Source organism: Oncorhynchus gorbuscha, linkage group LG12 (assembly GCF_021184085.1).
Source record: "Oncorhynchus gorbuscha isolate QuinsamMale2020 ecotype Even-year linkage group LG12, OgorEven_v1.0, whole genome shotgun sequence".
In the NCBI taxonomy this organism is placed as follows: domain Eukaryota; kingdom Metazoa; phylum Chordata; class Actinopteri; order Salmoniformes; family Salmonidae; genus Oncorhynchus; species Oncorhynchus gorbuscha.
In genome coordinates, this window is record NC_060184.1 from 27,033,401 (window position 1) to 27,245,020 (window position 211,620).

The window sequence follows — 211,620 nt, forward strand, 5'->3', positions numbered from 1 at the left end:
ACAAATTGTGGCAGACGCAAGGAGAGGTGAGGGGAGTGATGATTGAAGGGAGATACCTTACCTGGCTCCACCCCCGATCCTTATATGGACTTCCTTCCCCAACGAGGCGAGCCTGTGGACCATTAAGCCAGGGAGTGCTTGGGGATGAAAGAGGAAGCAACATGCACAAAGGGGCAGAGAATGAAGAGGGAAGTGTGTGGTATGAAGAGCGTGAGAAGAGAAAGAAATAGCTGTGTGATTACCCGTTGTGACCTGGACTGTCTGATTACGCCCACTGTGAACCAAACCAGTTTGGCTGAGGACCCAAGTTTTAGGATTACCCCTGGGGAACGGAACAAACAACGAGAACTGCTTGTGGACTGTGAAATGGTTGGTGAATTCCCCCCTTTTCCCCAGTGTGCAACTCCCTAATAAACTCTCCATTTGCATTCTAGTTGTGCTCCTTGTGCGTGTTTGGTTATTGAACTTTGTGACGTGAAAACCCCATACCCTTGAACCAACAATAACGAGGCTATATACAGGGGGTACCGGTACCGAGTCAATGTTTAAGAAAATAAACTTTTGAGAAAGCACACCTATAATTGAAATGCATTCCAGGTGACTACCTCATCCAAATCAAATGTTATTGGTCACATACACATGGTTAGCAGATGTTGGTGCGAGTGTAGCGAAATGCTTGTGCTTCTACTTCCGACAGTGTACTAATATCTAACAAGTAACATAACAATTACACAACAACTACCAAATACACACAAATCTAAAGGGATGGAATAAGAATATGTACATATAAATATATGAATGTGCGATGACCAAGCGGCATAGGCAAGATGCAATAGGTTGTATTTTATACCGTATATCCATATGAGATTAGTATGTAAACTATTAAAGTGACTAGTGATCAGTTTATTAAAGTGGCCAATTATTTTGAGTCTATGTAGGCAGCAGCCTCTCTGTGTTAGTGATGGCTATTTAACAGTCTGATGGCCTGTTTTTTAGTTTCTCGGTCCCAGCTTTGATGCACCTGTACTGAACTCGCCTTCTGGATGGTAGCGGGGTGAACAAGCAGTGGCTGTTATCTTTTTGGCTTTCCTGTGACATCGGGTGCTGTAGGTGTCGTGGAGGGAAGGTAGTTTGCCCCTGGTATTGCTTTGTGCAGATCGCACATCCTCTGGAGAGCCTTGCGGTTGTGTGTGGTGCAGTTGCCGTACCAGGCGGTGATATAGCCCATCAGGATGCTCTCGATTGTGCATCTGTTAAATTTTGTGAGGGTTTTAGGTGACAAGCCAAATTTGTTCAGCCTCCTGAGGTTGAAGAGGCACTGTTGTTGCGCCTTCTTCACTACACTGTCTGTGTGGGTGGACCATTTCAGTTTGTCTGTGATGTGTATACCGAGGAACTAAACTTTCCACCTCCTACACTGCTGTCCCGTCGATGTGGACGGGGGGGGGGGCTCCCGCTGATGTTTCCTGAAGTCCACGATCATCTCCTTTGTTTTCCTGACACCACACGCCGAGTGCCCTCACCTCCTCCCTGTAGGCTGTCTCGTCGTTGTTGGTAATCAAGCCCACTACTGTTGTGTCGTCTGCAATCTTGATGATAGAGTTGGAGCGTGCATGGCCACTTAGTCATGGATGAACAGGGAGTACAGAAGGGTGCTGAGCACGCACACTTGTGGAAACCCAGTGTTGAGGATCAGCGAAGTGGAGATGTTGTTTCCTACCTTCACCACCTGGGGGCGGCCCGTCAGAAAATCCAGGACCCAATTGCACAAGGCGTGGTCGAGACCCAGGGCATCAAGCATAATGATGAGCTTGGAAGGTACTATGGTGTTCAATGCTGAGCTGTAGTCAATGAACAGCATTCTTACATAGGTATTCCTCTTGTCAAGATGGGATAGGGCAGTGTGCTGTGTGATGGCGATTGCATTGTCTGTAGACCTATTGGGGTGGTATGCAAATTGAACTGGGTCTATGGTGCCAGATAAGGTGGAGGTGATACGATCCTTGACTAGTCTCTCAAAGCACTTTGTGATGACAGAAGTGAGTGCTACGGGGCGATAGTAATCTTTTCCTTCTTGAGTACAGGGACAATGGTGGCCATCTTGAAGCATGTGGGGACAGTGATAGGGAGAGATTGAATATGTTCGTAAACACACCAGCCAGCTGGTCTGCGTATGCTTTGAGTACGCGGCTAAGGATGCCTTCTGGGCCGGCAGCCTTGCAAGGGTTAACACGATTAAATGTCTTACTCACGTCGGCCACAGGGAAGGAGAAGGGGGCCCACAGTCCTTGGTAGCGGGCCGCATTGGTGGCACTGTATTATCCTCAAAGTGGGCAAAGGTGTTTAGTTTGTCTGGAAGCAAGACGTCAGTGTCAGTGACATGGCTGGTTTTCTTTTTGTAGTTCGTGATTGCCTGTAGACCCTGCCACATACATCTCGTCTCTGAGCCGTTGAATTGTGACTCCGCTATACCGACATTTTGCTTGTTTCATTTCCCTGGTGGAGGGAATAACTACACTGTTTATATTCGGCCATATTCCAAGTCATCTTTCCATGGTTAAATGCGGTGGTTCACGTTTTCAGTTTTCCGCGAATGCCGCCACCTATCCACGGTTTCTGTTTAGGGTAGGTTTTAATAGTCACAGTTGGTACATCTCCAATGCACTTCCTTATAAACTCACTTACCGAATCAGCGTATAAATCAATGTTATTCTCTTAGGCTTCCCGGAACTTTTCCCATTCCGCGTGATCAAAACAATCTTGAAGCGTGGATTCCGATTGGTCAGACCAGCATTGAAAAGTTCTTGTAACGGGCACATCCTGTTTGAGTTTTTGCCTATAGGACGGTAGTAGCAAAATGGAATCGTGATCGGATTTGCCGAAGGGAGGGCGGGGGAGGGCCTTGTATGCATCGTGGAAGTTAGAGTAGCAGAGGTCCAGTGTATTGCCCGCATGAGTGCTACAATCAATATGCTGATAGAATTTAGGTAGCCTTGTTCTCAAATTTGCTTTGTTAAAATGAAGCTGATGTAAGTACTGTAAGACCTTTAAACAGGTAAACATTCACAAGGCCGCAGGGCTAGACAGATTCCCAGGACACGTACTAAAAGCATGCACTGACCAGCTGGCAAGTGTTTTCACTGACATTTTCCACCTCTCCCTGACCAAGTCTGTAGTACCTACATGTTTCAAGCAGACCACCATAGTCCCTGTGCCCACATCTGTAGCCATGGAATGCTTTGAAGATGAGTCATTGCTCACATCACCATAATCCCAGACACCCTAGACTATTGTGTGAGAGAGAAGTTTCCCCATATTTTTTATGGACTCATGTTGCCTCTTTTGTGAGTTTACCATGCAAGGAGTGTACAATCCTGAAGATTGTCTCCGAGGGGGGCAATTGGGGCCTGGGTTAAGTTGAGCCAAAGGGGTAAGTTGATCCACCCTTGTTTCTAGGAAACCAAATATTTAGGAAGAGGTCATTTGTGGGTTATACTCGGCCTTGTCTCAGGATGGTAAGTTGGTGGTTGAAGATATCCCTCTAGTGGTGTGGAGGCTGTGCTTTGGCAAAGTGGGTGGAGTTATATCCTTCCTGTTTGGCCCTGTCCGGGGGTATCATCGGATGGGGCCACAGTGTCTCCTGACCCCTCCTGTCTCAGCCTCCAGTATTTATGCTGCAGTAGTTTATATGTCGGGGGGCTAGGGTCAGTTTGTCATATCTGGAGTACTTCTCCTGTCCTATTCGGTGTCCTGTGTGAATTTAAGTGTGCTCTCTCTAATTCTCTCTCTCTCTCTCTCTCTCTCGCTCTCTCTCTCTCTCTCTCTCTTTCTTTCTTTCTCTCTCTCGGAGGACCTGAGCCCTAGGACCATGCCTCAGGACTACCTGACATGATGACTCCTTGCTGTCCCAAGTCCACCTGGCCGTGCTGCTGCTCCAGTTTCAACTGTTCTGCCTTATTATTATTGGACCATGCTGGTCATTTATGAACATTTGAACATCTTGGCCATGTTCTGTTATAATCTCCACCCGGCACAGCCAGAAGAGGACTGGCCACCCCTCATAGCCTGGTTCCACTCTAGGTTTCTTCCTAGGTTCTGGCCTTTCTAGGGAGTTTTTCCTAGCCACCGTGCTTCTACACCTGCATTGCTTGCTGTTTGGGGTTTTAGTCTGGGTTTCTGTACAGCACTTTGAGATATCAGCTGATGTACGATGGTCTATATAAATACATTTGATTTGATCATTTCATGGAGTCTGTGATGGAAGAAACCACATGTAAAAAGTGGTAAGCAAGTTAGGTCCTCCCAAAAATGTCAAATGAATTTATTGTGTTACAGGTTTCATGTTTCTTGTATCTAAACCAAAGTAGATATTTTAAAGATTGTTCTATAAATCAGTTGGGGTCTCTATAAGCTTCAATATGAGGTCATAAACATAGCATGAAAGTACATCCTTGTAGCTGTGTAGGCTAATATAGTCAAAATGTTTGCCTTGGGGAACTTGAGCCAATGGCAAGTTGAGCAAATTGAAATGATTTCTTCCCAGGCGTAATGCAAGGAATTATTGCTGGGATATGGGGTAACAACAGGGCCTATCCTATGTTAAAAGTGTTCTTAAAAAAACATGTTTGTTAGGTGTTAAGTCTGTGTTAAATGATGATTAAAATACAAAAAATGGATAGTGATTGTGTTGAATAGTTTTTGGGAAATAAAGATAGACATGGTTTTAAGAAAGTAGTACATTAATGACCTTTTTGGGGGGAGGAGGGGTGTTGTGTGAATAACTATGTGTGTCACGAATATCCCCTTCCCGTTCGGGTGGTGCTCGGCGGTCGTCGTCGCCGGTCTACTAGCTGCCACCGATCCCTTTTTCCCCTTCTTGTTTGGTTTAGTCTAATTGGTTTCACCTGTTCCTTGTTGGGGTTTTGAGGTTATTTAAGTTTTAGTAGCCCACCTGTGTTTGTGCGGGCTTGTTTGCTGTTATGTCAAGAGATGTTACTGTTTATTTTGGTTTTTTTTCGCTGTCCGGCGTATGTACCAGTTTGTACTTGGGTAGTGTTTTACGCCTGTGTTCGGCGTCACCCGTTTGTACGCTATTTCTGTTGGACATTAAAGCGTTTTTTCCCGAATCAGCAATACGACCGTGAAGGCCTGATTCACTCAGTCTCCTCTGAACAGTTGATGTTGAAATGTGTCTGTTACTTGAACTCTGTAAAGCATTTACTTGGGATGCAATTTCTAAGGCTGGTAACTCTATTGAACTTATCCACTGTAAAAGGTAACTCTGGGTTTTCCTTTCCTGTGGCGGTCCTCATGAGAGCCAGTTTCATGATAGCTCTTGATGGTTAATGCGAATGCACTTGAAGAAACTTTTAAAGTTCTTGACACGTTCCAGATTGACTGACCTTCATGTCTTAAAGTAATGGTGGACTGTTGTTTCTCTGTGCTTATTTGAGCTGTTCTTACCATAATATGGACTTGGTCTTCTACCAAATAGGGCTATCTTCTGTATACCACCCCTACCTTGTCACAACACACAAATGATTGGCTCAAATGCATTAAGAAGGAAATATATTCCACAAATGAACTTTTAACAAAACACACGTGTTAATTTAAATGCATTCCAGATGACTACCCCATGAAGCTGGATGAGAGAATGCCAAGAGTGTGCAAAGCTGTCATCAAGGCAAAGGATGGCTACTTTAATGATGGCTAATTTAATGAAACTTTTTTGGTTAGTACATGATTCCATATGTGTTATTTCAAAGTTTAGATGTCTTCACTAGTATTCTACAATGTAGAAAATAATACAAATGAAGAAAAACCCTGGAATGAGTAGGTGTGTCCAAACTTTTGACTGGTACTGTAGGTAAACTGGGATATGATATAAAGAGTTAATCAGCATGATTTTCCCACAAATAGAGAGGTATTTTCCTTTCCATTGTATTAAAATCAGATCAATTTTTGCTAACTTTCTATTCAAAAGTATTTTTCTTTTCTGGAAATGTATACTGAGTATGTCCACATCCCCGTCAGACCATTGTATTGGTAAACTACACGGCAATGTAAAAGTAATTTAAAAAAGAAAGAAAGCATGAATCATCAGTGTACAATGACACCTTTGTTTTTAAGCCCTTGATATTATTGTTGGATCTGATTTTAATAGCTAACATTTTGATGGCCATAGAAAATAGATATGCCGATAGTGGACAACCTTGTTTACTGCTCTTGACAGTTTAACACTTTCTGAGAAGTATCCATTAATTACTATTTTACACCTAGGGTTACTATACATACAATTGAAATATTCCAGGCATTTACAGTGCAATCGGAAAGTATTCAGAAACCTAGACTTTTTCCACATTTTGTTACGTTACAGCCTTATTCTAAAATGTATTATTAAATTGTTTTTCCCCTCATCAATCTACACACAATACTCCATAATGACAAAGCAAAAAACAGGTTTAGACATTTTTGCACATTTATAAAAGTTGAGGAAGTCGGACAAATTCAGACCACTTTAACACATTTTCACATAAGTATTAAGATCCTTTTCTCAGTACTTTGTTGAAGCACCGTTGACAGCGATTACAGCCTTGAGTCTTCTTGGGTATGATGCTACAAGATTGGCAGACCTGTATTTGGGGAGTTTCTCTCATTCTTCTATGCAGATCCTCTCAAGTTCTGTCAGGTTGGAATCGGGAGAGTTGCTGCACAGCTATTTCCAGGTCTCCCCAGAGATGTTTGACCCGGTTCAAGTCCGGGCTCTGGATGGGCCAATCAGGACATTCAGAGATTTGTCCCAAAGCCACTCCTGCATTGTCTTGGCTGTGTGCTTAGGCTCCTTGTCCTGTTTGGAAAGTGAACCTTCGCCCAGTCTGAGGTCCTGAGCGCTCTAGAGCAGGCTTTCATCAAGGATCTCACTGTACTTTGCTCGATTCATCTTTCCTTCGATCCTGACTAGTCTCCCAGTCCCTGCCGCTCAAAAACATCCCCACAGCATGATGCTGCCACCACCTTGCTTCACCGTAGGGATGGTGCCAGGTTTCCTCCAGACGTGACACTAGGCATTCAGGCCAAAGAGTTCAATCTTGGTTTCATCAAACCAGAGTATCTTGTTTCTCATGGCCGGAGAGTCCTTTTGGTGCCTTTTGGCAAACTCCAAACAGGCTTGACATATGCCTTTTACTGACGAGTGGCTTCTGTCTGGTCACTCTACCATAAAGGCCTGATTAGTGGAGTGCTGCAGAGATGGTTGTCCTTCTGGAAGGTTCTCCCATCTCCACACAGGAACTCTGATGCTCTGTCAGAGTGGCAATCAGGTTCTTGGTCACCTCACTGACATTGACTCTGTACCGGTACATATAAGAATATGTTCTTAACTGACTTGCCTGGTTAAATAAAAGGTAAAATTAAAGGCCACTCTCCCCCGATTGATCAGTTTGGCTGGGCGGCCACCTCTAGGAAGAGTCTTGGTGGTTCCAAAATTCTTCCATTTAAGAATGATGGAGGCCACTGTGTTCTTTGGGACCTTCAATGCTGCACAACATTTTTGGAACCCTTCCACGGATCTGAGCCTCGACATAATCCTGTCTTGGAGCTCTACGGACAATTCCTTCGACCTCATGGCTTGGTTTTTGCTCTGAACTGCACTGTCAACTGTGGGACCTTATATAAACAGGTGTGTGTCTTTCCAAATCATGTCCAATCAATTGTATTTACCACAGATGGACCTCAATCAAGTTGTATAAACATTTTAATGGAAACAGAATTGGAGCTTCAAGTTCCTTGGCGTCCACATCACCAACAAACTAACATGGTCGAAGGACACGAAGAGAGTCGTGAAGCGGGCACAACAAAACCTATTGCCCTTCAGGAGACTGAAAAGATTTTGCGTTCTCAGATCCTCAAAAGGTTCTACAGCTGCACCATCGAGACCATCCTGATGGGTTGCATCACTGCCTGGTATGGCAACTGCTCGGCCTCCATCTGCAAGGCACTACAGAGGGTAGTGCGTACGGCCCAGTACATCACCAGGGCCAAGCTTTCTGTCATCCAGGACCTCTATACCAAGCAGTGTCAGTTAAAGGCCCTAAAAATGGTCAAAAACTCCAGACACCCTAGTCATAGACTGTTCTCTCTGCTACCACATGGACAGCGGTACCGGAGCACCAAGTCTAGGTCCAAGAGGCTTCTAAACAGCTTCTACCCCAAGCCATAAGACTCCTGAACATTGAATCAAATGGCTACCCAGACTATTTGCATTGCCCCCCTCTTTTATGCTGCTGCTGCTGCTCTCTGTTATTATCTATGCATAGTCACTTTAACAACTCTACCTACATGTACATATTACCTAAATTATCTGGACTAACCGGTGCCCCCGCACATTGACTCTGTACCGGTACCCCCTGTATATAGCCTCCACATTGACTCTGTACCGGTACCCCCTGTATATAGCCTCCACATTGACTCTGTACCGGTACCCCCTGTATATAGCCTCCACATTGACTCTGTACCGGTACCCCCTGTATATAGCCTCTCCACATTGACTCTGTACCGGTACCCCCTGTATATAGCCTCCACATTGACTCTGTACCGGTACCCCCTGTATATAGCCTCCACATTGACTCTGTACCGGTACCCCCTGTATATAGCCTCCACATTGACTCTGTACCGGTACCCCCTGTATATAGCCTCCACATTGACTCTGTACCGGTACCCCCTGTATATAGCCTCCACATTGACTCTGTACCGGTACCCCCTGTATATAGCCTCCACATTGACTCTGTACCGGTACCCCCTGTATATAGCCTCCACATTGACTCTGTACCGGTACCCCCGGTACCCTCACTATTGTTATTTTACCGTTACTCTTTAATTATTTGGATTTTTCTTAAAACAGCATTGTTTGGTAATGCTTCCGGTTTGGAGCGAGTGGTCGCATCGCACTTCGCTCCCGCAGGTAGTATAACTTTTTCATTACATTTCATTACATTTCATTATATTTCATTATAGCACAACGGTTTGATTTGTCTAATCTTAGCAATTTCTTCTCAGCTAGCTACATAGCCGTCTTTGTATCAAAGATAATTGCGTAATTATCGTATTTCGCCGTCCTAACGTAGTCTTCACTAGCCAGCTAGCTAACGTCCACTGATTAGCTGCACTGGAAAAACTATTACACTCAACTGAACGACTTGATTAGTGTAGTGTTAGCTAGCTACATAGCTGTCTTTGCTGTCTTCGTATCTTCGTTCCAAGATAATTGTGTTGTTTAGGTTTAGAGTGTGTAGTCTTAGAGTGATTATCTTAATTTACCGAGGTTAGCTAGCCAGCTATTTGTCGTCCTTAACGTAGGAGACTCTGCTAGCTAGCCAACAGCTAGCCAACAGCTAGCCAACGCTAGCCAACGCTAGCCAACGTCTACTGAATAGAACTCAACAACCCGGTCGCATTCACAGGTAGTATCACATTTTCATTTCATTTCATTACAGTACAAGGGTTTGATTTGTTTGATCGTAGCTAGCTACATAGCCGTCTTTGTATCAAAGATAATTGTGTAGTCTAGAGCGATTTTCTAGGTTAGCTAGCCAGCTATTGTCGTTCTTTTAACGCAACGTAACGTAAACAACACTACTAGCTAGCCAGCTAGCCCCCGAATAGCAGCACTGCAGAAACTATTACACTCAACGGAACGACTTGATTAGTGTAGTGTCAACAACGCACCCACTGCCAGCTAGCCTACTTCAGCAGTAGTGTATCATTTTAATCATTTTAGTCAATAAGATTCTTGCTACGTAGCTTAACTTTCTGAACATTCGAGACGTGTAGTCCACTTGTCATTCCAATCTCCTTTGCATTAGCGTAGCCTCTTCTGTAGCCTGTCAACTATGTGTCTGTTTATCCCTGTTCTCTCCTCTCTGCACAGACCATACAAACGCTCCACACCGCGTGGCCGCGGCCACCCTAATCTGGTGGTCCCAGCGCCCACGACCCACGTGGAGTTCCAGGTCTCCGGTAGCCTCTGGAACTGCCGATCTGCGGTCAACAAGGCAGAGTTCATCTCAGCCTATGCCTCCCTCCAGTCCCTCGACTTCTTGGCACTAACGGAAACATGGATCACCACAGACAACACTGCTACTCCTACTGCTCTCTCTTCGTCCGCCCACGTGTTCTCGGCACACCCCGAGAGCTTCTGGTCAGCGGGGTGGTGGCACCGGGATCCTCATCTCTCCCAAGTGGTCATTCTCTCTTTCTCCCCTTACCCATCTGTCTATCGCCTCCTTTGAATTCCATGCTGTCACAGTTACCAGCCCTTTCAAGCTTAACATCCTTATCATTTATCGCCCTCCAGGTTCCCTCGGAGAGTTCATCAATGAGCTTGATGCCTTGATAAGCTCCTTTCCTGAGGACGGCTCACCTCTCAGAGTTCTGGGCGACTTTAACCTCCCCACATCTACCTTTGACTCATTCCTCTCTGCCTCCTTCTTTCCACTCCTCTCCTCTTTTGACCTCACCCTCTCACCTTCCCCCCCTACTCACAAGGCAGGCAATACGCTCGACCTCATCTTTACTAGATGCTGTTCTTCCACTAACCTCATTGCAACTCCCCTCCAAGTCTCCGACCACTACCTTGTATCCTTTTCCCTCTCGCTCTCATCCAACACTTCCCACACTGCCCCTACTCGGATGGTATCGCGCCGCCCCAACCTTCGCTCTCTCTCCCCCGCTACTCTCTCCTCTTCCATCCTATCATCTCTTCCCTCCGCTCAAACCTTCTCCAACCTATCTCCTGATTCTGCCTCCTCAACCCTCCTCTCCACCCTCTCTGCATCCTTTGACTCTCTATGTCCCCTATCCTCCAGGCCGGCTCGGTCCTCCCCTCCCGCTCCGTGGCTCGATGACTCATTGCGAGCTCACAGAACAGGGCTCCGGGCAGCCGAGCGGAAATGGAGGAAAACTCGCCTCCCTGCGGACCTGGCATCCTTTCACCCCCTCCTCTCTACATTTTCCTCCTCTGTCTCTGCTGCTAAAGCCACTTTCTACCACACTAAATTCCAAGCATCTGCCTCTAACCCTAGGAAGCTCTTTGCCACCTTCTCCTCCCTCCTGAATCCTCCCCCCTCCTCCCTCTCTGCAGACGACTTCGTCAACCATTTTGAAAAGAAGGTCGACGACATCCGATCCTCGTTTGCTAAGTCAAACGACACCGCTGGTTCTGCTCACACTGCCCTACCCTGTGCTCTTGACCTCTTTCTCCCCTCTCTCTCCAGATGAAATCTCGCGTCTTGTGACGGCCGGCCGCCCAACAACCTGCCCGCTTGAACCTATCCCCTCCCCTCTTCTCCAGACCATTTCCGGACACCTTCTCCCTTACCTCACCTCGCTCATCAACTCATCCCTGACCGCTGGCTACGTCCCTTCCGTCTTCAAGAGAGCGAGAGTTGCACCCATTCTGAAAAAACCTACACTCGATCCCTCCGATGTCAACAATTACAGACCAGTATCCCTTCTTTCTTTTCTCTCCAAAACTCTTGAACGTGCCGTCCTTGGCCAGCTCTCCCGCTATCTCTCTCTGAATGACCTTCTTGATCCAAATCAGTCAGATTTCAAGACTAGTCATTCAACTGAGACTGCTCTCCTCTGTATCACGGAGGCGCTCCGCACTGCTAAAGCTAACTCTCTCTCCTCTGCTCTCATCCTTCTAGATCTATCGGCTGCCTTCGATACTGTGAACCATCAGATCCTCCTCTCCACCCTCTCCGAGTTGGGCATCTCCGGCGCGGCCCACGCTTGGATTGCGTCCTACCTGACAGGTCGCTCCTACCAGGTGGCGTGGCGAGAATCTGTCTCCTCACCACGCGCTGTCACCACTGGTGTCCCCCAGGGCTCTGTTGGCTCTGTCATAACCTCACATGGTCTCTCCTATCATTGCTATGCAGACGACACACAACTAATCTTCTCCTTTCCCCCTTCTGACGACCAGGTGGCGAATCGCATCTCTGCATGTCTGGCAGACATATCAGTGTGGATGACGGATCACCACCTCAAGCTGAACCTCGGCAAGACGGAGCTGCTCTTCCTCCCGGGGAAGGACTGCCCGTTCCATGATCTCGCCATCACGGTTGACAACTCCATTGTGTCCTCCTCCCAGAGCGCTAAGAACCTTGGCGTGATCCTGGACAACACCCTGTCGTTCTCAACCAACATCAAGGCGGTGGCCCGTTCCTGTAGGTTCATGCTCTACAACATCCGCAGAGTACGACCCTGCCTCACACAGGAAGCGGCGCAGGTCCTAATCCAGGCACTTGTCATCTCCCGTCTGGATTACTGCAACTCGCTGTTGGCTGGGCTCCCTGCCTGTGCCATTAAACCCCTTCAACTCATCCAGAACGCCGCAGCCCGTCTGGTGTTCAACCTTCCCAAGTTCTCTCACGTTACCCCGCTCCTCCGTTCTCTCCACTGGCTTCCAGTTGAAGCTCGCATCCGCTACAAGACCATGGTGCTTGCCTACGGAGCTGTGAGGGGAACGGCACCTCAGTACCTCCAGGCTCTGATCAGGCCCTACACCCAAACAAGGGCACTGCGTTCATCCACCTCTGGCCTGCTCGCCTCCCTACCACTGAGGAAGTACAGCTCCCGCTCAGCCCAGTCAAAACTGTTCGCTGCTCTGGCCCCCCAATGGTGGAACAAACTCCCTCACGACGCCAGGACAGCGGAGTCAATCACCACCTTCCGGAGACACCTGAAACCCCACCTCTTTAAGGAATACCTAGGATAGGATAAGTATTCCCTCTCACCCCCCCCTTTAAGATTTAGATGCACTATTGTAAAGTGACTGTTCCACTGGATGTCATAAGGTGAATGCACCAATTTGTAAGTCGCTCTGGATAAGAGCGTCTGCTAAATGACTTAAATGTTAAATGTAAATGTGTTTATTAATGGCTTGTAAGTAAGCATTTCACTGTAAAGTGTTGTATTCGGCACATGTGACACAGAATTTCATTTGATTTGAATGCGCCTGAGCTCAGTTGAGGCTCATAGCAAAGAGTCTGAATACTTATGGGAAATAAGTTGTTTTTTATTTTTAATCCATTTGCAACAATGTTTTCCATTATGGGGTAGCGTGTGTAGATTGATGAAGATTTCTTTATTTTTTAATTCATCTTAGAATAAGGCTGTAACGTAACTTTTAGAATGCACTGTATATATAAATTCCAGTCGTACTTTATCAAAAGCCTTTTCAAAGTCAGCTAAGAATAACAGAATTTTGTTTCCCAGAATTTTCATTGTGTTCAATTGTTTCCAGTACTTGTATTATATTATCTCCAATGTTTCGTCCATGTAAAAAACCCTGTCTGATTAGGATGAATAATATTTTTTTTTTCAATTGAACCTTTATTTAACTAGGCAAGTCAGTTAAGAACAAATTCTTATTTTCAATGACAGCCTAGGAACAGTGGGTAACTGCCTGTTCATCAAGAAGTTCCTCCTCTGTAATTTGGCCGTCACAGGAGTCTTTCTGTTCAGCTGTTAATTTGACATTATTAACAGAAAAAAAATCCATACAATTATCTTCGGTTAGTGGAGATGGAGGAGACGAAAACATATGCTTAAAGTACTTTGCTTTCTCTTTCAAAATATTGTTTGGTGAATCATGGGTGACCAAATATTTTTGGTAGCATTTTTTATGTTGAAGATTAAAGAACAATTTGGTGCATTTCAAATCAAATCAAATTGTATTTGTCACATACACATGGTTAGCAGATGTTAATGCGAGTGTAGCGAAATGCTTGTGCTTCTAGTTCCGACAATGCAGTAATTACCAACAAGTAATCTAGCTAAGAATTCCAAAACTACTACCTTATAGACACAAGTGTAAGGGGATAAAGAATATGTACGTAAAGATATATGAATGGGTGATGGTACAGAGCGGCATAGGCAAGATACAGTAGATGGTATTGAGTGCAGTATATACAGTGCCTTGCGAAAGTATTCGGCCCCCTTGAACTTTGCGACCTTTTGCCACATTTCAGGCTTCAAACATAAAGATATAAAACTGTATTTTTTTGTGAAGAATAAACAACAAGTGGGACACAATCATGAAGTGGAACGACATTTATTGGATATTTCAAACTTTTTTAACAAATCAAAAACGTAAAAATTGGGCGTGCAAAATTATTCAGCCCCCCTAAGTTAATAATTTAGTCCACAATCATCTCCTTAGTTTTGTTGACGTTGAGTGTGAGGTTATTTTCCTGACACCACACTCCGAGGGCCCTCACCTCCTCCCTGTAGGCCGTCTTGTCGTTGTTGGTAATCAAGCCTACCACTGTTGTGTCGTCCGCAAACTTGATGATTGAGTTGGAGGCGTGCGTGGCCACGCAGTCGTGGGTGAACAGGGAGTACAGGAGAGGGCTCAGAATGCACCCTTGTGGGGCCCCAGTGTTGAGGATCAGCGGGGTGGAAATGTTGTTGCCTACCCTCACCACCTGGGGGCAGCCCGTCAGGAAGTCCAGTACCCAGTTGCACAGGGCGGGGTCGAGACCCAGGGTTGATGACGAGCTTGGAGGGCACTATGGTGTTAAATGCCGAGCTGTAGTCGATGAACAGCATTCTCACATAGGTATTCCTCTTGTCCAGATGGGTTAGGGCAGTGTGCAGGGTGGTTGAGATTGCATCGTCTGTGGACCTATTTGGGCGGTAAGCAAATTGGAGTGGGTCTAGGGCAGAGGTGGGCAAACTTTTTGACTCACGGGCCACAATGGGTTCTAAAATTTGACAGAGGGGCCGGGCCAGGAGCATTTGGAGGGAGTGTTTGGGCCGGATATACGAAAGCATTAAATGTAGTGTGTGCAAACCTCATAGCACAGTAAGAACACTACAACCCAATTTATTAACTGTCTTTCAAATGTGAAAAATAGCCCTTATCAGTTAATAAATTTGTCTCAAGGAATATGCAAGATATGGCATTTACATACTATTTCGCAGATACTGGGAGGAGGAAATGTAAATAGATTAAAATAACATACGCACTGTTATTTATCAAGATTGCGTCTGTTTTTAATAAGTTTCAATCGAAGGTGCAAAGTTAAAGAAATCAACATTTATTGAAAAATGGAATCACTTTCAACATTCAAAACATATTATTACACAACGAAATACTCAAGCTCAATAATATCTACTTGTGTTAAACTCCACAAAATCATGGATGGATTGTCCTGACCGCGCGCTCTACAAACTCGCCACGGACGCCCTCGCCTTCACGCGCAAACAGTACACGTGTATCGTTGCCAAGCACACAGACATAGGCTGTATTAAATATCCTACCTGCAGCTGAAAATTTACATTTAAATTAAGAGCGATGTGCGGTGTGTTAATTAAGCTACTGTACCGCTGCTGTGCGTAAATGCGCATTGCTCTTAATTAAAAGACGCACTTCCAAACTTTCCATATGCATTTTTTCATAACACAGCAGAAAAACTCACGATTTCAGTGGGAACAGTGTTGTTGGTCTCCCTTTTTTGTCGGTGAAAAAAGTTCTGTTGACTCTATAAATTAGCTGCCAACCTCTGAGCAGTAGCCGCCCGTTCTTGTGTTGACTGCTTGCTAGCATAGTTTGCATGCTTCGTGGCAAAGTGACGGCTGATATTGTACTCTTTGAAAACCGCAACAGCTTCTTGGCATATCAGACATACAGCCGTTGATCGGACTTCAGTGAAGAAGTATTTTGTTGTCCACTCCTTATTAAACACTCGGCATTCGCTGTCCACTTTCCTTCTCTTTGGTCCGCTCATTTTCACAGAAGGGCTTAATGGTGACGTGAAACGAAGTGAAAATTAAAGTGAAATAAAGAGAAATACGCACCACTCCAACAAAGGTCAATGTGTTTTGAGTGCGCCATCTATTGGGGAAACGTGGGCATTGCAGGGAAAGGGGAAAAAGGAGGTTTTTACTATAATTTGGACAAATTCGGCGGGCCGGATTAAAAAGCCTAACGGGCCGTATGTGGCCCGCGGGCCGTAGTTTGCCCATGTCTGGTCTAGGGTGTCAGGTAGGGTGGAGGTGATATGGTCCTTGACGAGTCTCTCAAAGCACTTCATGATGACAGAAGTGAGTGCTACGGGGCGGTAGTCATTTAGCTCAGTTACCTTAGCTTTCTTGGGAACAGGAACAATGTTGGCCCTCTTGAAGCATGTGGGAACAAGGGATAGGGATTGATTGAATATGTCCGTAAACACACCAGCCAGCTGGTCTGCGCATGCTCTGAGGGCGCGGCTGGGGATGCCGTCTGGCAGTGAAGGAAAGTCCGCATGTTGTATTTGCGGGCCGTGTCAGTGGCACTGTATTGTCCTCAAAGCGGGCAAAAAAGTTATTTAGTCTGCCTGGGAGCAAGACATCCTGGTCCGTGATGGGGCTGGTTTTCTTTTTGTAATCCGTGATTGACTGTTGACCCTGCCACATTTCCCTCCTTCCAGTTCGCTTAATTTAAAAAATAATATCGTTCTTGAATAACGTCCTACATTTATTTTTGTTTGTGTAACTTATTCTGTGCCTCTACGGTACAGTTTTTATTGCTGTCTATCTGTACTATTAGTCCTTCCATTACCTTTGTTAATATGGACTCTTTTAACCTAAATTGCTTTTGTTTTAGAGTTGAGTAATGAATTGCATGGCCTCTAAAGGCACATTTAAAAGTGTCCCGTACAATAAGGGATCTACTGTACCTATTTTATGTCAGAAAAAGTATGTTAGAAATTCTTCTGTCCTAGTTAAAAACAAGTTTCCAACATCCTCACCTACGTGAAAATTCTGTAAGAGCAATATATATGCCAATTATTTGATGGTTCGACCACATTCTGTCCCCTATCAACACTTAAATTTTTGCTTTCATCAAGTATCGACTCAGGGGTTCACATACTTATTAACATAAGACATCTCAATATCGTATTATTTTTTATTCAAACAAATATTTCACCATTTAATATGTGAAAACAGTGCAGGGGTTCACATACTCATTCACAGCTCTGTACAGTGTGACCATATACTGTAGTACAGAATATATAAAGGAAATATCAAATGAACTGGCAAAGAAACTGTCAATAATAAACAGTAAACATATTAATACTGGCCATATGAAACAAGCTACCGCTTGTTAGTGATAGCTAAGCTTATTCAAACAGAACAAACATTTAAACACATCTGGAGTGTCAGTTACTCTGTTTCTTCCTGTTGTAGTAGCTCATCTGTGCGACAGGACCACAATTATTGTAAAATCAATGTTCATAGTTGCAGGAATAAAAGGTTCCAATAGCATCAATGCATTCTTAGACCTCTCTCTGTGACAACACTTAACACTAGTCAATGGTGTATGTTATTCCTGGCTATAACTGCTGTCAACATTTAAAAAAGAGCATTCTGAAGAGCTTATTACATTAAGTAACATTATAAAAATAATATGAAAATAAGTTAAACGCCATTTAGCAGACGCTTTTATCCAAAGTGACGTACAGTCATGGGGGAGGGGGTTCTACGAAGCTACATGGAATTGTTTTAAGAAGGTTATACCAACGATCATTTAGCTATTTGATGTAGAATTTTAAGAACCCTTGAAGTATCCCCCAAAAATATTGTAAAAAATATTTGATACAAAACAAGTTTGGGCCTTACTGCTATTAGCCATTTCAAACGCATTGAGTAACAGATTCAATACATGGAACAACAGATAGTTGTTCCTTGTAAATAAATAAAATAAATTTTGTTCTAAAATGTCTGTCCTATATTGGCGAGATATAATATAGATCAGGAAACATTCATTAATGTATTTAATTAAAACATTTTTTATTTAATTTTTTATTTTACATGCATTTAACCCCTTATTTTTGGCACTAAACAGTCTCTATATGTCCATTACCGTTCAAAAGTTTGGGTTCACTTAGAAATGTCCTTGTTTTTGAAAGAAAAGCACATTTTTCGTCCATTGAAATAACATCAAATTGTTCAGAAATACAATGTAGACATTGTTAATGTTGAAAATGACTTTTGTAGCTGGAAACGGCTGTATTTTAATGGAATATCTACATAGACGTACAGAGGCTCATAAACATCACTCCTGTGTTCCAAAACACCAGTCTCAATGTCAACAGCGAAGAGCCGACTCCGGGATGCTGGCCTTCTAGGCAGAGTTCCCCTGTCCAGTGTCTGTGTTCTTCTGCCCGTCTTAATCTTTTCTTTTTATTTATCTGCCTAGAAGGCCAGCATCCTGTACTCGCCTCTTCACTGTGGACGTTGAGACTGGTGCTTTGAAGGTACGATTTAATGAAGCTGCCAGTTGAGGACTTGTGAGGCGTCTGTTTCTCAAACTAGACACTAATGTACTTGTCCTCTTGCTCAGCTGTGCACCAGGGCATCCTACTATTTCTATTCTGGTTATATACAGTTTCAAATCAAATCAAAGTTTATTTGTCATGTGCACCGAATACAACAGGTTGTAGACCATACAGTGAAATGCTTACTTACAGACTCTAACCAATAGTGCAAAAAAGGTATTAGGTGAACAATAGGTTAAGTAAATAAATAAAACAACAGTAAAAAGACAGGCTATATACAGTAGCGAGGCTATAAAAGTAGCGAGGCTAGTTTGTGCTGTTCTGTGAAGGGAGTAGTACACAGCATTGTACGAGATCTTCAGTTTCTTGGCAATTTCTTGCATGGAATAGCCTTAATATCTCAGAACAAGAATAGACTGTAATCAAACCCACAAATGCTGATGCTCCAGACACTGAGCTAGTCTAACGAATGCCAGTTTTATTGCTTTTTTAATCAGTACAACAGTTTTCAGCTTTGCTAACATAATTGCAAAAGGGTTTTCTAATGATCAATTAGCCTTTTAAAATGATAAACTTGGATTAGCTAACAACGCGCCATTGGAACACAGGAGTAATGGTTGATGATAATGGGCCTCTTTACGCCTATGTAGATATTCCATTAAAAAACAATCTGCCGTTTCCAGCTACAATAGTCATTTACAACATTAACAATGTCTTCACTGTATTTCTGATCAATCTGATGTTATTTTAATGGACAAAAAGTTTCTTTCAAAAACATGGAAATATCTAAGTGACCCCAAACTTTTGAACGGTATTGTACTTGTACTCATTTTTTCAACTGGTACCGGGACCTCCTTCAGAGGAGTCTTGTGAGGCATGTCACCTTTCCACAGAGAAGCATTAGTGTGTACTCCAAACTGTTCGGACACGACAGACAGATGTTGGCAGATCGGCTGTACCAACTTCAGACGTGTCCCAAACGGCAAATACCATTGTGTTCGCGAGAGTCTCATCTTTCAATAGAGGGGTTATAATAGTTTTATAGGCTAAACTGTTCAAACACTACAGACGATTTTGTGAAAAGACCGATTTTTGGGATGTCTCATGGTCTGACAAACATGGCTCAAGCTCCGTCACCTTTTTACCACCGATGCGGAAGAGTGACATTGGCGTATGCGGAGGATTGAGATGCATTCAATGCAAAAAAAACATCTCTATCTTAAATTGACAGAATTTTATGGGGATTTTTTAAATAATGCTAATAGTTGTAGTTGGGACAGGATCTCGGAAATACAGAACTAAAATCTAAAGAGGATGCCCTTGACTCCCGAAGCAGCCTTATTATTATTCTTTCTTCACATAAGCAGCAAGATAGGAAACATACTTGTCCCTCTCTGTAGCTCTCTGTAGTTCACTCACACCAATGTCCTGGACCAGGGGTGCTTTCATGTTGTCATAGATCATCCATCTGCCAGTCAGCTGAGTGGACAGGAATAGGACCATGTGGTTGGACAGGGGTGTACTCTGTCCCATCAGCAGGAACTGGAGCTCGTATGTCCTGAAACATTGAGGCCAGTGGGTTATATCAATTGAACCTGCATTGTGGTCCTTAAGCATTAAAGTACTGTAGTTCTGAAATAACGTCACATAATACAGACTAGTCTAAGTCAGTGGATCAATCTAGCTGAGAGATATCACGAAGGCTAACTTTAACCTGCTACATACAGTATAGTTAGTACCTTTCATAATCATCCGTGATGGAGAGGGGAGGTAGGATACACATCCGGTCATCAATGTCTACCAGGATGAGTTTGGGTTCATGACGAGAAGTTCCTAAGGGTTTTACCTCACCGTAATCCTCAAACTTCCTATAAAACACATTTTAAGGGGAGATCATTAAATGTAAAGTTATTGTTGAAACAATTTTTGGGGTGTTTTCATAGTGTACTATTATGTTCTTTCCAAACTTCCAGTGGCTTTCTTTTTTGTTATTTTACATACACTGAACCAAAATATAAATGTGACATGCAACTGTTTATAAGATTTTTACCGAGTTACAGTTTATATAAGGAAATCAGTCAATTGAGAAATTCCTTAGGCCCTAATCTATGGATTTCACATGACTGGGAATAAAGATAACATGTCTCCAGCATTGAAGGTCCTCAAGAACACAGTGGCCGCCATCATTCTTAAATGGAAGAAATTTGGAACCACCAAGACTCTTCCTAGAGGTGGTCGCCCGCTCAAACTGAGCAATCACTCTGACAGAGCTCCAGAGTTCCTCTGTGGAAATGGGAGAATCTTCCAGAAGGACAACCATCTCTGCAGCAATCAGGCCTTTATAGTAGAGTGGCCAGACAGAAGCCACTCCTCAGTGAAAGGTACATGGCAACCTGTTTGGAATTTGCAAAAAGGCACCTAAAGGACTCTCAGACCATGAAAAAGAAGATTCTCTGGTCTGATGAAACCAATATTGAACTCTTTGGCCTGAATGCCAAGCGTCATATCTGGAGGAAACCTGACACCATCCCTACGGTGAAACATGGTGGTGGCAGCATCATGCTGTGGGGATGTTTCTCAGTGGCAGGGACTAGGAGACTAGTCAGGAACGAGGGAAAGATGAACAGAGCAAACTATAGCAAGACCCTTGATGAAAATCTGGACAACAACCCTAAGCGCACAGCCAAGACAACGCAGGAGTGGCCCCGGGACAAGTCTCTGAATGTCCTTGAGTGGCCCGGACTTGAATCCAATCGAACATCTCTGGAGAGACCTGAAAAGAGCTGTGCAGCAACACCCCTCATCCAACCTGACAGAGCTTGTGAGGATCTGCAGAGAAGAATGAGAGAAACTCCCCAAATACAGGTGTGCAAAGCTTGTAGCGCCATACCCAAGAAGACGCAAGGCTGTAATCGCTGCCAACGGTGCTTCAAAAAAGAACTAAGTAAAGGGTCTAAATACTTACAGTACCAGTCAAAGGTTTGGACACACCTACTCATTCAAGGGTTTTTCTTTATTTTTTTTACTATTTTCTATAGTGAAGGTATGAAAACTATGAAATAACACATATGGAATCATATAATAAGCAAAAAAGTGTTAAACAAATCAATATATTTATATTTTAGATTCTCCAAAGTAGCCACAGTTTTGCACACACTTGGCATTCTTCCAACCAGCTTCACGAGGCTGTCACCTGGAATGTATTTCAATTAACAGGTGTGCCTTGTTAAAAGTTCATTTGTGGAATTTATTTCCTTCTTAATGCATTTGAGACAATCAGTTGTGTTGTGACAAGGTAGCGGTGGTATACAGAAGATAGCCCTATTTGGTAAAAGTCCATATTATGGCAAGAATAGCTCAAATAATTAAAGAGAAACGACAGTCCATCATTCCATGAAGGTCAGTCAATACGGAAAATATAAAACTTTGAAAGTTTCTTCAAGTGCCGTTGCAAAAACCATCAATCACTATGATGAAACTGGTTCTCATGAGGTCCACCACAGGATAGGGAGACACAGAGTTACCTCTGCTGCAGAGGATAAGTTTATTAGAGTTACCAGCCTCAGAAATTGCAGCCCAAATAAATGATTCACAGAGTTCAAGTAACAGACACATCTCAACATCAACTGTTCAGAGAAGACTGGGTGAATCAGGCCTTCGTGGTCGAATTGCTGCAAAGAAACCACTAGTAAAGGACACCAATAATAAGAAGAGACTTGCTTGGGCAAAGAAACACGAGTAATGGACATTAGACCGGTGGAAATCTGTCCTTTGCTCGGATGAGTCCAAATTTGAGATTTTTGCTTCTAACCGCCTCATCTTTGAGACAGAGAGTAGGTGAACGGATGATCTCCGCATGAGAGGTTCCCACCGTGAAGCATGGAGGAGGAGGTGTGATGGTGTTTTGCTGGTGACACTGTCAGTGATTTATTTAGAATTCAAGGCACACTTAACGAGCATGGCTAGCACAGCATTCTGCAGCGATACGCCATCTCATCTTGTTTGCGCTTAGTGGGACTATCATTTGTTTTTCAACAGGACAATGAACCAAAACACACCTCCAGGCTGTGTAAGGGCTATTTGACCAAGAAGGAGAGTGATGAGTGCTGCATCAGATTACCTTGCCTCCACAATCACCTGACCTCAACCCAATTGAGATGGTTTGGGATGAGTTGGACCCCAGAGGGAAGGAAAAGCAGCCAACAAGTGCTCAGCATATGTGTGAACTCCTTCAAGACTGTTTGAAAAGCATTCCAAGTGACTACCCCATGAAGCTGGTTGAGAGAATGCCAAGAGTGTGCAAAGCTGTCATCAAGGCAAAGGGCGGCTACTTTGAAGAATCTAAAATATATTTTGATTTGATTAACATTTTAATAGTAATGGTGGTGGTAGCAGTGGGAACTGTGGCTGTGGTGGTAGTAGTGGGGACTGTGGCTGTAGTGGTGGTGGTAGTAGTGGGGACTGTGGCTGTAGTGGTGGTGGTAGTAGTGGGGACTGTGTCTGTGGTGGTAGTAGTGGGGACTGTGTCTGTGGTGGTAGTAGTGGGGACTGTGTCTGTGGTGGTAGTAGTGGGGACTGTGTCTGTGGTGGTAGTAGTGGGGACTGTGTCTGTGGTGGTAGTAGTGGGGACTGTGTCTGTGGTGGTAGTAGTGGGGACTGTGGTTGTAGTGGTGGTGGTAGTAGTGGGAACTGTGGCTGTAGTGGTGGTGGTAGCAGTGGGAACTGTGGCTGTAGTGGTGGTGGTAGTAGTGGGGACTGTGTCTGTGGTGGTAGTAGTGGGGACTGTGGCTGTGGTGGTAGTAGTGGGGACTGTGGTTGTAGTGGTGGTGGTAGTAGTGGGGACTGTGTCTGTGGTGGTAGTAGTGGGGACTGTGTCTGTGGTGGTAGTAGTGGGGACTGTGTCTGTGGTGGTAGTAGTGGGGACTGTGTCTGTGGTGGTAGTAGTGGGGACTGTGGTTGTAGTGGTGGTGGTAGTAGTGGGGACTGTGTCTGTGGTGGTAGTAGTGGGGACTGTGTCTGTGGTGGTAGTAGTGGGGACTGTGTCTGTGGTGGTAGTAGTGGGGACTGTGTCTGTGGTGGTAGTAGTGGGGACTGTGTCTGTGGTGGTAGTAGTGGGAACTGTGGCTGTAGTGGTGGTGGTAGTAGTGGGGACTGTGTCTGTGGTGGTAGTAGTGGGGACTGTGTCTGTGGTGGTAGTAGTGGGAACTGTGGCTGTAGTGGTGGTGGTAGCAGTGGGAACTGTGGCTGTAGTGGTGGTGGTAGTAGTGGGGACTGTGTCTGTGGTGGTAGTAGTGGGGACTGTGGCTGTGGTGGTAGTAGTGGGGACTGTGGTTGTAGTGGTGGTGGTAGTAGTGGGGACTATGGCAGTAGCTGTGGTGGTAGTAGTAGTTACTGTAATAGCAGTGGTATTAGTCGTGACCATGGTCAAGTCTAGCATAAAGCTTTATTGAATAAATCTAAGTGAAGTCAGTCTGTACGCCCTGGACGAGAACAGTTAATGCGGACCAGAGCTAGACCCTGGACCAGAACTAGCTACTGGATACGCCCTAGACCAGAGTGAGTTAGTGCAGACCAGAGCTAGACCAAAGCTAGTACAGACCAGAGCAGTAGTTGTGTGGTTGTGTTCAGTGGTTGTGGTCAGTAGTTGAGGACAGTAGTTGTGTGGTTAGGTAGTTGTGTGGTTGCGGTCAGTAGTTGTGTGGTTCTGGTGAGCAATTGTGTGGTCATTAGTTGTGTGGTTGTTGTCAGTAATTTTGGTAATTAGTTGTATGGTCAATAGTTGTGGACAGTTGTGGCAGTAGCCAGTAGTTGTGGTCATTAATTGTGGTCAGTAGTTAATAATAATAAATCAAATAATTAAATATTAACGGTGGTGGTAGTAGTAGTGGGGACTGTGGATGTAGTTGTGGTAGTAGTTGTAGTGGTAGTTAATGCAATAGCAGTGGTATTAGAAGTGACTGTGGTCAATTCTAGCATAAAGCTTTATTGAATAAATTTAAGTCGAGTCAGTCTGTATGCCCTGGACCAGAGCTAGTGCAGACCAGAGCTAGACCAATGCTAGGCCCTGGACCAGAGCTAGTGTGGACCAGAGCTAGGCCAATGCTAGGCCTTGGACTAGAGCTAGTGCGGGCCAGAGCTAGCTACTAGGTATGCCCTGGACCGGAGTTAGTTAGTGTGGACCAGAGCTAGACCAATGCTAGTATGGACCAAAGCTAGCTAGTTACAGTAAGTGTGGTTGGTTGTGGTCAGTAGTTGTGTGGTTCAGTCATTGTGTGGTCAGTAATTTGGTTACTAGTCATGGTCAATTGTTGTGTGGTTGTGGTCAGTAGTTTTGTGGTTGTGGTCAACTTTGGTTTGGATAGCTTAAATGGTGAAAGGTCTATAATTTTGTATTTTTTTTTACCATTCAAGTCTATGGTCCTTGAAATGCATTGGGAGCTCATTTAATTAAATAATATTATAGTTCAAAAAGTGTAAACGCTATAAAAAATACTTTCACAAGCAATCTAAGTTGGGTCAGTCTGTACTTTTTAAAGTTGGTTTCATGTTCATAGTTTGTATTACTTTAGCTCTAGATTGGACTAAAGAAATCAAATAATAATAATATGAGTATGTAAGAAATTGCCTCCAGCAAGCACACCTAATGAATAATTACCTCAATATGTTGTTGAGAACTGTGTCACATGGTGTGGAGCTTGATTGCGAGTCATCATAGTCGAAGCTGGCACATACCAGCTCAATGAAGTTTGACAAGTGGTCTCTAACATAACCTCTGATATCTACAAATGCATTTTGCATGAGGTTTTTTCCCTTACGAAGGCTCAAGTTAATAAGCCACAGTGCCTTTGCCTCATTGACCTTGGCGAAGTCTAGGAAACGTATAACCGCATTGATTTTGTTATCCCTCGTGAACAAATCTCGAATTTGGGGATACATTTTGGCAAGAACATGAATTCCAGCCAAAATGGAGTCTATAACACAAGTATTGCTGAACTGGTATGCACCATAGCTTCCCCCAGCCAATAGGTAATTAGGGTTAATCATATCATCAGTGCTGGAAAATGTAGAAACACAGAATTATACATTGATTTAACCCATTCTGTTTTGGATACAATATCAGATTTTTTGACAGTGACATATTCTGATTAATCAGATACTATATAGAAATAAATACATTTCAAATAACATTCCAAATCAAGCAAACTGTGTAGCACTATGATTGTTTTATCTATTCCATACCTGGTGGGTTCTGCCAACTGCCCAGCTGTAATACAAATGTCAAGTTTAGAAAAAAGGAAAGAGTAATGCTTTTAAAGTTATCATGTGAAAAAAGGGTATGCCTACCTTCCATAATTAAACGTTCATGTGTCCTCTGAAGAGCTATCCAGTCTTGGATGGGTCTGTTGCCGAAGAAATGCACATGTTCATGGCTGAGTCATAATGGCGGATATCATACGTCAAGTAGACTCGAATTGAAACTGTCCTAAATGTTAACTTCAATGTGTTAATGCTTAACCACAATTCAGTGGTAATCTCAAAATGTGCAAGAGAGTCAAAACTCTGCAAGTGTTGAAACTTAAATTTGCTTACAAATCCTGTGGTTCTATGTTGAAATCATGTAATGCCAGTCATTTCAAAAATATATTGTTCAATCATCTTCTATATGACGGAACATCAAACATCCAAAATCTAGCCACGAGCAAATATGAAAATGTCTACTTTAACCTAAATTAGTACATCAACAATAGACATAATAGCATACCCTAATTGTGGTACATCCATCGTTGAATAAAATAAATAAAATAAGTGTTGTCACTGCTTGCACTTCCTGAATAGCGAAATCATGTCTCCTCCCACACCTGCAATCACACATGTACAGTTCGTCCTGCTAATAGGACAGTGAGATAAAGCTTTCCATCTTTCTAAATCAAATCAAAGCTAACCAATTCAAATTAAAGGATTTATATCATTGATATATTTTTATTTTGACAATTCATTTGAAGTGAGTCATGATGCCAAGTAATTATGTAGATTACAGAAGTTGAAAGACAAGTTAGATGTGGTTGCAGAAAATCAATGAGATTGATGTGTGTTTATGTAGAAATAGAAATTAAGTGAAACTTTGCTTGATGAAGCAATGTGTGTCTCATATAAACACACTGCATTGCCTTCTAATGGATAATACTGGACAGGGTGTAAAACAGAAATAAAATATAGCTGTAGTACCAGTAATAGAATAGTATCTCACTGTAACAAGCACTCTGGTCTTACATGTGGCCTGACCAGTGGCGACCCATTATTCAGAGCCCCACCTGTTTTGACGTGTCACATATCAGTTTGCAAAAAATGTTTTTTTAAAAAGAGAAAAAAAAGAAACTCTGCGAAAAAAGAAACGTCCCTTTTTCAGGACCCTGTCTTTCAAAGATAATTCGTAAATATCCAAATAACTTTACAGATCTTCATTGTAAAGGGTTTAAACACTGTTTCCCATGCTTGTTCAATGAACCATAAACAATTAATCAACATGCACCTGTGGAACCGTCGTTAAGACACTAACAGCTTACAGACGGTAGACAATGAAGGTCACAGTTATGAAAAAACTTAGGACACTAATGAGGCCTTTCTACTGACTCTGAAAAACACCAAAAGAAAGATGCCCAGGGTCCCTGCTCATCTGCGTGAACGTGCCTTAGGCATGCTGCAAGGAGGCATGAGGACTGCAGATGTGGCCAGGGCAATAAATTGCAATGTCCGTACTGTGAGATGCCTAAGACAGTTCCACAGGGAGACTGGCAATGGCAGACCACGTGTAACAACACCTGCACAGGACCGGTATATCCGAACATCACACCTGCGGGACAGGTACATGATGGCAACAACAACTGCCCGAGTTACACCAGGAATGCACAATCCCTCCATCAGTGCTCAGACTGTCCGCAATAGGCTAAGAGAGGCTGGACTGAGGGCTTGTAGGCCTGTTGTAAAGCAGGTCCTCACTAGACATCACCGGCAACAACGTCACCTATGAGCACAAACCCACTGTCGCTGGACCAGACAGGACTGGCAAAAAGTGCTTTTCACTGACGAGTCGCAGTTTTGTGATTCGTGTTTATCGTCGAAGGAATGAACGTTGCACCGAGGGCTGTACTCTGGAGCGGGATCGATTTGGAGCTGGAGGGTCCGTTATGGTCTGGGGCGGTGTGTCACAGCATCATCGGACTGAGCTTGTTGTCATTGCAGGCAACGTAAAAGCTGTGTGTTACAGGGAAGACACCCTCCTCCTTCATGTGGTACTCTTCCTGCAGGCTCATCCTGACATGACCCTCCAGCATGACAATGCCACCAGTCATACTGTGTGATTTCCTGCAAGACAGGAATGTCAGTGTTCTGTCATGGCCAGCGAAGAGCCCGGATCGCAATCCCATTGAGCACGCCTGGGACCTGTTGGATCGGAGGGAGAGGGCTAGGGCCATTCCCCCCAGAAATGTCCGGAAACTTGCAGGTGCCTTGGTGGAAGAGTGGGGTAACACCTCACAGCAAGAACTGTCAAATCTGGTGCATTCCATGAGGAGGAGATGCACTGCAGTACTTAATGCAGCTGGTGGCCACACCAGATACTGACTGTTACTTTTGATTCTGACCACACCTTTATTCAGGGACACATTTTTCAATTTCTGTTAGTCACATGTCTGTGGAACTTGTTCAGTGTATGTCTCAGTTGTTGAATCTTGTTATGTTCATACAAATATTTACACATGTTAAGTTTGCTGAAAATAAACACAGTTGCCAGTGAGAGGACATTTATTTTTTTGCTGAGTTTGATAAATATATATCAATCTATCAAAGAGTTAATAAAGCTGCATACAAACATGGTCTCTTTTTTATTTTCTTGAGTAAGGCAGCTCCAAAATGCAGGTGTTTCAGCCTAGCTCAGAGCTTTCTGTGATGGTGGGGCAAGCAGCAGAAAATATGGAGCGTTGCGCTGAGTCGTGGAAATTTCATCTATTTACCAAATAATGAGAGCAAACCACACACCAATCAGAGTTAGTTATCAAAGTCCATCTTTAATTATATGAGCTCTATCACAACCCTGTGACTCTCAGATCAATTCAGTGTCTATCAATGAATTCTCTGAGAGTCCCTTCCACATTTCAACTGAGGTCCTTTATAGCAAAGACACACACAGGATAAGACAGAGTCGGCATAATTCATCGTTCAGCTTTGTCTCCTCTCTCAAACTCAGAACCATAAACCAATCCTCCATATCAAATCCATCCTATCTTGACAAGATCAGAGACACACTGACTGGCACACAGACATTGTGGAGCCAAGAGATACACGCTTGACCTCTCCCCTCTCTCCGGCCCAAACAACTTAGTCTTGACATAGAACAGATACTGCAACCCCGCCACAGTATTATACAAAAATAACATTCTGATGAGAAGTAACTTACAAACATATGATGAATATAAAACATCTTACCTATGTTACCAACCAATTCTGATTATTCCCCAACAGATGTGATTGGCTCAGTGTTCTGTCACTCATGGGGACACTATGTCACAGCCAAGTCTAAGGGTTGAGTTTGAAAATTCAAGCCCCTTGGGTGCTGCCATAGTTACATTTCAAGTGCCCATCCAAGAAGGCTTAAGGTAATTGGCCACAGATAAAATGTCAAATCACGTTATATTAAAAAATATATATTATAATAAATGTTAACCTTCATTTAACTAGGTAAGTCAGTTAAGAACAGATTATTTTTTACAATGACAGCCTCCCAAAAGGGAAAAGGCCTCCTGCAGGAACAGGGACTGGGATTAAAAATATAAATACATTAATATAGGACAAAACGCACATCACGACGAGACAACACTACATAAAGAGAGACCTAAGACAACAACATAGCAAGGCAGCAACACAACATGACAACATGGTACAAACATTATTGGGCAAAGACAACAGCACAAAGGGCAAGAAGGTAGAAACAACAATACATCATGCAAAGCAGCCACAACTGTCAGTAAGAGTGTCCATGAATGAGTCTTTGAATACAGAGATTGAGATAAAACCGTCCAGTTTGAGTGTTTGTTGCAGCTCATTCTAGTCGCTAGCTGCAGCGAACTGAAAATGGTCAGCAGATGTTAATGCGAGTGTAGCGAAATTCTTGTGCATTAAAGAAAATCTAGCTGCTCCAGTGCACCCTTAATAAATTATGTCTCCGTAATCTAGCATGGGTAGGATGGTCATGTGAATCAGTGTTAGTTTGGCAGCTGGGGTGGAAGAGCAATTACGATAGAGGAAACCAAGTCTAGATTTAACTTTAGCCTGTAGCTTTAATATGTGCTGAGAGAACGACAGTGTACCGTCTAGCCATACTTCCAAGTACCTATAGCTTGAGGTGACTACTCTAAACCCTCAACGGTAGTAATCACACCTGTGGGGAGAGGGGCATTCTTCTTACCAAACCACATGACCTTTGTTTTGGAGGTGTTCAGAACAAGGTTAAGGGTAGAGAAAGCTTGTTGTACAGTAAGATTGCTTTATTGTAGTGTTTAACACAAAATCAGGGGAGGGGTCAGCTGAGTATAAGACAGATGTGAAGATACATTTTATTTCATTTGGTGTACCCCCGATGACATTGCGCGTTCCCCCAGTTTGGGAATATCTGGTCTACCATATCAAAAGCTTTGGCCAAGTCAATAAAAATAGCAGGACAACATTGCTTAGAATTAAGGGCAATGGTGACATCACTGAGGACCTTTAAGGTTGAAGTGACACATCCATAACCTCAGCGGAAACCAGATTGCATACCAGAAAGAATACTATAGACATCAAGACAACGAGTCAGTTGATGATTGACAATTTTTTCCAACACTTTCAATAAACAGGGCAAAATAGAAATAGGCCTATAACAGTTAGGATCAGCTTGATCTCCCGCTTTAAATAAAGGATGAAAGGTGGCTGCTTTCCAAGCAATGGGAACCTCCCCAGAAAGGAAAGACATGCTTGGCGATTATAGGGGCAGCAACCTTAAAGAAGGGTCTGAACCATCTGACCCAGATGTTTTTTTGGGGTCAAGTTTCAGGAGCTCCTTTAGCACCTCGGACTCAGTGACCACCTGCAGGGAGAAGCTTTTTAGAAGGAAAAAGAGGGAGAAGCGTCAGGGCTAGTCGCATTAGAAGGGGTGGGAGATGAGGAAATGTTGGACAGGCAAGGAGGCATGGCTGAGTCAAATCGGAATCCTGAATTAATATCTACAGTAGCTTTGATTGGGCTGATCATGTCAACGTCATACTTTCAAAATCTTAGCCAGCAGTCATCATCATGAATCAACTCGACAATCTGTTGGCATATCCTTTTTAAGATAAATAATGAAGAAAAATTATAGATAAAACATATCGGTGCTCATCGGCCATAAATATTACAGAAGTTGGAAATCGCAAATTCAACAATGAGTGGTTTGGAAGGAATCAGTGGCTAACTGCAAGCATTGCAAAGCAATTATTAGCCTGCTATTCAGAGGACTGGCTGTTTGGTCCATAGTCTAAGATCAAGGGTCTCTTTTCCTAGTTTATAATGATTAACATTCAACATGGGCCATGCTGTCAATGAAGCATGATTTGTGCCACACTCAAAATAACTGTTAACTTGGCACTGCAAAATCTGACTTTAGTGAGTTCAAGACAACTGGGAAATTGGGGAAAAATGGGAACTTGGGAAAAAAACAAGCTACGCATGTGAAATAAGTTTTGAACTTTCATCCAACACCAACTTGTAAATCGGGAACTCGGGTCTCTTTCTAGAGCTTCGACCTGAAGATCCCTGATGTCACCATGATTCAACCTTTATTTATTTTTTTTGGGGGGGGGGGGGGGGGTGGAGTTCCCAGTTGTCTTGAAAGCACCATAAATCCAGATAATGGCAGGTAATAATAAAAGTTTGACAAAATTTGCCCATGAAGGACTGCTGCACCACCTTCCTGTTCAAGTGAGCACAGTCCAACAAGTCCAACAATGTCTTGTATGCTGCTGCATAAATGTAATATGCCAGGGAGATATGTATATTGTAGCTAAGAAAGTAATACTAATTGTATGTTGTGTATTAAGCTGTTGGTAGCCCATGCCTCACCCTAATAAGGGTCTATTTTCACCTCTTAATTTCACCTACTGTTCTGACTTGGCAATGCACATGTAGCCTATTACCCTTTTTAGAAATGTAATCATCGAATATTGTAAGAGCTTTCATTGGCTGCTTATATGCCCCCTTTAATTATCCCGTGGTTCTGACTTGGTGTACAGGGAGAACACTGTAAGAATGGCCCATGTTCTGAATTGTCGCTGTACATTTCAAAAGTGCTGAACAAATAGTTATATTGAAGTCCATCCTAGCTTGCTCATATCTGAATCGAAATGATGGATTGCCTCTTACCCGCTTGTTGTCACTTATACCATAGTTTGTACATCTCAATTGTCATTAGAAACCACATTTGTTTAAGCAAGTCAGCCATATCAGCTGTCTTTTTTAAAGGCATTAAATGAGGCTGAATTAACTGCTTTGCTGCCAGACAAGGCTCCGCTGAGAGCCAGGTGTAGCAGTGGTAAGATGTTGGGACTGCTGTTGGGACAGCTTTATGTAGGCCCTAACAGTTTGTGGGCACTGTTTGTCACCGTTATAGTGCAATTAATGTATTGTTTAGTGTTGTGTCTTTGCTGGCATACATCCCACATTTTTTGTTTTGTTTGCCCCAAAAATATTTACAATCTAAAATCACCACTGGGCCTGACCCATGCCACCTAAGGATACAGGGCACTGGAGTTTGGACAGCAGACTTTTCTTTATGGTCCTCCACAACAGGATTCCTCCATGTGGGACTACAGGTGTCTGGCCCTGGCCTGGACAGATGAGGGGAACAAAAACAGGCTAACAGTTAGAAGACAATAATCTCCCTCATTAGCAGCATATTTGCCTGGCATAAACATCGGTTTCCAGGTCATACATGCAAAAACATGATCATTTGATAACTGGGGTATGAAAAACAGATGTCTGCTGTGCTGTCATGCAATGCAAGCCACTTGACATATATTTTAGATAGGGATGTGTCTCGTTCTTTGGCCAAAAGGGGGCATACAGTACCTACCCGGAAGATAAATAAACCAGAATTTGCAGCAAAGCCAGCAAGAGCCTTTAAGCTGCCTCACGCCACCATTACCGACTGAAGATGGCGGCGTCAGGAACCGCAGCCCCACGTTGCCTTGTCCAGTATGTTGTAGTCCGTTCGGATCTGGTCCATACGTTGTCCTGGCCATTGGGAGCGGTTATATCGCAAGCCTGTCATGCTGCCACCGCCGCCATTCATCTGAACTACAACGATCCAGACACGCAGGAGTACTTGGCAGAATTGGACAGCATGCACAAAGTGGTGCTTCAGGTAGTTGGGACTACTAGCAAGTTTATCAACAATATACTTCTACTAGTTAACTAAATGCCAGTATTTTCCGTAGTGCGCAAATTGACTCTGCACATGCGTAGTTGGCTCATATCAAGCTGCATAAAAGTAGCCTCTCAATACAAAATAATTTGTACGTTTCTTTATGTAATGTAAATATAGTAGGATGGAAGTTATGCAGTGGTATAAGATGGGATGTAGATAAAACGAATGCTTGTGAAGTGATTCTTTCTCATCATCTGTGTTTGTCAGGCTCTGGACCAGGCCTCCCTGTCCAGCCTGTCTGAGACGCTGACAGAAAAGGGGGTGGCTCACAAGCTGTGGGTCGAACAGCCAGAGAACGTCCCCACCTGCCTGGCCCTGAAGCCGTACCCTAAAGACACTGTACACTCTCTGCTGCGCAAGTTTAAACTGTTCAAATGACACAGACACACCCTGTACATGCATGTGGTGAATGGAGTCTGGACCACGGCTCTACACCAGTTAAGATGCTATTTTTTGGGGGGGGTTGACCTGTGCATCTCAGTGAGGAACCATCATTCAGTGTCTGCTTCAGATTCACAAGGAAAAATCTCACTCTGATAAGCAGTGTATTATCTACCCTACAGTAACAGGGGAGACATCACTCACTGAACCATACCATAAAATGGCCATTTAAAGAGTGGATGTCTGGCCATGTAATTTAATGTGGCCACATATGTTGTGATTCAATGAAAGGGTGAATTGGTGACAGGTTATGGAAGGTCTTTCTCTAGCTGCTGATGAGTGGAATCTGTTTACAAACATAGTAGATGCAATAAAACAATTTAATGATTCTAATTTGTGTCTTGTATTATTAGTCAGGATAAATAAATGAAGGTTGAAAGAGAATGTAGCTAGTGGGAAAGTCAATTAAGAACAAATTCTTATTTACAATGACGGCCTACACTGGCCAAACCCAGACGAAGCTGGGCCAATTGTGCGCCGCCCTATGGGACTCCCACTCGCGGCCGGTTATGAAAGAGCCTGGAATCGAACAAGGGTGCCTGTAGTGAGACCTCTAGCACTGAGATGCAGTGCCTTAGGCTGCTGCGCCATTCGGAAGCCCTAGTGACAGTAATGAAATGAAGAGTGAAGTATATAGTAATAAAATAGAGAATCAACCAACATTACATAACCTGTTTTACACGGTGCTTTTATTGCGATGTGTTGCATTCTCACATTCATGGATGTTATAGATTTGTTAGTCAAAGCATCATTTCCTTTCAAGGTCAGCATCTTCACCTTGAAAAAGCAACAGAGGGATCGAACGCACGAGGTGTATGTGTAGAAGTGTGTAAACTTTGAACTAATCCCAGTCTGAGCAGCCACATACCTCCCAAAAAACAGACAGACGAATAAGACATTTCAGTAGATGCAAAAACTGTTTGTTTTTCAGCCTACAGGGGGGAACCCCTGTAGGTACTGGACCCAGCCTGAGACTGATTGTCTACAATGTCCTAAGAAAAGGTAGGATTTATCCCAGGTATTCCACCTGGACACAGAAATAAAAACATGCATAATTCTTCCAGATACTTCATTCATATTGTCCTACACAGCTGCTCCGATGCCTCTCTAAAAACAAGTTTATACAAGTATAATAAACATAACTGGACAAAATGTGTAAAATATATATATATATATATATATAATATATATATATTCATTTTACAGGGGAAAAAGTGGAACCTCGTTTCAATGAGAAATCATTGCCCTTATAAGTGGCGAGATACAAGCTTTTGAGTTCTCCAACCACAACCGACTTCAGTCTCGATAAGGCAGCACTTACAATACTTGACAAACATCAGCAGCAAACAGTTGCTCCAATAATCTTAACAGTTGAGAGGTAATTTCTGTGTAGGGTAGAGTGCAGTACTCTTATCTAAGGATGTTACTTCTGTGTTAGACAGTATGTGATAAGGTGGTGAAGAAATGCAAAAGGGATAGCAGTAAATGTATGTAGGGCTGTTACTGCTTGGTAGGTATTACTAAGCCTAGAAACATAATGAATAGAACTGATGCTACACTATATAGCAGAGTACAATAATTGCAGGGAGCATAGCTGAGGGGGAATGTTTTTAACAGTTGAAGCTGCTGCAAGACAAGACGTATGAGTGTACGCGCGTTAGTTAGCTGATGGCCGAGGGAAGGGGCAGTGGATCACCTGAAGAAGATACGCATAGTTTAGATTGAGGATCTGTGGCAGAGAGAACTGAAACTACATAGATTAGTTGTAGAGAAAGTACACTTCTCTTTAGTCATCATATTGATGGGCTATACAACCAAGTTCTTTGTTTTTAAGAACCTGAGAAATGACTAGGATTGCTAAAGAAAAGTCAAATCAATATTTTACTTTGTAATACATTCAGGGGATTTCCTTTTTTTCTTCCTAATCGTGAAATAGTCATCTGATTTGAACAGTATTCATGATGGCCTGTTTCCTCTTAATAATTCTGATATAAAGTGCAAAACTAGATTGTATTTCTTGCAAATTCCTGGAATATTTAGATATTTAGTAAAAAAGTCATGTAAAATACAGCAAACTTGTTTTATAAAGGTAAAGATAAGAAAATCCTCATTAACATTATCATCAAACAGCGAGGAGCAGTCCTCTATGCAGAAAATATATACAAGAGGCACCTCAAATTTGGTATAAAGTATTCAGCTAAATACATTAATATTTTTTAATGAGATTCAGTTGATAGATCAGACAATTATCAACAACACTAGTTTAAGTTAAAAAAAGGAAAGTTAGGTAGTTTTTTTCTTCTCTTCAAGAAACTACTGACTGAAAATACCATGATTTAAATAATTGATTCAGATTCTAGTGTGGCTTTGAATACTTAAATCAGTGTAAAATAAATGCTTTTCGCTAAGGTGCATAGCTAGCTGTTGCAAGGTTCTCTCTTCCTGTAAACAATGACAGCACGTCAGGCCATGCAATACTTTTTGCATCTTTGCTAGGAGTCAATGGCAACAGGGAGAATACGTTTCTAACTGATCATACTTTGGGAAATTCCAAAGAATACAAGTTACATAAAAATACTATAGCTGCTAGGTCACTTGTCATTATCTTAGGACAAAACGTGTCAAAAAGGGAATAAAGGACAATCAGGCAAAGCACAAACAACCACAAATTAGTCATGTGGTCAAAGAGGAGCTAGTATGTATAGGTATGATACTATTTCATTTTAGAAAATTGAACAAACGCTACATTTTGTCTCATCCAATTGCATGAGGCTTGCATATGATATGAATTAAACATCTTGAAGCTTTGGTCATTACTTCTGAAAATGCAAAAAACTACATCAGGCAATCTACAAAAGCCCACTTAACTACTGAAGCGATGCTTCTCAGAATCCAAGGTTCCACTTTCTCAGATCTGTTTAAACTTTTTGATAACAGATAAATTAAATAATATGGCCTTTTTAAATGAACCCGTACAAAAGCCAATCCATGCTGCTTCTCTCTCAGTAAAATCACATTCAGCAGTCGCTAAACCATTCCCTCACATAAAGAGCAATCTGAACAACACCCACAGGAAAACTTGCAGTTTTCTAAAAAAAGAAGAAATCAAATCAGGACATAATCAGTTTCCATCTTAAACACCAGATACACAGTATTAATCACATACATACACACACTCAGACAGTCATATACATCAAAATGAACAAAAATAAAAATAAAATGGAAGCGAGTAGTTAATACCACAAACTTGGAGCACTACATTTTGTTGATTCTGAACAAATACATATTCACATTGTCTGTTATATACATGTTAACATGTTGAAGAACCAGTTCAAATATTTACCTTGTACCTGTACTGAATGGACTGTCTTTGCCATTGAGCAGATCTTGCTTAAAATAATGTTTGTTTGTTAATGAGCATTGTCTAATGGTGCTTTGAATTTGGCATATTATATCCCAAATGCTAAACAGTTGATATTAACAGATCGGATTAACTTCCACATTTGATGCGGTTCTATTACCACTATTTCATACAGAAATGCCTGTTCCTCAATGAGGAGCAAAGGCTGGAGAGAATGTGAAGAAGATGAAAACAAACAAACACGTTATCCTTTGTAATACTTCTGTGAGTGTGAAACCTTTAGCTGGTACCCCATATAGTACACATATACTGGAAACAAATTAAATCCTTCCGCAAACATTCTGTTATTCATTTGTGTTTCTTCCGTGTGTCTTGTAAAGTGTATGTTTATTTACATAAACCAAACAGTGGCTGAGGAATGGCTTTAACCTTGATAAATACTAACTGTTAACCCACGGCCCGTTCAAATAGAAAAGAAAATGTAACATTATCAGAAGAGAATGAAATTGAAATACCTCATTTCATTATTTATGCAATAGAGTAAAAGCGAAGCAACATTTTAAGTGTCTTAAAATACACAGGAACAATTGGTATGTAAAATCAAGGTTTATCTGTTTCACAAATGTTTTTTTTTCTGTAAAAGTATTCAAATTGGACATTGCTACCAGCTTTTCATGTCAACTGTAATCGACATCACACGAAATGATCCCATTTCCAGGTTGAATTTGAGTAGTATGGTGAGGACGCCTGAGCCACTGTTTGGGTACAGTATAAAGCACACGCACACAGACGCCACTGAAACTGTACATAAAGTGATTCACAAATCATAGAACATTGGCGTTCAGTTTGAGTTGGTGTTCAGTTTGAGGTCTCCGGAGGAGGATGGTGATCATACATGCTATTTCAACTGATCATCCCTAACCCTCCTCAGTTATTAGCTGTGCTCGGGTAATGTTGCACACCTTGTGAAATACCTTGTATATACACAGCAGTGAGACATCTGGTTGGATAATAACAGTTCTCCTTTAGAAAGCCTTGTTAATCAGAAATACAGGTACCCGGGATAGAGCAGAGAAGCCAAAGTAGACTTGATTTTTCATCATTATCATTACAACGTCGCAAAACATTTATTTTGTCTCTTCAATTATGGTTATTGCTTGTTAATGGGTTCTTGTTTACCCCTATAAAAAACATTGTGTTTGTTGGCAGGACTTTATGTGAATGAATGTGTATAGTAAATATCAACAGAGGTTAGCGCTGATAGACAGTGTCTGACTGGGCAACAGTAGGTCACAAGGGCAGTCAAAAAGAGCTGTAGTGTGCGGCCAGTGGAGTGACATCATCACGGGCAGAGTCGGAGGAGAGAGATAGAGAGAGCTGTGTTTCCAAGACAACACCCCATTCAACATCCATCACTTCTTCGTGAGGAAATTCTACGGTTACTAGCTACAACATATTCATGTCATTGTGTGATATTGATTATCCACTCCTGTATGTTTTGAGGTTAATTTAAGGATATTGAAACATTCAATGGGATGCCAAAAGAGCAGAGTTAGCCATTTCTAAATCAATCGCAAAAATTATTATACCAAGATTTTCTTTTTTCACATTACAGAATAGAGACAGTTTCCCCACCACAACAACATTTAGCAGTGTTACATTTTCATAATGCCAAATGTCGCCTTAAAACACAACTGACATCTTAGACTCAGCAATTCTTTTAAAAGGGGGGGAAAAACCTGCAATGAATCGCAATGTATAGTTTGAGCTCAAAATGACAGTTGCTTTTTAGAGTAATTCAATTACGCTTTAGAAAGGAAAGTAGATAGTGTGAATTAATCTCATCTTTGCTGGACAATACTACCCAGCTGCGCGTTTCTACATGGAAAAACAACACTGATAGGCCAAAGAGAGCCCATTGTGGCTCGTATTCACAGATGCTGGGGAGAAAAATGTGTAGGACAGACAGTTAGTTTGACAGTCAGGTAGTTTGAAAATGCCCTCCCAGAAAAGACAGTGTTGCCAACTGAACAGAGCAGAGCAGTCTCCCATCCCATCCTGGCCGTGATGCTTGTTGTCCTGACGACGCAGATGACGAGAACAGAAAAACAAAAATGAGAGCTGGGAACTTCCTCCCATCAGGCACTGCAGTGGAGAGAGCCAGTCAGTCACAGATCCAGCTGAAACTGAGCTTTCCATTGCAGAGGTTAAAAACCTAACATTCTTAAAACGTTGTCCCCACAACATCGCCCCACCTGCCCCGCACGAGGCAAAAAGGCGAGACGACGGGTTAACCACCCAAAGCTGAGCTCAGCTGCACGCTGCTTGCACTCCCAAAACGTACTGCTGCGACGGCCTGATGGAACGGGCCAATAAGGAACCGGGACATGTTTTGACGACCGCGACGACTTGGCAAAACCGGAACCTGATTCCTTTCTCAGAACAGGAAGCAGACTTTGTGTTGAAAGTATGTAACCAGGAATGAGTGCTGAACGACCGTTGTGGTCTTATGGTACGGGCTGAGGCTGTCGGGTAGGTAGACAGATACGTTGTTACCTGGACCTCAGTCTCCCTCCCAGGGCCTTCCTAACCAGTCCAGCAGGTAGCTGTCTAAAACCAAAGGTGAAAAAGAAAAGAGGTTGTGGTGGTCTATGGAGAACCTTTCCGCTGGCAGGCAGCTGAGCTGAGGAGTCACTCTGTGAGGAGCTGCTGGAGGAGGCTCTTCTGCTGGGACTGGCTGCTCTGAGGACCCTGGGGTCCTTTCTGGGGGCCTATGGACCCCGGCTGGTTTAGGTAGGAGTCGCTGCCCACCAGGTTCACCGTACACTGGACGTCGGCAAACACTTGAACCTGCTGTACCTGATGAGGAGAGGAGGGAGAGAGGACATCAGTGGAGAAAGGAGGGAGAGAGGACATCAGTGGAGAAAGGAGGGAGAGAGGACATCAGTGGAGAAAGGAGGGAGAGAGGACATCAGTGGAGAAAGGAGGGAGAGAGGACATCAGTGGAGAAAGGAGGGAGAGAGGACATCAGTGGAGAAAGGAGGGAGAGAGGACATCAGTGGAGAAAGGAGGGAGAGAGGACATCAGTGGAGAAAGGAGGGAGAGAGGACATCAGTGGAGAAAGGAGGGAGAGAGGACATCAGACATCAGTGGAGAAAGGAGGGAGAGAGGACATCAGTGGAGAAAGGAGGGAGAGAGGACATCAGTGGAGAAAGGAGGGAGGAGACATCAGTGGAGAAAGGAGGGAGAGAGGACATCAGTGGAGAAAGGAGGGAGAGAGGACATCAGTGGAGAAAGGAGGGAGAGAGGACATCAGTGGAGAAAGGAGGGAGAGAGGACATCAGTGGAGAAAGGAGGGAGAAAAACAGAAGGAAGGTAAAGTGATACCACAACAGTTTTGGTCAAATGGCAGTTTGGTCTGTTGCTGCTTTTCTACTCAACGACTTCTAAGTTGCGGCGGCTGACTTCAGGTGTGGCACCCTCACCTGATCGTTACATATGGAGTTGCCAAGGTTACTGTTGTCCAGGCCAACGGGTGGTCCCATGGGAGGTAGTGAGCCCACACCCCCTGAGCCTCCTGCCATTGACACAGTGATACTCATGTTGTTGTAGACCCCCTGTTGCCCAAAGGCCTGGGGCATCGTCTGACCAGTCTGGCTGAATAAGCTGACACACAAGACAGAACACAAAATCATGATACCAGTAGTTTTATGTACACTCCTCTTTCAGGTGCTATATCTGGTCATTATAACTACCAAGACAATATATAGACTTCAAAGAATGAACCACATCTGGTATAATGTTACATAAGTGCTTGTTATAAAGAATTCTCTAAGCAACAAACAGGTCATTATTATGTAATAATGATGTAATAACCATCTGAAAGTGTCATTTCTGTGTAGATGCCAAGTCAATAACGGGCTCTGCAATTTACACGTTTACCCAGGCATGGCTCTGGCCACCTCACCTGTTGCCGCCCATGCCAGCTTGCTGCCAACTCTTCATGTCAGGTGACTGGTACCCAGGAGGAGGCTGGGCCTGCTGGAGCAGAGGACTCTGGGAGGTGGTGTTCTGAGGGGACAGCAAGGGGCTGGTGGGGCTGAGCTCTAGAGGGAACGAGGGGTCTCCTTGCTGGACCATACCTTTGAGGAAAAGGACAGAGAGATAGTGTTAGAACATTCTAGAGTCTAAAACATTTTCATATTGATATTTGTCAGCAGCACTGTATTCCATTTTCTATGGATCCTGTCTGCAAACTACTTTATATCACATTTTGATATGGACAATGTCAGCACATTGTACTGACAATTCCTGATGCTATCGAGACAGAAAACCAACCAGACATAATCTAGCAGTGATTATGGTGGGTGCCTAGGTAGCCTAGTCACTCACCCGGTCCTCCAAACTGCTGGAAGAGCCCAGGCTGGACCGCAGAGTTCACCCCCCCCCCAAACTGTCCCTGCATCCCACCCATCATGGCTGAATGGCTGCCCATGGGGCCCAGGCCCGACAGCTTGGGGTCCAAGGGCCCTCCCATGGGATTGAAGAGGCTGGGAGAGCTGGGTGGGTTTCCTGACATGGGGCTGTAGCCTGGAGGGTAGCTAAACTGTTGTTGCTGTGGCTGGGGTCCTTTTAGTCCCCTGGTGGCCCCAATAGGCCCCCCGGTCCCCATGCCTTGCCTCATCAACATGACCTTCTGCTGCAGGAGCTGCCTCTGGCGGTGCTGGAAGCTGTAGAGCTCCCGCTGCCTCTGGGCCAGCATCTGGGCATTTAGAGGAGGCTGCAGGGAGAGAGAGAGGATAGAGGACTTATAGGAGACACCTGCTGTCCGCAAAACAGCCCTCACAACATTCATGCATAGATTCCCAAATGACCTATACCATTTGAAATAGACTGGAAGGTACTTCTTTCAGAGAGAGGGAGATGGATGGACAGAGAAGAGAAACAGGCACTTTGTTTTCGTAGCAATAACTCAGTATAACTAGCTATGATGCTTAGGACTTCCTCAATACACACCATGCCGAAAGAGAGAGAGAAACAGAGTAAGAGAAAAGGATTGGAAACAGAGAAAAACAATTACGAGAACAAGAGAGAAGGAAGCGCGAGGACAGGATTGATGATGATCGTGAGTTCCCCAGAAACACTCACCTGAGAGGGTATATGAGGCTGCTGCACTCCCTGATGCATCCCCATGGCAACGTGAGCTCCCCCTGGGAACTGGCTCATGGCAGCCAGCCTGTTCTGCAGCTGGCAGAGAGAGTGTGAGAGGGGAGTGAGTCACACGACTGATAGAGGAGAGGAGGGAGGGAGCGGAGAAACAACAGAGGGGAGGAGAGGAGGAAGGGAGTGGACTAAGTGAAGAAATGATAGAGACGAGAGGAGTGAGAGCAGATAGAAGGAAAAGACAGGATTGAGATAAAAAAAAAATGGACTGATGAGTGAAAAGTGTGTGAAAGAAAAAGCTCGTGAGAAGAGAACTGATCGAAAGGAAACGGGAGATGATCAACATCTGATCAGGAGACGTGTGTTAAAGACTAATAAAACAGGACCAGGAATGAGAACAGAGGAGTTGTGCTGAAATCCAGATTCTTAATATCCTTTACTTTGCCATGAGGTCTTTTAAATCAACATGAGCAGCTAGCAGAAGAAGCACTAAAGTCCTAATAATGATATGCGGAGACCGCTGTGTGGGAACCGTGAGTAAGAGCAGCATGTGTGAGGGGAGCGGGATGGAGAGAGACCTTGAAGGAAAAAGAAAAAATAAGAGATGTGAGCCACGTTTGTGTGGGAGCAGGCTGACAACACATCAGGTGGTCTCTCTCTCTCTCTCTCTCTGTGTGAACAGAGTTACATATAGAGCAAAAAGGATAATAAACAATCAATCCCAGTGAATATACAGCACATACAGTACTCTCCTACCATAGATGGGCTTGTAGCAGCCATTTAGTTCCCATGTGTTTGTTCTGCTGTACCATAATGGAGCATAAGAGGTTCTCTTCCTCACATGACCATCCATTTCACTACGCTAGCCATCTCTGCATAGCCACACAACACAATGGCACATTAACACAATGCAGGGCTGCCCGATTGGCCAGGAGGTAGATGTACTATTGCCAAGCCAGTGTTTCACGAGCGCTGGCTCTGACTAGGATTAAAAGGCAACGCTGCGTGATACAGGCTTCATTAACGTAAACAAGGCCTGTTAAAACTCACCTCCCTCCTGTGTAGAGGAGAGGACTACGCCCACGTTAGAAAGATGGACCAGGGGAGTGGGCCAGCCTGGCTAGGTAACTCTGTTCTTCTTGAGCTGTGGTGTAATGGTTTAATTCATACTTAACAAAAAATATAAACGCAACATGTAAAGTGTTGGTTCTATGTTTCATGAGCTGAAAAGATCCCAGAAATGTTGTGCATAAATGTGTTTGTATCCCTGTTAGTGAGCATTTCTACTTTGCCAAGGTAATCCATTAATCCTGACAGGTGTAGTATATCAAGAAGCTGATTAAACAGCACGATCATTACACAGGTGCACCTTGTGCTGGGGACAATAAAAGGCCACTCTAAAATGTGCAGTTTTGTCACACAACAGAATGCCACAGACATCTCAAGTTTTGAGGGAACGTGCAATTGGCATGCTGTCTGCAGGAATGTCCACCAGAGCTGCTGCAAGAAAATGTCATGTTCCTTTCTCTACCATGTGGAGGTCCTGGGCTGCCTCCAACGTCGTTTTAGAGAAGTATGTCTAACCGGCCTCAAAACCGCAGACCACGTGTAACCACGTCAGCCCAGGACATCCACATCCAGCTTCTTCACCTGCGGGCTCGTCTGAGACCAGCCACCCAGACAGCTGATTAAACTGAGGAGTATTTCTGCCTGTAATAAAACCCCTTGAGGGGAAAAACTCATTCTGATTGGCTGGACCTGGCTCCCCAGGGGGTCAGCCTGGCTCCCGAGTGGGTGGGGCTATGCCCTCCCATGGCTGCACCCATGCCCATTGATTTCAATTGAATGATTTCTTCATTTGAAATGTAACTCAGTAAAATCGTTGAAATGGATGCATTTATATTTTTGTTCAGTATAGTTTAATCTGGTGTATTAGTGCTGGGTTTGAACAAAAGTCTGCAACCCCTAATGTACCAGCTCTGCCCAGCCCATCCTACCTGCTGTGGGCCCTGCAGCCTCTGTTGCAGCTGTAACCTCAGCTGGTTGGGTGGCAGTCGGAGCTGGTTGGCAACACCAGGCGCTCTGCCCATGCCCCCGGGGAAGGCCCCCCTGGGTGCCCCAAAGACCCCCATACCCTGCCCCATCTCTCGAGGGAACTGGGCAGGGGCGCCAGTGCTGAACTGAGAGGGGTAGCCAGGCAGCTTTGGGTCCATGGAGATGGGAGTGGCGGCAGGGGGCTGGGAGGGAAACCGTTGAGGGGTGGGGTCAAAGCAGCCGCCCTAGGGAGAGGAATGGATAGTGTCAATACTGGGTTAATTACAGTCCAACAAACTCTCCAGGACCAAACGAATCATTACGTGAAGCATGTATCGATGATTGCACTACTGTACTGGAGAGTAATGATTCTGTGGTGCTTTGGACAGGAATTTAAATTCCCTCTATATTTAGCTCTCATTCAGCTCTGCAGGGTAGTAGAATCAGGTTGTATGACAGTGCATGTCCTCTTATATAGGTAACACTTGAAGAATGCTAATGTAATCTACTATCATTCTCCTCCTCCTGTGATCTCACCTGTACCAGCTTGTCGATGCCCAGGGCTCGGTCCAGCTCTGCCAGCTCGCTCTCATCCGTCCCACTCAGGAAGGACACCAGCTGGTCCAGGAGGGCCTTCTCATCGTTACGACCCTCTGGGGTGGTGGGGGGGCACAGCAGCTGGTCCAGCGGGCACGGGACACACTGCCTGCTCCACACACAGGGGGAGTCAGGAACATGGGAGTCTGTGCATTCAATGTAATGATGTGGAAGGTTTGGTTCTGTGTGCGTGTGAATTGGAATATGAACAATGAAGAATGTATGTGTCTGTGTGTCCACAAAGAAGTACTATACTCACTCCTGAGGGGAGGCCAGAGAGGCTTGCACGGGGTTTCCCATGCCTCCATCAAAGGACAGCGAGTCAGTCAGGGCCAGGGGCCGGAACTGCTGAGAGTCCGTCTCCATATTAGACAACCCTGAAAGACAGCACACACAACTCTTAATGAACCCCCATAACACATAGATTCCATATTATTCTGTAATCATTATGTAATTTCTAACTATTTTCGGAAATGCCCTATAGATATTTAACTTGGTGACTGTTTGATATGAGCATATTCTAGTTCATACCGGTGTTGGAGTTGAACGAGTTCATGAGTCCAGGCTCTGTGTAGGGGCTGCTGCTGTCTTTCGGTGTCTGGAATGGCTCCCCTTGTCCCTGTCCCTGGCTGGGGGTGGTGGGGCTGCAGAAGTCAAAGTGTGACTGGTTCTGCAGGCTGGAGGAGACATCCGTGAGCCCTGCACGGACACAAACAGACACACGGTCAGGATCAGTCCTTTCCTGGGTGGCCACGCGTAAAATGAAGACAGGCAGCATACAGTGGGGTGACCCACTATGGTGACCCCTCACCCTTGACCCCCCCTAATCCCTGCTGTACCTCGGCTTGGTGTTCCGGGAGGCTCCCTCTTCACATTCATGGCTCTGGGTACGTTGGCCTCGCTGGGCTGGAGTAGGGTAGGGGATTGAAGCTGGTTCTGGGGTTGGAGATGGGTAGGGGACTGGAAAGGGGATTGAAGCTGGTTCTGGGGTTGGAGATGGGTAGGGGACTGGAGAGGAGACTGAAGATGGTTCTGAGGCTGGACCTGAGTAGGGGACTGAAGTTGGGGTTGAGGTTGGGAGGGGGACTGAAGCCGAGGCTGTGGAGGTGATTGGAGCCGAGGTTGAGGTTGGGTCTGGGGGCTATGGGACGACAGGGCCTGAGGGTCACTCTTCTCCTTGCTGCCCTGCTTGGCCCCAGCGGGGTCCCTGAGGGTGGGCAGCAGCTGGCTGAGAGGGTCCAGGTCAGCAGGTCCACTGGGGAACTAAGAGAGAGGGAGCGGGGTCAAAAGAATGAAAGGAAAGGACGGGTAGGGGGGGGGGGGGACAGGGAGAGAAAGCAAAGGTCAAAGAACTTCAAAGGCTGCCGCTGGAAGCTCTGTGCTGGGGAGAGACAAAGTCCTAGTGGGACCACAAATGAACACAACTAGCTCCTGATATAAGAGGGCAGTGAGTGTTACTATGCGCTCAACGTAAATAGAACAAATACAGCAGCGAATCACATGCTCCCTTTAGAAGGCAGCGGCAGCATGCACTCAGGCAGCCCGCCAGCAAGGCACTCTCACGTTCCAGACACTTTGACAACTACAACAACAGGGATATCCAGAGTTACATATCCAAAGTCCCCAATTCTAACCCCCAACCCTAAAACCTAACCCTATTCCTAACCTTAACCCCAAACTTAAACTGTCTGAAAGTTCAGCATGTCTGGGACAGGATCTTGCCAATTCTGGATACTACTAGCACTGTGTATGAGGGGTGTAGGGCTGCAGACAATACCGTGTCTCTGGGCGGTCTGCTGTCTGCAGGGCCGGGTTTGGGGCTGGCGCAGGCTGCAGCACAGGGCGTAGTGTCCCCGGTGGCCCTCTTCTCAGTCTTGACCCGGACCGTCTGCAAGCTGAGAGCGGCCGGAGGGGGCAGGTCTCTCAAGTCCTTCTCATCCGTGTCCAGCAGGAAGCGCAGCAGCTGGTGGTCCTGGGGGGTGGTGGGGGGTCCGTTGGGGTTGGCGGTGGCAGGGCTAGCAGGAGGCTCCTTCTTGATCTCAGACTCCTTGCTGTTGCCGCCCTCGGCCGGGCTGCTGTCCTGCAGGAGGCGGTGGAGGATCTTGTGGCGCTCCGTCAGCGTGCTGTGGGAGGCCGGGCACTGAGGGGTGGAGGTGGGGGTGTTTGGGTGCATGTTAGGAGCGGTGTTGTTGGGGTCCCCAGGCGGCCCCACTCTGCCATTGTCCAGGAGCTGGTTGAGTTTGGGGTTACCCCCCAGGTACTCTCCTCCCCCACCTGCTCCTTTTGCCTCAGGGGGCTTGGCGGGGGGAGGGCGCGTTGGGGAGCTGATGGGGGTGCTGGCCTTCCTCTGAGGTAGAGGGGAGGGCAGAGAGAAACCCAGGGGGGTTCCTGCTCCACCGTCCCCACCTGAGTGCTGCCTGCTGAGGATTCCACCGCTCCCACCACCACCTCCACCTCCTAAGGCCCCTGCCGGAGAGTGCAGGCCAGGGGTGGAAGGGGAGAAGGGGTTCCCTGGGACGCGCGGGCTGCCGCCCAGCCCCGGGCTGCCCCTGGGGGGCCTGGGCGACACGAATGAGGTAGGGATGGCTGTGAGGGGGCTGCCCACGGGTGAGGGGCTGTTGACCTGCTGAGGACACAACCGGTTGGGCGTCAGGTACCCTGCTGAATGGCTGGTGGGTGTGATGGTGCCGGAGCTGTTTCCGTTGTTGAGATGGAGGCTTGAGGTGGGGCCTGGGGCTTGACTGGCCTCGATGCCCATGGGTAGGGCAGGGGAACGGGAAGGGTGGGAGGAAGCAGGGCTCCCATGGGTCAGTAGAAGGCTGGAGTTAGTGTTTTCCTGAGAGCTAGCAGTGTTGTGTTCCCTACAAGAGAAGGAAAACATCAGCTGGGTGAGAGAAATATTCTGGAAAAAGTACTGTTTGTTTATATCATTGGCACAAAAACACATTCCCATCAGCCTATACAATCCTATACAATTCCTACTCTTGCAACCATCGCTGATGGGCAATAAAGTAATCAATTCTACTTGTTCCACATGACCTGCCCGTGTGTGTGTTCTCCGTGCCTGCTCGGTTGCGTGTTACCTGTCAATAGTGTGAATGCCCATGATGAAGGGCTGAACGTCAGATTTGGGGGGGCAGCAGAACTTGCAGCGGGTCTGAGCGCTGAGGGGGGTCCCGTCGCTCAGGTTGAATTGATAAAGAGGACTGATGGCCGTGCCATGGGTCATCACTGGCAACACGCACAAACAGAAATTGGCCTAATTATCATCGTGGCTTACTTTTAAGGAGAAAAAACACATATGTTTTTGCAATGGTACCACACTGTACTTCGTTATCACAGTTTCATTCTTGAGAAAAGTACAGAAAGTTTATTTCCCCTCTCCCCCCTACTCTTCCTCATCCTCCACTTCTTTCCCCCTCCCCCTCTCCTCACCCTCTTGGAGCAGCTTCTTGGCGTGGGAGGGTTCTTTCCCCTGTGGCTGGAAGAATGCGTAGATGCACTTCCTGACCAGGTCCTCCCAGCCTGGGCGCCCTGTCGCCCGCAGAGCACTGGTCTCTATGGAGATGATTTTCCCTGGAGATAAACAGACACACACACACACACAAAAAACACACATCTGTAACCAGAGATACTAAGGCTCGGTGATGAAACCCAGATGGAGTTACATTATGAGGTCAGAGTTAGAGCTCCACAATGATACAAAATACATATTGTTTTTGCCACATTGTGGACCACTCAAAGTGAGTTTTGAGTCACTCAGATGTAAATGGCAGTAGTAGTGAGAGCTAAAACCCTGTCCTTTTCTTTCCTCTCTAGGTAGGTTTACCAACAGGCCTGTTTATTGTGCAACACTAGTTAGTCCACCTTCTGGAGCAACACTCTAGTTAGTCCACCTTCTGGAGCAACACTCTCTAGTTAGTCCACCTTCTGGAGCAACACTCTCTAGTTAGTCCACCTTCTGGAGCAACACTCTTAGTCCACCTTCTGGAGCAACACTCTTAGTCCACCTTCTGGAGCAACACTCTTAGTCCACCTTCTGGAGCAACACTCTTAGTCCACCTTCTGGAGCAACACTCTTAGTCCACCTTCTGGAGCAACACTCTTAGTCCACCTTCTGGAGCAACACTCTTAGTCCACCTTCTGGAGCAACACTCTTAGTCCACCTTCTGGAGCAACACTCTTAGTCCACCTTCTGGAGCAACACTCTTAGTCCACCTTCTGGAGCAACACTCTTAGTCCACCTTCTGGAGCAACACTCTTAGTCCACCTTCTGGAGCAACACTCTTAGTCCACCTTCTGGAGCAACACTCTTAGTCCACCTTCTGGAGCAACACTCTTAGTCCACCTTCTGGAGCAACACTCTTAGTCCACCTTCTGGAGCAACACTCTTAGTCCACCTTCTGGAGCAACACTCTTAGTCCACCTTCTGGAGCAACACTCTTAGTCCACCTTCTGGAGCAACACTCTTAGTCCACCTTCTGGAGCAACACTCTTAGTCCACCTTCTGGAGCAACACTCTTAGTCCACCTTCTGGAGCAACACTCTTAGTCCACCTTCTGGAGCAACAATCTTAGTCCACCTTCTGGAGCAACACTCTAGTTAGTTGACCTTCTGGAGTAACACTCTCTAGTTAGTTGACCTTCTGGAGTAACACTCTCTAGTTAGTACACCTTCTGGAGCATACCACCCTGCATACCACTGCTGGCTTGCTTCTGAAGATAAGCAGGGTTGGTCCTGGTCAGTTCCTGGATGGGAGACCAGATGCTGCTGGAAGTGGTGTTGAAGGGCCAGTAGGAGGCACTCTTTCCTCTGGCCTAAAAAAATATCCCAATGCCCCAGGGTGCCGTCTTTCGGATGGGACGTTAAACGGGTGTCCTGACTCTCTGAGGTCATTAAAGATCCCATGGCACTTGTCGTAAGAGTAGGGGTGTTAACCCCGGTGTCCTGGCTAAATTCCCAATCTGGCCCTCAAACCATCACGGTCACCTAATAATCCCCAGTTTACAATTGGCTCATTAATCCCCCTCTCCCCTGTAACTATTCCCCAGGTTGTTGCTGCAAATGAGAACACTATAGTTAGTTCACCTTCTGGAGCAACACTCTCTAGTTAGTCCACCTTCTGGAGCAACACTCTCTAGTTAGTTCACCTTTGGCACAAAAAGAAAGCTCTCTAATCCACACATTGGAGTGTTTGTGTGCCAACAGCAGTTGCGATGTAAAAGGTGATAGGCCAGGGGTTAATACCTGTGGGATCCTGTTTGGTGATGAAGGACTCAGTGCTGATAGCAGGGAGCTGCTGGGGGCGAGGCATCCGACAGGCTATGCAGATCAGGCAGGTCTGCAGGTCTGGGCACAACACCAATCAAAGGTCAGAGTTAAGAATCTGACAGGTGTGTGTGTGTGTGTGTGTGTTTGTTGTAATACACAGGGCGTCACTGTGTCAAACTCTATCCCTCCAATATGGCTCAGGGCTAGCTAGGAGGACAAAGACCAGCGTTCTCATGTCGCTGCTGCACCTTTTTCAATGTGTATGTAAACGTCGGTGTGCAGAAGTGGCATGTATCTGTGCATCTAGCTGTATTCATGTGTATATATGTATGCGTCTGTGAGTGTACATGCGTGTCTGTGTGGGAGTATATACAGTGGGGAGAACAAGTATTTGATACCTTGCCAATTATGCAGGTTTTCCTACTTACAAAGCATGTAGAGGTCTGTAAGTTTTATCATAGGTACACTTCAACTGTGAGAGACGGAATCTAAAACAAAAATCCAGAAAATCACATTGTATGATTTTTAAGTAATTAATTTGCATTTTATTGCACGACATAAGTATTTGACACATCAGAAAAGCAGAACTTAATATTTGGTACAGAAACCTTTGTTTGCAATTACAGAGATCATACGTTTCCTGTAGTTCTTGACCAGGTTTGCACACACTGCAGCATGGATTTTGGCCCACTCCTCCATACAGACCTTCTCCAGATCCTTCAGGTTTCGGGGGTGTCGCTGGGCAATACGGACTTTCAGCTCCCTCCAAAGATTTTCTATTGGGTTCAGGTCTGGAGACTGGCTAGGCCACTCCAGGACCTTGAGATGCCACGACCCATCTTCAATGCTCTTACTGAGGGAAGGAGGTTGTTGGCCAAGATCTCACGATACATGGCCCCATCCATCCTCCCCTCAATACAGTGCAGTCGTCCTATCCCCTTTGCAGAAAAGCATCCCCAAAGAATGATGTTTCCACATCCATGCTTCACGGTTGGGATGGTGTTCTTGGGGTTGTACTCATCCTTCTTCTTCCTCCAAACACGGCGAGTGGAGTTTAGACCAAAAAGCTCTATTTTTGTCTCATCAGACCATCTCCCATTCCTCCTCTGGATCATCCAGATGGTCATTGGCAAACTTCAGACGGGCCTGGACATGCGCTGGCTTGAGCAGGGGGACCTTGCGTGCGCTGCAGGATTTTAATCCATGACGACGTAGTGTGTTACTAATGGTTTTCTTTGAGACTGTGGTCCCAGCTCTCATCAGGTCATTGACCGGGTCCTGCCGTGTAGTTCTGGGCTGATCCCTCACCTTCCTCATGATCATTGATGCCCCAAGAGGTGAGATCTTGCATGGAGCCCCAGACCGAGGGTGATTGACCGTCATCTTGAACTTCTTCCATTTTCAAATAATTGCGGCAACAGTTGTTGCCTTCTCACCAAGCTGCTTGCCTATTGTCCTGTAGCCCATCCCAGCCTTGTGCAGGTCTTCAATTTGATCACTGATCCTTACACAGCTCTCTGGTCTTGGCCATTGTGGAGAGGTTGGAGTCTGTTTGATTGAGTGTGGGGACAGGTGTCTTTTATACAGGTAACGAGTTCAAACAGGTGCAGTTAATACAGGTAATAAGTGGAGAACAGGAGGGCTTCTTCAAGAAAAACTAACAGGTCTGTGAGAGCCAGAATTCTTACTGGTTGGTAGGTGATCAAATACTTATGTCATGCAATAAAATGCTAATTAATTACTTAAAATCATACAATGTGATTTTCTGGATTTTTTTATTTTTAGATTCCGTCTCTCACAGTTGAAGTGTACCTATGATACAAATTACAGACCTCTACATGCATTGTAAGTAGGAAAACCTGCAAAATCGGCAGTCTATCAAATACTTGTTCTCCCCACTGTATGTGTGTGTGTGTGTACTCACCATCTCCCTCGTCCTGCATGGCTTTGGGCTGGGAGACAGTAAAACACTGCATGATGTCATACTGCTGTCGTGCTTCCTGGTTCTCGGAGTCCACCTCGTCAGGGGGCCTCTTCAGCATCCGACAGCTAAACGTGTGACTGTTCCTCCAGCCCTGCTCCTGGGGCCACGGCACCCCGTTGACTACACACACACACACACACACACACACACACACACACACACACACACACACACACACACACACACACACACACACACACACACACACACACACACACACACACACACACACACACACACACACACACACACACACATCATTAGGAACGGGGACACAGACAGGTAAACCAATGTGTATGTGTGATGTAATAATAATGGCTTGAAAAGAGACAGGAATGACATATGGGGTAGAGAGACAGATACAAAATATATACAATATAGACAAGAGAAGAGGGGGGAGAGAATAAGCAAGACAGAGAACAGTAGTGAGTGACGACGTTTACATGTGCCCAGTATTCTGGATAGTAGCTACTATCCTGCTTAAGGTCTCATTCGGGAGAAGCTGTTTACATGCACCTTTGATATCCCGCTCTGGAGTATCCCTGTAGTCATGGATAAACAGAATATTCCTCATTTAAATTCCTATGGGTTAAATGGAATAGTAACTGAAATCTGGACACTGACTGTAGGCGTATAACCTCTCCCGTGTAACACTGCGTAATAACCTATACTATTAACTCCTGAAAAATTGAGCATTTATTGCAGTAAAACGATACAATATATACTTTTGTCTCGGGAACAGGAGTGTAGAAATATGATTTCTTTCTTTCAGCATCTCTTGAGAAAATGCAAATGTGCATGTAGTGTGTTATCTTTGACACTGTTATGCGAGCAGACGGTATTTTAACCATACACAATATGCAGCCAAGACGAACTGAAGTCTTATCAGAAACGTGTTTAATCATTTTCTCAGCTTTTCATTTCCTTAAAACCGGTCAAACCGATGACATTTGGACATTTTGCACAGGTTTAATATTTCCACTGTTTTGGAGTTAGTTTTCCTCCTTGTCCCTAAACGAAACAGACAAATTTACCGGTGTTAACTAGATTGCTAATGCATTCTATCAATGTAAGACATTATTCTGGTGAGCACTACTTTATTTAGTCTTCTGGGGCAACAAGTTATGACAGAAGAGAAGCTGCATATACAGTGCCTTGCGAAAGTATTCGGCCCCCTTGAACTTTGCGACCTTTTGCCACATTTCAGGCTTCAAACAAAGATATAAAACTGTATTTTTTTGTGAAGAATCAACAACAAGTGGGACACAATCATGAAGTAGACCGACATTTATTGGATATTTCAACTTTTTTAACAAATCAAAAACGGAAAAATTGGCCGTTCAAAATTATTCAGCCCCCTTAAGTTAATACTCTGTAGCGCCACCTTTTGCTGCGATTACAGCTGTCAGTGGCTTGGGGTATGTCTCTATCAGTTTTGCACATCGAGAGACAGAATTTTTTTCCCATTCCTCCTTGCAAAACAGCTCGAGCTCAGTGAGGTTGGATGGAAAGCATTTGTGAACAGCAGTTTTCAGTTCTTTCCACAGATTCTCGATTGGATTCAGGTCTGGACTCTGACTTGGCCATTCTAACACCTGGATATGTTTATTTTTGAACCATTCCATTGTAGATTTTGCTTTGTGTTTTGGATCATTATCTTGTTGGAAGACAAATCTCCATCCCAGTCTCAGGTCTTTTGCAGACTCCATCAGGTTTTCTTCCAGAATGGTCCTGTATTTGGCTCGATCCAACTTCCCATCAATTTTAACTATCTTCCATGTCCCTGCTGAAGAAAAGCAGGCCCAAACCATGATGCTGCCACCACCATGTTTGACAGTGGGGATAGTGTGTTCAGGGTGATGAGCTGTGTTGCTTTTACGCCAAACATAACGTTTTGCATTGTTGCCAAAAAGTTCCATTTTGGTTTCATCTGACCAGTGCACCTTCTTCCACATGTTTGGTGTGTCTCCCAGGTGGCTTGTGGCAAACTTTAAACGACACTTTTTATGGATATCTTTAAGAAATGGCTTTCTTCTTGCCACTCATCCATAAAGGCCAGATTTGTGCAATATACGACTGACTGTTGTCCTATGGACAGAGTGTCCCACCTCAGCTGTAGATCTCTGCAGTTCATCCAGAGTGATCATGGGCCTCTTGGCTGCATCTCTGATCAGTCTTCTCCTTGTATGAGCTGAAAGTTTAGAGGGACGGCCAGGTCTTGGTAAATTTGCAGTGGTCTGATACTCCTTCCATTTCAATATTATCGCTTGCACAGTGCTCCTTGGGATGTTTAAAGCTTGGGATATCTTTTTGTATCCAAATCCGGTTTTAAACTTCTTCACAACAGTATCGTACCTGCCTGGTGTGTTCCTTGTTCTTCATGATGCTCTCTGCGCTTTTAATGGACCTCTGAGACTATCACAGTGCAGGTGCATTTATACGGAGACTTGATTACACACAGGTGGATTGTATTTATCATCATTAATCATTTAGGTCAACATGGGATCATTCAGAGATCCTCACTGAACTTCTGGAGAGAGGTTGCTGCACTGAAAGTAAAGGGGCTGAATAATTTTGCACGCCCAATTTTTCAGTTTTTGATTTGTTAAAAAAGTTTGAAATATCCAATAAATGTCGTTCCACTTCATGATTGTGTCCCACTTGTTGTTGATTCTTCACAAAAAAATACAGTTTTATATCTTTATGTTTGAAGCCTGAAATGTGGCAAAATGTCACAAAGTTCAAGGGGGCCGAATACTTTTGCAAGGCACTGTATCTAACTATAGTTGGCAAACAAATGGCCTTACAAAATGTCAGAAAGTATAAGCAAAAACTTTTGAATTTGAATTATAGTAAATTAATTATAGTAGGCTAAATTATTATGGTGGATTGAACTGTTTGAAGTGATTTGTTTGACAGTCAGATGAAAACACCATCAAACAACACCAATGATACGCAAAACTGAGTCTGCGCAGACCACAAAAACAACAATAAACAGGATCCGATTTTTACATCCCAGAGTATCCTGTCTTAGATCAGCATGTCCCAGGCATCTTATCTGGGTTTCTCATAACTAGGATACAAGCTTTTTAGGGTTATTGTAAACGGGATATGACATTTATATGAGTCAACTCAAAAACAGAATACTTAAAAATAACGGGATTTTGGTGTGCATGTAAACGTGGTCACTATGTAGTGAGAGTTTAAGCTGAAGACAGGCAGGTAGATAGTAGCTAGTTGACCTATCCATCTCTGCTGACATTAACCCATCTTGTCTGGCCTGGCCTATGTAGAGGAATTACTAGGGGCTTCACGGGACAGACCCTTTCATGTCTCCTGGTTACTATGCTCTTATAGCTGTCACGTGATCTGGCTGCTTCACACTGCATGACACCATGCCTATAGCAGAGATTCCTCTCTTACCTCCTCTCCATCCTCTTTGTCTTTCTCTTTTACCCGTCTTCCCTCTATCATGTTCTTCTTCATCTCCTTTCCTTCCTTCCTCATCTCCTTTCTCTTGTCCTTGTCACACTGCTCAACTTCTTCTCTTCCTTTCTACTTCTTCTCTTCCTTTCTACCTCTCTCTATTCCTCTCTCTGATCCCTCCCCCTCTCTCTCCCTCCTCTCCTTCCTTCACCATCCTCTCTTCTCTCGTCCCCTCCCCTCCTCCTCTCCTGTCATCCTCACCGAGGCTCTTGGGCAGCAAGTTGCGGATGAACTCATTGTGGTCTCCCACGTGGAGGATGCTGTACACGCTGGAGGTCATCAGCTCTTCCTGGGCGTAACCTAGGTAACCCGTCACATTCTCTGACACAAACACGATCCGGCCCTCGCGGTTGACCACAAAGAAGAAGCCGTCCAGGGCCTGGCCCGAAACAGAGGGAGGGACAAAAGAGGAGTGAAACAGACACCTCCGGAGGAAGGGGAACACACAAAGAGAGCAGGGGGACTTCAGCCTTTCTCTCTGTCACAGCCCAGCCTCAGCCAGGGGGAAAGTGTGCCAGGAACTAACGTGGAAAGCATAATGACACTGGGCCTCACTGGGAAACTAAGTCCTGGGAACCATACAGAGCTACTGAATCACTCTGGACAAAACAGAGAAAATACTGAAGACAGAGAGATTAGAACAAAATTGCAGTTGTCCCCGAAAATTGCATTTTTACACAAAAAATATACACGACTAACTTTATGTAAATTTACTGTGAGCAGATGCACTCTAATTACTATGCATTCATTTACCAATGAGCAACCAAAAATATGATTATATTTTCATGAAAGATTACCTGTGCTTAGAAAGCAGCATGACTAAATGATCCAATCAATGGATAAATTGATATTTCCTGTGTCTGTCACTGAAATTCAAATTCCACCAAACTTTATTGTTTCACTCACCTCGAGCAGCAGCGGCCCCAGAGCCTCTTTCTCCACCATGCCCTGACTACTGGACGAAATGTCACTCCTCTGCACCTTGTCCTCTGGTGATATTAGAGACGCTTTCTCTGCAGGGGACAAACACACACAGAGATCTTAGGAACAGGGACAGAACTTAGGGTGATCAGCCATCGCTAGCACGTACGTCTAGTCTTCTTTATTTTACTGACATCAAACATTACACAGGCATTATGCAATTACTTAGCAATTCCAAGTAATAACTCTTATACAGCTTGTTACATAAGTTATTCCCCTCATAATGACTGTATTTCATACAGAATAATGAACATTGTGGACTTCTGCTGAATTGTGTTCTGATGACATCAGCCCGATCAAAGGGTTAGGGGGGATCAACGCAACACATTTACAGCACACTGTAAATCTACTGTACTGTTACTGTACAGCAGCAGAAGCCAACAACTGGAAGTTTGAGTGAAACAGCCTGTTTATTCTGGCATGGACACCAACAAATACTGCTTTGAGGAGTACTTATAATTAAACCATGTACTGTAGATGCATATCCCCAATGTCAAAAACTCTTAAAAAGCTATTCAACAATGACCCAAATCTCTTCTTGGACCTGGTGTATTGATCTTACAGTTTCAGTCAAGGTTGTAAGAGAGTGATGAGGAGAATGGGAGGGAGGGAACCACAAAGGAGGAGAGAGAGGAATAGTGGAACTGTGGATTGTCCACTGATAAATTATTTTTCTCTTCCTGATCAAATCAGCTGATGAGGTTCTGGCGGGGACAGACAGAGAGAGAGAGAGAAAGAGAGACAGAGAGAGAGAGACAGAGACAGAGACAGAGAGACAGAGAGAGAGACACAGAGAGAGAGAGAGAGAGACACAGAGACAGAGAGACAGAGAGACAGAGAGTGAAAGATGTCTGAGGCTAGCAGGGTAGAACACAGTACAGATACAGAGGACTGTACTGAGCTGGATCGGAGAGAGAGAAAGAGAGATAGGTGCTGGACAATCCATCACATGTCATTACTATACTGTAGGCCTGACTCCTCCTCTCCTCACTCACTAGGCTCATTGCCATGGTAGCAGTCTTGGCCCGGTCTTTGACCCCTGAACCGGTCACGATGGGTGGGATGTCAGCCCACAGAGCTCACTATACTGAACTGTCCCCACCAAGTAAGCAAACAACCAAGAGCTGGAAGAGAGACCAGGGAAGAGATGAGGGGAGAGAGAGATACTATAAAGAGAGGAAGGAGAAGGAGAGGAAAAGAGGGAGAGAGAAACAGAGGTACTTTCTCCTTTATCCCCGACCGGTCTCTCTTCTCCTGGGAGAAAAAAAAACAGAGGAGTGTATATTTATCAAGCACGGTCTGGCTGGTGGCCAGGTCTTAAAATAAGAGTGGCGAGTGAGCACATCACTGTGAATTACACTCTGTATTCCAGGAGGCCAAGAAATGAAACCAAAAACACAAAGCCGTGATTAGGTTATTGACAAAACAACCAGGACTGGGTGAGGACTTTACTGCCTGAGACATTAATATCCTGCAGCGGGCCTGCCTGTTGGGACACTTGCTGCTCTACTGCTCAACTACACTGTTGTATCACTAGATAGCTACTGTACCACTGTTTAAACCAGAATAATAAGATGTTCATCAACTGCACATCTTTAGCAACTGCACATATTAAGTTTGCAAATGCATACTGAAAATGTATATTTACAAGGCAAGTCCATTTGTTTGGAATTGGTCTGGCTTAGAGACGTGTATTTTTCTCCTGTTGAGGATTTTCTTCCCTAAAATACATAGTTAAGTAACCCATACAGATGTAAGATCTTAATTTGATCACCCTGTTGCAGGAGAACTTTCTTGAATTCGGGAATTATTTTACTTAGTGTATTTGAGGTTTAAAGGGTAAGAAGCATAAATGTAACCACATGTAACATATAGATTTGCATTAATATACACTCCAAAAGTACCAATTCAAAGTTCCAATTGTTTTGTTATTACATAAAACCGATTAGAATTCTGCAGAATAACGGAAGTCATGTCGGAAAATGTTTTTCCCGGGGTGTGATGTAATATGGAGGACCCGGGCATGCCAGCCTATTTCCTATAATGTAAACTCCAAAAGAAATACATTTAAATGTATAACTTTAAATGAATCCAAATTGTTCACACTCATGTCTACTGGTTTCAACTTACAAGCAAATACTTCATGAATGTATTGTTACATATCAACTTGCAAGGTTGCTAGCCCACTAGCCCGCTAACTTTAGTCCTACCAGTATTAATAAATGTTAAAGTTACACTTATCTCAGCCAGCAAGCTAGCCAGCCAGCCTACGTTAGCTATTTAGCCAACTAGCTATTAGCCTAGCTAACCACCAAGCCAAAGCCCAACAACTGGAGACCAGCTAGAACACAACTAATAAAACAACTAAAACATAAACGCAGATGAAAAGCAAAGTGAAGGCCTCAAGAGTGGCGCAGTGATCTAAGGTGCATCACTGCATCGCTAGCTATGCCACTAGAGAACCTGGTTCAAGTCGGCTGGACATGGGGCGGTGCACAATTGGCCCAGTGTCATCTGGGTTAGGGGAGGGTTTGGCCGGCAGGGATGTTCCTATCCCGTTGCGCACTAGTGACTCCTGAGGCGGGCCGGGCGCAATACACGCTGACACGATCGCCAAGAGCTTCCACCGACACATTGGTGTGGCTGGCTTCCGGGTTAAGCGAGCGCTGTGTCAAGAAGCAGTACGGCTTGGCTGGGTTGTGTTTCGGAGGATGCACGGCTCTCGACCTTCGCCTCTCCCGAGTCCGTAGTCCGTACGGGAGTTACAGAGATGGGACAGGACTGTAACTACCAATTGGATACCATGAAATTGGGGAGAAAAATGGGTACAAAAAGACAACAAAAAAATAAGCAAAACAAGAGCTGAGACTTACAGATTGATGGCTGGGGCCCATCCGATGAGTTAGCTACCAATGCGAGTGGAAGCTAGCACTGAGTCAAGGTAGTTACAAAACTCTCGTAGCCTACTTCACAGAGAACATGCCAAAACAAAAATGAGAACAGACAAGGTACTACACAAATAGAGCATGCAGGTATGATTTTTTATTTTGTTTTTAGCCCACGGCAAGAAGGCATGCTTACGGGTTGCCAGTAGATAACACAGCCAAAGTCTATGACGAGCATGAGGATGCTAACGTTAGCAAGTTTGATCTAGCTACCGAGCTAGCATACGAACTCTGTAGCACAGAGTAGATTCTCCATATGACGTTGAGAAATAGTGCATTGTGGGTAGTTTCAAAGAAATCTGGAAATACATTTATAAATATATAATAACCGCAAAATATAACTGTTTGTAGTTATAGGTATAGACCGTGACTACAACTAAGTTACTAAGTATTTGACCACATTGTAGTTACTCTGGTGAGTAAAAACATGCTTCCTACCCTTTAAAAAGGCTTCTGAAGTTTGTTTTCACTTGGAAATAGGGTTAGGGTTAACAAAAATGGCCATTTATTATTATCCACCTAATAATTCCCATTTCCTCATGCTGCAGGATTATTTTCCTGCTGTAGCAAACTGGCTCAAATTAAGATCCTACATCTGTATGGTGTCTTCAAGGAGGCCAGGGTATGTCCTTGTCCATCTTAGGATCAGATAGGAGAGGGGTGAAAGGGGAAGTGGAGGGACAGAGAGGGGGAAAGAGGTGAAAGAGGGGAGAGTTGCAAGAGAGAGATGTGAGAGACACAGAAGAGGGGAGTGCAGGCCTAGGGAGAGGGGGAGAGGAGAGCAGAGCAGTGTGTGTTCCTGTTTCTCTCTGTGTAGAAAGCGTAGGGGAAAGGGAAGCTGGGCTTTGCAAGAGGCCCTCTTGCACAAGGTCAAGGGGCAGGGAGCTCAGCCATTGGCTGCTTTCTCACACGCCCAACCCCCTCCCCCGCCTGAGCTCACGAAACAAAAACAGAAGAGAAGGCCGTCTTCCAGAGTGATACATTGGCGAGGCCACTGGGCCCCTGACATCCTCATGTCATGGCTATGTCAGCTCTAAGTAGGCTTTATGTCACCTCTGCCACATCCTCTACCCTAGCTAGGCTCTTTCCTCATGCTGGGAGCAGAAGAAAAACAGGGGATCTCGTTCAAGAACTCCTTGAGTCTTACATAGGAGGAGAAAACACACACACACACACACACGCACTAATATTTCCCCTCATTTCACTGAGGCTGAAAGAGGGAAAATGGCACCTTCTGAGAGCCACCATTGCGTGTGCGAATTCTGGTGCAGGCAAGCAACCGCTGCTGTTTACTCTCACACTTCTACTCCACTGCGTCTCCCTGCCTGCCTGCTCAAGGCCAACACCAGTCCTCCCTCCGTTGGGCCTCCGGTACTACCCTATCCCAGATAGGAAATCTGGGTTGGAAGGAATATTCTAATTTACACCCAAGCCTGTTTGTGATGATGGAAATCATGGCCAGGAATAAGATGGGAATCAGGGCCAGGAATAAGCAGATGTTTGAGTGACATGTTAGGTAGCAATCTTAAAGGAAAAATCCACCCAGAAACTCACACGTTACATTTGGCATCATGATGATGATGTGGCAAGTCCCACTTTGCTTGCTGAAAGTTCAATATCTTAACTTGACTGCTGCCATGCAAAACATTGTGGGACTATATCAACAGTGGACTAAAGAATAGTGGCGTTTTCCTTTAAGGGCTGTGGTGTTTAGAGTATACAGTCACCTTCAAAATGATTGGCAACCTTGCAAAAGATTAGCAAAAATAATTAGCTATACTGTATGCTCTAAAATATATATATATTATTTTATACTAACACAGTTTCTCAGAGATAGATATTTTGTTTAACAAGTAATACTTTTTTTTCTATTGGCACCCCTATTTTCAATAGTTTGTGCACCCTCCTCTTAAAAGGAAAACGATGCAGGCTTTATCTAAAATGTTTTAAGAAATCGGAGAACACATTGGGAGGTATCTTAGACCATTCCTCCATATAGAATCCTTCCAGATCCTTGATATCCTTCGTCTGCACTTATGGCCTGACTTCTTCAATTCAAACCACAGGTTTTCAATGCGCGGACTGAGGAGAATAAGGAGCAATTCCATAATAAGGTCAACCGGAGCATGAAGAAAACTAAATTACTTATTTCCAAATTAAACTTTCATTAAACTTTAAAACTACTTTCATATTTACCTTGAATGTGCTTATTTTGAAGTGCAAACTACATTTGGCCTTTATATTTACCAAATGTAAAGTTATTGTTACTATAGAGTAGGATACAAAGTCTCAAAATAAGGCTTTTCAGTCAACCAGATTTCACAGCTATTGGCAATGGCTCATAGAATTAGTTTTGGTAGGAACATCTGTCCCCCTGTGTTTCTGACCAAGTCGGAAGGTTAATGATACAATATCAAACTCATTTTAGTCCATTGAGTGCTAGAATATAATTCTACAATTTGGACAGGCAGTGTCACATCCTTAACGTTTGAGGAAAAGTTGTTACTGTAGATACATTTTGATTATGATTGTATGCAAACTTTCTGTGCAAAGCTAACTTTCATAACGAGCTTTGGTGATGCATAATTGTTTTCCTTGCTCTTTGTCAGTACTCGTTCTAAGCATAACAGATGTGACCGTTATTGGCGCTTCATAACAGGATCGTGGACTCACGAGAAAGCATCACTGCATAACGCGATCATGGGAAAAACATTCATGCCCTTCATACCACTTTCGAAGTGTGTTTATGTTAGCAAACAAGCTAGCAGGCAATCCATCTGTGTGATCTATTTTGGGTGATCTCATGTTCGCTTATGAACTGCAATCATGAGTTGGTCTGCTGCCTGGAGCATAGCATGTGATCACATCACATGGCATAATAAAGGTCTCAAAATAATACACATAATTAAGGTCTTAAAAATCCATAAGACACTTTCACCAGTCATGCTGAGTTTGTTTACTTCCTTGAGTAAGTACAGGTGTCCCCCAGTGAAAATATTTGTCTGTATCTGTTTGGTCTGTCCTGTGGTGTGACAGGTACTTTTGCGCGCTTGTGAACTACAGCTGTCAAGCCTGAGGTGATTTACGATCTGACAAGAAATTTAGTCGAAAGTGCGAACCCTGTGCCGCTCACTGGTAGGTTACAATTCAATTAAACTTATTTTTTTTAACCCTTTCACGTAATGAAAATGAAGAATAGTTTAACCCTTCATAGGAAAACGTCAAGATATAAATAAAATTGTATGTCACATGTGCCAAATACAACAGACCTTACAGTGAAATGCTTAATTACAAGCCCGTAACCAACAATGCATTTAAAAAACATATATCTTAAAGTAACAAATAATTAAAGAGCAGCAGTAAAATAACAATAGCGAGGCTATATACCGGGGGTACCGGTACAGAGTCAATGCGCAGGGTTTTGTCGTGCTCTCTTCACGACTGTCTTGGTGTGTTTGGACCATGTTAGTGTTGGTGATGTGGACATCAAGGAACTTGAAGCTCTCAACGTGCCGCACTACAGCCCCGCCGATGAGAATGGGGGCATGCTCGGTCATCTTTTTCCTGTAGTCCACAATCATCTCCTTTGTCTTGATCACGTTGCGGGAGGGGTTGTTGTCCTTGCAACACACGGTCGGGTCTCTGACCTCCTCCCTATAGGCCGTCTTGTCGTAGATCAGGCCACCACCGTTGTCATCGGCAAACTTAATGATGGTGTTGGAGTCGTGCAGTCATGAGTGAACAGGGAGTACAGGAGATGACAAGGGATGAGTAAGGAATGAGTCCAGCTAGGCTTGGGTGGTATCCGGATTGTTACAGTTTCATACCGACCGTACCGGGATTTTCAGTAATATCGGCATAAACACGAGGGCCGCTGTTTTCAAACACACTAATCCGAAGGTTAGCAATGCTAACAAGCACATGTAAAATCTCTTAGAGCATGCTAACTAAATGCTAACGAGCGTACTGCATACATTTTATACAGTCTCTGACCTAAACTACAAAGTAAGTCCAAAATACTACTCCCAGTTTGCTGCATGGACAAAACAAATTAAACAGCAAGGCTCTTGAGCCAGGAGGGGATTCTCTGCTGTTACCAAGCTAAACTTGATTTTGAAATAAGCTAACCACTTAGCTAGATAGCTAACTAGCTACTAAATTAGCAAACCAAACAAACACCACATGACTGGGGACTACCGTTACATTTATTATGAAAAATTATGTGACAGGTGAAACAAAGAACGCCATCTTCTTTATCTCCAAACGTATTTCACATGGTTGACTGCAGGTATTTACTTAAAAACTAGCTACAAATATTCAAATGTATAAAAATAAACTTCAAAATAAATTGTTTGAATGTTATTGACGGTATTGAAAAACCATCTTGTGACTTGTTCCAAATACCCCGGTATACAGTATACCTGTAAACATGGAAAGGAAATGGGTGTTTCAATTCCTGAGTCTAGGGTTAGAGGTGTATATATATATTATTCCATTCACGCACTTATCAAGCGAACATCCCTGGTCATCCCTTCTGCCTCTGATCTGGCAGACACACTAAACACAAATGCATTGTTTGTAAATTATGTCTGAGCTTTGGAGTGTGCCCCTGGCTATCCGAAAATAAAATAAAAATTGTGCCATCTGGTTTGCGTAATACAAGCAATTTGAAATAATTTATACTTCTACTTTTGATACTTTTGTATATTTAAAACCAAATACTTTCAGACTTTTACTCAAATAGTATTTTATTGGGTGACTTTTACTTTGAGTCATTTTCTATTAAGGAATCTTTACTTTGACAATTGGGTACTTTTTTCCACCACTGTACAAATAAACACCTTAACATTTCCATTTATGCTTGATAAGTAAATTCTGTGAGACATTTTGTTTCTTATTTTGTGTGCAAATGTCACATCCATAACGATGGAATTTCCCTGATATGGTCATTGCAAATTGGTGATTTTGTGGTCAATTAACCATTTCTTTGTGGATTTTGATGTGTGCTTAGGGGCTTTGTCTTGCTGGAAGATCCATTTGGGGCCAAGTTTCAGCGTTCTGGCAGAGACAACCAGGTGTTTGACTAAAATGTCCTGGTACTTGGTAGAGTTCATGATGCTGTTGGCCCCAGGACCAGTCTAAGCAAAACATCCCCACGACATGAAATATACACAACCAGAAGGTATGAAGTTATTTTATGCATATGTATTTGTCAAACGCACCACTGGTATGCATGGCCAAAGGACTTCCATTTTTGTCACATATACGACCATAGCACCTGATTCCAATCCAAGTGTCAGTGCTGTTTAGCAAGCCCCAGGTGTTACTGTGAAAAATGTTTTTTTTTCTTCTAGCAACCCTTCTGAAGAGCCAATTGGCATAGAGGTCCCACTGGGCACACACTGGTTGAATCAGGCGAAGCAGGGTACATGGAGGTAGGCATCTAGATGGTAGACTCAAGCTGTATGTGAAGGTAAATTCAGAGTAAGTTTGGGTTCATGTAGGCTACGTTGACATCTGATTCGCCCAACAAAAGACACCATCATTTCAACATGTAGCTAGTTATACTATCATCCATGCATGGTTTATAGGATCTTCGGACATTTAGAAGTAGTTACCGTTGCTCCTGTAAATAGGATGCTAGATTCTAATTCATGCTAGATTCTAATTTATGCTGCCGCTACTCTCCGTCTATTATCTATGCATAGTCACTTTAATAACTCTACCTACTTGTACACATTACCTCACTTACCTCGACTAACCGGTGCCCCCGCACATTGGCTCTGTACCGGTACCCCCTGTATAGCCTTGCTATTTGTTACTTAAACATTTTTGGGAGGGGTATTTTTTCTTAAAACTGCATTGTTGATTAAGGACTTGTAAGCGCTTCTCTGTAAGGTCTACACATGTTGTATTTGACGCATGTGATATTATACTGAACAAAAATATAAAACGCAAATGTGCAGTTTTGTCACACAACACAATGCCACAGATGTCTCATGTTTTGAGGAAGTGTGCAATTGGCATGCTGACTGCAGCATTGTCCACCAGAACTGTTGCCAGAGAACGTAATGTTAATTTCTCTACCATAAGCCGCCTCCAATGTTGTTTTAGAAAATTTGGCAATACGTCCAACCGGCCTCACAACCGCAGACCACGTGTAACCACGCAAGCCCAGGATTCTACATCTGGCTTCTTCACCTGCGGGATTGTCTGAGACCAACCATCCGGACAGCTGATGAAACTGAGGAGTATTTTTGTCTGTAATAAAGCCATTTTGTGGGGGGGGGGGATAATTATGTTTGCCTGAGCCTGGCTCCCTAGAATGTGTTGAAATGATAGCTCAGCAGAATCAGACATAGCTTGTTTCCAAAGCTATGCAGGGTATATACATGGTAGACTTGTTGCCATTTAACTTCTTTGGGATAGGGTGCAGTATTTTGACGTCCGGATGAAAAGCGTGCCCAAAGTAAACTGCCTGTTACTCAGGCCCAGAAGCTAGGATATGCATATAATTGGTAGAATACACTCTAAGGTTTCTAAAACTGTTAAAATAAGGTATGTGAGTATAACATAACTGATATGGCAGGCAAAACCCAGAGGACAAACCCCCCCCCCCCCCCAATAGATAGTACTATAATTATAAGGCCAAGTCCTCCCAGATTGCAGTTCCTAGGGCTTCCACTAGATGTCAAATCTTTAGAAAGAGTTTCAGGCTGGTTTTTTGAAAAAATATCCAGATATTGTAGTTTTTCTAGGTGGCTCCCATTTTGGCTGTAGTGTTTCCAAGCGCGTAGAGGAAAGCGCGTTCTTTCTTATTTATCTCCGGTAATGAACATACTATTCTCTGTCTTAAATTTAATAGTTTATTTGCATCTTAGTATATATAAGGTTTGATTATAAACGTTGTTTGATTTGATTGGAAAAGTTTATTAGTAACGTTTGGGATTCATTTTGTATGCATTTTCATGGAGGGAAACTGGATGGATTATTGACTGAAGCGTGCCAGCTAAACTGAGTTTTTATGGATATGAAGAAGGACATTTAAACGTGTTAACCCTCGCAAGGCTGCAGGCCCAGACGGCATCCCCAGCCGCATCCTCAGAGCATGCGCAGACCAGCTGGCTGGTGTGTTTACGGACATATTCAATCAATCCTTATCCCAGTCTGCTGTTCCCACATGCTTAAAGAGAGCCACCATTGCTCCTGTTCCCAAGAAAGCTAAGGTAACTGAGCTAAACGACTACCGCCCCGTAGCAATCACTTCCGTCATCATGAAGTGCTTTGAGACTAGTCAAGGTCCATATCACCTCCACCCTACCTAACACCCTAGGGCCTAGACCCACTCCAATTTACCGCCCCAATAGGTCCACAGACGACGCAATCACATCCACACTGCCCTAACCCATCTGGACAAGAGGAATACCTAAGTGAGAATGCTGTTCATCGACTACAGCTCCGCATTTAACGCCATAGTACCCTCCAAACTCGTCATCAAGCTCGAGACCCTGGGTCTCGACCCCGCCCTGTGCAACTGGGTACTGGACTTCCTGACGGGCCACCCCCAGGTGGTGAGGGTAGGTAACAACATATCCACACCGCTGATCCTCAACACTGGGGCCCTACAAGGGTGCTTTCTGAGCCCTCTCCTGTACTCCCTGTTCACCCACAACTGCGTGGCCATGCACGCCTCCAACTCAATTATCAAGTTTGCGGACGACACTACAGTGGTAGGCTTGATTACCAACAACAACGAGACGGCCTACAGGGAGGAGGTGAGGGCCCTCGGAGTGTGGTGTCAGGAAAATAACCTCACACTCAAAGTCAACAAAACAAAGGAGATGATCGTGGACTTCAGGGAGCACCCCCCTAATCCACATCGACGGGACAGTAGTGGAGAGGGTAGTAAGTTTTAAGTTCCTCGGCGTACACATCACGGATAAACTGAATTGGTCCACCCACACAGACAGCGGCGTGAAGAAGGCGCAGCAGCGCCTCTTCAACCTCAGGAGGCTGAAGAAATTTGGCTTGTTCCCAAAAACACTCACAAACTTCTACAGATGCACAATCGAGAGCATCCTGTCGGGCTGGATCACCGCCTGGTACGGCAACTGCTCCGCCCACAACCGTAAGGCTCTCCAGAGGGTAGTGAGGTCTGCACAACGCATCACCGGGGGCAAACTACCTGCCCTCCAGGACACCTACACCACCCGATGTCACAGGAAGGCCATAAAGATCATTAAGGACAACAACCACCCGAGCCACTGCCTGTTCACCCCGCTATCATCCAGAAGGCGAGGTCAGTACAGGTGCATCAAAGCAGGGACAGAGAGACGGAAAAACAGCTTTTATCTCAAGGCCATCAGACTGTTAAACAGCCACCACTAACATTGAGTGGCTGCTGCCAAAACACTGACTCAATTCCAGCCACTTTAATAATGGAAATGGATGGAAATTGATGTAAAAATATATCACTAGCCACTTTAAACAATGCTACTTAATATAATGTTTACATACCCTACATTACTCATCTCATATGTATATACTGTATTCGATACCATCTACTGCATCTTGCCTGTGCCGTTCTGTACCATCACTCATTCATATATCTTTATGTACATATTCTTTATCCCTTTACACTTGTGTGTATACGGTAGTAGTTTTGAAATTTTTAGGTTCGATTACTAGTTGGTTATTACTGCATTGTAGAAACACAAGCATTTCACTACACTCGCGCATGAACATCTGCTAACCATGTGTATGTGACAAATAACATTTGATTTGATTATCGAACAAAGGGACCATTTATGATGTAACTGGGACTTTTTAGAGTATCAAAAGATGAAGATCATCAAAGGCAAGGCATTTCAGACTTTCGTGTCGCTATTTCTGACTTTCGTGTCGCACCTGCCTGGTTGAAATATGTTTTTCATGTGTTTGTATGCGGGGCGCTGTCCTCAGATAATCGCATGGTTGCTTTCACTGTAAAGCCTTTTTGAAATCTGACACGGCGGCTGGATTTACAAGAAGTTAAGCTTTATTTTGATGTATTACACTTGTGATTTTTATGATAGTTAAATATTTAGAGAGATTTGAATTTGGCGCTCTGCAATTTCACCGGATGTTGTCGAATTTCCCAAACAGGTTTTAAGTGCATTACCCCTCATATACCAGTAGGAGTCAATGTTTAGGCAGGAACTGTTTGACTGTGGCTTCACATTTAATTTTTAATATACCTCTTTATTTAGGTTGATTGAATATCCAGAGGAGACTTTGCATCTGATAAGGTAAATTAAGCCTGTTAGCTAGATTTGCTAGCTAGCTAGAATGGCATTGCCCTCCATCCCCATTTACAATTAAACAATTTGGGAAAGCTAACGTTATAACTTACTAACTTACTGGTAGAGCAACTAAGCCAGCCAGGCTGTCAATATCACAGAGTTGTGTTACATGGCTATCTAGCCATATCTTTTTATTTTGATTTAGCTGTGAAGTTGTGCGTAGTGTTGGTGACGTCAAATGCATTGCAGTGTATTTTCTTTGTTATACATGTTACCACATTGTTAGCTTTTTACTTTTTCTGATTACATAAATGTTTCAAAATTCACAAAAAAAGTGACATTATTCCGAAGAAGATTATCTCATAGAACAAAACATAAGATCCTTTATTTTCTGCGTTTATCCCCCAAAAAACATTTTTCCCCCCCATAAGGCTTTTCCCAACGAGCCTTGGTGGAGTTAGCCTCCTTGTACCTATTGCTTGATTTATGAAGGTCAACAAACAATTGTCTCTTTTCATTTGAGAGTTCTTTACCTTTCCCCACGGTGCTGGATTACAAATGGATTTTACATGGTCAGAGCCTTGAGAATGACTTAAAAAAGTAGAATGTTAGATTTTTATTTCTGTTTTATTTTATTTATAAGAATCTTTAGGAGTGCCAACAATTTGAACACATATCTTTTTGAGAGAGAAAAATATAACTTGTTAAAGAGAATCCATCATCTCCCTAGGTAATTATATTAGTATAAAATAATTGAATATCCTTTTTTTATAATACAATATAGCTCAGTATGTGTATTATTCATTTATACAGTCTTTCACCCCCCTAATCTTTATCAAGGATGCCAATCATTTTGGAGGTGACTGTATACATTACAGTGCTGCTTATAAATGTCTGCTGGTTGTGTGTGTCCATCCTAACAGGATGTTTGATGGAATCTCTGACCGGAGGGAAAACAGGGAAAATACATGCTTAACCATGTAGTCCCTTAGACACAGATCTTAGACAAGCTTACCCTCCCAAAATCCTAAACTTAAACATCAGAGTGAAAAATACTAATCTGAACATAGATCAGTGTTTAGGGGGACAACGTCATCATCCTACTCTAACTGCTTTAGTTTCCATTTGGGCTATGACGGTGGAAACTAACACGTTTCTTACTCCAATGGTGTAGTCGTAGCATAATGATTGCCATGCTCAGAGTGGTCTCAAGTGAAATAAACATTAAGGCTCTGACCTAAATCGGACCGGGTTTTTCCGCAACAGAGGGATTTAAAGGCTTGTAAATTAATCTCCTGCATTACTTAGGCCTAGCCCACCATTTCAAAGTCTATAGGTTCCTATTCCTAGCAGCGACATGCAGCTAGCTACATTGATTTAAGAACTAATTGACCCCCAAACACATAAAGCTGATCACAAGATGGCTTGGGACCACTAGACAAATATTATACCCTTCAGGTTGTTATCTAATGGTTAACTCTAAAACAACACTGGGTAGGGGTCAAGACCTGAAGGAAAGCTGCCTTGTGAGAAGCTCTGTTAAACGTGTTGGATCACAGGCCAACCAGTGTGACCGCCCTTCTGCAGAGCCCTGAGGTCAAATTCAAAGCCAGAAATTGATTCAGGGCTCTGGTTAGGCCTAGAAAGGAGCCAATTGTAGTACCCCTCAGAGTGGCTTGGGTCCTGGGGATGTAGACTGAGGTATGGTGGTGATATGGGGGCCTTTAGTTATGTTCAGACAGACAGAGACAGACAGAGAGAGCATTGACAGCTCAGTCTCTGTTACCAACCATCCTCTGTTGGCCAAATATCCTAATGATGTTAATCCTAATCCTGATTTAGCTATCTAATATAGTCAGCCAAATCAATATTGATCCCTGTCATCATAATCCCCCACAACATGATGGAACTAATCTGGTCATTCATCCCTGAGAGGGGTCTTGGCACGACACTCCTTCCTCTGTTAGTACCACAGTATGCTTCATGCCAGCGTACAACATACATTATTCATACTGGCACAATGAATAAATCATCACATCAGAAAATATTCCTCTCTCCATCAGAGAGGAATGGACCATGCCTGGATGGATATGCTCGCTCACCCTATGGATGGATGGCTTTTCCCCATTGGCAGGTTGTGTGTGAACGTGTGTGTGTGTGTGTATTTGAACATATATGTGTGTGTAGGGCAAGCCCAGCCCCAGAAGTGACTTGTCTTATCAACTCTATGCAAGAATTTGCTATGAGTCGTCTTAGGAAATCAACATTCTCTTTGTTGGTCTTGCCAACCACCAATGTCACACCACTGAGAAGCAGAGGTGACATCATTTAAGTCTGATATCTGATTGGAGGTTAACTTTAAAGTAATACTAGTGGTCAACAAGGTTTTGAATCCAAACAACTCAGATGGTTATACAAGGGTCTAAGATTCATTGTACTTTCTCTTATTTGTTTCTGCCCAGCTGTGGTGAGATTCTTTTTTCTCTCACTTTCTCTCTCTTCTCTCTCTCTTCTTCCCCCCTGTTTCTTTTCTCTATTTCTTTCTTTTCTGTTTCTTCTCTCTCTTCTGTTCTGTTTCTTCTCTCTCTTCTGTTCTGTTTATTCTTGCTCTTTCTTTTCTGTTTCTTCTCTCTCTTTTCTGTTTCTTCTCTCTCTTTTTCTGTTTCTTCTTTCTTTCTTTCTTTCTTTCTTTCTTTCTTTCTTTCTTTCTTTCTTTCTTTCTTTCTTTCTTTCTTTCTTTCTTTCCTGTTTGTTCTCTTTCTTTCTTTCTGTTTCTTCCCGCTCTTTCTTTTGTTTCTTCCCTCTCTTTCTTTTGTTTCTTCCTTTCTTTTGTTTCTCTCTCTCTTTCTTTTGTTTCTTCCCTCTCTTTCTTTTGTTTCTTCCCTCTCTTTCTTTTGTTTCTTCCCTCTCTTTCTTTTGTTTCTTCCCTCTTCTTTCTTTTGTTTCTTCCCTCTCTTTCTTTTGTTTCTTCCCTCTCTTTCTTTTGTTTCTTCCCTCTCTTTCTTTTGTTTCTTCCCTCTCTTTCTTTTGTTTCTTCCCTCTCTTTCTTTTGTTTCTTCCCTCTTTCTTTCTTCTCTCTTTTGTTTCTTCCCTCTCTCTCTTTCATTTGTTTCTTCTCTCTCTTTCTTTTGTTTCTTCCCTCTCTCTTTTCGGTTTCTTCCCTCTCTCTTTCTTTGGTTTCTTCCCTCTCTTTCTTTTGTTTCTTCCCTCTCTTTCTTTTGTTTCTTCCCTCTCTTTCTTTTGTTTCTTCCCTCTCTTTCTTTTGTTTCTTCCCTCTCTTTCTTTTGTTTCTTCCCTCTCTTTCTTTTGTTTCTTCCCTCTTTCTTTCTTCTCTCTTTTGTTTCTTCCCTCTCTCTCTTTCGTTTGTTTCTTCCCTCTCTTTTCTGTTTCTTCTCTCTCTTTCTTTTGTTTCTTCCCTCTCTCTTTTCGGTTTCTTCCCTCTCTCTTTCTTTGGTTTCTTCCCTCTCTTTCTTTTGTTTCTTCCCTCTCTTTCTTTTGTTTCTTCCCTCTCTTTCTTTTGTTTCTTCCCTCTCTTTCTTTTGTTTCTTCCCTCTCTTTCTTTTGTTTCTTCCCTCTCTTTCTTGTTTCTTCCCTCTCTTTCTTGTTTCTTCCCTCTTTTCTTTCTTCTCTTCTTTTGTTTCTTCCATCTCTCTTTCTTTTGTTTCTTTGTTTCTTCCCTTTTGTTTCTCTTTTCTGTTTCTTCTCTCTCTTTCTTTTGTTTTTCTTCCCTCTCTCTTTTTCGGTTTCTTTCCCTCTTTTGTTTCTTCCCTCTCTTTCTTTGGTTTCTTTTTGTTTCCTCTCTCTTTCTTTTGTTTCTTCCCTCTCTTTCTTTTGTTTCTTCCCTCTCTTTCTTTTGTTTCTTTTCCTTTCTTTCTTTTTGTTTCTTCCTCTTTCTTTCTTTCTTTTGTTTCTTCCTGTTTCTTCTCTTTCTTTTGTTTCTTCCTCTCTTTCTTTCTTTTGTTTCTTCTCTTTTGTTTCTTCCCTCTCTTTTTGTTTCTTCTTTCTTTTTGTTTGTTTCTTCCCTTTTGTTTCTCTTTTCTTTTGTTTCTTCTTTTGTTTCTCTCTTTCTTTTGTTTCTTCCTCTCTTCTTTTCTTTTGGTTTCTTCCCTCTCTTTCTTTTGTTTCTTTCCCTCTTTTGTTTCTTTCTTTTTTTCTTTCCCTCTTTTGTTTCTTTCTTTTTTTCTTCCCCCTCTTTTGTTTCTTTTCTTTTGTTTCTTCCCCCTCTCTTTCTTTTGTTTCTTCCTTCTTTCTTTCTTCTCTTTAGTTTCTTCCCTCTCCCTCTTTCTCTTTTTTGTTTGTTTCTTCCCTTTGTTTCTTTTTCTGTTTCTTCTCTCTCTTTCTTTTGTTTCTTCCCTCTCTTTCTTTTGTTTCTTCCCTCTCTTTTGTTTCTTCCCTCTCTTTCTTTCTTCTCTTTTGTTTCTTCCCTCTCTTTCTTTCTTCTCTTTTGTTTCTTCCCTCTCTTTCTTTCTTCTCTTTTGTTTCTTCCCTCTCTCTCTTTCTTCTCTTTTGTTTCTTCCCTCTCTCTTTCTTCTCTTTTGTTTCTTCCCTCTCTCTTTCTTCTCTTTTGTTTCTTTTCTGTTTCTTTCCTCTCTTTTCTGTTTCTTTCCTCTCTTTCTTTTCTGTTTCTTCCCTCTCTTTCTTTTCTGTTTCTTCCCTCTCTTTCTTTTCTGTTTTTCTTCTTTTGTTTCCTCTTTTGTTTCTTTCTCTTTTCTGTTTTTCTTCCCTCTCTCTCTTTTCTGTTTCTTCCCTCTCTCTCTTTTGTTTCTTCCCTCTCTCTCTTTTGTTTCTTCCCTCTCTCTTTTGTTTCTTCCCTCTCTCTCTTTTGTTTCTTCCCTCTCTCTCTTTTGTTTCTTCCCTCTCTCTCTTTTGTTTCTTCCCTCTCTCTCTTTTGTTTCTTCCCTCTCTCTCTTTTCTGTTTCTTCCCTCTCTCTCTTTTCTGTTTCTTCCCTCTCTCTATTTTCTGTTTCTTCCCTCTCTCTATTTTCTGTTTCTTCCCTCTCTCTGTTTTTTCTGTTTCTTCCCTCTCTCTATTTTTTGTTTCTTCCCTCTCTCTCTTTTGTTTCTTCCCTCTCTCTCTTTTCTGTTTCTTCCCTCTCTCTCTTTTCTGTTTCTTCCCTCTCTCTATTTTCTGTTTCTTCCCTCTCTCTATTTTCTGTTTCTTCCCTCTCTCTATTTTCTGTTTCTTCCCTCTCTCTATTTTCTGTTTCTTCCCTCTCTCTATTTTCTGTTTCTTCCCTCTCTCTATTTTCTGTTTCTTCCCTCTCTCTATTTTCTGTTTCTTCCCTCTCTCTATTTTCTGTTTCTTCCCTCTCTCTATTTTCTGTTTCTTCCCTCTCTCTATTTTCTGTTTCTTCCCTCTCTCTATTTTCTGTTTCTTCCCTCTCTCTATTTTCTGTTTCTTCCCTCTCTCTATTTTCTGTTTCTTCCCTCTCTCTATTTTCTGTTTCTTCCCTCTCTCTATTTTCTGTTTCTTCCTGTTTCTTCTCTCTCTATTTTCTGTTTCTTCCTCTCTGTTTCTTCCTCTCTCTCTTTTCTGTTTCTTTCCCTCTCTATTTTCTGTTTCTTTCTTTTCTATTTTCTGTTTTCTTCTCTCTATTTTCTGTTTCTTCCCTCTCTCTCTTTCTGTTTCTTCCCTCTCTTTCTTTCTGTTTCTTCCCTCTCTTTCTTTCTGTTTCTTCCCTCTCTTTTTCTGTTTCTTCCCTCTCTTTTTCTGTTTCTTCCCTCTCTTTTTCTGTTTCTTCCCTCTCTTTTTCTGTTTCTTCCCTCTCTTTTTCTGTTTCTTCCCTCTCTTTTTCTGTTTCTTCCCTCTCTTTTTCTGTTTCTTCCCTCTCTTTTTCTGTTTCTTCCCTCTTTTTTTTGTTTCTTCCCTCTTTCTTTTTGTTTCTTCCCCCTCTCTTTCTTTTGTTTGTTCTTGCGCTTTCTTTCCTCTCTCTCTTTCTTTTGTTTCTTCCCTCTCCCTCTTTCTTTCGGTTTCTTCCCTCTCCCTATTTCTTTCGGTTTCTTCCCTCTCTTTTCTGTCCCCCATGGACTTTTGGTTTCCCTCTCTCCGTCTCTCTGACCATGATTAGAATGTTTTGTAATGCATGTAAATGCTTTGTAACTTAAGTTTATGCTTTTGCATGTGAATCCATAAATATAGTAATTAAATACACTTGGATTTCAAATTCAATTCTCTGAGAATTTCGTCATTGTCTATTACTTTAACTCAACCATATTCTCTTGCATATTGCTAATTACTTTATAGTCAGATAAAGATGATTCATTTAATAGGCTAATTGCTTAGTCTTATTACGAGGTGCATGTGAGGTATTTATAATATCAAACATGATAAATATTACTGTCCAATGAGTGCAGTGAATGTATGCACAAGCGTGCTGGCGCCGGAACAGAAGGAAGACGTTTTACGTGCCCCCAAACAATTGTGTTTTATTGTTTGTTTATCTGTGTTGTTTGTAACTTGTTTTTTAAAACTATTTTTGTAGTGTTGCTGCTACCGTCTCTTACGACCGAAAATAACTTCCAGACATCAGGACTGCGATTACTCACCACGGACTATCAGAAAACATGATCTTTTTTTCATGACTCGAGAATATATGGATCCCTCGAGAACAGGCCCTAACCCCAGAGATCTGAGTGAACAAGAGGCAAAGAAAGAGAGGCCGAAAGGGCGGGCTGCCTTCTGAGGAGTAGGAGGTGATCGAATAAACCCCTACTCCCCTCAATTCTACCAACGGGACATTAAAACTGTAGCATCTTATGCTTCACGGAGCTGCGGCTGAACGATGACAATATCAACATACAGCTGGCTGGTTATACGATGTGCCGGCAGGATAGAACAGCGGCGTCTGGTAAGACAAGGGACGGCGGTCTATGTATTTTTGTAAACAACATCTGGTGCAAGATCTATAAGGAAGTCTTAAGTCATTGCTCGCCTGAGGTAGAGTTTCTCATGATAAGCTGCAGACCACATTACTTACCGAGAGAGTTTGTCTATATTCTTTGTAGCAGTTTATATACCACCACAATCAGAGGCTGGCACCAAGATAGCATTGAATGAGCTCTATTCCGCTATAAGCAAACAAGAAAACGCTCACCCAGAGCCGGGGACTTTAATGCAGGGAAACTTAAATCAGTGTTACCTAATTTCTATCAACATATTAAATGTGCAACCAGAGGGAAAATAACTGTACACCACCTATACTCCACACACAGAGACGCATACAAAGCTCTCCCTCGCCCTCCATTTGGCAAATCTGACCATAATTCTATCCTCCTGATTCTTGCTTACAAGCATAAATTAAAGCAGGAAGCACTAGTGACGAGATCAATAAAAAAGTGGTCAGATGAAGCAGATGCTAAGCTACATGACTGTTTTGCTAGCACAGACTGGAATATGTTCCGTGATTCCTCTAATTGCATTTTAGGAGTACACCACATCTGTCATTGGCTTCATCAATAAGTGCATCAATGATGTCGTCCCCACAGTGACCATACGTACATACCCCAACCAGAAACCATGGATTACAGGCAGCATCCGCACTGAGCTAAAGGGTAGAGATACCGCTTTCAAGGAGCGGGACCCTAACCTGGAAGCTTCTAAGAAATCCGTCTATGCCCTCCAATGAACAATCAAACAGACAAAGTGTCAATACAGGACTAAGATCAAGTCGTACTACACCGGCTCTGACGCTCGTCAGATGTGGCAGGGCCTGCAAACCACTACAGACTACAAAGGGAAGCACAGCCGAGAGCTGCCCAGTGGCACGAGCCTAACGGACGAGCTAAACTACTTCTATGCTCACGTCGAGGCAAATAACACTGAAACATGCACGAGAGCACCAGCTGTACCGGAAGACTGTGATCACGCTCTACGCAGCCGATGTGAGTAAGACCTTTAGACAGGTCAACATTCACAAGGCCGCAGGACCAGATGGATTACCAGGACTTGTACTGCGAGCATGCGGTGACCAAGAACACTAAGGTAACCTGCCTAAATAACTACCGACACGTAGTACTCACGTCTGCCATGAAGTGCTTTGAAAGGCTGGTCATGGCTCACATCAACACCATCATCCCAGAAACCCTAGACCTACTCCAATTTGCACACCGCCTCAACAGATGATGCAGTCTCTATTGCACTCAACACTGCCCTTTCCCACCTGGACAAAAGGAACACCTATGTGAGAATTGTAGCTCATCAATAGGCTAAGGACCCTGGGACTAAACACCTCCCTCTGCAACTGGATCCTGGACTTCCTGACAGGCCCCCCCCAGGTGGTAAGGGTAGGTAACAACACATCCGCCACACTGATCCTCAACACAGGGGCCCCTCAGGGGTGCGTGCTCAGCCCCTCCTGAACTCCCTGTTCACTCATGACTGCACGGCCAGGCACGACTCCAACACCATCATTCAATTTGCTGATGACACAACAGTGGTAGGCCTGATCACCGACAACAACGAGACAGCCTATAGGGAGGAGGTCAGAGACCTGACCGACCGTGTGGTGCAAGGACAACAACCTCTCCATCAACGTAATCAAGACAAAGGAGATGAATGTGGACTACAGGAGAAAGAGGACAGAGCATGCCCCCATTCTCATCGACGGGGCTGCAGTGGAGCAGGTTGAGAGCTTCAAGTTCCTTGATGTCCACATCACCAACAAATTAACATGGTCCAAGCACACCAAAACAGTCGTAAAGTGGGCACAACAAAACCTATTTCCCCTCGGGAGACTGAAAAGATTTGGCATGGGTCCTCAGAAGGTTTTACAGCTGCACCATCTAGAGTATGGTTGCATCACTGCCTGGTATGGCAACTGCTCGGCTTCCGACCGCAAGGCACTACAGAGGGCAGTGTGAACGCCCCAGTACATCACTTGGGCCAAGCTTCCTGCTATCCAGGTCCTCTAAACCAGGCTGTTTCAGAGGAAGGCCCTGAAAATGGTCAAAGATTGCCTCCCTCCACTCTCCACACCACTGCCACTCTCAGTTGTAATCTATGCATAGTCACTTGAATTAACTCTACCTACATGTTGATACTACCTCAACTAACTGGTGCCCCCACACATTGACACCGGCACCCCCGTGTATATTTTGTTATTTTTTACTGATTTAAATACTTTGATCTCTTATTCTCATATGTATTTTTTTGAAACTGCACTGTAGATTAGGTTCTTTTAAATAAGCATTTCACTGTAAGACCTTTTGTATTCGGCACATGTGACTAATAAAATTAGATTTGATTTGACCGTGTGTGTGCGACATCAGGACCATGCATGGAGCCAGATCAGAGGGGACTTCAACCATCGACCCCACGGCTGTGGTGAGTGTGACCTGGAACAAACACCATTCCACTCAGTGATTCTTATTGTTTTATGGCTTTTCCCAAGAACGCTGACCAGTGAATGATTACTAAGAGACAATCTGGGTGCACAAGCACCAACACTAAAGTAGAACTAACTGGGAGTGAGTAAGGGCATACCAGATGCATGGAACTAACGATATGTAACATGCTGACTCCACAGGCCACACGCGTCCGTCCACGTGCGCCATTGCGCGCATGTTGATTTTGTCCATCCACACCAGACGCGATCATGACACGGAAGTTAAAATACCAAAACCAACTTTGAACGAACTATATTAATTTGGTGGCATGTTGAAATACACATGAAATATTTATGGACATTTAGCTACCTATCGTTTTTAGCTAGTTTGTCCTGGGAGAATAACATTAGGCTGTTATTTTACCTGAAATGCATGATCCTTTTCTTAGTTTCTTTGTAGAATTTTCACCAGGAGTCATACAAAATTGTGTGTTTCTCTACCCTGACTATTAATCCACAGATAAAAAGGGAAACCTAGTTAGTTATCATTAATTCATCTCTCTTTTTTTGTCTTTCAAGCAGGTGGGTCTGTATCTTCCTGATATCCAATAAGAGGAGACTTGAAGCTCGTAGAGCGTCTCAGATAGAACCAAGTTGTATTTTCGCGCTTGGCTACGCAGACACTCGTTCACGCTTGCGAGCCATGTGGTGAAATGATTGAATAACATGTATGTGTACATATATTTTGCAACACTCGCTCACTCCCAACGTGGCCGGTGAGGTTTGCGTGTAAAGGGTACATAAGATGCACACAATGATATGTAAGCATCAGAGACATATGGGCCTATAAACAGAGATATTACTCTGGTATGTCTTAAGCAAACCAACATACAGTAAGACGCATAAGGACATGTAAGGACACATAAGATGCAGCAGAATGTCACAGCGAGCTTTCAGTGTCTTAAGGGTGGGATTAGTCTGGCTTGTCATTTAGCTCTGAGGACTAAAAAGTATGATTTCCCAGGGGTCCCTAATGCTGTGCAAAATTCCCCTAGAGACCTAGCCCTGACGTCTTCAGGGGAAGTAGGAGTGGGGGATCGAGGAGAAAGTAAGAGCAAACACGCAGAGAAGTGAGGGAGGATGTGGGTCAGTAAATGAGTGACTGAGGGGAATGAGAGCGAGCATGGATGTAAGGGTGTGTGTGTTTGTGTACTAGAGAAACAGCAAGAGAGTGCATATGTGCGTTCAAATTAGTGGTAAATTAGTGAGTGAAAGTGAGGCTCAATCCCAATACCCTCCCCCTCCGTTCTGTGCAATCCCCTGAGCCCCATCAAGACAAAGTGGTATCCCAATTCAACTTGGAGCAAGGCGTAGTGCCTTTTCAGCCCTTTGGTAGGCCCACAATAAACGAAGCAAATCAACATGCAGTCTTTCTATCAAGTGTTTCCAAAAACTCCCATGAAGCTCTGCAACCCAACCCTGTCAAGTTGCGTCAAGAATAATAGCTGACAAGAATACTATTATGGAAGCAAATTTAAGTAATTATAACTTCATAAAGAATCATTAAAAGAACATTAGCCAGCTACTGTACCTATACATTTAGCTTGCTATATGGGCATTTGACATTTGTATGAATTGTAGTTTGTGTTGTTTGATGTTGTAGGGACTCCTGAGCAAACCAAGGTGTCATCTTGTGAAACCCAGTTGATATAAAGAATCTAGCTAAAGCATTTACTGCAAATGTAATAAACACTTTTGTAAGCTTGCCTTGCTGTTCATTAATAAAAACATACAAGATAGTCATGCAATGCAGCTTAAGTAACGTAGTTAACTTTTTTCTTGCTTATTGTATGTCTATGGATGGATGAGTAGCTACGTAGCTGATCTGTGCATGGACCATGACACGTTTGGCACAATAGTTCAGAACAGCCATTAAACCCCAAGAAACTGAAGAAAATGACTGAGTGAATGAAAGTCCTGCTTCAGTACTACTCCACATTGAACTACAGCCAGAGGACGGGTACATTACTACTCCACATTGAACTACAGCCAGAGGACGGGTACATTACTACTCCACATTGAACTACAGCCAGAGGACGGGTACATTACTACTCCACATTGAACTACAGCCACAGGACGGGTACATTACTACTCCACATTGAACTACAGCCAGAGGACGGGTACATTACTACTCCACATTGAACTACAGCCAGAGGACGGGTACATTACTACTCCACATTGAACTACAGCCAGAGGACGGGTACATTACTACTCCACATTGAACTACAGCCAGAGGACGGGTACATTACTACTCCACATTGAACTACAGCCAGAGGACGGGTACATTACTACTCCACATTGAACTACAGCCACAGGACGGGTACATTACTACTCCACATTGAACTACAGCCACAGGACGGGTACATTACTACTCCACATTGAACTACAGCCACAGGACGGGTACATTACTACTCCACATTGAACTACAGCCAGAGGACGGGTACATTACTACTCCACATTGAAATACAGCCAGAGGACGGGTACATTACTACTCCACATTGAACTACAGCCAGATGATGGTACATTACAGACACATTGGTGTTCTGCTGTTTTCATTTGTTGCGCATATTAAAGTACTTATTTGGTGAATAAGAAATATAAGGAAATCTATTACTGCCGTCAGTACAGTCATTTCGGAAAAACAAGGCTTGTCGTCAATGAATTGCGTGGTAGGCTACCCTTTGGCCGCTTCTGCTGTTCGCGAATGATGTAGTGATGTCCCATTCCACAATGTGATTCATCTCTCCCCATCACTAGCTGCTCCATCCCACACTGAGGGACACTCGAAAATGAGGGGGAGGGGTATTGGGATTGAGCCAAAGTGTGTGTGTATGTTTCTAATGCGCTGGTGCCCACCCTGCTCGCGCCGTTTGATCTGCTGGATCTGGTCCACGGTGCTCTTGAGGATGTGGCACTTGTCTGGCTGGACGTTGAGGCTGGCGATGTCGCCCATGTTGGCAGACAGGAGCTCGGCCAGCTCGTCTATGTAACGACACTCCAGCTCCCGCCGCCGCTTCTCCACACTGCAGGGACACACACACACGCACGCACACACACAAACACAAACACACGCACACAGGTTAGGTTTATAGTTGAGAAATGTTCATAACTTTGCTGAATGTGATTTCATGGAGTGTTAGCTGCAACCAAGTGAATTTCCCTTCACAATAGTAAGGAACGTAAGATCAGGATGGTCGGCGGAGAATAAAGGATCACTAGACGACATACAAAATATATCCAAAACAATATACTTCCATCTCAGGAACATTTCCAGAATTAGACACGTCATCTCTCAGCCAGATTCCCGAAAAAAAAAAAAAAAAAAAAAAAATCGGTCCATGCATTTGTTTCACCTAGGCTAGACTACTGTAATGCCCTCCTCTCCAGCTGCTTAGACTCTACTATCAGAAGTCTATAACTGGTACAGAACACTGCAGCTCAGATTTTAACCAACACTAGAAGCCATTAGCGCATCACTCCAGTTTTATCTGCACTACATTGGCTGCCTGTAAAGTATCAGTCTGATTTTAAGATCTTACTCTTAACTTTTAAGGCACTGCATGACCTTGCCACCTCTTATCTGACAGACAAGCTCGTTCCCCATATAACCCAGTGAGGGCGCGCCGATCCCAAGAAACTGGTCTGCTTACGGTTCCTTGATCCAGAACCAGGGGGCGGAGCGTTCTCTATTAAAGCACCTCAATTGTGGAACGGCTTGCACTGTCACGTAAGAGGAGCAGACACTATTAATGTTTTTAAATAACTGTTAAAACCCCACCTTTTTAGCCAGGCTTTTAATAGGCAATTGTTTTACACATCCTCTGTTTATGTTCTTTTATGATTGTTTTCATGTAAAAGTGTGTGGCAAATTTAAATGCACTTTAAATAAAAGTTTGATTTGTTTTGGTTTCATTACCATTCGGTCATCAGATTTGCAACCAATGCTGTTTATAGGGCACATCACTGTACTCCATACTCCTCATCTCTATATACCGGTCGCAAGACCCACTGGTTGATGGTTATTTATAAAACCCTCGTAGGCCTCACTCCCCCCTATCTCAGATACCTACTGCAGCCCTCATCCTCCACATATGACATCTGTTCTGCCAGTCATATTCTGTTAAAGGTCCCCAAAGCACACACATTCCTGAGTCGCTCCTCTTTTCAGTTCGCTGCAGCTAGCGACTGGAACCAGCTGCAAAAAACCCACTCAAATTGGAAAGTTATTTCCATCTCTTCATTCAAAGACTCAATCATGAACACTCTTACTGACAGTTGTGGCTGCTTAACGTGATGTATTGTTGTCTCTACCTTCTTGCCTTTGTGCTGTTGTCGGTGTCCAAGAATGTTTGTACCATGTTAAGTGCTTCTACCATGTTGTGCTGCTGCCATGTGGTGTTGCTACCATGCTATTTTAGGTCTCTCTTTATGTAGTGTTATGGAGTCTCTCATCGTGATGTGTTATCCCAGTAAATAAGAAATAGTTCTTAACTGACTTGTCTAGTTAAATAAAGGTTCAATAAATAATAATTTGACTTGACACAGGCCATGAAACACAAACAGATATCTAGTTCTAGAGTACAACAAAGTCAGGAGATGAAGGATTTCCTGAAGGACAGGAGACAAAGAGGTGAATGAGATGAGATCACAGCCCTTGGCTCATCAGAGAGTATCCAGGCAGACTGTCTGTCAGCTGCTGCAGCTGGGTTGGTACCAACGAGTGCTGGGCAAGGATGGAGAGGAGAGGAGGATCAGGGCTGTCGGATCTACAGGGACAGCGAGCCTCTCAATAATTCATGGCCTACATGAAGCTAGCATAGAGAGAGAGAGAGAGAGATAACCTGCACATGTCCTCTACCGTATGCTTATTGTTCAATGTATGGTTATTTTGATCCTTGGTTATTGTTGTTACTGTTGTCCCGTTGACAATTTTGATTCTTATCATCTTAACATTGTAAATATCCAAAGTTAGCTTTTTGTTACGCCGTACATTGTTACGCCATGCCAATAAAGGAGAGGGAGAGAGAGATGGAGAAGCCTGACAGAGCAGTGTAGAAGACCAGTGCAGAGCAGTGGGAGAACAGCTGAGAGGAGGAGGACTAACCCTGCAGCCAGATTGTTATTCTTTCACCCAGCAGGGCATCATCACCTGACAAGGGGGATGAGAGGAACCCTGCTGAGATGCTATCCATCCTCTCTCTTTTTCCCCCCTCGTTCCAATTCTCAAATCCACCGTCTCTCTCTCCTTTTCCCCATCTATCATTCTCTCTCACTCTCTCTGTCAACCATTCGCTCTACCTTCCGTCTCTCTCTCTCAATTCAATGGCTTTATTGGCATGGGAAACATATGTTAATATTGCCAATGCAAGTGAAGTAGATAAACAAAAGTAGAAAACATGTACAGTAAACAATACACTCAAAAAATACATTTCAAAAGTCATATTAGGCCTATATACAGTGTTGTAACGATGTGCAAATAGTAAATAAACATAAATGGGTTGTATTTACAATTGTGTTTGTTCTTCACTGGTTGCCCTTTACTTGTGGCAACAGTTCACAAATCGTGCTGCTTTGATGACACTGTATTTCACCCAGTAAATATGGGAGTTTATCAAAATCGAGTTTGTTTTCGAATTCTTTGTGGATCGGTGTAATCTGAGGGAAATATGTGTCTCTAATATGGTCATACATTTGGCAGGAGGTCAGGAAGTGCAGCTCAGTTTCCACCTAAATTTGTGGGCAGTTGCACATAGCCTGTCTTCTCTTGAGAGCCAGTTCTGCCTACGGCCTTTCTCAAAAGCAAGGCTATGCTCACTGATTCTGTAAATAGTCAAAGCTTTCTTTAAGTTTGGGTCAAAGTCAAATCAAATTGTATTGATGTTAATGTGAGTGTAGCGAAATGCATGTGCTTCTACACTCAGCAAAAAAAAGCTGGTGTGGCCACCAGCTACAGTGCATGTCCTCCTCATGGAATGCACCAGATTTGCAAGTTCTTGCTGTGAGATGTTACCCCACTCTTCCACCAAGGCACCTGCAAGTTCCCAGACATTTCTGGGGGGAAGGCCCTAGCCCTCACCCTCCGATCCAACAGGTCCCAGATGTGCTCAATGGGATTGTGATCCGGGCTCTTCACTGGCAATAGAAGAACACAGACATTCCTGTCTTGCAAGAAATCACGCACAGAACAAGCAGTATGGCTGATGGCATTGTCATGCTGGAGGGTCATGTCAGGATGAGCCTGCAGGAAGTGTACCACATGAGGGAGGAGGATGTCTTCCCTGTAACGCACAGCGTTGACATTGCCTGCATTGACATTGACGGACGCTCCACCTCCAAATCGATCTCGCTCCAGAGGACAGGCCTTGGTGTAACGTTCATTCCTTCGACGATAAACGTGAATCCGACCACCACCCCTGGTGAGTCAAAACCGCAACTCATCAGTGAAGAACACTTTGTGCCAGTCCTGTTTGGTCCAGCGACGGTGGGTTTGTGCGCATAGGCGATGTTGTTGCCGGTGATGTTTGGTGAGGACCTGCCTTACAATAGGCCTACAAGCAGTCAGTCCAGCCTCTCTCAGCCTATTGTGGACAGTCTGAGCACTGATGGAGGGATTGTGCATTCCTGGTGTAACTCGGGCAGTTGTTGATGCCATCCTGTACCTGTCCCGCAAGTGTGATGTTCGGATGTACCGATCCTGTGCAGGTGTTGTTAAACATGGTCTGCCACTGCAAGGACAATCAGCTGTCCGTCCGCTCTCCCTGTAGCACTGTTTTTGGCGTCTCACAGTACGGAAATGGCAATTTATTGCCCTGGCCACATCTGCAGGCCTCATGCCTCCTTGCAGCATGCCTAAGGCACGTTCACGCAGATGAGCAGGGACCCTGGGCATCTTTCTTATGGTGTTTCTCAGAGTCAGTAGAAAGGCCTCTTTAGTGTACTACGTTTTCATAACTGTGACCTTGCCTACCGTCTGTAAGCTGTTAGTGTCTTAACGACCGTCCCACAGGTGCATGTTCATTAATTGTTTATGGTTCATTGAACAAGCATGGGAAGCAGAGTTTAAACCCTTTACAATGAAGATCTGTGAAGCTATTTGGATTTTTTCTAATCATCTTTGAAAGACAGGGTCCTGAAAAAGGGACGTTTCTTTTTTTGCTGAGTTTAGTTTGAGTACACTGCTCAAAAAAATAAAAAACACTAAAATAACACACCCTAATGAATGAATGAAATATTCTTATTAAATACTTTTTTCTTTACATAGTTGAATGTGCTGACAACAAAATCACACAAAAAATGATCAATGGAAATCAAATTTATCAACCCATGGAGGTCTGGATTTGGAGTCACATTCAAAATTAAAGTGGAAAACCACACTACAGGCTGATCCAACTTTGATGTAATGTCCTTAAAACAAGTCAAAATGAGGCTCAGTAGTGTGTGTGGCCTCCAAGTCCCTGTATGACCTCGCTACAATGCCTGGGCATGCTCCTGATGAGGTGGCGGATGGTCTCGTGAGGGATCTCTTCCCAGACCTGAACTAAAGCATCCAACTCCTGGACAGTCTGTGGTGCAACGTGGCGTTGGTGGATGGAGCGAGACATGATGTCCCAGATGTGCTCAATTGGATTCAGGTCTGGGGAACGGGCGGGCAAGTCCATAGCATCAATACCTTCCTCTTGCAGGAACTGCTGACACACTCCAGCCACACGAGGTCTAGCATTGTCTTGCATTAGGAGGAAACCAGGGCCAACCGCACCAGCATATGGTCTCACAAGGGGTCTGAGGATCTCATCTCGGTACCTAATGGCAGTCAGGCTACATCTGGTGAGCACATGGAGGGCTGTGTGGCCCCCCAAAGAAATGCCACCCCACACCATGACTGACCCACCGCCAAACCGGTCATGCTGGAGGATGTTGCAGGCAGCAGAACGTTCTCCACGGCGTCTCCAGACTGTCACGTCTGTCACATGTGCTCAGTGTGAACCCACTTTCATATGTGAAGAGCACAGGGCGCCAGTGGCGAATTTGCCAATATTGGTGTTCTCTGGCAAATGCCAAACGTCCTGCACGGTGTTGGTCTTTAAGCACAACCCCCACCTGTGGATGTCGGGCCCTCATACCACCCTCATGGAGTCTGTTTCTGACCGTTTGAGCAGACACATGCACATTTGTGGCCTGCTGGAGGTCATTTTGCAGGGCTCTGGCAGTGCTCCTCCTGCTCCTCCTTGCATAAAGGCGGAGGTAGTGCTCCTGCTGCTGGGTTGTTGCCCTCCTACGGCCTCCTCCACGTCTCCTGATGTACTGGCCTGTCTCCTGGTAGTGCCTCCATGCTCTGGACACTACGCTGACAGACACAGCAAACCTTCTTGCCACAGCTCGCATTGATGTGCCATCCTGGATGAGCTGCACTACCTGAGCCACTTGTGTGGGTTGTAGACTCCGTCTCATGCTACCACGAGAGTGAAAGCACCGCCAGCATTCAAAAGTGACCAAAACATCAGCCAGGAAGCATAGGAACTGAGAAGTGGTCTGTGGTCACCACCTGCAGAACCACTCCTTTATTGGGGGTGTCTTGCTAATTGCCTATAATTTCCACCTGTTGTCTATTCCATTTGCACAACAGCATGTGGAATGTATTGTCAATCAGTGTTGCTTCCTAAGTGGACAGTTTGATTTCACAGAAGTGTGATTGACTTGTTGTTACATTGTGTTACAAAGTGTTCCCTTTATTTTTTTGAGCAGTGTATATGGATGAGCGATGGCCGAGCGGCATAGACAAGGTGCAATAGATGGTATAAATTCAGTATTTACAAGTGATATGAGTAATGTAAGATATGTAAACATTATTAAAGTGGCATTATATAAAGTGACTAGTGATCCATTTATTAAAATGTGTGATTGGTTCTCAATGTAGTTTGCCCCCGGTGATGCATTGTTAGACCGCACCACCCTCTGGAGAGCCTTACGGTTGATAAGCTTGTCAGGGTTTTGGGTGACAAGCCAAATTTCCTCAGCCTCCTGAGGTTGAAGAGTCGTTGTTGCGCCTTCTTCACCACACTGTCTGTGTGGGTGGACCATTTCAGTTTGTCTGTGATGTGTATGCCGAAGAACTTAAAACTTTCCACCTTCTCCACTGTTGTCCCTTCGATATGGATAGGGGGGTGCTCCTTCTGCTTTTTCCTGAAGTCCATGATCATCTCCTTTGTTTTGTTGACGTTGAGTGAGAGGTTGTTTTCCTGACGCCACAATCCGAGTGCCCTGTCTCATCAATGATGGTAATCAAGCCCACTACTGTTCTGTCATTTGCAAACTTGATGATTGAGTTGGAGGCGTGCATGGCCACGCAGTCGTGGGTGAACAGGGAGTATAGTAGGGGGCTGAGCAAGCATCATGTGGAGCCCCAGTGTTGTGGGTCAGCAAAGTGGAGATGTTTTTTCCTTCCTTCACCACCTGTCAGGAACTTCAGGACCCAATTGCACAGAGCGGGGTGGAGACAGAGAGTCTCCAGCTTGATGATGAGCTTGGCAGGTACTATGGTGTCGAATGCTAAATCTAGTCAATGAACAGCACTCTTACATAGGCCTTCCTTTTGTCCTTATGGGATAGGGCAGTGAGCAGTGTGATGGCGATTGCGTCATCTGTGGACCTGTTGGGGCGGTATGCAAACTGAAGTGAGTCTACAGTGGCCGGTAATGTTTTTTATTTATTTATTTCACCTTTATTTAACCAGGTAGGCTAGTTGAGAACAAGTTCTCATTTGCAACTGCGACCTGGCCAAGATAAAGCATAGCAGTGTGAACAGACAACACAGAGTTACACATGGAGTAAACAATTAACACATCAATAACACAGTAGGAAAAAAAAGGGGAGTGTATATACAATGTGTGCAAAAGGCATGAGGAGGTAGGCGAATAATTACAATATTGCAGATTAACACTGGAGTGATAAATGATCAGATGATCATGTACAGGTAGAGATATTGGTGTGCAAAAGTGCAGAAAAGTAAATAAATAAAAACTGTGGGGATGAGGTAGGTGAAAATGGGTGGGCTATTTTCCAATAGATTATGTACAGCTGCAGCGATCGGTTAGCTGCTCAGATAGCTGATGTTTGAAGTTGGTGAGGGAGATAAAAGTCTCCAGCTTCAGCGATTTTTGCAGTTCGTTCCAGTCACAGGCAGCAGAGTACTGGAACGAAAGGCGGCCGAATGAGGTGTTGACTTTAGGGATGATCAGTGAGATACACCTGCTGGAGCGCGTGCTACGGATGGGTGTTGCCATCGTGACCAGTGAACTGAGATAAGACGGAGCTTTACCTAGCATGGCCTTGTAGATGACCTGGAGCCAGTGGGTCTGGCGACGAATATGTAGCGAGGGCCAGCCGACTAGAGCATACAAGTCGCAGTGGTGGGTAGTATAAGGTGCTTTAGTGACAAAACGGATGGCACTGTGATAAACTGCATCCAGTTTGCTGAGTAGAGTGTTGGAAGCAATTTTGTAGATGACATCGCCGAAGTCGAGGATCGGTAGGATAGTCAGTTTTACTAGGGTAAGCTTGGCAGCGTGAGTGAAGGAGGCTTTGTTGCGGAATAGAAAGCCGACTCGATTTGATTTTCGATTGGAGATGTTTGATATGGGTCTGGAAGGAGAGTTTGCAGTCTTACCAGACACCTAGGTACTTATAGGTGTCCACATATTCAAGGTTGGAACCATCCAGTGTGGTGATGCTAGTCGGGCATGCGGGTGTGGAGGTGATATGATCCTTGACTAGTCTCTCAAAGCACTTCATGATGACAGATGCTATGGGGGCGGTAGACATTTCGTTCAGTTATCTTTGCACTCTTGGGTACAGGAACAATGGTAGCCATCTTGAAGCATGTGGGGACAACAGACTGGGATAGGGAGTGATTGAATATGTCCGTAAACAGACCAGCCAGCTGATCTTCACATGTTCTAAGGACGCGGCTAGGGATGTCATCTGGGCCAGTAGCCTTGCGAGGGTTAACACGTTTAAATGTTTTACTCACATCAACCAAGGAGGAGGGGGGGTGTCGTCCTTGTTAGCGGGCAAAGAAGGTGTTTAGTTTGTCTGGAAGCGTGATGTCTGTGTCCGTGACGTGGCTGGTTTTCTTTTTGTAGTTCGTGATTTCCTGTAGACCCTGCCACATACATTTTGTGTCTGAGCTGTTGAATTGGACTCCATCTAGTCCCTGTACTAGAATTTTGCTTGTTTGATTGCCTTGCGTAGGGAATAACTACACTGTTTATATTCAGCCATATTCCCAGACCTCTTTCCACCGTTAAATGCGGTGGATCGCACTTTCAGTTTTGAGCGAATGCCGCCATCCATCCAATGTTTCTGGTTAGGGTAGGTTTTAATAGTCACAGTGGGTACAACATCTTCTATGCACTTCTTTATAAACACCCTCAACAAGTCAGCACATAGGTCAATGTTATTCTCTGAGGCTGACCGGAACATATTCCAGTCCGGGTGATCAAAATAATCTTGGAAGTGTGGCTTCCGATTGGTCAGACCAGCGTTGAATGGTTCTTGTAGAGAATTCTAAGTAGAGTGAGCAGTAGGACTTTAGTTCCTGTATGTTGTTATGATTACACCATGAGTCATTAATCATGAAGCATACACCCCCGCCCTTCCTCTTCCCAGAAAGGGTGTTTATCTCTGTTGGCGCGATGCATGGAGAGACATGTTTCCGTGAAACAGAGAATGTTTCAATCTCTTCTGTCTCTCTGGAAAGAGACGTTACATTGGCTTGCAGTATACTTGGGAGCAGTGGGCGATGTACATGTCTATGGAGCCTGACCAGGTGGCCGCTTAGTCTTCCCCCTCTGCTGCGCCGTCAGTCACAGTGGTCAGGTATTCTGCCACTGTGTATTCTCTGCTTAGGGACAAATAGCATTCTAGTTTGCGCTGTTTTTTTGTTAATGCTTTTCAATGTGCCAAGTAATTATCTTTTTGTTTTCTCATGATTTGGTTGGGTCTCTTTGTTTTTGTGAACAGAGCCACAGGACCAACTTACTTAGGGGACTTTTCTCCAGGTTCATCTTTCTGTACGTGATGGCTTTGTTATGGAAGGTTTGGGAATCGCTTCATTTTAGGTGGTTGTAGAATTTTAGGTGGTTGTAGATTTTTGATAATGAGCGAGTATCATCCTCATTCAGCTTTGCATGCATTATTTGGTGTTTTAAGTTGTACACGGAGGATATTTTTGGAATTCTGCATGCAGTCTCAATTTGGTGTTTGTGTTTATTTTGTGAATTATTGGTTGGTGGGCGAACCCTAGACCCCTCTCTCTCTCAGAGACCAGAGACACACAGGGGCGTCTCGTTACCTTGGGGGCCGATCAGAGCTCCCAGGGCCGCTTGGTGGGTGGGCTGGAATCCCGGGCCTGGAGCCAGGCCACAGGGCAGGCATGCTCAAACACACACACATAGGGGAGGCGCATGCATTTACACTCAATCGCACACGTATACACACAGTGGATGCGCTCACTTCCACACAGCAAGCCCAGCGGCTAACTGGGTTAGCCTAGCACTGACAGCTGGGAATGACTACTAGCTCTACACTGACCATGTGTGAGATATAAGAGGAATGCAGGGACTGACTATGGATCAGCTTGACCTTCTCTCAAATTCCACCAACAGAAGAATACATTTTTAGCCCGCTGAATCTGAAAGTAAGTTGCAGAAGAAATGTGGTAAACATGATAAAATATATATGAGTGATACTTGAGAAGTGAGGAGGATAGGATGGGATTGATAAGGGCTGTTCTGCTGTCTTCGGCAATCCCTGGCCCACAGGCTAATATTTGTGTGTGAGGGGGAGTGAGTGCACATATAACTGCTTATGTGTGCGTATGTACAGTAACTATGTGTGAGTGTATGTGTGTCTGTATATGTGAGTGTATGTATGTGTGTGTATTGTATGTATATGTATGTGTGTGTATTGTATGTATATGCAAGTGAGTGAGTGTTTGAGACGAGAGCACTGAAAGTAGGTCAGTGCATTGCCAAGGCTGCTTGTGCGCAGGCGTATTGAGTGTGGTGTGTGTAGGGTGTGTGCAGGTCAGGCGCTGTGTGGGGTTGCTGTAGAAACAGAAAGGCAGCTCTGTACTGTGCTGTGCTTTACAGTGCTGTTGATCAGACTGCAGTTACATTAGCCTATTGAGGCCTTGTAGAGGAGACCCTAGCTATAACTCAGCAAGACAGATCAGCCTGCTCCAGTCCAACACCACAGACACACAATCCTCCTTGGCAACCTACATCCACTAACACAGCATCTGTAGGGCCAAATCAGCACACATTGCCTACTTTCTCAAAATCGTTCAAATTCTTACACAAATCTCCCTTTGACATAACTGCATGATTACACAAGAATTCAAGTTTAATACGTGTGCGCTAACAGTGTGCAAGTCAGGTTGAGATTCTGCCCTTACTGTGCTCTTGGCTCAAACTCCTATTCCTCAACAACAACAGGGTATGTGAAATATGCGGCCATAGAAGCGGGTAGTGAAAGACCAATATGACATAAGTATGACCCATAGATAGCAAAAGACAAGTTGCCTGGCTACCCGAACTCCTTGCTCCAACCAAACGCTATGCCATGCCCACGGACGTTAGTTTCTTCTCTGCAATGAGTCTGCATCTGAGTATCTCCCTGACGATTTCTAGCATGGAAATACATTCTAGACCGTCTGATTGGTCCCCGAAATCGATGGGTTGGGCCATAGCCAGAACACCCGTATGAATTAAGTTGAGTTGTCAAGCAAGGTAACAATTGACACGGTGACTGTGTATTGTGACTGGGGTGACTATGCAAACACAGATTAACATAAAAGGCCATATCTGTTGGCAGCTAGCTAGGCTATACGTCTGAGGATGCTTCTTATTGAGTATGTAGAGTAGTGGAAAGAATTTATGCATGAAGGACAAAGATCATCATCATCCTCATTGTCCTTCATTCTGGATGAGAGTGTCTGCTAGTTCTGAGTGACTTACCTCTGGCCTGAGATGTCGCATAGCGAGCCCTTCCTCTTACGAGGCTCTGACGTGGCAGGGTCCAGTGCCCTTTCCCCTACAGCACTCATTCTGAGCTTCAGCACACCTGGGGAGAGAAGAGGACTGGGTCAGAACCAGGTCAGGCATAGGAAGCAAATGGGACCCCTCCGATCACACACACACACACCTATGGCTGGCCTAATCAGTGTGCATTTTATCCACCCCCTGACCTTGCCCTGCAGCCCTAACCCAAGCAGGGTTATCGGTAGTGAGTCTGTGCTGGGGGGTTTGATGGAGATTTCTGCAGCTGGCTACGTGGCTGAGGGTCACAGGCATGTACTGTAACTGTAGGGGAGACATACAGCACCACAGATCAAAGACGAAGACTAAGACTGGTTAAATTAAAGAGGCATGTCCAGTGCAGATTTGTGGTGCTGGAATTCCCAGTGATCCATCACAGCTGTTGTTAATGAAAAAGACAAAAAAATTAAACTCATATTTGTGCGTTACACTGACTGGCGTTGGTAAAGAGTAAATGGAGTTTATTAGGGGTTTCCATAATGCTCAAATATAGCCCAAAGTGCTGTTATGGCTGATTTTTGTTTAGCTGTGATTGTTTTTTCCTTTGGTTGACTCTTCGGCCTCCTCTATGCTCCACAAGCAGTGCGATGTGTGATTGGGGTTCAACATTAACTATGGTTTGTGTTTGTCTGCAGCACGTACTATGTATATGAGGCTGCAGACACTGTTTGGTCAACCTTTGGTCGACCGTTGTGACAACGTGGTCAGATGGCTGTGTGTGGTTGCCTCCCCACTGGCCCCACAGGATCGGTTGTTGATTTGCAGAGCACAGCAGGATGCTACCTCTCTCTGTCACTCTGTCTCTGTCCCTGCATCAGGTGTTGTCAGTAACTAGCTGTAGCCATGGCAACTGGACACGCTCAGGCAAGTGTCTTTCTGTGAGGGAATTCTACACCTCATCTGTCTGACTGAGAAAAACACAGTTCTAAAACATCAGTCTCATGAAAGCATGGATCCTAACCTAACCTAACCTACATAACATACCATGGATCCTAACCTAACCTACATAACATAGATCATATCTAACCTACATCACATACCATGGATCATACCTAACCTACATCACATACCATGGATCCTAACCTAACCTACTTAACATACCATGGATCCTAACCTAACCTACTTAACATACCATGGATCCTAACCTAACCTACATAACATAGATCATACCTAACCTACATAACATAGATCATACCTAACCTACATAACATATCATGGATCATACCTAACCTACATAACATACCATGGATCGTAACCTAACCTACATAACATACCATGGCTTGTAACATAACCTACATAACATACCATGGCTTGTAACATAACCTACATAACATACCATGGATCGTAACCTAACCTACATAACATACCATGGATCCTAACCTAACCTACATAACATAGATCATACCTAACCTACATAACATAGATCATACCTAACCTACATAACATATCATGGATCATACCTAACCTACATAACATACCATGGATCGTAACCTAACCTACATAACATACCATGGCTTGTAACATAACCTACATAACATACCATGGCTTGTAACATAACCTACATAACATACCATGGATCGTAACCTAACCTACATAACATACCATGGATCCTAACCTAACCTACATAACATAGATCATACCTAACCTACATAACATATCATGGATCATACCTAACCTACATAACATACCATGGATCGTAACCTAACCTACATAACATACCATGGCTTGTAACCTAACCTACATAACATACCATGGATCCTAACCTAACCTACATAACATACCATGGATCCTAACCTAACCTACATAACATACCATGGATCATACCTAACCTACATAACATACCATGGATCATACCTAACCTAAAAAACATACCATGGATCATACATAACCTACATAACATATCATGGATCATACCTAACCTAAAAAACATACCATGGATCATACATAACCTACATAACATACCATGGATCATACATAACCTACATAACATATCATGGATCATACCTAACCTAAAAAACATACCATGGATCCTAACCTAACCTACATAACATAGATCATACCTAACCTACATAACATACCATGGATCCTAACCTACATAACATAGATCATACCTAACCTACATAACATACCATGGATCCTAACCTAACCTACATAACATAGATCATACCTAACCTACATAACATGGATCATACATAACCTACATAACATACCATGGATCCTAACCTAACCTACATAACATACCATGGATCCTAACTTAACCTACTTAACATACCATGGATCCAAACCTAATCTACATAACATACCATGGATCCTAACCTCACTTACATAATATTCTATGGATCGTAACCTAACCTACATAACATGGCTTGTAACCTAACCTACATAACATACTGGACCCTCTATTTCTGAAACTATCCGCCGCCATTGTCGCAACCCCTATTACCAACCTGTTCAACCTCTCATATCGTCTGAGATCCCCAAGGATTGGAAAACTGCCGCAGTCATCCCCCTCTTCAAAGGGGGAGACACCCTGGACCCAAACTGTTACAGACCTATATCCATTCTGCCCTGCCTATCTAAGGTCTTCGAAAGCCAAGTCAACAAACAGGTCACTGACCATCTCGAATCCCACCGTACCTTCTCCGCTATGCAATCTGGTTTCCGAGCCGGTCACGGGTGCACCTCAGCCACACTCAAGGTACTAAACGACATCATAACCGCCATCGATAACAGACAGTACTGTGCAGCCGTCTTCATCGACCTTGCCAAGGCTTTCGACTCTGTCAATCACCATATTCTTATCGGCAGACTCAGTAGCCTCGGTTTTTCGGATGACTGCCTTGCCTGGTTCACCAATTACTTTGCAGACAGAGTTCAGTGTGTCAAATCGGAGGGCATGTTGTCCGGTCCTCTGGCAGTCTCTATGGGGGTGCCACCGGGTTAAATTCTCGGGCCGACTCTTTTCTCTGTGTATATCAATGATGTTGCTCTTGCTGCTGGCGATTCCCTGATCCACCTCTACGCAGACGACACCATTCTATACACTTTTGGTCCGTCATTGGACACTGTGCTATCTAACCTCCAATTGAGCTTCAATGCCATACAACACTCCTTCCGTGGCCTCCAACTGCTCTTAAACGCTAGTAAAACCAAATGCATGCTTTTCAAACGATCGCTGCCTGCACCCGCATGCCCGACTAGCATCACCACACTGGATGGTTCCGACCTTGAATATGTGGACACCTATAAGTACCTAGGTGTCTGGCTAGACTGCAAACTCTCCTTCCAGACCCATTTCAAACATCTCCAATCGAAAATCAAATCAAGAGTCGGCTTTCTATTCCGCAACAAAGCCTCCTTCACTCACGCTGCCAAGCTTACCCTAGTAAAACTGACTATCCTACCGATCTTCGACTTCGGCGATGTCATCTACAAAACTGCTTCCAACACTCTTCTCAGCAAACTGGATGCAGTTTATCACAGTGCCATCCGTTTTGTCACTAAAGCACCTTATACTACCCACCACTGCGACTTGTATGCTCTAGTCGGCTGGCCCTCGCTACATATTCGTCGCCAGACCCACTGGCTCCAGGTCATCTACAAGGCCATGCTAGGCAAAGCTCCGCCTTATCTCAGCTCACTGGTCACGATGGCAACACCCATCCGTAGCACGCGCTCCAGCAGGTGTATCTCATTGATCATCCCTAAAGCCAACACCTCATTCGGCCGCCTTTCGTTCCAGTACTCTGCTGCCTGTGACTGGAACGAATTGCAAAACTCGCTGAAGTTGGAGACTTTTATCTCCCTCACCAACTTCAAACATCAACTATCTGAGCAGCTAACCGATCGCTGCAGCTGTACATAATCTATTGGTAAATAGCCCACCCATTTTCACCTACCTCATCCCCACAGTTTTTATTTATTTACTTTTCTGCTCTTTTGCACACCAATATCTCTACCTGTACATGATCATCTGATCATTTATCACTCCAGTGTTAATCTGCAATATTGTAATTATTCGCCTACCTCCTAATGCCTTTTGCACACATTGTATATAGACTCCCCTTTTTTTCTCTACTGTGTTATTGATGTGTTAATTGTTTACTCCATGTGTAACTCTGTGTTGTCTGTTCACACTGCTATGCTTTATCTTGGCCAGGTCGCAGTTGCAAATGAGAACCTGTTCTCAACTAGCCTACCTGGTTAAATAAAAGTGAAATAAAAAAATAAAAAAATACCATGGATCCTAACCTCACTTACATAACATACTATGGATCATAACATACCATGGCTTGTAACCTAACCTACATAACATACCATGGATCCTAACCTCACTTACATAACATACTATGGATCGTAACCTAACCTACATAACATACCATGGCTTGTAACCTAACCTACATAACATACCATGGATCGTAACCTAACCTGCATAACATACCATGGATCCAAACCTCACTTACATAACATACCATGGCTTGTAACATAACCTACATAACATATCATAGATCCTAACCTAACCTAACCTACATAACATACCATGGATCGTAACCTAACCTACATAACATACCATGGCTTGTAACATAACCTACATAACATACCATGGATCATACCTAACCTACATAACATACCATGGATCATACCTAACCTACATAACATACCATGGATCGTAACCTAACCTACATAACATACCATGGATCCTAACCTACATAACATACCATGGATCCTAACCTACATAACATACCATGGATCATACCTAACCTAAAAAACATACCATGGATCATACATAACCTACATAACATACCATGGATTGTAACCTAACCTACATAACATATCATGGATCATACCTAACCTAAAAAAACATACCATGGATCCTAACCTAACCTACATAACATACCATGGATCCTAACCTAACCTACATAACATACCATGGATTGTAACCTAACCTACATAACATATCATGGATCGTAACCTAACCTACATAACATACCATGGATCCTAACCTACATAACATACCATGGATCCTAACCTACATAACATACCATGGATCATACATAACCTACATAACATACCATGGATTGTAACCTAACCTACATAACATATCATGGATCGTAATAACCCTAACCATGGATCCTAACCTACATAACATACCATGGATCCTAACCTACATAACATACCATGGATCATACCTAACCTAAAAAACATACCATGGATCATACATAACCTACATAACATACCATGGCTTGTAACATAACCTACATAACATATCATGGATCTAATAACCTAAACATAACCATGGATCGTAACCTAAAAAACATACCATGGATCCTAACCTAACCTACATAACATACCATGGATCATGGATCCTAACCTAACCTACATAACATACCATGGATCCTAACCTACATAACATACCATGGATCCTAACCTACATAACATACCATGGATCATACCTAACCTAAAAAACATACCATGGATCATACATAACCTACATAACATACCATGGATTGTAACCTAACCTACATAACATATCATGGATCATACCTAACCTAAAAAAACATACCATGGATCCTAACCTAACCTACATAACATACCATGGATCCTAACCTAACCTACATAACATACCATGGATCCTAACCTAACCTACATAACATACCATGGATTGTAACCTAACCTACATAACATACCATGGATTCTAACCTACATAACATACCATGGATCACACCGGTCCTACAGATTGGTAATACAACACAGTACAGTACACACACACGCCAGGGTTGTGCTCAATTCCAAATTGACTCCCATTCAAGTCATGAGTTGAAATTCAAATGAAATTGACCACACCCCACACGATGTAGAATTTGAGTGGCAGGTAGTATAATTTAAAAACGGTGCAATTCAAAGAAACTCTATTCAGTCATAGAACATTAGTTTCACCGAATCTGACAGGTCACACTTCCAGATACCAAAGATTTAAAAAAAAATTTCATTTCACCTTTATTTAACCAGGTAGGCTAGTTGAGAACAAGTTCATTTGCAACTGCGACCTGGCCAAGATAAAGCGTAGCAATTCGACACATACAACAACACAGAGTTACACAGAGTTATATCACTTCTCTCTAGAAACAATGTTCATATACTTTTCAAATCTAAGTTTATTGGCCGTGTACACAGTTTAGCAGATGTTAGTGGGTGCAGCGAAATGCTTATGCAAGAAATTACACACACACAAAAAAAAAATACTTCAATGTTGTCTAGGAGCTAGAAACAGGGAAAATGTGTTATCCGATGCCATCTTGAAACTTTTGACCTTAGTGCTTAAAATAGCCAATTATATTTCCACCAACCATTTCATTTCTGTGGCTTCTTTTTGAAGGCTTTAGGGTAAACTTGATGGTTAAACTAATGCATTCTGGGAAATGTAGTATTTTCCCAATGTAAAAACATATTTACATGATTAACTTCTCTAGGGTAGGGGGCAGCATTTGGAATTTTGGATGAAAAGCATGCCCAAATTAAACTGCCTTTTACTCAGGCCCAGAAGATAGGATATGATTTGGATAGAAAACACTCTAAAGTTACCAAAACTGTTAAAATAATGTCTGTGAGTATAACAGAACTGATTTGGCAGGCAAAAAAAACTGAGAAAAATCCATTCAGGAAGTAGGATCCCCCCCCCCCTTTTCCCTATTCAATGCAATTACAGTATCCATTGACTTAGGACTCAAATTGCAGTTCCTATGCCTTCCACTAGATGTCAACAGTCTTTAGAAATTGTTTCAGGCTTGTATTCTGAAAAATGAGGGAGTAAGAGCAGTCTGAATGAGTGGACCCTTCAGTGTCAGAGTTTTTTCATGCGCGCGACCAGAGAAAGTGCCTTTCTGGTTTACTTTTTATAATGACGACGTTATTGTCCGGTTGAAATATTATAGATCATTTAGGCTAAAAACAACCTGAGGATTGAATATAAACATTGTTTTACATGTTTCTATGAACTTTACGGATACAATTTGGATGTTTTTGTCTGCCTGTTGTGACTGCGTTTGAGCCTGTGGATTACTGAAGAAAATGCGAAGGTTTTCGGCTATAAAGAGACACTTTATCGAACAAAAGGAACATTAGTCTTCTGAGTGCAAACATATGAAGATCATCAAAGGTAAGGGATTAATTTTATCTCTATCTCTGACTTGTGTAACTCTTCTACTTGGCTGGTTACTTTTGTAATGATTTGTCTGTTGGGCTATGTTCTCAAATAATTGTAAGGTATGCTTTCACCGTACAGCATTTTAAAAATCTGACACCGTGGTTGGATTCACAAGAAGTTAATCTTTAAACCTATGTTTAATAGTTGTATCTTTTCTGAATTTTTATAATGAGTATTTCTGTATTTGAATTTGGCGCTCTGCAATCTCACTGGATGTTGGCCTGGTGGGACGCTAGCGTCCCACATACCCTGGAGAGGTTAACTTCTTCGATATAGGGGGCGCTATTTTAATTTTTGGATAAAAAAACGTTCCCGTTTTAAACAAGATATTTTGTCACGAAAAGGTGCTCGACTATGCATATAATTGACAGCTTTGGAAAGAAAATACTGACTTTTCCAAAACGTTTCCAAAACTGCAAAGATATTATCTTTGAGTGCCACAGAACAGGCGAAACAAAGATTAAATTTCAAACAGGAAATGCCCCAGATTTTGAAGGAGCTGTGTTCCAATGTCTACTTATATGGCTGTGAATGCGCCAGGAATGAGCTTACACTTTCTGCCGTTTCCCCAAGGTGTCTGCAGCATTGTGACGTATTTGTAGGCATATCATTGGGAGATTGACCACAAGAGATTACATTTACCAGGTGCTCACTTGGTGTCCTCCGTCAAAATTATTGCGTAATCTCCAGCTGCGTGTATTTTTCCATTTGCTTCCGAGGAGAAACCAAAATGCCACGAATGATTTATCATCGAATAGATATGTGAAGAACACCTTGAGGATTGATTCTAAACAATGTTCGCCATGTTTCTGTCGATATTATGGAGTTAATTTGGAAAAAAGTTTGGCGTTGTAATGACTGAATTTTTGTTTTCTTTTCTTAGCCAAACGTGATGAACAAAACAGAGCGATTTCTCCTACACAAATAATATTTTTGGAAAAACTGAACATTTGCTATCTAATTGAGAGTCTCCTCATTGAAAATATCCGAAGTTCTTCAAAGGTAAATGATTGTATTTGAATGCTTTCTTGTTTTTGTGAAAATGTTGCCTGCTGAATGCTAGGCTTAATGCTATGCTAGCTATCAATACTCTTACACAAATGCTTGTGTAGCTATGTTTGAAAAGCTTATTTTGAAAATCTGAGATGACAGTGTTGTTAACAAAAGGCTAAGCTTGTGAGTGAATATATTTCTTTCATTTCATTTGCGATTTTCATGAATAGTTAACGTTGCGTTATGGTAATGAGCTTGAGGCTATGATTACGCTCCCGGATACGAGATTGCTCGACGCAAGAAGTTAATGAAATTGAATATTCACATACAGTGCCTTCAGAAACTATTCACACCCCTTGACTTTTTCAAAATGTTGTTGTGTTACAGCCTGAACTTAAAATGGAATAGGTTTTGTGTCACTGGCCTACATTTACATTTACATTTAAGTCATTTAGCAGACGCTCTTATCCATTTCAAAGTGATAATGTTTTTAGAAATGTTCACAAATTAATACAAATTATAAGCTGAAATATCTTGGGTCAATAAGTATTCAACCCCTTTGTTATGGCAAGCCTAAATAAGTTTGGGAGTAAAAATGTGCTTAACAAGTCACATAATAAAGTTGCATGGACTCAATGTGTGTGCAATGACAGTGTTTAACATTATTTTTTAAATGACTACCTCACCTCTGTACCCCACACAATTATCTGTAAGGCTGGTCCCTCAGTCGAACAGTGAATTTCAAAACACAGACTTAACCACAAAGACCAGGGACGTTTTTAAATGCCTCGCAATGAAGGTGTCACCTTATTGGTCTATTAACTCATTTACCAGCTGGTGATGGCACCAGGGATGCCAAAACTCCATCTCACCAGAACAGGCTGACATTTCAGGCAGTTGTTTCAAACAGATCTTACACTAAAAGGGCATTGTCCGTTACAGTTACACAGTATTATCCCAACCTCTTCTTATGTTGGATGCCGCAACGCCGACCAAGGATGGGTCTGAGGAGCTATTTGGCGTCGCAGCTAGCCTAGCTGCTAGCTAGCCTAACATCAAGCTAGCGAGGTGTTCTTGAACGCAGCCCGCGATGCGGTTAGCCATTGTGGCTGGGGCTGCGGATTGTGCCGGGTTTGTGGCTGTCTAGATCCCTACCGTTTGTGGTTAGCAATTTTCCCTGTGACCTGCCCTGTCTGGAACTGCAAGGAGTAACAGACTAACATACGTTGCTAGCTACCATGACAAAGACCAAAGTAGACTGGAATGCTTAGAGAAGATCTTATGTCAAGTGTTATTGAAGTGTTGTGCTTGCAGGTTCACTTGGCACATCTAAAGTCATTCATTTTGGGGTGTTGCTCTAGGCCACCAGGTGCTAACAGACAGTATCTAAATAATATGTGTGAAATGTTCGATTGTGTATGTGATGTAAATAGAAAGGTCTACTTTCTTGGGGACCTGAATATTGACTGGTTTTCCTCTAGATGTCCAAGAGGAAGCTTCTTACTGTAACCAGTGCCTGTAATCTGGTTCAGGTTATTAATCAACCTACCAGGGTGTTTACAAACACTACACGAACAAGTAATAACACTTAATAGAAGTGAAGTTTATGAAATTGCTTCTTCCAATTATTGATAAACATGAACCTGTTAAGAAACTGACTGTTTGAACTGTTAAGGCTCAATGGATTGATGAAGAATTGAAAAACTGTATGGTTGAAATGGGGCAGAAGGAGTGGCTAATAAGTCTGGCTGTACATCTGACTGGCTTACTTACTGCAAATTGAGAAATTATGTGACTAAACTCAACAAAAGAAAAATCATTATGAAGCCAAGATCAATGATATAAAAAATGATTGAAAAAAGTACTTTAAATTAAATTATGGTTAGAAAGACAAATTCAACTCAATCTGTCAGCGAGTCAAATGGCTTATTCATCACAAAACCATTTGATTTTGCCAATTATTTGATTGATTATTTCATTGGCAAAGCGGGCAAACTTCGGCAGGGAATGTGAGCAATGATATTAATGCATAAAAAACTAATAATGAAAGAAAAGCAGTGCACGGTTGAATTTTGTAAGTTAGAATGGGAGAGGTGGAAAAATTATTGTTAACGATCAATAATGACAAACCTCCTGGCATTGACAACTTAGATGGAAAGCTACGGAGGATGGTGGCTGACTCTATAGCCACTCCTATCCATCATATCTTTAATCTGAGCATAGAGGAAAGTCTTTGTCCTCAGGCCTGGAGGGAAGCCAAAGTAATTCTGCTTCCCAAGAGTGGTAAAGCAGCCTTTACTGGTTCTAACAGCAGACCTATAGGCTTGCTGCCTGCTCTTTGGAAACGGTTGGAAAAAATGGTGTTTTGCCAAATACAATGCTATTTCTCTGTAAACAAATGAACATACTTTCAGCATGCTTATAGAGAAGGGCAATCAACATGTACTGAACTGACACAAATGACTGATTATTGGTTGAAAGAAATTGATAAGAACATTGTGGGAGCTGTACTGTTAGATTTTAGTGCAGCCTTTGATATTATTGACCATAACCTGTTGTTGAAAAAAACGTAAGTGCTATGGCTTTTCGACCTCTGCCATATCATGGATTCAGAGCTATCTATCTAATAGAACTCAAAGGGTTTTCTTTGATGGAAGCGTCTCTAATGTCAAACATGTAAAGTGTGGGGTACCGCAGGGCAGCTCTCTATGCCCTCTACTCTTTTCTATTTTTATCAATGACCTGCCACTGGCATCAAACAATGCATGTGTGTCCATGTATGCTGATGATTCAACCATATACACATCAGCAACCACAGCTAATGAAGTCACTGAAACCCTTAACAAAAAGTTGCAGTCTGTTTTGGAATGGGTTGCCAGTAATAAACTTGTCCTGAACATCTAACACTTAGAGCACTGTATTTGGTACAAATCATTCCTTAAGTGCTAGACCTCAGCTGAATCTGGTAATGAATGGTGTGGCTGTTGAACAAGTTGAGGAGACCAAATTATTTGGCATTACCTTAAGACTGCAAACTGTCATGGTCAAAACATATAGATTCAATGGTTGCAAAGATGGGGAGAGGTCTAGCCGTAATAAAGAGATGCTCTGCTTTTGACACCACACTACAAAAAGTAAGTTCTGCAGGCTCTAGTTGTCTAATCTTGATTATTGTCCAGTCATGTGGTCCAGTGCGGCTAGGAAAGACTTATTTAAGCTTCAGCTGGCCCAGAACAGAGTGGCACTTTTTGCTATTAATTGTAATCAGAGGGCTGATAAAAATACTATGCATGCCAGTTTCTCTTGGCTAAGAGTTGAGGAAAGACTGAGTGCATCACTTGTTTTTATAAGAAACATTAATGTGTTGAAAATACCAAATTGTTTGCATTGTTCGTTTCTATATTATGTGATTCTGTATTATGTTTCATGCTTTGTGCGGACCCCAAGAAGAGTAGCTGCTGCTTTTGCAACAGCTGATGGGGGTACTAATAAAATACCAAAACCTTTTGGTAGAGGGTTAAAACAAATAAAAAAACAGACATAGACTATCCCTTTGAACATGGTTAAGTTTGTATTACATTTTTGGATTGTGTATCAATACACCAAGTCAATAAAAAGATAGACGTCCTTCCTAGTTGCCAGAAAGGAAGGAAACCACTCAGGGATTTCACCATGTGGCCAATGGCAACTAAAACAGTTATGAGTTTAATGGCTGTGATAGGAGAAAACTGAGGATGGATCAACAACATTGTAGTTATTCTACAAAGCTAACCTAAATATCAGAGTGAAAAGAAGGAAGCGTGTACAGAATTAATTAATTAATTAATTTGATTTCAAGACTAGTCATTCAACTGAGACTGCTCTTCTCTGTATCACGGAGGCGCTCCGCACCGCTAAAGCTAACTCTCTCTCCTCTGCTCTCATCCTTCTAGACCTATCGGCTGCCTTCGATACTGTGAACCATCAGATCTTCCTCTCCACCCTCTCCGAGTTGGGCATCTCCGGCGCGGCCCATGCTTGGATTGCGTCCTACCTGACAGGTCGCTCCTACCAGGTGGTGTGGCGAGAATATGTCTCCTCACCACGCGCTCTCACCACTGGTGTCCCCCAGGGCTCTGTTCTAGGCCCTCTCCTATTCTCGCTATACACCAAGTCACTTGGCTCTGTCATAACCTCACATGGTCTCTCCTATCATTGCTATGCAGACGACACACAATTAATCTTCTCCTTTCCCCCTTCTGACGACCAGGTGGCGAATCGCATCTCTGCATGTCTGGCAGACATATCAGTGTGGATGACGGATCACCACCTCAAGCTGAACTTCGGCAAGACGGAGCTGCTCTTCCTCCCGGGGAAGGACTGCCCGTTCCATGATCTCGCCATCACGGTTGACAATTCCATTGTGTCCTCCTCCCAGAGCGCTAAGAACCTTGGCGTGATCCTGGACAACACCCTGTCGTTCTCAACTAACATCAAGGCGGTGGCCCGTTCCTGTAGGTTCATGCTCTACAACATCCGCAGAGTACGACCCTGCCTCACACAGGAAGCGGCGCAGGTCCTAATCCAGGCACTTGTCATCTCCCGTCTGGATTACTGCAACTCGCTGTTGGCTGGGCTCCCTGCCTGTGCCATTAAACCCCTACAACTCATCCAGAACGCCGCAGCCCGTCTAGTGTTCAACCTTCCCAAGTTCTCTCACGTCACCCCGCTCCTCCGCTCTCTCCACTGGCTTCCAGTTGAAGCTCGCATCTGCTACAAGACCATGGTGCTTGCCTATGGAGCTGTGAGGGGAACGGCACCTCAGTACCTCCAGGCTCTGATCAGGCCCTACACCCAAATAAGGGCACTGCGTTCATCCACCTCTGGCCTGCTCGCCTCCCTACCACTGAGGAAGTACAGTTCCCGCTCAGCCCAGTCAAAACTGTTCGCTGCTCTGGCTCCCCAATGGTGGAACAAACTCCCTCACGACGCCAGGACAGCGGAGTCAATCACCACCTTCCGGAGACACCTGAAACCCCACCTCTTTAAGGAATACCTAGGATAGGATAAAGTAATCCTTCTCATCCCCTCCCTCCCCCCCTTAAAATATTTAGATGCACTATTGTAAAGTGGCTGTTCCACTGGATGTCATAAGGTGAATGCACCAATTTGTAAGTCGCTCTGGATAAGAGCGTCTGCTAAATGACTTAAATGTAAATGTAAATGTAATTAACATATTCCAAAACATGCATTCTGTTTGAAATAATGCACTAAAGTAAAGCTGCAAAAAAATTGGCAAAGAAATGAACTTTTTGTCCTGAATACAAAGCGTTATGTTTGGGGTAAATCCAACACATCACTGAGTACTACTCTTCATATTTTCAAACATGGCAGTGGCTGCATCATGTTATGGGTATGCTTGTCATTGTCAAGAACTGGGAGTTTAATAGGATAAAAATAAACAGAATAGAGCTAAGCACAGGCAAAATCAGAGAGGAGAACATGGTTCAGTCTGTTTTCCACCAGACACTGGGAGACAAATTCACCATTTCAGCAGGACAATAACCTAATACAAGACCAAATATACACCGGAGTTGTTTACCAATATGATAGTAAATGTTTCTGAGTGGCCTAGTTACAGTTTTGACTTAAATCGTCTTGAAAACCTATGGTAAGAATTGAAATTGCCTTCTAGCAATGAACAGAAAAAAAAACTTGACATAGCTTTGTTTTTAAGAATAACTTGCAAATATTCTACAATTCAGGTGTGAAAGCTCTCAGAGGCTTACATACAGTAATCACTGCCAAAGAGGATTCTAATATGTACTGAGTCAGGGGTGGGAAAACTTATGTAAATTAGATATTTCTGCATTTCATTTTCAATAAATTAGGTGAGAAAATCTACTTAATCCATTTTGAATTCAGGCTGTAACAACAAAATGAGGAAAAAGTCAAGGGGTATAAAATACTTTCTGAAAGCACTGTACATGTTGTGTTTTCCTTGATGATTAATTTTAAGAGTTTGTCATGAAAATCAATTGTTTCATCAATATTTTATACGCATGTATATAACGACATGTTTTATGTATATTGTATGGACTACACCTAATATAGAATAAGAGGCATTTTAATTTCATTGAATTTCACTGAATTCAATTATATTTCCTTGAATTAAAATTTGAATTGCAATTCTGTATATGATTTACCACTTCAATTCAAATTCAAGAATTTAATTGGAATTTGAGGCATTCTCAATTAATTTCTGAACTGAGCACAAGCCTTGCACATACACACATCATTGGTATGGCCAGTGTCAACAGCAGCCAGTGCTCTGGTGTATAGTTCAGTGTGCTGCATTCCTGACGGGGGGCCACTATGACTTGCGTAATTCAGGACCTCTAAGGCCAAGACTCGCCCCCCGTGTCCCCTCCGCCACCACCACCCTCTCCCAGCTCACTCAAGCTTTGATCCAAAGGCACCGAAACAAGCCGCTATTGTCAAAGAACAGAAACCCAGGGCAGCCACGCACCGCGCAGGACGGACCTAATCCCCACTAGCCTCATTTGCAGCATTTCACCTCGAATCAGAGCCTCCAACACAGGCCAGAATAGCAGCCCCTTACAATTCAACACAGGCTGGAAAGGTAATACCTTATAAACAGTCCAGCAAACAACAACACAAACACCTCAGAAGTCAAAACACCAGCACCATAGACAGGCCAAAACAAGACTGCAACTAACTTAGACACATACCAAAACACTGCATGCACACACACACATCCACAAACAACAGGAACTAAAGCTTCACATCTCGCCCTCTGAAATTTCCCTACGGCCCATTTTGCCTTTAGGACAATTTTTATTTTACTAGGCAAGTCATTTCAGAACAAATTATTATTCACAATGACGGTCTACCCCGGCCAAACCCTGACCCGGGCGACGCTGGGCCAATTGTGCGCCAATCCCAATCACGGCCAGTTATGATACAGCCTGGAATTGAACCAGGGTCTGTAGTGACACCTTTAGTGCATTAGACCACTGCACCACTCGGGAGCAAAGGCCTAGATGGGCCTTTCCATATTAATGTATGAGACTTATACAGACACTGATAGTTTGGTGCCAGTGGTCAATGAGATGACTCCGTTGTCGACCATTATTTAACAAGCACGTTTGTGAGAACCAACCACAGTAAACAATGGTCTGCTCAACTTAATGAACCAGATTCTCCAACACAAGCCCCGAGGCCAGCTAAATACGTTTTACATTGAGGCCGGGCATTGAAGCCACATAACAATGGTTTCCAGACATGATAGAAATCTACACCGAAATTAGCATTTGATGTGCAGGCAGCTGTATTTAGGGTCAGCCCAGTCCACTGCAGCTCATTTGATGTGCAGGCAGCTGTATTTAGGGTCAGCCAAGTCTGCTGCAGCTCATTTGATGTGCAGGCAGCTGTATTTAGGGTCAGCCCAGTCCGCTGCAGCTCATTTGATGTGCAGGCAGCTGTATTTAGGGTCAGCCCAGTCTGCTGCAGCTCATTTGATGTGCAGGCAGCTGTATTTAGGGTCAGCCCAGTCCGCTGCAGCTCATTTGATGTGCAGGCAGCTGTATTTAGGGTCAGCCCAGTCTGCTGCAGCTCAATTGATGTGCAGGCAGCTGTATTTAGGGTCAGCCCAGTCCACTGTAGCTCATTTGATGTGCAGGCAGCTGTATTTAGGGTCAGCCCAGTCCGCTGCAGCTCATTTGATGTGCAGGCAGCTGTATTCAGGGTCAGGCCAGTCTGCTGCAGCTCATTTGATGTGCAGGCAGCTGTATTTAGGGTCAGCCCAGTACGCTGCAGCTCATTTGATGTGCAGGCAGCTGTATTTAGGGTCAGCCCAGTCCGCTGTGGCTCATTTGATGTACAGGTAGGTGTATTTAGGGTCAGCCCAGTCCGCTGTGGCTCATTTGATGTACAGGCAGGTGTATTTAGGGTCAGCCCAGTCCGCTGTGGCTCATTTGATGTACAGGCAGCTGTATTTAGGGTCAGCCCAGTCCGCTGTGGCTCATTTGATGTACAGGCAGGTGTATTTAGGGTCAGCCCAGTCCGCTGCGGCTCATTTGATGTACAGGCAGGTGTATTTAGGGTCAGCCCAGTCCGCTGCGGCTCATTTGATGTACAGGCAGGTGTATTTAGGGTCAGCCCAGTCCACTGTAGCTCTTTTTTTTTCTTTTTTTTTTTTTAAATGTAACCTTCATTTTACTAGTCACAGCGCAGAGGTTTGAACAAATCTGTGTTCGTACCTACAGTACTGTATCCCTGTGAAACGTTCTTACCTACAGTACTGTATCCCTGTGCAGTGTTCTTACCTACAGTACTTTATCCCTGTGCAGTGTTCTTACCTACAGTACTTTATCCCTGTGCAGTGTTCTTACCTACAGTACTTTATCCCTGTGCAGTGTTCTTACCTACAGTACTTTATCCCTGTGCAGTGTTCTTACCTACAGTACTGTATCCCTGTGCAGTGTTCTTACCTACAGTACTGTATCCCTGTGCAGTGTTCTTACCTACAGTACTGTATCCCTGTGCAGTGTTCTTACCTACAGTACTGTATCCCTGTGAAGTGTTCTTACCTACAGTACTGTATCCCTGTGCAGTGTTCTTACCTACAGTACTGTATCCCTGTGCAGTGTTCTTACCTACAGTACTTTATCCCTGTGCAGTGTTCTTACCTACAGTACTGTATCCCTGTGCAGTGTTCTTACCTACAGTACTGTATCCCTGTGCAGTGTTCTTACCTACAGTACTTTATCCCTGTGCAGTGTTCTTACCTACAGTACTGTATCCCTGTGAAGTGTTCTTACCTACAGTACTGTATCCCTGTGCAGTGTTCTTACCTACAGTACTGTATCCCTGTGAAATGTTCTTACCTACAGTACTGTATCTCTGTGCAGTGTTCTTTCCTACAGTACTGTATCCCTGTGCAGTGTTCTTACCTACAGTACTGTATCCCTGTGAAACGTTCTTACCTACAGTTCTGTATCCCTGTGAAACGTTCTTACCTACAGTACTGTATCCCTGCGCAGTGTTCTTACCTACAGTACTGTATCCCTGTGCAGTGTTCTTACCTACAGTACTGTATCCCTGTGAAGTGTTCTTACCTACAGTACTGTATCCCTATGAAACTTTCTTACGTACAGTACTGTATCACTGTGCAGTGTTCTTACCTACAGTTCTGTATCCCTGTGAAACGTTCTTACCTACAGTACTGTATCCCTGTGAAACGTTCTTACCTACAGTACTGTATCCCTGTGCAGTGTTCTTACCTACAGTACTGTATCCCTGTGAAGTGTTCTTACCTACAGTACTGTATCCCTGTGAAGTGTTCTTACCTACAGTACTGTATCCCTGTGAAGTGTTCTTACCTACAGTACTGTATCCCTGTGAAGTGTTCTTACCTACAGTACTGTATCCCTGTGAAGTGTTCTTACCTACAGTACTGTATCCCTGTGCAGTGTTCTTACCTACAGTACTGTATCTCTATTCTGTATTCCTACCAACAGTACTGCTTCGGTGCCTGCATGCATCCAACTCACTGAGTCCACTAGCAGCATGCGCTCTTGGCCAAGGTAAATAATGAATGGTAGTGCCAGTCAATGAACTGATCTACAAACAAATAATGATTATCACTATGAAAACAAATCACCCAGGACTAACACCCATGAGGCAAATCATGAATCAACTGTGATGTCAGGTTCAGCCATTCCAGCTCTATTGTGTATTTATGACTAGTGTAAATTGTGCCAAATAATGCCATTAATACTATGTAATGTCACCGTATAAAATAAACCATTCCCTCTCTCTGATTCTAGATCTGTGGTTTGGGGCAACGTTCTGGTCAGGCTCAGCTTTGCTCCTGTCCCCTCTAGCATGGCTAGTTATCTGGGACTGTGATAGCTGCTGTCCGGGCCTGGAATGTGGGTGGGTTGCTCAGGCTGATCCTTGAAGGACGACAGTCAGCAACACCTTTGCACCTTTGCACAATCCATTTCTACACCTTTTAATAGGTTTACTCTGTTTAACACCAGAAGCGTGTATGTTCTCTTTGATTAATGATAAGTGAACTATTGCCAGCTTGAGGTGGAGGGTCAGGGTCTCTACTAAAGCAAGACTGACAGTCCTAGCGCTCTCATAAACACAATCCCATATTGAACTCACTGACTGAACTGAAAACAGGCAAATACAGGCGAGAGCCGAGGCAAATATACTGTTCTGTATGTAAACAGCCACACAGGCTACAACAACATATTATTTTCACAATGGAGAGCAACTATGTAGACTGGACTTGGGACGCATGAACACACAAACACATAGCTAAGCAACCTACGAAATGGTATTAATGGGGGATTAGGTTTAGATAAAAACATAAAAGTGAGATTCAGACAGTTAGGACTTAGTTGGCCTACATAATGTGGGCCTATATATTTGTGAAATCCTGATAATCTGATACTAAGGTGCAATTTAGCTAAAGATATCTTGCTGGCTAGCAAGTCATTTATCATAAACATTTTTTTTAAATCACACTTAAAGGATAAATGTATCCAAAATCCAGAAACTCCCAAGTGATTCCACACATTAAAACGAGTTTGCCCTCTCCCTCCCTGTAGTGCTGTACTGAAACAGCTGCAAAAAAACAGGTCACTGGACTCATGACGTTGCTGGATGCAGGCCCCGCTCTGCTCCGTTGCCAGTGAATTCATAATTCAGTGTGGACAAATTTGATGTTTTATTGAAAGTGTTCAGCCAAATGACCTATTAACTATTGGTTTACAGTTTTATTTATTTATTTTACCTTTAACTAGGCAAGTCAATTAAGAACAAATTCTTATTTTCAATGATGGCCTAGGAACAGTGGGTTAACTTCCTGTTCAGGGGCAGAACGACAGATTTGTACCTTGTCAGCTCGGGGATTTTAACTTATAACCTTCCAGTTACTAGTTTCCACCTCAAACATTTGCGATTATTTTATATAATTATTTTTTGTAGCAGACTGCCATAGCAGCAGAGATTGGTAACAACTGCAGATGTGCACTTGGGGGAATCCCTGCGATGTAGAAACTACACAATATGCCCATATAAGGACCTTAATGTCACAGACAAAAATTGGACGGACAAGGAGCTTGTGCGAACGTTGATAAATGTTAGGCATATCGCAAGTAAAGTGAGTAACGCGAAGTGGATAAAGAGTTGGCAGCAAGAGCAAGCTGGTGTTCGTTCCCTATCTTCACTTTATACAGGAATGCATGGGAAGAAGGCATAAAATTTGACAGTTTTACGATAAAAGATACGAGAGACGAAGATGGTTAGTAGCAATTTGAAATAGTACATACAATGTACACTACCGGCCAAACGTTTTTATAACACCTACTCATTCAAGGGTTTTTCTTTATTTAAAAAAAAATATTTTCTACATTATAGAATAACAGTGAAGACATCAAAACTATGAAATAACACATAAGGAATCATGAAGTATCCAAACACTGTTAAACGTTCCCGTTTTAAACAAGATATTTTGTCACGAAAAGATGCTCGACTATGCATATAGTTGACGGCTTTGGATAGAAAACACTGATGTTTCCAAAACTGCAAAGATATTGTCTGTGAGTGCAACAGAACTGATGTTACAGGCGAAACCCAGATAAAAATCCAATCAGGAAGTGCCACATTTTTTGAAACCGCTTCATGCCAATGACTCCTTATATGGCTGTGGATGGGCTACGAATGAGCTTACGTTTTCTACGTATTCCCCAAGGTGTCTACAGCATTGTGACGTCTTTTACGCATTTATGTTGAAGAATAGCCGTAAGAGACCACATTGAGCAAGTGGTCACATGATGGCTCCCGCAGAAAATCTTGCGTAAAGTACACAAGTAGCTATTTTTCCCATCGCTTCTTATGAGAAACCAATTGTCCCGGTGGATTTTATATCGAATAGATATGTGAAAAACACCTTGAGGATTGATTCTAAACAATGTTTGCCGTGTTTCTGGTGATATTATGGAGCTAATTTGGAAAAAAGTTTGCTGTTGTAGGGACTGCATTATCCGGTCGATTTCTCAGCCAAAGGTGAAGAACAAACTGAGCTATTTCGCATACAAAAATAATATTTTGGGGAAAAAGGAACATTTGCTATCTAACTGAGAAGTCTCCTGAGTGAAAACATCCGAAGTTCTTCAAAAAGGTAAATTATTTAATTTGATTGCTTTTCTTATTTTCATGAAAATGTTGCCTGCTGGTAGCAGAGCCTAGCATAGCATTATGCCATGATAAACTTACACAAATGCTTGTCTAGCCTTGGTTGTAAAGCATATTTAGAAAATCTGAGATGACAGTGTGATTAACAAAAGGCTAAGCTGTGTCTCAATATATTTCATTTGTGATTTTCATGAATAGGAAAATTTATGTCCGCTGCGTTATGCTAATTAGTTTGAGGCTATGGTTATGCTCGCGGATACGGGTTTGAGAGTCATGAGAAGTTAAACAAATCAAAATATATATATATATTTTTTTAGATTCTTCAAATAGCCACCCTTCGCCTTGATGTCAGCTTTGCACACTCTTAGCATTCTCTCAAGCAGCTTCATGATGTAGTCACCTGGAATGAATATCAATTAACCTCTTGCTCCTACCTGGCACGCAGACGTCCCATCTAGAGCTCTGGAAATGCAAATGCGCTACGCTAAATGCTAATAGTATTAGTTAAAACTCAAACGTTCATTAAAATACACATGCAGGGTATTGAATTAAAGCTACACTCGTTGTGAATCCAGGCAACAAGTCAGATTTTTAAAATGCTTTTCGGCGAAAGCATGAGAAGCTATGATCTGATAGCATGTAACACCCCAAAAGACCCGCAGGGGACGTAAACAAAATAATTAGCATAGTCGGCGCTACACAAACCGCACAAATAAAATATAAAACATTCATTACCTTTGACCATCTTCTTTGTTGGCACTCCTAGATGTCCCATAATCACTATTGGGTCTTTTTTTCAATTAAATCGGTCCATATATAGCCTAGATATCGATCTATGAAGACTGTGATAAACGGAAAAAAATAGCGTTTCATAACGTAACGTCATTTTTTAAAATTCAAAAAGTCGACGATAAACTTTCACAAAACACTTCGAAATACTTTTGTAATGCAACTTTGGGTATTAGTAAACGTTAATAAGCGATCAAATTAATCACGAGACAAAGTGTTTTCTATAGGGGTCCGTCTGGAAATAATGTCCGTGTATTTCAACCAAAATATCCGGTCGGAGACCTGAAGAAAAAGCCTGTCTCTTGTTCGTTTGACCAAGAAACAAAGAATTGGCAAATGACAAGACTGTTGACATCGTGTGGAAACTGTAGGTACTGCAACCTCAGCCCTATTTAATGTCATTCGCCCATAACAATGGGTTGAAGTGGCGGATGGATATATTTTTCCACTTTCAGTGATCAGATTTTCCTGCACTTTTCGATGAAACGCACGTTCTGTTATAGTCACAGCCGTGATTTAACCAGTTTTATAAACGTCTGAGTGTTTTCTATCCACACATACTAATCATATGCATATACTATATTCCTGGCCTGAGTAACACGATTTTTAACAGAATGTTCGAAAAAGTAGGGGGTAGGAGTAACAGGTTAACAGGTGTGCCTTCTTAAAAGATCATTTGTGGAATTACTTTACCTCTTAATGCGTTTGAACCAATCAGTTGTGTTGTATCCTTGTGGGGTATACCGAAGATAGGCCTATTTGGAAAAGGTCCATATTTGGAAAAAGTCCATATTATGGCAAGAACAGATCAAATAAGCAAAGAGAAACAACCAGAGGTTTGGACTCGAGTCACAAATATACTGACTTGCAACTCGACTGACTTTAACACCAATGACTCGTGACTTGACCTGACTTGATACCCTCCCCCAAGCCCAAATATTAGAAATGTTGCTATTAAAAAAAAAGAAGTGTGCACCACATCAACTCTTCATTTAACCGATTAGAGTTTGAATCGGACAGCAGCCAATCAAATTGTGCCAGCTGAGAAAAAGTTGTCTGTAGCATTCCACAGGAACGTTGGTGGGTGAATTCAGATGGAGCCCTTGGAAAGATGATGCCCAAAAATGTTATTTTCAGATAAAAAGACAGCAAAAAAAAAAAAACAGACTGCAACTTGCAAAACATGAAGAAAATTAGAGGCTCAACTATTTCCAAATTTGTTCGACATTTGAAGCCGACAGCTATATATTTGATTACTTTACTAGTGTAGGCTAACGTAACGTTAAATCAATGAGCCTCCACACAGTCAGTCTGTGCGGGAACGTGATCATTGCACCCAAGATTGAGCTACAACTGGCTAGGCAGTTGGTAGCCTAAATCCTGCCTGATGTTACTGCTGTTCCTAACACCATTGACATACGTTAGCCTAATGTAACCACCCAGAGTGAGTGTGTGTGTGTGTGTGTGTGTGTGTGTGTGTGTGTGTGTGTGTGTGTGTGTGTGTGTGTGTGTGTGTGTGTGTGTGTGTGTGTGTGTGTGTGTGTGTGTGTGTGTGTGTGTGTGTGTGTGTGTGTGTGTGTGTGTGTGTGTGTGTGTGTGTGTGTGTTAAGGTTGGGCGATTGTGTACAAGCATACGTCGCCCGATTGCGCCCCATAGCAATACTCAATAGTCGATGACTATTGGGGGGGTGTCTTTCTCATGGCTACCCATGTATTTCCATGGAAATATAACGTTTATTTGGAAAGTAAAAAATATATAGATATTTTAAAAGCATTCATGATTTGCATAAATGTAATATACTAATTTACTCTTGTTAAAAATATGAAATGGTATTACATTTGGTGAAGAGCACATTATGACTGGTTTAGGACTCGAAACTTGACGGTCTTGACTTGAGTGCTAAGACTTGAGACTTACTTGTAAAACAATGACTTGGTCCCACCTCTGGAAACGACAATCCATTATTACTTTAAGACATGAATGTCATTCAATATGGAAAATTTCAAGACCTTTGAAAGTTTCTTCAAGTCCAGGCGAAAAAAAACATCAAGCACTATGATGAAACTGGCTCTCATGAGGACCACCACAGTAAAGGAAGACCCAGAGTTAACTCTGCTGCAGAGGATTACAGTTAATTACAGTTACCATCCTCAGACATTGCAGCTCAAATAAATGCTTCACTGAGTTCAAGTAACAGATACATCTCAACATCAACTGTTCAGATAAGACTGCATGAACCAGGCCTTCATGGTCAAATTTCTGCAAATAAACCACTACTAAAAGGACACCAATAAGAAGAAGTGACTTGCTTGGGCCAAGAAACACGAGCAATGGACATTAGACCGGTGGAAATCTGTCCTTTGGTCTGATGACTCCAAATTTGAGATGAGCGACACGGTGTGGGTGAACAGATGATCTCTGCATGTGTATTTCCCACCGTGAAGCATGGAGGTGGTGTAATGGTGCATTGCTCGTGACACCGTCTCTGATTTATTTAGAATTCGAGGCACACTTAACCAGCATGGCTACCACAGCATTATGCAGGGATACACCATCCCATCGGATTTGCGCTTAGTGGGACTATCATTTGTTTTTCAACGGGACAATGACTAAACACGCCTCCAGGCTGTGTAAGGGCCATTTGACCAAGGAGAGTGATGGAGTGCTGCATCAGATGACCTGGCCTCCACAATCACCCGACCTCAACCCAATTGAGATGGTTTGGGATGAGTCGGACCGCAGAGTGAAGGATAAACAGCCAACAAGTGCTCAGCATATGTGGGAAATTCAAGACTGTTGGAAAAGCCTTCCAGGTGAAGCTGGTTGAGAGAATGCCAAGAGTGTTCAAAGCTGTCATCAAGGCAAAGGGTAGTTATTTGAAGAAACTCAAATATAAAATTAGTTTAACTCTTTTTTTGCTTACTACATGATTCCATGTGTTATTTCATAGTTTTGATGTCTTCACTAGTATTCTAAAATGTAGAAAATAGTAAAAATAAAGAAAAACCCTTGAATGAGTAGGTGTTCTAAAACTTTTGACCGGTAGTGTAAATACTCCTGGAGCTGCGTGTAGCAAATGCTTCAGTGACAAAGGAGGTATTCAACCGGATCCTTGAAGTTCCCGGCGTTCTTGTGTTATTGCCATTGCACCATATCATGTAGACATATAGGCCTAGGATCTCTACAGGTTAGCATATCTGCCTTGTGTATTTATGAGAAAGGGGGTTGGAGAGACAATACTTTTACCTTACATGTTTCAAGTACACCAGAGTTTGTGTGGGCTGCAAAATCCACATGGTTGCAAAAGAAAACAAACTGTTTCTCATCATCATTACGTTCCTCCATTTCTGTGTAGTCATGTATTAGAATTCTCTGCAGCAAAAACTTCCCTCATCTGTCGGCACTGGAGCGCAATTGCCACAACTGCGCCACCAGTCTGTGTTGATCATGGGGATGGGTTGTGGCTGTGGCCCAGCTGCTGCAGCAGCTAGAGCAGCAGTGACCATCTGAAGCTCCATTTTTCTAAATTCTTCGTACGAATACTCAGGCTCAAAATTAATATGGTTAGATGACAACACTGTCAACAGACAAATGTGTAGGTTGTTGTTTGCTTTGTATAATGAATGTTTACCGCAGTCTTCACCTCACTGCTGAAAAAATAAGTGTGACACGTGCCGTTCCTAAATAGGGATTCCTCCAAGAGCACGTGCACAGTTGTTACCAATCTCCGCTGCTGTGGCAGTCGGATACATAATTATTTTATGTTACCAGTCAAGTTTGGACACACATATTCGTGCAAGGGTTTTTCTTCATTTTTTTTAGTATTATCTACATTGTAGAATAATAGTAAAGACGTCAAAACTACAAAATAATACATATGGAATCATGTAGTAACCAAATAAAGTGTTAAACAAATCAAAATGTATTTTAGTAGCCATCTCTTGTCTTCATGACAGCTTTGCACACTCTTGGTATTTTCTCAACCAGCTTCCTCTGGAATGCTTTTCCAACAGTCTTGATGGAGTTCCCACATATGCTGAGCACTTGTTGGCTGCTTGGGTTGAGGCCGGGTGATTGTGGAGGCCATCTGATGCAGCACTCAATCACTCTCCTTCTTGGTCAAATGGCCCTTACACAGCCTGGAGGTATGTTGGGTCATAGTCCCACTAAGCCCAAACCAGATGGGATGGCGTATTGCAGAATGCCGTGGTAGCCATGCTGGTTAAGTGTGCCTTGAATTCTAAATAAATCACAGACAGTGTCACCAGCAAAGCACCCCCACACCTCTTCATGCTTCACGGTGGAAACCACACATGTGGAAATTATCAGTTCACCAACTCTGCGTCTCACAAAGACATGGCGGGTTGGACCCAAAAATCTCAAATTTGGACTCATCAGACAGGTCTAATGTCCATTGCTTGTGTTTCTTGGCCCAAGGAAATGTATTTTTCTTATTTGTATCCTTGACTCGTGGTTTCTTTGCATGAAGGCCTGATTCAAATCAAATGTTATTTGTCGAATATAACAGGAATGATCAGACCTTACAGTGAATTCCTTCTTACAAGCCCTTAACACTTCATTTTCTTAAAACTGCATTGTTGGTTAAGAAAAAATAAGAAATAAAAGTAACAAAATAATTAGAGCAGCAGTAAAATAACAAGTAGGTAGAGTTAAAGTGACTATGCATAGATAATAAACAGAGTAGCAGCAGCATAAAAGGAGGGGGGTAATGCAAATAGTCTGTGTACACAATTGATTAGCTGTTCACAGTCTCCTCTGAACAGTTGATGTTGAGATGCGTCTATTACTTGAACTCTGAAGCATTTATTTGGGCTGCAATTTCTGAGGCTGCTAACTCTAATGAACTCATGGGTCCTCATGAGAGCCAGTTTTATCATGTCTTAAAGTAATGATGGATAGTAATTTTTCTTTGCTTATGTGGGCTGTTCTTGCCATAATATGGACTTGGTCTTTTACAAAATAGGGCAATCTTCTGTATACCACCCCTACCTTGTCACAACACAATTGATTGGCAGAAATGTTTTTCGAAAGAAAGAAATTCCACAAATTAAGTTAACAAGGCACATCTGTTAATTGAAATGCATTCCAGATGACTGCCTCACGAAGCTGGTTGAGAGAATGCCAAGCGTGTGCAAAGCTGTCATCAAGACAAAGGGTGGCTACTTTGAAGAACCTCATACAAAATATATTTTGATTTGTTTAACACGGTTTTGGTTACTATATGATTCCATATGTGTTATTTCATAGTTTTGATGTCTTCACTATTATACTACAATTGTAAAAAATAGTAAAAATAAAGTAAAACCCTGGAATGAGTAGGTGTGTCCAAACTTTTGACTGGTACTGTATATAAAATAATCACACATATTTTGGTGAAAAGGTGCATATTTACCGACTCAAAACCGATAGTACTTAACAAAAATAGCTCATTTAGCCAATACACTTTCAATAAAACAATGAATTTGTCCACGCTTCGCTGATTTCTGAATCCTTAATTCACTGGCAACAGAGCAGAGCGAGGCCTGCATCCAGCAACATCACGAATCATGTGACCCCTTTTCAAACTATCAATTACAGTAATGATCCCATGTTCTGGCACTTCCAGGTTTTTGGCTTTGCCACCACTTCTCTCTCGGCATCATTTCCCATGGGCCTTTCTCTCTTTCACTGGGTTCCATATCTGCTTTCCCCGAACCTGGCTATCGCCTACTGTTTGTTTTTGTTAACTGTCCCTTGTCATCAACATGCCCCAACACAGAACCCAAACCGGCTGCACGCGTGCTCCATCGTGCAACATCTTGCATACATTTATTTTGTCCCCCCCACACCAAACTCAGTCACGACATGCAGGTTAAAATAAACTCTAAACCAATTACATTAATTTGGGGACAGGTCAAAAAGCATTAAATCTTTATGGCAATATTGCTAGCTAGCTTGCACTTGCTAGCTAATTTGTCCTATTTAGCTAGCTTCTGTTGCTTGCTAATTTATCCTGGGATCTAAACATTGAGTTATTTTACCTGAAATGCACAAAAGGTCCTCTACTCCGGCAATTAATCCACACATAAAACGGTACACCGAATCGTTTCTAGTCATCTCTCCTCCTAGGCTTTTTCTTCTCTTAACTTTATATTGCGATTGGCAACTTTCATAAATTAGGTGCATTACCACCACCAACCTTGTTTGTCTTTCTGTCACCCACATGGGTATAACCAATGAGGAGATGGATCGTGGGTACCTGCTTCTATAAACCAATGAGGAGATGGGAGAGGAAGGACTTGCAGCGCGATCTGCGTCAGCAATAGAACTGACTTCTATTTTAGCCCTTGGCAACGCAGACACCCGTTGGTATGCGAGCAGTGTTGTACAATAATTTAATAATATAGATTTCGAAATTGATTTTGCAACGCATGCGCACGCCTGTGAGCCCTATTTCATGTAAGCAAGCCCAGAAAACGCACACGCAGTGACGAACTCACGATCTCCTGGCCTGGCGACAATGGGCAAATTACACTGCTCTATTGCCACTTTGTCACCACAACACTTTAAAGGAAGAGTTGATATGCATGAAAATTGTGGCTGAGTGGAGCCACTTCGCCAAAACGAGGTTGAGATAGATGGTATACAGCTACGGACAAATTTACAGCAAAGGTTTTGACTGAGGTTTTGAAGCCAGAGGATAAGTCGGATTGTCGCACTGTTAGTTTTACACATTTTTTAATAAAAAAATAAAAAAAACAGTTTCAGTTAATAAAACGGACGATTGTTTATTTTTTCTGAAAGTACTTGATGAGTGTACTGTTGCTTGTATGCATTGTATGCGTGCTTACTGTGACCATCACTCCCTGATAGTGGCTACTAGCTACTTCCAAAGCCGGTGCGAAACAATAGTGCTTGGCAAGTGAGAGTGTGGGACACTGTGTCCCGTTGTTGTTGCTGTTCATGCTCTCCCCATTAGTAGACTATCACGGTGACATTGAGATGGTTACAAATATTAGTTATTTCTCGTGTAGGCTGCATGAAATAAAATCCTGATAATGCCGGTGACACCGTGATACAGCTTCGGGAAGCACAACGGTGCACTGGTCATTTGCACTGGCTTGCCTTGTCGTCGTGTTTACAGAGGGCAGAAATGTTAGCTAAGTGACATGTCACCGGACATCCATATAAACACTAAACTAGCTGTCATCACATATGAATGGGGAAACCAGTTAGTTAAAAGTATATTTGTGGTCATCGCCTAGGGACTCTAGCTAGCTAACTAACTTAGCTAGCGAGTTCTGTTGCCATAACAACGAGAGAATGACTTCTGTCCTGTCCATAGCTGTATACCATCTAGTCATAACCCCAAAACAGCCCTTCCTGTCTGTGTATTGGTCTGCCCATACGGCCACAGCTGAAGTGCTCTCTGTCACACAACATAGGGCATGATGGCACTCGTCACATGCATATATGCGTTTTTCTCTCACAAACACAAGGCTAGGCTGCTTTTGAATGGCTACATAAAGCCTTGTTCCTCACATGTTCCTTGTTCCTCACATGAGTAAATTAAAATAATTTTGTACTGGTATGCAGGCTCTGTGTACTATTTATTATTTTTCTTAAGAAGACATGTCCAGCCTTTCCTTTCGGAAAAGCTGACCATGACTCCATTTTGTTGCTTCCATCCTATAGACAGAAACTAAAACAGGAAGCTCTCAGGTCTGTTCAACGCTGGTCCGACCAATCTGATTCCACGCTTCATGATTGCTTCGATGACGTAGATTGGGATATGTTCCGCATTGCGTCAAACAACAACATTGACGAATACGCTGATTCGGTGAGCGAGTTCATTAGCAAGTGCATTGGCGATGTCGTACCCACTGCAACTATTAAAACATTCCCCAACCAGAAACTGTGGATTGTTAGCAGCATTCGCGCAAAACTGAAAGTACGAACCACTGCTTTTAACCAGGGCAAGGTGACCGGAAACATGACCGAATACAAAGAGTGTAGCTATTCCCTCCTCAAGGCAATCAAACAAGCCAAGCGTCAGTATAGAGACAAAGTAGAGTCACAATTCAACGGCTCAGACACAAGAGGTATGTGGCAGGGTCTACAGTCAATCACGGATTACAAAAAGAAAATCAGCTCGTCGCGAACCAGGATGTCTTGCTTCCAGACAGACTAAACAGCTTCTTTGCTCGCTTTGAGGACAATACAGTGCCACTGACATGACCCGCTACCAAATCCTGCGGGCTCTCCTTCACTGCAGCCGGCGTGAGTAAAACATTTAAATGTGTTAACCCTCGCAAGGCTGCAGGCCCAGATGGCATCCCCAGCCGCGTCCTCAGAACATGCGCAAACCAGCTGGCTGGTGTGTTTACGGACATATTCAATCAATCTTTATCAAAGTCTGCTGTTCCCACATGCTTCAAGAGGGCCACCATTGTTCCTGTTCCCAAGAAAGATTAGGTAACTGAGCTAAATGACTACCGCCCGTAGCACTCACTTCCGTCATCATGAAGTGCTTTGAGAGACTAGTCAAGGACCATATCACCTCCACCCTACCTGACACCCTAGACACACTCCAATTTGCTTACCACCCCAATAGGTCCACAGACGACACAATCGCAACCACACTGCCCTAACCCATCTGGACAAGTGGAATACCTATGTGAGAATGCTGTTCATCGACTACAGCTTAGCATTTAACACCATAGTACCCTCCAAACTCGTCATCAAGCTTGAGACCCTGGGCCTCGACCCTGCCCTGTGCAACTGGGTACTGGTCTTCCTGACGGGCCGCCACCAGGTGTTGAGGGTAGGTAACAACATCATCCCGCTGATCCTCAACACTGGGGCCCCACAAGGGTGTGTTCTGAGCCCTCTCCTGTACTCCCTGTTCACCCACGACTGAGTGGCCAGGCACGCCTCCAACTCAATCATCAAGTTTGCAGACGACACTAGTGGTAGGCTTGATTACCAAAAACAACGAGACCGCCTACAGGGAGGAGGTGAGGGCCCTCGGAGTGCGGTGACAGGAAAACAACCTCTCACTCAACATCAACAAAACAAAGGAGATGATCGTGGACTTCAGAAAACCGCAGAGGGAGCACCCCCCTTCCCCGATCCACATCGATGGAACAGTAGTGGAGAGGGTAGTAAGTTAAGTTCCTCGGCGTACACATCACAGACAAACTGAATTGGTCCACCCACACAGACAGAGTGGTGAAGAAGGCGCCGCAGCGCCTCCTCAACCTCAAGAGGCTGAAGAAATTCGGCCTGTCACCAAAAGCACTCAAACTTCTACAGATGCACAATCGAGAGCATCCTGTCGGGCTGTATCACCTCCTGGTACGGCAACTGCTCCACCCACAACCGTAAGGCTCTCCAGAGGGTAGTGAGGTCTGCACAACACATCACAATGTTGCCCAAAGATATAGTCCAGTACAATAATACATAGCACTATAATAGATAGGTTAGCTGAACGTCACGAAAAACGACGTGCATGCTTCAATGGGACAGAAGACTGGGTTGTTGTGATTCTGGATGGCCAGATAGCTACCAATAATGACAACAAACGTAAGTGACTCGTTTCAGCTAGTTTCATCTTGTTCTTGATACCATGTCTTGTTTTGAGGTGTTTGGACTGATTTCACATCAATGCTAATATGGCTAAGATTCACTAAAGTAGCTAACCAACAACTAACAATGTATAAGAGACAAGTGCTCAGTTGGGCAAATGTATTTGTTTTCAATAAACATTGGTGACAAAATATAGTTTACATGTCAATAATCTATGCCAACCAGTCTGTTTTGCACACATCGGTTTTGTTGCTAAACAACTAACCCATCTATTAGGTGGATGAGTCATAAGTATGTAATACATAGGCAAGTATGAGCTAACTGAATAACATTTAGACATCTGAATTACATGACAAAAATGCAGCCCATGTGACGGCCCCTGAAACCACGTGGTCAGGGGTAGAGCTGAGCAAAAACTCAACATGCTGTGGAGTGAAAAAAAAATAAAAGCTAAATCCAAGGCGGGTTTAGACACACACACACTGGAGTAACCTTTGCAAGTCTCACAAATCCCTCTCTCCTCACCTAAAGCTCAATGCTGGCTGAGAAACTAAAACACACACCTCCAACGACACTCTGCAAAACATGTAGCTACCTACTCACTCATTCCGAAACACAAATATCAAGAGGCCCTTTGCCCCCCCCCCACTCATTATTCAGAAAACACACACAAAAACAACAGACCACATACACTGTAACCTAAAAGGTAAACAACTAGCTCAAGCCAAATGTAAAGAGAGAAAGTGAGGAGTAATCCAGTAAGAGATCCACGCACCTGAAGCCCAGCTCAGCTAAGCTCGGCCTAGCGTTGGCCTATATGTGTATGTGTGTGTGAGACGTAGAGGAGCCCGGCAGTCAGTCAGTCGAGGAACAAGCAGGTGCCAGGCAGCAAGCCTCAAGGAGTGGGCTGAGAGCAAAAGAAGAAGCTGCAGTCCACGGAAAGAGCACTAACTCGTCCAACAGCATGGATTTTGGGAGAGGCAGAACACCGCCACAAGCTCTCCATTCCACAGGCTGGCTGCTATCTCCATATCTCCTCTCTTTAACTGAGCTTTCCAGGCCTTGCTCGTTCGCTCACACCAGGGTACTCTAATCACCTCCCTCACAGACAGAACAGCGATGTATGGCAATAAGAGAGAAGGACAGCCCACCACGGAGCGAAAAAGAGGGGGAGGTGGTTATGAACTCAGTCCCCAAGCACTGTGAATGGAGTGAGGGAGACTGTGGCAGCAAGAAGACAGTTCACAAGGAGAGACCCCTCGTGAAGGAGCCTTGGGGAGCTTAACCGCGCACGCTTTAGGAACGGACTTATCCCCCATGCTTTACTGCACACAGGACTCCCCCCTCCCACTCACCCTGGCTGAAATGGTTTGCTCCATGAGAACCTGCTCAGTCACTGTTGCCGAGTCCCTCCTCCCTGAAATATAGGACACAGCAGGAGAACGTATACGATTTGCCTGAATGCAGTAACACAGGCCTAGCTGGGCCTGTATGTATGACTAAAAGCACCGCTTTATCTACACTCCACTGTATCCTGAATGGCTTGCAAACAACTTGTTTCAAATTACAGCAGTAATCAAAACGGAGGCAGTTGTAGAATTAAGGACCATCCACATACATTGTGTGAATTTTTTAAGGGTCCTCAAAACGTGGGTCAGCACTGTAAGACAGAAACACAAATCATGTCACTTTAAAATTAACATCAGTAAACACACAGAATTTCAACAATTTGGTGTATGTTTCATGCCTTATTTGGTCACGTCTCCATAGAAAGACCCACTTCCCCCGGGGTGTCACCAACCTGATCCTCCTCATCATCGCTAGAGCTGCACCCCGGTCTCTCGCGTTTGTTTCTGTCTGAAAGGCCGGATTGGGCCAGAGCCCTTCACCACCCAACAGACCCCCAGGTCTCATGTCTCCCTCTAACAGGCTCTCATTCTTCAGCTAGTCCCCCTCATTAATCAGCCTGCCTGGCTGTCACACACACAGTACCTGCTCACACTCACAGACCTGCCCTTCTTCAGACCCTTCTCAGACATCCTAGTTCCTGATTTAAAATTAGGAGAAGTCAATTCTCCACACCACTAATATTCTCACCCGCTCTCTCTCTCGCTCTCGTACTTAAATAATTACTCAATGCCTGGCGTACCGCAATCTCCTACTTAATGCAAGCATATGTTATTTTCCAAATCACGTAAACGTTTATCTGATGATTTATGCATACATTGGATGGTAACCTCATTGATCGTGTCCCCACTTATAAAGGTCTAGACATCTGGATAGATGATAGGCTTTCCCTCAAAAAGCATGTTGAGGAGTTACTTAAGAAATAAAAATGTGCTTTATTTATAGGAATCGGTCATCCCTTTCATTAAATAGCAGAAAAGAAATAATTCAGTCGACCTTCATTCCGGACGTAGACTATGGCGATATCGTCTATAAGAATGCAGCTGCCACTGGAGCAGTTTATCATACTGCATTACACTTTATCACGGGTGATAGTTTCAGCATACATCACTGCATCGGGAAGTAGGCTGATCCTCTTGGATGTATCGTAGATCGATGCATTGCACGTTTTTTTGTTTATAGAGTCCTTTGCATAAACTATCACCGTACTTCTCTGTTAACCTACAGAAATACAAGATATCAGACACCGTCTCAGGCTAACTCTGGAGATCCCTTTCATCTCAACAGAGTTAGGTAAATCTGCCTTTAGCTATTTTGCGCCTTGCTTGTGGGACGGTCTACAGCGTTGTATGAAATTGGAGAAACTGGTGCCTCGGAGGCAGTTCAGCTGTGTGAGCACCTTTTTAAGGAAGAATGATTCTTCTAATTCTATGCTTTTTTAAATTGTATTTTTTAAATTGTGTTTTTTGCTTGCTTATACATTTTGTAGGCTGTCATTATTATTATTATTATTGTTATTATTTTTTAAATAACTTTCCCCAGGTTGTTGTTGTAAATGGGAATGTATTCTCAGCAGACTCACTTGGTAAAATAAGGTATACAAATAATAATGAGTCATGGATATAGTGCCATGTTCCTCTGTGCAGCAACACGTACGCGTGTGTATGAACGTAGCGGTGGGTCGTAAAGCATTCCCTGCGGGCTACAGCTAGGTGAGGGGTCAGACAGATGACAGCTAGGCCTATGTTATGGCCCGTACCTGCAAGACAGGCCCAGCACCTGAGGCGGGGATGGAGACAGCCCGGGGGACAGGGAGCCAAGACTGGCCCCCTACCCTCCCTGCCCCTCAAAGTATTGCTCCACACTCTTGCCGTTTACACCCCGATTTAGGATGTTTACCCAGAGGAGGAAATGGCCAGGTGCAGTCAGAGCTCCTCAACACTGCTACAGTACAGCAGCAGTCCTCTCCTCATGCTCCTAGGGGCCAGGCTCAGCCTAGCAGGGAATACTACAGCAGCCTGCCTGCCAGAATGTCTAGGGGACACAGCCAGTTATGGCTACAGTTCTGGTTGGCTGAAGCTTATGGCCGGGGATGATGCAACACATTATGCTTGGCTACAGCTTATGGATAATGGCACTGATAATGACTATGGGAACTGTTGCTGCTGTCACGTGGGCATGGGTTTGGGCTAAGGCAATGGTCATGGCATGAATGGACACTTATAGCACCACTTAACACTGCCGTTTTGGCTTTACATACACTTTAGGCAACAGTTATGACCATTGTTATGGCAACAGCTAGTATGGCTAAAATATGGTAGAGCGCTGACTGTGCCAGGTTGAGGAAAGGAATAGGGTGCTACTATTTCTAAACTTTGACAGCCCTGGTCTAACTGTATGGCTTTTTACATCACAGGATCCCTGCAAGTACAGAACAAGTACATCAGTGGCACATATCCTGCATCTACACCCACACTGCATGATAACAAGCCAGGTATACAAGCATTACTCAGTCCCACCGACTCCCAATACTGGAATTCAGGCTTAGCTTAATGATGAGACTGAGGAGCGGATAAGAAAGTAGCTCATCAATACAACGCTCAGATCCTTGTCAGACACCTGGTGAGCTGTGAGTGTGACCCGCCTAGGTGATTAGAGTAGATCATTCTGCTGTGTTGTGAGACTCAGAGCAGTTTTGGACACACACACACACACACACACACACACACACACACACACACACACACACACACACACACACACACACACACACACACACACACACACACACACACACACACACACACACACACACACACACACACACACACACACACACGGAGCAGAGCAGCAGGACGGGGGTTGAGAAGTCACAGGCCCGAGATGCAAATGGTGGCAGTGTGTAAGTGTGTTTGTGTATGTACACCACGTTGTGTTTGTGTGTGTGCGCGACATCTCACACTGTTTCATTATTGCTATAGCCCTCAGAGAAAACACAAATCATTTGGGCTGAACTAATTGGCTCTCTTAAAATTAGATTGAAGACCCATTAAACGCAGAAAGAGACAGACCCATCTTATGGTGAGGTAGTGAAGACACGCTGGCCGTTAATTCAGCCACTTTTCTAAGCAACCCATCCACCCTGCAACGTCTTGAAAGAAAATGGTATTGATTCATTGAGTCACCTTAAATGGGAATGGCTAATCATATAGCCATGAATAGCCATGAGTATGTAGATAGTACTCTTCAGTTCAGGGATGGGCAACTTTAAATGGGGGGTGAGGGCCACAAAAGATATGAACACATCATGAGGGGCCTCAGTGGCTCGTGGGTCTGCGTACCCACCCCCACACAGTCAGAGCCAGCCCTAGCCTTTTGGGGAAATGTTTTGCACCTTGGGTATTATGCTATTTTAACCCTCAACAGTAGCCTAAGTTGGGACCCTGACTAATTTGAAGTGGATCTTCAAAATTTACGGTATAAAGGAAACCCAAAGAAATAACAAGCACTAACTTTTTTTAAAAGTCATCCACTTTAAACATGTGTTACATAATCACTGTTAATGGGTCTTATGATGAAACTTGACTTGGTGTTATTCTAAAGGAAAAATATTAAACCTTTGCCAAAGGAAATATACAATATCATGAAATCAATTCAAATGTACATTTGTACAAATGATTCAGTCATGCACCGACATACTGTAAATGATTCCGTCGATTTCATTGCGTAGTGCAATACAGTAGATATGAGCAGGCTGGGTCAAATTTCACGTTCCCATGGCAACAACTGAGGAGCTGTTAACTACTGAAACACAGCTAATCTTTAAGCACAGACAGGTGAGGGGGAGAGAGGGTGACGCCTTGTAAAGGGAGGGGGGGTTAAGTCAGTGTGTTTCTTTTTTATACCAGTTTTGATTCAACTTCTGTTGAGAAAGAACTATGCAGTTCAAACTCCATGTATAATCCCTTTCGGGAGGAATCGGTGCCTCAGTCTAGGGCATTTCAGACAGTTGTTAGGGCACCTTTTTACTGAAGAATGAGTCTTTTTTTATGATTGTGTTATGCTTTTAATGTATTGTTGTGTATAATAAATGTATATTTGAATGTGCATATGAATGTGTAGTTTAATGTGTTCATTGTATTTTGATGTTTATTGTGGCGCTATACAGGGCTCATCTGGAAAAGAGACCTTGGTCTCAGCATTGACTCTCCCTGTCAAAAAGGTTCAATACAAATAAATAAAAGAAGCAGTATTCTCCAAACGGAAACAAATGTCACAATGCTGGTTTGGTTTCCCAGTACCAGAGTATGTTATGGAGCATATGACTCCTATCAGTATATCATGGGTTGGTGATGCCTTGCTACAGTAAATGTGATTAAGTGGCAGGCAGCAGCATATTGATAGATACATCCTGCAGAGACCTAGCAGTGTTGTGCAAGGACAACAACCCCTCCCTCAACGTGGGCAAGACAAAGGAGCTTATCGTGGACTACAGGAAATGGAGGACCGTACATGCCCTCATTCACATCGACGGGGTTGTAGTTCAGCGGGTCAAGAGCTTCAAGTTCCTCGGTGTCCACATCGCTAGGGACCCATCATGGTCCAAACACACCAACACAGTCGGGAAGAGGGCTAGACAACGCATCTTCCCGCTCAGGAGGCTGAAAACATTTGTCATTGGCATTTAGATTCTCAAAGTTCTACAGCTGCACCATTGAGAGCATCTTGACTGGCTGCATCACCGCTTGGTATGGCAACTGCTCTGCATCCAGCTGCAAGGTGCGACAGAGGGTAGTGCGTAGGGCGCAGTTAGGGCTGTGGCCGTCATAACATTTTGTCAGACGGTTATTGTCATACCAAAGACTGCCGGTCTCACAGTAATTGACTGTTAATTAACATAAACACGTTTAGCATCTCCAGGCCTCCACACAATCAAGCCACTGATGTGAACCTTTGGAACATCTACATTTAAAAATGGCTAAAAAATCATTTTATATACACCATCACAATAGACCTGCCTAATATAAAGAATGGGTTTAAAGAAACATTATGTAATGAAGAAACAGTATTTCAGGAGAACAGTATGAGTTGGCCTACTGTATACCGATGTTATCTGGCTATGCTCCATGCTATATAGGCTCTAGACTTGTTCATTTAGCTGACAAGATATGCGTATAAGTACCGTGTCATTATTTTATATGATTTTACAGTAAGAAAAATATAATTGAACTTACCTGAATGAACTAGAAAGGATATTTTTCCCATTACAGAACGAGTGCACATATGAAGTGGTTATATTTAGCGTAAAAGTGATCATTTGAAACAGGTCCAATATCCTAGATTTAGAGTTATTTGGCAACTTTCGTTGTGAATGATACAAACCTTAGAATGTTTGAGAAATCAAAACAGATATAAGATGTATGGTGTGACAATAGGCTATTGATGATTCCTTGTCTCAGGCTGCACAAGCTGTTCTCTCATCAAATTATTATTCTCAATTGAATCTCGTCTTTACTAATATGTAAACATTTGTTTAGATTGGCCCATTATCAAATGGTCAGGAACAGGGGCAGGAATAAAAATACATGTCATCTGTATGCACTCGAATAGCGAACACACGCTTTCGGTTTTATACTGGAACATGTGCTTGATATGAGCAGATGAGCACTTACTCCACTCCACACATCAACCACTGTATGAGGAGCATGCTCTCACTCCCTGACAGGTGATATTACGCCCAAACTCTGTATGTCATTGGCCCTCCAACCTTGTTCCTGCAGCTACCCATTGCTTCATTTAGAATAAAACAAGTGAAATCTGTTGGGGAACATTAATAGTAACATGTTTTCATAAACAAAACCTGTTTCACTAAACGGTTAACAGCCCATCTGTGTGATCGTTAAAGGACTGAAGGAGAGAGAGGAGATGGAAACGCATGGTGGTGAGAATAGCTAATGTGTCAGCAAATTAATTATGAAAATATTTTTAAAATCCCTATTCAAAATCAAATACAAATTCACTAATTGTAGGCTATCAATAAACCAACAGCATCACCTAGGGGCTATACATTCTCTCCCAGATTCATGGATATATATTTTGGAGTGTCGCATAAGGTAACCAAGTCCATTATGCATAATACAGTCCACACTCAAAGACGATTACTCTAGCTTGTTTAATTTTGGAGTATAGGCTAAGACCAATTATGTACCAAAGACATCTTACATTTGTTTTAGTTTGATGTTTTTCTGCCAAGCGTAATATGCGGCAGGCTATGTATTGTATAATGGCACAATCACAATTTTAATTCAGGGTTGTTTTTCTGGGCTTGGGCTCATAAGCCTATGCATAAACTCAAATATGTGTATGGGTGCTTTGAAACCACAACAACCATGCTTTACACTGTTTGAACCTGTTGCTGAACTTCTTTCTTCAAATTGATCAGTCACAGTGAGGTGAGTTTTAAAAGCGTGATTTACGATTGCATTTGCATTGTTGTCAGGGTGGTTGAGGGACAATAGAACCCTGAGTACCAGACCATTAGGACCTGATGGGGGGGAGCCCTGAGTACCAGGCCATTAGGACCTGATGGAGGGACAATATAACCCTTAGTACAAGGCCATTAGGATCTAATGGTCATTAGCAAGTTGGCTACTACCAACGCATGTCCAGAGTGCATAGGTGTTAATGACTGTTGAGTCACATGGAAATTTACATGACTCATGACTGCCAATGTGGCGGTAATACGGTCACCGCAACAGCCCTAGGTGCATCACTGGGGTCAACCTCCCTGCCTTCCAGAACCTCTATACCAGGCGGTGTCAGAGGAAGGACCTAAGAATTGTCAAAGACTCCAGCCACCCAAGTCATAGACCGTTCTCTCTGCTACCGCACAGCAAACTGTACTGGAGTGCTAAGTCTGGGACCAAAAAGCTCCTGACCAGCTTCCAAGGCATAAGACTGCTAAATAGTTCACCAAATAGCTACCGGAACTATCTGCATTGACCCTTTTAGCACAAACTCTTTTTGATTATGCAAACACACTGGATTCTACCCACACTCACATATATTGACACTCCAACACACACACACGCTGCTGCTACGGTCTATTAGCTATCCTGTTGCCTAGTCACTTTACCCATACCTATATGTACATATCTACCTCAATTTACTCGTACCCCTGCACCTGGTACCTCGTTTTTAATCGCCAAGATATCATTGCTCATTGTTTATTTATTCCTTTGTGTTTATACACTGAACAATAACATGAAACGCATCATGCAACAGTTCATATAAGGAAATCAGTCCATTAAAATAAATTCATTATGGATTTAACATGACTGGGAATACAGATACTCATCTGTTTGGTGACATAACTTTTTCAAAGGGTAGGGGTGTGGATCAGAAAACCAGCCAGTATCTGGTGTGACCATCTGCCTCATGCAGCGTGACACATCTCCATCGCAAAGAGTTGATCAGCCTGTGGAATGCTGTCCCACTCCTCTTCAATGGCTGTGAGAAGCTGCTGGATATCGCAGGGAACTGGAACACACTGTTGTACATGTCAATCCAGAGCATCCCAAACAAGCTCAATGGGTGACATGTCTGGTGAGTATGCAGGCCATGGAAGAACTCGGAACATTTTCAGCATCCAGGAATTGTGTACAGATCCTTGCGACATGGGGCAGTGCATTATAGAGGTTGACCGATTAATTGGTATGTACGATTAATTAGGGCCGACTTCAAGTTTTCATAACAATCGGTAATCAGCATTTTTGGATGCCGATTATGGCCAATTATATTGCACTCCACAAAGAGACTGCGTGGCAAGCTGATCACCTGTTACGGGAGTGCAGCAAGGAGTCAAGGTAAGTTGCTAGCTAGCATTAAACTTATCTTGTAAAAAACAATCAATCTTAACATAATCACAAGTTAACTACACATGGTTGATGATATTACTAGTTTATCTAGCTTGTCCTGCAGTGCAAATAATCAATGTGGTGCCTGTTAATTTATCATCGAATCACAGCCAACTTCGCCAAACGGGTGATGATTTAACAAGCACATTCGCGAAAAAAGCACTGTCATTGCACCAATGTACCTAACCATAAACATCAATTCCTTTCTTAAAATAATTACACAAGTATAATTTTTTAAAACCTGCATATTTAGTTGTTTTTTGTTTTTCTAATCATGTTAGCAGGCAATATTAACTAGGGAAATTGTGTCACTTCTCTTGCGTTCTGTGCAAGCAGTCAGGGTATATGCAGCAGGGTATATGCAGCAGTTTGGGCCGCCTGGCTCGTTGCGAATGTGTGAAGACCATTTCTTCCTAACAAAGACCGTAATTAATTTGCCAGAATTTTACATAACTATGTCATAATATTGAAGGTTGTGCAATATAACAGGAGTATTTAGACTTATGGATGCCACCCGTTAGATAAAATACGTAACGGTTTCGTATTTCACTGAAAGAAATAAGCGTTTTGTTTGAGATGATAGTTTCTGGATTTGACCATATTAAAAAAAGGCTTGTATTTCTGCGTGTTATTATATTAGAATTAAGTCTATGATTTGATAGAGCAGTCTGACTGAACGGTGGAAGGCAGCAGCAGGCTCGTAAGCATTCATTCAAACAATTACGTTCCTGTGTTTGCCAGCAGCTCTTCGCAAAGCTTGAAGCACAGCACTGTTTATGACTTCAACTCCCGAGATTAGGCTGGCAATACTAAAGTGCCTATAAGACCATCCAATAGTCAAATGTATATGAAATACAAATGGTATAGAGAGAAATAGTCCTACAGTTCCTATAATAATAACAACAATCTAAAACTTCTTCAATGGGAATATTGAAGACTCATGTTAAAAGGAACCACCAGCTTGCGTATGTTCTCATGTTCTGAGCAAGAAACTGAAACTTTAGCTTTTTTACATGGCACATATTGCACTTTTACTTTCTTCTCCAACACTGTGTTTTTGCATTATTTAAACCAAATTGGACATGTTTCATTATTTATTTGATATAAAATATTTTTATTTATGTATTATATTACGTTAAAATAAAATATTTAATTCAGTATTGTTGTAATTGCCATTATTACAAATAAATAAAATAAAAAAACATTTTTTTTGGTCCTCCAATAAATCGGTATCGACCATGAAAAATCGTAAAAATCGGTCGACCTCTAGTGCATTATCATGCCGAAACATGACGTGATGGCGGTGGATGAATGGCACGACAATGAGCCTCAGGATCTCATCACGGTATCTCTGTGCATTCAAATTGCCATCAATAAAATGTAATTGTGTTCGTTGTAGGTACCTTATGCCTGCCCATACCATAACACCACCATTGGGGCACTCCGTTCATAAAGGTGCAAACGATCCCGCAGCTGAAGAAGCCAGATGTGGAGGTCCTGGGCTGCTGTGGTTACACATGGTCTGCAGTTGTGAGGCCGGTTGGATGCACTGACAAATTCTCTAAAACCACATTGGAGGCAGCTTATGGTAGAGAAATTAGAATTCAATTGTCTAGCAACAGCTCGTGGACTTTCCTGCAGTCAGCATGCCAACTGCACGTTCCCTCAAAACTTGAGACATCTGTGGCATTGGGCTGTGTGACAACTGCACATTTTAGAGTGGCCTTTTATTGTCCCCATCACAAGGTGCACCTGTGTAAAGAGGATGCTGTTCAATAAGCTTTTTGATATGCCACACTTGTCAGGTGGATGGATTATTTTGGCAAAGGAGAAAAGCTCACTAACAGGGATGCAAACCAATTTGTGCCCAACATTTTTGAGAAATAAGCTTTTTGTCCATAAGGAACAATTCTGGGATCTTTTATTTCAGCTCATGGAACATGGGACCAACACTTGACATGTTGCATTTGTATTATTGGTCAGTATGTTTTTTCTATTATTACCGTTTTTATTGTATTCTGCATTGTTGGGAAGGGCCTTAAGTAAGCATTTCACTGTTAGCCTACACCTATTCTTTATGCAGTATGTGACAATTAAAATGTTATTGATCGATTGATTTGACCGGTCTCTGTGTCCCCCTCACTGATCTGAAAGGACTGTCTACCAAGGTGTAAACAATATAATAGTGAGTACGTCAGTGTAAAGTCAAGTTTCTGCCATATTATTCCATCAACTTTCTGATCAGTGACAGAAAAAACAGATCATAGCGATGGCATTTTGAAGTATTGATATTTACTCTTTAGTATTGATATTTACTCTTACAGCACTGTAGGGGGGGGGGAGTTTGAAGAGGGGGTAGATGAATAAAGTAATTGAGCAATCAATCCAATTTCCTTCTTATATATTTACGAATTAACCTGGCCTATATGGCCCTTTTCTTCACGCATGGATGTGCGCGCCTTTTGGATGCAGAAAGCAGGAAGTTACCAATCGTCAGTGAGCACCACGAAGAAACATTCATAGGTTGTTGTAACCGGAGCCATATATTTGAGTCATCATACAATACACTTGCAATGTTGTTTTAAACAGTCGCTAAGATTATTTTGGTCGTGGTCTTTGCAAAATACCTATTTTGGATGCAGCAGTCGTTAGCTAGAATTCTAATGCTCATTGACATAGGCTAATAGCAAAGCTAGTCAAAGAGCCATTTTACTGGTTGAAGTCTTAAAAAAAAAAGTATAATACAGTTGATTTATGATGACAAACATACTAAGGACATTCATATGAGCATTAAAATCCAATTACAATCCAAAAGTAGTGTGAAATGCACTCATTAGCAACCTGTAAATGGAGGCTATTTTTTGAGAACTCCCGTGTCCAGCAACAAAATTGTGCGCATCGCAAGTTAAGGGGACAGGCAAGGAACCCCACCTTTGAAGCAAGAAACATAGACAGCAACCAGGGAATGCACTTGAGGTAAGTACAGTATATAAAAAAAGGGGAAGACGGGGTCCACACATACTTGATCTAGGGCTCCTGAGGGTGACTCATGGGGGGGCTGCTGTGGCGGTGGTCCTCTGCTCTGATGGGGGTGGTGGTGTGGCGGGCTGGCTGGCTGGCAGGATCCAGGAAAGGGGGCTACGGCGCCATGGCCTCCCCGTCATGTAGCACCATCCCACTTGGGGAGGGGCGAGCGAGCTGGACCTGAAAGAGAAACTTCAGTGTTTACTGGAGGCCAATCTGGGACACCAAAATGTACATTTAAGCTATATCAGTTCATTTTAAACAAGGCAAAAGAGAAGCTATATCAATTTAAAACACCATTAGAATGTTGTTCAGACTTATTACAGCTTGTGTGTCAAAAGATGTTAGGGTCACCTCAATACTATGCAATTAGGCCTACTAAATGACCAAGTAACAACTTAATATAATGTTGTTACTAGAGTAACACAGTGTAACAGTAACTTTATGATAAATATGAGAACTATGGTTTCAAATCGATCTCTAAAGTCGAGCCCTCGCGAGATGGCGCTGTTGAGCAAGATGAAACATAATTGAGTAAGTGCAGAGGATGGGGGTCCAGCAAGCACAAAAGCCAGTAGATAGCGCATAATGTGGTGGAGCAAGCATAGGATGGGTCCCACGAACGCAGAGGCAGCAGGGGACGCGCAAATACAACTTTTAAACTAGAGTTGAAAGTGTGCCTTTGAGCGAGCAGAACATCATTACAACACGAAAAATATTAATTAGAGAGCAGAGATTTTTGTTTTATTGAGATACTTACTACATGTCAAGACTTTGAAGTTACTGTGCTCACAAATACACAGCATCCCCACATGTATTTCTGCTCACTGGCAAGTCTACTCTCGCTCCTGCGCTCGATGTTGCCAGTCCTGACAACCCACATTGCGCACACCTGCTCCCCATCGTTAAGCACACCTGGACTTCATCACCACTCTGATTACTCTCCCTTCATAAAGACCCCTGTAGCCTCAGTAATCAGGCAGTATTTGTTTTGGTTACGTTCAGTACACTTCTCGTGTTTTGTATTATCTCCATGATTATTATTAAACTCACCTTCTGCACCTGTTTCCTGAATCCCTGCATATACGTTACAGAATACTGCCACTTCAAAAATGGAAGTAGCAGAAGATAAGGACGTCTCCCAGACGGTCGACGAACAAGGACATCTAATCCGCAAACACCATGATCAGCTGGCACAACTATGAATGAGGGCTACAGCCATCTGGGAGAGAGGAGAGGAATGGATGGGTTCCTACGAGAGGTTCATGGCTCTGTTCAGGGCGGTCTTCGACCATCCACCGGAGGGCAGACATGGAGGTGAGCGACTACTCCAACTCCGGCAGGGTGCCCAGACCGTTGCGGAGTATGCCTTCACCTTCCGGACCGTGGCAGCCTCCAGCTGATGGAATAAGCCGGCGTTCCGCACCCTATTTCAAAGAGGACTGCACGAGGAGGTCTAGACAGAGTCGGCGTGCCGAGACAACCTTTCCCTGGCCGCACTCATCGCAGTGGCTCCCCTCGCCCTCTTTTGGACGTCCTGGGGCAGATCCTGAACACATGAAGATAGGGGTTACACACCTCTCCGCCGCAGAGCAACATGTATTGTACATCCCAATCCGAAGTCCACTGGGGCAGAGGGACAGCCCCGTGATCATCAGTCTCACAGAGTAACATCAACGTTTCCCACCAAACCCTTCCTGATTTCCATTTCACTGGCTGGCTGGCCCTCAGGTGTTGTTTCTACAGTTCTAGTGGACTCTGGTGCTGCGGGGATTTTTTTTTGACCAGGCCTTCGTCTTCGTGCCTGCAGTGTACCCTCTCTCTCCTCTCCTTCTCTAGTCCAAGCCCTGGATCACTCACCATGGGACCCATGCACCAAGAAATCCTTCCCTTCCTCATCATCACTGCTCCTGTACACAAAGTCATCCTCGGCTTTCCATGGCTCCAAAGTCATGACCCCACCATCTCCTGGTCGAGGATGAAAATCACTGCCTTGGCATCCGGATGTTGGAGGACCTACTTTCCATTACCTTGTGGATCCATGTCACTTGAGAGTTCTGTGAGTGTCCTCCAGCCTATCATGCCATCCTCCCATATCACTGGCCCTATGTTTTGGGATGTAGATGTGGACTAGAGGTCGACTGATTAAAATCGGAATGGTTTAATTTTTCATAACAATCGGAAATCCGTAATTTTGGACACCGATTTTGCCATTAAAAAAAAAAAAAATGGTACACCTTTATTCAATCATTATTTAAGTAGGCAAGTCAGTTAAGAAAACATTCTTATTTTCAATGACGGCCTAGGAATGGTGGGTTAACTGCCTTGTTCAGTGGCAGAACGGCAGAGTTTTACCTTGTCAGCTCAGGGATTCAATCTTGCAACCTTACGGTTAACTAGTTCAACGCTCTGACCACCTGTCTCACGAGGAGCCCGCCTGTTACGCGAATGCAGTAAGAAGCCAAGGTAAGTTGCTAGCTAGCATTAAACTTAATCATAATCACTAGTTATAACTACACATGGTTGATGATATTACTAGTATATCTAGCGTGTCCTGCGTTGCATATAATTTATGCAGTGCGCATTTGCGAAAAAGGACTGTCGTTGCTCCAACGTGTACCTAACCAAACACCAATGCCTTTCTTAAAATCAATACACGGAAGTATGTATTTTTAAACCTGCGTATTTCGCTAAAAGAAATCCAGGTTAGCCAACAATATTAACCAGGTGAAATTGTGTCACTTCTCTTGCTTTCATTGCACGCAGTCAGGGTATATGCAACAGTTTGGGCAGCCTGGCTCATTGCGAACTAATTTGCCAGAATTTTACATAATTATTACATAATATTGAAGGTTGTACAATGTAACAGGAATATTTAGACTGATGGATGCCACCCGTTAGATAAAATACGGAACGGTTCCGTATATAACTGAAAGAAAACGTCTTGTCTTCGAGATGATCGTTTCCAGATTCGACCATATTAATGACCTACGGCTCGTATTTCTGTGTGTTATTATGTTATAATTAAGTCTATGATTTGATAGAGCAGTCTGACTGAGCGATGGTAGGCACCAGCAGGCTCATAAGCATTCATTCAAACGTTACTTTTGTGCGTTTTGCCAGCAGCTCTGCTGTTTATGACTTCAAGCCTATCACCTCCCGAGATTAGTCTGGTGTAACGATGTGATGTGAAATGGCTAGCTAGTTAGCGGGTGCACGCTATTAGCATTTCAAACGTCACTCGCTATGAGACTTGGCGTAGTTATTCCCCTTGCTCTGCCTGGGTAACGCTGCTTCGAGGGTGGCTGTTTTTGTTGTGTTCCTGGTTAGAGCCCAGGTAGGAGCGAGGAGAGGTACGGAAGCTATACTGTTACACTGGCAATACTAAAGTGCCTATAAGAACATCCAATAGTCAAAGGTATATGAAATACAAATGGTAAAAAGAAATAGTCCTATAATTCCTATAACAACTACAACCTTAAACTTCTTACCTGGGTATATTGAAGACTCATGTTAAAAGGAACCACCAGCTTGCATATGTTCTCATGTTCTGAGCAAGAAACGGAAACTTTAGCTTTCTTACATGGCACATATTGCACTTTTACTTCGCCAACACTATGTTTTTGCATTATTTAAACCAAATTGAACATGTTTCATTATTTTTTTGAGACTAAATAGATTTTATTGATGTATTATATTAAGTTAAAATATGTGTTCATTGTTCATTCACTATTGTTGCAATTGTCATATATATATATATAAAATATACTGTAGTGTCCAAAACGGCTTTCAAGTCAGGCATTCCCTTGGCAGAAACAGCCTCTCGGGGGATGCTGCAGTGCGTTGTGAGAAACTGCTTGCACGCGCATTACCACACCACTATGTCCCAGTCATGGCTTTTGCGTCATCAGAACAGATAACAACACATCTTGACCACCAAAGTCCATTTGATGTCACAAAGCTGTCCAGTCCTTAAAAAAATATCCTCTCATGTTGTCCTGGTTTGCAGAAGAGGATGTCTTCCTGAAATTGACCCTCCCTTTCTGTCGATATTATGGAGCTAATTTGGAATATTTTTCGACGTTGTCGTGACCGCAATTTCCAGTCGGTTTCTCAGCCAAACATGAAGAACAAACGGAGCTATTTCGCCTTAAAAAAATATATATTTTGGGAAAAATGAACTTTGGCTATCTGGGATTCTCGTGAGTGAAAACATCCTAAGTTCAAAGGTAAACAATTTAATTTGATTGCTTTTCTGATTTTCTTGACAAGGTTGCCTGCTGCTAGCAAAGCAAAATGCTATGCTAGGCTATCGATAAACGTACACAAATGCTTGTCTAGCTTTGGCTGTAAAGCATATTTTGAAAATCTGAGAAGACAGGGTGATTAACAAAAGGCTAAGCCGTGTTCCAATATATTTCAATTGTGATTTTCATGAATAGGAATAATTTCTAGTAAGATTTATGTCCGTTGCGTTATGCTAATTAGTGTCAGATGATGACAACGGTCCCGTTCACATAAAATTAAATCTAGAATCGGCTTCCTATTTCGCAACAAAGCATCCTTCACCCATGTTGCCAAACATAACCTCGGAACACTGACCATCCTACCGATCCTCGACTTTGGCGATGTCATTTACAAAATAACCTCCAACATTCTACTCAACAAATTGGATGCAGCCTATCACAGTGCCATGTTTTGTCACCAAAGCCCCATATACTACCCACCACTGTGACCTGTTTGTTCTCATTGGCTGGCCCTCGCTTCATATTCGTCACCAAACCCACTGGCTCCAGATAATCTATAAGTCTCTGCTAGGTAAAGCCCCGCCTTATCTCAGCTCAATGGTCACCTTAGCAGCACGCGCTCCAGCAGGTATATTTCACTGGTCACCCCCAAAGCCAATTCTTCATTTGGCCGCCTTTCCTTCTGGTTCTCTACTGCCAAATGACTGGAACGAACTGCAAAAATAACTGAAGCACCACCTGTCAGAACAGCTCACAGATGACTGCACATAGCCCATCTGTAAATATCCCATCCAATCTACCTCATCCCCATACTGTATTTATTTATTTATCTTGCTCCTTTGCACCCCAGTGTCTCTACTTGCACACTCTTCTGCACATCTGTCACTCAAGTGTTTAATTGCTATATTGTACTTGTTTCGCCACTATGGCCTATTTATTGCCTTACCTCTCTTATCCTACCTCATTTGCACACACTGTATATAGACTTTCTATTGTATTATTGACTGTATGTTTGTTTATTCCATGTGTAACTCTGTTGTTGTTTGTGTGGCACTGCTTTGCTTTACTTTGGCCAGGTCGCAGTTGTAAATGAGAACTTGTTCTCAACCAGCCTACCTGGTTAAATAAAGGTGAAATAAAAAATTTAAAAAATAAACCAAAGGATGAATGTGGTGGATAGGATGATGTGTCAGACTGACGCTGCTTGTCATTTTAACTGAATGGCATAATGTCTGAAAAGAGGTTGGGAAGGATACTAGGAAGGAAATGTATGTGAACATGGCGGACCATTCACTAAGGACAGCATCATCAATGACACCTCCATAGAGTGAGGAGGGAGGGTTTGTGGGAGAGAGATTATGAACTTGGTTGTCGCCATAAAAAGTCAATGACACTGAGGGGGCTAGCGTGCCAGGGTGAGATAATTCCTTTGTACTGCTTCCAAACCAGTTTTTCCTTGAGATTTATAGCCTGTCAAGTGCACCCAGGCACTTACGGTATTGGCAAAACAATTTGAGTGCTTGAGTAACCACACTTTAGTGACCTGCATTTCTGCTGAAACAAGACAGGTGTAGGGCTCTAGGTGAAATCAAGACCAGGTTAAAGTTACTAATTGGAGGTGAGAAATAGTGACAAATAATTGATTTTATATTTTTCCTCTCAAAATAGGCTCAACTCGCTTGTTTATGCAAATTATGGCTTCCTTATAATCACCATCAATCCCAAATGATTAAAAATGTATTTCATACACAGAGAGCGCTGTCCAATATGCTTTATTACGAGCTGCTATGACCTCTTTCTTGATTTATAGTCGCTGGACCAAATCCAAAGAAGCATGACGTTATGGAAAACTAAATTAAATTCGTTATAATGTGAATCTAAGACACTTGTATGTTTCTGTAAACTTACAGTTCTTGCATAAAACATGGTTGAACTTTAGACACTAGTATGACACAGCCCAGATGGGTCAGTGGCAGGTTATTTCAGGATTAAGTGCATGCTAAACTCATTCGTCGTAGTTTGTTTATGTCAAATATTTCTCTCTTGACCAATCTCTTCTTGTTTAACCTATCCAAGGCAGCCTACTCCAACTAACACACTAGTTTTAAAGTAAAAAATAAACATAATGTGGATTAATGTGTAGACCTAGGGATATGTAGTCCATTTGGCAGTCTAGCCCTGGAGAGGTGCAAGAGTTTAGCCATGACACCTCTAGTGACCAAAATGTAAAATGTAAAAACACATCAACCTCACTGACATAACTGTACGGTAGCCAGTTAAAAAAAACATGATAATACCGCCATCGATAAGAAACATTACTGTGCAGCTGTATTTATTGATCTGGCCAAGGCTTTCGACTCTGTCAATCACAACATTCTTATTGGCAGACCAAACAGCCTAGGTTTCTCAAATGATTGCCTTGGCTGGTTCACCAGCTACTTCTCTGATAGAGGTCAGTGTGTCAAATCGAGGGTCTGCTGTCCGGACCTCTGGCAGTCTCTATGGGGGTGCCACAGGGTTCAATTCTTGGACCGACTCTCTTGTCTCTATACATCAATGATGTCGCTCTTGCTGCTGGTGAGTCTCTGATCCACCTCTACGCAGACGACACCATTCGGTATACTTCTGGCCCTTCTTTGGACACTTAACAACCCTCCAGGCAAGCTTCAATGCCATACAACTCTCCTTCCGTGGCATCCAATTGCTCTTAAATACAAGTAAAACTGAATGCATGCTCTTCAACCGATCGCTGCCTGCACCTGCCCGCCTGTCCAACATCACTACTCTGGATGGCTCTGACTTAGAATACGTGGACAACTACAAATACCTAGGTGTCTGGTTAGACTGTAAACTCTCCTTCCAGATCCTCATCAAACATCTCCAATCCAAAGTTAAATCTAGAATTGGCTTCCTATTTTGCAACAAAGCATCCTTCACTCATGCTGCCAAACATACCCTTGTAAAACGGACCATCCTACCAATCCTAGACTTCGGCGATGTTATTTACAAAATAGCCTCCAATACCCTACTCAACAAATTGGATGCAGTCTATCACAATGCCATCCGTTTTGTCACCAAAGCCCCATATACTACCCACCATTGCGACCTGTACGCTCTCGTTGGCTGGCCCTCGCTTCATACTCGTCGCCAAACCCACTGGCTCCATGTCATCTACAAGACCCTGCTAGGTAAGTCCCCCCTTACCTCAGCTCGCTGGTCACCATAGCATCACCCACCTTTAGCACGCGCTCCAGCAGGTATATCTCTCTGGTCACTCCCAAAACCAATTATTTCTTTGGCCGCCTCTCCTTCCAGTTCTCTGCTGCCAATGACTGGAACGAACTACAAAAATCTCTGAAACTGGAACCACTTATCTCCCTCACTAGCTTTAAGCACCAACTGTCAGAGCAGCTCACAGATTACTGCACCTGTACATAGCCCACCTATAATTTAGCTCAAACAACTACCACTTTCCCTACTGTATTTATTTATTTATTTTGCTCCTTTGCACCCCATTATTTTTATTTCTACTTTGCACATTCTTCCATTGCAAAACTACCATTCCAGTGTTTTACTTGCTATATTGTATTTACTTTGCCACAATGGCCTTTTTTTTGCCTTTTCCTCCCTTATCTCACCTCATTTGCTCACATCGTATATAGACTTGTTTCTACTGTATGTTTGTTTTACTCCATGTGTAACTGTGTCGTTGTGTGTCGAACTGCTTTGCTTTATCTTGGCCAGGTCGCGATTGTAAATGAGAACTTGTTCTCCACTTGCCTACCTGGCTAAATAAAGGTGAAAAAATAAAAATACAAAAATAACTACTTTAACCTCAGCCTGAGGCGATAGTTGTGGGGGAATACTCTCTGAGAAATCAGCAACCAAAAATATCCAACAGGTACAGAGAACACAAGACAGGCACCGTTATGCGATAGCAGCCAATAGCCTAAAGCTCATCCCTCCATTGTGAGGAAATATTATATAACTGACAGGCCATACATTGATCCCCATCTGGGGAGCTGAACAAAAACCCACACTGAACCGGTTACAACATCCTGTACTTTAAACTTTGGGGTTGAGACTTTAACTACAGTTTCTCAAATCTGTTAAAATGACTCCTGAGGGCACGGATCCAGTCAGCAGATGCTACTGTAGTAGAGAAAAGTCCCCCCCCCCCCCTCACCACAACAAGTTGAAGGGAGGACCATGGGAATCAGTCACACTGCCTGCCAAACCCCAGCCAAGTAGCTCCCTCCCACAGCTCAGTCCCACTGTACAAACTGTTGTCTCAGTTCTCTTCCAAGCGTGCCCCGATAAGAAATGGGACACTGGGATCTGGTTCCTCAGCTTGCTCTGTGAGTGTGCCACAACGCTCTCTTCCTTCGTTCTCTCTCTCGCTCCCTATTTTTCCTTCCCTACCCCCACAAATTCACAGTCTGCTGCACAAGCTTTCTTTCCAGGGAGAGGAGAATGTAGGTCAGCTTTCTGACGGCTGGGGAGGCACAGCTGAGTGCCCCACTCCGTTCCTTCCGCTCGCAGAAGCGGCGGTAGTGTGTGTGTGCCCCGTGCCGAAACAGGGCAAGAGAGAGTTTAGGGACACAGCACAACACACACCCACAAATCTGATCACCCTCACAAGAGTTTGGATCATGCATCAATGGTACCATTTAATCATAAAGGCCAATTTTCACTATAATATTGACTAAATAATTTATCCTAACTTCTTAGGCTATTACATTCACTGGATATTGTCATTCACAATATGAACCACTTTGCTAAATGCACACCTGATATCCTTAGCCTACTGCATGTGCCTCGGGGTTTAAAAAAAACAAATGACTCACAAAGCTTGTGAAAAGGAATGCTTTAAACATGACAACGCTGAAAAGGCTGTTGACAATGGTTGCGCTTACATTTTAGGCAAATCTTAAAAGATCTGGTCTGACATAGCTCCCCCCACATCCTCTACCCCTTTATGAGCATACTGTAATATCAAATGCTCCTACAGGTCAAAATAATATCACAAAAGAGTGTTAATTAAAGGGGGATAAGTAGTCAGTTTCACAACTGAATGCATCCCGCATGTAACCCAACCCTTCTGAATCAGAGAGGTGGGGGCTGCCTTAATGTCATCATCGGCGCCCAGGGAGAAGATGCTTTGAGGGTTAACTGCTTTGCTCAAGAGCAGAACGGCAGATTTGTCCACCTTGCCGGCTCTGGGACTCAAACAAGAAACATTTTGGTTACTCTCTAACCATGACCATCTTCCTCCTCTTTGCAACACAGGAAAACACAATAACTGTGTCCAACAGTCATATCTCCCTCTACCGATGAATGCTCAAATCAATGCATCTGCTACTATATTGGAATGTTCCTGGTTACACAAGGGTGTGGATTCTTGCTTAATATTGTTCATTTCACAAACACCCACCATCATAATTCTTCCAGTGTGATACATATCTTACTTTCCCTTTGTATGCAGAAAGAAAATCAGCGAGGGAGAAGAAATGGTATTAACATGTGATTAAGTTGGGCAAACTGGTTGTCAAATATCAAATGTTTGTTCCGGAGCTTGATAGTTGTGCTACAGCCGATAGCAAATACAAAATGCTTGTGAAATGATTACTAACTTTGACCTGCATTGTTGAGGGCTGATTGCATTGACTTCCGTCCTTGAGGTCTAGGCTCGTAGCCTATAGCCTACGCACAATACACGTTTCGTTAGGCCTAGTCTACTTGCACTGCACTTAAAACCAAAACGCACATAAAGAAACAAGAATTTAAATGGATTCATAAATACTCCCCCACAAAGCTAATAGCAATTCAATAAAAGTACAATGCTATAAAGTGCAATAAAAGACTACCTAAAAGTTGTCGACTTACATGACTACTGGTGTTTGAGCCGAACGAAATGCCTCACTCACTGGTGGTGCGGCCAACGCAATAATTGCATAATTGAGCCTCACCCTCCATTCCAATCACACAATTGGTGCAAACCTATCAATCAATTTATCGTCGTCATAAATGTATCCCTAATTGATTACCTAGCTAGACCGAAAAATATGCCCAATTCAACTGGCACAGGTGGCTAGCAAAACATTTGCATTTTCTAGCGTGGTCCTGAACAAGATACAATACAATTTTGATTAACTAAAGAGGGTTAGTTGCACTAATGAAAACAATTAATTGTATCGCTAGAATATAGCAGTCTTGCAAACAAAAGGCACGTGCTCTACTAAATAATGAGTGACTGCCAAAATGAACACATCCACTAGTTCAAGAAGGATTCAAATGCCTTAATCAAAAGACCTGCAGCGGATGTTTAGATCCTCAAACAAATCAACTTGTTTGCAATCTCAAAATGTAGCATGTTATAGCAAATACATTGCTGTAATTGAATGTGATATTGATTGGCTGGCTAATGTTCTCTGGGTAACTTGTCCACGTTTTATCATCCGCTACTAGTTACTAGCTGTCTAGCTCGCCATCAGCGGCCAAATAGGGTATTTTAGTCAACTATTTTGCTGCAATTTTGCAAGGTGTTGTGCTTAATTAGCTAACTTACCTGTTTGTCAGGCCCCTTATATGTTGATTGGTAATTATCTTCTGTATTTACTCGATTTCAATGCAATCTAGCTATCAGAGTTGTCAAGTTAGATGCACAATTACTATGCATTAGGTGGCTAATTTAATGTAAATATTTGTTAGCTAAAGCCGTGAGCTAGCCTACCAGCTAACCTTAGTTCGGTTGCCTTGATTTTCTGATCCGCCGCTCCGTAAAAGTCTCTTCCACACGCTATGGACAATGTGATCTGGTGCTGTAGTTTGGCACTGGTAAGGGAAAAGTTGGTTGGTGGCTAAACGTCAGCTGTTGACAAACAAACCTGCGATAAAAAAAAATATTTAAAAAAATCACACTATTGAAACTAGCGAGATTAGCAACGCTAGCTAATTCAAAGCCAATTTCAAAACCAATTCGATGTGTTCAACTATACTCCATGTCTCTCCTTAAATTAAGTTATTCCGAAATAGAACTTGCGTTTGTTTTGAAATTGTCATTCACGGTTAACTAATATTTTAATTGTCGCGTTAGTCTCGATACTCCGCCATTTTCAACATCTCGCTACGCAAACAGTTTTGCTCGTGCACGTACAATGACAGAAGTTCAGTACGATGCTCGTTCATGGGGAGAGGGCAAAGAAGCAAGCAGTGCTTTGCCTCGGTCTGCCCAGTGTGCTGTAACTACTTGCAATATCACCATATATCTGAAAAGCGGTTGCACGGAACAGGCTCTTATGAATGCTTTATTTTTCAAGGCTATCTCGGAAATCAAGTTCACATAGCTAGGTAGTGGGATAGCCTTGTATTAGTGGTACTGGCACCAGTATAGAGATGTTTGCATCAGTGTGAGAGAAAATTGTCTGTTTTACCAAGAAGTCAGGGTCCACAGTTCAAAGAACACATTGTACTATTCATACACATCACAGGCTGATGAGAGGGGACAGCTGATAATAATGGCTGGAATGGAATGATATCAAACACATGGAAACCATATGGCCTCAATGGCCAGCACAGCCAGAAGAGGAATGGCCATCCCTCGGAGCCTGGTTCCTCTCAAGGTTTAATCCTAGGTTCCTGCCTTTCTAGGGAGTTTTTCCTAGCCACTATGCTTCTACGTCTATATTGTTTGCTGTTTGGGGTTTTAGGCTGGATTTCTGTATAAGCACTCTGTGACATCTGCTGATGTAAAAAGGGCTTTATAAAAACATTTGTTCCATCCATTACTATGAGCCTGTCCTCCCCAATTAAGGTGCCACCAGCCACCCATGATAAACATTCTCACGTAGGAAATATATTCAAGACTGAATGCACAAAATATATATATCTTTTTTTTTTGAGAGAGAGCAGTTATTGTTTTTCGAACTCCACTCCACAAGGTGGCAGATTGAGCAAGGCTGGGGAGTCTTTGATGACGTAATGTGTCTGCGCCGGCACACGTTTTCACTCACATTTCGGGATTCGTGATGGCAGAGCAGGAGTCTGAGTACGTATTTGTTTACATGTTCATCTAAGTCCATCCTTTGCTACATTTATAATTTTCCAAGAATGTCTATAGCATAAATGTGAAATTAGACTAACAGGATTCCGTCAAGCCATGTATTTGTTTGATTTGTCTGAAAGATGCTCATTACAGAGAGCTAGATAATTGCGTATGTTTCACATGATATTCCATTAGCCATACCGCAACGCCAACTTAAATAATGACATTTCAATGTTTCGACACAAGTAACACGAAACAAAATCTGCTGTCAAATAATTATGTAATGTGACCAGAATGCCAGAGCTAAATTTGTGTTATTTGGTTTGCCTGCAAAGGTTATTTATAATAACCAAGTTTGCTAGCTACTGTTAGCTTGGTAACTTCATTTCACTCATGAATCAGATCCGTGTCATGGTTTTTGTTGCAGATGGATATGGGAATAATCTTGTCGATAGTTCTGTGTCCTTATCTCACTGTATTCTCTGTATGATATGAGTGTTTATTAAATGTTGTGCTAAGAGTGAAGAGGGTAATAAAGTTGGTTCCTGAGAACCTTCTGAAGAAGAGGAAAGCATACCAAGCCATCAAAGCCACTGAGGCCAAACGAGCACTTCTTGAGAAGAGAAAGGTAACACACTGGAGGGGTCAATGTTTTACCATGGTGGCCTTTTAATCACTTACCTATGATTGTTTTTATTTGTATAAAGTTGTAGGCCATCAACAAGTGTACATATATCCATTCAGGTATCTAAAGGGAAACCCTTGAAGTTCAAGCGCTTGGAGGACTTCCTGAAGGATAGCCATAGAAAGCATCGTGATGAGACCCGTATCAGGAGAGCAGGTCACAGACCAGCTCCAGCCATGCCCCCTGCAAAGAACAGACTGGCCTTCGCTGTCCGCATCAGAGAGTGAGTGACTGAAATCTGTAGTGACATGATGTGATTCTAAAAGTGGTGCAAATAAAGCTTAGGGAATCTTGCCTGGCTATTCTATACTCACAGTAAGTGGCTATGCAGTCACAATCATCTGGAAATACAGTATTCCATCAGCTCCTCTTTAGTGGTCAGGCTGAATACTGGAGTAATATTTTAATCTGTTCTCTCTCTGTGCAGGATCAAAGGAGTCAGTCCCAGAGTTCAGAAGGTAATCCAGATGTTACGCCTGAGAAAGATCTTCAGCGGTGCCTTTGTCAAAGTTAACAAGACTTCTATGGCCATGTTGAAAATGGTTGAGCCCTATGTAGCATGGGGGTAAGTGAGAATGGGGGTCAGACTTTGGGGACCTAGGGACTCTGAACAGCAAATCTACTTCATGTATTGAGATGAATCCACCCTGACGGGTGGATTCAACTAGTTGGACAATGTATTGTAATAACATTGGCAAATAATTCAAATTAAACAGGTTTCCCAACTTGAAGTCAGTTCGTGAGTTGATCTTGAAAAGAGGACAGGCCAAGATTGACAAGCGAAGGGTCGCTCTTACAGACAACACACTCATTGAGCAGCATATGGGTGAGGACCACAATTTATAATGTGTATTTTTTTAAATCAGCGTGTGGAGTTACAAGTCTTGTATGTGCATGTCAAATTAGTAGTGTAGCAAAGTTGTCCTGCAGATAATTTACCCCCGTGATTTTCATAGAGATACATATTCATTACATCATACCCTCTCCTCTCAGGCAAGTATGGTATCATCTGTCTGGAGGACTTGATCCATGAGATCTACTCTGTGGGGAAGAACTTCCGGGTGGTCAGCAACTTCATATGGCCGTTCAAGCTGTCTGTGGCTCGACACGCTGCCAGGGACAAGGCAGGTCTTCTGAAGGACATAGGCAACCCAGGACCCAGAGGGAAGGACATAAACTCGATAATCAGGCAGCTCAACTGAGACACTTTCACGTCAGACCTTTTCTTGGGGCCAATGGTGAACTTTTTTATTTCGTCATAGCCTACTCATTCGTTGTTCTTTAATTCCTTCCTTTAATATCAATACTCTGAATTACCCAGTATGGCATGAGGAAAGAGATCCCTTACAGATTCATAAGGATTTAATTCATTTTAGGACCCCAGGGTCCCAGCTGGCAGAATTCATATTGGACCTGATCAGAATTGAACGCCTAGTCAGACAGTGCCTTTCTGGACTATGTTGTGATTAGACGGCAGTAGTTTACCCTCCCTTTTTTTTTAAATTGGTATTCTCAATATGTTGCCACCTCTGTAGTAGCAATAAGGCCATTCTATGGAGATGCTAATTGCAACACTACTTACTTTGCCCCTGTGGTGTTCAGAGGGATGTCATTATGCTTACTATGTATGTGAGATTACAATATGTTTATGAAATAATAAACTGAAACGAGAACTTGTTTTGTACTTTGGGGTGCATCAAATGTTGCCACATGATTTGTAATGTCAAAAAAGTCTAGCAATGATAAACTGAAGCAAATATTTTCTTGAGGCCAGTCTGCAGGATTAAAAGGAGTCAGTCCCAGAGTTCAGAAGGTGATACAGATGTTAAGACTGAGAAAGTGTACATGGTTAGGCCTGATGTGATTGGCCTGTCCAATCACTTAGCACCAAGTGTAGTAATTGAGGGGGTGTCTGCTATTTATTTAGCAGTTGCATTAGTGTATATCGTTTTTTCCCTCAAAGGTTTTCCTGCCACTGGCTGTGCAGAATAACAATCAATTTAGCAAGATGTGACTCATCTAGCCCAGTGGAGGGGGAGAGACTTGGGAAACTGCAACCCAGGGTGCTGCAATGGAGGGACACGACACAAGCTAATTATGGCAGCAACATTTATGTTGAACAAAAATATAAAAAACATGCAACAATTTTATGGAGTTACAGTTCATATAAGGAAATCAGTCAATTGAAATAAATGTTTCCTTAATCTATGGATTTCACGTGACTTGGCAGTCAGTGGGTCTGGGGGGAGCCAGGCCCAGCCAATCAGGATGAGTTTTTTCCACAAAAGGGCTTTATTATAAACAGATACACTCCTCAGTTTCATTAGCTGTCCGGGTGGCTGGTCTCAAAATAATCCCGCAGGTGAAGAAGCTGGATGTGGAGGTCCTGGGCTGACGTGGTTACACATGGTCTGGTTGTGAGGCCAGTTGGACGTACTGCCAAATTCTCTAAAATGAAGCTGGAGGCAGCTTATGGAAGAGAAAGGGTCAGGTAGCTCAGTTGGTAGAGCATGGCGCTTGTAACGCCAGGGTAGTGGGTTCGATTCCCGGGACCACCCATATGTAGAATGTATGCACACATGACTGTAAGTCGCTTTGGATAAAAGCGTCTGCTAAATGGCATATTATTATTCCAATTTGTAAGTCGCTCTGGATAAGAGCGTCTGCTAAATGACTTAAATGTAAATGTAAATGATTAAATTATCTGGCAACAGCTCTGGTGGACATTTCTTTGGTCAGCATGCCAATTGCACACCTTCAAAACATGAGACATCTATGGCATTGTGTTGTGACAAAACTGCATCTTTTAGTGGCCTTTTGTTGTCGACAGCACAAGGTGCACCTATGTAGTGATAATGTTATTTAATCAGTTTCTTGATATGCCACACCTGTCAGGTGGATGGATTATTTTGGCAAACAGCAAAAGGTTGGTGGGTTACACATCAATCCAGCTGGTTTGCATCACATCAGGGTGGTCTGGTCCGATATTTGCATATCAAAGGGGCAAGGTAATCAATCAATGTCTGAGAAATGAAGATTGCATCACACATTGGGCAAAATGACAGACAGATTAGTCTGTGCAACACTGTCTGGCGTGATATACAGTGCCGATGCTGGACTAAAATAAATGTATATATATTTGGTGAATTCCTGTGTGATACATGATTTTTAAGGTAAACCGCCAAATAAGCCTTCCCTGCTATTCAAGATGATGCACATAATTTGTGACGGAAGACTATTATTAGCAGTAATAGCCGCATGTTAGAAGTGTGTGAAGAAAGCGAGCTGTCAAGGAAAATGGGCGGTTCGTATCGCGAGCATGACCTCGGTCTCCTTCATAGTTAGCCGAATGAAAAGAGACGCACGCGTCTGATCACGGTGAGATGTTAATTTACTCCCTTCGAATCAGCAAAGTACAAGAAAATAGAAGCCGATGTGTGTTGATTTGACATTTAACAAGCCATTGGGATCACGACACGCTCTTGAATCTACATTAGTACATTGCCATTGGTTCAATGTAACCTCACGCGGCAGCTTTGCTGATGAACTGCAGCACGACGAGTTGAACATTCGCTTCGTGGAAGGAGGACCACGCGGACGTAAGCTCATTAATTATATAGTTTTTTAGCATACTAGCGAGGCAGAAGGTGATTTGCTGTCGTTGATATTTATTTGTATTGATTGAAATACAGCTTGCTTGTTAGTTAGCAAGCTAATGTAACACATTTAGCCAGCGAGTGCTATGTAAAAATCGCTGATGACGGTGTTGTCCATCATTTATTTAAACATTCATTGTTTCAAATGATGAAACCATCGTTTCGGTTGCTAACATTTTAACTTTTTTTCAATTGTAACATTGTACACCGATTAAAAATAAACGCAACATGCGACAATTTTAAATATTTGACTGGGTTACACGTCATATGGAAATAATTAATTGAAATAAATTCATTAGGCCCTAATCTATCGATTTCACATGACAGGGAATACAGCTATGCATCTGTCGGTCACAGATACACACCCCTACATTTTTAAGGTACAGTATCAGAAAACCAGTCAGTATGGTGTGACATCCAGGGCCGGTCCTTGCAGTTCTGCCACCCTAGGTAAGACGAAAAAATGCTGCCCCCTGTAAAACTAGAATAGTCCCAGTAAGCAAAAGGATGTTGAAAATATATATATTTTCCAGATGTTGAAGTTAGGTTCAATTTAGGTTCTGAATGAAAGGTGACAATAGGTATTTTCTGTATGTTAAAATGAGGCACTTTTTCTGGTTCTGAAATTAAATATGTAATTTATGGATGTCTATATTTGGGCTAAATCAAGTCTGGACAAAATCTGAACCAAACATAAACGTCTATGATTGGTTCAGATTTGGTACGGACTGGATCAAAAACCAGTGGATGTGGAAATCAAGGCTGCTCTGGGCTGTGCCAAATAAAGGTGTAGGCCCGTGTAACAGTATAACTTAAAACCGTCCCCTCGCCCATACCCGGGCGTTATCCAGGGACCCTCTGAACACCTCAACAGTCACCCACGAAGCATTGTTACCCATCGCTCCACAAAAGCCACGGCCCTTGCAGAGCAAGGGGAACCATTACTTCAAGGTTTCAGAGCAAGTGACGTCACCGATTGAAATGCTATTTAGCGCTCACCACCGCTAACTAGCTAGCCGTTTCACATCCGTTACACATCCACAGGTACACCTCCAATTGACTCAAATGATGTCAAATAGCCATTACAACAACAAAAAAACATGACATAATTTAATGTAATTTTCCAAGCTGTTTAAAGGCACGGTCAACTTAATGTATGTAAACTTCTGACCCACTGGAATTGTGATACAGTGAAATAATCTCTATAAATAATTGTTGGAAGAATTACTTGTATCATGCACAAAATAGATCTCCTAACTGACTTGCCAAGACTATAGTTTTTTAACAAGAAATGTGTGGTGGTTGAAAGGTGAGTTTTAATGACTCCAACCTAAGTGTATGTAAACTTCCGACTTCAATTGTAAGTAGCTAGGCAGCACGCTAGCATAGCAAGCAACGCTAAGGGATTGCAAAGGAGTTACCATAACTCTCGTCAAACACTTTTTAAATTCTAAATTAGCTAGCTGACATTTGAGGCGTGTTTACTGTAAATGCTAGGCATATATTTCCTCCAACGTTATAATGAAAACTTGTCTGTTCGTCCCAAAACACAAGTTTGCTGGAAACTTGTGGGAGGAGTGCTGATGTTGCCCGCTGTATGCACTTTCAGTAGCCTGATTGCTTCCAGACTAAGGAGAAATCCGCACACAATGCGTCCCTGACCACCACCACCACCTGAAGTGGTCAGACCGATCTCAACACAATCCGACCACAAGGCGTCTTTTGTGTGTCTAGACCCGTCGTTTCAATGCGAGCTTCGTTTTCTGATAGCAGAAGTCGCATGTAAGTGTCAAGTGTACACCCGGCCTTAGTGACCTTTTATTGTCCCCAACACAAAGTGCACCTGTGTAATGATCATGCTGTTTAAGCAGCTCCTTGATATGCCACATCTGTCAGGTGGATAGATTAACTTGGCAAAGGAGAAATGCTCACTAACAGGGATATAAACACACTTGTGCCCAAAATTTGACAAATGTTTTTTGTGCGCATGGAAAGGTCTGGAATCTTTTATTTCAGCTCATAAAACATGGGGATCAACACTTTTTACATGCTGTTATATTTTTGTTCAGTATATTTTGATTGTTATTTGCAAACTTTGCATTTCTGTAATGTTTTATTTATCAAGCTCTTGTGGTCAGGTTACAACGTTCCAAATCTCTAGACTGATTCCATGTTTCGAGGTTAAACAACAGCACGTGCCATCATAGACGATTCGATTTCAATGGGTGCCCGACCATTTCAGAGGCCACATTCTTTCTAGCCATTGACCAGAAGAATTGTGTAGATCAGGGATCCCCAACTTACGGCCCGCAGGCGGGCCAAATTGGCCCCCGAGTTTTCTGAGCAAATAAAATTTAAAAAAATGGAGAGAGAGAATGTTTAATTTTCATTGTTGGATATAAAAAAGACGGTTTTAAAATCAACAGGAAATCAGCTCCAAGCATTTTAATTTAGGAAATCTGTTCCCAAGTATTCCCACGCATAATAGACGACGTGATCGTGTACTAATGTAAGCCAGGTTTGAAATGATTGTTTTAGTAAAATATATCTGTTTTGGGCTTCTTGTTGTCTACAAATTACTGCAGTACTACACATTTATTTACTACAAATTATTTGTCATTATGTTCTGGCCTCCCAACTATCCCCTCAATAAAAAATTGGTGCACGGCTGAATCTAGTTGATGATCGCTGGTGTAGATAATTATTGACTAGCGTATCTTTCTCATTCTTCCACTATCTTTATTGATTTGTCACCTTTCACCATGTGATAATTTCATTACACTATCATGGCTCATGGCCACCTTATCACAGAACTCCTTCAGTAGATAACCCTCTCAACTCTTTTGGAAAGCTAATAACCTTCATTTTGAACCTTGGTACTAAAAAGAACTTCAGGATTTGTGCTACACAAATCTTTGCCAACTGTGGTTATAGTGACAGCTCACCGCTACTATATCTCACACACTGTGATTCAGAATATTTATATTTGTATACCCCTCCCAGTCTTACCATAACCCCTCCTCACACACACATGCTGTACTTTGTCAGAGCAGCATTCATGGGACTCATTCAGGGAGGGTTTAATGACTACTCAGATTCTTGCCCTTTTGGGCAGCCGTGATAAACTGTGAGGCACATGCTGGTGTGAACGGGTTTACCCCTGTATGCCATGACTAGGTGAGGAGCATGCGTCAAGGTAAGTCTTGAGATGCTACCTCGAGAAGACTCGGTGCCTGTAGAGGTGTACCGCATGTTTCTTACAATTTGAGACTGTTGGAGATTACTTGACCTGACCCAAAACATTATTTGTTCTCCTGAAATTAAAAATGTTTGAACGTATGTCTAAACTGTTAATTACATAGGCCTATCTCCTATCTTTCCTATGGTGTATACTAGCACTAAACAGGTCTGATACTGCAGGGTCTGTCGGTTTCAGCTGCATCCCTTCCCATTATTATGTTCTATACCCCCTGCCAATATTGAAGGTAAAATGGATTTCTATTTTACACAAATTACACTGAAGGGGGTTACGTCAAAGAAGGGCAGGCTGCGTTTCCCAAGAGCATGTACAATGTTCAGCCCTGTTGCCAGGCAACAGTGGCTTTCCATCCTGGTCTTTAGCGTGTGAAAGCGGCACTGATGTCTGTCTAGATGTCCTTCCTTCCCATGCCCTCTCTAGACGCATCCTAAAACCAGGCCTTTGGATTGGGGATAGTCAGAAGAGTCATTAGTACTACTGTAGCTAAATGGTTTTACATTGTCAGACTCTTTAAGACATCACATCGGCCTACATCGTGATTGCCTTCTAACTTCGTCACACCCTACTGGTGCAGAAAAAGGTTGCTGCGTTAGGACACATTTTTGTTGTAACGGGCAGGCTAATTAAGATAGGAATATCTCCTCCAGGGCTTCCCCCCCCCCACTAGTGAATTAATAGTTCCCTCCTTCGTGGCTTGTCTACACTGCATGGCTGGTGTCAAGTTTCCATCCATGAAATTTGAACAGTGATCCCAAAGGGTTGTAGCAGAGGGAGCCTAGCAAAGAGCCAGAGGACCCTGTAACTGACCGTTGACCTTTGGGTATGATCTTATTTACCACGTGGATTAAGTTCATGATCTCCCACCTCAGTCACGGGAGGGTAGTTGACAGACAGCTTATGAGAGTTCCTTGTAGGAAAGACTATAGTATATTTATACTATATATTATTTATCATATTACCATCATGTTGTCATCATATTACCACAAGACTATCCCTGAAAGATCACTTAGATTTCTGCTCTATATGGTCTGTTCTTGCACCGCGTGCATTCAAGAACACTTGTTGTAGTCAAATCAAATTTTATTGGTCACATACACATGGTTAGCAGATGTTAATGCGAGTGAAACGAAATGCAAAAGTATTCTAACAATTTTACAACTACCTTATACACACAAGTGTAAAGGAATGAATGAGAATATGTACATAGAAATATATGGATGGCCGTGCGGCATAGGCAAGATGCAGTAGATGGTATAGAGTACAGTATATACACTGCTCAAAAAAATAGAACGGGAACATTAAAATAACACATCCTAGATCTGAATGAAATATTCTTATTAAATACTTTTTTCTTGACATGGTTGAATGTGCTGACAACAAAATCGCACACAAATTATCAATGGAAATCAAATTTATCAACCCATGGAGGTCTGGATTTGGAGTCTCACTCAAAATTAAAGTGGAAAACCACACTACAGGCTGATCCAACTTTGATGTAATGTCCTTAAAACAAGTCAAAATGAGGCTCAGTAGTGTGTGTGGCCTCCACGTGCCTGTATGACCTCCCTACAACGCCTGGGCATGCTCCTGTTGGGGATCCCTCTCCTGAGGGATGTCCTCCCAGATCTGGACTAAAGCATCCGCCAACTCCTGGACAGTCTGTGGCGCAATGTGGCGTTGGTGGATAAAGCGAGACATGATGTCTCAAATGTGCTCAATTGGATTCAGGTCTGGGGAACAGGCAGGCCAGTCCATAGCATCAATGCCTTCCTCTTGCAGGAACTGCTGACACACTCCAGCCACATGAGGTCTAGCATTGTCTTGCATTAGGAGGAACCCAGGGCCAACCGCACCAGCATATGGTCTCACAAGGGGTCTGAGATCTCATCTCGGTACCTAAAGGCAGTCAGGCTACCGCTGGCGAGCACATGGAGGACTGTGCGCCCCCCCCCCCCAAAGAAATGCCACCCCACACCATGACTGACCTACCGCCAAACCGGTCATGCTGAAGGATGTTGCAGGCAGGAGAACGTTCTCCACGGTGTCTCCAGACTCTGTCACGTGCTCAGTGTGAACCTACTTTCATCTGGGAAGAGCACAAGGGCGCCAGTGGTGAATTTGGCAATCTTGGTGTTCTCTGGCAAATGCCAAACGTCCTGCACGGTGTTGGGCTGTAAGCACAACCCCCACCTGTGGACGTCGGGCCCTCATACCACCCTCATGGAGTCTGTTTCTGACCGTTTGAGCAGACACATGCACATTTGTGGCCTGCTGGAGGTCATTTTGCAGAGCTCTGGCAGTGCTCCTCCTTGCACAAAGGTGGAGGTAGCGGTCCTGCTGCTGGGTTGTTGCCCTCCTACGGCCTCCTCCACGTTTCCTGATGTACTGGCCTGTCTATTGGTAGCGCCTCCATGCTCTGGACACTACGCTGACAGACACGGCAAACCTTCTTGCCACAGCTCGCATTGATGTGCCATCCTGGATGAGCTGCACTACCTGAGCCACTTGTGTGGGTTGTAGACTCCGTCTCATGCTACCACTACAGTGAAAGCACCGCCAGCATTCAAAAGTGACCAAAACATCAGCCAGGAAGCATAGGAACTGAGAAGTGGTCTGTGGTCACCACCTGCAGAACCACTCCTTTATTGGGGGTGTCTTGCTAATTGCCTAGAATTTCCACCTGTTGTCTATTCCATTTGCACAACAGCATGTGAAATTTATTGTCAATCAGTGTTGCTTCCTAAGTGGACAGTTTGATTTCACTTTGAGTTTGATTTCAGTGTGATTGACTTGGAGTTACATTGTGTTGTTTAAGTGTTCCCTTCATTTTTTTTGAGCAGTGTATATTATTTATATTCTGAACTCTGGTACAGAAGCTGATTTCCAATTGTATCCATTTTGCACTATGTATTTATATACTGTATTCTCTACATAGCTCTTTGTAATATTTCTACTACTGTATATTGCATTTGAGTTATACTGTTTATACACACCAGATTGATTTTATTTACATATCATTCCTAGTATATCTTGTGTAAATTCATCTGGTGTAGATGCGTATAGATTAGAGTTCGACCGGTTAATCGGAATGGCCGATTAATTAGGGTCGAGTTCAAATTTTCATAACATTCGGAAATCGTTATTGTTGGGTGCTGATTTGCCTAATTTATTTATTTTGACCTTTTATTTAACTAGATGGGTTAACTGCCTCGTTCAGGGGCAGAAAGACAGATTTTCACCTTGTCCAATCTTACAACATTACAGTTAACTAGTCCAACGCAATAACTACCTGCCTCTCTCTCGTTGCACTCCACAAGGAAACTGCCTGTTACGCGAATGCAGTAAGCCAAGGTAAGTTGCTAGCTAGCATTAAATTTATCTTATAAAAAACAATCAATCATAATCACTAGTTGACTAGATGGTTGATGATATTACTAGATATTATCTAGCGTGTCCTGCATTGCATATAATATGACTGAGCAATACAAGTATCTGACTGAGCGGTGGTAGGCAGAAGCAGGCGCGTAAACATTCATTCAAACAGCACTTTTGTGCGTTTTGCCAGTAGCTTTTCGTTGTGCGTCAAGCATTGCGCTGTTTATGACTTCAAGCCTATCAACTCCCGAGAGGCTGGTGTAACCGTAGTGAAAAGGCTAGCTAGTTAACGCGCGCTAATAGAGTTTCAAACGTCACTCGCTCTGAGCCTTCTCTCTGAGCCTTCTCTCTGAGCCTTCTCTCTGAGCCTTCTCTCATAGTTGTTCCCCTTGCTCTGCATGGGTAACGCTGCTTCTAGGGTGGCTGTTGTCGATGTGTTCCCGGTTCGAGCCCAGGGAGGAGCGAGGAGAGGGACGGAAGCTATACTGTTACACTGGCAATACTAAAGTGCCTATAAGAACAAAGGTTAATGAAATACAAATGGTATAGAGGGAAATAGTCCTATAATTCCTATAATAACTACAACCTAAAACTTCTTACATGGGAATATTGAAGACTCATGTTAAAAGGAACCACCAGCTTTCATATGCTCTCCTGTTCTGAGCAAGGAACTGAAACGTTGGCTTTCTTACAGAGCACATATTACACTTTTACTTTCTTCTCCAACACTGTTTTTGTATTATTTAAACTAAATTGAGCATGTTTCATTATTTACTTGAGGCTAAATTTCTTTTCTTTGATGTATTATATTAAGTTAAGTGTTAATTCAGTATTGTTGTAATTGTCATTATTACAAATACAATTTTAAAAAATTGGCCGATTTAATCGGCATCGGCTCCTCCAATAATCTGTATCGGCGTTGAAAAATCATAATCGGTCGACCTCTAGTATAGATTTGGATTACTGTTTGTGCTATTTGTGTTGTCAATTGGATTCATTCTGCCGTTTTTATTTCTTTCTCTTTACTTTGTGTATTGCTAGGTATTAGTGCTGCACTGTTGGAGCTAGAAATGCAAGCATTTCGCTGCACTTGCGATAACATCTGCAACTCTGTGTACGCGACTGTTGTGCGAAATTATTGTTTTTGATTTAGAGGTTGGTTATGTTTGGGTGTGGCTTGCCATGATTGGAATCATCCTCGTTGGTCAGGATGTTGCACCTGTCACCTTGTTAGTTAGTCAGTCGTTTGTTAACATTTTAAGAGCGACTGGTCCAGTTTGCATGAGAAATGTTTGAAGTGCTTAACTGCGGTTTAGCATTAGCTTTCTTACATGGCACATATTGCACTTTTACTTTCTTCTCCAACACAATTTTTCGCATTATTTAAACCAAATTGAACATGTTTCGTTATTTATTTGAGACTAGATTTATTGATGTATTATATTAAGTGTTAATAAAGTATTTTTGTAATTGTCAATTACAACAATACTGAATGAAAAATCATCTTTTTAATATCGGCGTTGAAAAATCATAATCGGTCGACCTCTAGTGGCGCAAGGCCATTCGGGTAAAACCATGGAACAAGAATAAAACGTGCAGCCAGAGAACAAGAAACGGGAGCATGCCATTCGATTAGAAGAGATGGAAGGATGCTAAAGAGTGCCGCAAGCACTTTGAATCAAGTTGGGACATCCTGCACCCTCCAATAGAGTTTGATCTTGGTCGGAACAGCCGTCTTGTACCGCCTTTCAATGAAAAGCAAGTGGACGTATATTTTACTCTGTTTGACCGGATTGCCACATCCTTAAAACGACTGTGATATCTGGTCACTGCTCCTGCAGTGTTCTTGTCGGTAAAGCTCAAAGTGTACACCGCTTTATCTCTTGATCACAGTTCAGATTATGACACTGTTAAAGCTGCTATCCTTTAGGCTTGTGAGTTGGTCCCAGCCAGAGGCAGTGACGATTTTTAGCTTGGTGGGGCACAAAAAAACAAAAATTGGAGCGATGCATGCCAGCAAAGCCACAACATTAAAAAATACATTAAGTGCACTGTAACAGTGAAGGGTGCCCACAAACTGTTAGGGCCTACATAAAGCTGTCCCAACCTCTTACCACTGCTACACCTGGCTATCAGCAGAGCCTTGTTAAAAAAGACACAGCTGATAAGGCTGACTTGCTTAAACAACTGTGGTTTCTACTGTCAATTAAGATGTACAAACAATGGCATAAGGGGACGACAAGTGGATAAGAGGCAATCCGTAATTTAGATTAAGACCATTAACGAACAAGCTAGGACGGATGTAGTCAATATAACTATTTGTTTAGCACTTGAAATGTACAGCGGCGGAATTCAGAACATGGGCCGTTCTTAGTGTTCTCCCTGTACACCAAGTCAGACTCGTAGGATAAATAAAGGGGGCATATAAGCAGACAATGAAAGCTCTTACAGTATTCAATTATTACATTTCTCTAAAACAGGTTATAGGCTACATGTGCACGACCAAGTCAGAACCGTAGGCGAAGTTAAGAGGGGAAACTAGACCAAATTATCAGGGTTAGGCACATTGGCTACTAACAGCTTACTACACAACATACACTTAGTATTACTCTCTTAGCTACAAATATACATATTTCCCTGGCATATTACATAATTAATGCAGCAGCATACAAGACATTTTTGGACCCACCTTGTTGTGCTTTGCTCACTTGAACAGGAAGGAGGCGCGGCGGTCCTTTTGTGGGCAAACTTACTCATCCAAGTCTGACATTCTCTGGATTGATGGTGCTGGGACAACTGGGAACTATGGGGGGGCGAGGACCAAGGTGAATCATGATGACGTCAGTGATTTTCAGGTCGTAGCTCTAGAAAGAGGCCCAAGTTCCCGATTTACAATTCTGAGTTGGGATGACCGCTCGAAATGTATTTTCACAGTCGGAGCAATTTTTTTTCCTGAGTTCCCAGTTTTCTTGAATTCACTGTCAAATTTCTCTCTTCTGAGTTGTTGTTTTAAGTGCAGCAGAAATCATTCTGGATTGACAGCATGGCCAATGTCTAATGTTTATCAGTTTAAGATTGGAAAAGAGACTCGTAGACCAGAATTTGGACCACACACCAACTCCACTTAATAGCAGGCTAGTGATTGCTTTGCAATGCTTGCAGATTGTCACTGATTCCTTCCAAACCAGTTATTGTTGAAGTTGCGATTTCCAACTTGTGTAATGTTGATTTCCATCTTGTGTAATGTTTATGTCCAATGGCCGATGAACACCTATACGTTTTATCTGTAATTTCTCTTAATTATTTATCTTCAAATGACAAGGATTAAAAATGATTTGCCAGTAGATTGTCGACTTGATTCATGACTGCTAGCTAAGCTTTTGGAAGTATGATGTTGACACGATCAGTCCAATCAAAGCAACTGTAGATATAACGTGAATTGACAATTTTACCTGTGGCCAATGACCTTGGGCCTTCTTGGATGGGCGCTTTTAATCTAACTCTATGGCAGCACCTAAGGGGCTTGCATTTATTTTCAAGCTCTACCCTAAACACCAGTCTCAACGTCAACAGTGAAGAGGTGACTCCGGGATGCTGGCCTTCTAGGCCGAGTTGCAAAGAAAAAGCTTTATCTCAGACTGGCCAATAAAAAGAAAAGATTAAGATGGGGGGGGGGAGGGTGAAAGAACAGACACTGGACAGAGGAACTCTGCCTAGAAGGACAACATCCCAGAGTCGCCTCTTCAATGTTGACGTTGAGACTGGTGTTTTGTGGGTACTATTTAATGAAGCTGCCAGTTGAGGACTTGTGAGGCTTATGTTTCTCAAACTAGACACTAATGTACTTGTCCTCTTGCTCAGTTGTGCACCGGGGCATCCTACTCTTTTTATTCTGGTTAGAGCCAGTTTGCCCTGTTTTGTGAAGGACGTAGTACACAGCATTGCACAAGATCTTCAGTTTCTTAGCAATTTCTCGCATGGAATAGCCTTCATTTCTCAGAACAAGAATAGACTTGACAAGTTTCAGAAGGAAAGTATTTGTTTCTGGCCATTTTGAGCCTGTAGTCGAACCCACAAATCCTGATGCTCCAGATACTGAACTATTCTAAAGAATTGTATTGCTTTAATCAGTACAACAGTTTTCAGCTGTGCTAACATAATTGCAAAAGAGTTTTCTAATGATCAATTAGCCTTTTAAAATTATAAACTTGGATTAGCTAACACAACGTACCATTGGAACACAGGAGTGATGGTTGCTGATAATGGGCCTCTGTACGCCAATGCAGATATTCCATGAAGAATCAGCCGTTTCCAGCTACAATAGTCATTTACAACATTAACAATGTCTACAATTTGTTATTTTAATGGACAAAAAAATGTGCTTTAATTTAATAAACAAGGACATTTGTAAGTGACTCAACTTTTGAACGGTAGTGTGTCTGTGTATATGTATATTAGTACAAGTGAAGTTTGGACAACTATTCATTAAATATTTTTTTCTTCTACATTGTAGAATAATAGTGAAGACATCAAAACTATGAAATAACACATGGAGTCATGTAGGAACCATAAAGTGTTACTCTCCTTCACTGCAGCCGAGGTGAATTAAACATTTAAACGTGTTAACCCTCGCAAGGCTGTAGGCCCAGACGGCATCCCCAGCCGCGCCCTCAGAGCATGTGCAGACCAGCTGGCCGGTGTGTTTACGGACATATTCAATCAATCCCTATACCAGTCTGCTGTTCCCACATGCTTCAAGAGGGCCACCATTGTTCCTGTTCCCAAGAAAGCTACGGTAACTGAGCTAAACGACTACCGCCCCGTAGCACTCACTTCCGTCATCATGAAGTGCTTTTGAGAGACTAGTCAAGGACCATATCACCTCCACCCTCCCTGACACCCTAGACCCACTCCAATTTGCTTACCGCACCAATAGGCCGCCCCCAGGTGGTGAGGGTAGGCAACAACATCACCCCGTAGATCCTCAACACTGGGGCCCCACAAGGGTGCGTTCTGAGCCCTCTCCTGTACTCCCTGTTCACCCACGACTGCGTGGCCACGCACGCCTCCAACTCAATCATCAAGTTTGCGGACGACACAACAGTGGTAGGCTTGATTACCAACAACGACGAGACGGCCTACAGGGAGGAGGTGAGGGCCCTCGGAGTGTGGTGTCAGGAAAATAACCTCACACTCAACGTCAACAAAACTAAGGAGATGATTGTGGACTTCAGGAAACAGCAGAGGGAACACCCCCCTATCCACATCGATGGAACAGTAGTGGAGAGGGTAGCAAGTTTTATGTTCCTCGGCATACACATCACAGACAAACTGAATTGGTCCACTCACACAGACAGCATCGTGAAGAAGGCGCAGCAGCGCCTCTTCAACCTCAGGAGGCTGAAGAAATTTGGCTTGTCACCAAAAGCACTCACAAACTTCTACAGATGCACAATCGAGAGCATCCTGGCGGGCTGTATAACCGTCTGGTACGGCAACTGCTCCGCCCACAACCGTAAGGCTCTCCAGAGGGTAGTGAGGTCTGCACAACGCATCACCGGGGGCAAACTACCTGCCCTCCAGGACACCTACACCACCCGATGTTACAGGAAGGCCATAAAGATTATCAAGGACAACAACCACCCGAGCCACTGCCTGTTCATCCCGCTATCATCCAGAAGGCGAGGTCAGTACAGGTGCATCAAAGCTGGGAACGAGAGACTGAAAAACAGCTTCTATCTCAAGGCCATCAGACTGTTAACAGCCACCACTAACATTGAGTGGCTGCTGCCAACACACTGACACTGACTCAACTCCAGCCACTTTAATAATGGGAATTGATGGGAAATTATGTAAAATATATCACTAGCCACTTTAAACAATGATACCTAATATAATGTTTACATACCCTACATTATTCATCTCATATGCATACGTATATACTGTACTCTATATCATCTACTGCATCCTTATGTAATACATGTATCACTAGCCACTTTAACTATGCCACTTTGTTTACATACTCATCTCATATGTATATACTGTACTCGATATCATCTACTGTATCTTGCCTATGCTGCTCTGTACCATCACTCATTCATATATCTTTATGTACATATTCTTTATCCCCTTACACTGTGTATAAGACAGTAGTTTTGGAATTGTTAGTTAGATTACTTGTTGGTTATTACTGCATTGTCGGAACTAGAAGCACAAGCATTTCGCTGCACTCGCATTAACATCTGCTAACCATGTGTATGTGACAAATAAAATTTGATTTGACATCAAAATATATTTTAGATTCTTCAAAGTAGCCACTCTTTGCTTTGCCGACAGCATTGCACACTCTTGGCATTCTCTCAACCAGCTTCACCTAGAATGCTTTTCCAACAGTCTTGAAGGAGTTCCCACATATGCTGAGCACTTGTCTGCTTTTCTTTCACTCTGCGGTCCAACTCATCCCAAACCATCTCAATTGGGTTAAGGTTGGAACCAAAAATCTCACATTTGGAGTCATCAGACCAAAGGACAGATTACCAACGGTCTAATGTCCATTGCTCATTTTTCTTGGCCCAAGCAAGTCTCTTCTTCTAATTGGTATCCTTTAGTAGTGGTTTCTTTGCGGCAAATTCACCATGAAGACCTGATTTCATGAAGTCTCCTGTGAACAGTTGATGTTGAAATGTGTCTGTTACTTGAACTCTGAAGCATTTATTTGGGCTGCAATTTCTGAAGCTGGTAACTCTAATGAACTTATCCTCTGCAGCAGAGGTAACTCTGGGTTTTGCTTTCTTGTGGCGATCCTCACGAGAGCCAGTTTCATCATAGTGCTTGATGGGTTTTGCGACTGCACTTGAGAACTTTCAAACTTCTTGAAATTATCCGTCTTGACTGACTTATGTCTTACAATAATGATGGACTGTCGTTTCTTTGCTTATTTTAGCTGTTCTTTAATATACTATGGACTTGTTTTTTTTAACCAAATAGGGCTATCTTCTGTATACCATTCCTACCTTGTCGCAACACAACTGATTGGCTCAAACGCATTAACCTCTTGCTCCTACCTGACACGCAGGCGTCCCATCTAGACATCTGGAAATGCAAATGCGCTATGCTAAATGCTAATAGCACTCGTTAAAACTCAAACGTTCATTAAAATACACATGCAGTGTATTGAATTAAAGCTACACTCGTTGTGAATCCAGTCAACAAGTCAGATTTTTATAATGCTTTTCGTCGAAAGCATGAGAAGCTATTATCTGATAGCATGTAACACCCCAAAAGACCCGCAGGGGACGTAAACAAAATAATTAGCATAGTCGTCGCTACACAAACCGCACAAATAATATATAAAACATTCATTACCTTTGACCATCTTCTTTGTTGGCACTCCTAGATGTCCCATAATCACAATTGGGTCTTTTTTTCAATTAAATCGGTCCATATATAGCCTAGATATCGATCTATGAAGACTGTGATAAACAGAAAAAAATAGCGTTTCATAACGTAACGTCATTTTTTAAAATTCAAAAAGTCGACGATAAACTTTCACAAAACACTTCGAAATACTTTTGTAATGCAACTTTAGGTATTAGTAAACGTTAATAAGCGATCAAATTGATCACGAGGTGAAGTATATTCTTTAGCTGTCCGTCTGGAAAATGTCCGGGTAAATCTCAACCAAAATATCCGGTCGGTAGCTTGAACAAATGGCTTGTCTCTTCTTCGTTTGACCAAGAAACAAAGCCTAGGCAAATGACAAGACTGTTGACATCGTGTGCAAGCTGTAGGTATTGCAACCTCAGCCCCATTTATTGTGGTTCGCCTTTATCAATGGGTTGAAGTGGCAGATGGATATATATTTCCATTTTCAGTGATCAGATTTTCCTGCGCTTTTCAATGAAACTCACGTTCTGTTATAGTCACAGCCGTGATTTAACCAGTTTTATAAACGTCTGAGTGTTTTCTATCCACACATACTAATCATATGCATATACTATATTCCTGGCATGAGCAACAGGGCGCTGAAATGTTGCACGATTTTTAACAGAATGTTAGAAAAAGTAGGGGGTAGGAGTAACAGGTTAAGAAGGAAGGAAATTCCACAAGTTAACTTCTAACAAGGGACACCTGTTCATTTTAAATGCATTCTAGGTGATTACCTCATGAAGCTGGTTGAGAAAATGCCTAGGGTGTTTAAAGTTGTCATCGAGGCAAAGGGTGGCTACTTTGACAAATCTCAAATATAAAATGTATTTTGATTGGTTAAACACTTTTTTCTGGTTACTACATGATTTCATATGTGTTATTTCATAGTTTTGATGTCTTCAATTGTTCTACAATGTAGATAATAGTAAAAATGAAGAAAAACCCTGGAATGGGTAGGTGTGTGTGGTGTGTGAAAAAATAAACTCCGCAAAGAAGAAACTAACCTTTTTCAGGACCCTGTCTTTCAAAGATAATTCGTAAAAATCCAAATTACTTAACAGATCTTCATTGTAAAGGGTTTAAACAATGAACCATAAACAATTAACATGCACCTGTGGAACGGTCGTTAAGACACTAACAGCTTACAGACGGTAGGCGATTAATGTCAGTTATTACAATTTAGGACACTTTCTACTGACTCTGAAAAACACCAATAGAAAGATGCCCAGGGTCCCTGCTCATCTGCGTGAACATGCCTTAGGCATGCTGCAAGGAGGCATGAGGACTGCAGATGTGGCCAGGTCAATAAATCGCAATGTCTGTACTGTGAGATACCTAAGACGGCGCTAACAGGGAGACGGAACGGACAGCTGATCGTCCTCGCAGTGGCAGACCACATGTAACAACACCTGCACAGGATCGGTATATCCGAACATCACACCTGCAGGGCGGGTACAGGATGGCAACAACAACTGCCCGAGTTACACCAGGAACGCACAATCCCTTCATCAGTGCTCAGACTGTCCACAATAGGCTGAGAGAGGCAGGACTGAGGGCTGGTAGGCCTATTGTAAGGCAGGTCCTCACCAGACAACACCGGCTACAATGTCGCCTATGGGCACAAACCCACCGTTGCTGGACCAGACAGGACTGGCAAAAAGTGCTCTTCACTGATGAGTCGTGGTTTTGTCTCACCGGGGTAATGGTTGGATTCGCGTTTATCGTTGAAGGAATGAGCGTTACACCGAGGCCTATACTCTGGAGCGGGATCGGTTTTGGAGGTGGAGGGTCTGTCATGACCTGGGGGCGGTGTGTCACAGCATCATCGGGCTGCGCTTGTCATTGCAGGCAATCTCAATTCTGTGTGTTACAGGGAGACATCCTCCTCCATCATGTGGTACCCTTCCTGCAGGCTCATCCTGACATGACCCTCCAGCATTACAATGCCACCAGGCATCCTGCTCATTCTGTGTGTCTGTTCTGCCATGGCCAGCGAAGATCCCGGATCTCAATCCCATTGAGCACGTTTGGGACCTGTTGGATCAGAGGGTGAGGCCCAGGACCCCCCCCCCTGGGATTTTGCAAGTGCCTTGGTGGGAGAGTGGGGTAACATCTCACAGCTAGAACTGGAAAATCTCGTGCAGTCCATGAGGAGGAGATGCACTTCAGTATTTAATGCAGCTGGTGGCCACACCAGATATTGACTGTTACTTTTGATTTTGACCCCCCCCCCCCCCCCCCCACCGAACTTGTTCAGTTTGTCCCAGATGTTGAATCTTATGTTCACACAAGTATTTACACATGTTAAGTTTGCTGAAAATAAACGCAGTTGACAGTGAGAGGATGTTTCTTTTTTTTGATGGGTTTATATACACACACAGAGTGTCTGTCTTGTATGCGAGACTGACAGTTAACACCATGTTTATATTGGAGAAGGCGACGCATTTCAGTTGATCATTATGTGAAATGGGTGTTGTTGGTTGTGAGCAAACTTGTCCAACAAAAATATGGGCTATATTGTTGTCTTGGCTTGCCCTGGAATCATCCTAGTTGGTCAGGATGTGTTGCACCTGTTACCTCGTTAGTTTCACCTGTTTTGGCATGAGATGTTGGATGTGCTTGACTGCGATTTAGCTCTTTCTTTTTGTTTGATTTAAAAACAAGCCTTTTAATTTGTCTTCCCCACTCTTTTGGGTTTGTTCCACATAAGTTGGTGTGTGTTTTTAGTTTTGTTTTCCTTTTCTGAGGCAAATTTAGTGGGAATTTATAGTGGATGTCTTTTAGGACCCAGATTGTTGTTGTTTGTCAACTTTCAGTGGACACCGCCTGTTGAGCGAAAATATTTTCATATTGGGGAATGTAACAGTGACCAATAAAGGTTGATTTGATTTGTCACAGGGCCCGTGAAGCCCCATTAAGACCACACTGCTGTTTCAGCAGCTGTACGTACAACCTCTAATAATATCAAGCATGACTGCAAGTGAGTAGGTTGATTTCAATAGGCCCTAGAACTGTTTACCAATTACTGTACCTAGCCTTTTTGTTGATTCTGGACTCGTCTCAGATGACCTTATTTTCCTAACTGCTGGTGCTCAATGCATGTGTTTTTGATTTTACTGTAGAGGTGATGCTGTGGCATAGGCTGCTCTCGCTAGTAGTCTGTACCTCAGGTGATGACTTGTAAGATGTGATAATGGGTCAGACACATTTGGGTTTGATCACACAGGCTCAGGAGAATCAGACAGTCATGGCAGGCTTCCACCATTTTGATCAGCACAGGCCCTATAACTGGCAGAGGTAATTCATTCAATAAACCATTGTTTTGAGAGATTAGTCCTGGTAAACCTGACTTCTCACTCAAATATTTCTCTCCTTTATAGACTCTGACTCAACTTTTTCCCATGTTGTTGCCTACTTGTTGAAATGGACAGGTATGGTATATGTTCGCAAGTTAACTATTTTACCACAGTTCAGTGGGCTCTAAGCATTTAGCTTGTCAGAAATTGTCAAGCTATGGTAGACATTTTTGTCCTCTTTAACCTTACAGAAAGGGAAATGCTAGTCTTTAAAGTCTGCATTTAAACATTATCAGGAAGAAACACAAGGCTGTTTAAATTGGCTTTAGACACTGTAAAGACAACATTCATAACCTTGTTTATCCTTTAGCAGATGATAAAACGTCCCCCACAACTCTTGTGGAAATGCTAATAACCTTTCCTGTTCAGTATGATACAGTATCTCTGTATTGCAAATCTGTTTTTTCTTAATGTTCCTGTTCCTTTCACAATAATACAGTATCTCTCCTTCGCCAGCCTGGTTTTTCACAGGAACAGAACATATCTGAACCTCTTGATCCACGATCTTTACACTGATCATCCCCTGAGAGGGTACTTATTTTCATTACCTATAATTTGAGCCCATCATTAAGAACAGCTCAGTATTGTCAGGCATGAGGAAATATTGGCCTAGCCTAGGCCTATACTTTAAAGTCAGTCATGATGACTGCTATGAAATGAAGTCACATGGTTTAAGTAACACTGCAAAAAATTTAATAGACTTGGGTTGTGACTCAGTGCCTGTAAAGGACAATGCTGTGTTTTATAATGCTCTGGAGATGAGCCAGTTAGAGCCCCTCCCCCCAGTCTATCTGTCGCTCCACATCTATCAGAGGAATGGATGCCCTCAGAGCCGGTCACAGCTATTGTTCTCCAGCTGGTAGCCTTTGGGCATTTCCATGTAAAAGGACCAACGTGATGTTCATAGCTTTCATTTGACATGCTCCTAAGAGTCTATATTTTTAAGAAAGTATGTACATGTTTTCAACCATTTTCCATCCTAAAAATGAGGTAAGCTGTCTTAGAAAACATCTACCAGAAAGTCTTACGGTATTAGAAATGCATCAAAACACAGTGTTTGTCCCATTGTTTGTTTGTTTTTACATACCCGTTAGGGAGCATTTTTCCAAAGTAATCATCCACCTGACAGGTGTGGCATATCATGAAGCTGCTTAAACAGCATGATCATTACACAGGTGCAGCTTGTGCTGGGGACAATAGAAGGCCATACTGAAATGTGCAGTTTTGTCACACAATGCCACAGAGATCTCATGTTTTGAGGGAGCGTGCAATTGGCATGCTGACTGCAGGAATCTACACCAGAGCAGTTGCCAGAGAATGTAATGTTAATTTCTCTACGATAAGCCGCCTCCAGTATTGTTTTAGAGAATTTGGCAGTATGTCTAACCGGCCTCACAACCGCAGACCACGTGTATTGCATCGTGTGGGCGAAGGGTTTGCTAAAATAACTTTGTGAACAGCGTGCCCCATGGTGGCGGTGGGGTTGTTGTATGGGCAGGCATAAGCTGTAGACAACGAACATAATTGCATTTTATCGATAGCATTTTGAATGCACAGAGATCCTGTGACAAGATCCTGAGGCCCATTGTCATGCTGTTCATCTGCCGCCATCAACTCATGTTTCAGCAAGGTTCTGTACACAATTCCTGGAAGCTGAAAATGTCCTTGGTCTGCATAATCAGACATGTCACCCATTTGAGCATTTTTGGGATGCTCTGGATCGACGTGTACGACAGTGTGTTCCAGTTCCCGCCAATATATCCTGGAACTTTGTACAGCAATTGAAGAGGAGTGGAACAAGATTCCACAGGCCACAATCAACAGCCTGATCAACTCTATGCGAAGGAGATGTCGCGCTGCATGAGGCAAATGGTTTTTTGATCCATCCATCTCATTACTAAAACCCCACAAGATAATTTCACATTTCTCTTCCTCATGAGGAAGGAGGACAATGAAAGTTTACAGAAGTAACAAGTGAAGGTAGACCTACCAATTAGTTAGTTTTTTACTGATATCTATTTGGTTTCTGAATTACTAGGTGATTAACTCAAATTACTGAAATTGAATTGGCTACAATGGGAATTCAATAGTAGACACAAACCACAGTTGGGTCACGCTACAGTTCTCCCACTGGTATGCTGCATAATGTTCATCTCAGCTGTTTTCTTTCTCATTCTGTCGTCTGGTGGTCGAAGCAAGTGCGAAAACAGCCTGGACAACCTCTCGCTCTTTGCCTCCTCTCATTCGCTCCAGTTGTCACCTCTCTCGGCTCTTGCTGACACGTACCCATGCGTCCCCTCTTTCCATTTACTGTGACCATAGAGATCGCAACGTTGTATCTGTCCCATTATGGTGTCTGTAAGTGCACAGGCGAGGCAGTCTCCATTTTGAAGTAGTCAATTTTGTGCTTACTGCCACCTGGAGTGTTTGAACAGGTATTATTAAGCCAAGATTGTCTATTTACTGCCTGCCCCACCTACAGTTATGGAATCGCTGATCTCGCCTGATGACCTGGATGGAATTATGTGACCCGTCCTTAACCCAGTCTCATCCAGTTGATTACTTCAAAATGGTGAAAGACCGCAATGGCGCTGCCCATGCTGAAACAGGCTTTTGGGCACAAAAGGCCTCTAAACATCTGTGACCAGCATCCTTACCCACTGAGCACGAACCGACACACACCAGACGTCCATGGACGTTGAAATATGGTCGGTCTGCCCTTGCTGTGAGATTTCAACATCCACAGATGTTGTTTTTTGGTATAGTCCAGACTTGTTTTAATTTCAGCTTTCACAGACAGATTTTTGGTCCTGTCCTGACCGGCTTTGATTTTTCCCGAACATAAAAGTGGATGATTGGTTCAGATTTGGTCCATTAGAGTACAGTAAAATAACAATTCAGTAAAGTCCTGTGCTATAAAACAGTGTAGGAGAGTTTAGTACGGTAGAGCACACTAGAGTGGAGTACAGTATAATGTGCTATACTGAGCTCTACTGTACTTTGATGTCCAAACTCGCAAAACATAGATGTCGTCTGTTATTGTTTCAGATTTGGCCCCAACCAACCAAACATGGTCTTGTTTGGGGGCGGAGCTTATTAAAATAATAGCCAGTGTAAATAATTCCCAAATGTGACCCAATATGCTGTTCGGTTCAAATTCTCAGAGTAAAAAACTCAACCAAGTTTATTCTTCTGAGAGGATCAATACAGCTGCATTAGACAAACATTTTCACACAATTACTGATGTTTAACCCTTCCTCCTAGGCTGAGTCTTCTCCTACACATCTGTACAAACATTGTCTTTACTGCTAGGCAGGACACTAAATGATACTGACCATAAACTTTTTCTCCCTTAACGTAACCTGATCTCTGCTTTGCTCCATTTAACCCTTCCTCCATTGCTTCATCCAATGTTGGATCGTTTTCATTGTCGCTCTCGTCACTTTCATCCAGAGGCAAATACCCCGCTGAGCTCATGCTGCCCCTTCAACACGCAGCAGTCCAGCCTTTCGAAACCCGTTGATAGTGGATTTTTTGACCATGCTCCACACTGTCAGGACCCACTGGCAGACTTGACCATAAGTTGCTCTTCGCATGCGGCCCGGCCCGTTTTAGTGAAGGATTTCTCCCCACTTGTCATCCAAGCCTCCCACTGAACAAGGAGCGCCACCTTAAATGCACGATTTACTCTGTCGAGTGGCTGCAAATACTTTGGGCCATCTGCTTTTCTTCCCTCTGAAAGTCTTTTGTCTTTTTGCACTGAGTCAGTTCCTCACGCTGCTTTCCAACGTCTTATCATCGACTCATTAAGGCCAAGCTCCCGTGCAGCAGCTCTCTTTCCTTTTCCAACAGCCAGATCGATCGCCTTCAACTTGAAAGCTGCATCATATGCATTTCTCCGTGTCTTTGCCATGATGAGGGTGACAAAATGACTACCGTAATCAGAATGATGGGAAGTTTGAGCGCGCTCGATTTTGCGTCACATTATGTGACGGTGCTCAGTTTTTTGGCGGCATGAATCTTGTGAAAGCGGGAAAAATCCATAAATTAGCCGCGTCATTGTATAAACCGCGAGGTTCAAAGCGTGGGAATAAAGTAGCGGCTTATAGTCCAGCAATTACGGTACAGTTTTTTCCACTAAATGTGTTTTTATAAAATGTTCAGTGTAAATTGTTAAAAGTACTCTTTGTGTAGTTGTATGGTTTGTTCAATTGAATTGTGTGATCTATTGTATGGTCATACAGATTAACTTTGGTATGTTTGTTAGATTTTTATATTGGTCATAGCTGAAACCAAAGCTGAAGAATGCAGCAGCAAATGGCCATTATTTTTGGATACAGGTTACAGTTTACTCCTCACCTGTCATTGTATCATTGACAGTGAAGTTGTTGCAAGACACTTGGCTACTCATACACACGTGTCAAATAACCAACCCATAAATATGCAGTAGGCCTGTGTGTATCTAACCCTGGAACCTTGGGAGGGCATGCACTGATCGTAGTGTTGGAAACGTGAGAGGATTTATTTGTCAGTCATACGGTATCGTCCTACTTTTAAGTGTAACCTGGAGTGAATGAGTTGAAGTCGGGTAGTTCATTGCTAGCACACAGCTAGAGCTTTAAACCTCTGCACCCCTGGAATGAAGGTATTTGATTATATAATTGCACAATGTAAGGTCTAAAGTTTGCATGCCATGGCACCTCCATGACCCCTCACGTGCACTAGCTCACTCTCTGACACTCACACATTCGCGTAAACACATGACTGCTTGCTTTGAGGACTAATCGAAATGGAGAGCTGCGTCTCACAAAGCTACTCTGCAGGAAGCTACCAGTTACCAAGGCATGACAGTTCAGATCAGCTGGAGTTGGTGTGTTGTCAAAACAAAAGAGAGATGGATAGTATTACATGTTTTTTAAATGGGAGAGGAGTGAAAGTGATGAGTGCAGTGGGGAGTCCAGATGTGTTTTGACACTTGATAGTACAAATATTGCCAGTAATTGGAGACTGTAAATTATAGTTTGCTTAGTTGCCGTACAAATGAAGTGTAGGATGATGTTTGTTTTTATGATGTGCACTTCTACTTTTAAAACAAGAACCTGGTTGTATTAGATTTAAATTATTTATTTTGTAAATGTTATTAAAAATGTTTTGTATTATTTTTGCAGGTCTTCCCTTTGCCTTCCACGGTGGTTTAAGATGGGTGCCTATGAGGAAGACACTCCCACTGCTTGACTATTTAAGTCCTAGGTTCCCCAGACCACCATTCACCAGCCAGCCCAACCACTGGCACGGTAAGACCACTTATTGATTCTCTCTCTGTCTTTCTGTCTCTCTCTCATTCTCTCTTCAAGGCCTCTTACTTCTTTTGCAATCAATGTTCCCCCAGCCTTGCTGATTTCAAGGGTCACCGATGTCACAATAGGACGGTGTCCTTGCATCAGTGAGGTGACGTAAACTGCATACTGTAGGCATGCCCCACTTTAGTGATTGTCTGCTCGCTGATGGCGTGAGACAGGCTGTGACGACCTCGGACACTCCTGGTAAATTCACTGCCAGCCGTGTTGTGAGGTGAATTTATCGTCATCTGATTAACCCGCTAACTATCTGGTTGTTGTGATGTTTAGGCGTGAGGTTAGGTCAGTCTGCCCTGGCTCACTGTGGAATGTGTCAATAGACCACCGTCCAGGAGTGTGTGGGAGCCTTGAACTAATGCCAATTTGAATAGCAATATTATCGGGACCGGCAGACATGCCTACTGTGGAGTTATGTTGTGGTTTCAATGTTTAATTAACTAGCATTGCGCTTACTGAGACCTCCTAATGCTCTGAAATGGTAGAATAACCAAATAGAAAATGATTAGGTGTGAATGATATTTTAAGCAATCTAGTGGTGTAAAATGTTTCCATCTAAGCACCTACTGTGTTCATTGCATGTATCTAGCTCCTCATGCTTGAAGAGAAACTAACTAGTCTCTCCCCTCTTTCTCTCACTACAGCATTTTATTCATCGCCTTCGGTGTCTAATCAGACACCGTCCTGATCCACCCGGGCTGCGCCACCTACGGCTACCGTCCCCCCCCAACCCCATCTCCATTCCGAGCCTCTCACCCACTGACATCATGGGGGACGTAGTACAGATGCACTTCACCACGCCGGACTATGTGATCTTCGCCCTACTGCTGGTGGCGTCCACGTGCATCGGCCTGTTCTACGCCCTGTCCGGCGGGCGCCAGCGCACCACGCAGGAGTTTCTATTGGCCGACCGTTCTATGAGCTGCCTGCCTGTGTCGCTGTCACTGCTCGCCACCTTCCAGTCAGCCGTGGCCATCCTGGGAGCGCCCTCGGAGATCTACACCTATGGAACGCAGTACTGGTTCCTGGGGGTCTCCTACTTCCTCGGTCTGCTTATCCCTGCCCACATCTTCATACCGGTCTTCTACAGGCTCCGCCTCACCAGCGCTTATGAGGTGAGCTCTAAGCCATTACCTTACCTAGAGAGAGAACCGTGTCTGTTGATTATGAGGAGGAGTTTGTGTACCTGAGTATCTCTGTGCGTCTGTCTTGCTAGAACCCTGGTAAGGAAGTCTAGTTGAATGCAACAAAAAAAACAAATGTTCTCAGCATGTCTGTTCATTTTGAAACGATAGCTAAGTGTAAACCAGAGTCCGCCTCTCCATAGAGCATCATTGTGCAGCAGGTGAGTGTCGCTAACAACAGGAATGTGCACCAAGTCTTTACTTGTATTGTCCTCAGAATAGACACATTCACAGATGACTCTTGCTTTATGATCTGTGATGGGCTTTAACATCCCTTTCCTTCTTCTCCTCTCTCTAACCTTTTCTGTCTTTTCTTCCTCTATAGTATTTGGAGCTGCGCTTCAATAAGACGGTGCGCATTATGGGGACCGTGACCTTTATCTTTCAGATGGTAAGTGTGTGTCCTTTACACTGGTGTAGTTACGTCTGTGTATATGCTCGTGTAATGTGTCTGTATTTTAATCAACCCCCTATGTTACCTCTGTTTGCTTCCCTCTGAATGTTGAAAATGTTTTGTCACCGCAGGTGATCTATATGGGGGTGGTCCTCTATGCCCCAGCACTCGCACTCAATGCAGGTAAAGGGATCTGTCACATGTATTTACTACGTCATACTTTATCAAGTGGTAGAATAATAGTTGTACTGATTACATTCAGTGAGGGCTTTAGTACCTTTTCTGGCTTTATAGATGGTCAATGACCGGTGTGCTGTAATTGTGACGTCTGTTGATGATGTGTGCTGTTGATACTGTCCATCTGCAGTGACTGGATTTGACCTCTGGGGGGCAGTGCTGGCCATGGGACTGGTGTGCACCCTGTACACAACATTGGTGAGTTTCTCTTTTCATCAGTGAGTTTTCAATTCAGACATCCATCTCCCTACAACTCTGAAGGCAATTATGATATATATGTCTGGATTTACAGTATGTATCTTTTGTCTGTCAGGGAGGGCTAAAGGCAGTCATCTGGACAGATGTGTTCCAGACCATTGTGATGTTTGCTGGCCAGCTGGCGGTCATCATAGTGGGGGCCCACCAGGCAGGGGGCATGGGAGAAGTTTGGCGGAAGGCCATGAACGGCAGCCGCATCGCTAGCTTGGAGTGAGTCTTCTCCAGTTCACCGAAAGAGACGTAACGGTCCCTGGACCAGTTACGAACAATATTTGAACTGGTCAATTGCTCTGTGTGTAGGAAAAGTGTTGTAACCCTCCTCCCCTTTGACCTGCGCTCTGTGCAGTCTGAACCCTGACCCGACGGAGAGGCACACTTTCTGGACGCTGGGGGTGGGCGGGGTATTCCTCATGCTGGCTCTGTACGGGGTCAACCAGGCCCAGGTCCAGAGGTACCTCAGCTCCCGCACTGAGAGGGAGGCCGTCCTGTAAGCATCAACACTAACACCTGGTTGAACTGGATTCACATTAAAGATCATGTTAAGAATTAACAATTGCTTAGGTGCGTAATGTTAATATATGTTGTGGTGTGTGTCTCCAGGTCATGCTACGTGGTGTTTCCCTGCCAGCAGGTGGTGTTGTGTCTAGGTTGTCTGATGGGCCTGGTGATGTATGCTCGCTATGGTGAGGAAAGCCCGCTTGATAAGGGCTACGTCAAAACCAATGACCAGGCAAGTAGGACTACTTCCTCCACAACAACTTTAGGATTTACTACCTTCACAACAACCTTAGGAATAGCTACCCCCATAACAACCTTAGGACTAGCTACCTCCACAACAACCTTAGGACTAGCTACCGCCATAACAACCTTAAGACTAGCTACCTCCATAACAACCTTAGGACTAGCTACCGCCATAACAACCTTAAGACTAGCTTCCTCCACAACAACCTTAGGACTAGCTACCGCCATAACAACCTTAAGACTAGCTACCTCCACAACAACCTTAGGACTAGCTACCGCCATAACAACCTTAAGACTAGCTACCTCCATAACAACCTTAAGACTAGCTACTTCTATAACAGCCTTAGGAATAGCTACCTCTATAACAACCTTAGGAATAGCTACCTCTATAACAACCTTAGGAATAGCTACCTCTATAACAACCTTAGGACTAGCTACCTCCACAACAACCTTAGGACTAGCTACCTCCACAACAACCTTAGGACTAGCTACCTCCACAACAACCTTAGGAATAGCTACCTCCATAACAACCTTAGGAATAGCTACCTCCATAACAACCTTAGGAATAGCTACCTCCACAACAACCTTAGGAATAGCTACCTCCACAACAACCTTAGGACTAGCTACCTCCACAACAACCTTAGGAATAGCTACCTCCATAACAACCTTAGGAATAGCTACCTCCATAACAACCTTAGGAATAGCTACCTCCACAACAACCTTAGGAATAGCTACCTCCATAATAACATTAGGAATAGCTACCTCCATAATAACATTAGGAATAGCTACCTCCATAACAACCTTAGGAATAGCTACCTCCATAATAACATTAGGAATAGCTACCTCCATAACAACATTAGGAATAGCTACCTCCATAATAACATTAGGACTAGCTACCTCCACAACAACCTTAGGAATAGCTACCTCCATAATAACATTAGGAATAGCTACCTCCATAACAACATTAGGAATAGCTACCTCCATAACAGCCTGAGGCTTTGCTAAGTCCGTAACAACACACTAAGTGGGCTCTCATATATTTAGGCATTTCCGGCACTCATTTGAGATCATTTCCACACAGCCACATAGGGCTACACGATATGGGCAAACAATCTAGTCTTTATTTTTAACCAACTGTTGTAATTGCAATTTCACTTGTGATTTAGAGCAAAACACTTGGGTGAACTGTTGGAATCCTGGAAATATAATGATTATTCTAATTGTATAGTTAGAATATAATAGGGGGCTCTTTGAATACAGTCTAATTTGACAAGGAATGAAAATGCCAGGGAAGAGTTGGTGTGACAGGGTAGGAACCAAAAGTGTTTAAGTGTTTCCTGGGGGACCCTATAATCTTTGGCCACATTAAAATGTCTTCTCTTAGCTACTTCATGTAGCTAACATATTCTTGCTTTGTGTAGTCCTCTTTGATTTAGAAGATACTGTTGCACAAACAAGGTGCTGATTTAAGTCTAAACCAGGCTTGTATCGCTAATTACGTTTGCTCTGACTCAGTACGTTTATTAGCTAGTTAGCAATTATCAGCTAACAAGATTTAGTAATAGCTTGCTATAAAAAGACAAACTAGCTATTTGCAGATGCAAGAAACACAAAATAATAGTGTAATTATAGAAAGCTAATGGATTTATAATAAGAAGCTAAGTGCAAACAGCATTGTTGTCATGAACCTTGTTGCATGTGCTGCATTGACCATACAGACTGAATGCAAGTGTCTCTTTTGAGGAACAACAAATTAGTTCCTTGCGGGGCTAGGTCTGTGGAAAGCGACATGGGGAGACTTCGGGCGATGACCCAAGGAGCGACGTAAACTATACAAATGGACGTTACACATGTCGTATTACATTTCACAAACCAAACTTTCAAATACCATTATAGAAGGTAAAGTAAAAACTCAAACCAGTCCGTGCATCAATAACGGTATATCGTAAAATAGGGTATACCGCCAAGCCATACCTCACTGCACTGGCATCCTGATGTGACTGGCTATGTTAATGTCTCCCTTCAGATCATTGCCAATCAAAGGCTTGATGTTTGAGTTGAGGCCATTGTTTGGTTAAGCTCTCCCATAACTGTAATTTGTGAGGCTTCATTTTGGCACTGTTGATCCAGTCTAAGTGGTAGTTTCTTCCTGTCTGCAGATGGTGCTGTACTTTGTGATGGATGTGTTCAGGGACCTGCCAGGCCTCCCAGGGCTGTTTGTAGCCTGCCTGTTCAGCGGAGCTCTCAGGTACTTTACTTAACTGCCTCTGGCTCTCATGTTCGGTCTGTACTAGTGAGACCTGTTTCTATGCTACATTAATGTCATAGTGTTGTGGTACACCACTTGAGGTTGTATTATAATACCGTTATGAATGCACTACACCATGCAACTTAGCCCCAGGACATTAATCTCAGCTTCCCTCCCTCTTGCGTTGCAGTACCATCTCATCAGCGTTTAACTCCCTAGCGACGGTAACCATGGAGGACCTGATCAAGCCTTACTGCCCGGCCATGACAGAGGCCAAAGCCACGCTGCTCTCAAAGGGCCTGGGTGAGCTGCTGTTCCCTGATTGGCCACACAGTGGCAGTGTTTCTAAACAGTGGCAGCAGTCTTCATGATTGATGAAAGTAATGATGATTTTATAGAGCTTTTCGTTAAGTAACGTTGCTGGAGTGTAGAGCCCACAAACCAATTTTGACTTCACCGTCCAAATACTGTGGAGTGTGTTTATTTTTTTGTAACTTGTGGAGCACATTGAATAAGTACTGTACTGCTATGGTCCTGACGTGTTTCTCTTCCCTTCTGTTTTCCCAGCGTTGGCCTACGGTCTGGTATGTCTGACCATGGCCTACGTCGCATCTCTCATGGGCTCGGTGCTGCAGGTGAGGTGATGGACTCACACATTTCCCCTGCTGACTTTTGCTTTAGTTAATGAGTACTGAATTACACTGAATTACATTTAGCAACGTTGCACTCATATGCCCCCCCCCCCCCTTACACCTACTACTATCATTCAGTGGCTTCATAGGAGTTATTCAAGAATTCTAAACTTCTTTTTCATTCACTCCCTCACTCTCCTCCAGGCAGCATTCAGTATCTTTGGGATGGTGGGTGGTCCTCTCCTCGGTCTCTTCTGTCTGGGAATGTTCTTCCCCTGGGCTAACTCCACTGTAAGTCAAAATGCTGCCTTGTTAACACGGGGGTCAAGTTGGCTAGCATTGAGGGATATTCAATTAGAGAACACCATTTGGTAGATTTTTTTATATTTTATTTTTATTTATTTTTTACTGCACAATAAAATATATAAACTTTTTCATCATATCTGTGGTGAATTGTCTGATTTGATCGAGCTGTTCCCATCTCTCTGTCCACAGGGTGCGATTGTAGGGTTGGTGGCAGGCCTGGCTATGGCATTCTGGATTGGCATTGGTAATTTTGTGTCTCGTATGGCCGTGCCCACCCCTCTGCTCCCCATCATCAACGCCACCACTATGCCCCTCCGCAGCAACATGACTACCGCTGTCATGACAACCCTGATTACTTCAATCACCGCTAAACCAAAGTACATTCATTTTTTTCCTTCTCGTTAAAATGATGGCATTTGAACCATTACAGCAATATCAAACATGAAGCGCTTGAGTTGTATCCCATTCTATCCCACCAAATATTGTACATGTTTTAAGGATGACTGCATAAGAATGATGATATGAATCTGACCAAGTATCTGTGTTTTCCTCTCTCCAGGCCTACAGGTGTCCAGGCCCTGTACAATCTGTCCTATTTGTGGTACAGTGCTCATAACTCTACCACTGTGGTGATAGTGGGACTGATAGTCAGCCTGTTGACCGGTCCTATGAAGGAGAAAGACCTGACCCCAGGGACTGTGTACCCTGTCCTGGGGAACCTGCTCTTCTTCCTGCCTGAACGCTACAGGGAGAAGCTCTGCTGTGTCACTCCACTGTCACACAAGGTAGCCCTCAGATCTATCCAGTGAATTCTTCTTAAAGTTTTTGTTAGCCACACTCTGTTTCTAATATAATTGTAATAATGTTTACTTTGATTACTTAATTACCATGTTTTTTGTATGTGTGTGGGAATGTTGTGCAGCCCAAAGCTATCAACACGCAGCCGTACCAGATGACTCAGGAGAGCAACGGCGTTTCCCAACACAAAGAGGAGGAGAAAATAGAGAAGGATAAGAAGGACGAGGAGAGGGCCAGCCCTCAGCCTTCCTGCCGACTGGCTCACACAGTGCAGGAGACGGCCTTGTAACAGACCCCCTCTACACACATGCCCCACCACCTCCACAACCCCCCTTCCCCCTCAGCTCTCTCAACCCTTGGGGAGAGGACCCACGTGGGGCCAGAGAGGCAGCGGAGATCCAGTGTGCCTGGACATGACTTCCACCAAGAACCACAGGGTCAATGCGAAGAAACAGGGAGATTCACCCCTGACCCTTCCTCCCTGGAAAAACTGATACACCACAAATATATGGTGGTTTTTAAGAGTGCCAGAGTCCTCTGCTATAATGAAGAATAGTGCACTTACAACTGGACCCACCCAGCCACAAATCGTGTGTATCTTGAAATCATTGATACGTCATTAAGGATGGCACTGGTCACAGTTTCCCTAAACTGAAGTAACTGGAAATCACTACTTATGAGCCTGGAGTTTTGAGAAGAGCCAAAATGTCTGAATTGAGGTGGATTCCTGGATGGAGAAATGCTAGCGCAACACAAGTGGCAATCATGTGCCGTGCTGAGAAGTCTCATTGTTGTCCAGTTAGTAGATCTAAGAGCCTGGACTGAACAAAAGGGCTGTGATTGTCATTCTGTTAATTTAATTCTTGTTAAATGTATGATTGAAAGATTGTGGACATACACATGCACTAAGTTGTTCAAATGACTGTGAAAACGGACCCAAGTCTTTTTGTTTCGGGTAGAGAGCAGGTAGCCTAGTGATTAAGAGCATTAGGCCAGTAACCGAAAGGTCCCTGGTTTTTATCCCCGAGCCAACTAGGTAAAAAATAATTCTATGTGTCCTTGAGTTAGGCACTTAACCCTAATTGCTCTTGTAAGTCGCTTGGGATAAGAGTCTGACTAAAATGTCAAATTAGCAGGCGGAGAATATGTCATTGCATATTATTTGTATAGCCAATATTAAGCCGGTACGTCAGATGAACTATAATAATTTAAAAAAACGTGTGGCTGTGGTCCGAGTTCTCTTGAATGCTCTTCCCAACAGCTAAAGGTTTGAAGCTGCGCATGTGTGTGATTCTCTACTTTACGCACAGTTTGTATTACTCCTTCGGCTGCCCACGGTACCCAGAGAACAGGCTACTCTAGTGAAATGGTGCTTGTTTAATAAAGTTAGATCAAAGCTGAATCCATGTCTGCAAGACCACATAATGATAGTATTCTACATAACAGAGCCACATATAATGGCAGAGTGGAACATTATGCTGCTGTAAGACAAAACAACCTCATTTCAGGACGATTGTGCGACGGGTCGCATTTTTCTCTCAAGTGGCCGAAGCTCAACAACATGCGCCACCAGGCAAAATATGTGCTTGATTGAAACCAAACGCAAGCACGCTACAGCTTGTTAGCACCATCTACTAAATAATTAGCTCACTACATCGTTCAAAACAACACTGTAGAGATGTAAATGCATAGCCCTATTAAACTGAGATCAAATGGTTAGCATGCAGATGCTGCATTTACGTTTTACCAATAAAAGTTCCAACAATTACCATTAATGATTGACTGTGAGAACTGTGAAGGGAGGTTGACCACAATGTGTGCGTAAGGTTGATTGTGATCTTACAGACATTGATTCCACTTTGATCCAACTTTATTAAACCAGCACCGTTCGCCAGTGTAGCCGGTTTTCTGGGCAGCTGGACGAGTAGAGCATAGACTGTGTAAAGTACAGAGTCTCACACATGCCCAGAATCTTCAAACCTTTAGCTATCGGAAAGAGGGATCCAGAGAACTTGGCCTTTAAAAGATGATAATAATAATAATCCTTTATGTCCCTGTAGACGGTTCCCAAAGCTCCTTATGTCTGTTTGTTTTACATGGCCTTATTTGGCTTGCTATAGTAACTTAGTAAAGAGGTAGATAACCTTAAACTCTCTTAACATGCCATACAGTTATATATTGTAGATGGAGCTCAAGACATCACCTCATTTGCCATTAAATGGGATCACATTTTCAGGTCATTGAGTCTGCACTACTACTTCATCGAGAACCAGATAACCTGCTGGTTAGCTAGTGACATTAATGCATGTAGAATACCTTATCCTCGCAGTCCATTCACACTGTAGATCCCATAGTTACTTCAGGTGCCTCATTAGTAGGCAGCGTGTGAATGTAGTTTAATTTTGATTACTGATCCGTGTGGAATTAGGATTGTGATACAGTATACTTATACTGCATAGTACATGTGTAATGATTCTCCATATGTGTCTTCGATGTTTGTTAGCTTTACATGTATGACCTGTGTCTCGTCCACCCCACTGCTCTAACAGAGCATATTTACAGTGAAGGGAACAGCTCTGGTTCAAACTGGGAAAACTGCAGCCATTTTGATGGCTCAACAGAGTTCAGTACTCAGAAATCTTAGGGTAGACTAATATATGTGATGTTCTTTGGTTGTATCTTTGAAGGACTTGGTTTCCTTTTGGCACTTCACTGTTTCTTGATGTTCAATGTACCAGGGGAAAAATTCCAATAATTTTAAAATGAAAGAAGTACAATGTTTTATGGTGTGTTTTTGTAAGTGGCCACTTTATCTAATGATGTAAATGTTTTTTCCAGAACAGTATCGGCGGTTGATTTAACATTGTTATTATGAAGACATTTTTTTGTTTTGTTTTTTTGGTCATTCGATGAGTATGAAAGCAGATGTTGAATTTGAATTATAATTAGTCAAATGTTTCATATTCATGTTTCAAGGTCCTATTTGCAATCTGAAGAATTCTCATGTCATTCTCTGTTCAAAATCTTCATTTTGAACATTTTTACTCCTCCCATCTACTGGAATACCTAACCACACTACAGAATTCAAGTCAGGGTAATGTGGTAGTACTCTGTTGAGATTATCTGGTATGTGGTGAGCTTGTGATTCCATATGGCCTGTTTGTCCCTCAAACAGGGACTCTACTTGTGTGTGTTTGTCTCTCTCTGGTTGTTTCTGTAGTTGGGGACTCGAGTGACATGCCTGTCCATCTGTCTTACTGTGGTTTGGGTTGGGATAACTTTTGATTGACTACATAGTGACTCATTCAGCCCATACCAATCTGCTTTACTTGTTTCCAAAGAGGTTTTACATAAAAATTCTGTAGAGCCATTTTCTACCTGCCTTTTTACCCCGTCTACCTTTCATGGGGAATAAAGAAACTCTGGCTATGGATGGGCAGATAGATGGAGATATTTGTATTTATTTATTGCGGGGCTAATGTTGTGACACTACTGACTGAATGCCATGCTATTAGGCTTCTGACACCATTGTTATCAATGACATACAGGCCAATTTTTGCATTGGATCCTATGGCTACAGTCCGATACGAGCAAGGAATGTTGTTCATTCATCCCCACTGAAAAAAGACCTTCTCGTTCAAAGCATATAGAAAATGTAATCGCTTTGTTTTGATAGTTTATTACCAAAAGAGAGAATATATATAAGAGAGAATATATATCTATATTTCCATTGACTTAGTTCCATTTGCAACAAATAGTAACGATGTTGTGGAACTTTTGAGTGGCGGCAGGTAGCCTGGCGGGTTGGAACGTTGGGCCAGTACCCCGAAAGGTAGTTGGATCGAATCTCCGAGCTGACAAGATGCAAATCTTTCGCTCTGCCCCTAAGCAAGGCAGTTAACCCACTGTTCCTTGGGTGCCGATGACTCTGATTTAGAGGATTTGGGTTAGATGCTGAAGACACATTTCAGTCGAATACATGGTACTACTGACGAGGTATCCCCCTTTCTATGTGCAAGTACCATTTAAAATGTTTTGTGAATGGAGGGCAGAAGTGGTCAAGTAGTTGTTATACTATTTCTGTGTTCGCACAACAAAGCAACTTCAAACTAGCGTTTTCTGTATGTTTGTACGTAATGAAGTTAGGGCTTCTTGTTGTAACATTCACAAACATTTCTATCGTTCTTAGTTTTTTTTGTTGTACTTTTTTAATTGACATCCTGTGACTGACAAAGTTGATATTTTGTTGATAAAGTTGATTTGATAGTCTGTGATAAGATATGACTGAATTGATTCCTTCATCATCATGCCAGAAATGACTTGGAAGTGTTTATGTGTAACGCTAAACTTTAAATGAAGTGAAGACCACCCCTTTCCAGGACATGTTTTGGATGAATTTACACTCTGCAGTACTGATACTGTTATTCAAGATGTCAATTTACCCCATGTGAGTTTAGGACTGTGTTTTAGTAATGCTGACATCTACTCCGAGCACAATAGAGACCTATTCTGTGATCTTGTTTTGAAGTTGACAGGGCCAACTATCTAGAAAAGATGAGTTGTATGACACGTGAATATGAAGGGCCAAACGGTTGTATTGAGTTTGCTTGTACCAGCTGAATCATAGAATGAACTAAGACAATTTACAGCCTGAACCGTAAAGTAGAAGATCTGTAAACCACTGCGTCCTAAAAATGATCCTGAATAGCTTCTATCCATACCAATTTACTATGAGATGTGTTTAGTTTAGAGTACATTTAAAATGCACTTGGCCTTGAGAGAGAAGCACGGCACTTGGTCATTTCAAAAGATAATAAATATTCTGACTCAATATTTATTATTAATATTTGTTCTCCAATTTGTATGAATTCTTCCTAGTATTCATTCCCAAAAACCATCAGCAGTGGTGTTTGGTCGACTCCACTGCTTTGGTTGGTCCTTCATATGATCTCTGTATCGTCATTATTTTTTCATATTGTTGGATTTCATGGAAGTTGATTAGCTTGTACTCGGAGCACGCTACAAAGGGGCAGCTGTGATGGGGTGGAGTTGAACTCTCATTTACCAAGCAGAATGAGATCTGTGTCCTGTTCATTATGTCAATGGGAGCCAAGGTTTTGAAAAATAACTGAATCGAGCTTCCCTTTTGGAAAAGCTCAAGTGGTACCTTTTCAGTTTGCAAACATTTTTCTGTTTTGGATGTTACTGAACACTCCCTAGGTCTGTGAGCGAAGTGGCTGTATCTGTGTCTGACCACCCTGGTGGACATGATTTCTCAAGGTTAAATGTTTATAAGTGAATGAATTTTGGTAACATAATTGTTGTTGCTCTGTTTGTTTTTTAAATAAAACGTTGGATTGGACATGTGCTTTGTCAGATGTTTTGTCTTGTGTCCTGTCCTCTAAGTATGCATATGGACAGTGGATACGTCAACTAAACCCATTATTGAGGAAACCTTTTGTAGGTCAATTTTGATAAAACAAACTTTTGAGGGCTCGATCAGCCTTCATTTTGAGGGTGAGGGAGTGAGAACCTTCCACTGTCATTCCTTTCCTATCCAAAGGGAGGGCTGTTATCACTGCAGTATCCTTTAGCCTTCATTCTCCCTACTACTCCTAGCTCTTCTCTCTGGTGGGTCATTGTGACTGTGTCACCGGGTCACATGCCACTCCTGTGATGTCTTTCTCCGCATGATGTTGGAACACTTTCCATCCCAGCCTTGTGCCAACGACCGCAAACCTTCTGTTGCCATAACAACCTCTGCTGCCACCACACCAAACCCCTCATTCAGCCCAACTACAGCTCTTCCTTCTGGTTATATACTAATTCAAGTGGTAGACTCACAGAAGGAACGCTAACTTTTGCCAAGTATGGTTGTTTTTCAGACGAACCTCGACAGACTTTGGGTTTTACTCATTAGGAACCTGTCTTGGCCATCTCTCTGGACCGAGCCATCAACCGGTCTGGTACATTAAATACTATTTTTCTTATTGACAAAGTTGTTGAGTTGTGCCTTCCTCCCTCCTTTTCTTCCCTTCCTCCTTGTCCTCCCTCTCCTCTATTCCTCTGGTGATTCCAGCTAGGCCAGGCCAACGAGGGGAGGCTGGACAGAAAGCTTAATAAATTCACTCAGCAATCAGTGTGTACTGAATATAATGAGCTGGAGATACAGAAACTATGTTGATTATCTCCTAACATGAAGGGAGATCAGGGTTATATGGGTTTATTGGCACAAACATCCACATTCAGACACACCTAAAGATCTATTTGCAGTTCAAGCCAAAAGGGCCTTTAAATCAAGTTTGTTTAGTTGATGACCCTCACTTTGAGGTCACTTGGTACAGAAATAATGCCATTGGATAATCCATGTCCTGGCATACAGTATGGGCTTCCCATTAACATGAGAATGTGATTGTTTAAATATATGCGCATGCATTATATTGACCAGTGCAACAGAGCCTCTATTGGCCGATATGCTTTATCCTCTGTGATCTAGACTAGAAAGTAAACTCAGTGGGAATGCTGGAACGTTGTGCACCACTGTCTGTCTCACATTGTTTCGCCAACATTTCTGCCCTCTCCTTTCCCTCTGTAAACCCTGTCTCAGTAGCACATCTCTGGCATGTCCAAATTAGCCATTAATATGAGAGGGGGGTTTATCAGACCCCCCCCCCCCTGACAGATTTATAGAGCTAGCCTTGAACGCTGTACCATTTCTCGTGGACCTGAGCCCATGTTGCTCAAGGGGTTCTGTGGTCTCGTCCATGTTACAGCCAACTAATTCTGTCTGCCTGCCTGAGCACAAATACTTTAAGAACCTTAGCAATATAGTCTGTTAAAGTGTGTTTCTTGGTTAATATCAGGATATAAAATGTGTCATTTACATCAACTTAGCAAAGTTTGCTGTGTGAATAAATGTTTACTCTCAAGCGGGCATTATTACACAGATATGGACTAGTACTCAGGGCTCCACAGCTGAACACATGGTTGCCAAGTGTTCTCACAACAATCCTCCCCTTCTGTTAATCTGTCCATCCTTTCACTCCCACCCCAAACACAACTACAACACTAAAAATAAAACAAATCCAGGAGACAGGGATAAAGATCAACTTTAATTCATCCTAAAGCTAAAAACACTAAGTCACTGAAATGGTCAACATTGCTTTGAGACCCTCAAACATCATTGCACTCTTTGATCATAACAAATTATTTTACACACTTTTAGTGATTTATGTTTTATGCCGTGTAATAAATAAGTGGTACAATGTGCTAAGCAAAGCGATCCTTTGGTTTTGTATTTTATATCTTAATCATTGTTTCTAATCCCCTGGACATTGTAGGAGTTTCTGTGTTCAGCAAGTACATTACTTGTACATTGCAATTCACTGCAGTTTCATAAGCAGTTGGATATAAGTTAAGTTGGATATATTGTTATTTCATTGCTCCTAGTACTAAATGGATCTGTCCATGTTGACCTCTGGGCTAGAGGTCAGTGGATGCGTCGCCTTCTCTCCTGACACTGGTGTCTGATTGGCTGACAGCAGTCCTCCCACACTCCCACAGTACAGCAAGGAGCGCATCGGCCACTTCTGTCAGGACAGGAGACATGTTCAACTGTAGTTAGTCTGTATGCTTATAATAAATCCTAACAAATGATAGATTGTAGTCATAGAAATAATCTAAGTATTGATCCCTACTATATTTCTAATATTACGTGACAATTTACGTCTGATATTAATTGAACTTTGGACATGAATTCATGACATGAAACACGAAGAGATAATGAGGAACAGATCAGGGTTATAAGCTATGATAAGCACCCAGCTAGTTTGATGTCACCAACCTTGACTGGGTGGAGGTAGCCTCCTGCCCTGGGGGGTAGTGGGAGTTCAGACAGAGGCCCTCCCTGATCCAGAGTCTCAGTAAGGTGGGCGATGTAGTCGGTGGCCAGGACCAGGACGTCCAGCTTGGAGAGCTTGGTGTCACGGGGGACGGAGGGCAGGGCTGCCTGCAGGCTGTGGAAGGCCTGACGGAGGTTACGCACACGGCTCCTCTCCCTGGCCGCGTTCTCTGGGGAGTGATGGGACTTCATGGCCCTGCTAGGCTGCACCCCATTAACACACGCAGACCTCACCTGATAACATGATAACATGGTAAATAAGCTGTCATTTATATGGAGATAGGAAATGAGAAAATAATGTTAGAACAATGAATTTCAAATGACAGATTTAAGTTGGTAAACAACATCAGAGTGCACAATAACATCTGTTTCCATACCACAAGATCTGACGTGTGAAGTTGATTTAGCAAATATTTAACATGAAGGGTCTAAATATTGTGTAAATATTGACAATGAAGGAGTTTTAGTTATTCAGAAATAATAATTGTAGAGCTAATTAACATAAATAGAAGCAAGTATAGCTGAGATGACCTGTCTACTTTTCAATTACTTTTTCAATAACTATATCCCTGAAGTGCCCACTGCTCATCTTTATTCCCTCCAGATTATGTAGAGGTTTTACTTACCCACTTCTTAGGATCCCTACGTGTGGACTGTCTGTGTCCAGGCTGCAGTGTTCTCAGACGGAACTGGTTCTGTGAATACATCTTGGTCTGCTCTGCTGGAATGGACTTAGGATCCTCCAGCTGCTTTTCAGCCATGAATTCTTCAGGACCCCCAGCCACTCTAACGAAGACCAACCAGCCCCAAACAGATATCCAGCCACCCTAACGAAGACCAACAGAGACCCAGAGCTCGACTGCTCTTAACCGCAGCTACCCAGACCCTCTAACAATCTCCAATCACGGCTTCTCCGCTGTGCATCGTGGTCCTACATCCTCCCTCTCCAACCATCCCTCTTTCTCAGTGACTCTTTCCCTCCCCTTGACTTAACTGGTGAGGTAATGCGGGGATCTTCAAGCAGCCCCCCCCCCTCGCCTCCCCCGGGTGTGCTCTGCCAAGGGAAGCAGCCTCAGAGAGGTGGTGGGGCGTCCCAGGGCAGGATTCAGAGCTTGGAAAACACCAGGACCTGGCAGCAGCTGGAGGTACCTGTGGCCCCACCATGATGGACAACTAGGAGGATGGTACTGCACCTGGTACCATCATCATATTCTTTTTGTCATAAAACCTGGAATGTCCCATATATCGTAGGTGTGCCCAAGACATTAGCAGAAAAACAGTACACTAATTTAATTGAAATGTTTATTAATATGTATAGATCAGGATATTAGTGTCTGAAATACAAAGTGCTACTCATGTAATGCTATAACATTGTAAGTAACGTTGAGTAAATAAGAACAGAACCGGTGTTTAAAGTCAAATACATATCACCTGATATTTTATGCATCATTTGATAACCACTCTGGCATATAGACTATGCCAGTAATCTGAACGAAGAACTGCCTGTGCTCTCCTCTTCAAAATTCAAGAACAACCTAAACAAAATGATCTTCTATTCACTCATCCATTGATCCATTCATAATTCCCTAACTAGAGTGTATGTTTTCTACACCACCTCATTTGCAGTAGGCATTGAGAGGCTTTACCAAGGTTGGGGTCAATTCTATTTCAATTCAGGAAGTACATTGAAATTCAATCTCAAATTCCAATTCACTTCAATGCTTTTCAAGGAGTAAAATATGGAATTTGATTTACTTTCTGAATTGAAATGGAATTGACCACAACCCTGGGCTTTACTGTATTATATTAGCCTGGTCACAGACCAGACTGCACTGTTTGTGGTTGTCATGCCAAAACAGCACAAACTTATCTGGGACCTGGCTAGTATTATATGCTCATGGGTGTAAAACAGCCAGCTATGGCAGAGGTCTCTCTCTCTCTATGGGTTTATCTGGCACATTTCAGTGCTATCATAACACCAGTGCTAGATGATCTAGCAACTCGTGCTGTTTGGTAAACAAGGAAGGCTGATGTGCGGACTAGAGGATCACTTCTTCCTCTTCTCCTGCATCTTGGTGAAGTTCTGGATGTCCTGGGCCATGAGTTCTGGCTCCTCCATGGCGGCGAAGTGTCCTCCTCGGGCCATGGGCGTGAAGGTCTTCAGCTCGCGGTACTTCTGCTGCACCCACAGCTTGGGGGTGTGCATCAGCTCGTTGGGGAAGCAGGCAAAACCGGTGGGCACGTGCACTGGCATCCTGAGTAAAGAGGAAGAGAAGATGTATATTAGTTTACTGAAACATAAAATTGGTTTGAGTCCTCTCTACTTTAACATCATGACTTATCAGGACAAAGTTTTTTATGTTCTGAATGTGAAGTGCCTCATGCTAGCTAGACTTTTACATCACATACATACAGTAGATATTACAGCACATGCAGTAGATGTTACATTCCATAGCAACAGTCCTCTCACTTTGAGTGTGGCTGGTCAAGACCCTTGCTAAAGTTCTCCTTGTAGAAGCGCATGGAGGAGATGATGCAGCCAGATGTCCAGTAGATCATCACGTTGGTCAGCAGGTCATCCAGACTGAACTTCCTGCAAGGCAAGAGAGGGGCTAAAAAACAGAAGCCATAAACATGGCCATGGTAATTTGACAAAGAAGCCATTGAATACTAATTAACTATGCTATTTTACACCAAAGGCTGTGGTTCAGGTGTAAGACGTTTTACCTCGTAAGTCCTCCGTCATCCAGGTTCCTGAAGTCATGGTCAGTCCAGGTGGAAAACTTCTCCAAGATATAAGCAGCAAGACCTACTGGAGAATCATTCAACCCTCGACCTGCAGGAAGAGAGCAGACACATATAGAACCAGATAAATGTTTCAACATAGTTACTTATTCCTGGTCCTGGTCTATACAGAAGCAGCAATTAAAGCTGTGTGTAGCCCAGAACGCTTCCCCTTCAAAACTGGTTCCCTCTCTTACCCAGTGGTGTAAAGTACTTAAGTAAAAATACTAGAAAGTACTACTTAAGTCATTTTGGGGGTACCTGTACTTTACTATTTATATTTTTGACAACTTTTACTTCTACTCCTCTACATGCCCAAAGAAAATAATGTACTTTTCACTCCATACATTTTCCCTGACACCCAAAATAACCCGTTACATTTTGAATGCTTAGCAGGACAGGAAAATGGTCCAATTCACACACTTAAAGAGAAAATTCCTGGTCATCCCTACTGCATCTGATCTGAAGGACTCACTAAACACAAATGCTTTGTTGCAGTGTTCCCCAGTACATTTAAAAAACAAAGAAATCGTGCCATTTGGTTTGCTTAATATAAGGAATTTGAAATGATTTATAATTTTATTTTTGATACTGAAGTACATTTTAGCAATTACATTTACGTTTGATACTTAAGTATATTTAAAACTAAATAGTTTTTGACATTTACTCAATTAGAATTTTAACTGGGCGACTTTCATTTTTACTTCAGTCATTTTCTATTAAGGTATCTTGACTTTTACTCAAGTATGAAAAGGGGGTACTTTTTCCACCACTGCTCTTACCCACAGTGTCAGGCTTGGTGGCCTGTATGTGCATGTATCCTGACTCCTTGACAGACTCCACCACTAGGTTCTGCACAACGGGGTAGATGCGCTGAATGTCGTGTTCGTTGAAGCCAAACATCTTGGGGAAACGGCGGCCCAGCATTATAGACAGAACCATGGGCAGGCCCGGCTTGGAGGGGGGAGCAAAGTTGAGATGCAAGCCTTTGATTATTCTGGGGTGACAAAACCAGAGAGCCGAGATGTAGTACAGCACAGAATCTGAGTCAAACTGCGAGGCTTTCTGACTTCATATCATTCACAGATGACAACATCTGAATTAATAACAGTAGCTAATACAGTGCCTTCAGAAAGTATTCACACCCCATGACTTTTTCCACATTTTGTTATGTTGCAAAGTGGGATAAAAATGGATTAAATTGTCATTTTTGGTCAACGATCTAAAAATTGTGGTCAGAGTGGTAGAAAAATTCTAACATTTATAAAAAAATTATGAAAAATAAAATGGCCATATATCTTGATTAGATAAGTATTCACACACCTGAGACAAAACATTTTAGAAACACCATTGGCAGCAGAGTCTTTTTGGGTAAGTCTCTAAAAGCTTTGCACGCCTGGATTGTACAATATTTGCCCATTATTCTTAAAATAAATTATAAACCTCTGTCATGTTGTTTCTTGATAATTACTAGAAAGACATTTTCAAGTGTTGCCATAGATTTTCAAGCAGATGTAAGTCAAAACTGTAATTAGGCCACTCAGGAACATTCACTATCGTCATGGTAAGGAACTCTAATGTAGTTATTGTCCTGCTGAAAGGTAAATCGTCTCCCAGTGTCTGTTGGAAAGCAGACTGAGCCAGGTTTTCCTCTAGGATTTTGCTGGTGCATAGCCATATTCCATTTATTTTTATCCTAAACAACTCCCTGGTCCCTGCCGATGACAAACATACCCACCCATAACATGATGCTGCCACCACTGTGTTGTGTTGGATTTGCCCCAAACGTAACACCTTGTATTCAGGACAAAACGTGTATTTCTTTGCCACATTTTTTGCAGTATTACTTAAGTTCCTTGTTGCAAACAGGATGCATGTTTAAGAAATATTGTATTGTGTACCAGTTTCCTTCTTTTCACTCTGTCATTTAGATTAGTATTGTGGAGTAACTACAATTCTACTGATCCATCCTCAATTCTCATATCACAACCATTAAACTCTGTAACTGTTTTAAAATCACCGTTGGCCTTGTTGAAATCACTGAGCAGTTTTCTTCCTCCCCGGCAATTGAGCTTGGAAGGAAGCCTATATATTTGTGGTGATCCAAACCCTAATTAATAACTTCACCATGCTCAAAGAGATATGCCGTGTCTCTTTTCACCCATCTACCAATAGGTTCCCTTCTTTGAGAGTCATTGAAAAACCTCCCTGATTTTGTGCTTGAATGTGTGCTTGAAATTCACTACTTAATTGAGGGAACATACAGATAATTATATGTGTGTGGTACAGAGATCGGTTATTCATTAAAAATCACGTTAACCACTATTATCGAACACTGAATGAGTTCTTACTTAAACTTAATATGTTATTTGTTCAGCACATTTTTACTCCTGAAATGATTTGTCATAACAAAGACGTTGAATACTTATCGACATGACATTTCAGCTTTTAATTTTTCTACAAACAAAATTCCACTTTGACATTATGGGGTATTGTGTGTAGACACAATCTCAATTTAATCCGTTTTAAATTCAATCTGTAACACAATGACATGTGGAAAAAGTGAAATGGTGAGAATACTTTCTGAAGGCACTGTAACTCATAAAACACGCCCACGCATTCTAAATACCCTAAATGAGGGATCAAACATAATATTGGCTATGTCTCCCATGGCCTAGGCTTGTGTTTGTCTGTCTTACTTGGGCTCCAGCTGGGCCATGTTGGTGGTGACGATCCATCCCCAGTCTCCTCCATGAGCATAGAACTGTTGGAAACCTAGTCTCTTCATCAGCTTGTGGAACACACGAGCCGCACAAACCGAGTCAAAACCTGAAACATAAAAAGAATCATTCATTAGGGAAAACTAATACTAAGTCACTTGATATATGGTTCATCTTGCAGACACTCTTTTTTAGATTCAAAGGGCTAGGCATTTGTGACCCTTGACCCCAGCCAGGCTTCTAACCGATTACCTTTCTTATGTGGAGCCTCAGAGAAGCAGTACCCAGGGATGGAGGGACAGACTACCTCAAACACGATGTCGTCTGGGTTGGAGGGTTGAGTCAGGAGGGGTATCATCCTGTAGAACTCGTAGAAAGAGCCTGGCCAGCCATGCACCATGAGCAGAGGCACGGCAGTCACGCCCTCAGGGAGGTTCTTGGGCCGCACATGGACGTAGTGCACGTCAATGCCTGATACATGGGTCAGAGGATGCTTCAATGAACCATGAACCAAGTCCATTCCTGGACTCAAATTATTATTATTTTTTATGCAAGGTTTGACGTTGACTTAAAGTTACGTAGTATTTATTGGCAGCCAATAGATCTGCTTGCTCAGTTTAGTCTGGTTCTAAATGACAACTGATTGGCACATCATTGATCAATCTCTACCCACCATCTCACCTTCAATGTTGGTTTTGTAATGTGGGTATTTGTTTAGTTGATCCACCTGTCTCCTCCAGTCAAAATCATGTCTCCAGTAGGAGACCACGTTCTGCAGATACTGGGAGTTGAAGCCGTAGGTGAACTGACTATCCTCTAGAGAAGGGAAGGATCGGGTCTGGTCTATTCTCCTGTATAGATCCTGGGGGGAGCAATATGAGGTTCAACTAATCAACAACTAAACACTGTTGCATAAGCCTTAAATCTCTAAGAGCAAGTTTGGCTCTCCTCTAGGCCCATAATCCCTCTGCGCAATCTCACCTCCAACTCCTCCTTATCCGTCCGGACTGTGTACGGGCGAATGCTGACATCTTCTTCCCTGTCTGGGGGAGTCCCCTCCCCCCACCAGCCATCCTCACTCTTCAGCTGTGGCCTCTTACTCTTCTGCACCAGAAAGTAGATCACTCCTCCCACCACCAGGGCTAACATAACCTCTGTAAACATGGTGCTTTCTAGGTGAACAGGAAAAACAAATCAGGGATAGCAGACGTTACAATTGCTGCCCTTTATAATGGCATTCATGATCCTTATACAGTACCAGTCAAAAGTTTGGACACACCTACTCATTCCAGGGTTTTTCATTATTTTTACTATTTTCTACATTGTAGAATAATAGTGAAGACATCAAAAAATCAAAAAAGTGTTAAACAAACAAACAGATTCTTCAAAGTAGCCAGCCGTGACAGCTTTGCACACTCTTGGCATTCTCTCAACCAGCTTCATGAGGTAGTCACCTGGAATGCATTTCAATTAACAGGTGTGCCTTGATCAAAGTTAATCTGTGGAATTTATTTCCTTCTTAAATACCTTCTTAATGTTTGAGCCAATCAGTTGTGTTGTGACAAGGTAAGGGTGATATACAGAAGATGGTGGTAAAAGACGGTATGGTAAAAGACCAAGTCCATATTATGGCAAGAACAGTTCAAGTAAGCAAAGAGAAACGACAGTCCATTATTAATTTAAAACATGAATGTCAGTCAATCGGAAAAATGTTAAGAACTTTGAACGTTTCTTCAAGTGCAGTCACAAAACCCATCAAGCACTATGATGAAACTGGCTCTCATGAGGTCCGCCACAGGAAAGGAAGACCCAGAGCTACCTCTGCTGCAGGAGATAAGTTCATTAGTTTCCAGCCTCAGAAATTGCAGCCCAAATAAATGCTTCACAGAGTTCAAGTAACAAACACATCTCATCATCAACTGTTCAGAGGAGACTGCGTGAATCAAGCCTTCATGGTCGAATTGCTGCAATGAAACCATGACTAAAGGACACCAATAAGCAGAAAAACATGAGCAATGACCAGTGGAACCAGTGGAAATATGTCCTTTGGTCTGATGACTACAAATTTTAGATTTTTGGTTCCAACCATTGTGTATTTGTGAGACACAGAGTTGGTGAACGGCTTATCTCCGCATGTGTGGTTCCAACCATGAAGCATGGAGGAGGACCTGTGATGGTGTGGGGGTGCATTGCTGGTGACACTGTCAGTGATTTATTTAGAATTCAAGGCACACTTAACCAGCATGGCTACCACAGCGTTCTGCAGCGATGTGCCATCCCATCTGGTTTGCGCTTAGTGGGACTATCATTTGTTTATCAACAGGACACCTCCAGGCTGTGTAAGGGCTATTTGACCAAGGAGAATGATGGAGTGCTGCATCAGATGACCTGGGCTCCACAATCACCCGACCTTAACCCAATTGAGATGGTTTGGGATGAGTTGGACCGAAGAGTGAAGGAAAAGCAGCTAACTAGTGCTCAGCATATGTGGGAACTCCTTCAAGACTGTTGGAAAAGCATTTTAGGTGAAGCTGGTTAAGAGAATGCAAAGCTGAAATCGAGGCAAAAGGTGGCTATTTGAAGAATCTAAAATAGATTTAGATTCATTAAACTTTTTTTGGTTACTAGCTAATTCCATATGTGTTATTTCATAGTTTTGATGTCTTCACTATTATTCTACAATGTAGAAAATAGTAAAACTAAAGAAAAACCCTTGAATGAGTAGGTGTCCAAACTTTTGACTGGTACTGTATGTAAATGCTTAGTAGTGAGTGAATTAATAGTTTTTTTGTGGTTTACCGTAGAAAAGAATCAGCAATACCCGAAATGTATGGTTACAAGCACTGCAGATTTACACAGACACACGTCTACTTGACTGTTTTGCAGAAAATGGTTTGCAGAAAATGTGAAAAATAGAACAAAGTAGCACTGTTGTTGCACAGAACTCCTTTCTGAAAGGATTAGGTAAAGAATGGAGTGGACAAGGCCTCATAGTCACAATTCATGGTGGCCAAAATGCATGACAAAGCATTTCTCTGGCCGGCCTCTGATACCACAACAACTTTCATCAAGAATTTAGAAACATACCAATCCGATTTCTTTGCGAGTATCTCTTTATTGATATACTTACAACTGACATAATTTTCTGTCAGGTGAAAAACAAGTTATCCATATTTATTCATACAGCAATTCTGAAAATAAATGTTTCCCTTTGGATCTTGTGACTACAAAGTATAAAATGAAAGTACTGAGGCCTGGAATTTCCCTCCATAAGGACAAAACAAGCTTTTTTTTCTGGAACAAGCAACCTGCAAAAACAGGCCTGGTACGAAATATTACATCAGTCCTGACAATTAATTTGATGTTTCTATATTTCAGATAACAGTTATATAAATCTACAATGGATAGGCTACAAAGTTTTAACCTACGAGACATATAGATGGATGCTGCTTTTCCAAAATTGTTAACAAATCACCCAAAAATGTACAATGATTATTTTATGAAAAATATTATAGCCTTCCAGTTCTATTGATAGACTTGACCATCATCTCATCACAACAATCCAAAATTCATAGCTTTCAATTGGATCAACTTGCAAAAATATTTTATTATCCTACATTCCATAGGTATGAGGAAATATCGATTAATACATTATCGATAAGAAATATTGACCAACAATACTTTTGGAGCTATTATTTTTGATTGTATTACTTGCTAGAGGAGTTCATCTCACCTGCTGCTGGTTCGTTGTTCCACAAAATGCAGTGACAATTCTGCCCTCTGCCACAGTTGTCGAAATGGAGACTAGTGATTCATGGGAAATGTAGTTCTTGTCTACTGGATAAAGACGTCCTCTAGTGATTTTTGAACTTTTCCTGTTGAAAAGTGATATCCCAAGTATAAATACAGTAAAGTATATGCACTAATGGGCTTTTTTTGTGCAAAAGTGTTTATTTAGACAACTGCAAACTTTGAGTAGTGCATGAAAGGAGTTGGTTTGATAGAAAGTCTCAATGTTATTGGTCTCTCCCCTTGCTTGAGGAACAAAGAGGCGCAATAAAGAACACGAGTAAAGTCCCGTCCCCCACCCCGTGCCATTTTAGACTTACCTGGACCACCTATTGAGATCTTTCTTTTGTTAAGAAAATCAGGCATTAAATGAGGTGAAAATGAGACTGGAGTTCTACTTTAAGACGCAAATGTGCAAACATGATGAACAAACATAAGAGAATAAGAGAATGAAAAGATGCTTCTCCAAGCATGGTGCTGACCTGGTCTGAGGAGAAGTTATTTTCAAATCAATGGAGGGTGTCAGAAAAATCAGGCATTCTTGATTATTAATAGGGAACATTTGAAAACACTCAGCCACTGTGTGCTTAGCATGGTAGCTTGAACAAAAGCAGTATGGGGAGATATTGAAATGGAATCATACAATGCTTTAAATCAAAATCTTTGAGTTATTGAGAGATGTTGGCTGTTATGAGGGTATATAAACATTTATTGAGTAACGCAATTATTTTTTAGAGTTGACTAAATTACATTGGAGGCATGTTTCTTCCACTAAAATAGCATGTGCGAATATCAAAAAGGTCATGCTTCATTCATGTTCACTTAAACATGTTCATGAACGTTTTCAGATGTGAAAAAAAAACATACATAAATAGACATGCGTCTCTCCCATCTGTTTTTAGTCCATCTTAAAACTGAAAATAAATAAAAGCTCTTTTAAAAGAGGTTCAGCAAATCCCTCTTTAGAGCAGCGAAGGTTATGCTCTCCATTTTCATTTTTGATTTCCCCTCTCATGATCCAATGTCGTCATTCCAGCTCCGTTCTCTTCCGTTTGTGCTATTGACACCACAGTCTAGACTCAAAGAAGAGTTAATACAACTATGTGTAAGGGTGTTCAGTCCATTTCCATGGCACCACTTTCCTTGGACACCATAAGCCTCATCAGTTTGCCATGCAGTTTCTCTATCTTCTTCACGTCCTGGGCCTGGTCCGTCTTGTATTGTAAACACTGCAATGGAATATGAGAAGGAATTGTGGATTAGGTAGAGGAAAACAGAAGAATAGTTCACAACAGGAGGCCAAAATTGGTTGTAAAAAAACAACCTACATGTCAACAAAGTCTTGCAAGCAACAGATTAGTGTAGCTATGTAGGATATGACAATAGTATCTTCTGATTGGGGGAGTTTAATTAAGAGCCTTGATGCTTGCTCTAAACATGTTTAAAAGGAAGACTGACACCACAAACATGTTGTCAATCAAAAATACTGTCAGCTGTAACTGTGTTAAAACCAGTTGACAGTGTACAGTAAAGTGTGTATTTTGCATTTGTGAAATTATGTTTATGTGATATGAAAGTAGAGGGATTCATGTTTTTAGAACCGTACCACAATTGAGAAACGATTCAGGTTTAGGTGGGAGTATTTGGACGTTTTGGCTCCAGAGCATGTAAGATCCCTAAGACTAGGAGTTACATCTGGCTCCCTTAGTCCACTATTGGGCTATGTAGAATACAAACAGATGTGCAAAATCTGAGCAAAGGGAACAGTGTCTTCTCTTGAACTTACCACTGCATCATCGGTGACTTTGATGCAAAGGTTACCATCACAGTGTCTGTATTTGAGAACCACCCTGACCTGTATCAAAAGGAGAGAGAAGAAAGCACAAACATAACTGAAAACGCTTAGCCCATTTATTGAAATTAGGCAACATCCATAGCTGCATACATGCATTACACCATGGTTGATTATCTTCATGATGCTCACACATATTTCGAAAGTTGACTAGCATTAGTTAGGCAGTCGTTTTCCTTCCAATTCACATTTGCCAGCATATGTAACGTTAACTACTGTTAACAGCTGGCTGCATTGCTTTTAAAAACGGCTAACAAACTAGCTAGCTATCCTGCACCTAGACTCCATCCCTCTAACAGCGATAGTTATTATTGGCTACACATCTATTTGTGCTGTAAAATAACCATTTCTTAATACATTGTGCTCGCTAGCTAACGTTAGCTATCAAGATTTCAAGCTTGCTCTCAACAGAAAAATGTCGTAGATAGCTTGCTACCTTCATTGGATCTGTCAAATATAGTTTTTCTGCTGCACGAGCGAACTCTTCCCATGTTTGATAATAAGGCATAATCCGTTTGAATAAGAACTAAAATCTAAGAGAAAAACTGGTTAAATTGGCCTGTGAGATCTACAAGCTAACTTCTTAAAAACCACATCAGCGAACCACCAGACAGAAAAGACCGATGTATACAAAAGTCTGTGATTGGACGAGTGCTGTGCTGACCAATCACAGAGCACAATACTGTGGAGTTCAAGGTACGTCGTAATTTTAGCAAGATTCTATTTAGCTACGAGACCTAATACTCCTCCAGAGAGAAACCCACAATATTTGCTATTCAACTACGGCGGACTTCACACATCAGCCAGTAGGTGGCAGAAAGAAGCAGTTTACGATATGTTTTTTCAAGAGCGCAAGAGAGAGCTTTCATTGGAAGAAAGTGAATGGAACAGAAATGAATAGAATTAGGTTTCATTCTTCTTGACAAGATTCTTATTCTTAACAGAATAAAACACACAGTATAAGAAATTCGACTCATTATTTCAATATTTATTTCCTTTTAATTAAATAATGGCCCGTTTAACAACAAACCAAAGAGATTTGACAAACAAGAGCAGTCCATAGACCTATATGACTATTGAGTTATTTTTATTTTTTTATATACACTGCTCAAAAAAAAGGGAACACTAAAATATCCTAGATCTGAATGAATGTAATATTCTTATTAAATACTTTTTTCTTTACATAGTTGAATGTGCTGACAACAAAATCACACAAAAATTATCAATGGAAATCAAATGTATCAACCCATGGAGGTCTGGATTTGGAGTCACACTCAAAATTAAAGTGGAAAACCACACTACAGGCTGATCCAACTTTGATGTAATGTCCTTAAAACAAGTTAAAATGAGGCTCAGTACAATGTATAAAACTGTAAGGCTCTGTAAATGGCATATGTTATGTTATTATGTTACTTCCCTACAACACCTGGGCATGCTCCTGATGAGGTGGCGGATGGTCTCCTGAGGGATCTCCTCCCAGACCTGGACTAAAGCATCCGCCAACTCCTGGACAGTCTGTGGTGCAACGTGGCGTTGGTGGGTGGAGCGAGAAATTATGTCCCAGATGTGCTCAATTGGATTCAGGTCTGGGGAACGGGCGGGCCAGTCCATAGCATCAATGCCTTCCTCTTGCAGGAACTGCTGACACACTCCAGCCACATGAGGTCTAGCATTGTCTTGCATTAGGAGGAACCCAGGGCCAACCGCACCAGCATATGGTCTCACAAGGGGTCTGAGGATCTCATCTCGGTACCTAATGGCAGTCAGGCTACCTCTGGCGAGCAAATGGAGGGCTGTGCAGCCCCCCAAACAAATGCCACCCCACACCATGACTGACCCACCACCAAACCGGTCATGCTGGAGGATGTTTCAGGCAGCAGAACGTTCTTCACGGCGTCTCCAGACGGTCACGTCTGTCACGTGCTCAGTGTGAACCTACTTTCATCTGTGAAGAGCACAGGGCGCCAGTGGCCAATTTGCCAATCTTGGTGTTCTCTGGCAAATGCCAAACGTCCTGCACGGTGTTGGTCTGTAAGCACAGCCCCTACCTGTGGACGTCAGGCCCTCATACCACCCTCATGGAGTCTGTTTCTGACCGTTTGAGCAGACACATGCACATTTGTGGCCTGCTGGAGGTCATTTTGCAGGGCTCTGGCAGTGCTCCTCCTGCTCCTCCTTGCATAAAGGCGGAGGTAGTGCTCCTGCTGCTGGGTTGTTGCCCTCCTACGGCCTCCTCCACGTCTCTTGATGTACTGGCCTATCTCCTGGTAGCGCCTCCATGCTCTGGACACTACGCTGACAGACACAGCAAACGGTCTTGCCACAGCTCGCATTGATGTGCCATCCTGGATGAGCTGCACTACCTGAGCCACTTGTGTGGGTTGTAGACTCCGTCTCATGCTACCACTAGAGTGAAAGCACCGCCAGCATCCAAAAGTGACCAAAACATCAGCCAGGAAGCATAGGAACTGAGAAGTGGTCTGTGGTCACCACCTGCAGAACAACTCCTTTATTGGGGGTGTCTTGCTAATTGCCTATAATTTCCACCTGTTGTCTATTCCATTTGCACAACAGCATGTGCAATTGATTGTCAATCAGTGTTGCTTCCTAAGTGGACAGTTTGATTTCACAGAAGTGTGATTGACTTGGAGTTACATTGTGTTGTTTAAAAGTGTTCCCTTTATTTTTTGAGCTGTGTATATACACATATATATTATTAACCAAATTAATTTTACAAACAACTTCCATTTCTACCTCTGAATTTAGTGAAGCAGACCTGGACATGAATGTACATTTCATTTGATGAACATGAGTTTTAGCTAGTTTTCATCCTCCTCTTTTTTAGGGAACATTGAACAACTGGCATTATGCACTTTACATTTGATACATATTTGGAAGTTTCACTCATATTCTATTTATCTGTATCATAATCATCACCCTTGTCACATAGGCTACTAACATGGCAGGCTAAGTCACTAGTGGTCCGTTTTAGTGATGGTGACATCAGAGTTGCATATTTGTTTCACACAGTGATTTATAGATTAGATTGATGGATGACAGTGAAAGGGCTGTCTCCCTGATTTAACCCAGCCACAAGTCACAAGGTCAGGCCACCTGTGGCAGGACATCATGTAGAAATAGGCTCATCTCTGACCTCTGTCACTAACAGCCACACAGGCCTATAATACACCCTTAAAGGCACTGCATTTCTGGGTGTATAGTAGGAGGATTGGATTTGGAGTCATTTTTTTCTCAAGAGTAAAAATTTGGCCGCATCCCGGACATATAACACACTTTATTTGTTTTGTATAATAATTAGTTTAAATAGCTATTTATGATTTAACTTCATTAATTGCTGCTGCACAGACCAGGTAAAAATGAACTTGAATAAGAAATCAAATAGGCCACTGAATCTCAAGGCCAGTATCATAGGTCTATATCACCTTTCATCTCAGTCTCTGAGATGCTCTGACTCTTCTCCCTGTTCCAGGAAGGACAAAAAAGAGCATAATGTACGCTTGGATTGCGTCCTACCTGACAGGTCGCTCCTACCAGGTGGCGTGGCGAAAATCTGTCTCCTCACCACGCGCTCTCACCACTGGTGTCTCCCAGGGCTCTGTTCTAGGCCCTCTCCTATTCTCGCTATACACCAAGTCACTTGGCTCTGTCATAACCTCACATGGTCTCTCCTATCATTGCTATGCAGACGACACACAACTAATCTTCTCCTTTCCCCCTTCTGATGACCAGGTGGCGAATCGCATCTCTGCATGTCTGGCAGACATATCAGTGTGGATGACGGATCACCACCTCAAGCTGAACCTCGGCAAGACGGCGCTGCTCTTCCTCCCGGGGAAGGACTGCCCGTTCCATGATCTCGCCATCACGGTTGACAACTCCATTGTGTCCTCCTCCCAGAGCGCTAAGAACCTTGGTGTGATCCTGGACAACACCCTGTCGTTCTCAACCAACATCAAGGCGGTGGCCCGTTCCTGTAGGTTCATGCTCTACAACATCCGCAGAGTACGACCCTGCCTCACACAGGAAGCGGCGCAGGTCCTAATCCAGGCACGTGTCATCTCCCGTCTGGATTACTGCAACTCACTGTTGGCTGGGCTCCCTGCCTGTGCCATTAAACCCCTTCAACTCATCCAGAACACGTCTGGTGTTCAACCTTCCCAAGTTCTCTCACGTCACCCCGCTCCTCCGTTCTCTCCACTGGCTTCCAGTTGAAGCTCGCATCCGCTACAAGACCATGGTGCTTGCCTACGGAGCTGTGAGGGGAACGGCACCTCAGTACCTCCAGGCTCTGATCAGGCCCTACACCCAAACAAGGGCACTGCGTTCATCCACCTCTGGCCTGCTCGCCTCCCTACCACTGAGGAAGTACAGCTCCCGCTCAGCCCAGTCAAAACTGTTCGCTGCTCTGGCCCCCCAATGGTGGAACAAACTCCCTCACGACGCCAGGACAGCGGAGTCAATCACCACCTTCCGGAGACACCTGAAACCCCACCTCTTTAAGGAATACCTAGGATAGGATAAGTATCCCCTCCCCTTTAAGATTTAGATGCACTATCGTAAAGTGACTGTTCCACTGGATGTCATAAGGTGAATGCACCAATTTGTAAGTCGCTCTGGATAAGAGCGTCTGCTAAATGACTTAAATGTAAATGTAAATGTTTTCATGTAGCCTATAATTAATCCTCAATCTGAAACAAGCATTGGTGGATTTACCATTAGGAAGAAGACGCCATTGCCTCAGGCCACACATCATCAAGGAACCTTATGAGCTGGGCATAATATATGTTTTACTAAATGTATCTGCTTGAGCCCCCCCCCACCCATGCTCCACTCGAGTCATAGTAAATAAATAAATCCCCATCAAAGTCTTGTCTGTTTAAGGTAAATATATCAGTTTTTCATGGGTTGCGTCTCAATCCACTGTGGCAGAGCTACACGGGGTTTGTCAGACCATATGACATCTCTAAAGTGTCACGGGACTCGTCTGAAGGTAACCCAGTATCGGGCCGAAAAATGAATCTTCCACATCAAAGGTATAAAGGGAATTCCACATAATTCCGCACAATCTTTTCATTTTCCTGAGCTTTCGTCTATCTTTCAGATATTGGACAGACCCTTCAAAACATACTTGCTTTCGATAACAGTTTTGCATTTTCGACCGTTTTTTACATGTATGAATCTGTTATTCAATGCGTTTCTATGGGCTAATAGCACTAAGACCAAATTCATTTTTTTTTTACCAACAAGGGACCTAAAACTCTAAATCAAATAGCTAAATTATAGTTGGTATGACCATCTTAAAACAATTCCGTATGTTAGTTTAGTAGTAGTCTTGTGTTACCATACTTCCAAAATCATGTCGCTGTTACTCCTCCCTTGGAGGTCTGGAGAATTTTGTATTGGCAGGCTCCCAGACGCAAGTGTGTGAGCAGTGTTGCAGCAGAGGCAGCTGAGTCACGGAGACAGAGCAGCACGTGCTGCAGCAGAGGCAGCTGAGTCACGGAGACAGAGCAGCACGTGCTGCAGCAGAGGCAGCTGAGTCACGGAGACAGAGCAGCATGCGCGCATGTCGTGACAACTTTTTACCAATTGTAGGTAGGCTAGAAAGATTGGTCATGATCGAGACACCCTTTTTCCATTAAACATATTAACGCGCTAGAACTGATATAATGGCGACAAAGCATTGGAAAATGACTTTAAGCAGACTAGAGGTATTTAGATAAATTCACTCAGAGGTGGTTTAAAGTAAACTGCATTCTAATGTCAACTTGTATGAATCGAGGTTTTTTTTCCGAAGGGGTGGAAATTTTAAATGGAAGTTATGGAACTCCCTCGCGAGCTTGTGTTATGGGAAAAAGTCCCAAATGAAAATTACATTAAATGTGAAGATGATAAGCTACATGTGCATATGATGGCCATCAAGTTACCTATTAATATATATGCCATTGCAGGCTACTGTAGCCTACCATTTGATACAATACATATATAATGAAATGAAGATATCACTGGAGCCATTGCAAATCAAAATGTGCCACTTGTGTAGTCTACCTGGAGCTGGCAAACATATTTAATAAATAGCTTATAACTCAGTTTGTTTTTGAAGCCTTGTGTTATTATACAATTATTAATGGCCAATAATGGAAGTTGGAAGTTATCAATTGTGATCATGGTCACAGCTCTTTTGCAAATGTATCATTCGCCACATTTAATGTTAGTTTCATTGTAGACTTTTCCCTGAAATTAGATGTTTGCATGTTGGCCTGTCAGGGGTTGTAGGCTACCTGCATCTTGCTCAGCAAACAATGGCAAAAATGTAATGCAATTATAAACCTAGATTTTAGTCAGTAGCCTATGCATATTGAAAAAACAAGTCAATCTCCCAAATCGGCCATTTAAACTGGGTTGTAGTCTTAACATCTGACACATAATGCCAGAAAATACCCTAACATTCTGTGTTTGAAGTTTGTCCAAGTGTTTCATGCACAGAGATTTCGAGATCCTCTGTCCAACTTTCATCACTCAAACTCTCCTGTCAGATGTATCTATAGTTATGCACATGTGAAAATTGAATTTATTTATAATTATAAACTGGGAGGTTTGAGCCCTGAATGCTGATTGGTTGACAGCCATGGTATATCAGCGGTGTACCACGGGAATGACAAAAACATACTTTTTACTCTTCTAATTATGTTGGTTAATCAGTTTATAATAGCAATAAGGCACCCCGGGGGTTTGTGGTATATGGCCAATATACCACGGCAAAGCGCTGTTCTTTGTGGTAATGGCCAATGTCAATCGACTTCAGCGATGTCATTTACAAAATAGCCTCCAACACTCTACTCAACAAATTGGATTGCAGTCTATCACAGCACCATCCGTTTTGTCACCAAAGCCCCATATACGACCCACCACTGTGACCTGTACGCTCTCGTTGGCTGGCCCTCGATTCATACTCGTCGCCAAACCCACTGGCTCCAGGTTATCTATAAGTCTCTGCTCACTGTACAGACATCATTTGAGTCAGTTGGAGGTGTACCTGTAGATGTATTTCAAGGCCTACCTTCAAACTCAGTGCCTCTTTGCTTGACATCATGGGAAAATCAAAAGTAATCAGCCAAGACCTCAGAAAATACATTGTAGACCTCCACAAGTCTGGTTCTTCCTTGGGAGCAATTTTCAAACGCCTGAAGGTTCCACGTTCATCTGTACAAACAATAGTATGCAAGTATAAACACCATGGAACCCCGTAGCCGTCATACCGCTCAGGAAGGAGACACGTTCTGTCTCCTAGAGATTAACGTCCTTTGGTGCGAAAAGTGCAAATCAATCCCAGAACAACAGCACAGGACCTTGTGAAGATGCTGGAGGAACAGGTACAAAAGTACCTGTTCCTTTTGTACCTGTTGTGTGGATATATTGAAGCAACATCTCAAGACATCAGTCAGGAAGTTCAAGCTTGGTCGCAAATGGGTCTTGCAAATGGACAATGACCCCAAGCATACTTCCAAAGTTGTGCAAAATGGCTTAAGGACAACAAAGTCAAGGTATTGGAGTGGCCATCTCAATGCCCTGACCTCGTTCTATAGAAAATTTGTGGGCAGAACTGAAAAAGCGTGTGCGAGCAATGAGGCCTACAAACCTGACTCAGTTACACCAGCTCTGTCAGGAGGTATGGGCCAAATTTCACCCAACTTATTGTGGGAAGCTTGTGGAAGGCTACCCAAAACATTTGACCCTTGTTCAACAATTTAAAGGCAATGCTACCAAATACTAATTGAGTGTATGTAAACTTCTGACCCACTGGGAATGTGATGAAAGAAATAAAAGCTGAAATAAATAATTCTCTCTACTATTACTCTGACATTTCACATTCTTAAAATGAAGTGGTATCCTAACTGACCTAAAAGGGGATTTTTATCAGGATTAAATGTCAGGAATTGTGAAAAATTGAGTTGGTATGTTTTTAGCTAAGGTGAATGTAAACATCCGACTTCAACTGTAGAAGGAGTACCGGTGCCAAGTCAATATGCAAGGGTACGAGGTAGTTGGGTTAATACTGTATGCTTGTTCAAAGTTTGGTGTGGGACAAAAATCTAATTGATAAAATATCTAATAGTCCTTATGTGAAACGTGTTGCTTACAAGGGGTTGCATGGACATCATTTTAGGACTGTAGCTCAAATGGGAGGGGAGATATGCTTGTTCAAAGTTTCGGTGTAATATTTAACAGTAGGGCACTGATAAAAGATACCATATCTGGCTGGTGTGTCGATGGATATTGAGGCTTCATGGATTAAGATGAATATGATAGGAATAGTTGATTCAAGTTGATTATCCCTCACTGTGAATGGAAAGGAGGAAAGCCTTTCTTTATTATTGATGTTTGATAAAGTTCTCCTGGCCCATGTAAAGCTGGGATATGAGTTATACGCTGGGAGCTTATGTACAAAAGCCACTTCAATGTCATGAATGTAAAAAGTCTGGCCACGTGTCAAGACTTTGTAATCGGAATATCATTGTTGAAGACTCTGAGGATGCACGGTATTGCAGTTGTGATGGGAATAATGGTCCAGAGTTCCCTGAGTGCCCTGTTAGGGTGAAGGAGGTAAAAGTAGGATGGATCAGGGCTGTTGAAGTTTTCCTATGCAGAGGCAGTGAAAACTGTCGAAGCAGAGAGTAGAGATAATGAAACTATGGCAGTTGATGATACCCAACAGTCCGTGAATGTCAGTCAGTTGAGAGATCCCAAAATACTAATCGTGAAGAAGGTTGATTTTGTTGAGTTTATTGCACAGCTGATAAATTGTACAGGACAAGCGAACAAAAAAATAGAAGAAACTTGCTAAAAGGTTATTGGATCTAAAGGATTTCAAGGCTGAAACATTGCAGAGAATACTGTCTGAAGATGCTTCCCCCTCTCAGGCCCCAGACCTTATGTTGTGCTCTGAGTATATTTTACTAAGTGAAGGAATCCATTGACTTTTGTTTCGTTTTTTGAAACTAATGTGTATTAATCCTTTTTTGTATTAGTTTTTACCTCACTCAGTAGGTCGGGGCAATACACATTTTTTGATGTAGTCTGCAAATAAAACTTTGAAAAAGAAGAAGGAGCAGCAGCTGTGCTGGAATGCGGACAATATGGGTGCTGGTTCTGATGATATGGAGCAGGAGGATGAGGGTCAAGGACTGGAATGGTCTGTAGTGGAAAGACTTAGGAAGAAGAGAGAGCATGATACTGAAAGCAGTGGGGTGTCTTATAAAGAAAGCATAACGAGGGCCAGGGTAAGAAGCATGAGTAATAATGTGTCAGAGTGGAAAGTGGTGATAGGGTTTGATGAAACCTTAGTGTCTCATTTACACCCTATCCGACTAACCAATGCTGTAGAGAACGAGAAAGGTGAAGTCAAATTAGTCTGTTTCATTGGAAATGGTAGATTGTTAATATTTTGTGGTAACCAGGCTCAGCAAGGGAAGATTTCAAAACCTAATGAGCAGAAGATTAAAAGCCATAAATGGTAGATTGTTAATATTTTGTGGTAACCAGGCTCAGCAAGGGAAGATTTCAAAACCTAATGAGCAGAAGATTAAAAGCCATATCTCTGGTGCTTATGCTAGGTTGAGGCTAGTCATCACTGGGGTCCTAATATACAGTGCATTTGGAAAGTATTTTCATCACCGACCCCTTGACTTTCTAAAAATGTTGTTAAGTTACAGTTAAGTTATTCTAAAATTGAGGTTATTGGTCACCCCCCCACGAAGGCCCTTCTCCCCGATTTCTCAGTTCCACCGGGCGGCCAGCTCAACAAAGAGTCTTGGTGGTTCTAAACTTCTTCCATTTAAGAATGATGGTGGCCACTGTGTTCTTGGGGACCTTCAATGCTGCAGACATTTTTGGTACCTTTCCCCAGATCTGTGCCTCAACACAATCCTGTCTATGAGCTCTACGGACAATTCCTTTGACCTCATACACTGTCAACTGTGGGACCTTATTGGTGTGTGCCTTTCCAAATCGTGTCCAATCAATAGAATTGACCACAGGTGGACTCCAATAAAGTTGTAGAAACATTTCAAGGATGAGCAATGGAAACAGGATGCCTGTGATGAACATTTTGAGTCTCAGCAAAGTGTCTCAATACTTAGGTATTTCTGTTTTTAATTTTTAATATGGGTTTATGTGTGTAGATTGATGAGGATTTTTTTTCTTTCATCCATTTTAGAATAGGGCTGTATAACGTAACAAAATGTGGAAAAAGCCAAGGGGTCTGAATACTTTTCAAATGCACTGTATACTTCTATAGAAGATATTCAGGAAAATGTGAAGGAAGGTAGAGTGATTGAGGCCAAAAGATTGATCAGTAGGAAAGAGGGTCAAAGAAGTGAAAGCTGACGTTTGAGAAGGTTTTGCCTGGAAAAGTACAGATAGGATTCCTTAGTTTCAATGTCAGAGAATTTGTCCCATCCCCATTGCAGTGTTTTAAATGCCAAAGAATGGGACATGTAGCTGTTTAGTGTAAAGGAAATAAAATATGTGCTAAGTGTGGAAGGGAACATGATTACAGTGAATGTGGGAGCAATGTGAAGGTTAAGTGTTGTAATTGTGGAGGGGAACATAGTGCAGCATTTGGTGGATGCCAGGTGCAGAGAGAGGCTAGAGAGGCTCAGAGGTATACACTGCCATTCAAAAGTTTGGGGTCACTTAGAAATGTCCTTGTCTTGTTTTTTAAATACATTTTTGTTAATTAAAATAACATCAAATTGATCAGATATACAGTGTAGGCATTGTTAATGTTGTAAATGACTATTCTAGCTGGAAACGGCTGATTTTTAACGTTATATCTACATAGGCGTACAGAAGCCTATTATCAGCAACCATCACTCCTGTGTTCCAATGGCACGTTGTGTTAGCTAATCCAAGTTGATCATTTTAAAAGGCAAATTGATCATTAGAAAACCCTTTTGCAATTATGTTAACACAGCTGAAAACTGTTGCGCTGATTAAAGAAGCAATAAATGTGTCCTTCTAAAGACTAGTTGAGTATCTGGAGCATCAGCATTTGTGGGTTCGATTACAGGCTCAAAATGGCCAGAAACAAAGACCTTTCTTCTGAAATTCGTCAGTCTATTCTTGTTCTGAGAAATGAAGGCTATTCCATGCAAGAAGTTGCCAAGAAACTGACAATCTCATACAATGCTGTGATACCACCCACAGACATTTGATTGACACCCCCCCCCCCCCCATTATCACATTGGAGGAAGAAATACATAAATAAATGAATACATATGTCAAATAATAGAATGAATTAAAGTTTGAATAATTAGACAATACTCAGATACATTATTAAATACGTACAGATATGTAGAGAATGTATGAATTTTGG

General features: G+C 42.9%; 8 protein-coding genes across 13 annotated transcripts; 3 read left to right on the forward strand and 5 right to left on the reverse strand.

Moving 5' to 3' along the window:
* Window positions 1–19,064: 19,064 nt before the first annotated feature.
* Window positions 19,065–26,472, reverse strand: LOC123991635. The gene is made up of 6 exons (XM_046293274.1): window positions 26,089–26,472; window positions 25,671–25,726; window positions 25,566–25,590; window positions 24,982–25,380; window positions 20,066–20,194; window positions 19,065–19,884 (listed from the first exon to the last, which is right to left on the reverse strand). The coding sequence occupies exons 1-6, from the start codon at window positions 26,106–26,108 to the stop codon at window positions 19,671–19,673; spliced, it is 843 nt and encodes a 280-aa protein (XP_046149230.1). The 5' UTR covers window positions 26,109–26,472; the 3' UTR covers window positions 19,065–19,670.
* Window positions 26,473–32,460: 5,988 nt separating this feature from the next.
* On the forward strand, window positions 32,461–33,585 carry LOC123991636 (putative peptidyl-tRNA hydrolase PTRHD1). Its single transcript, XM_046293275.1, has 2 exons — window positions 32,461–32,754; window positions 33,025–33,585. Exons 1-2 carry the CDS (start codon window positions 32,545–32,547, stop codon window positions 33,193–33,195), a joined length of 381 nt encoding a protein of 126 aa, XP_046149231.1. The 5' UTR covers window positions 32,461–32,544; the 3' UTR covers window positions 33,196–33,585.
* Window positions 33,586–33,927: 342 nt separating this feature from the next.
* On the reverse strand, window positions 33,928–146,357 carry ncoa1 (nuclear receptor coactivator 1). Of its 3 annotated transcripts, none has more exons than XM_046291677.1 (21): window positions 145,964–146,357; window positions 134,974–135,155; window positions 91,760–91,865; window positions 80,601–80,767; window positions 56,061–56,167; window positions 55,356–55,533; window positions 51,609–51,788; window positions 49,661–49,762; window positions 47,849–47,989; window positions 47,497–47,644; window positions 46,191–47,274; window positions 45,253–45,676; window positions 44,945–45,112; window positions 44,673–44,790; window positions 44,354–44,522; window positions 43,780–44,061; window positions 41,768–41,866; window positions 41,012–41,399; window positions 40,587–40,761; window positions 40,105–40,285; window positions 33,928–39,478 (listed from the first exon to the last, which is right to left on the reverse strand). In XM_046291677.1, exons 3-21 carry the CDS (start codon window positions 91,846–91,848, stop codon window positions 39,311–39,313), a joined length of 4,368 nt encoding a protein of 1,455 aa, XP_046147633.1. In that variant the 5' UTR covers window positions 91,849–91,865; window positions 134,974–135,155; window positions 145,964–146,357; the 3' UTR covers window positions 33,928–39,310. The 3 variants fall into 3 exon arrangements, with proteins under 3 accessions (XP_046147633.1, XP_046147632.1, XP_046147634.1); XM_046291676.1 differs by having other exon boundaries at window positions 145,791–146,357; XM_046291678.1 differs by lacking the exons at window positions 134,974–135,155; window positions 145,964–146,357 and adding an exon at window positions 123,404–123,694.
* Window positions 146,358–147,174: 817 nt separating this feature from the next.
* rpl7l1 (ribosomal protein L7-like 1) lies at window positions 147,175–149,628 on the forward strand. The gene is made up of 6 exons (XM_046293276.1): window positions 147,175–147,269; window positions 147,786–147,894; window positions 148,011–148,174; window positions 148,379–148,516; window positions 148,668–148,777; window positions 148,945–149,628. Exons 1-6 carry the CDS (start codon window positions 147,250–147,252, stop codon window positions 149,151–149,153), a joined length of 750 nt encoding a protein of 249 aa, XP_046149232.1. The 5' UTR covers window positions 147,175–147,249; the 3' UTR covers window positions 149,154–149,628.
* A 1,606-nt stretch (window positions 149,629–151,234) lies between these two features.
* slc5a6a (solute carrier family 5 member 6a) lies at window positions 151,235–186,539 on the forward strand. 4 transcript variants are annotated; one of them, XM_046291680.1, is made up of 17 exons: window positions 151,235–151,550; window positions 151,935–152,057; window positions 174,194–174,319; window positions 175,024–175,494; window positions 175,889–175,954; window positions 176,089–176,140; window positions 176,325–176,392; window positions 176,508–176,662; window positions 176,799–176,939; window positions 177,053–177,182; window positions 179,353–179,441; window positions 179,632–179,744; window positions 180,009–180,076; window positions 180,278–180,364; window positions 180,569–180,756; window positions 180,939–181,164; window positions 181,302–186,539. In XM_046291680.1, exons 4-17 carry the CDS (start codon window positions 175,147–175,149, stop codon window positions 181,464–181,466), a joined length of 1,896 nt encoding a protein of 631 aa, XP_046147636.1. In that variant the 5' UTR covers window positions 151,235–151,550; window positions 151,935–152,057; window positions 174,194–174,319; window positions 175,024–175,146; the 3' UTR covers window positions 181,467–186,539. The 4 variants fall into 4 exon arrangements, with proteins under 4 accessions (XP_046147636.1, XP_046147638.1, XP_046147635.1 ...); XM_046291682.1 differs by lacking the exon at window positions 151,935–152,057 and adding an exon at window positions 160,958–161,066; XM_046291679.1 differs by lacking the exon at window positions 151,935–152,057.
* Window positions 186,540–188,268: 1,729 nt separating this feature from the next.
* LOC123991638 (transcription factor 24-like) lies at window positions 188,269–190,048 on the reverse strand. The gene is made up of 3 exons (XM_046293277.1): window positions 189,704–190,048; window positions 189,021–189,311; window positions 188,269–188,766 (listed from the first exon to the last, which is right to left on the reverse strand). The coding sequence occupies exons 1-3, from the start codon at window positions 189,836–189,838 to the stop codon at window positions 188,629–188,631; spliced, it is 564 nt and encodes a 187-aa protein (XP_046149233.1). The 5' UTR covers window positions 189,839–190,048; the 3' UTR covers window positions 188,269–188,628.
* A 323-nt stretch (window positions 190,049–190,371) lies between these two features.
* On the reverse strand, window positions 190,372–198,906 carry LOC123990800 (epoxide hydrolase 1-like). Its single transcript, XM_046291683.1, has 9 exons — window positions 198,315–198,906; window positions 195,563–195,753; window positions 195,263–195,443; window positions 194,834–195,052; window positions 194,561–194,690; window positions 192,644–192,858; window positions 191,805–191,913; window positions 191,548–191,670; window positions 190,372–191,332 (listed from the first exon to the last, which is right to left on the reverse strand). Exons 2-9 carry the CDS (start codon window positions 195,743–195,745, stop codon window positions 191,125–191,127), a joined length of 1,368 nt encoding a protein of 455 aa, XP_046147639.1. The 5' UTR covers window positions 195,746–195,753; window positions 198,315–198,906; the 3' UTR covers window positions 190,372–191,124.
* A 459-nt stretch (window positions 198,907–199,365) lies between these two features.
* srp9 (signal recognition particle 9) lies at window positions 199,366–200,856 on the reverse strand. The gene is made up of 3 exons (XM_046291684.1): window positions 200,659–200,856; window positions 200,157–200,225; window positions 199,366–199,599 (listed from the first exon to the last, which is right to left on the reverse strand). Exons 1-3 carry the CDS (start codon window positions 200,728–200,730, stop codon window positions 199,486–199,488), a joined length of 255 nt encoding a protein of 84 aa, XP_046147640.1. The 5' UTR covers window positions 200,731–200,856; the 3' UTR covers window positions 199,366–199,485.
* Between the last annotated feature and the right edge of the window lie 10,764 nt (window positions 200,857–211,620).

Bases quoted from the DNA above. Each gene is read 5' to 3' on its own strand.
- ncoa1 (XM_046291677.1), bottom strand. From the start codon at position 91,848: ATGAGTGCTGTAGGGGAAAGGGCACTGGACCCTGCCACGTCAGAGCCT. The intron at 55,534-56,060 runs GTGAGTGAAACA...GTTTCGGGCCAG, and splicing joins TGGGGCCGCTGCTGCTCGAG to GCCCTGGACGGCTTCTTCTT. The intron at 45,677-46,190 runs GTATTGTCTGCA...CCTCTCTCTTAG, and splicing joins GCAGACCGCCCAGAGACACG to TTCCCCAGTGGACCTGCTGA.
- LOC123990800 (XM_046291683.1), bottom strand. From the start codon at position 195,745: ATGTTTACAGAGGTTATGTTAGCCCTGGTGGTGGGAGGAGTGATCTAC. The intron at 195,053-195,262 runs GTGAGATGGTGG...CCCATGTATCAG, and splicing joins TTACAAAACCAACATTGAAG to GCATTGACGTGCACTACGTC. The intron at 191,671-191,804 runs GTAAAACGTCTT...CTTGCCTTGCAG, and splicing joins GATGACGGAGGACTTACGAG to GAAGTTCAGTCTGGATGACC.
- slc5a6a (XM_046291680.1), top strand. From the start codon at position 175,147: ATGGGGGACGTAGTACAGATGCACTTCACCACGCCGGACTATGTGATC. The intron at 176,940-177,052 runs GTAAGCATCAAC...GTGTGTCTCCAG, and splicing joins ACTGAGAGGGAGGCCGTCCT to GTCATGCTACGTGGTGTTTC. The intron at 180,757-180,938 runs GTACATTCATTT...TCCTCTCTCCAG, and splicing joins TCAATCACCGCTAAACCAAA to GCCTACAGGTGTCCAGGCCC.
- srp9 (XM_046291684.1), bottom strand. From the start codon at position 200,730: ATGCCTTATTATCAAACATGGGAAGAGTTCGCTCGTGCAGCAGAAAAA. The intron at 200,226-200,658 runs GTAGCAAGCTAT...CTTTTGATACAG, and splicing joins ATTTGACAGATCCAATGAAG to GTCAGGGTGGTTCTCAAATA. The intron at 199,600-200,156 runs GTAAGTTCAAGA...ATTCCATTGCAG, and splicing joins AAGTCACCGATGATGCAGTG to TGTTTACAATACAAGACGGA.
- LOC123991638 (XM_046293277.1), bottom strand. From the start codon at position 189,838: ATGGCTGAAAAGCAGCTGGAGGATCCTAAGTCCATTCCAGCAGAGCAG. The intron at 189,312-189,703 runs GTAAGTAAAACC...TCATGTTATCAG, and splicing joins GTAGGGATCCTAAGAAGTGG to GTGAGGTCTGCGTGTGTTAA. The intron at 188,767-189,020 runs GTTGGTGACATC...CTGTCCTGACAG, and splicing joins GCTACCTCCACCCAGTCAAG to AAGTGGCCGATGCGCTCCTT.
- LOC123991636 (XM_046293275.1), top strand. From the start codon at position 32,545: ATGGCGGCGTCAGGAACCGCAGCCCCACGTTGCCTTGTCCAGTATGTT. The intron at 32,755-33,024 runs GTAGTTGGGACT...TGTGTTTGTCAG, and splicing joins TGCACAAAGTGGTGCTTCAG to GCTCTGGACCAGGCCTCCCT.
- rpl7l1 (XM_046293276.1), top strand. From the start codon at position 147,250: ATGGCAGAGCAGGAGTCTGA. The intron at 148,517-148,667 runs GTAAGTGAGAAT...CAAATTAAACAG, and splicing joins GAGCCCTATGTAGCATGGGG to GTTTCCCAACTTGAAGTCAG. The intron at 148,778-148,944 runs GTGAGGACCACA...CTCTCCTCTCAG, and splicing joins ACTCATTGAGCAGCATATGG to GCAAGTATGGTATCATCTGT.
- LOC123991635 (XM_046293274.1), bottom strand. From the start codon at position 26,108: ATGGATGTACCACAATTAGG. The intron at 25,727-26,088 runs GTATGCTATTAT...CTTCGGCAACAG, and splicing joins ATGGATGTACCACAATTAGG to ACCCATCCAAGACTGGATAG. The intron at 20,195-24,981 runs GTAATTATTCAT...TGTGTTTTATAG, and splicing joins GTTCTCAACAACATATTGAG to GAAGTTTGAGGATTACGGTG.